The 260,672-nt window shown below is 39.7% G+C and overlaps 11 protein-coding genes and 6 pseudogenes across 12 annotated transcripts; 9 read left to right on the top strand and 8 right to left on the bottom strand.

The window, feature by feature from the left end:
• Positions 1 to 61,683: 61,683 nt before the first annotated feature.
• LOC138814256 (vomeronasal type-2 receptor 116-like) lies at positions 61,684 to 74,810 on the bottom strand. Its single transcript, XM_070003261.1, has 6 exons — positions 74,695 to 74,810; positions 71,172 to 71,457; positions 69,302 to 70,108; positions 64,581 to 64,808; positions 63,500 to 63,623; positions 61,684 to 62,612 (listed from the first exon to the last, which is right to left on the bottom strand). The coding sequence occupies exons 1-6, from the start codon at positions 74,808 to 74,810 to the stop codon at positions 61,684 to 61,686; spliced, it is 2,490 nt and encodes an 829-aa protein (XP_069859362.1).
• A 6,419-nt stretch (positions 74,811 to 81,229) lies between these two features.
• LOC138813457 (olfactory receptor 7G2-like) lies at positions 81,230 to 82,171 on the bottom strand. Its single transcript, XM_070001889.1, has one exon. It carries the CDS (start codon positions 82,166 to 82,168, stop codon positions 81,230 to 81,232), a length of 939 nt encoding a protein of 312 aa, XP_069857990.1. The 5' UTR covers positions 82,169 to 82,171.
• Positions 82,172 to 93,334: 11,163 nt separating this feature from the next.
• Positions 93,335 to 94,270, bottom strand: LOC138813456 (olfactory receptor 7G2-like). The gene has a single exon (XM_070001888.1). It carries the CDS (start codon positions 94,265 to 94,267, stop codon positions 93,335 to 93,337), a length of 933 nt encoding a protein of 310 aa, XP_069857989.1. The 5' UTR covers positions 94,268 to 94,270.
• Positions 94,271 to 99,818: 5,548 nt separating this feature from the next.
• Positions 99,819 to 100,324, bottom strand: LOC138813455 (ferritin light chain pseudogene; annotated as a pseudogene).
• An 11,292-nt stretch (positions 100,325 to 111,616) lies between these two features.
• LOC138813887 (zinc finger protein 317-like) lies at positions 111,617 to 123,814 on the top strand. Its single transcript, XM_070002436.1, is given in 10 exon segments — positions 111,617 to 111,683; positions 114,194 to 114,237; positions 114,505 to 114,621; positions 115,798 to 115,917; positions 116,549 to 116,688; positions 117,178 to 117,304; positions 117,706 to 117,801; positions 119,420 to 119,502; positions 120,848 to 122,122; positions 122,124 to 123,814. Coding segments are annotated over 7 exon segments (1,875 nt in total). The 5' UTR covers positions 111,617 to 111,683; positions 114,194 to 114,237; positions 114,505 to 114,621; positions 115,798 to 115,850; the 3' UTR covers positions 122,211 to 123,814.
• A 690-nt stretch (positions 123,815 to 124,504) lies between these two features.
• Positions 124,505 to 182,253, top strand: LOC138814253 (olfactory receptor 7E24-like; annotated as a pseudogene).
• LOC138814255 (olfactory receptor 7A17-like) lies at positions 127,368 to 128,490 on the bottom strand (annotated as a pseudogene).
• Positions 141,518 to 142,447, top strand: LOC138813454 (olfactory receptor 7E24-like). Its single transcript, XM_070001887.1, has one exon. The coding sequence runs from the start codon at positions 141,518 to 141,520 to the stop codon at positions 142,445 to 142,447; it is 930 nt and encodes a 309-aa protein (XP_069857988.1).
• LOC138814254 (olfactory receptor 7E24-like) lies at positions 154,778 to 159,000 on the top strand (annotated as a pseudogene).
• Positions 169,889 to 171,108, top strand: LOC138813453 (olfactory receptor 7G1-like). Its single transcript, XM_070001886.1, has one exon. It carries the CDS (start codon positions 169,889 to 169,891, stop codon positions 170,852 to 170,854), a length of 966 nt encoding a protein of 321 aa, XP_069857987.1. The 3' UTR covers positions 170,855 to 171,108.
• A 4,649-nt stretch (positions 182,254 to 186,902) lies between the features above and the next one.
• Positions 186,903 to 187,841, bottom strand: LOC138813888 (olfactory receptor 7G2-like). The gene has a single exon (XM_070002437.1). The coding sequence runs from the start codon at positions 187,839 to 187,841 to the stop codon at positions 186,903 to 186,905; it is 939 nt and encodes a 312-aa protein (XP_069858538.1).
• Positions 187,842 to 195,876: 8,035 nt separating this feature from the next.
• On the top strand, positions 195,877 to 201,010 carry LOC138813452 (olfactory receptor 7E24-like). 2 transcript variants are annotated; one of them, XM_070001885.1, is made up of 2 exons: positions 195,877 to 195,896; positions 200,068 to 201,010. In XM_070001885.1, the coding sequence occupies exon 2, from the start codon at positions 200,081 to 200,083 to the stop codon at positions 201,008 to 201,010; it is 930 nt and encodes a 309-aa protein (XP_069857986.1). In that variant the 5' UTR covers positions 195,877 to 195,896; positions 200,068 to 200,080. The 2 variants fall into 2 exon arrangements, with proteins under 2 accessions (XP_069857986.1, XP_069857985.1); XM_070001884.1 differs by lacking the exon at positions 195,877 to 195,896 and adding an exon at positions 197,632 to 197,659 and having other exon boundaries at positions 200,061 to 201,010.
• Positions 201,011 to 208,813: 7,803 nt separating this feature from the next.
• Positions 208,814 to 209,828, top strand: LOC138814252 (olfactory receptor 7G1-like; annotated as a pseudogene).
• A 4,870-nt stretch (positions 209,829 to 214,698) lies between these two features.
• LOC138814251 (olfactory receptor 7E24-like) lies at positions 214,699 to 215,889 on the top strand (annotated as a pseudogene).
• An 18,693-nt stretch (positions 215,890 to 234,582) lies between these two features.
• On the top strand, positions 234,583 to 235,524 carry LOC138814250 (olfactory receptor 7E24-like). The gene has a single exon (XM_070003259.1). The coding sequence runs from the start codon at positions 234,583 to 234,585 to the stop codon at positions 235,522 to 235,524; it is 942 nt and encodes a 313-aa protein (XP_069859360.1).
• A 7,730-nt stretch (positions 235,525 to 243,254) lies between these two features.
• On the bottom strand, positions 243,255 to 244,217 carry LOC138814249 (olfactory receptor 7G2-like). The gene has a single exon (XM_070003258.1). The coding sequence runs from the start codon at positions 244,194 to 244,196 to the stop codon at positions 243,255 to 243,257; it is 942 nt and encodes a 313-aa protein (XP_069859359.1). The 5' UTR covers positions 244,197 to 244,217.
• A 6,778-nt stretch (positions 244,218 to 250,995) lies between these two features.
• LOC138814248 (zinc finger protein 791-like) lies at positions 250,996 to 257,343 on the bottom strand. The gene is made up of 5 exons (XM_070003257.1): positions 257,302 to 257,343; positions 256,941 to 257,067; positions 256,447 to 256,542; positions 253,761 to 253,843; positions 250,996 to 252,573 (listed from the first exon to the last, which is right to left on the bottom strand). Exons 1-5 carry the CDS (start codon positions 257,341 to 257,343, stop codon positions 250,996 to 250,998), a joined length of 1,926 nt encoding a protein of 641 aa, XP_069859358.1.
• Between the last annotated feature and the right edge of the window lie 3,329 nt (positions 257,344 to 260,672).

The raw sequence follows: 260,672 nt of genomic DNA, 5'->3' as shown, positions 1-260,672 counted from the left end.
ATCCTGATTCATTAAAGTAAGAATTCCACAGTACATACTACTATAACAGTGGAAAATTAATATAGAGTTAGATAGAATCTAAATACTAAGCGCCCATATGAGAAAGTAATTAAGAAATCTAATTTCTCCTATTATGTCTTTTATCTCTGATGCCATGCAGAGAATTTCTATTGGACATTAACAAGATGATGTAACACATTGGAGCAAATATACAACTAAGGAGCCCTGCACCAGAGGCCAAGATGGAGAAGACCTCCACAGCCACCATAACTTTCTCCTTGGCACTGTGGTAGACAGGCAAGAAGTTGAGTCACACACTGCAGAACAGCAGCATGCTGTCAGGAACTTGGCTTCATTGAAGGTGTCAAGCAGGTTCCTGGCCAAAAAAACCACTGTGAAGCTGACCAGGGCCAGGGAGCCCAGGTATCCCAGGATACAGTAGAAGGCAGTGAAGGAGCCCTTGTTGCACAGAATGATGATGTGGCCATGTTCTGGGTGTGCATCTGTGTCAATGAAGGGAGGAGAGGTTCCCAACCAGAGTCCACAAGACAGTCAGCTAGATGAAAGTGCAGATGGGGATGATGAATTTAGTAGCCCCTGATTCCAGCTGCCACCTCATTCTTTTCCCTAGAGAAGTGACCTTGAAGGCCAGAACCACAGTCATCATTTTGGCCAGCACTGTGGAAAGAGCCACAGTGAATACAACCCCAAACATGATCTGCTGTAAGATGCAGGTGACTGTGTTGGGACGGCCAATAAAGAGCAAAGAACAGAGGAAACAGAAGATGAGGGAGATGAGCAAGATGTAGTTGAGAGTCTGATTATTGGCCTTGACAATGGCAGTGTCTCTGTTTTTCTCATATATCCCAAGTTCAGCAGCAGTTAGCATAGAGAAACAGAGAGCCATCCAGGACAGAGTCATGCCCAAGGAATCTCCAAAGGCCAGGAAACTTGCATCTCTCAGGAGGCACTGATGTTTCTCTGTGTTGGCATACTGAAGTTCTGGACATTTCACACACTGCCCCAAATCTGGTGAGAAGTGTATACTCCCCTGAGTTCTTGTTATGAACTTCTGTTTCTTCAAAGACTTTAGGAAACGGAGGAAATTGCTATCATAAAGTATTTTTGTTCTTTTTTTTTTTGTTTTGGGTCCGGTCTTGGGGCTTGAACTCTGGGCCTGGGTGCTGTCCCTCAGCTCTTCAGCTCAAGGCTAGAGCTCTACCACTTGAGCCACAGCGCCACTTTTGGCTTTTTTCTTTTTCCTTATGTGGTGCTGAGGAATGTACCCAGGGCCTCATGCATGCAAGGCAAGCGCTCTACCACTAAGCCACCTTCCCAGCCCTATTTTTGTTCTTTTCCCAACCATAATGTCTTCTGATTTCCATCCTCTTCTTTATTCAGGTCTTTTTTTAAAGTGAAATCTTTTTCCTTCAATGGCTATCATATGTATTTATATTGTGACAGTTGGGCTACAGTAATATACTAACAAAAATTTTCTATACTTTTTCTCATTCTTATGAACAGAACTGTTAAAAATTAAATTATACACCTTATGCTTTCCTACCTGTCTCCATAAAACATTAATTTTATTACTGTGGGATATTATCCTGGCATTCATGTCATTATGTTTGTCTCGACTGATCACCTGTGAAACTGCAGGAACAGTATCCACTCTTGGACACACTATGGTCATTCTCATTCTTAAACTGAATCCACCTTTATGACCACTTGCACTGTGCCAAGACCCATTCTGGGCACTGAGAAATAGAGATATCCCAGATCCTTGATTTCTTTGTGGGTAAAATGTAGCCTTTAAAATGAACACTTTCCTTCATAAGACTTATTTTAATTTCATGCTAGAGTTTACACTTCTCCTAATAGTTAGTGATAAGCAGGAGACCTGGAGATAACTTTTCCTTCAATAGACTAGAAAACATAACTGAATATCTAATTCAAATTCATGATCTATCATATTGCAAGTAGAAAACCCTCGACTACTCAAAATTAAATTATGAAAAAGAGAAAAGGAAAACAAGCTCTGTAATACAAATACACAACTTTTGCATTAACTTCTTTGGATGGAGGAAAACTAGGGAGAAATAAAGAATTTCTTCATAATTCATGGATTTACATGTCCTATTAGCAATATCATTCTCTGCACAAGGGTAACAATGAAAGCAGAAGGCAGCCTTTCCTTCCCTCAGGAGATTTCCTGAATCCCGGACCACAACTCTCACTGCACACAGAGTGAGGAGTCTGAGGAAATTCGAGGATGTCAGTAACTGTTGGATTATGAAAAAGTCCATTGGTGAAAGAATCAGATTATTAAATATACAATTTCTATGTAGGTAAGTGCAGTTTATTAATTGAATTATTTTACAAGTTCCATATTACATGATTCCAAAAGGCTTATATGCTACAACCTTGATTTCAAGCCTGTTGAATTATTGCAAAGTATGGGAACTTTAAAACGCAGAAACTAGTGATGAGAAAGTAATTCCTAGTGTAGAGCTCTACAGGATTTCCTTGAATTCAGGTTATTGTATTTTGTCTTCTACTCATTGGTTTCATGGGGAATAGCAAGGAGGAAGACCTCCCTTTATAGGGTTATGTACCAGGGCTATTGTAACTTTGTTTTTGCTTTCCAGTGTTCAGGACATAAGAATGTTCTCACAGGTGCCTCGAATGATTCATTTCACCAGAAATAGCCAGACAATGAAGCATTGAATGAATCTTCATGTAAGGAGAAAAAGAAACAATGCAACCACATAAAGCAACTTGTCATGTACTTTATCACAATGTTAGAAACCCACCGATAAAAATATAATTTATAGGGCTGGGAAGGTGGCTCAGTGGTAGAGCTCTTGCCTTGCATGCATGAGGCCCTGGGTTCGATTCCTCAGCACCACATAAGCAAAAAGAAAAAAGCCGCAAGTGGTGCAATGGCTCAAGTGGTAGAGCGCTAGCCTTAAGCTGAAGAGCTGAGGGACAGCCCTCAGGCCCAGAGTTCAGGCCCCACGACTGGACCCCCCCCAAAAAAAAATAATGATCTGGACACTGGACTTGGGTTTTCTGCTCAAGATTAGCACTCTACTACTTGAGTCAGAGCTCTACTTCTAGATTTATGGTGGTTAATTGGGGAGAAGTGTCTCACAGACATTACTGGGTGAGCTGATTTTAAACTATGATATTCAGATCTCAGCTATCTGAGTAGCTAGGATTATGGGGAAAAGTTGCTGAAACTCAGCCAGGTATTCATTGAAAAGGTGACTTTTGCTGATTTGTGTGTCCTCAAAATTATTAGGATTAGATACAGCACACCTCTGTAGTGCCTGTGGCCCACTCTACCAAATCTTCAGATAAAGACAGTAGATTGCCATGTGGAGCATATGGAGAAAACTTCCCTAATTTCACCACAAGTTCAAGACCTTTGTGAAAATTCCAAATGTTAGGATTACAGGCGTGAGCCTCCAGCGCCTGGCAAATGAATGGAATTTTTCATGAATGAGATTCAGAAAAGTATTCAAGTGGAGAGAAAGCTTGCTTTTTCCCAATTACCACATGCAATACAGCCGAAAGCTGTTGTGTATTGGATTAGGTTTCCATGAGCCAGCCAATATGAGTGATGTAAAGAAGTCTTTTTATACCCTAAAACAAAACTTCAAGTAAGATGCAGAAAGCCTTAGAAATGTCCAAACAGAAAACAGAGAATTAAACAATCATGAAGAAAACCTCTGTTCCCCATAAAATAAGCAGTAGATAGAGTCTTAGATCTGGAAGACACAAGAGATCAAATTGAATGCCAGCAAGTCATTATAGAGAACAAATCCAAGAAAGAAGAAAGAATCCTATAGGAATTATCAGACTCCATCTCTAGATCCAGGTTAAGGCTGATATATAACCAGGAAGGGGAAGAGCAGACAGTCAAGGATATAGGGAACATAGTTCACAGGATCCTAACAGAGACATATCCCAATCCCCATAACAAAGGCCTTTTCAGGTACAAAAAGCATTTAGAACACCCAAAATCCCAGATTGGAATAGATCATCATATTGGTACACTATAATTCACACATGACAGTAGAGATCCAGGAAAGGAGCCTAAAATGTGTCAAAGAGAAAAGGTTGATTACCTTTCTGAAAAAGAACAGACATTTCAGCTGAGAATATGAAAATAAGGAGAACCTGGCATGTTCTGTTCCACCCTTACAATCAAGAAATTATCAACCAAGAATATGAATTTAGAAAAGCTCTTCTTCATAACTGAAGGAAAAATTGATATATTCCATAACAAAGAAAAATGGAGGGCTGGGAAGGTGGCTCAGTGGTAGAGTGCTTGCCCTGCATGCCTGAGTCCCTGGGTTCGATTCCTCAGCACCACATAAGCAAAAAGAAAAAAGCTGGAAGTGGCACTGTGGCTCAAGTGAGCTGAAGAGCTGAGGGACAGCTCCCAGGCCCAGAGTTCAGGCCCCACGACCAGACCAAAAAAAGAAAAAAAGAAAAATGGAAATGATTTATATCCACTAAACTAGCACTCCAAAAACATTTAAATCTGTCCTTTGTACATAAAATCAACAAGAATACAATGTAAGCAAAGAAATTTCCCCTTACCAAAGTACAGAGTAGTCAAAGCTCTTAAGAGGGATATTGAAAGCAATCATTACCAGACATCACTCAGATCTATATATCTATATATCTGTATAATTTTCTTCATCCACTTATCTATTGAGAGTCATTTGGGTTGATTCCACACTTTGGCTATGGTGAATAGCTCTGCAATAACATGGTTGTGATTTTACTGTAATCTTGTAGATAAATGCCCATTAGTGTATTTGCTGGATCATAGAGTAGGTCTATATTTAGTTTTAAAGGAACCTCCCTGTTGCTTTCCAGAGTGGTTATCAGTTTACATTTCCATCAATCCTAATACAGGGTTCCCTTTTGGCTGCATCCTTAAAAGCATCTGTTATTTTTTTTTAATTTATCTGATTCTAACACAATTGTCTGTAGCACATAGATTAAAGGTAGTAATATTGCCAATATATGGACCACTGCAATTAGGTGTGTCAGTGAGTGAGAGAGCTCTGGCCCAACACTACAATCCCTTTATTGAAACATATTTCAGTTTTTACTGGGATATATTATTTGTGTCCAGGGAGATGATGAATTATGATTCTTCCAGGTAATGTACTTTAGCCAGTTTCCCACTGCATTTATTACCCTATTCCCTTCCACAGCCTTCTTTTCACCCCTGTGTGTGTGTGTGTGTGTGTGTGTATGCATATATATACATATATATATATGCAATGTATATATATATGTATATACTATATATATGTATGCATCTACATATATATACATATATATGCCTATTCATACATACACACATGTAAAGAAGATAGAAAAATATGGAACACAGAGAAACAGAATTATCTTATTCTAATCTCTTCATCCCTCAGTCTGCTTTCCTTTTCAGAATCTCCATGAAATGGATTTGTCATGAGTCTACTGTGAGAGGGGGCATACAAAACACTGAATTTCAACATGGTTGCTTTGATACTGGGATTTCACTATGAAGCTTGAATACAATCTCTCCTCTATCCCAACGTTGGAAACTCCTTTCTACAGATGGGTTATGTACCATTGGGTGGAACAAATTAAATGGGGAAACTATTTCTGGGGAGAATTTTAAGGCATCTTTTTGGTTTAGTCACATAAATCAGAACTATGATCTCTCATAGTTCTCTTTAGGCCCTAATTCTGTCAGGAGTTGCATGAAGAGAACTTCAGGATGGTGTGTTTCTGAGGAAAGATTGACACACCTTGCTCTGCTTCTGAAAATTCCTCTTTGAAGAAATTCCTCTGTGATAAATCACATATATGGTCTGCCATCTAATAGCATGACATAAACTGGGTAACTTTAAACAGAGAATTTATTTTTCACACATGTGGATCAAGGGAATATATATCTGCTGTCTCATGCAAATAACAGTCTTTTGGTGTGTGTTACAGTTAGCTCAATTTGGGATTTCATAAATATCTGAATGGTATCCAGAAAAAATATCCATTCACACCTCAGCTAATCCTAAATGCCTGAATAAATCCTGACAGTCTCAAAATAGTTTTAGACAATTCTTCCTTACTTTTCTATACCAGCTGCTCAGATTTGTCTTTGGCAACTACAAACAGACCTGGTCTGGCATTTGTTATTGGGGAGATCAGCAAGATCAGCTTTCTCAGAAGTTCAATTTCCCAGGCCACATTTGTTTGACAGAAAGGAAGTCTGTAGCAGTACTTCTGGGACTGTTAAGAAGATCAACTGTACAAGTGAGGATGGGAAAGATGAAGAGATATGAAAACATACCTTTAGTGTTACTTTCACATATGAGAAGAGAGTGATAGAAACAGCTTGGATTAATGGATCAATACAATTATATAATCACAAAGATCAAGTTCCACAAGTTAGGTAGTGGTAATGATATCTACATTATATTGTTTGGAAAAGATCGCATCAGACCAATGAATTACCTCAAACTCTGAACCTCATCAAAATGGATGCAAATTGTTTGTTGATCTTTTCAGAATTGAGAAAAAATATCCAAGAATGAAGCCTTGGGGGAGTTGGAGGAAGTTGGTGGAGGAGAAGCTGGAGGATAAAGAAGTTCTCACAAAGAAAGCAGGTTTAGTATTCCAGTCAACAGTCCTAGGCTAGAGAATCACACCAAGTGGGCCATCACAGTACAGTTTGGCCAGAGAGGGAAAATCCAGGCAAGGAGCAGATCTGAGCACTTGCTGGTAGCTGAAGGTGTGGTGTCTGAGGCAGCAGTGGCAGCTGGAATAGCCACCATACCTACAACAGCGAGATTCCGGGACAAAAGCGCTAGATGCAGCAGGTGAGCAGATTCTAGCCAATATCAGCAAGAAGTGACAAGGAGCAGATATCTTCATCCTGCAGATCGCAGACCAGAGATGGCCAAGGAACCAAGACTCAGGTGTGAGTAGAACCCTGACATCCTCACTCCTTCTCAGGGAGCAGAGGAGGGAAGGCTTCCCCTCCCCCACCAGCAGAGATCTCCATCTTTGATACTGACAAAGGCCCTATTGAGCAGCTAGCTCCAACTAAGGCCTTGGAAGAAAACAAAAGAATCATTGAGCAGGTCACAGGAACCTGCCCTGACCTGACAGGCTCACCTCCACCCAGGGGAAAGTCGCCTAGCCCAGGCAGAGAGAGATCAGTCCCCCCAGGAGGAGTGACTTTTTCACTAGGTAAACAGAGCCAGAGGCTGCCCCTCCCTACAGCAGCCTAGACAATCAATTGAACTTCAGTTAAAAAAAAAAAAAAAAAACCCTGAGAATGGCTGCAGGCTGGATTCTGTAAGTGTCTCAGGAGCTAGGCCCTCGGGAAAAGCTAGTGTTTGCTGAAAGGCCTCAACCATACCCAGAAATGAGCCTCATCACAGCCTCTCCAAACTAGAGGAAACAGCCATCTCCCTCTTTTGTGATACTCAAAGCAGATCTCCCTCCCACTGAGAGGGACTGAGAGGTTTTGGGGAGTTCTTGACATGTTATCCACCTTCTTGGGACAACTGGGCTCCTCCTATGGTTCTTGGATTCTCAGTTTGGGTGTGGTTGCCTGGCCTTTATTGTGGTCTTGTTGGCTTTCTATGGGTAGGACATCTTTAAGTATCTTTTGTAGGGCTGGTTTGGTGGAGATATATTGTTTCAGTGTTTTTTGGTATGGAAGGTTTTTATTTGACCTTTGGTTATGAAGGCGAGTTTAGCTGGGTACAGTATTCTTGGTTGATAATTGTTTGTCTTTAGGGCATGGCATACGTCATTCCTGGCTCTTCTTGCTTTAATTGTCTCTGCTGAGAAGTCTGAGGTGATTCTAAGTGTTTTCTCTTTATAGGTGATTAATCTTTTCTCCTTGACAGCTTTAAGGATCTTTTCCTTGGTCTGAATTGATCCTGTGCAGATTGTAATGTGACATTGGGATGCCCTGTTCTGGTCTGGTCTATTTGGGGTTCTAAAAGCTTCTTGTATTTAATAGGCCAACATTTTGCGTGTTTGGAAAGTTCTATGCTAGGATCCTGTTAAACAAATTTACTAGACCATTAAGTTCTGTCTCTAGGCGCTCCTCTATACCCATTATCCTCAGATTAGGCCTTCTGATGGTGTCTCCAAATGTTGAATAGATCTGTCATATTTCTTGGATTAGTCTTGGATAGTTGTATGTTCTTTCTCTATAATATCTAGGCTGTCTTCAATCCCCGAGATTTGATCCTCTTCATGGTCTAACCTACTGTCATGACTTTCTACTTTGTTTTTTATTTCTTTTCCTTCTAATTGGTCAGCTTTGATGGCTTGAAATACTTTGTTGGAGCTTTGTTTTAGATTTTGTATGAACTTCTTTACTTCCTTAATTTGGTGTTCAGTGTTTATTTGCAAATGACTTGTTTTCTTGGGCTCCCATTCCATCTGTCGGGCTCCCTTCAGCATTCCCTTTGTGGTCTCCCTGAATTCTTTATTTATGGATTCCATGAATGCCTCTATTGATCTTTGTCTATTTTTATCCCGCTGTCACAATTCCTGTATTACTCTCTGATTAGCTTTCTCACATTCACCCAATTCCTGTCTTTCTCTGTGACTGTTCTCAGCCTGCTCCTGAAATTCCTTTCTTTCTCTTTTTCAGCCTGGTCACGCAATTCCTTTATTTCTCTTTGATTGTTCTCAGCCTGCTCACGTAATTCCTTTATTTCTCTTTGACTGTTCTCAACTTGCTAACACAATTCTTGTATTAATCTTTGAGTAGCTTCCTCACACTCCTGAGATTCATGTATTAATCTTTGCTTTTCCTCCTTTTGCTCCCTATCTTACAGTGAGCCCTTTGCAGGTTTTCAATCTTTTCATTCACCATGTTTACCAGTGGTGTTTGTAGAGCCTTTTGGGAACTCTCCTCTTGATTACTCATTAACTGTTCTGTCACCTGATTATCATGAGTGGGGTTGAGATACCCAGACTTGCCATTTTTCTTGTGTTTTTCCAGCTTGTTCTGCCTATTTGCTATGAAAGTAACACCAGTTTTGTGCTACAACTCTATTTTAAGGGAAGCATCAACCAGAGTCCTATAGTTGCATAGTCAAAATGGCTGCAGATACAATCTCGTTCAACAGATATAATCTATTTAACATCAAACAACTATGGATTAATGGGCTAAGTACAGCAAAGAAGAATTTGGCAAACCAGAAATTATTACATTTAGGGAGAGGTGTGGGGAAAAATAGGATTAGAGGGATTAAAGGGATTAGAGGTAAAAGGAGAGGTAATTTAACTCAGTCCTAAACTCAGAGAAGGAAATGGATTGGACAGAATAATAGAAGAGAGATTAAAGAAAAAACAAGAAAAAAATGGAAAAACAAAAATTTAAATTTAAAAAGTAAAACTTAAAAATTATGTAAGTTTAAAGAAGTTATATTGAGAGAAGAAAAGGATAGGATGAGAGGAGCGGAGGGATAAAAAGGAGACATGAAAAACTAAAAACTAAAAATTCTTAAAATTTGTTACTTGAAAATTATATAGGTATAAAGACATAATACTGCTATTAAAGAAGTTAAGCCTAAGAGATTGTGAATTGAGTAATAAATTTCTGGATTAAGCATGTACACAATGGGGGATAAGGTCTAATTATTTATCTGGGGATGAGCAGAACAGCAATGAACTCATGCAAAAAAGAAAGAGAAAAAGAAATGAAAAGGATAAAAAAACGGACCAAAAGATCAAAAGAGATTTAAAGAAAAAGCACACAACCACACATTCACCTAAAATAAAAATTGAGAGGAAAAAAAAAGATTAATAGAAAACAATTTAAAAAATTGAAATTTAAAAAAAGGTACAAAAAAGAGTTCTTTGATTTTTTTGAGGGGCAGAAGGATAGAGAAGATCCTTTATCTCCCCTGTGTCTGTAACCAGTCTCTTGGTGGATTCTCTGTTCTGCTTGTGGCATTTGGTTTTCCTATGGCTTAAATTTCATTTCTTAATCAGTTTGTTTGAGTAGGCAATAAAAAATGTTCTGCTTTACCCAGGATTTTGTGATCCTCCTCCCAGGCTAGTTCAGTGGGAGGGAGATCTGCTTTGAGTATCACAATAGAGGGAGATGGCTGTTTCCTCTAGTTTGGAGATGCTGTGATGAAGCTAGTTTCTGGGTATGGTTGAGGCCTTTCAGCAAACAATAGCTATTCCCTGAGGTGCTAGCTACTGAGACACTCACAGAGCCCAGCCTGGAGCCATTCTCAGGGGTTTCAATTGTTTTTCTAGGCTGCTATAGGGAGGGGCAGCCTCTGGTTCTGTTTACCCAGTGAAGAAAGTCACTCCTCTGGGTGGAGATCTCCCTCTGCTTGGGCTGGGTGACTTTCCCCTGGGTGGAGCTGAGTCTGGCAGGGCAGGGCAGGTTCCTGTGTCTTGCTAAATGACTCTTTTGTTTTCTTCCAAGGCCTGAGTTGGAACTAGCTGCTTTGCCAGGCCTTTGTTAGTATCAGAGATGGAGATCTCCGCTGGTGGGGGAGGGGAAGCCTTCCCTCCTCTGCTCCCTGAGAAGGAGTGAGGATGTAAGGGTTCTACTCACGCCCAAGTCTTGGTTCCTTGGCCATCTCTGGTCTGCAATCTGCAGGATGAAGATATCTGCTCCTTGTCAGTTCTTGCTGGTGTTGAGTAGAATCTGCTCACCTGCTGCATCTGGTGCCTTTGTCCTGGAATCTCTCTGCTGTAGGTATGGCGACTATGGCTGCCACCACTGCCACTGCAGCCACAACTACAGGCAATTTTTCAGATGTGTCTCCTTGCCTGGATTTTCCCTCTCTGGCCAAACTCTCTGTACTGTGATGTCACACTTGGTGTGATTCTCTAGCCTAGAACTGTTCACTGGAACACTAAAACTGCTTTCTATGTGAGAGCTTGTTTAGCCTCCAGCTTCTCTTCTGCCATCTTCCCTGTCTTACATATTTTTGAGGCTATTACAAATGGAGATTTTTTTTCCTAATTTCAGCACCATCCCTCTCATTATTCATATATGGAAAGGCTACTGATTTTTGTTTGTTGATTTTTAAACCCAGGGTGATGGTGGGATGCCCTGTTTTTGTCTGGTCTATCTGAGGTTCTAAACCATTCTTGTATTTGAATAGGGCTATCTTCTTTCATTTTGGGGAAGTTCTCTGCTAGGATCCTGTAAAATCAATTTCTAAGACCTTCTGTCTCTAGGTGCTCCTTTATATGCATTACCCTCATATTAGGCCTTTTGATGTTGTCTTCTAGATGTCAAATAGATCTATCATATTTCTTGGATTTGTCTTCAATAGTTGTGTGTTCTTTCTCTATAATATCTAGGCTGTCTTCAATCCCAGAGATTCAGTTTTCTGCACGGTCTAACCTTCTGTCAAGACTTTCTACTTTGGGGTTGGGAAGGTGTCTCCACTGTAGAGTGCTTGCCTCGCATGCATGAGCCCCTGGGTTTGATTCCTCAGCACCATATAAGCAGAAAAAGTTGAAAGTTGTGCTGTGGCTCAAGCAGTAGAGCACTAGCCTTAAACTGAAGAGCTCAGGGATAGTGCCCAAACCCAGAGTTCAAGCCCCACAACTGACAAAAACAAAACAAAACAAAACAAAACAAAAAAACAGCCTAAAAGGACCAAGGTGGAAAAGAGTATAAAGAAAATATTTTAGCTGGGCGCTGGTGGCTCACTCCTGTAATCCTAGCTACTCAGGAGGCTGAGATCTGAGGATCTCAGTTCAAAGCCAGCCCGGGCAAGAGAGACCGTGAGACTCCTATCTCCAATAAACCACCAGAAAACCGGAAGTGGCACTGTAGCTCAAGTGGTAGAATGCTCGCCTTGAGCTGAAGAGCTGAGGGACAGCGCCCAGGCCCAGAGTTCAAGCCCCATGACCAACCAAAAAACAATTTTTGTTCAAAAAGAAAAAGAAGAAGCAGGGCGCCAGTGGCTCATGCCTGTAATCCTAGCTACTCAGGAGGCTGAGATCTGAGGATCTCGGTTCAAAGCCAGCCCGGGCAGGAGAGACCGTGAAACTCTTATCTCCAAGAAACCACTAGAAAACCGGAAGTGGCACTGTAGCTCAAGTGGTAGAATGCTCGCCTTGAGCTGAAGAGCTGAGGGACAGGCCGAGTTCAAGCCCCATGACTGACAAAAAAAAAAAAAAGAAGAAGAAGCAACAGCAACAACAACAAAAACCCAAAACCAAAAACAAACCTAAAATAAAAATGGAAAAAAAAATAGACAATAGTTTAAAAATATTAGGTAGAAAAATCTTCTTAGAAATTTTTTGGGGGGGGAGGACTGGAGGGGTGTGGATCTTGTGTCTCCCCTGTGTCAGTAACCAGTCTCTTGGTGGTGGAGTGTCTGGTTTTCTTGCGGTGTTTGGCTGTCCTGTGACTTAGTTGGTTTCTTTAATCAGTTTGAGCATGATGAATGAAGCTCTTCCTTTCCCAGGAGTTTATGTCCTTCCTCCTAGGCTAGTTCACTGGGAGGGTGATCTACTTTGAGTATCACAAAAGAGTGAGGTGGCTGTTTCCTCTAGCTTGCTGTGAGTTGCTGTGAGGGGTGCTAGGTTGTAGCTAGGGCTGTGGCCTGTCAGCAATCAGTAGGTTTACCCTGATGGGCTAGCTCATGAGAGCCTCAATCAGCCCAGTCTGGGTCCAATCTCCGGATTTATGTGTAAAAAGTTTCCAATTGCTCAAGGGCTGGAGTTGCTTCCTGTGCAGCAGCTGGGTAAGGTAACATCTGGCTCTGTTTACCTACGGAGAGTCTGCCCACCCACACAGAGCTGCCTCTGCTTGGGAGGAGCAACTCTCCCCAGGGGTGGAGCTGAGCTCTGCCACAGGTCAAATGCTTTTGACTTGTTGAATGGCACCCATTGTCTTCTTCCTAGGCCTAAGTTACACTACCTGCTCTAGCTGGGTCTGTGTCAGTATAATAGATGGAGTTTGTCTCTGGTAGTGGGGGAGGGACTACCTTCCCACCACTGCTCCTTGAGAAAGACTGAGGATGTCTTTGGCGAACTCACAGCTTTTATTTGGTTTCTGGGCCAATGTTATCCATGGTCTATGACTGTCTCTAGTAGGTTGATTAAAGATTTCTGCTCCTTGTTGGATCTTGCTGATGGTGAGTAGAATCCATTCATGCATCACCTCTGGTGCCTTTGTCCTGGGCCTTCATATTTCAATCTTAATCTCCTTGAGACTCCATTGATCATTCAACAATGTGTTGTTCTGTCTACAGGAGTTAGTCTACTGTGATGGCATTTGGTGTTCAGCTCAAATTTTTTATTGTTAAAATACTATACAGAGGAGGTACATTACATGGGCAAGATAATGAGTACATTTCTTATCAAGCATTGTAGCCTCCTCCTTTGTTTCCCCTTCTCATCCCTTCCCATCCTCCCTCCCCCGCCCCCCCAATCCCCCCCACCAAAGTTGTAAAGTTCGTTTTTGACATAATGACTTGTACATCTCATTGTTGCAATGGGTCTCTAATTTTATTCCATTGTAGTCTGATAGAATTCAAGAAATTCTTTCAAATTCTTAAAAATTTGCAGAGGTTTGCTTTGTAACAGTACATATGACCTACTTTGAAGAATGTGCCATGGGCTACTGAGAAGAATGTATATTCTGATGCACTAAGGTAAGATCTGTAGTTGACGGTTAAAACTAGTTGATGTAGTTTTTAGGTCTGAGGTTTCTTTGGTGAATTTTTGCCTAGGTGATCTATCCAGAGCTGGCAATGATGTGTTTAAGTTACCAACTAAATCTGTAATTTTATATCTGTGTATTTTTGTCAGTAGTATGTGTTTGGTGAAGTTAAGTGCTTCAGCCTTTGTGGGAAGTTATTTTTATTTGTCATATCTTCTGGAGTATATTTCCCTTTATTATTATGTAATGATCTTGTTTGTCTTTCTTTAGTGATTTTAATTTGAAGTCTACTTTGAGGTATTAATATTGCTACTCCAGCTTGTTTGTTGGGATCATTTGCTTCAACAATTTTATTCCAGCCTCTGACTTTGATAATGTGTCTACTTTTGTGAGCCAGATGTGTCTCTTGTAGACAACAGGATAGTTCTTGTGTTTGGATCCAAGTAGTCACTCTACATCTATTAATTGGAAAGTTAAGTACACTGATGTTGAGGGTTAGATCTGAAAGGTGTCTGATAATGCTTAATTGCTATTTCCCTCTTAGGGGCTTTGCCTACTCTGTACTCTGATAAGGGAAAATTTCTTTGCCTACATCTTATTTTGCTGATTTTATGTACAAAGGACAGCTTTAAATATTTTTGGAGCCCAATTTAGTGGATATAAATCATTTCCATTTTTCTTTGGTATGGTATGTATCAATTTTTCCTTCAGTCATGAAGGAGAGCTTTGCTAACTGCAGTATTCTTGGTTGATAATTTCTTGATTGTAGGGTTTGGAGCACAACATGTCAGGCTCTCCTTGTTTTCATGTATTCAGCAGAGAAGTCTGTTCTTTTTCAGCAAGATAATCAACTTTATTCTTTGACACATTTTAGACTTCTTTCCTGGATCTCTACTGATCATGTGTGAATTATAATGTACCAATGCAATGATCTGTTCTAAATGCTTTGGGTGTTCTAAATGCTTTGTGCATGTGAAAATGCCTTTCTTTATGGGGATTAGGGAGTCTCTCAGCTAGGATCATGTGAAATATGTTCCCTATCCCCTTGTCTGTCTGCTCTTCCCCTTCCAGGTTACAGTATCAACCTTAACGTGGGTCTAGAGTCTGGAAATTCCTGAAGGCTTCTTTCTTCTCTCTTGGATTTGTTCCCTATAATGACCTGCTGACGTTCAATTTGATCTCTTTTGTCTTCCAAATCTAATACTCTGTCTACTGCTTCATCTATAGGGCACAGAGGCTTTCTACTTGATTGTTTAATTCTATGTTTTCTGTTTTGTCATTTCTGAGGATTTCTGCATCTTGAAATCTTGTTTTAGGATGTCCAAAGACCTTTTTATGACACTCATATTTGCTGTCTCATGAAAACCTCATCAAATACACAAGAGCTTTTGGCTGTGGTACATGTGGTAATAGAGGAAAAGCAAGCTCTCTCTCTACTTGAATTCTTTTCTGAATCTCATTCATGACAAATTCCATTCCTAATTCTATATACAACCATAAGACACTACATTCATATTCCATTCAAATTGGGGTCATATTTTAATATAGTCATTGGCAAATAAGCAAGTATTCAATTCATCAATGCCATGAATTTTGAAATACATCAATTTCCATGCTCATTTTGCAGGTTTATCTTCAAGAACTAACAGCTTGTTTTGACCATGCCTTTTGCTATTAGGAAATCAACAAAAATCCTGACTTTTTTTTTGGGAGGGGGTCCAGTCTGGGGCCTGAACTCTGGGCCTGGGCACTGTCCCTCAGCTCTTCAGATCAAGGCTAGCGCTCTACCACTTGAGCCACAGTACCACTTCTGGCTTTTTTCTTTTTGCTTATGTGGTGCTGAGGAATCGAACCCAGGGCCTCAGGCATGCAAGGCAAGCCCTCTACCATTGAGCCACCTTCCCAGCCCCAATCCTGATTTTTTATACAACTTGATTCTGGGAAATTGATATCTATGATCATCAATCAAGAAGTTGGACAATGTTTAAGAATTCCTTCATTTGGCTCTTTGGGAAGTACAAGATTCCAAACTATTCCTGTATGAGAGACAGCAGGTCTATAGCAGTACTTAGAGGACCATCAGCAATAACATCTGACCAGATTGAGGCATTGCTAGGACTCTACAGATTTTCACAGATGAGGGTGGGAGGTGTGGAAGGAGATGAAAATGTCTGATTTAGAGGGAGAAAAATGAGTTAAGGGGTAACAAGTTAGACAAGAAATGTAATCACGACATTACATATGTAACTATAACCCCAATGTATATCACCTTGACAATAGAATTTTAAAAACATGTCTGATTTGGTGCCACTTCAGGTGTTGACATCAAATAATAGGATTTATGTACTTATCTGGATTTATATACATACTAGTTTTGTGGTGTTCAAAAATAAGTACTCAAAGATTTGAGATATTTATATTTCTACTGTTTGGAAAAGGAGAAGGAAGAGTTAGAACAGACAAATGAATAAATTATTGTTTGAAGCCTTACTAACTTTCTTTAATGAGTCAGGAAGTGGAATGTGACTTTGCAATAGAAAGATATATTGAGCAGAGTACTGATGGCCCACACCTGTAATCCTAATTAGCAAACTTATACTTTCAATGAACATGCAAAGTGCACAAAGTGAATGTGTAACACAAGTGGTGTAGCACTAGACTTGAGGGGAAAAGCCAAGGGAAGTTCAAGAGGCCAAATTTTTGCCCCTGTACTGTCATGCATGTACACACAGAGAGACACACACAAACACACACACAGACACAACAGAGGCAAGATATCATGTTGAAGAAGTAAATCAAGCTCAGAGCAAGAAGTGATAAATGTGTCCTCTCATGTGTGAAAGTTATATCTAAAATATGAGCATTCTATACAAAATAAATATTGATCCACATGTAGTCCCCTATATATATAAATGATCAGTCTCACTAAACTATGGTATTATAGGGTTAGAATTCCATGGTGTAACTTCTTTGAACTACTGATAGGATAGAAAATGAACACTAGAAAGCTGAACTATATCTTGTCTGAGTAAGTTAGGTGATAAGCAAAAACATCAGAGTAATAGAGAATGGATGGATGGGGATAAACAACATAATATTCAATGTACATATGAGAAAATGGAATTAGGAAAGTCAGGGAGTGGATGAGGTTGACATTGATGGGAAGACATCAGGGAAATGATGATAAAGAGCTATAGATATTTCAAATACATTGATATGCTGTACAACTATTCAAAAACAATTCTTTTTTCAACAACTAAAGCAAATCCTACCTTCTATCTATTTCAACTGGTTCTTTTTTTAAAATTAAGCTTTTTATTGTGAAAGTACTGTACATGAACAAGGTAATGAGTACATTTCTTTTCCAGCATTGCTGCCTCCTCCTACTTTGTTTTTCCCCTAACATCCCTTCCCTCCCACATGCTCAGCTACACCCCACACCCACCCACTCCCCTACCTAAATTGTAAAGTTCATATTTCAACATAGCATCTTGTACATCTCATTGTTGCAATTTGTATCCCTATTTAAACAATTAGTTTTTTCCCTTCCCCTCCCCAAATTATACCAACATCAAATACAGTGAAAACAGGGGATGGAAAAACAAAACAACAAAAAAATTACATGGTTCCTTATAAATAAGTTAAAAACAATAGCAAGGAAGAAAAAAACACTTGTGTTCCTATGTTGGGGTTCATTTCGCTTAAAATCATCTTATCTGATCTTTTCTTCTTGTCCCAGATATATATTAGTTATCGCAAATAAGGGAAACTGTTGGGAGCCAACAGTAAAGCTCCAAGGTCATCTTGACCCTTGTGCTCACTCGAAGGCGCGTACAAGGAACTGGCTGTCATGAAAAACACCAGGTGTCTGGGTTTGCCTTGCTATGTCTGTAAAATTTGTTTTACTTTCTATCAGTTGACCTTGTCTTGTTTCTTTCTGCACCCTTGTTTTTATTAAAATTTTCCTTGCTTTTCTACACTATGGTGACCTTAGGTTACCTCTTGACTTCTAATAGTATAAATAAGGAGAGTTAAAAATAAACGGGACTGCAGTCTTGAGCTGCAGACCTCCCCACCCCATCCTTTGTCTTATGACTTTATTTTTCCATCCTTGACCCCTAAAGCAGGAGTCCCTTTCATTCCCGGCTGGTTCTGGCAAGTGGCGCCCGAACAGGGACCCGAACCTGGGATCAAGGCAGAGGACCCCACTAAGGTAAGAGGATGGGTCCAGAAAAAGAGCGGGTGATAGTATAGTCGGGAGTAAGAAATTATGGGGCAAGGAAACAGCCGCACGTTATATGTGCAGGCTCTCAAGGGTATGCTTCATGCTCACAGAGTGAAAGTTAGACAGTCAGTTAGAATGTTTCTTTCACTTTGTTGAGGAAGTATACCCCTGGTTCCCGGAGGAAGGAACCATTAGTTTTAAAACTTAGGAAAAAAAAAAAAGATTCAGGGACACTATGATGCAAATGGCCTGTAAGTTAAAACATTGCTGCTTTGTAATTGTCTGGTATCTGTGTAGCCTGCAGGTTCTGTATTGGGGTTGGCAAGAGTCTTGGCAGATGCGCTATAAGACAGCCAACTGGGCCTGTGGGAGACATCCCCCGGATCCCCATCAGGGTAAACTATCCACTAGTGCAGACATTTGGGCCTGTCTGTAGTCCTGCACCTTCTGTCTGACAGCCTACAACGCGCATACTGTAAATGTGTTTTTTCTCAATATTTGTGTGTATGTATTTTGGAATTCTTGGAATGTTTCTTCTCTCAGATTCATCCTGATGCAAGAGCCCGGAGGAGACTGGCTAACACCCTCTCAATATCTGCTTCTCTCTAGCTGCTCCTTTTTTACTTACACTTTAAACTGACCCCCCTTTTACCCTTCACTGCCACTTCCTCCACCCTCTCCAGATCCAGAAGTAGGGGAGTGGTAGGGGGTGAAAAAACCTGGAGGATCTAACAATAACTTAAAAGGGCCAGCAGGGAGAACTCGCAGCCTGATGAAACTGCCACTGACCACCTGCAAGTGACACCAGCAAGATCTTAGCCTTGGGCCTTGGCCCAGGGGCTCTGAGTATGGGGGAGAACCTGTTAGTCTGAGGGGACGGCAGCTAGGGACTTCTTTCCCTTGCCCCAAGATGACTGGGAATTCTCCTCCACCTTGGAAGGCCCTTGGGTCAATGTTTGCAGGAATCTAAAAGAAAAATCCTCCGGAGGTGAGTAGAGGGGGTTTGAGTCCCCTGGTAAGTGGGTTTGAGTCCCACTTGTGAATGGTGGTGAGATGTCACCCCATTCACTGAGATCTGATTTTGTCTTTGTGGCCACTTGTCTGTCTTGTTTACTTCAGTGTGTTTTCTGTTATGTTTTCTGAGGTAGGGATAAACTGGGGGCCATTAGCCCCCAACTCAGCCTTTGGTTTTGTCTTGTCTAGTTCTGTTTTAGAATTGGTACCAGTTTTAAATGTATGTACAACTGATTTTGATTTTTGCGCGCTTTAAGATCTGTGTGTATTTTGTATGTGTTTGTGAACATGTTCAAGATAAAAATTATCAGCATGCTGTAACAATTGGGTGAGTTTAAGTTTAAAATTCAAAAGGTTATGAGGTTTGGACATTACCAAAAATTTTAAAGAATTTTCACATTGTTTTAAATGACTTTTTAAGGATTCTTTAACTTAAAAATAAAAAAAATGGTATTTTAAAATACATAAGGCTGTTTACAGTGTAATCAAGTTATCTGGCTTAACAAAAATGCATTGGCTGTTTAAAATTTAGTTCCCTTGGCTAAAATTTGGAGATAAATATTAAAAGTTTAAATATAAAAGTTTGTTTAACACTGTCAAAGACATTACCTGTGCTGTCTGTCTAAAACTATGTATTTTCATTCAAAAACCAAGAGATAAGAAAAGGAAAAAAATTAAAAGCCAACAAAAGACCTGTCTTTAGGGGTAAGGGGTAAGCAGGTAAAAGTGCAGTTCAGCCTGGTCATACACGGTGGGATGGGCCATGGGAGGAGTCCACGCATGGTAAAAGAGGACAAGCTGGCACAAACGCAGTTCATCTTACCCTAAAGAGTGAGATTAGGTGCGTGCCCATTTCACAGGAGGGGCCAAGTGGCCCAGCTTTGTTCTGTCCTTTTTTCTCTACAGATAAATACTAGAAACATGATGAAAAAAATTAGTGATGTGATGATCTGATTAGTATTGCTAAAACTGCCCCTTGGACTTAAAAAGAGTGTTAAAAAATGTTTTTGCATAATGTGACTTGCTTTCAATGATGTTCTATAATTGGGATATGTTTTTAAAAGTCATAAATGTGTTAAGTTTAACTTCTTGGTACAGTGATGGTGATTGTAATTCTTGCATTAAGAAAAAATTTGAGTTTAAAAGTTTTAATCTGTATCTGTTTTAAAACAAGCAGCCAAGAGACAATGAATGACACTTGTCCTCAAAATTTTAAGGGATTTTTTAATGTAACTAAAAACTAAAATATAAAATAATAAAAGAGATTAATAGGAGGCTTAAAAATAGGAATGGATTTTTGGATATAAAGTTTAAAAATAAAATTGTTCTTAACATTTGCCTCAAAGTAAAAAAATTAGGATTACCAAAATAATTGCTTAATTTCTATTCCAGTTTGCTCTTATAGGTTTTTTAAGTTTCCAGCAAGCCAAGAGCAAAGCATAGAGGATTCTTATAAGTTTGTCAGATGTAACTTTGGCTCTTAACAAGTTTCAGGTAAGAACATGCTTAAAAGCTACTTCTATGTTGACCACTTTGTTGCTTTTATTTAGAGTAAAGTGGCCTTTTATAAGACTCATTGATCTGCAAACTGGTTCAAAGCCAGCACAGGCAGAAAAAGGTCCCTGTGAGACTGTCACCTCTACTCAGCCAGCAGAGTGCTAAAAGAGCAAGCAGAGTAGCTTTGGGACTCATAGTAGCAGAGTGCTAGCCTTGAGTTGTAGAGCTGAGGGACAGCACTCAGGCCCCGAGTTCAAGTCCAGTGACCAGCTAAGGAAAATACAAATGAGGCATTTATCTCAGTGTAGATAAAACATTCCTGGGACAAGAGCAATGGAGGAGCATCCAGAGGCAGTAAGCCACTGCTTGGATGGCAAAAAGTCAGATCCTAGAGTCATTTGTGCATGGCCCTTCAAAAATTGGTCAGAGCCAGGAGGTCATGGGAAGATAGTTTGTAAGCATGCCTAATATCCATGACTATCTACTTTGTAGGGACAGAAACTTGTTAGTAATCTATGATAGTACTAAAAAGCTAAAGTTATAAAATGTGGGGGATGGTTTAAATCCCAACCCCTGTATGTGCCAAAAGCCCTAATTGAGAGTAACTTTTGAGCTAACAAGAGCTACATAAAATTTATCTGCTCAAGAAAAAGGTTTATAAACCTGAGAGTGTGTTTTGTTTAACATCTGTCTAAAGGCCTGCACAGGTGACTTAGGCATTGTTAGAGTCACTAGAAGTCACATTCCTAAAGATGCTTTTACAAACCAGAGTGTAAAACAAGCTACACTGCTGTAGCCAGAGAAAAAAGTCTGTACATTTGTCAAAAGTTAAAATATTGTTCTTAATGACATCTAACCCTGGTAACCTCTTTGTAAAATAGACTAAGGTTATAGGTTCCTGGCTAGGTAGGACAACACCCCTGAGTCAGCTTAAGAAAGTTACAGAAGATGAATCTTTGCCCATCATCCCCTTTTTAGAACAAGGGACCAGAGTCATAAAAAATGATGACAAAATACACACACACACACACACACACACACACACACACACACACACACACACACACACACACACACACAAAGAAAAAGAAAAAGACATGGAAAACAGTAGTACAGGCCTGAGCCCTCTATACCTGCCTAAAAAATCAGCCTTATTAAAAGAACTATTTAGTTAAACAAGTTGTCATCTTGGTAAATTGTCCTGGGCTATTGTCTAAATAGTCTTAAAAACTAGTGGGACCACAGCCTGCCAAGCCTATGTATTACTTGTATTCTTAACCAGTCTGTATAAAAATTTACAGCCCAGTACGACGTGTGACAGTCCCTTGGAGCCACGGAGAGACCCTGCTACTGCTGCTACAGCCTAACAGTCACCTGAAAAAAATCTACATCGTTACCCTGACCACCTCCACCATGGAAAAAGTAGACTAAACTCCTGCCTGATTCCATCTTTTGGATGGCTTCGCTTTGTCCATGTTACCATAAACCTACTCTAATTTTATTATGGCTACTCCTCTTGCCGGGGAGACTAACAAACATTGTATTGCCCATTCCCTACACTGCTTTGCCACTATGGGACTTCCTAAGTATAGTAAAACTGATGATGGTCCAGAATATGTCGGACAAGCTTTTCAAACTTTTTGTAAATCTTACCAGATTTTTCACTCTACAGGTATTCCCTATATTCCTCAAGGACAAAAAATTGTTAAACAAGCCAACAGGCTGTTAAAACACCAAAATTTAAATTAAAAGGGGGGAATTATACCCCTTCTCTCCTGTTAATATTCTTCTCATGCTTTATTTGTACTAAATTTTTAAAGTTTAGATTATAATGGCCTTTCCACAGCACAGCGGTTTTGGGGAAAAAAAAAGAGAGAGAGCAAAGAGCTTTTGCTCAAGTAAAGTGGAAGGATCCTTTATCAGGTGCTTGGCATGGGCCTGATCCAGTTTTAACATGAGGTTGAGGACATGTTTGTGTTTTCTTGCAGGAAGAAAATGATGCCCGCTGGTTGCCTGAATGCTGCATTAGGATTGTGGAGATTCATTCAGATGACACAAACGCTAAGTCATTGGGCTTACATGCCGGATCCCCCGATTGTGCACCCAGCGACCTGAGAGGGAGTTGAAGTACTCATTCATGTCAATAGATCAGCATACAGTACAGCCCCTGATCCCTTCATCCAGCACACCAAGATGGGAGATATCTCAGCTTCAAACATTGGAACTCCTTTATGCTTTACCACCAATTTTAAAAGCTCCATTCCAGGCTGTAGTTTTATGTAATCCATGACTCATAAAATTTGATTTCCAGACAAAAATCAAATGTACAATATACAGATGACATCTTTGCCAACTGGGCACTTAGTTTATACAAATTCTACTCCATCCTTTAGGATACCCCATTGCATTAATTCTTCACAAGTAGTAGAATCTACAAGAGAGCCTCATCCAATAAGGTGTAGGCATGTGCAGCCATTTGTTACCAATATTTCTGGAACTAATTCTCAATTAATGGACTGGTCTGGAGCTAATCTTACTAATAAGTACAATCTTGGATTGTGGTGGATGAATGGGCATCCTCAACATCGTGTTTGGATGTTGGTGGCTGCACTTAATAACTTGGCCCAATTCATCCCTTTTAAAAAATATTATGAGTTATACTGTGGGGGAGGCACATACAAAGCAACAAAGAGATAATCTTATAAATGTGTTAGAAACACATGCATGAAAGAAAAAAACATTAAAATACACATCTAAGGGTTCATTTGGGAGGGGGGAAGGAATAGGATTGGGATGGGGGGAGGTGGGAGGCTGGGAAGGGATGTGAAGGGTAAACAAAGGAGGAGGCTGCAATGCTTGGTAAGAAATGTACACATTATCCTGCCCATGTAATTGTAACTCCTCTGTACAATATGTTCACAAATTAAATTAAATTAAATTAAAAATAAAAAAATATTATGAGTTGTGTATCCCCACCCCATGTTATGATGTATGCACCATTTACTATTTCAGTAGGAGTTAATTATTTTAAAGTTACCTGTTCTAATTGTTCTTTTACTAATTGCTTGTATAGCAGCATAACTGAATCCATACTTATTGTTACACAACCATCTTTTGTTATGCTTCCTGTAAATATTTCTGAAATTTGGTATAAAGATTCTGGTGTTCAGGTGTTAAAACAATTGGAAGAAGTAATGAGCCCTCGTCGATTTGTTGGGCTACTTGTAGCTGATTTTTTGGCCTTTATTTTGTTAGCTGCTTCTGCAGCGGCAGCTGCTGTGGCACTAACACAAAACGTTGAAACTGCCCATTATCTTAATCAGCTTGCTCATAATACTACACAAGCCCTACCTCTGTACTCTAAAGTGGCAAAAACTGTTAAAAAACTGTTTAAACAATTTCAGTGCTATATCCCTTCCCTAACTTATGTTAAAGGATTGCTAATGACATTGCTTAGCCTGGGAATGCTTTTGTTGATGGTTTTCTATGCCTTCCTTGTATTATATGTGCACTGCAAAACTCTCTTATGAGCCAGCCAGCTACATAAGATCAAGCTCCAAATAAATGAATTCCCCCCCCCCACCGAGAGGAACTGCAGCCAGAGATGGGTAAGAGGGGGTGCCAGTCTGACCAACCTAAGACAGGGCCTTCAGCTTTGCTCTGAAGAAGTTCCCAAAGACAGGTAAAGCAGACAAGGTGATCCACCCAACCTAAGACAGGCGGGTTCGCTTCTTCAAAAAAAGCCGGGAGAGATGTTGGGAGGCGACAGTAAAGCTCCCAGGTCATCTTGACCCTTGTGATCACTTGAAGGCACATACAAGGAACTGGCTGTCATGAAAAACACCAGGTGTCTGGGTTTGCCTTGCTATGTCTGTAAAATTTGTTTTACTTTCTATTAGTTGACCTTGTCTTGTTTCTTTCTGCACCCTTGTTTTTATTAAAATTTTTCTTGCTTTTCTACACTATGGTGACCTTAGGTTACCTCTTGACTTCTAATAGTATAAATAAGGAGAGTTAAAAAATAAACGGGGCTGCAGTCTTGAGCTGCAGACCTCCCCACCCCATCCTTTGTCTTATGTCTTTATTTTTCCGTCCTCGCCCCCTAAATCAGGAGTCCCTTTCGTTGCCAGCTGGTTCCGGCAGGAAACCATGAGAACTAATTCTTTGGGCTTTGTCAATGAAATTGAAAGAGAAAGTTCACTATGGAACTCTTTCTATGAAGACATCATATCCTTCATCCCAAAACCAAGCAGGGACTCATCAAAGAAAGAGAACTATAGACCCATTTCTTTGATGAACATTGATACAAAATTTCTCATCAAACTTTTGGCCAATTGACTTCAACAATTCATTCAAAAAATTATACACCATGATCAAACAGGATTCTTTTCACAGATGCAAAGCTAGTTCAACATACACAAATCAATTAATATAATTCATCACATCAACAAGAGCAAGGATAAAAACCACATGGTTTTCTTAATAGATGCAGAAAAAGCATTTGACAAGATCCAACATTCCTTTATGATGAAGGCTCTGCAAAAAAATGAGGAATCCATGTAAAAATCCACAATAAAATAAAGGCAGTATATGACAAATCTACAGCCAGCATTATACTTAATGGTAAAAAAATTAAAACCATTTTCTCTTAACTCAGGAATGAGACAAGGATGTTCACTCTCTCCACTTCTCTTCAATTTATTATTAGAACGCCTAGTTACAGCAATAAGACAAAATGCAAACATAAAAAGTATCCGAATAGGGAAAGATGAAGTAAAACTCTCTCTTTGCAGATGACATGATCTTGTAATTAAAGAATCCCAAGGACTCCACTCCCAAATTACTCAAGCTGATTCAAAAGTTTGGCAAAGTAGCAGGGTAGAAAATTGACCCTCAAAAATCAATGGCTTTTTGTAATAGCCCAACAAAAAATAAAATACTTAGGAATTAACCAAAAACTGAAGGAACTCTATGATGAAAACTTTCAAAACCTGAAAATGGAAATCAAAACAGAACTTAGAAAGTGGAAAACCCTCCCATGCTCCTGGGCTGGAAGGATCAACATCGTGAAAATAGCAATACTTCCCAAGGCTATCTACAAATTCAATGCGATACCTATCAATATTCCAATCTCATTCTTCAAGGAAATAGAAAAATCATCCAAAAATTCATATGAAACAATAAAAGACCCCGAATAGCAAAAGCAATCCTCAACAGAAAGTACAGTGCTGGAGGAAGATCAATACCAAATTTCAAACTCTACTACAAAACTATAGTAATCAAAATAGCTTGCTACTGGCACAAGAACAGACCTCAGGACCAATGGAATAGAATTGAAAGCCCAGAAATGAACCTAAAGACCTTTAGCTATCTAATCTTTGATAAGGGAGCTAAAAAAATAGAATGGAAAAAAGACAGCCTCTTCAGTAAATGGTGCTGGCAAAATTGGTTAATCACTTGTAGAAAACCAAAGCTAGATCTTTATATATCACCCTGCACCAGCATCAACTTCAAAAGGATCAAAGACCTCGGAGTCAAAGTAGACACCCTGAAAAGATTAAAGGATGGAATAGGAAAACCCCTAGGTCTCCTTGGAACAAGTCGAAATTTTCTTAAAAGAGACCCAGAAACACAACAAATCAAAGAAAGGTTGGACAAATGGGTTGCATGAAATTGCAGAGCTTTTGCATGGCAAAGGACTAGCAAGATGAATAGAAAAACCATGGATTGGGAGATCTTCACTAGCCATACAATGTACAAGGGTCCATATCTAAAATATATCTGGAACTCAAAAAATTAAATCCCCCAACAACAAATTCTCAAAGAAACTACTGCCCAATAAATAAGTGGGCTAAAGACTTAATGAGAAACTTCTCCGAAGAGGAAAGAAGGATGGCCAATAGACACATGAAGAAATGCTCAACCTCTCTAGCCATAAAAGAAATGCAAAACAAAGCAACATTGACATACCACTTCACCCAAGTTAGAATGGCTATAATCAAGAACTGTAATAACAACAGAGGCTGGAGGGGATGTGGAGAGAAGGGAACCTTATTGCATTGTTGGTGGGAGTGTAAACTTGTTCAATTACTTTGGAAAATAGTATGGAGGTTACTCAAAGGACTCCACATAGAGCTCCCCTATGACCCAACGATCCCACTTTTAGACAGTTACACAAATGTTCACAAACAAGACCATACTAAAGCTACCAGCACAACTATGTTCATTGCAGTATTATGTACCATAGCTAAGATATGGAACCAATCCAGATGCTCTTCAGTAGATGAATGGAACAAGTCTATGCCTCCATCAGGAAGGATGACATTGCCCCATTTGTTAGGAAATGGAAAGACTTGGAAAAAATTATATTAAGTGAAGTAAGCCAGGCCCAAATAAACATAGGTTTCATGGTTTCCCTTATTTGCAATTACTAGTATATGTCTTAGATAAGCAGAAACGGTCAGATAAGTTGATGTTAGGTGAAATGAACCCCAAGATATGGACTGAAATGTTTTTTTTGCTTCTTGCAGTTGTTTCTAACATGTTTATAAGATGATTTCTTTGTTGCTTTGTATGTCCTTCCCCTACAGTATAACCCCTGTTTTCACTGTATTTGAACTTGGTATTTGTGGAGGAGAAGGGAAAAACACAAATTGTTTAAATAGGTATACAGGTGGACCCATTGCAACAATGAGATGTACAAAACGTTAGGTTGAAAAACTAACTTCACAATTTTGGCTGGGGTAGGGAGGAGGGAACAGGGGAAGGGAGGAAAGGATGAGTAGGGGAAATAAAGGAGGAGGAAACAATGCTTGATAAGAAACCTACTCATTGCCTTGCCCATGTCATTGTAACCCCTCTGTAGGGTATTTTTACAATAAAAAGTAAGTGATATATATATTGAAATGAATATACCACTTTAAACGATCAGTAACAATCTTGTTAGAAAAGGTTTTTCTTTCCCTCCTACATTTTTTTTTGTTGGTCATGGGGCCTGAAGTCTGGGCGCAGGCACTGACCTGAGCTCTTCAGCTCAAGGTTAGTGCTCTACCACTTGAGCCACAACACCACTTCCGGCTTTTTCTGCTTATGTGGTGCTGAGGAATAGAACCCAGGGCCTCATATATGCAGGGTAAGCACTCTAACACTGAGTCCCCTTCACATCCCTCCTCCTACATTTTTTAAAGAAGAAATGTGATGTATATTTTCCCATACCCACTGCATGATTGTGAACAACTGTACTAAAATACACATCCAACACGACAGCACGGTGTAGAGTGTGTTCATTTCCCTGAAATATCACTATTCTCCAGAGACACTGAAGTCTCTGCATGGAATTTGGTTCTAACATATGTTGACAAGTAGAAAACAGAGGGTTGCTTTTGATATTGATTTGTTTGTGATACAGAAAAATTCCTCTATTTCCAAATGTTCTCAAGCCAGTGCATCATGTTTGAATGTAAAATTTTATAATGCAAAGGTAAAACGCAATTTCAGCCTTGACCATAAATTATTGACATGTAATTGCTTGTTTTAGCAAAATCATTGCTTTCTCAAGCAAAAGTAAATGGCTGTATTTCTGGAGGCCTTTACACATGGAATTCTTCTTAAAGCATGCCAATATCAACCACTAAAGTTCTGGGGCTGTAATAGACACTGTGTGTGTGAATTGAACCTCTGGGTGTAATGCCCTCAGAACTTTAGTTCACATCTCACAGGACATGGCATCATCTGAGGCCATCAGTTGCATCGTCCCAAATGCCTTTCATGGAAATAGTTTCATGACACAGACGTTGAACCAACAATTTTCCAAGATAACTCCATCTCTGGGGCCTCACTCTCTGTAGTCTTTGATGAAATCATAGCACCTGGGATGAAGAGGGAAAATCCATGAACAAGTTTTCCAACTCATGTTTTTCTCCTGGACGAAAGCCACAGATGTAGCCACAGGGAAGAGTTTTACACATTACTTCAGGGGACTCACAAGAGGCTTTGATTAAAATGGAGCAATAGTTTAAATATCAATAAAAAGGCACACATGCATATAGAAATATGTATATATGAATATGCATGCCTAACATATGGACTTCATTTCCTGCCAGTTGGGAGGTACTGCAGGGATGTTCTATTTGATTTTCATACTCCTTCTCCAACTTTACATCCTTGTCAGGTCCGTGTCTGGCATTGCCTGCTTTTCTACTATGAAGCACCGAGCACACATTGATGGATATGTGACAATCACTGGGTTTTTCCCTCTCAACACTTTGGGAAAAGATCATAGTAAGAGTGAAGATTCCAGGCAAGAAGAGCACACACCATAAGTAATGCATCATTTTTTCCCCATTTGCTCTTTTGTTCTGAGGATGGGCAATGCCTAAGGAAACTCTGGGTGCACACATCAATGTTCCCTGTCCCCCTCCACTGACCTCCATCCCTATTGCACCTGGAGCAGCTCAGTTTCATCATTTTTCTTTATACCTACTGTTCAGTGAGTTTCTGCTTGGTAGTGGAAACAACTACATTTCCTTCCAGGTAGCTTCTCCTTTACAAGTCAGTAAATTCTTCGCTTTACTTCAGCATCCATTTATCTCTTCCCTTTCAGTTGTCATTGCAGAAAATGAAGTGATGCTATTACAATCAACCTGAGTCACTGTCATGAGCTCTGTACTAAAAAGCTGAAACTCCATTTTCTTCCTTGCTAGGCCAGTACTGTGAGAAATTGTCTTTAGTAACACCTGCATTTTGAATAGGTTGAGGCAATTTCTTATGGTAGGCTGGTAGCTCATGCCAGTAATTCAAACTATTCATATCTGAATATCAAAGTTTGAAGTCAGCCCATGCTGGAAAACCAGTGAAACTTTTATCTTCAATTAACCAGCCAAAAACTGAAAGTGAAGCTGTGGCTAAAATGACAGAGTGTTAGCATGGAACAAAAAAGTTCAAAGACACTATCCAGGCACTAATTTCATGCCTCCTTGGGATTTTCTCTCTCTCCCTCCCTCTCTCTCTCCCTATCTCTCTGTCTCTCTGTCTCTCTCTGTCTCTCTCTGTCTCTGTCTCTCTCTGTCTCTGTCTCTCCCCTCTCTCTCTCCCTCTCTCCATCACACACACACACACACACACACACACACACACACACACACACACACACACACACAAACACACACACATTGTTACTGTAGACAGTTACTGTTTCAAGAAGGACCAGCACTTTACTGGTTTCATCAGTTCTGTGGTTTTTGACTAAAATTTCTTGATTAATGATTTATTTTTATTATCTATTACTGTCTTTTGTTTTTTGTTGGTCATGGGGCTTGTACTTTGGGCTTGAGCGCTGTCCCTGCTCTCTTTAGCTCAAGGCAAACGCTCTACTGCTTAAGCCACAGTGCCATTTTTGGTTTTCTAGTGGTTTATTGGAGATAAGAGTCTCATAGACTTTCTTGCCCAGGTTGGCTTTGAACCATGATCCTCGGACCTCAGCCTCCTGAGTAGCTAGGATTACAGGCATGAACCATCGGCGCCCAACTTTATCTATTTCTGTTTTATTGTTTATTTACTGTTTATTTTGTTTTATTCTGTCTACTTTATTGTCTATTCCTGACAAGCTGGGGTTTGAAGTTTTCTCTGGAATAGAATAAAGGTAGTAGTCACAGCAAAATTTTAGCTCTGAATACCTACATCAAGAAGTTGGAGATAATGGCAATTTTCTTAACTCTTTGAAGACCTACTGCTTACTCAGTAATGAATTGTTCACTTTCCATGTTTAAGTATTGTCTGTGATGGGTTTTCCTGTTGAATTCTACTTTTATTGTATTGACAGGATACATGGTATATATTCTTAGATCTTTTCATTGCTCATTAATGGTTCTGTCTTTTTAATTGAAATTTTTACTTTTATGGTTTTTGTAGGAAATGTTTGCTAGACTTTCATTCTTTAACTGTGTTTTTCTGTGAACATCTTTATCCTTCTTTCATTACTAAAAGGGATATATATTTTTCATGAACTATTCCTGGTGGATGAATTCAGTGTTTTTTATCACCAATACTGAGAATACTGTCAATACTGTAAAACACGTAATACTAAAGGGTTCTCCTGGCTCTTATAGGTTCTACTGAGGAGTCAACAGTTTGAGAAGCAGGGACAGAGCTATGTGTTATGGATCCAAATTCTGTTCTAATCTTAAGAACCTACCCTGATTAATATTTCACTTGTGACAGCTTCATCATAAGACAGCTTGGTGGAGATTTTAGATGAGATCAGAAATTTGATTATCCGTTCATATTTAGGTAACTTACATCCTATCCTTCTCTATGCTAGGAATTTTAAATTCTGTCACTACTTATTAGAACAGACATTTAAAATTTTGGGCATTCCCAACAATTTGCTGAATGCCCAAAACATTATTATTTGCTTATTGGAAAGTGCTTTGTCAACTTTTACAAACCATTTTCACACATCTTCATTCTTACATTTTCTTCCTTCATATGTGTATTTCAATCAACTTTACTTCAAGATCACTATATTCTTCTGTTTAGAAGATCTTACTCACATGATAGGCTTCCATTATGATTGTTTCACATATACTTACATACTTACACTACGTGTTGAACAAGTTAATCCTTTCATTTGTGTTTCCATCATACCTCCATTGTTTCCTTTTAAAACAATACCAGTTGATTTCATTATATCAGTTTCTTTAGAATATGCACACGAGCAACAGGACAAAGAGAAAGATTACTTTGATGCTCTTTCTTTCATTCTAGTTTCTTTTCAGTATCTCAATCTAAATATATTGGCAAAAGAGTAGTCATCACTGCATTTTTCCAAGATGGTCTTGGAACTGAGATTTCAATGTAAACCTTCCTTGCAATTCTCTCCTCATCCCCTGTGTCTGAAGTTCCCTTCGCCATAATGATTTCATTGCAGTTGGATGCATCCCTTTTTTTTGGGTACATAAATAAAAATAAACTCCCCTCACTTTATATTTGAGCTTTTGTTATGGTTTATATTGCAGGAAGAGCTGTTCAATATGTTGGGTCTGTGAGCAGAGATTGCTATAGAATCTTTCATAAATAACACTTTGTTTCTGAAAGTTGCTCTTAAATTGAACATTTCTTAATTAGACTGGCCTGCTACATAAACACATAACATAAACTAGACAACTAAACTTATTATTCACACAGATGGACCTAATTGCTCTAAGATAAAGGCAAAAGAATATTTTCTCTCTCATGAAAATATAATAAAATGGCCAACTTCTTTTTCAAGTGCTCCATGTGTTAATATGGGGGGAAAGCACTCTTTCTCTCACTCTATCTTTCTCATGTTAAATAAGTTTCTGAATCTCTTTCATGAGAAATTCATGTCCTTACCTAGTTCAATATACAAGCATAAGACACTACATGTTCACATTCCTTCCAACTTGAGTTTAATGATATAATATGCTCATTAGCAAAGAAACAAGCATTCAATCCAGCAAAGTCATAAGTTTTGAAATATTCCTCCTCAATTTCTATGCTCATTATGTAGGATCTTCAAGAACTATCAGTTTGTTTTGGCTTTGGTTTTTGCTATTGAGAAAATCAACAAGAATCCTTATCTTTTATATAACTTGACCCTGGGAGTTGATATCTATGATGTTGAATTCAGAGCTTGGACAATTTTTAAGAATCCCTTCATTTGGCTCTTCATGAAATACAAGATTCCAAACTACTCTTGTATGAGAGACAGGAGGTCTATAGCAGTACTTACAGGACCATCAGCAATAACATCTGACCAGATTGGGACATTGCTGGGACTATACAGATTTCCGCAGGTGAGGGTGGGAGGTATGGAAGGATATAAAAAGTCTAATTTGGTGCCATTTCAGGTGTTAAAAGAGAATGAAAGAGACTTGATTTATAAAACTATCAAATTTTTGATAATAAAGAGTAAGTACTCAAGTGGGATACATATATATAACACAGATATATGCATGTATATAGTCCAATGATTGAAAAAGAAGATGGAAGAGTTTTAGCAGATAAATGCTTATTTATTGTTCCAAGTTCTATTAATAATTTTCTTTATTAAATTAGGAAATTGAAAATGACTTTGGAGCGTGCAGATATGTTGAGCAGGGTATTGATAGCTCACACCTGTAATCCAGGCTACTCAGAATACTTATATATCCAATTAACCAACAAAGAACACAAAGTAGATGTGTGACTCAAATGGTAGGGCACCAGTCTAGAGGGAAAAAAGCCAAGGAAGTTTAAGAGGCCATGAATTTGTATCCCTGTATTGGCATGCACATAAACACACACACACACACACACACACACACACACACACACACACACAGAGGAATATATATGTTGAATGATGAAAGTCACCATCAGAAAAAGAAAGGATAAATGTGTTCTCTCATATGTGAAAATTAAATATAAAATATGAATATGTAATGTGAAATAAATATGAAAAATGCACATAGCCATTTACATACATACATGATCAATCTGACTAAAATATGGTGTATGTAGGAATGAAACACAATGGTTTAACTTTTCTGATCTACTAACCTTATAAATAAAAAACACCAGAGAGCTGAATTACACTTGTCTGACTGGAATAGATGTTAAGGGATAAAAGGAAGATGAATAAAGAATGGATAGGTGGGATAAATAACTTAATATTCAATGTACATATGTGGAAATGGAATTAGGAAAGTCAAGGAGTAGTTGGGGTTGGGATAGATGCAAAGTGTTGATAGAGATATTGGAGAAGATCAACAGACATATTATGAATAATTAAATTTTACTTTCAAAAATAACAAAAATCTATCTTCTACCTACTTTAACTGGTTCTTAACATACTTCAAGACTGAGATTGTGTTGCATGGAAATCTCCTCATTCATGAAGAATCCATTTTTCTTTCCCTTTAGTTTACCTTTGGGCCTTTTGATCATGCCCTGAGTGACCATAACAAGTTTCCTGCTCTATATCAGATGGCCCCACAGGACACATCAATAACCAGGGCCATGGTCTCCTTACTGCTTCACTTCAGCTGGAACTGGGTGGGACTGTTGACCTCACAGGATGAGAATGGTTCATGGTTTCTGGCTGAATTGAAAGAAGAGATGGCCAAAAACAGACTTTGTTTAGCCTATGAGGTTGTGATCTCAAGCCAATCCATGTCACATATATTCAAAGTCATGGCAGTTTACAATGAGATAAATAAGGCTTCAGCAAGTGTCCTCAACATATATGGTGATAAGGATTCACTAATAGTTATAATAATGAAACTTGAGCGAATTTTAATACAAGGAAAAGTTTGTGTCATGAATTCAGAGTGGGATTTCACCATGAAAAAAATATATATATCATGCTTGGCTCATTGCATGTACCTCTTATTTTTATACACCATCATGAGGATGTTTCTGGATTCATAGATTTTGTCAAGGCAGTTAATCCTTCCAAATACCCAGAAGACTTTTTTCTTGCTTGGTTGTGGTTTCTGACTTTTAATTGCTCAGACACTGAGTCTGACTGTGTAACATGGGAAAACTGTGCTCATGCTGCCTCTTTGGAATGGTTGCCTGGGCACATTTTTGACTTGACTATGTCTGGACACAGTTACAATATATACAATGCTGTGTATGCTGTGGCCCAGGTTCTCCATGAGATGCTTCTTCATCAAACAGAAGTTCAAATGATGGGAAATAGCAAAGGAGCGCTGCCTTCCCCTGCACAGGTAATTTCTCCTATTTTGGAGGGCATACACCATGAGCAAAGGCTTTTCCTAGAGGTGTTTCTTATTGCAAAAATTTCAAAATTTCTAAATCTATGCATGCATTTTTGTACATATATATACACACATTTATATAAGTGTTTGTCTTCATAGGTCATACATATCTTGGTTTCTGAAATAAATGAACACATATTTCAGGTTTTGAAGCAATTGTCTCAATGGTGAAGGTTTTTCTTTGTATTAACAAAAACTATAGTAAGTACAAAATTGGATAAACATAAATTAATATTTAAAAACTAAATATTCTGTGTTCTTCAAAACCTTATGTAATACTTTATGTTTCTATGTCTGTGAGGTACTCTAGACATGTGTGCCCATTCTCTAAAGAAAACAACAGGCCAGTAAGAAGGATACAATATATTCCATGTTTATATAATATTTTTGCCAGCACAGTGCCCGGACTATGACCCTGAATCCTTTGGGCTCACAGATTATGCTCAATCTCTTGAGTACAGCACTACTGGTTTTTTCTGAATAGTTTATTTGAGAAAAGACTCTCAGGGATTTTTCTTCCCAGGCTTGCTTTGAAGCATGATCCTCTAATCTGGGTCTCCTGAGTAGATAGAGATACATTCATGAGTCACCATCACTTTGCTTATGAAGTCCTTTAATAGCCAATAACTTCAATATGTTCATAGCTAGTGTTTTAAAATTTGTAAATTCATTTTTTCTGTACAAGTTTCTTCAGTCATTGCGAGAATGATCTGCTGAAAAGAATTGTCCACATTTTTCATAAGTGACTTAGTTTCATTGAACTTTTGGTTTTAAAATTTAGTAAGTCAAAATATAGACATTCATAAAAATAGTGGTTGTAACAAACTGTAGCAAAATGTTTTTTTCTTGGATAAAAATGCTCTTCTGCTCCTATTTTGAGTGAGAAAAATTCCAGAAAGATTATGTTTATTTCTTCATAGATTTTAAAATGTGGGTGCTAAAGCCAAAATGCAAGGAGATATGACAATGTAAATAGGACTCAAGAAACAAAAGACAACCATCCATTTTGTCTATCATTGCTAAATGACTCCATGTTCTTGACCATATATATATATGCACATAATGGAGGGAAGCTAGGAAGAGGATGCAGAATAAGTGGGAAACAGAAGAACATTCAACAAAGGGGCCTATCAGCTGCACTGAACATAGAAGAAAAAGAAATAAGCAACCCAAAAACAGAGATGGGAAGGGAGGAATGTGAGGGAAAGAGGGAACAGCTTATACTAAGCAAAAAGGAAAAACATGTAAACATCATCTGATGTGGAAAAAGTAATTGTATTTTCAAAGGTCATAGAATTCACAAATTTTATAGACAAAGATAATGATAATTTGCCTTGTGAAGGTTTAAATTTCTTTGTGATTTTAACCAAGTATCACTATTCCACAATACTGTGAAATATGTGAAATTTATGTAATCACCTAATCTCAATTATAAAAAAAGAAAAGAAAAAAAAGTGAGAGAAGTCTTGGGTTGGGAGCAATGGTTGACAATGTTGTCAGGCACTTTGTGTTCAGATACTGTTTTGTAGAATCAGAAATTCTTTGTACAGCTACTTAAAGATAATAATGAAAATGTTGAAAAAGGACATCAAGAGAAGTTTTTAGTTTTATGGTCCAGTTTGTGGGGATTATGCAAGATACAACATACAAATCTGGAAATCAACAGCATTTAAACAAAAACTATTGTATTTATAGAATTGATGCAAGATTTCAAGTGAGAATGTAAAAGAGTGCAGTTATATTTTTGCTATAATAATGCAAGTTGTAAATAAGAAAATCATTGAATTCACAGAAAAAAAAAACAACCAACATACCACCAAGTGGGATAAAGACTTAAACAGAGACTCCTCTGGAAAAGAAATTAAAATAGTCAATGGACACATGAAGAAGTGATGAACATCTCTGGACATAAAAGAAATGCAAATGAAAACAAAACTGAGATTCCACCTCACTCCAGAAAAACACAAAAAATTACAAAGTCAAAATATAGACATTCAAAAAAATAGTGGTTGTGGAAAGATGTAGAAAATGATTTCTCTTGAAAAAAACACCCATCTACTCCTATTTTGAGTGAAAAGAATACATTATTTCTCTGCAGAGAAATTTCTCGTTAAGTCTTTAGCCCACTTATTTATTGTGCAGTTGTTTCTTTGAGAATTTCTTGTTGAGGATTTAATTTTTTGAGTTCCAGGTATATATTAGATTGAAACCCTTGTCTGTTGCAGGTATGTCCTTTGCCATGCAGAACCTCTGCAATTTCATTCAATCCCATTTGTCCAACCTTTCTTTGATTTGTTGTGTTTCTGGGTCCCTTTTAAGAAAATTTTGGGGGCTGGGAAGGTGGCTCAGTGGTAGAGCGCTTGCCTTGCATGCCTGAAGCCCTGGGTTCGATTCCTCAGCACCACATAAGCAAAAAGAAAAAAGCCGGAAGTGGCGCTGTGGCTCAAGTGGTAGAGCGTTAGCCTTGAGCTGAAGAGCCGAGGGACAGCGCCCAGGCCCAGAGTTCAGGCCCCAGGACCGGACCCCCCCAAAAAAAAAAAAGAAAATTTTGGCCTGTGCCAAGGAGACCTAGGGCTTCTCCTTTTCCATCCTGTAGTGTTTTCAGAGTGTCTGCTTTGACTCCGAGGTCTTTAATCCATTTGGAGTTGATTCTGGTGCAGGGTGATATATAAGGATCTAGCTTTAGTTTTCTACAAGTAGTTAACCAATTCTGCCAGCACCATTTACTGAAGAGGCTGTCTTTCTTCCATTCTAATGTTTTAGTTCCCTTATCAAAGATTAAATGGTTATAGGTCTGTAGGTTCATTTCTGGATTTTCAATTCAATTCCATTGGTCCTGAGGTCTGTTGATGTGCCAGAACCAGGCTGTTTTGATTACTATGGCTTTGTAGTAGACTTTGAAATTTGGTATTGATATTCCTCCAGCACTGAAATATCACTATTCTCCAGATACATTGAAGTCTCTGCATGGAATTTGGTTCTAACATATGTTGACAAGCAGAAAACGGAGGGTTGCTTTTGATATTGATTTGTTTGTGATACAGAAAAATTTCCTTTATTTCCAAATGTTCTCAACCCAGTACGTCATGTTTGAATGTAAAATTTTATACTGCAAAAGTAAAACGCAATTTCAGCCTTCACCATAAATTATTGACATGTAATTGCTTGTTTTAGGAAAATTATTGCTTTCTCAGGCAATAGTAAATGGCTGTATTTCTGGAGGCCTTTACACATGGAATTCTTCTTAAAACATGCCAATATCAACCACCAAAGTTCTGGAGCTGTAATGGACACTGTGTGTGTGAATCGAACCTCTGAATATGATGCTTTCAGAACTTTAGTTGACATCTCATATGACATGGCATCCTCTGAGGCGATCAGTTGCATCTTCCCAAATGCCTTTCATGGCAATAGTTTCATGACACAGACATTGAACCAACAATTTTCCAAGATAACTCCATCTCTGGGGCCTCACTCTGTAGTCTTTGATGAAATCATCGCACCTGAGATGAAGAAGGCAAATCCATGAGCATGTTTTCCAACTCATGTTTTTCTCCTGATGAAGGCCACAGATGTAGCCACAGGGAAGAGTTTTACACATTACATCAGGGGACTCACAAGAGGCTTTGATTAAAATGGAACTATAGTTTGAATATCAATAAAAACGCACACATGCATATATAAAATATATATGAATATGCATGCCTAACATATGGGCTTCATTTCCTGCCAGTTGGTAGATGCTGCAGGGATGTTCTATTTGATTTTCACACTCCTTCTCCAACTTTCCATCCTTGTCAGGTCCGTGTCTGGCATTGCCTGCTTTTCTACTATGAAGCACCGAGCACACATTGATGGAGATGTGACGATCACTGGGTTTTTCCCTCTCAACACTTTGGGAAAAGATCATAGTAAGAGTGAAGATTCCAGGCAAGAAGAGCACACACCGTAAGTAACGCATCATTTTATTCCCATTTTCTCTTTTGATCTGAGGATAGGCAATGCCTAAGGAAACTCTGGGCACACACATCAATGTTCCTTGTCCCCCTCCACTGACCTCCATCCCTATTGCACCTGGAGCAGCTCAGTTTCATTATTTTTCTTGGTAGTGGAAACAACTACATTTCCTTCCAGGTAGCTTCTCCTTTACAAGTCAGTAAAGTCTTCTCTTTACTCCAGCATGCCTTTATCTCCTCCCTTTCAGTTGTCATTGCAGAAAATGAAGTGATGCTATTACAATCAACCTGAGTCACTGTCATGAGCTCTGTACTAAAAGGCTAAAACCCCATTTTCTTCCTTCCTAGGCCAGTACTGTGAGAAATTGTCTTTAGTAACACCTGCATTTGGAGTACGTTGATGCAATTTCTTATGGTAGGCTGGTAGCTCATGCCAGTAATTTAAATTATTCATATGTGAATATCAAAATTTGAAGTCAGCCCATGCTGGAAAACCAGTGAAACTTTTATCTGCAATTAACCAGCCAAAAACTGAAAGTGAAGCTGTGGCTCAAATGACAGAGTGTTAGTCTGGAACAAAAAAGTTCAAATACACTATCCAGGCACTCATTTCATGCCTCCTTGGGATTCTCTCTCTCTCTCTCTCCCTCCCTGTCTCTCTTCCTATCTCTCTCTCTCTCTGTCTCTATCTCTCTCTCTGTCTCCCCCTCTCTCTCCCTCTCTCTGTCACACATACTCTCTCTCTCTCTCTCTCACACACACACACACACACATTCTTACAGTAGACAAATAATTACTGTTTCAAAAAGGACTAGCACTTTGCTATGTTCATCCACTCTGTGGTTTTTTACTCTAATTTATTGATTAATGATTTTTTTATCTATTTCTGTCTTTTTCTAATTATAGGGATATAGTTTATTATCAGATTGTTCCTTCTTTTTTAATTTTTATTTATTTTTTACTGTGAAAATACTGTACAGAGGGGTTACATTTTCATGGGCAAGATAATGAGTACATTTCTTATCAAGCATTGTAGCCTCCTTTGTTTCCCCTTCCCATCCCTTCCCTTCCTCCCCCTACCCCCCCACCCAATCCTCACCGGTCCCACCCACCAAAGTTGTAAAGTTGGTTTTTGACAAAACAAGTTGTACTTCTCATTGTTGTGACGGGTGCACCTGTATCCTTATTTAAAGGACTTGTTTTTCCCCCTCCCCTCCATCTCTCTTTTTTTTTTTTTGTCGGTCGTGGGGCTTGTACTTTGGGCTTGAGTGCTATCCCTGGGCTCTTCAGCTCAAGGCAAGCGCTCTACTGCTTAAGCCACAGTGCCATTTTTGGTTTTCTAGTGGTTTATTGGAGATAAGAGTCTCATGGACTTTCCTGCCCAGGTTGGCTTTGAACCGTGATCTTCAGACCTCAGCCTCCTGAGTAGCTAGGATTACAGGCGTGAGCCATCGGCGCCCGGTTTTACCTGTTTCTGTTTTATTGTTTATTTTCTGTTTATTTTGTTTATTCTGTCTACTTAATTATCTATTTCTGACAAGCTGGGGTTTGGAGTTTTCTCTGGAAAAAAAAGAAAGGTAGTAGTCAGAGGAAAATTATAGCTCTGAATACCTACATCAAGAAGTTGGAGAAAACGGCAGTTTTCTTAACTCTTTGAAGACCTACTGCTTACTCAGTAATGAATTGTTCACTTTCCATGTTTAAGTATTGTCTGTGATGGGTTTTCCTGTTGAATTCTACTTTTATTGTATTGACAGGATACATGGTATATATCCTTAGATCTTTTCCTTGCTCATTAATGGTTCTGTCTTTTTAATTGAAATTTTCACTTTTATGGTTTTTGTAGGAAATGTTTGCTAGAGTTACATTCTCTAACTGTGCTTTTCTGGGAACCTCTTTATCCTTCTTTCATTACTAAAAGGGATATATTCTTCATAAACTATTCCTGGTGGATGAATTCAGTATTTTTTATCACCAATACTGAGAAGACTGTCAATACTTTAAAACATGTAATACTAAAGGGTTCTTCTAGCTCTTATAGGTTCTACTGAGGAGTCAGCAGTTTGAGAAGCAGAGACAGAGCTATGTGTTATGGCTCCAAATTCTGTTCTAGTCTTAAGAACCTACCTTAATTAATATTTCACTTGTGACAGCTTGATCATAAGATGGCTTGGTGTAGATTTTAGATCAGATCAGAAATTTGATTATCCTTTCATGTTTAGGTAACTTACTGCCTATCTTCTGTTTAGAAGACATTACTCACATGATAGGCTTCCATTATGATTATTTCACATATACTTACATTACCTGTTGAACAAGTTAATCCTTTCATTTGTGTTTCCATCATACCTCCATTGTTTCCTTTTAAAACAATACCAGTTGATTTCATTATATCAATTTCTTTAGAATATGCACACGAGCAACAGGACAAAGAGAAAGATTCCTTTGATGCTCTTTCTTTCATTCTAGTTTCTTTTCAGTATCTCAATCTAAATATTGGCAAGAGAGTAGTTGTCACTGCATTTTTCCAAGATGGTCTTGGAACTAAGATTTCAATGTAAACCTTCCTTGCAATTCTCTCCTCATCCACTGTATCTGAGGTTCCCCTCACCATAATGATTTTATTGGAGTTGGATGCATCCCTTTTGTTTGGTACATAAATAAAAATAACCTCCCCTCACTTTATATTTGCGCTTTTGTTCTGGTTGATATTGCAGGAAGAGATGTTCAATATGTTGGGTCTGTGAGCAGAGATTGCTATAGAATCTTTCATAAATAACACTTTGTTTCTGAAAGTTGCTCTTAAATTGAACATTTCTTAATTAGACTGGCCTGCTACATAAAAACATAACATAAACTAGACAACTTAGCTAAACATATTTTTCACACAGATGGACCTAGTTGCTCTAAGATAAAGGCAAAAGAATATTTGCTGTCTCATGAAAACATAATAAAATGGACAACTGCTTTTTCCAGTGGTCCATGTGTTAGTAAGGGGGGGAAAGTGCTCTTTCTCTCACTCTCTCTCTCTCATGTTAAATAAGTTTCTGAATGTCTTTCATGAGAAATTCCCTTCATGTCCTTACCTAGTTTAATATACAAGCATAAGACACTACATGTTCACATTCCTTCCTACTTGAGGTTCATTAGCAAAGAAACAAGCATTCAATCCAGCAAAATCATAAGTTTTGAAATATTCCTCCTCAATTTCTATGCTCATTACGTAGGATCTTCAAGAACTATCAGTTTGTTTTGGCTTTGGTTTTTGCTATTGAGGAAATCAACAAGAATCCTTATCTTTTATATAACTTGACCCTGGGAGTTGATATCTATGATGTTGAATTCAGAGCTTGGACAATTTTTAAGAATCCCTTCATTTGGCTCTTTGGGAAATACAAGATTCCAAACTACTCTTGTATGAGAGACAGGAGGTCTATAGCAGTACTTACAGGACCATCAAGAATAACATCTGACCAGATTGGGACATTGCTGGGACTCTACAGATTTCCACAGGTGAGGGTGGGAGGTATGCAAGGATGTAAAATGTATAATTTGGTGCCATTTCAGGTGTTAAAAGTGAATGAAAGAAAGAGACTTGATTTATAAAACTATCAAATTTTTGATATTAATGAGTAAGTGCTCAAGTGGGTTATATATATATACACACATATATATGCATATCGATGCATATATATAGTCCAATGATTGAAAAAGAAGATGGAAGAGTTTAAACAGATAAATGCTAATTTATTATTCCAAGCTATATTAATAATTTTCTTTATTAAATTAAAAAATGGAAAATGACTTTGCCGTGGGCAGATATGTTGATCAGGGTATTGATGGCTCACACCTGTAATCCAGGATTCTCAGAATACTTATATCTCCAATTAACCAACAAAGAACACAAAGTAGATGGGTGACTCAAATGGTAGGGCACCAGTCTAGAGGGAAAAAAGCCAAGGAAGTTTAAGAGGCCATGAATTTGTATCCCAGTAATGGCATGCATATAAACACACACACACACACACACACACACACACACACACACACACACACACACACGGGAATATATATATGTTGAATGAAGAAAGCAGAAAAAGAAAGGATAAATGTGTTCTCTCATATGTGAAAGTTAAATCTAAAATATGAACATGTAATGTGAAATAAATATGAAACATGCACATAGCCATTTACATACACACATGATCAATCTGACTAAAATATGGTGTATGTAGGAATGGAACACAATGGTTTAACTTTTCTGATCTACTAACCGTATAAGTAAAAAACACCAGAGAACTGAATTACACTTGTCTGACTGGAATAGATGTTAAGGGAAAAAAGGCAGATGAATAAAGAATGGATAGGTGGGATAAATAACTTAATATTCAATGTACATATGTGGAAATGGAATTAGGAAAGTCAAGGAGTAGTTGGGGTTGGGATAGATGGAAAATGTTGATAGAGATATTGGAGAAGATCGACAGACATATTATGAATAATTAAATAATACTTTTAAAAACTACAAAAATCTATCTTCTACCTACTTCAACTTGTTCTAAACATACTTCAAGACTGAGATTGTGTTGCATGGAAATCTCTTCATTCATGAGGAATCCAATTTTCTTTCCCTTTAGTTTACCTTTGGGCCTTTTGATCATGCCCTGAGTGACCATAACAAGTTTCCTGCTCTCTATCAGATGGTCCCACAGGACACATCAATGACCAGGGCCATGGTCTCCTTACTGCTTCACTTCAGCTGGAACTGGGTGGGACTGTTGACCTCACAGGATGAGAATGGTTCATGGTTTCTGGCTGAATTGAAAGAAGAGATGGCCAAAAACAGACTTTGTTTAGCCTATGAGGTTGTGATCTCAAGCCAATCCATGTCACATATATTGGAAGTCATGGCAGTTTACAATGAGATAAATAAAGCTTCAGCAAGTGTCCTCATCATATATGGTGATAAAGATTCACTAATATTTGTAATAATGAGTCTTGAACGAATTTTAATACAAGGAAAAGTTTGTGTCATGAATTCAGAGTGGGATTTCACCATGAAAACGAGATATTTCATGCTAGGCTCATTGCATGTGCCTCTTATTTTTATACACCATCATGAGGATGTTTCTGGTTTCATAGACTTTGTCACAGCAGTTAATCCTTCCAAATACCCAGAAGACTTTTTTCTTGCTTGGTTGTGGTTTCTGACTTTTAACTGCTCAGACACTGAGTCTGACTGTGTAACATGGGACAACTGTGCTCATGATGCCTCTTTGGAATGGTTGCCTGGGCATATTTTTGACATGACTATGTCTGGAAACAGTTACAATATATACAATGCTGTGTATGCTGTGGCCCAGGTTCTCCATGAGATGCTTCTTCATCAAACAGAAGTTCAAATGATGGGAAATAGCAAAGGAGCGCTGCCTTCCCCTGCACAGGTAATTTCCCCTTTTTATGGAGGGCATACACCCTGAGCAAAGGCTTTTCCTAGAGTTGTTTCTTATTGCAAAAATTTCAAAATTTCTAAATCTATGCATGCATTTTTGTACATATATATATACACACACATTTATATAAGTGTTTTTATTCATAGGTCATAAATATCTTGGTTTCTGAAATTAATGAACACATATTTCAGGTTTTGAAGTAATTGTCTCAAAGGTGAAGGTTTTTCTTTGTATTAACAAAAACTATAGTAAGTACAAAATTGGATATACATAGATTAATATTTAAAAGCTAAATATTCTGTGTTCTTCAAAACCCTATGTAATAGTTTATGTTTCAATGTCTGTGAGATACTCTAGATATGTGTGCCCATTCTCTAAAGAAAACATCGGGCCAGGAAGAAGGATACAATATACTCCATGTTTCTATAATATTTTTGCCAGCCCTGTGCCTGGGCTATGACCCTGAGTCCTTTGGGCTCAAGGCTTTTGCTCAACCTCTTGAGCACAGCACTACTGGCTTTTTCTGAATAGTGTATTTGAGAAAGGACTCTCAGGGATTTTTCTTCCCAGGCTTGCTTTGAAGCATGATCCTCTCATCTGGGTCTCCTGAGTAGATAGAGATACATTCATGAGTCACCATCACTTTGCTTATGAAGTCCTTTAATTACCAATAATTTCAATAGGTTCATAGCTAGTATGTTAAAATTTGTAAATTCATTTTTTCTGTACAAGTTTCTTTAGTCATTGTAAGGATGATCTGCTGAACAGAATTGTCCATATTTTTCGTAAGTGACTTAGTTTCAATGAACTTTTGGTTTTAAAATTTAGTAAGTCAAAATAAAGACATTCATAAAAATAGTGGTTGTGACAAACTGTAGCAAAATGTTTTTTGCTTGGAAGAAATGCTCTTCTGTGAGAAGAACTCCAGAAAGATTATTTTTATTTCTTCATAGATTTTAAAATGTGGATGCTAAAGACAAAATGCAAGGAGATAAGATGAAGTAAATAGGACTCAAGAAACAAAAGAAAACCATCCATTTTGTCTATCATTGCTAAATGACTCCATGTTCTTGACCATATACATATGCACACAATGGAGGAAATCTAGGAAGAGGATGCAGAATAAGTGGGAAACAGAAGAACATTCAACAAAGGGGCCCATCAGCTGCACTGAACATAGCAAAAAAAGAAATAAGCAACCCAAAGACAGAGATGGGAAGGGAGGAATGTGAGGGAAAGAATGAACAGCTTACATTAAGCAAAAGGAAATAAATGTAAACATCATCTGATATGGAAAAAGTAATTGTATTTTCAAAGCTCATAGAATTCACAAACTTTATAGACAAAGATAATGACAATTTGCCTTGTGAAGGTTCAAATATGCTTGTGATTTTAACCAAGTATCACTATTCCACAATACTGTGAAATATGTGAAATTTATGTAATCACCTAATCTCAATTTAAAAAAAAAGAAAAGAAAATAAAGTGAGAGAAGGCTTGGGTTAGGAGCGATGGGTGACAATGTTGTCAGTCACTTTGTGTTAAGATACAATTTTGTAGAATCAGAAATTCTTTGTACAACTACTTAAAGATAATAATGAAAATGTTGTAAAAGGACATCAAGAGAAGTTTTTAGTTTTATGGTCTAGTTTGTGGGGATTATGCAAGATACAACATACAAATCTGGAAATCAACAGCATTTAAACAAAAACTATTGTATTTATAGAATTGAGGCAAGATTTCAAGTCAGCCCCAATTTTAGAATGTAAAAGAGTGCAGTTATATTTTGCTATAATAATGCAAGTTGTAAATAAGAAAATCATTGAATTCACAGAAAAAAAAGAACCAACCTATCAATAAGTGAGATAAAGACTTAAAAAGAGACTCCTCTGGAGAAGAAATTAAAATAGCCAATGGACACATGAAGAAGTGATGAACATCTCTGGACATAAAAGAAATGCAAATGAAAACAAAACTGAGATTCCACCTCACTCCAGAAAAACACAAAAAATTACAAAGTCAAAATGTAGACATTCATAAAAATAGTGGTTGTGGAAAGCTGTAGAAAAATGGTTTGTCTTGAAAAAACTTCCATCTACTCCTATTTTGAGTGAAAAGAATACAATATTTCTCTGCAGAGAAGTTTCTCTTTAAGTCTTTAGCCCAATTATTTATTGTGCAGTTGTTTCTTTGAGAATTTCTTGTTGAGGATTTAATTTTTTGAGTTCCAGTTATATTTTAGATTAAGACCCTTGTCTGTTGTAGCTATGTCCTTTGCCATGCAGAACCTCTGCAATTTCATTCAATCCCATTTGTCCAACCTTTTTTTGATTTGTTGTGTTTCTGGGTCTCTTTTAAGAAAATTTTGCCCTTACCAAGGAGACCTAGGGCTTCTCCTTTTCCATCCTGTAGTGTTTTCAGAGTGTCTGCTTTGACAGCCAGGTCTTTAATCCATTTGGAGCTGATTCTGGTGCAGGGTGATATATAAGGATCTAGCTTTAGTTTTCTACACGTAGTTAACCAATTCTACCAGCACCATTTACTGAAGAGGCTGTCTTTCTTCTATTCTATTTTTTTAGCTCCTTTATCAAAGATTAGATGGCTATAGGTCTGTAGGTTCATTTCTGGATTTTCAATTCAATTCCATTGGTCCTGAGGTCTGTTCATGTGCCAGAACCAACCTGTTTTGATTACTATGGCTTTGTAGTAGATTTTGAAATTTGGTATTGATATTCCTCCAGCACTGTTCTTTCTGTTGAGGATCATTTTTGCTATTTGGGGTCTTTTATTGTTCCATATGTGTTTTTGGATGGCTCTTCTATTTTCTTGAAGAATGAGGTTGGAATATTGATAGGTATCACATTGAATTTGTAGACAGCCTGGAGAAGTATTGCCATTTTCACGACATTGATCCTACCAATCCAGGAGCATGGGAGGGTTTTCCACTTTCTAAGTTCTGTTTTGATTTCCATTTTCAGGATTTTAAAGTTTTCATCATAGAGGTCATTCACTTTTTGGTTAAATCCTAAGTATTTTATTTTTTGTGGGGCTATTACGAATGAAGGTGCTTTCCTCATAGACATAGCATTTCCTGAAGAAATACTCAACCTCCCTAGCTATAAAATAAAAGCAAATCAAAACAACATTGAGATACCAGTTCACTCCAGTTAGAATAACTATAATCTAGAACTCAAATAAAAACAGGTTCTGGAGGAGATGTGGACAGAAGGGAACTCTATTGCATTGTTGATGGGAGTGTAAACTGTTCAACCACGTTGGAAAATAGTATTCAGGTTTCTCAAAAGACTCCACATAGAGCTCCCCTATGACTCAGCAATCCCACTTTTGGGCATTTACACATATGACCACAAACAAGACCATACTAAAGTTACCAGCACAACTATGTTTATTGCAGCATTATTTACCATAGCTAAGATATGGAACCAACCCAGATGCCCCTCAGTAGGTGAATGGATCCAGAATATGTGGTATATATACACAATGGAATTCTATGCCTCCCTCAGAAAGAATGACATTGCCCCATTTGTGAGGAAATGGAAAGACTTGTAAAAAATTATACTAAGTGAAGTAAGCCAGGTGCAAGGAAACATAGGTCCCATGGTTTCTCTTATTTGCAATAATTAATATGTCTGAGTCAAGCAGAAAAGGTCAGATAAGTTGATGTTAGGTGAAATGAACCCCAAGAGAGCATTCAAATGTTTTTTTTTATTTCTTATAATTGTTTCTAACATTTATAAGTTGATTTCTTTGTTGCTTCATATGTCCCTTCCCCATGGTATAACCCCTGTATTCACTGTATTGATGTTGGTATACTTTGTGGAGGGGAAGGAAAGAAATTGTATAAATAAGGATACCTGTGGACCAACTGTAACAATGAGATGTGAAAGAGGTTATGTGAAGAATGAACTTTACAGCTTTGGCAAGGAGGAGGGGGATGGGTGGTGGGGCGAGGGGCAGGGGAGATGGGAAGGGGAAACAATGGAGGAGGCAACAATGCTTGATAACAAATGTACACATTACCATGCCCATGTAATTGTAACCCCTCTGTACAGTATTTTCACAATAAAAGAAAGAATACATTATTTTCCAGAAAGGTTATTTTTAATCTTCCAAAGATTTTCTTCTGGGATGCTTCAGTAGTGTCTCTGCTATTATTGTTTTCAAAACCTGAGAACAAAAACTATCAGGATCTTTCTTACTTCTTGGTTTCTCTCTTAACTCTGGGATAAACTTCACCATAAGATGTCTCTCTTTTAGCTGCATCTTTTCCTGAACAACAACCAGTTTTACAATCCTGCTGAAGATCACATTATTTGGGATGAGAAAAGGAAATTGGAGCCAGAGTATGACATTCTGAATATTTGGAACTTTCCAGAAGGTCTTGAACTTGCAGTGAAAATAGGAAAGTTTTCTCCATATGCTCTACATGGCAACCAACTGTCTTTATCTGAAGATATGGTACAGTGGGGCATCGGAACTACAGAGGTGGGTTGGATCTAACCCTAATAATTTTTAAGGACACACAAATCAGCAAAAGTCTCCCTTTAAATGTATACATGGCTGAGTGTCACCGACTTTCTCCAATAATCGTAGCTACTCAGATAGTGGAGATCTGAATACCATGGTTTAAAGTCAGCCCAAACAGGAAAATCAGTGAGACTGTTAATTCATGTAACCATTAACAGTCTGAAAGTTAGCTATGTTTCCAGTACTAGAGTGCTAAACTTGAGCAAAGAAGCTCAAATCTGGTTCCCAGATCTTGAGTTATAACCCAAAGATCAACATTAAAACAATTAAATATGCTTATAAATGTTGAATTAGAATATTGTCATAAGATATAAATTATATTTTTCTCAGTGGGTTTCTAACACTCTGATAAAATACCTGCTGAGTTGCTTTACAGGATTGAAAGGTTTCTTTTGCTCCCTTCTATGGAGATTGATACAATGGTTAATTGGCATGCTACTTTAACATCTTTGGTGAAGAGTCCTTGAAGAAGCCTGTGAGAATATTACCACCTCATGACCACTGGAAAATGAAGACGAAGATAACATAGGCCTGAGGTTCACACAACACTATATAAAGGCGGTCTTCCTTCTTTTCTTCTCCATGTCTCAGATGAATAGGAGGCAAGATATGAAATGATTTCAAGGGAATCCCATAGGGCTGTACACTAGGAATTACTTTTTTTTTTCCACTGCTTCCACCTTTTAAAGATCCCATACTTTGCAATAATTCAACAGACTAGAACTCAAGGTTGTAGCACAGAAGCCTTTATGAATTATGGAATATGAACTCTACAACAGAATTCAATTAGTGGATTGCCCATACCTGCATAGAAACATTTTCTTTAGTAATCCATTTATTAAAACAATGGATTTTGTGAAGTGTTAGGTAGACATCTGAACAGTTACTGACACATCCATGATTTTCCTCAGACTCCTTGCTCTATCTGCAGTGAGAGTTGTGGTCCTGGATTCAGGAAATCTCCTCAGGAGGGAAAGGCTACCTGTTGCTTTGATTGTACCCCTTGCCCAGAGAATGAGATTGCTAATGGCACAGGTAATTCTTTGACTTGTTAAGAAATTCTTTTTCCTACCCTAGTTGTCCTCAACCCAAACAAATCCATGCAAAAGTTGAATGTTTGGATTACAGAGCCCCTCTTCCTTTTTTCTATTAATAAATTAATTTTGACAAATGTTTGTATTGCTAATTGTAATATGGTAGATCATGGCTTTGAATTCACCATGTGGTAATATTTTCTTATCTATTGTAGTATAATTATCTCCAAGAATCCTTCTTATCACTAATCATTAGGACAAGTATACATTCTAACATGAAATTAAACATCAGAGTTATTAATGATGGTTTACATCTTAACCCACATAAAAAGATGTATCTTGCAAATAATTTCTCAGGGCCCAGAACTGTTGTTAGCACAGGACAAGGGCTCATAAAGCTGGATTTGGTTAAGGAAGTGAGCATGACGATAGAGTGTCAAAGAGTGGACACTCTGTTCCTGCAGTTTCACAGGTGAGTAAGCGAGACAAACATAATGAAATGAATTAAAGGATAAAATGCCGTAGGGTAAAATTAATGTTTTGTAGAAACATGTAGGAAATCCTAACCTGTATAATTACAATTTTAATACAATTGCACAATTTAATGAGAGGGAGAAAATTGTTGAAAATTTTACTTCAAATATTACAATAATCCAACTCTTACATTACCAATACCTGTAAAAATCAATGAAGAAAAAAAGGTGAATAAAAAAGCCTGAATAAAGAAAAAGATGGAAACAGCCAGTGGTTATAGTTGGAAAAATAATAATTTTTTATAATAGTAAATTCTGACATCTTAGAAATACCACCCAAGTGAACAATTTCCTAAATTCTTTGAAGAAAAAGAAGTTCACAACAAGAACTAATGGTAGCTTACACTTCTCACCAGATATGGAGCATTGTGTGAAGTGTCCAGATCATCAGTATGCTAACACACAGAGAAACCAGTGCCTACTGAAAGCTGCAAGTTTCCTGGCTTTTGGAGATACCTTGGGCATGGCTCTGGCATGCATGGCTCTTTGCTTCTCTATGCTAACTGTTGTTGTTCTTGGAGTGTTTGTGAAACACAAAGACAGTGCCATTGTCAAGGCCAATAACCGGACTCTCAGCTACATCTTGCTCATCTCCCTCATTTTCTGTTTCCTCTGTTCCTTGCTCTTTCTTGGCCATCCCAACACAGTCACCTGTATCCTACAGCAGATGACATTTGGAATTTTGTTTACTGTCGCTGTTTCCACAGTGTTGGCCAAAACTGTGACTGTGGTTTTGGCCTTTAAAGCCACTTCCCCAGGGAGAATGATGAGGTGGCTGCTGGTATCTGGGGCTCCTAACTTCATCATCCCCATCTGCACCCTCATCCAGGTGATGTTGTGTGCACTCTGGATGGGAACGTCTCCTCCCTTTATTGACACAGATGCACACTCTGAACATGGCCACATTATCATTCTGTGCAACAAGGGCTCCCTCACTGCCTTCTACTGTGTCCTGGGATACCTGAGCTCCCTGGCCCTGGCCAGTTTCACTGTGGCTTTTCTGGCCAGAAACCTGCCTGACACCTTCAATGAAGCCAAGTTCCTGACCTTCAGCATGCTGGTGTTCTGCAGTGTGTGGCTCACCTTCCTGCCTGTCTACCACAGTGCCAAGGGGAAGGTCATGGTGGCTGTGGAGGTCTTCTCCATCTTGGCTTCTGGGGCAGGGCTCCTTGGCTGCATTTTTGCCCCAAAGTGCTACATCATCTTCTTAATGCCAAATAAAAATTCTCTACATGGTTTCAGAGATAAAAGGCATTGTACGAGAAATATGCATGCTTATGATTAAACTCAGAGGTTTGATTAGGATATAGAAGGTCTGCTCTAAATCTACAGCAATTATCTCTTCTTATAGTAGTTTATATTATGGAATTTTTATTGTGCATTTTCCTTGTAGTGGTTGTCACAAGTGATGATGATCACCATTTAAACTCTAATTAAGTTTCTATATTTTTAGTTCCTCTGGTTTAATCTGTGCTTAATCCTATCACCCCCTATTCTTAATGTCTTTTCACTATTGTCTTTTTCAATAACTTTTCTCATTTTTATGCATATTAACTTCAATCTGCACAACACCATGTTGTAGAGTCCTCAAATCCATTTCGTTAATATTTTCCTCTTCACAAATTTACATCTTTTAATATCATCGTTGGAGATTGTTTTGCTCAATACTTGTTTATTTCTACTCACACCTTCTCCTTTTGAAATTATCCTGAGTCTTTTTTTGTGGGACCTTTCTCTCTATCCCAGTCTCTCTTTCTCTTTGTCTCTCACCATCTCCTGCTCTGTCTTCCTCTTCCTTTCACACTGCTTTCCTCATTTAACGTAGGAATGTCTTGTATATGTTACAGAAAATACACTTTGATTTAAGAATACAATGTATAGGATTTTTTTGAATTTTCTCCTGATTAAAGTCTGTAATGCATAATGGTATCCCCCTTGAAACATGAATATACTTTTTATTTTATCATTGACTAATCACTCTTGATTAAGTTGAAACAGAATTTTAAATATTAAATATATAGATAAGATTATTTCTTATATTGTGATCACTTCTGAAAATCTCTTAACTTGAACATTTTCATTTGTCACATTTCAGAACTGTTAACTTGATAAGAAAAGCATTACTTATTATTTCAAATACATTGTCTTAATAGGTTCTACACTGCTTTTACAGAACCACATATTTAAAACTTATGAACACACTTGTCATCATTTCTTGCTTCTTCTAGTATTCATTACATGTTTCTTCTGATATTAACTAAATTCTTTTATGTGCTTGAACTCAGTGCCTATACTGCCCCTTACCTTTTTCACTCAAGCCTTCTTTACCGCTTGAACAACAGTTCCTTTGGTCTCCTTTTGGTCACTCATTGGAAATAAGAGTCTTCATATACTTTCCTGCACAGGCTGACGTGGAACCTCATCTCATGTTTACATTTCTAACAAATAAATGGCTTTGTAACTTACAATAACTTCTATAAATTAAATTTTAGTTGAAAATATAACAATGTATAGGTGAAAAATTCTTTTGCACATGTTCTTTTGTTGAAGGCATGCTATTTAACAAAGTGTAAATAATTTCCAACTTCTTCAGTATGGTAATCAGGATATAATCAAAAGACTCATCAGTTTCTATTGAGTTTGTCTCTCTTATTTGTTGAAGCAATTTCAAAATAGAGTTGACTTTATATTATTGAGTAAAATACTGATTGCTCATTGTATGATGTAAAATATTTAGTATAATATGTAATTTCAGTGATTTTGCACAACATTTTATACCCCTTGCTAATTTTTCTTATGATTTCAGAAAACTTGTAAAGGCTATTTCTCTTTAAATGAAAGAATGTAAACATGGTTGGATTGATGTGTTGAAGCAAGATTGGATGGTTGGGAGACAAGGAAAAAATAAATGCATATAAAGAAAAAGTTCATTGATAAATAGATAGAACAAAGGTAAGAATATGGGAATAAGAAAAATGTAGCCATATAAATTTTTACATCACAATAAAACTTTATTCATAAACAGCGGACTGGAAATTGCCCTTGAGTCATGGTTTACTGATCTTCCTTTGTAGGGGGGGGGGGAAAGGAAGGAGATGTATGTGTGTGTATGGTATTGAGAATTGAATGCCATATATTTTTAACTTATTTTAGTAGCTTTTAAAATATTTTAGAAATATTAGGGATTTCATATTCATGAATAAAAATAAAAATCATTGCGGTCCTTAATATCATTTACATGTATAAAGGAAATAAAATATAATGGATACTCTATGTGGCCATATAAAACTAACAAAATGAAACCAATTTTAAACATATACACTAGTAAAAATTTAAAGTAATACAAAAATTTAAATTTGAAAATCATAGAGTTAGAAAAATAACATCTCTCTTGTCTATTTGGAACAAATTACTTTTTAATCCACTAAAGTAAAAGAAATGCAAGATGAACCCAAAGTTAATTTCATATATACCTTCAATGTTGGCTTTATAACAATAAATACCTAAGACTCAAAACATAACAAAAGATCAGTAATGACATCTGCAGCGAAAAGCAAAGTTACAAAATAGGAAATTTGGTAAGAACCAGAAAATGGAAGACATCCTGTGTTTAGAGTTTGACAGAATTAAAATTGTAAAAGTGGCTATATTTCCAAAAAGCACACTATAGATTTGATGTTATTCCACTGAAAAATACTGTGCACTTGTTTGCAGGAATACAAAAATTAATACTAAGACAAAACCAATGGTGGACTCTAATCACCCTTGTTGAGAATCAGAACCGTCTTGTCTTAATCAGACTGAAAATAAAAAGTTGATGAGATATCTTACATGAGCAGAGTGACAGATGTTTGTCATCTCAGCTCTATAAGATGTGGAGACTTGAGGAAATTAAAGTTCCAATGCAATCCACAGCAGTGATAGGAATGTATAAAGGATTGACACAAAAAACCTCACAGCTAGGAAGTGAAAACTTATATCAAAATTACAGAGTGAGCTGAGTGTTGAGATCTGAGCATTGCAGTTCAAATCTAGCCTAGACAGGAAAGGCCTTGAGCTTCTTATCTCTTAATTAACTACCAAAAAAGCTGGAAATGGAGCTATGGCTCAAAGTGGTAGGTTACTAGCATTGAGCACAAAAGCTCAAGAACAGTGTGCAGGTCCTGAGTGCCCAGGAACAGCACAAAAAAAAAAATGAAGAAGAACAAACTGGCCCCAAATACACAGCAGATGAAACATAGCGGGATTGTCAGGGAGAAATATTACCTTTTAGTCTTCATTGTGGGAACACTCTAGTAAAATAGCCGATATCACACATGACTTCTAGCAGAAGAGCTAAGAAATGAGGGTGGGAAACCAAGTAGCTTGGAATCAATCAATAGCTCTGGAGTGCATTTCAAATAAGGTAAATAGGATGATCATGGCAGTTGATGCATCCCCTGAACTCGCAGGGATGAACAAGCTTCAGTACAAACCCATGGAAATATTTTACATTAACAGAGAAACAATGAACACATATACATAAAATCTGTCAGTGAAACAGAGGTGAGAGGCCTCAGGTGGGCAGGACATTGGGGCCAGCTACATTTCTAAACTTTCCCTTAGCTGTGGGTGGAGAAAAATGTTGGCCAAGAGCAAAATAAACTGAGTTGATGGTTGACTTGGGTGAAGGAAAAGCCACAAGCTTAGGCTGAACTGTATGAGTCTAGGGGGCCAAGGGCTCAGACCTCTGAAACTTTCATTGAAGACTGCATTGAGATCCTATGTTGGAAAATGGGGTCGAAGAGACTGAATTCTAGAGTGACATCTATCAAATGCCACCTACTAGATTAAAATGTCACTCCCCAAAAATGGACGGAGAACTGATATTTTTTAAAATCACAAATATAAGTTAAATCCATTCAGCAAAGTAGTCCAAACACCAGCAATCACCAAACTGAGGAAGAAGCCAGGGAAACCATCAAATTCTGAATAGTACCTAGCAGAAAGTATCTTAAATACCTAGGAATAAATATAACCAAGGAACTGAAAGAGATCTACCAAAAAACCATTAGTGATTGAAGAAAGTAACAGACATAAGAAGAAAAATACCTCTGTTGTTCATAGATTGAGAAAAAGACTATTGTGAATATACCTGTGTCATTCAAAATGATAAACAGATTCAAAGCAACCTTTAGTCATTCATCATTGAAACAGATAATTCAAGCCCAAAGCTCATAAAGGAGCACAAAAGATCCCCCAAAGCAAAAGCGATATTTTTTTTTGGTCGGTTGTGGGGCTTGAACTCTTGGCTTGTGCGCTGTACCTGCATTCTTCAGCTCAAGGTGAGTGCTCTAAAACTTGAGCCACAGCCACACTTCCAGTTTTTTAGTGGTTTATTGGAGATAAGAGATCTTGCCCGGCTGGCTTATGAACTGCAATCATCTGATCTCAGCTTCCTGAGCAGCTAGGATTACAGGTGTGAGCCACCTGTGCCCGGCTAGCCAAAGTGATTTTAAGCAAAAAGAATAATGCAGGAGTTATTCCAACACTAGACTTCAAATTATACTACAGAGCCCTAGTCAGCAAGCCAGCATTGTGCTTTCCAAACTTAGACATGAAGAGCAACACAATAAATCAGATGACCTCACAATGAATTTAACAAAAGACCCCCCCCCATACACACACACTAGGGATGTATCACTGTATAAAAGTCTACAAACTGGATCTATAAAGGCAGAAGATGGAAAATAGGTCACTCTCTCTTTCCACCAGAATTAATGAAACTTGAAATGGAAACTTGAAATGGAAGATTGCTGGTTGGGCCCACAAAGTTTCAGTAACAATTCAATGTGCACAAGCCATTTTCTATCATCTAGGTGATCATGGATAGTGTTGAACTCAGCAATTATGTGTCACTAACCGAAGGTCTGGAAGAAATTGAGTTCCCCGTTTGCATTGTAATATTGGCTTTCTTTAATTCTTGTAATTTTACTACACATGATGAGTATATAAGTCCAAAATATGATCATAATGCATTGGATATTGGAAGTGTCTATTTGTATGATTCAGATGACCAGAAATCCTTCCCCCTCTCCACAACATAAGACAGTAGCATAAAAACAACTCCTTATTTCCTTCCACTCACAAATATATTGGGCACAGAATCCATGAGAACAACAGAGAGCAGAGACATTTCAGGGCAGTGAAATTATTTTGCACAAGACTGTAGTGTCAGATGTAGTCTATTACATGTCTATCCACAATCATGCAATGCGAAGCAAAAACTGTGAATTAAAAGGTAAGTAATAGACCAAACAGCATAATGGCATGTTGTTTTGCCTCATACACTGTGTGACGTGGCATACTAATGCAATATATTAGAGAATTAGCAGAGGTGAGGAGTGTGGGAATCTCAGGAACTTATATATTTTCTGTTCAATTTTATGTAAATTGAATATGACCATGAAAACACTTGTGCTTCCAAGAAAATATTTTGTAAATGATTTTACCACTTGTCTCTAATTATTTGTAGTATTTAGTATATAAGATTTTATCCATTACTTTCAAGCATTTTAGTAGCATATATTAGTTGTACTAGAAGGTATCATTTGGATATTTACATATGTGTGTGAATTTGCTCCAATGAGACTCACACCCTCTGTAACACTCATCCATTTTCCCCCTTGTGAAAAAAATTTCAACAGGTTTCTTGACTCGATTTACCCTTGACCTTGGTCAGTCACATTCAGCATCAACATTCATCCTCCTCCCTCCATCTAGTACCTCCAAGTGACAGCTACACATTTACATCAGTCAATTGAATTGTAAAATAACTGTGCAAAGATGTCTACCTGTGATAATGTTTTTCATGGATATGTTATACTTTTACTAGTCTCACATGTTAGTGTCTTTCCTCATCTCCCCTACACTCCTGCTTTCATAGAGTTATCCCATATCCACGCACATATATGATGTAGTTTGATATGATTCACCCTTTACAATTCTATTTTTCTCTATTTTCCCCATATGTCCTTCAAAATGTCCAATGATTACAAGCAAGTTCTGTGTATGCACAGTATGTACTTATGTTTATGTTTAGGTCTAGCTATCCAATATTACCAAAACTTGAGTCCTTTGTGTTTCTGAGCTTGCTCCTGTCTGGAAATGAGGCTTTGTGGATCTATTCATTGTCCTTCAAATGACACAATTTCATTCTTCCTAGCAGTTAACTGTAAGGTTATACATAAATAGACACATTAAAAGCTCCTTGTGCAGTTATGTAATGTAATAAAAAAATAAGTGTAATAAACGCTTTGTTCGACTTCGTTTCATTAATTCTGGTGGAAAGAGAGAGTGACCTATTTTCCATCTTCTGCCTGTATAGATCCAGTTTGTAGACTTTTATACAGTGAAACATCCCTAGTGTGTGTGTGTGTGGGGGGTCTTTTGTTAAATTCATTGTGAGGTCATCTGATTTATTGTGTTGCTCTTCATGTCTAAGTTTGGAAAGCACAATGCTGGCTTGCTGACTAGGGCTCTGTAGTATAATTTGAAGTCTAGTGTTGGAATAACTCCTGCATTATTCTTTTTGCTTAAAATCACTTTGGCTAGCCGGGCACAGGTGGCTCACACCTGTAATCCTAGCTGCTCAGGAAGCTGAGATCAGATGATTGCAGTTCATAAGCCAGCCGGGCAGGATCTCTTATCTCCAATAAACCACTACAAAACTGGAAGTGTGGCTGTGGCTCAAGTTTTAGAGCACTCACCTTGAGCTGAAGAACGCAGGTACAGCACACAAGCCAAGAGTTCAAGCAACCTACCCACCAAAAAAAAAAAAAAGATTGCTTTTGCTTTGGGGGATCTTTTGTGCTCCTTTATGAGCTTTGGGCTTGAATTCTCTGTTTGGATGATGAATGAGTAAGGGTTGCTTTGAATCTGTTTATCATTTTGAATGATACAGGTATATTCACAATAGTCTTTTTCTCAATCTATGAACAACAGAGGTATTTTTCTTCTTATGTCTGCTACTTTCTTCAATCACTAATGGTTTTTTGGTAGATCTCTTTCAGTTCCTTGGTTATATTTATTCCGAGGTATTTAAGATACTTTCTGTTAGGTACATTCAGAATTTGATGGTTTCCCTGGCTTCTTCCTCAGTTTGGTGATTGCTGGTGTTTAGACTACTTTGCTGAATGGATTTAACTTATATTTGTGATTTTAAAAAATATCAGTTCTCCGTCCATTTTTGGGGAGTGACATTTTAATCTAGTAGGTGGCATTTGATAGATGTCACTCTAGAATTCAGTCTCTTCGACCCCATTTTCCAACATAGGATCTCAATGCAGTCTTCAATGAAAGTTTCAGAGGTCTGAGCCCTTGGCCCCCTAGACTCATACAGTTCAGCCTAAACTTGTGGCTTTTCCTTCACCCAAGTCAACCATCAACTCAGTTTATTTTGCTCTTGGCCAACATTTTTCTCCACCCACAGCTAAGGGAAAGTTTAGAAATGTAGCTGGCCCCAATGTCCTGCCCACCTGAGGCCTCTCACCTTTGTTTCACTGACAGATTTTATGTATATGTGTTCATGGTTTCTCTGTTAATGTAAAATATTTCCATGGGTTTGTACTGAAGCTTGTTCATCCCTGGGAGTTCAAGGGATGCATCATCTGCCATGGTCATCCTATTTACCTTATTTGAAATGCACTCCAGAGCTATTGATTGATTCCAAGCTACTTGGTTTCCCACCCTCATTTCTTAGCTCTTCTGCTAGAAGTCATGTGTGATATAGGCTATTTTACTAGAGTGTTCCCACAATGAAGACTAAAAGGTAATATTTCTCCCTGACAATCCTGCTATGTTTTTTTTGTGTGCTGTTCCTGGGCACTCAGGACCTGCACACTGTTCTTGAGCTTTTGTGCTCAATGCTAGTAACCTACCACTTTGAGCCATAGCTCCATTTCCAGCTTTTTTGGTAGTTAATTAAGAGATAAGAAGCTCAAGGCCTTTCCTGTCTAGGCTAGATTTGAACTGCAATGCTCAGATCTCAAAACTCAGCTCACTCTGTAATTTTGATATAAGCTTTCACTTCCTAGCTGTGAGGTTTTTTGTGTCAATCCTTTATACATTCCTATCACAGCTGTGGTTATAGGTATGCACCACTGTTGTGACTAAAATCCACCTGTGTGGATTGTATTGGAACTTTAATTTCCTCAAGTCTCCACGTCTTATAGAGCTGAGATGACAAACATCTGTCACTCTGCTCATGTAAGATATCTCATCAACTTTTATTTTCAGTCTGATTAAGACAAGACGGTTCTGATTCTCAACAAGGGTGATTAGAGTTCACCATTGGTTTTGTCTTAGTATTAATTTTTGTATTCCTGCAAACAAGTGCACAGTATTTTTCAGTGGAATAACATCAAATCTATAGTGTGCTTTTTGGAAATATAGCCACTTTTACAATTTTAATTCTGTCAAACTCTAAACACAGGATGTCTTCCATTTTCTGGTTCTTACCAAATTTCCTATTTTGTAGCTTTGTTTTTCACTGTAGATGTCATTACTGATCTTTTGTTATGTTTTGAGTCTTAGGTATTTATTGTTATAAAGCCAACATTGAAGGTATATATGAAATTAACTTTGGGTTCATCTTGCATTTCTTTTACTTTAGTGGATTAAAAAGTAATTTGTTCCAAATAGACAAGAGAGATGCTATTTTTCCAATTCTATGATTTTCAAATTTAAATTTTTGTATTACTTTAAATTTTTACTAGTATATATTTTTAGAATGGGTTTCATTTTCTTAGTTTTATATGGCCACATAGAGTATCCATTATATTTTATTTCCTCTATACATGTAAATGATTTTAATGACCTCAAGGATTTCTATTTTCATTCATGGATATGAAATCCCTAATATTTCTAAAATATTTTAAAAGCTACTAAAATCAGTTAAAAATATATGGCAATCAATTCTAAATACCATACCCACACATACATCTCCTTCCTTCCCCACCACCCCCACTGCAAAGGAAGATCAGTAAACCATGACTAAAAGGCAATATCCAGTCCGTTGTTTATGAATAAAGTTCTATTGTGATGTAAAAATTTATATGGCTACATTTTTCTTATTAGCATATTCTTACCTTTGTTCTATCTATTTATCAATGAACTTTTTCTTTTTTTTAAATTTAGTTTTATTTGTGAACATACTGTACAGAGGAGTTACAATTACATGGGCAGGATAATGCGTACATTTCTTACCAAGCATTGCAGCCTCCTCCTTTGTTTACCCTTCACATCCCTTCCCAGTGAACTTTTTCTTTATATGCATTTATTTTTTTCCTTGTCTCCCAACCATCCAATCTCGCTTCAACACATCAATCCAACCATGTTTACATTCTTTCATTTAAAGAGAAATAGCCTTTACAAGTTTTCTGAAATCATAAGAAAAATTAGCAAAGGGTATAAAATGTTGTGCAAAATCACTGAAATTACATATTATACCAAATATTTTCCATCATAAAATGAGCAATCAGTATTTTACTCAATAATATAAAGTCAACTCTATTTTGAAATTCCTTCAATAAATAAAAGAGATAGACAAACTCAATAGAAACTGATGAGTCTTTTGATTATATCTTGATTACCATACTGAAGAAGTTGGAAATTATTTACACTTTGTTAAATAGCATGCCTTCAACAAAAGAACATGTGCAAAAGAATTTTTCACCTATACATTGTTATATTTTCAACTAAAATTTAATTTATAGAAGTTATTGTAAGTTACAAAGCCATTTATTTATTAGAAATGTAAACATGAGATGAGGTTCCACGTCAGCCTGTGCAGGAAAGTATATGAAGACTCTTATTTCCAATAAGTGACCAAAAGGAGACCAATGGAACTGTGGTTCAAGCAGTAAAGAAGGCTTGAATGAAAAAGGTAAGGGACAGCATAGACACTGAGTTCAAGCACATAAAAGAATTTAGTTAATATCAGAAGAAACATGTAATGAACACTAGAAGAAACAAGAAATGATGACAAGTGTGTTCATAAGTTTTAAATATGTGGTTCTGTAAAAGCAGTGTAGAACCTATTAAGACAATGTATTTGAAATAATAAATAATACTTTCCTTATCAAGTTAACAGTTTTGAAATGTGACAAATGAAAATGTTCAAGTTAAGAGATTTTCAGAAGTGATCACAATATAAGAAATAATCTTATCTATATATTTAATATTTAAAATTCTGTTTCAACTTAATCAAGAGTGATTAGTCAATGATAAAATAAAAAGTATATTCATGTTTCAAGGGGGATACCATTATGCATTACAGACTTTAATCAGGAGAAAATTCAAAAAAATCCTATACATTGTATTCTTAAATCAAAGTGTATTTTCTGTAACATATACAAGTCATTCCTATGTTAAATGAGGAAAGCAGTGTGAAAGGAAGAGGAAGACAGAGCAGGAGATGGTGAGAGACAAAGAGAAAGAGAGACTGGGATAGAGAGAAAGATCCCACAAAAAAAGACTCAGGATAATTTCAAAAGGAGAAGGTGTGAGTAGAAATAAACAAGTATTGAGCAAAACAATCTCCAACGATGATATTAAAAGATGTAAATTTGTGAAGAGGAAAATATTAATGAAATGGATTTGAGGATTCTGCAACATGGTGTTGTGCAGATTGAAGTTAATATGCATAAAAATGAGAAAAGTTATTGAAAAAGACAATAGTGAAAAGACATTTAGAATAGGGGATGATAGGATTAAGCACAGATTAAATCAGAGGAACTAAAAATATAGAAACTTAATTAGAGTTTAAATGGTGATCATCATCACTTGTGACAACCACTACAAGGAAAATGCACAATAAAAATTCCATAATATAAACTACTATAAGAAGAGATAATTGCTGTAGATTTAGAGCAGACCTTCTATATCCTAATCAAACCTCTGAGTTTAATCATAAGCATGCATATTTCTCGTACAATGCCTTTTATCTCTGAAACCATGTAGAGAATTTTTATTTGGCATTAAGAAGATGATGTAGCACTTTGGGGCAAAAATGCAGCCAAGGAGCCCTGCCCCAGAAGCCAAGATGGAGAAGACCTCCACAGCCACCATGACCTTCCCCTTGGCACTGTGGTAGACAGGCAGGAAAGTGAGCCACACACTGCAGAACACCAGCATGCTGAAGGTCAGGAACTTGGCTTCATTGAAGGTGTCAGGCAGGTTTCTGGCCAGAAAAGCCACAGTGAAACTGGCCAGGGCCAGGGAGCTCAGGTATCCCAGGACACAGTAGAAGGCAGTGAGGGAGCCCTTGTTGCACAGAATGATGATGTGGCCATGTTCAGAGTGTGCATCTGTGTCAATAAAGGGAGGAGACGTTCCCATCCAGAGTGCACACAGCATCACCTGGATGAGGGTGCAGATGGGGATGATGAAGTTAGGAGCCCCAGATACCAGCAGCCACCTCATCATTCTCCCTGGGGAAGTGGCTTTAAAGGCCAAAACCACAGTCACAGTTTTGGCCAACACTGTGGAAACAGCGACAGTAAACAAAATTCCAAATGTCATCTGCTGTAGGATACAGGTGACTGTGTTGGGATGGCCAAGAAAGAGCAAGGAACAGAGGAAACAGAAAATGAGGGAGATGAGCAAGATGTAGCTGAGAGTCCGGTTATTGGCCTTGACAATGGCACTGTCTTTGTGTTTCACAAACACTCCAAGAACAACAACAGTTAGCATAGAGAAGCAAAGAGCCATGCATGCCAGAACTATGCCCAAGGTATCTCCAAAAGCCAGGAAACTTGCAGCTTTCAGGAGGCACTGGTTTCTCTGTATGTTGGCATACTGATGATCTGGACACTTCACACAATGTTCCATATCTGGTGAGAAGTATAAACTACCATTAGTTCTTGTTGTGAACTTCTTTTTCTTCAAAGAATTTAGGAAATTGTTCACTTGGGTGGTATTCTTAAGATGTCAGCATTTACTATTATAAAAAATTATTATTTTTCCAACTATAACCACTTGCTATTTCCATCTTTTTCTTTATTCAGGCTTTTTTATTCACCTTTTTTTCTTCATTGATTTTTACAGGTATTGGTAATGTAAGAGTTGGATTATTGTAATATTTGAAGCAAAATTTTCAACATTTTCTTCTCCCTCTCATTAAATTGTGCAATCATATTAAAATTGTAATTATACAGGTTAGGATTTCCTACATTTTTCTATAAAACATTAATTTTACCCTATGGCATATTATCCTTGAATTCATTTCATTATGTTTGTCTCGATACTCACCTGTGAAACTGTATGAACAGTGTCCACTCTTTGACACTCTATAGTCATGCTCACTTCCTTAACCAAATCCAGCTTTATGAGCCCTTGTCCTGTGCAAAGAACAGTTCTGGGCACTGAGAAACTATATGCAAGATGCATCTTTTTGTGTGGGTTAAGATGAAAACCATCATTAATAACTCTTATGTTTAATTTCATGTTAGAATGTATACTTGTCCTAATGATTAGTGATAAGAAGGATTCTTGGAGATAATTATACTACAATAGATAAGAAAATATTACCACATGGTGAATTCAAAGCCATGATCTACCATATTACAATTAGCAATACAAACATTTGTCAAAATTAATTTATTAATAGAGAAAAGGAAGAGGGGCTCTGTAATCCAAACATTCAACTTTTGCATGGATTTGTTTGGGTTGAGGACAACTAGGGTAGGAAAAAGAATTTCTTAACAAGTCAAAGAATTACCTGTACCATTAGCAATCTCATTCTCTGGGCAAGGGGTACAATCAAAACAACAGGTAGCCTTTTCCTCCTGAGGAGATTTCCTGAATCCAGGACCACAACTCTCACTGCAGATAGAGTAAGGATTCTGAGGAAAATTATGGATGTGTCAGTAACTGTTCAGACGTCTACCTAACACTTCACAAAATCAATTGTTTTAATAAATAGATTACTAAAGAAAATATTTCTATGCAGTATGGGCAATCCACTAATTGAATTCTGTTGTAGAGTTCATATTCCATAATTCATAAAGGCTTATGTATTACAACCTTGACTTCTAGTCGGTTGAATTATTGCAAAGTATGGGATCTTTAAAAGGTGGAAGCAGTGGTAAAAAATAAAATGTAATTGCTAGTGTACAGTCCTATGGAATTCCTTTGAAATCATGTCATATCTTGCCTCCTATTCATCTGAGACATGGAGAAGAAAAGAAGGAAGACTGCCTTTATATAGTGTTGAGTGAGCCTCTGGCCCATGGTATCTTCATCTTCATTTTCCAGTGGTCATGAGGTGGTAATATTCTCACAGGTGTCTTTAAGGACTTCTTTCACCAAAGTTGGTTAATTAGCATGCCAATTAACCATTGAATCAATCTCCATAGAAGGGAGCAAAAGAAACCTTTCAATCCTGTAAAGCAACTCAGCAGGTACTTTATCACAGTGTTAGAAACCCACTGAGAAAAATATAATTTATATCTCATGACAATATTCTAATTCAACATTTATAAGCATATTTAATTGTTTTAATGTTGATCTTTGGGTTATAACTCAAGATCTGGGAACCAGATTTGAGCTTCTTTGCTCAAGTTTAGCACTCTAGTACTGGAAACATAGCTAACTTTCAGACTGTTAATGGTTACATGTATTAACAGTCTCACTGATTTTCCTGTTTGGGCTGACTTTAAACCATGGTATTCAGATCTCCACTATCTGAGTAGCTACGATTATTGGAGAAAGTCGGTGACACTCAGCCATGTATACATTTAAAGAGAGATTTTTGCTGATTTGTGTGTCCTTAAAAATTATTAGGGTTAGATCCAACCCACCTCTGTAGTTCCGATGCCCCACTGTACCATATCTTCAGATAAAGACAGTTGATTACCATGTAGAGCATATGGAGAAAACTTTCCTATTTTCACTGCAAGTTCAAGACCTTCTGGAAAGTTCCAAATATTCAGAATGTCATACTCTGGCTCCAATTTCCTTTTCTCATCCCAAATAATGTGATCTTCAGCAGGATTGTAAAACTGGTTGTTGTTCAGGAAAAGATGCAGCTAAAAGAGAGACATCTTATGGTGAAGTTTATCCCAGAGTTAAGAGAGAAACCAAGAAGTAAGAAAGATCCTGATAGTTTTTGTTCTCAGGTTTTGAAAACAACAATAGCAGAGACACTACTGAAGCATCCCAGAAGAAAATCTTTGGAAGATTAAAAATAACCTTTCTGGAAAATAATGTATTCTTTTATATTGTGAAAATACTGCACAGAAGGGTTACAATTACATGGGCAAGGTAATGAGTACATTTGTTATCAAGCATTGTTGCCTCCTCCATTGTTTACCCTTCCCATTTCCCCTGCCCCTCGCCCCACCCACCCATCCCCCTCCTCCTTGCCAAAGTTGTAAAGTTCGTTCTTCACATAACGTCTTTCACATCTCATTGTTACAGTGGGTCCACATGTATTCCTATTTATAAAACTTTTTTTCCTTTCCCTCCACAAAGTATACCAACATCAATACAGTGAAAACAAGGGTTATACTGTGGGGAAGGGACATATGAAGCAACAAAGAAATCAACTTATAAATGTTAGAAACAATTATAAGAAATAAGAAAAAACATTTGAATGCTCTCTTAGGGTTCATTTCACCTAACATCAACTTATCTGATCTTTTCTGCTTGACTCGGGCATATTAGTTATTGCAAATAAGAGAAACCATGGGACCTATGTTTCCTTGCACCTGGCTTACTTCACTTAATATAATTTTTTACAAGTCTTTCCATTTCCTAACAAATGGGGCAATGTCATTCTTTCTGAGGGAGGCATAGAATTCCATTGTGTACATATACCACATTTTCTGTATCCATTCACCTACTAAGGGGCATCTGGGTTGGTTCCATATCTTCACTATGGTAAATAATGCTGCAATAAACATAGTTGTGCTGGTAGCTTTAGTATGGTCTTGTTTGTGGTCATATGTGTAAATGCCCAAAAGTGGGATTGCTGAGTCATAGGGGAGCTCTATGTGGAGTCTTTTGAGAAACCTGAATACTATTTTCCAACGTGGTTGAACAAGTTTACACTCCCATCAACAATGCAATAGAGTTCCCTTCTGTCCACATCTCCTCCAGAACCTGTTTTTATTTGAGTTCTAGATTATAGTTATTCTAACTGGAGTGAACTGGTATCTCAATGTTGTTTTGATTTGCTTTTATTTTATAGCTAGGGAGGTTGAGTATTTCTTCAGGAAATGCTATGTCTATGAGGAAAGCAACTTCATTCGTAATAGCCCCACAAAAAATGATGAAAACTTTAAAATCCTGAAAATGGAAATCAAAACAGAACTTGGAAAGTGGAAAACCCTCCCATGCTCCTGGATTGGTAGGATCAATGTCGTGAAAATGGCAATACTTCCTCAGGCTGTCTACAAATTCAATGTGATACCTATAAATATTCCAACCTCATTCTTCAAGAAAATAGAAGAGCCAATCCACAAATACATATGGAACAAAAAAAGACTCCCAAAGAGCAAAAATGATCCTCAACAGAAAGAACAGTGCTGGAGGAATATCAATACCAAATTTCAAATCTACTACAAAGCCGTAGTAATCAAAACAGCTTGGTTCTGGCACATGAACAGACCTCAGGACCAATGGAATTGAATTGAAAATCCAGAAATGAACCTACAGACCTATAGCCATCTAATCTTTGATAAAGGGGCTAAAAAAAATAGAATGGAAGAAAGACAGCCTCTTCAGTAAATGGTGCTGGTAGAATTGGTTAACTACGTGTAGAAAACTAAAGCTAGAACCTTATATATCACCCTGCACTCCAAATGGATAAAAGACCTGGGCGTCAAATCAGACACTCTGAAAACAGTACAGGATACAAAAGGAGAAGCCCTAGGTCTCCTTGGTAAGGCCAAAATTTTCTCAAAAGAGACCCAGAAACACAACAAATCAAAGAAAGGATGGACAAATGGGATTGAATGAAATTGCAGAGGTTCTGCATGGCAAAGGACAGAGCTGCAACAGACAAGGGTCTTAATCTAAAATATACTTGGAACTCAAAAAATTAAATCCTCAACAAGAAATTCTCAAAGAAACAACTACACAATAAATAAGTGGGCTAAAGACTTAAAGAGAAACTTCTCTGCAGAGAAATAATGTATTCTTTTCACTCAAAATAGGAGTAGATGGAAGTTTTTTCAAGAGAAACCATTTTTCTACAGCTTTCCACAACCACTATTTTTATGAATGTCTACATTTTGACTTTGTAATTTTTTTGTGTTTATCTGGAGTGAGGTGGAATCTCAGTTTTCTTTTCATTTGCATTTCTTTTATGTCCAGAGATGTTCATCACTTCTTCATGTGCCCATTGGCTATTTTAATTTCTTCTCTAGAGGATTCTATGTTTAAGTCTTTATCCCACTTGGTGGTAGGTAGGTTGTTTTTTTGTGTGTGTGAATTCAATCTTTTTCTTATTTACAACTTGCATTATTATAGCAAAAATATAACTGCACTCTTTTACATTCTAAAATTGGGGCTGACTTGAAATCTTTGTTTTTAAACAAAAACCATATTTTTGGTTTAAATTCTGTTGATTTCCATATTTGTACATTGTATCTTGCATAATCCCCACAAACTAGACCATAAAACTAAAAACTTCTCTTGATGTCCTTTTCCAACATTTCCATTATTATATTTAAGTAGCTGTAAAAAGAAGTTCTGATTCTACAAAACTGTATCTGTACACAAAGTGCCTGACAACATTGCCACCCATCGCTCCTAACCCAAGCTTTCTCTCACTTTTTTTCTTTTGTTTTTTTTTAAATTGAAATTAGGTGATTACTTAAATTTCACATATTTCACAGTATTGTGGAATAGTGATACTTGGTTAAAATCACAAACACATTTGAACCTTCAAAAGGCAAATTGTCATTATCTTTGTGTATAAAGTTTGTGAATTCTATGAACTTTGAAAATACAATTACTTTTTCCATATCAGATGATGTTTACATTTATTTCTTTTTGCTTAATGTAAGCTGTTCATTCTTTCCCTCACATTCCTCACTTCTCATCTCTGTCTTTGAGTTGCTTATTTCTTTTTCTTCTATTTTCATTGCACCTGATGGGCCCCTTTGTTGAATGTTCTTCTGTTTCCCACTTATTCTGCATCCTCTTCCTAGATTCCCTCCATTGTGTGCATATGTATATGGTCAAGAACATGGAGTCATTTAGCAATGATAGACAAAATGGATGGTTGTGTTTTGTTTCTTGAGTCCTATTTACTTCATCTCATCTCCTTGCATTTTGGCTTTAGAATCCACATTTTAAAATCTATGAAGAAATAAAAATAATCTTTCTGGAATTCTTCTCACAGAAGAGCATTTTTTTTCCAAGAAAAAAACATTTTGCTACAGTTTGTCACAACCACTATTTTTATGAATGTCTATATATTTACTTACTAAATTTTTTTTTTTGTCGGTCGTGGGGCTTGAACTCTGGGCCTGGGCACTGTCCTTCAGCTCTTCAGCTCAAGGCGAGTTCTCTACCACTTGAGCTACAGCTCCACTTCCGGTTTTCTGGTGGTTTATTTGAGATAGGATTCTCAAGGTCTCTCCTGCCAAGGCTGGCTTTGAACCGCGATCCTCAGATCTCAGCCTCCTGAGTAGCTAGGATTACAGGCATCAGCCACAAGTGCCCGGCTTGACTTACTAAATTTTAAAAACAAAAGATCAATGAAACTAAGTCACTTATGAAAAATATGGACAATTCTGTTCAGCAGATCATCCTTACAATGACTGAAGAAACTTTTCCAGAAAAATGAATTTACAAATTTTAACATACTAGCTATGAACCTATTGAAATTATTGGTAATTAAAGGACTTCATAAGCAAAGTGATGGTGACTCATGAATGTATCTCTATCTACTCAGGAGACCCAGATGAGAGGATCATGCTTCAAAGCCAGCCTGGGAAGAAAAATCCCTGAGAGTCCTTTCTCCAATAAACTATTCAGAAAAAGCCAGTAGTGCTGTGCTCAAGAGGTTGAACAAAAGCCTTGAGCCCAAAGGACTCAGGGTCATAGTCCAGGCAACGGGCTGGCAAAAATATTATATAAACACGGAATATATTGTATCCTTCTTACTGGCCCGTTGTTTTCTTTAGAGAATGGGCACACCTATCTAGAGTATCTCACAGACATTGAAACATAAAGTATTACATAGGGTTATGAAGAACACAGAATATTTAGTTTTAAATATTAATCTATGTTTATCCAATTTTGTACTTAGTATAGTTTTGTTAATACAAAAAAAACCTTCACCTTTGAGGCAATTACTTCAAAACCTGAAATATGTGTTCATTACTTTCAGAAACCAAGATATGTATGACCTATGAATACAAACACTTATATAAATGTGTGTGTGTGTATATATATATGTACATAAATGCATGCATAGATTTAGAAATTTTGAAATTTTTGCAATAAGAAAAACCTCTGGGAAGAGCCGTTGCTCATGGTGTGTGCCCTCCAAAAAAGGAGAAATTACCTGTGCAGGGGAAGGCAGTGCTCCTTTGCTATTTCCCATCATTTGAACTTCTGTTTGATGAAGAAGCATCTCATGGAGAGCCTGGGCCACAGTATACACAGCATTGTATATATTGTAACTGTGTCCAGACATAGTCATGTCAAAAATATGCCCAGGCAACCATTCCAAAGAGGCATCATGAGCACAGTTGTCCCATGTTACACAGTCAGACTCAGCGTCTGAGCAATTAAAAGTCAGAAACCACAACCAAGCAAGAAAAAAGTCTTCTGGATATTTGGAAGGATTAACTGCCTTGACAAAGTCTATGAAACCAGAAACATCCTCATGATGGTGTATAAAAATAAGAGGCACATGCAATGAGCCTAGCATGAAATATCTCGTTTTCATGGTGAAATCCCACTCTGAATTCATGACACAAACTTTTCCTTGTATTAAAATTCGTTCAAGACTCATTATTATAAATATTAGTGAATCTTTATCACCATATATGATGAGGACACTTGCTGAAGCCTTATTTATCTCATTGTAAACTGCCATGACTTTGAATATATGTGACATGGATTGGCTTGAGATCACAACCTCATAGGCTAAACAAAGTCTGTTTTTGGCCATCTCTTCTTTCAATTCAGCCAGAAACCATGAACCATTCTCATCCTGTGAGGTCAACAGTCCCACCCAGTTCCAGCTGAAGTGAAGCAGTAAGGAGACCATGACCCTGGTTATTGATGTGTCCTGTGGGACCATCTGATAGAGAGCAGGAAACTTGTTATGGTCACTCAGGGCATGATCAAAAGGCCCAAAGGTAAACTAAAGGGAAAGAAAATTGGATTCTTCATGAATGAAGAGATTTCCATGCAACACAATCTCAGTCTTGAAGTATGTTAAGAACTAGTTGAAGTAGGTAGAAGATAGATTTTTTGTAGTTTTTGAAAGTATAATTTAATTATTCATAATATATCTGTTGATCTTGTCCAATATCTCTATCAACACTTTCCATCTATCCCAACCCCAACCACTCCTTGACTTTCCTAATTCCATTTCCACATATGTACATTGAATATTAAGTTATTTATCCCACCTATCCATTCTTTATTCATCTGCCTTTTTTCCATTAACATCTATTCCAGTTAGACAAGTGTAATTCAGTTCTCTGGTGTTTTTTATTTATACGGTTAATAGATCAGAAAAGTTAAACCATTGTGTTCCATTCCTACATACACCATATTTTAGTCAGATTGATCATGTGTGTATGTAAATGGCTATGTGCATGTTTCATATATATTTCACATTACATGTTCATATTTTAGATTTAACTTTCACATATGAGAGAACACATTTATCCTTTCTTTTTCTGCTTTCTTCATTCAACATATATATTCCCGTGTGTGTGCGTGTGTGTGTGTGTGTGTGTGTGTGTGTTTACGTGCATGCCAGTACAGGGATACAAATTCATTGCCTCTTAAACTTCCTTGGCTTTTTTCCCTCTAAACTGGTGCCCTACCATTTGAGCCACCCATCTACTTTGTGTTCTTTGTTGGTTAATTGGAGATATAAGTATTCTGAGTATCCTGCCCACTGCAAAGTCATTTTCCATTTCTTAATTTAATAAAGAAAATTATTAATATAGCTTGGAATAATAAATTAGCATTTATCTGTTTAAACTCTTCCATCGTCTTTTTCAATCATTGGACTATATATATGCATCGATATGCATATATATGTGTGTATATATATATAACCCACTTGAGCACTTACTCTTTAATATCAAAAATTTGATAGTTTTATAAATCAAGTCTCTTTCATTCTCTTTTAACACCTGAAATGGCACCAAATTATACATTTTATATCCTTCCACACCTCCCACCCTCACCTGTGGAAATCTGTAGAGTCCCAGCAATGTCCCAATCTGGTCAGATGTTATTCCTGATGGTCCTGTAAGTACTGCTATGGACCTCCTTTCTCTCATACAAGAGTAGTTTGGAATCTTGTATTCCCCAAAGAGCCAAATGAAGGGATTCTTAAAAATTGTCCAAGCTCTGAATTCAACATCATAGATATCAACTCCCAGGGTCAAGTTATATAAAAGATAAGGATTCTTGTTGATTTCCTCAATAGCAAAAACCAAAGCCAAAACAAACTGATAGTTCTTGAAGATCCTACATAATGAGCATAGAAATTGAGGAGGAATATTTTAAAACTTATGACTTTGCTGGATTGAATGCTTGTTTCTTTGCTAGTGAACCTCAAGTAGGAAGGAATGTGAACAAGTAGTGTCTTATGCTTGTATATTGAACTAGGTAAGGACATGAAGGGAATTTCTCATGAAAGACATTCAGAAACTTATTTAACATGAGAGAGAGAGAGTGACAGAAAGAGCACTTTCCCCCCCTTACTAACACATGGACCACTGGAAAAAGCAGTTGTCCATTTTATTATGTTTTCATGAGACAGCAAATATTCTTTTGCCTTTATCTTAGAGCAACTAGGTCCATCTGTGTGAAAAATAAGTTTAGCTAAGTTGTCTAGTTTATGTTATGTGTTTATGTAGCAGGCCAGTCTAATTAAGAAATGTTCAATTTAAGAGCAACTTTCAGAAACAAAGTGTTATTTATGAAAGATTCTATAGCAATCTCTGCTCACAGACCCAACATATTGAACAGCTCTTCCTGCAATATCAACCAGAACAAAAGCGCAAATATAAAGTGAGGGGAGGTTATTTTTATTTATGTACCAAACAAAAGGGATGCATCCAACTCCAATAAAATCATTATGGTGAGGGGAACCTCAGATACAGTAGATGAGGAGAGAATTGCAAGGAAGGTTTACATTGAAATCTCAGTTCCAAGACCACCTTGGAAAAATGCAGTGATGACTACTCTCTTGCCAATATTTAGATTGAGATACTGAAAAGAAACTAGAATGAAAGAAAGAGCATCAAAGGAATCTTTCTCTTTGTCCTGTTGCTCGTGTGCATATTCTAAAGAAATTGATATAATGAAATCAACTGGTATTGTTTTAAAAGGAAACAATGGAGGTATGATGGAAACACAAATGAAAGGATTAACTTGTTCAACAGGTAGTGTAAGTACATGTGAAATAATCATAATGGAAGCCTATCATGTGAGTAATGTCTTCTAAACAGAAGATAGGCAGTAAGTTACCTAAACATGAAAGGATAATCAAATTTCTGATCTCATCTAAAATCTACACCAAGCCATCTTATGATCAAGCTGTCACAAGTGAAATATTAATCAAGGTAGGTTCTTAAGACTAGAACAGAATTTGGAGCCATAACACATAGCTCTGTCCCTGCTTCTCAAACTGCTGACTCATCAGTAGAACCTATAAGAGCTAGAAGAACCCTTTAGTATTACATGTTTTAAAGTATTGACAGTCTTCTCAGTATTGGTGATAAAAAATACTGAATTCATCCACCAGGAATAGTTTATGAAGAATATATCCCTTTTAGTAATGAAGGAAGGATAAAGAGGTTCCCAGAAAAGCACAGTTAGAGAATGTAACTCTAGCAAACATTTCCTACAAAAACCATAAAAGTAAAAATTTCAATAAAAAAAGACAGAACCATTAATGAGCAAGGAAAAGATCTGAGGATATATACCATGTATCCTGTCAATACAATAAAAGTAGAATTCAACAGGAAAACCCATCACAGACAATACTTAAACATGGAAAGTGAACAATTCATTACTGAGTAAGCAGTAGGTCTTCAAAGAGTTAAGAAAACTGCCGTTTTCTCCAACTTCTTGATGTAGGTATTCAGAGCTATAATTTTCCTCTGACTACTACCTTTCTTTTGTTCCAGAGAAAACTCCAAACCCCAGCTTGTCAGAAATAGACAATAAAGTAGACAGAATAAAACAAAATAAACAGAAAATAAACAATAAAACAGAAACAGGTAAAACCGGGCGCCAATGGCTCATGCCTGTAATCCTAGCTACTCAGGAGGCTGAGGTCTGAAGATCACGGTTCAAAGCCAACCTGGGCAGGAAAGTCCATGAGATTCTTATCTCCAATAAATCACTAGAAAACCAAAAATGGCACTGTGGCTTAAGCAGTAGAGCGCTTGCCTTGAGCTGAAGAGCCCAGGGATAGCACTCAAGCCCAAAGTACAAGCCCCACGACCAACAAAAAAAAAAAAGAGAGATGGAGGGGATGGGGAAAAACAAGTACTTTAAATAAGGATACAGGTGCACCCGTCGCAACAATGAGAAGTACAACTTGTTTTGTCAAAAACCAACTTTACAACTTTGGTGGGTGGGACCGGTGAGGATTGGGTGGGGGGGTAGGGGGAGGAAGGGAAGGGATGGGAAGGGGAAACAAAGGAGGCTACAATGCTTGATAAGAAATGTACTCATTATCTTGCCCATGAAAATGTAACCCCTCTGTACAGTATTTTCACAGTAAAAAATAAATAAAAATTAAAAAAGAAGGAACAATCTGATAATAAACTATATCCCTATAATTAGAAAAAGACAGAAATAGATAAAAAAATCATTAATTAATAAATTAGAGTAAAAATCCACAGAGTGGGTGAACATAGCAAAGTGCTAGTCCTTTTTGAAACAGTAATTATTTGTCTACAGTAAGAATGTGTAAGTGTGTGTGTGTGTGAGAGAGAGAGAGAGAGAGTGCGTGTGACAGAGAGAGGGAGAGAGAGGGGGAGACAGAGAGAGAGATAGAGACAGAGAGAGAGAGAGATAGGAAGAGCGACAGTGAGGGAGAGAGACAGAGAGAGAATCCCAAGGAGGCATGAAATGAGTGCCTGGATAGTGTATTTGAACTTTTTTGTTCCAGACTAACACTCTGTCATTTGAGCCACAGCTTCACTTTCAGTTTTTGGCTGGTTAATTGCAGATAAAAGTTTCACTGGTTTTCCAGCATGGGCTGACTTCAAATTTTGATATTCACATATGAATAGTTTAAATTACTGGCATGAGCTACCAGCCTACCATAAGAAATTGCATCAATGTACTCAAAATGCAGGTGTTACTAAAGACAATTTCTCACAGTACTGGCCTAGGAAGGAGGAAAATGGGGTTTTAGCCTTTTAGTACAGAGCTTATGACAGTGACTCCGATTGATTGTAATAGCATCACTTCATTTTCTGCAATGACAACTGAAAGGGAGGAGATAAAGGCATGCTGGAGTAAAGAGAAGACTTTACTGACTTGTAAAGGAGAAGCTACCTGGAAGGAAATGTAGTTGTTTCCACTACCAAGAAAAATAATGAAACTGAGCTGCTCCAGGTGCAATAGGGATGGAGGTCAGTAGAGGGGGACAAGGAACATTGATGTGTGTGCCCAGAGTTTCCTTAGGCATTGCCCATCCTCAGAACAAAAGAGAAAATGGGAATAAAATGATGCGTTACTTACGGTGTGTGCTCTTCTTGCCTGGAATCTTTACTCTTACTATGATCTTTTCCCAAAGTGTTGAGAGGGAAAAACCCAGTGATCGTCACATCTCCATCAATGTGTGCTCGGTGCTTCATAGTAGAAAAGCAGGCAATGCCAGCCAAGGACCTGACAAGGAGGGGAAGTTGGAGAAGAAGGAGTGTGAAAATCAAATAGAACATCCCTGCAGCATCTACCAACTGGCAGGAAATGAAGCCCATATGTTAGGCATGCATATTCATATATATTTTATATGCATGTGTGTCTTTTTATTGATATTTAAACTATAGTTCCATTTTAATCAAAGCCTCTTGTGAGTCCCCTGATGTAATGTGTAAAACTCTTCCCTGTGGCTACATCTGTGGCCTTCATCAGGAGAAAAACATGAGTTGGAAAACATGCTCATGGATTTGCCTTCTTCACCTCAGGTGCGATGATTTCATCAAAGACTACAGAGTGAGGCCCCAGAGATGGAGTTATCTTGGAAAATTGTTGGTTCAATGTCTGTGTCATGAAACTATTGCCATGAAAGGCATTTGGGACGATGCAACTGATGGCCTCAGAGGATGCCATGTCCTATGAGATGTCAACTAAAGTTCTGAAAGCATCATACCCAGAGGTTCGATTCACACACACAGTGTCCATTACAGCCCCAGAACTTTGGTGGTTGATATTGGCATGTTTTAAGAAGAATTCCATGTGTAAAGGCCTCCAGAAATACAGCCATTTACTATTGCCTGAGAAAGCAATAATTTTCCTAAAACAAGCAATTACATGTCAATAATTTATGGTGAAGGCTGAAATTGCGTTTTACTTTTGCAGTATAAAATTTTACATTCAAACATGACGTACTGGGTTGAGAACATTTGGAAATAGAGGAAATTTTTCTGTATCACAAACAAATCAATATCAAAAGCAACCCTCTGTTTTCTACTTGTCAACATATGTTAGAACCAAATTCCATGCAGAGACTTCAATGTATCTGGAGAATAGTGATATTTCAGGGAAATGAACACACTACACCGTGCTGTAGTGTTGGATGTGTATTTTAGTACAGTTGTTCACAATCATGCAGTGGGTATGAGAAAATATACATCACATTTCTTCTTTAAAAAATGTAGGAGGAGGGATGGGAAGGTGGCTCAGTGTTAGAGTGCTTACCCTGCACATATGAGGCCCTGGGTTCTATTCCTCAGCACCACATAATCAGAAAAAGCTGGAAGTGGTGTTGTGGCTCAAGTGGTAGAGCACTAACCTTGAGCTGAAGAGGTCAGGGCGGTGCCTGCACCCAGACGTCAGGCCTCATGACCAACAAAAAAAAAAATGTAGGATGGAAAGAAAAATCTTTTATAACAAGATTGTTACTGATTATTTAAAGAGGTATGTTCATTTCAATATATATCACTTACTTTTTATTGTAAATATACCCTTCAGAAGGGTTCCAATTACATGGGCAAGGTAATGAGTAGGTTTGTTATCAAGCATTGTTGCCTTCTCCTTTATTTCCCCTATTCATCCTTTGCCCTCCTCCCCTATTCACTTCCCCCCATCCCGGCCAAAATTGTGAAGTTAGCTTTTCAACCTAACGTCTTGTACATCTCATTGTTGCAATGGGCCCACCTGTATACCTATTTAAACAATTTGTTTTTTTCCCTTCCCCTCCACAAATATCAATTTCAAATACAGTGAAAACAGGGGTTATACTGTGGGGGAAGGACATACAAAGCAAAAAAGAAATCATCTTATAAACATTAGAAACAACTGTAAGAAAGAAAAAAAACATTTGAGTCCATATTTTGGGTTCATTTCACCTAACATCAACTTATCTGACCGTTTCTGCTTATCTAAGACATATACAAGTAACTGCAAATAAAGGAAACCATGGAACCTATGTTTCCATGGCTTACTTCACTTAATATAGTTTTTTCCAGTCTTTCCATTTCCTAACAAATGGGGCAATGTCATTCTTACTGATGGAGGCATAGAATTCCATTGTGTATATGTATACCACATGTTCTTGATCCATTCATCTCTTTAGGGGCATCTGGATTGGTTCCATATCTTAGCTATGGTAAATAATACTTCAATAAACATAGTTGTGCTGGTAGCTTTAGTATGGTCTTGTTTCTGAACATTTGGTTAAATGCCTAAAAGTGGGATTGTTGGGTCATAGGGGAGCTCTATATGGAGTCTTTTGAGGAACCTCCATACTATTCTCCAAAGTGGTTGAACAAGTTTACTCTCCCACCAACAATGCAGTAAGGTTCCCTTCTGTCCACATCCCCTCCAGCATCTGTTGTTATTAGAGTTCTTGATTATAGCCATTCTAACTGGGGTGAGGTGGTATCTCAATGTTGTTTTGATTTGCATTTCTTTTATGGCTAGGGAGGTTGAGCATTTCTTCATGTGTCTATTGGCCATCCTTCTTTCTTCTTCAGAGAAGTTTCTCTTTAAGCCTTTAGCCCAGTTATTTATTGGGCAGTAGTTTCTTTGAGAATTTGTTGTTGGGGGATTTACGTTTTTGAGTTCCAGATATATTTTAGATATGAAACCCTTGTCCGTTGTATAGCTAGTGAAGATCTTCTCCCAATCCATGGGCTTTCTATTGATCTTGCTAGTCCTTTGCCATGCAAAAGCTCTGCAATTTCATGCAATCCCATTTGTCCAGCCTTTCTTTGATTTGTTGTGTTTCTGGGCCTCTATTAAAAAAATTTCTGCCTGTGCCAAGGAGACCTAGGGTTTCTCCTATTCTTTCCTGTAATGTTTTCAGAGTGTCTGACATTGTCCCATTTGTTAGGAAATGGAAAGACTTGGAAAAAATTATATTAAGTGAAGTAATCCAGGCCCAAAGAAACATAGATCCCATGGTTTCTCTTATTTGCAATAACTAGTACACATCCTACAAGCAGAAAAGCTCAAAAGCTATTACAGATGACCATATAAGATGATGTTAAATGAAATGAGCCCCAAGATAGGGACACAAATATTTTTTGCTTTCTTGCTATTGTTTCTTAAGTATTTATAATGTACCATGTAATTTTTTTGTTTCTTTATACGTTCCTCCCCCACGGTGTAACATGTTTTCACTGTATTTGATATCAGTGCCCTGCATCTTGTATATACACTTTTCTAATTTAGGAAGGGGAAGGGAAAAAACAAAATGCTTAAGTAGGGATACAGGTTGACCCATTGTAACAATGAAATGTAGTACAAGGCACTATGTTGAGGGCAAACTTTACAACTTCAGCGGGTTTGGGGGGGTAGCTGTGGAGGAGGGAAGGAAGGAATGGTAGGGAGAAAACAAAGGAGGAGGCAACGATGCTCCATAGGAAATGTACTCATTATCTTGCTCATATAACTGTAACCCCTCTGTACAGTATTTTTACAATAAAAATGCACCAAAAAAAGGAAAATGATGAAACTGTAGATTCGTGATGCTAAGTGGAGCAGTCCTGGTGCAAAAAGCAAACACTGCATGTTTTCTCTCATATGAAGAATCAAGTTGAATCTGAACGTTATCAGAGATTGTTGAGGAAACCAACAGAAGGGTACAGGGGAGAAAGGAAAAATGAGGAGGGGCAAATATAACTTTAAAAATTTTATTCTACATAACCTGTATGAAAATAGATAACTGAACCTACTGTTTCCTTTTTCTGAGGCTTTTATTAACATATATTATTTGTACAATGGGCGGTCATTGTGACATTTCCATAAGATGTACAAGGTACCCCAAACTCAGCCCCTCTGTCTCCATCTCTCATTACCTCTCGCCCTTCTTTAACCAATTTCAATAGATTTCATCGCTGTACTTCCATACATGCATATAATATATTTTGATCACATTCATCCTTTTACATCTTCTCCATTCACTTTCCCCATTACCTGGCACCCACTCCCCTAACAACACCTATTTTACTTTTGTTAATTTTTTAGCATATACTAATTATACAGAGTGGAATCTTGCTGTAATTTTCATATGCATATATTATAATTTAGTCAGATTCACCTGTCTATTATGCCCTCTTAATGTTTTCTTAAGTTTAATATAGCCAGGTGCCAGTGGTCATACCTTTAATTCTAGCTACTCATCAGGCTGAGATCTGAGAATCATGACTCAAACCGAGCCAAGGATGGTAAATCCACAAGACTCTTATCTTTAGTGAACCACTAAAGGCCAAAAGTGGCACTATGGCTCAGAATGCTACAGCACGAGCCTTGAGAAAAAGAGCTCAAGGACAATATCCAGGACCTGAATTCAAGCCCCAGGAATAGCTAAAAAAAAAAGTTTAATGCAAAGAAGAAATATTCATGGTCACTATAATCAGAGAATTTTGCATCAAAATCATATCAAGATATATGATCTCACATAAAGAATGGTGATCTTCCAATACCACACACAAAAATAACAATGCTTGTGAAGCATGAGGAGAAAGCAGGACTCTTGGCAAAAAGGAATGTAAATTCCTCCTTGCATTTTGTAAGGAACTTTGAAATGGAACTTTGAGACATGGAAAGGGTTAAGAGATCAGAATGCCATCTCTGACAGCATTCAGAAGGCCAAGAGCTATGCCCAGGAAAGGTCAAACAGTCAAGGCAGGGCAGAGGTCTAAGTTGTTCCCCTAAGTGTGTTTAAATTAGAGCTGTTTGAACACTAAAAGCTTGAGACCTTGGAGATAAGATGGATGTCTGTTGCAGTTGAAACGTTTAATGCTCCCTTCTGCTCCCTGACAATAAGGTAGTCAATTATCACTACATATACCAACTATACCTCATGCTAATGGTTGTAATCACAAGATATATTGATGCCCTATCTTGTGCACATACTTATAGCCATCTCACAAGTGGGATCTTCAGCCTCAGAAGCTGTCAATGAGCTTTTGCATCCCCTGGCCCCTAACTTTCCTATCCCTCTCATTTCTCCATTCTTTGCTTGGTATCCCATCACCGTGTTGTTCTATGGTTGCAGTTAGTGATAGCATTATTGAAAGCAGTATGGTGCTTCCTCACAAAGTCATCAATGGAGTTACCATGTAATATCAGAGTATGAAACCAGAGGGGATGAAATCATTATACACAAAATATGTCTAAAGTACCATTGCATATTCCACTCTTACTCATAATAGACAAGACAGAAATCAACCTGAGGAACTGGAAAAATAGGCAAAGAAAATATGGTGGTGATAGTGGTGGTAGTGGTGGTGGTGGTGGTGGTGGTGGTGTGTGTGTGTGTGTGTGTGTGTGTGTGTGTGTGTGTGTGTGTGTGTGTGTGTGTGTGTGATCACTGTGTGTGTAGTCCATGGAATACTTCTCTGTCATGAAAAGACTGAAATTCTACCACTTTAGAGCAATGTGGATGACATGGGACAGGGAGTATTAGGTTCAGCAAAAAAAGAAAAGAACAAAATTGCAAAATAAACACACATTTGTCATTTTGATGTGAGAGCAAGCAACCATCTTAGTGATGAAGAGAACATAGCATCAAATATGAGCCTGGACAAAACCACAGGTGTTTAATTGGTACAGGGTAAGGGCAGTGGATGAATAACTTCTAATGGTCCACATTATATTGTGGACTAACTATGGTTGACTATTACACAGCTGGTGTTCTACAAGTTCAGCCTTGCCTCCAGCCTGGCACTTTGTTATTGGAGACGGAAGCTTGTAGACATGTCTGCCTAAGCTAATTGCAAACCACTATCCCCAGATCACAACTCCATTCAGGAGCTACAATTATATACATGAGCCCCTGGCACCAAGTTAAATGAGATTTTTAAGTCTCTCTATGAAAAGAAATAATAAATTTCTGAGGAGATGCATTTGCAACTTACACTTATCAGATCACTATGCACACCATACATGTATTGAAATGTCTCATTCTACCCCATAAAGAGTATAACTCAACCATAGCCTATCTTTAAAACTTTTTATTTCAACCCTGTGCTGGGTGTCTCACACCAGTAATTCTAGCTACTCCGGAGGCTGAGATCTGAGGATCATGGTTCAAAGCCATCCCAGGCAGAAAAAAAACTCAAGACTCATCTCTAATTAACCAGCAAAAAGATACAAGAAGAGGTGTGGCTCAAGTGGTAGATTGCCAGCCTTGAGTGAAAAAAAAATCTAAGAGACAGTGCCCAGGCCCTGAGTTCAAGCTCCAATACTGGTACAAAAAGAATGCATAATTGTTATTGTCAACAAATATATCTATATCTCTAGTTATACATGTGTGTATATGTATGCATATACATATATATATATATATATATATATATATATATGCATCATTCAAACTAGAGCCTACAGAGTAGCCTCTCATTTTATGACCTGCACCAAGATATCATAGTCAGAGTGGTGGAAACATCAATATTCTAGCTAGAAAAGAAAGAAATATATGATGCAATATATTTAACTTTGACATCATCTGTTCTTCATATAAGAAAGGGGTCAGTAATTCTGGCTCACGAGGAATCTTTCTGCTGTGGATTATTGCAGAAACCCTAAGTACAAAGTCAGCGATGCCTTAGAGTAGGGAAGCTGTCCTCCTGATGAGCTTCCTCAAGGCCTCTTTCATGTCCCTGTTCCTCAGGCTGTAAATGAAGGGGTTCAGCATGGGTGTGACCACTGAGTACATCACAGAGGCCATGGCAGTCTTCCTGGGAGGGTTGGTCACTGCAGAACTGATGTACACCCCCAAACCTGTCCCATAGAACAAGGAGACCATGACCAAGTGAGACCCACATGTGGAAAAGGCTTTGTACCTGCCTTGCATGGATGGCTTGATCAACACAGAAGAGATGATCTGAATGTAAGAAAATAGGATTCCAGAGAAAGGAATGCCACCAAACACTAAAGCTGCCAGGTATATCAGTACATTGTGTATAAAGGTGTCTGAACAGGCCAGCTTGATGACCAGAGCGAGTTCACAGAAGAAGTGGGGGATCCCCAGGTCTTTGCAGAAGGACAGACGCAACGCCATCAAACTAAGGAGTAGGGCATTTACAATACTACTGAGCAGAGACAAGAGAGTCAGCAGGCCACAAAGACGAGGGTTCATGATGACCATGTAACTCAAGGGATGGCAAATGGCCACGTAACAGTCATAGGCCATGGCTGCCAAGAGACAGTTTTCCAGGCCAGCAAAAAGCAAGACGAAGCAGGCCTGCGCCAAGCAACCTGTATATGTGATGCTTTGGTCCTGTGTATGGATGTTCGCCAGCATCTTGGGGACCGTGCTTGAGCTGATGCTGATGTCAGCCAGGGACAGTTTGGACAGGAAGGAGTACATAGGGGTGTGGAGGTGAGGGTCTGCATTGATGGCCAAGATGATGAGCAGATTCCCCATCACGGTGACAAGATAGATGGACAGGAACACTCCATAGAGGATGGGCTGAAGTTCTCCATCTTCCGTGAGACCCAGGAGGAGGAATTCTGCTACACCTGTTCGGTTTATTGTTTCCATATTGTTTAGGAGACTGATTGGGGGTGGGGGAAACACAGGTGATGGGATGGAAAATGGATGAACAAAGGTCTCTCATGGTAGAAAAACATATACCTACTGTGCTTTTATTTCTACCATGGTATTGTCTTGTTATATATTTGTACAAAGAGCTTCCAATTCAACATGTCTACACTTTTAAGTTAATTTTGCCCAATGTTTTAATCTTTTAAAATATAGATTACAAGCTTACTATCTTTAAGTAGTTGTACAAAGGAGTTGCCATTTAACAATGCAAATTATAAATACAACGCATCTTGCTCAGTGTGAACCCTTTCAAAAACACTTTCACTCATCACTCTCAACTCAACCACCCCATCTCTCATTCTTCCTAACTTTGTAGGATATACATTGAATTATTTTGTTTTCTGCATCTTCATTTTCTTTTTTTCTTTTTACCAATTTTATTGTTGTTGTTTGCCTGATATTTCTAGGCCCTTCTCTCTCTCCTCCCAGTTTTTCTGTATCTTTATTACTTTATATCTATCCCTTTCTATAGCTCAGTGATCAATGCCATGGTTTTCTCCCATATGCTTATAATATAACAAAAATAAATAATACAATAATATAAATATAACCTAAATAATACAATAAATATAAATAATATAAACAAATAATATAATAATATACAGAATATGTAATATAATAAATAAAATAATATAAATAATAGTAGCAGTAAAATAAATCTGACCTAGATTTAGCAACATAAACATAAAAAAACCTATGAAAGTAAAGTAAAAAAATGTGCTTACAATAAATTAACAGTAGTCTAGAACCAGTGGCTTACACCTGTAATCCTAGCTACTTAGGAGGCTGAGACCTGTAAGATTTCAAAACTATCCTAGACAGAAATGGAAACACAGTGGGTTTTTGTTGTTGTCATTGTTGCTGGCAGTGGTGAGAGTGGTGGTGTTTGTTTTTGGTTTGGGTTTTTTTCTGGGAGGTTGGGCAAAGAGGAGGTGTATTTATTTCCTAAATTGTCTTATGAACTATAACCCCTTATTAATCAATAAACTCAAAGAGAGTAGAAAAAAGAAATAAAATAAAATAATTAAATAAATAAAACAATGGAGTAAATCTGCATTATACAAAAATTTTAATTAGCTTAAAAGTAACAGAAATAATAAAATATTAATTTATAAAAATAAGCTGGAAATTACTGTCAAAACAATGAATATCTTATATCCATGACTAGTCATTTAATGAAGAATGTTTTGATTGGTTTAAGTTAAAGGAAGAGGAACAGGAGAAGGGGAAGGGAAAAGGTGAGTCCGATCAAGGTACATTGGATGCAGATAGGAGGTATCAAAATGAAGCCCCCTTTACACCTAATCTATGCTAATAGAAATAGTGGAGATAATAAATATGAATATTAAAGGTTTAGCTTTAAGAAAAAATTAGATACGGTGCCACATTTGTGTTAGATAATGCTAAGAAAATGAAAAAAAATAGAAACTTCTCCATATCATCAGACACATAAGGATTTTATATTTCCCTCTCTCTAAAGAAAGCGAAACCCTCACTAGAGGTTTTATTCAGAATTTCAATGAAATTTTATGTCCTCAAGTAAGTTTACTAAATTATTTTATTCTCTTGGTTGTATTTTTTTTTTTTTTTGTCGGTCATGGGGCTTGAACTCTGGGCCTGGGCGCTGTCCCTCAGCTCTTCAGCTCAAGGCAAGTGCTCTACTACTTGAGCTACAGCGCCACTTCTGGTTTTCTGGTGGTTTTATTGGAGATAGGAGTCTCACGGTCTCTCCTGCCCGGGCTGGCTTTGAACCGCGATCCTCAGATCTCAGCCTCCTGAGTAGCTAGGATTACAGGCGTGAGCCACCAGCGCCCGGCTCTCTTGGTTGTATTTTTAAACTATTTACACTAGACCATATTTTATTTTTTCCCTTTTAATAAATTTTTATTGTGAAATACTGTACATGAGCAATGTAATGAGTACATTTCTTATCAAGCATTGTTGCCTCCTCCTTTGTTTTTCCCCTACTATCCCTTCCCTCCCACCTCCACAACTACACTCCCCCTCCCTGCCTAAATTGTAAAATTCATTTTTCATCATAGTGTCTTGTACATCTCATTGTTGCAATAAGTCAACCTGTATCCCTATTTAAACATTTTGTTTTTCCCTTCCCCTCCCCAAATTATACCAACATCAAATACAGTGAAAACAGGGGTTATACTGTGGGGGAGCAACATACAAAGCAACAAAAAAATCACATGGTATGTTATAAATACATAAGAAACAATAGCAAGAAAGAAAAAAACACTTGTGTCCCTATCTTGGGGTTCATTTCACTTAACTTCATCTATCTGGTTATATGCATATAGCTTTTGAACTATTCTACTTGTCCCAAACATACACTAGTTATTGCAAATAAGGGAAACCATGGGACCTATGTTTCTTTGGGTCTGGCTTACTTCACTTAATATAATTTTCTCAAGTCTTTCCATTTCCTAACAAATGGGGCAATGTCATTCTTCCCGATGGAGGCATAGAATTCATATATATATATATATATATATATATATATATATATATATATATATATATATATATATATATATACATACATACATACATATATATATCACATTTTCTTGATCCATTCATCTACTGAGGGGCATCTGGGTTGGTTCCATATCTTAGCTATAGTAAATAATGCTGCAGTAAACATAGTTGTGCTGGTAGCTTTTGCATGGTCTTGCTTATGATCATTTGGGTAAATGCCCAAAAGTGGGATTGCTAGGTCATGGGGAAGCTTTATGTGGAGTTTTTTGAGGAAACTCCATACTACTTCTACATGCTAGTCTTAATTTTTGACTGATTATTTTGGCCTGGCTACTTGACTTTATTCCAAAATGTCTGACATAACCATTTCTCTCACTGAGGGATATTGTATTACAGAGTGAATACATAACACATTCACAAATATATCCACAGACATTGATAAAATGTATAATGTGTCAGCTGATTTTTAAAAATCGTATGGAAAGCAGTTAAATGATACTGCTTGACTCTACCAAATGAAGAAGAGAATAACTGATTATATAAATTCAGGCCTTTTTCTCTCTCTATCTGTGTGTGTGTGTGTGTGTGTGCGTGCACACATGTGCATGCATGTATGCCAGTTGTGGAGCTTGAACTCATAGCTTGTGCCCTGTCTTTGAGCTTTATTACTCAAAGCTGGTGGCTTACCAATTGAGCCACAGCTCCACTTCTGGCTTTTTTTAAGGGGGGCAGTGGGTGATAGAGTAGTTCATTAGAGATCAGAATCTCACAGTCTTTTCTGCCTGGGCTGGTTTTGAACCATAATCCTCTGATTTCCTGAGTAGCTAGGATTATAGGCATGAGCTTGTTGTTTTTCTAATTTTTAACATTCCTTCATTATACTTTATACTATCCCAGGCATTTTTACAAATAATCTACATACCTATATATATATATATATATATATATATATATATATATATATATATATATAACAAAACTCCATTTTTCCTGACTCCCTTTGTTATTGTAAGGAAAAAATAATCTCCCCACTAGAATACTATGTTAATATTTACTAATTTGGGGAGCATGGATATGGGCTTCTAAGTTGATGCTGTTTCCTCAAGTAAAACAGAAATAAAGGAGAGGAGAATATAGCCTGAGAATCTGCATCAATTTCTTGATTTCTCTAAAAGTCTCATGATCAGGCAATAATCTTAACCAAAAATCTGTTCTGTGAAAAGATATCCTAAGGTCTTTAGCCAGAAGTAAAAAGGCAGCCTGATAGCTTTTCATTGGACCAATAAATTACAGAGAATTTCAACCTATCCTCAAAAACTCAACATTGAGCAAGAGTAGGTTGCTGTTGAAAATCTAGTTATTGCAAATAAGGGAAACCATGTTTCTTTGGGTCTGCCTTACTTCACTTAATATTTTTCCAATTCTTTCCATTTCCTAACAAATGGGGCAATGTCATTCTTTCTGATGCAGGCATAGAATTACATTGTGTATATATAGCACATTTTCTTGATCCATTTATCTACTGAGGAGCATCTGGGTTGGTTCCATATCTTAGCTATGGTAAATAATGCTGCAATGGACACAGTTGTGCTGGTAGCTTTAGTATGGTCTTGTTTGTGATCATTTGGATGTTAGGAGAAATGAACCCCAAGATAAGGACTCAAATGGTTTTTCTTTCTTGCTATTGTTTCTAACATATTTATAAGATGATTTCTTTGTTGCTTTTTATGTCCCTCCCCCAATGTATAACCCCTGTTTTCACTGTTGGTATAATGATGTTGGTATAATTTGTGGAGGGGAAGGAAAAAAACAAATTGTTTAAATAGGGATACAGGTGGACCCATTGCAACAATGAGATGTACAAGACATTATGTCGAAAAACAAACTTTACAACTCTGGTGCAGGGAGCGGGCAGGAGATGGGAAGGGATGGGAAGGTGAAACAAAGGAGGAGGCAACAAAGCTTGATAAGAAATGTACTCATTGCCTTGCTCATGTAATTGTAACCCCTCTGTATAGTATTTTCACAATTAGAAAAAAAGTAAAAAGAAAATCTGGAAAACTTTCCATCATGTATCATAAGGTTAGAGTCAGATATTAACAGAATAAAGGCTTTTTCAGGCACTGATACACAAGGATAAGACATATGTAAACGATGGATAATTAGGAAGATGGGCCAGGCATTGGTGGCTCACGTTTGCAATCCTAGCTATTCAGGAGCCTTAGGTCGGAGGATGGCAGTTTGAAGCCAGCCTGGGCAGGAAAGTCCATGATATTATTATCTCCAATGAAGTACTCAGAAAAACCCAGAAGTAGTACTGTGGCTCAAGTGGTAGAGTGCTAGCCTTGAACATGAGCACAAAGAGGCTCAAGGACAGCGCCCAGGTCATGAGTTCAAGCCTCATGGGTAATCTTATTCTGCTGGACTTATGTCACAAAACACATGAATGGATGAAGACCTCTCATTGCTTGGCAAAATATAAATAAAAATATTTCAGATTACCTGGGTGTCCACACTAAGGAATCGTGTGCAATTCTTCCATGAACATGAAAAAGGAAAAGTGGAAGTTCTGCTTCAGATATCCCCAAAAGACAGCAGAACTCTCCTGTGCAGAAATCTCTCAGACAAGGGCCAGGTATACTGCTTCTGGACCACAATATGGCTTCTATGTGGTGATCCAAGCAGATTGTTGTCAGTCTCTTAGATCCTTTGGGACTCAATATCCCAAACTGCTAATTAATGAAACTCTTTGATTCTAAATTTTTAAATTCCTGTGTGATTACAGGGCAGCACAAATCCTAAAGGATTGAGCCTGAGAGATGAAAAAATTTGATCTGGCACTAATCCATCCAGAGACCACAGGAAGCCTGCTTCTCTCATTCATATGTTTTGGTTTTTAGCTACATATCGACCTAAAAATACCTTGCACTCTCTCATCAATTTTGGTTTTGTTATCAAGTGCAAGTATTTCTTTACCTTATCCTAATAAAAATGTGAGAGGGGCTGGGAAGGTAGCTCAGTGGTAGAGCGCTTGCCTTGCATGCCTGAGGCCCTGGGTTTGATTCCTCAGCACCACATAAGCAAAAAGAAAAAAGCCAGAAGTGGAGCTAAGTGGTAGAGCACTAGCCTTGAGCTGAAGAGCTGAGGGACAACGCCCAGGTCCAGAGTTCAGGCTCCACGACTGGACCCCCCCCCAAAAAAAAATGTGAGAAAGTTTAACATATAATTTAGGCTTGTAGATTCAGTTTGTATTGTGCAGAGATGCATCAATTGTTTGTATAAATTCCTGGGATAGTATAAGGAGTGTCTGTTTAAATTAGAAAAATAGCTGGGTACCAGTGGCTAATGCCTATAATCCTAGCTACTCAGGTTGAGATTGCAGTTCAAAGCCAGCCCAGGCAGAAACTCTGAGAGAGTCTTATTTTCACTAAACCACCCCCCCAAAAAGCTGGAAGTAGAGCTGTGGGCTCAAGTGGTAAAGTGCTAGCCTTGAGCAAAAGAAGCTCAGGAACAGTGTCCAGGCCCTAAGTTCAAGCATCAGGACAGGCAAAAGAAAGAAACAACTGCCCAATAAGTGGGCTAAAGACTTAAAGAGAAACTCCTCTGAAGAGGAAAGAAGGATGGCCAATAGACACATGAAGAAATGCTCAACCTCCCTAGCCATAAAAGAAATGCAAATCAAAACAACATTGAGATACCACCTCACCCCAGTTAGAATGGCTATAATCAAGAACTCTAATAACAACAGATGCTAGAGGGGATGTGGACAGAAGGGAACCCTACTGCATTGTTGGTAGGAATGTAAACTTGTTCAACCACTTTGGAAAATAGTATGGAGGTTCCTCAAAAGACTCCACATAGAGCTCCCCTATGACCCAGCAATCCCACTTTTGGGCATTTACCCAAATGATCACAAACAAGGCCATTCTAAAGCTATCAGCACAACTATGTTTATTACAGCATTATTTACCACAGCTAAGATGTGGAAACAACCCAGATGCCCCTCAGTAGATGAATGGATCAAGAAAATGTGGTATATATACACAATGGAATTCTATGCCTCCATCAGAAAGAATGACATTGCCTCATTTGTTAGGAAATGGAAAGACTTGGAAAAAATTATATTAAGTGAAGTAAGCCAGGCCCAAAGAAACACAGGCCCCATGATTTCCCTTATTTGCAATAACTAGTATATGTCTGAGTCAAGCAGAAATGGTCAGATAAGTTGATGCTAGGGAAATGAACTGCAAGATAAATATTCAATTTTTTTTCTTTCATGTGATTGTTTCTAACATATTTATAAGATGATATCTTTGTTGCTTTGTATGTCCCTCCCCCACTGTATAACCCCTGCTTTCATTGTCTTTGATGTTGGTATAATTTGTGGAGGAGAAGGGAAAAAAATCAAATTGTTTAAATAGGGATACAGGTGGACCCATTGCAACAATGAGATGTACAAGTTGTTATGTTGAAAACGAACTTTACAACTTTGGTGGGGGATTGGGGAAGCTTGGAAGAGATAGGAAGGGGAAACAAAGGAGGAGGCAACAATGCTTGATAAGAAATGTACATTATCTTGCCCATGTAATTGTAACCCCTCTATATGGTATTTTCACAATAATAAATAAATAAATTTTTAAAAGAAAAAAATAAAGAAAAAAGTATCCAATGAAAATATTTGCAAAACTTGTATTGAAACACTCAATGATTTTGAAGGAATGGATAAAATGAATAAGTGTCTGTGCATATGGGCTACCTAGGATGAACCTAAATAGATATATCACACACAATAAGTTTAAGCAACAATAAAGAAACTTCAACATTTACATGCCCTGAGACTAGATAGATTCATGGCTGAAATTCTACCAGACTATTTATTAGTAGTTCAGAAGTATAAAGGGAGGAAATGCTACTAAAATATTTCCCTGATTGCAAAATCAGTTGAAGATATGTTTTTTAAAAGAAAGAAAAAGCACTGGAAATGTGTCCTTGTGGTAGATTGCTTGCTTAGCATGCATGAAGCCTGGGATTCTATTCCTCAGTACCATATACACAGAAAATGCTGGATGTAGTGCTGTAGCTCAACTGGTAGAGCATTGGCTTTGAGCTGAAGAGCTCAGGTACAGTGCCCAGGCCCTGCGTCCAAACCCTACAACTGACAAAATATATATATATAAAAAAGAAAAAGCAAACTACAGATCAGCTTCTTTGATGAACATATATAGAAGCATTCTCCAGAAAATACTGGGGAAGATTGTACACCATGACAAATTTCATTTCATTGGAAGAATGCCAGGATGGTTCACCATATATTGATAAATACACTGGTGCATGTAAAGATAAGACAGGAAAAACATGACAGGATCATTTCCATAGATGCCAAAAAACCTTTTGACACCATGAATATCTCTTCATGATAAACACCCAAAAAGATGAGGAATAAAAATTACTTCAGTACCATAAAGAGTGTATAAATTTAATGCAGTTGTACTAATGGGGAATATTGGTTGTCACACACAAGGGAGTTGTGGGGTAGAGAGAAGGATTTGTTTATAACCATTAAAATGTATATATATATATATATATATATATATATATCTGAGCAAGCAGACTAAAGGATGGTATAAGCTTTTGCAGGTGTGAGATTCCATGAGTAATTCTTTTTAATTTGGTGCCAGTCCTGGGACTTGAACTCAGGGGATGGACTCTGTCCCTGAGCCTTTGTGCTCAAGGCTAATGCTCTAACACTTGAGTCATGGTTCCACTTCTGGCATTTTGCATAGTTAGAGGTAAGACTTTCCTACTTGTGCTTGCTTTGAACCATGATGTTCAGATATCAGACCCCTGAGTAGCTAGGCTTATAGGAATGAGCCACCAGCACCTGGCTCCATTTAATCTAGCATAAATGTTCCGTTCACTTAAATCCAAATGGGCACACAGAGGTTCATCAAGGACACACCAAAAGGGTGGACCTGAAAACAATGACTTCTTTAAGTTTATTAGAAGCTTTCAAGGTACATTGTGCATATATGTTTGCATATTTTAAAATGAAATCTCCTTATCTGACTAATCTATGTTAATAACATTGCAAAAAAAGTAAGCATTTCAAAAAAATCTTAAAATTTCTTGAGAGTATTCCTGTGGAGTGTTTATAGGTTGTAGTTGGTTAGATAGTTAAATCATGGAAAGAGAAACCACAAATAAAAGGTTCTACCACATTTATTTCCACAAGAATATTTTTGAATACTGTGAATTGGATTAAAAAATGTGATTGAATGTAAATAACCATTTCCTATAGTGTATCATCAATACATACAATAAGTAAATTCAGAGGCAACTTCTTCAACAAACCTCATTAATTATGTAATATCATTATGGATATTTCAAAATACAGAGCATTGAAAATGCACTCCAAACATACCATGACATTTGTGAAGTCTCTGGTGCATCATTTGAGAAAAATGAGGCACATGATTCATGTTACCTCAACTTTTCATTAATTAAAATATGTGTAAATGTGCCTATCATGTCATAGGTTTAAAAAAATTGCACGGAGCCAGGCATTGGTGGCTCACATCAGTAATCCTAGCTACTCAGAAGGTTGAGATCTGAGGATCACAGATCAAAGCCAGCCTGGGCAGGAAAGTCCGTGAGACTCTTATTTCCAGTTAACCACCACAAAATAGGAGGTGGCTTTGTGGCTCAAAGTAGTAAAGCACTAACCTTGAGCACAAAAGCTCAGGGATAGCTTCCAGATCTAGAGTTTGAGCCTCATGATTAATAAGAAAATTCCAATGAAATACTAACATTTCTAGACTGTTTGTCCTAGGAAAGAATATGATTACTATGCTAATTCAAAACAGAAGATATTTCTAGAACAGTGGTGGGTAGATAAGGAAGTGTCTTGACTTGGGGAATAGACTAAAGTATCAGAAGTTCTGCCTAGTAAGTGCAAAGCCATGAGTTCAAAACCAGTAAGGAGGAGGTGAAGGGAAAAGAGGTATTGATAGCTACACAAGGCTTTCTGAGTTGATGGTAAGGTTATAGTTTTCAAATACGGAAAGAATTATTTAGACCCATTTCATACAAGACTAGTTGGATATTATCACTGAGCCGTGCCCTAGCTCTCAGGGCTAATTCACCAAAATTCATAGCTGCCTATTCTAGGGTGAATTGCTTCAGATGGATGCACATAAACCTGAAATGCTATTACATTGCTGTAGCTCTGGAGAGAAAGTCCAGCATATCATGAGGAAGAATTTCTTTGAGAAGCTTCATAAATGGCACCAACCATCAGCCATAGCTATTCCTTTAGTAGTGGTAAGAGCATTACTTACCTCTTTCATTTTTCCTAGCCTAATGGCATCACTAAACATCCCTTAGGGGAGTTTCTGTCACCAAGCATTACCCCTCCCCTGCACACACACAAAATTTATGGTCAGATTCTGCTTCTAAGAAAGCTGACCAAGAAAATTCACTCAGAAACCTCACCTGTGGTATTCATACTGAAGTGTAAACCTCCAGAGCCATTATGATATCTGTTCATTGAGAACTAAGAGATAGGGGTTTGGCATCCATAAGGAAATGCAAAGACTTGTGAAAAAAATTATACTGAGCTAAGTAAGCCAGACCCAAAGACACATAAGCTGCATAGCTCCCCTAATTTGGTTGTTTTTTTTTAATTATTTCCCCACCCACCCGTCCCATTCTATCCCCTAATTTGTAATAATTAGAATGTGCCTATAAATCTACACGTAAACCCAATGGATAGTAAAAGGCAAAAATTAACACCTGGACATGATTAATTAAATAGCCCTGTTAAGTATTTACACAGTGAGAACAAAGGAGGATATTCTTAGGAGAGGATCACAAGTGCTGAATAGCTATGTGCATATGAACATATAAAATGATGCTTATTGAAATGAACTACAAGAAAGGGAAACAAGAGGTTTGTTTTTGTTTTTGTTTGTCAGTCTGGGGCTTGAATTCTGGGCCTGGGTGCTGCTCCTGAGCTCTTCAGCTCAAGACTCTACCATTTGAGCCACAGTGCCACTTCTGGTGGCTAATTGGAGATAAGAGTCTCATGGACTTTCCTGCTTGGTCTTGCTTTGATCCATGATCCTCAGATCTCAGCCTTCTGAGTAGCTAGGATTACAGGTGTGAGCCACCAGCACCTGGCAAACAAGAGGTTTTTTTTTTTTTTAAATTTCACTGTTTCCAGTTCTTTTTTTACTTCTTTCCTTTTTTCTTTGGTTTATTCCCTTCTGTCACTGTTTTTGATTTCTGTACCCAGTGTCTTATATAAAAGTTGATCTGACTTGGGGAGGGGAAGAGGAAGCACAGAAATGATGGAGTGAAATCCACTAGACACTACATTGGAAATGAACTATACAACTTGCTGGGGAGGGAGGTTAGGAAGGGAAAAACTGGAAGAGAATGAGGGAGGAAAGAAATGTACTCATTACCTGACTATGTATGTGTATATCACCTTTATAATAACATTTTAAAATCTAACAAATAAAAAAGAGGTTAGAGTGTGGGGAAAATCCACTATTTGGCTCACCCAAGACCTTTCTCATTTGAGGCATTCTAGAAATCCAGGGCCAAAGCCTGTCATGTGAATGTTCTGATAAACTTCTTCAAGGCTTCCTTAATATCTCTGTTTCTCAGGCTGTAGATAAATGGGTTCATCATGGGAGGGACCACCGTGTACATCAGTGAAGCCACTGCAATCATCCTGGATGAGTCCATAACTGCAGAACTAATGTATACCCCAAAAGCCGTCCCGTAGAACAAGGAGACTACAGAGAGGTGAGACCCACAGGTGGAGAAAGCTTTTGATGTGCCCCCAGCTGAAGATGGCATTCGCAGAAGACAGGAGACAATTTTAATATAAGAGAAAAGAATTCCAATGAGAGGCACCCCACCCAATAGAGTGGTCACTGTGTATACCAGGATGTTATTGACCAGGGTGTCAGAGCAGGAGAGCTTGAGAACCTGGTCAAGTTCACAGAAGAAGTGGGGGATGGTGAGATCTGTGCAGAAGGACAGACGTAAGATCATCAGACTATGAAGGAGGGCATCCCCAACACTAATGGACAAGGAGACTAGGATTAATGCCACACACAGGCAAGGGTTCATGATGACGGTGTAGCTCAGAGGATGGCAGATGGCCACATAACGATCATAGGCCATTGCTGCAAGCAGGAAGTTTTCCAACCCAGCAAACATTAACACGAAGCAGGCCTGAGTGAGGCATCCTGCATAACTGATGGCCTTGTTCTGTCTCTTGAGGTTCACCAGCATCTTGGGGATGGTACTGGTGCTGAAACAGATGTCAGTGAAGGAGAGATTGGAGAGGAAGAAGTACATAGGGGTGTGGAGGTGGGGGTCAGAGCTGACAGCCAGGATGATAAGCAGATTTCCGAGCACTGTGACCAGATACAGGAACAGGAACAGCCCAAAGAGGATGGGCTGCAGGTCTGGGTCATCAGACAGTCCCAGGAGGAGAAAATCTGTGATAGCAGTTTGATTATGTGAGTCCATGTTCTTTAGGAAACTTAGAGGGAGGGGGAAAAAAAGAGGTGACAAATCAGAAAAAAATAAACAGATGAACCAGGATCCTTTTTTTAATTTAAAACTTTAATATAATTACGTTTGCTTATTTGGTTATAGTAGTTTTTAACTATGTAAAATTATTTGTATTTGCATTTCTACCCCCAATAAATTTGGAAAACACTCTCAAACAATTCTGTGGCATTTAGTCCATGTATTGTGGTGTATAACCATCACCCCAAAAGAAAATGCTACGTTATACTATAAAATTCTTCTTTTATATACCACTAGTCTCTGGAAACCAACTACTGACCAGTAGAGTCATAAAGTATGCAATTTTCTTTTTCTTTAAATTGTTATTGTACAGTTGATATACAAAAGGGTTACAGTTACATGAATCAGGTAATGAGTAATGAGTACAATTCTTTTTGAATCATGTTTCCCCTTCCCTCCCTCTCTCTTGGTTTTTCCCATCCATCCCCACCCCCAAGATATCCAGTTCATTTTCCACATAGTGTCTAGTGAGTATCACTGTTGTATTTGTTCATCCTTATTCCACCTTTTATATGCCCTCCCTTCCCATCTCAAATACAAACTAATAAACAAGACAAAAGGAAAAGAAAACAAAAACAGCAATATCATTTGTCATATCTCAGTGAGCATGCATATACCATTACTTTATAAAACTCCTTACCCAATAGGCATTCTGCACTTCTAGTATGATACAATCTTTTCTGTGAAAAACTCCAGAATTTCTGGTATGGTTTATTATAGAAGAGATATGATAAGTGGGACTAAATTTAGGAAAATTAAAGGCAGAACATCTCTGGTAAGATTGGGGGGGGGAGGGAGGATGGGAAGGGATGGGAAGGGTAAACAAAGGAGGAGGCTACAATGCTTGATAAGAAATGTACTCACTATCTTGCCCATGTAATTGTAACCCCTCTGTACAGTAGATTCACAATAAAAAAAAAGATAACTGTAAATTTCAGGGAACTTTTCATCAATCAACTTCTAGGTAGACAGCTCAAGTTATCCGCTCCTAATTGTCATGTCTTCAACACACAGCAGTGTAGGGTGAACTGATAGACAAGGACATGTCACTCTTGTCAAAACAGACTAGTAGGAGATCTCAGATTACCTGGGGGTCCACAGTAATAACTGGCATTCAGTTCCCTGGACAAGATGGAGAAGATGGTTTGGGGGAACAAAAGGAGTGAGAAGCATATGACTGCCAGTGTAGAATGGGGGCTTGCTCTCCAATACTCAGGCTTCGGGGCTATGCCTGTGGCTCTGATTAAAGCTATTGAATGGAGACACGTTTGGGGAGAGTGTTTGTAGGCTCTGTGGCCCTTGGGGTTTTCATATCCACAGTTCCTCATTAAGAGAACTTTCTGGGTCTCCTATGACTGTGGGGCAGCATGGATCCTTAAAGAGCCAGGCTGGAAGAGGAAGTATTTGGATTTTTTAAAATTATTTTTATTAGACAATTATACAGAGGTGTTGGCAATTAAGAAAGCAGTTTATGAATACAATATATCTTAGCCAGGCGCCGGTGGCTCATGCCTGTCATCCTAGCTACTCAGGAAGCTGAGATCTGAGGATGGCGGTTCAAAGCCAGCCGGAGCAGGAAAGTCCATGAGACTCTTATCTCCAATAAAAACCACTAGAAAACTGGAAGTGGCACTGTGGCTCAAACGGTAGAGTGCTCACCTTGAGCTGAAGAGCACAGGGACAGCACCGAAGCCCAAAGTTCAAGCCCCACGACCTACCAAGAAAAAAAAACAACTCTATTTTGGCATGGATAATTTTTCACTTATATGCACCAACACATATATAAGTACACATACACACATGACAATTCATAGATGAAAATTAGGAATCTGGGTTATCCATGTTGCAGAAAAATCACAAATCTTTAGAAAAGTCATGAATCTGTGGCACAAGGTAGCATTGTGATTAGAGCTGTCCACTTGTAGGCATCTAATAAACACTATAAAGTCCAAAAAAAGTTTTAAATACTTAAATCACCAATATATGTGTATGTGTATGTACATGCATGTGTGTGTGTGAATGTGAGTGATCTGGATTTTACTATTTAGCCCTGGCTGGCCTTAATATATATACATATATGTGTATAAATGAATATAAGTATATGTAAATAAAGAATTCATATATTCCAAAGACCACTACTCTGTTTACAGAAAAGCCTGTTTGGGGCTGGGGCAGGGGTAAAGTGTTAAATTTCTTCTCTAACATACAGAAAGCCTTAGGACCCATTCTCTAGCATCCCAAATACACACAGCACTATTAAGGATTAGTTTTTTTATTTTTTGAATATTTTTGTAATTTTTTCTTTTTTTAATTTTTTTTTATTTTAAAGATACTGTACAGAGTTTCTGTACATTCCCTTACAGATAATGAGTACATTTCCTATGGAGCATTGTTACCCCCTCCTTTTTTTCCCCTACCATCCCTTCCCTCCCCACATCACCAACTTTTCCCTCCCTTCCCCCAAAGTTGTAAAGTTCATTTTCAACATAGTGTCTTGTACATCTCATTGTTACAGTGGGTCAACCTGTATCCTTATTTCAGTATTTTGTTATTTCCCTTCCCCTCCCCAAATTATAAAAATATATATACAAGATGTAGAGCACTGGAATCAAATACAGTGAAAACATGGGGAAAGAACATAGAAAGGAAACAATCACATAGTACATTATAAGGACATTAAAAATAGCAGCAACAAAGAGAAAATCTCTTGTGTTCCTATCTTGGGGTTCATTTCACTTAGGATCATCTTATATGGTCATATATGTGTAACTTTTGACCTTTTCTACTTGTCTGGTTAAGATTATCCTAGACATATGCTAGCTATTGCAAATAAGGGACCTAGGTTTCTTTGGACCTGGTTTACTTCACTTATTACAATTTTTCCAAATCTTTCCATTTCTTAATAAATTCTGATGGAGGCATAGAACTCTAGTGTGTGTGTGTGTGTGTGTGTGTGTGTGTGTGTGTGTGTGTGTGTGTGTGTGTGTGTATCTCACATTTTCTTGATCTGTTCATCTACTGAGGGGCATCTGGTTGGTTCCATATCCTAGCTATGGAGAATAATGCTGAGACAAACATAGTTGTGCTAGTAGCTTTAGTATGGCCTTGTGATTGCCCAAAAGTGTGAATGCTGGGTCATAGGGGAGCTCTATGTAGAGTCTTTTGAGGAACCTCCATACTGTTTTCCAAAGTGGTTGAACAAGTTTACACACTCCCACCAACAATGTAGTAGAGTTCCTTTTTGACCACATCCCTTCTAGCATCTGTTGTTATTAGATTTCTTGATTATAGCTATTTTAACTGGGTGAGAGGGAATCTCAATGTTGTTTTGATTTGCATTTCTTTTATTGCTAAAGAAATTGAGCATTTCTGAGAATGGCCAGATTTCTGCTTTTAAAACTTCCCTTTCTCATAACTGGGCACAGGTGGCTCATGCCTGTAATCCTAGCTATTCAGGAGGCTGAGATTTGAGGATCACAGTTTGAAGGCAGGCCAGGCAGAAAAGTCCCCATGAGACTCTTATCTCCAATTAACCACTCAAAAACTGGAAGAGAAGCTGTGGTTCAAGTTGTAGAGTGCTAGCCTTGAGTACAAAGAGGCTCGAGGATGGCATGTAAGCCCTGAGTTCAAGCCCTATAAGCAAAAAAAAAACCCAAAAAAAACATTCCTTTCTCATCCAGCCACTGGGATTTCAAGGATGCTAGCTGAAGGCCAGTCAAGGCAGAAAAGATGACCAGATTCCATCTCCCAAACAATCCATAAAAAGTAGGACTGGAGATGTGGCTCAAGTAATAGAGCACAAAGTCAAGCAAGCATGAGACCCTGACTTTAAATTCTAGTACCAAAACAAAAGGAGCATAGGGAAGTTCTACGTTTTTAGTCTTTTGAGGAACCTTCATACTGCTTTACAGAGTGGTTGAACAGGTTTACACTCCCACCAACAGTGTAGTAGAGTTTGCTTCTGGCCACATCCCTGCCAGTACCTACTATTGTTTATTTTCTTGATAATGGCCATTCTAACTGAGGAGTGGTGGAATCTTAGTTTGGTTTTGATCTTCATTTCTTTCATGGCCAAAGATGTTGAACATTTCCTCATGAGTCTATTGGCTATTCTCATTTCCTTTCCAGAGAAATCTCTTTTTAATTTTTTAGCCCACTTATTAATGGGGTAGTTGTTTCTTTGAGGATTTTTTTATTGGGGGGTTTAATTTTTTAGCTCTAAGTATATTTTGGATATAAGGACCTTGTCTATTATATAGCTAGTAAAGAGCTTCTCCAAATCTGTGGGCTTTCTATTGATCTTGCTAGCTATGTCTTTTGCATGCAGAAATTCTGCAGTTTATTGCAGTCCCATTTATTCATCCTTTCATTGATTTGTTGTGCTTCTGGGTCTTTATTTAGGAAGTTTTGACCTGTGCAAAAAGGAGCCCTAGTGTATCCCTTATACCTTCCTGCAATATTTTCAGGGTGTCTGCTATGACCTCGAGGTCTTTGATCCATTTGGAGTTATTCTGGTACAAGGTGATATATTAGGGACTAACTTTAGTTTTCTACAAATGTACAGCCAATTCTGCCAGCATCATTTGTTGAAGAGGCTATCTTTCTTCCATCTGATAATTTTGGCTCCTTATCAAAGATTAGATGATCATAGGTCTGAAATCTTGAGGATAGAGGTACAAGGCCAACTAGTGCAAAAAAAAAAAAGTTTGCTAGACTCCATCTCCAAAATAACCAGTAAAACGCAGGGCTGGAGGTGTGGCTCAAATGGAACAGTGACAGCCTAGTAAGCACCAGGTACTGAGTTCAAAGCACTGAGCAAATGCAAGGGTATTTTTGTTTTTGTTACTGTTTTTAACTGTCATTAAGGCTCACTGCATTTTAAATGTATACTTTATTAAAGATTGCAATGTAGGGGCAGGGAAGTTGGCTCAGTGGTAGAGTGCTTGCCTTGCATGCATGAAGCCCTCGATTCCATTCCTCAGCACCACATCAGCAGAAAAAGCCGGAAGTGGTACTGTGGTTCAAGTGGTAGAGCACTAGCCTTGAGCTGAAGAGCTGAGGAACAGCGCCCGGCCCAGAGTTCAGGCCCCATGACCGACAAAAAAAAAAAAAAAAAAGATTGCAATGTATTTGTGTGATCGATTCTGAATGTCAAAACATGAAATCCCTGGTTGGAAACAAAATATTTATACAGTTTTTGTCTTTAACTTTATTGCACTCATATAAGACTATAATAGCTATTCATGTTCACTTTTGATCTATAGATACACTGACTCACATATTTCATCTCTTTGCTTTCAGAGAGGTGAAGAGAGCTTTTTTTTTTTGCTGCAAAAAATCTTTATTTTCATTTGTTCCAAGGCTTGGGAAGGGCTCCAGGACGGTTAGTTAGGAAGTTTCCCAATGGCTAGAAGAAGCAGCTCAGGCGAAAACCCTGATGTCCAGCGAGGCAGAGATGGCCCCTCAAAGGCTGCTGGACTCGGGTTTTCTAGTCGTGTTTGAGGGTGAGACATTCGCAAAGATACTCACCCAGCTGGGCCTGAGGGGCCGCTCCCAGCTTGCAAATGTTGGTTAAGTGGTCGCCAATCTTCTTGATGAGCTTCACCTTTTCATCCAAGAAGTGGTTCTCCAAGAAGTTACAGAGATGGGGGTCTGTGCGGGCAGAACCCAAGGCATGAAGATCCACAATGACTTGGTTCAGGTTCTTCTCCAGGGCCAGGGTGGCTTCCATGGTTTCCATGGTTTTACCACCCCTCATCCTGAGAAGGTTTCTGCACATCCTGGAACAACACGCGGCTGCCACGCTGGTTTTGCATCTTCAGGCGGCGCTGGGCACCCTCACGCTTCTCCTTCGCCAACTCGCAGAAGAAGTGGCCCACACCACTTATAGTGGCCCAGAAAGAGGTAGGTGTAGGAGGCCCGCAGATGCAAGTTGACCAGTCTGTTGACCGCAGCCTCCACCTCGGTGGAGTAATGACAAATCTGGGAGGTCATGGCTGGTCGTCGATACAGAGCTAACCACAGGGGAAAGAAAACGGCGTTGGTTGGTCCTGGAAGCAGGAGAGTGGCAAGAAGATGAGGGTCCGAGGTGGTGAGCAGAGAGGCAGTTGATGATGGAAAGGAGGAGTCCCTGGGTCTGATCCATCCAAACACTGTTGAAGCAAGACACAGATTCGCCGGAGTGCTGCTGAAGAGAGCTTCTTGTAGGCAGAATATCCAATTCTTGTAGACAGAAGCCCATTTGTACCATTTCGTAGAAGAACTTAGAGCATTTGTTTTCCAGTTATTGTAGATATGTAAAGCCTTAGTCCTATTCTCTTGTTCAGTTTCTTCTACTCATATTGAGATTTGTCTATCCTATTCTTCCGCTTCGGCTCATCTGTGTAGCTAGATGGTTAATTCTGTGATAGCACTAATAGTTTCCTAGTTGTTTTTCCTTGTCTGCTTTACCATAGATTTTCTACTACCATCTATTTTCCTGATGGTCTTCCCCAGGATTAGAGATGATCATAGCTATTTCATTTCATTGCCTTTCTATACCTTTGTCTTTCTCTTCTCTTTTGCTTTGGATATTGGAAAAATACAAAATAGTTGTCCATTTGTCTTCTTAAGCTTCTTAAGGCTGTGATTTCCCCTTTCATTCTCCTTTCCTTCCTTCTCTGCTTCCTTCCTACCTTCTTTTCTTCTTTCTATTCCTTTCTTCTTTCCTTCCTTCCTTCTTTGCTCCTCCTCTCTCCTCCTTCCTACCTCCCTTTCTTCCTTCCTTTCCTTTTTCTTCCTCACTCCCCTCCTTCTCCCCTCTCTTTCTGTTTTCCTTCTCTCTTTCCTTCTCTCTCTTTATCTCTCTTTTTCTATAATCGAGATATTTCAAAAAGAAAAACCTCAACTTCAAGTCAAATACCTTTCTTCCCCTTGATCTAAAATATATCCTTGAGGCTTTCAGCTGTATTTTTTATTAGCACACATTTTTATTTATGATTATGTTTTTATGCATTCCAGCAACAGATGTATGGAAACAGAACTATAGCAACATAAAGCAACAAAGATGTGGGAATATATCTTCCGGACTATATGAAGAATTTCTATTTATTTTTCCTTAAAAAATTTTTTATATCTTTTTTATATCTTTAAGTGGTTGTAAAAGGAAGTTCCCATTCTACAAAGAGCGTATGAATACAGTGTCTGATAACATTGTCACCCATCACTTAAAACTCACCCCTTCTCTCATTTTTCTTCTTCTTTTTTAAAATTGGTATTAGGTGATTACATAAGTTTTACATATATCACAGTATTGTGGAATAGTGATACTTAGTTAAAGTCGCAAACACATTTTAACCTTCACAAGGCAAATTGTCATTATCATGGTCTATATAGTTTATGAATTCTATGAGCCTTGACAATACAATTATTTCTTCCACATCAAGTGATACATTTCTTTCCTGTTGCTTGGTGGAAACTCTTCCCTCTCATTTGTCCCTTCCCATCATCATCTTTGGGTTGCTTAGCTCATTTTCATCTATGTCCAGTGTAGCTGATGGGCCCCTCTGTTGTATGATTTTCCATTTCCCACTGATTCTGTGTCTTCCTCCTAGCTTCCCTCCATTGCATATATATATACATACATATATATATACCATATGTGTGTATATATATACACCATACATATATATATATATATACCATATGTGTGTGTGTGTATATATATGTATATATATATATATATATATATAGCATATATGTGGTCAATAACATGGTTCAGTTGTATTTCTACTGAACAGATTAATGCTTCATATCCAAGATAGCTCTTTCTTAAACATCTCTATTTCTCTGATAAAATTTTACATAGCATTCATATTCATGACAATTTTGTGCAAACATCCATATATCTTTTATGGGAGCTTATTGACCTTTGAATTTTATTTTTGGTGGTTCTGCGTACTTTTAATTTACCAACTATTGTCAATATTTTTATGGGACCTATGTGACAGAATTAATGTGTTCCTTTGTGAGCATCACAGCACAGAGTTCTGTTAGGGATAAGCTGAGTGCCCGTTAGTCCCCAACTCAGTGTAACTTGTGTCATATTCATCATTTTCTGGTATTTAGGCTTCTATCCAAAGATCAATTATCTCTAAAATATTTAGAGCCTGACTTTGTAGTAAAGAACTTTGTTCCAAAGATGTATCCTGGGGTATTAACTTGGTATAGGGGGCTGACTTTGTTATAACCTGGCACCATAGTGTAATCTCCCTAGAGCTTCCTTGCCTGGAATTAATGAACATTGGTCAAAGTGCATGGCACAGCAGCATAAAAGAGACTCACTTTGTACCTGGAAACAAAGTAGAGGTAGGTTCCAGAGGCTCAAATAGGTTGGCACAGTGAGTATGAAGTTCCCATCATGTGGCAAGGAAAATAGTGGCACATATTGAGCAATGGACATTACTACAGTCATTGAAAGCCTAAGATGTGCAGCTGTCAATAGTTTCTAGCACTGGTACCTTCAGAAGCCTGCAGCGGGGCCCGAGGCACCCTGACTACAGACCAGGCAATTTTTCAGGGGCACACATTACACAAGGAGGAGGAGGTGGGAGCAGATTCTTGATTGCCCTCTCTGTCAACCTGGTCCACAGCTTGACATCAGCTTGTTGAATTCAGTTGAATTTAGGAGGAACCAAACTGATACCTCCATATTCACACAGTAGTGTGAATGCAAACATACATGGATCTCTAGGGGTTCTTTTTCCTTTTTTTCTGGAATGACAGCTTCTTTTTTAAAAAAATATTTTTTTTTCTGAAATTAAGAAGGCTATACAAGGAGGTTACAGTTTAACATGTGCATCTAAGATCAGAGTTGACCCATCACTACTTCCATTATTCTCTCCCATTGTGTCTGTTCTCTCCCTGCCAGATTCATTTCACATTTCCCATATCCATTGTCACATAACTACCTTGAGTATTCCTGCTGAATTTGTCTTGTTTCCTTTTTCATTCATCCTCCCACTACTCTCTGCCCTTACAATCTTTTTCAGCTTCTGTTATTCATCTTGTTAAACTGTTAATTGAAAGGTTTACTTCATGGAGTCTATGTTCAGTCAACTAAATCATGTATCTCAATGTGTGTGTGTGTGTGTGTGTGTGTGAGAGAGAGAGAGAGAGAGAGAGAGAGAGAGAGAGAGAGAGAGAGAGAGAGAGAGAGAGAGAGAGAGAGAGATTGTTTGGGAGGTTGTATTTGGGGTCTAAGATAAACATAAGAGAGCAAACATATGTCCTTTGTCTTTCTGAGTCTGGCTTACTTGGCTCAGTGTAATATTTTCCAGATTTATCTGTTGTAAGTTGAATCCAATAAGTGAGATACAGAGAAGCCACATTTTAAGAGGCTGAATTGGGAGTCTTTACTAGAAAGCTGGCATCTGCAAGCAGACTATTGTCACAAAGACCTGCAGCCCCAGAGAAATAGTTCCAACAACCCAGATCAACCCTAATGGAGAGCTGAAGTGGGATGCCATGATACCAGAGCAGAGCCAGCAGACAAAGCACAGTGCATGAGGCCTGGTGTAATGGCGTCTGTGCTGGTCTGACCCTAAAATTCCAGTCAGCTCTGGGGCCAGGGGCACAGGAATCTGGAGAGTCTCTCCAGGCACAGGATTCACAGGTGCAGTAACCTATCACCCAAGTTTCTCTCCCTGCTTCTCAGAATTCAGGTATGCCCTGGGGGGGGGGGATTTCCCTGGGGCTAAACACCACAATACAATTACATATCCTCTCTGGGTCTAAACACTATTCAAAGAATGGCTTGTCTCACTCTAGGTGTTGGAAGCTGGATGGACAGCCCAACACCTGGTTAGGTGCCAGGATGGCTGTGAAAACAAGGTGACTTACTTAGACCTAGTCTTTCCCTTCATATCCATTTGCTTCATATCTATTTCCCTAAAGATAGCATAATTTAATTCCCAATGGCCGCAGAAAATTTCATATCTGTATCTGTTGTAAGGTAAATCATCCCAGAAGCCTCATTTTAAAATATGTAATATTGGAATCTTTATTATACAGTTAGCAGGCTGCAGGCCTGTTGTTACAAAGGCCTGCAGCCCCGAAATACATGTAACACAGCTAGGAATCATGCTAAAGAGGAAAGAAATAACAAAAACAATCCCAACAAGCCAATCAGCTCTAGTAAAGAGCTGAATTGGGACTCCATGATGACTGAAAAACTTAAGCAATTCCATTTTACTTAAGACCCCATCTCAGTTCTGCGACTTAACTTGTGGCCCACTTTAGCCCCAATGCTAGGAATTTATGACAGAAAGCCATGCACAATTCTTGCAGCCATAGATGGCATTTGCTTAAGGCAGGTGTTAGCCCCCAGGTGACTTTGCCCCTGAGTGACCATGAGCTAAGAGTTTCAATTAAAACCATATAATGTTCTGACCAACCGGTTCTTCAGAACCCAGGGCGAACCATGCCATGCATACTGTTGGTCCAGGTGTGACTCATAACCATTTGTGGTCAAGCTATGGACCAAGGATATTTTTCTGTAAAGGTCAACCAATCATATTTGCCCACCTTAGCTTGTTTTAAATGTTAACCAATAATGTATTTTCTTATGTAAAAGTTCCTTAAAGTTGCTTTTCAATACTATAAAAACTGCACTGATTTTACTCTTGGGGCCTCTTAGCATCACTGGTTGCCGAGTGCACGGAGGAACAAGCTCGAGCTTACAATAATCGACTCTTTGCTGTTTGCATTGATTGTGGTCTCTGGTGGTCTGTGCAGGGGCATCCGAAAATGGGGTACTTCAATGACCTGAAGTGAGCCAGGATACAGGACACAGGATACAATCATGGAGATACATGTGGCATAGTGTCCTGGCAGCTAGCCTGGTCCGTGCCTAAATAGGTCAACACAGGGGACAGAGCCACAGGAAAATCCGAGGCGCAGGCACTGGGCTGATAAATTCCATATCCTACCAGCCAAGTGCCCATGCCTGCCTCCAGAGATCCGGGCACACCAGGCACACTGGGAGGCAGGTGATGGGCAGGGGATTTTCTTCCCCCAGCATGAAGACAAGATGCCAGACCCTACCATTCACCATGTGGCCAATATGGTGCCAGCCAGACCTGACCTCCTTACTTTGTATCTGTGTCTATCTTTTCATCTCCATCTATATCTATCTCTTTATCACATTTTTTGATTTGGTCATTTGTTATCAGGCCTCGGGACTGTTTATCACTTCAATATGGTGAATAGTGCAACCATAAACGTGGCTGTGCCAATGTCTTTACAGGATATCCTGACTGGCAAGCATTTGTATACATATCCAAGAGCAATATTGAAATATGGATACTGAATCTAAGTAACTGGATGCCATCTTGGGCATCTTGATATTAATTGTAGATGGGTACATTCTAAAAACTCTAGAGGTTATGGAGGATACTCTTTAGATTGCAAAAATGTCATGAGTTGTAGGCTCTAAGAAGCTCCTGCTTCCCCCCTAGATAATTAGGGTCCTGATTGTCCCTTATTGTCCTCTTGGATAGTTCACTTTGCCTACCATGCCTATGTATATCACTTTTATTAGAGTTAAGTCTCCGTGATGAGTTTACATATCAATAGGAACACTTAGACTTAATAGTTTCACTTAGTTTATTTAAGCACTTCAAATACCATCCATACCAATAACTAACTCTTAGGCTTAATTCCACTAAGTATGCTTGCCCCACACCCAGGGGAGCTCACTTGTCGTCACTTAATCCAGAGGTCAAGGGAAGTGTGCCTAGAGTGTCCTCCAGGCTGCCCTGAGCCACTGTAAGGGAGAAGCTGCTGCCTTGCCAGGGCAGGCTCCAGTGGAGGAATGGTCCGGTTGTGTAGTCACCTAGATCAGGGAGCTCATCTCACTGGGTCTCTACTGCTCTGGGTTTTTTATGTTTTAAGATGGCCTTTAATTTCTGACCATGTCTGATTACCAGGGTTACTTTGGTGACAGCATCACTTCTGGTCAAGTCTGGTTATCTATGAGGGTGGAGCTGGCTTGCCTCTGGCTGAGTCTGGTTAGTGGTGAGGGCTGGTTACCTTGGTGATGGATCTGCAGGCTCCCTGAGTGTGTTCTAGCTTCTAACTTCTAACTCCTAATTGAACATTTCAAATTATTTCACAGCACACATACAATCAGTATGTTTCTATTTAAGAGCCTACCATATCAATATTCAATAACACATTATGTCTGTATTTAATAGCACACTATGTCAGTCCAAACTATGTCAGCATTTAATAGCACAATATGTCAGTACACACTGTGTCAGCATTTAATAGAACACTATGGCAGTACACACTATGCCAGCATCTAATATCACACTATGCCAGTACACACTATGTTAATATTCAATAACATATGTCAATACATAGTATGTTAATATTCAGTAACACACTATCAGTATTCAATCATATTCACTACATTCCACCCCTGGTCACTGGAAATGAGAGACAACCAGCAACCAATGTCAGCATATATAAAAGGTATTAAAAATATAATGGCACATTTATAAAATAAATTAGCCATAGTATTAGATGCAACTGATATTAATAAGAAGTAATTAACACTTGTGAAGGAGATTGTACCCCTGGGTGTCAAGACATGTACAAAAATATTTCTCACACTGTTGTGAGGTAAGTGAGATTGTTTCCCACCAAATTTGAGACATGGTTTTCCAACCTTTTCTTGCTGAAATTCGAGTAGTTATAAGAAAATGTTTAATTTGCTTTACAGCTAGCTTAACCATAGGTCATATGGACCTCTAAGGTCCAAATAAGCCTACTGGGATTGCTTTGCCTATGTATAATCATTTTATTAAGAATAAGTATATTCACTTTGCCTTTGTATAACTATAATATACTGGATCCAAAAGAGACTCCAAGACACCCAGTTAAAGGAGCTAGGGACTGTTAGGTAAGTTAAAATGGCAGCTGAGGAAAGAGAGAGCAGCATGTGGTATTCAGTCAAGGGAAAGGTTTATGGGCAGGCTGCCTCTGGTCAAGTTGGAAACCCAAACAGCAGGAATAAAAAAAGGGTCAAACCACAGCCAGGTCATAACTTATCAAGGCCAGGGGTGGAAGGTGTGGCCACGCTGGATGCGGATGTGACCTCAGCGTGGGGGGAGATTACTGCCTCCAAGTGTGTTGGTTACCTAGGTGACTCAGGTAGAGAGACTTAACCAAGAAGAGAGAGGAGTCTTCTCCACCATCCCTGGGTGAACCTTACAGGGACTTTATTATAGCCGCATGGGGTCCACTTCCTAATACTGGGAAGGTAGGAGAATGGCCTTGAGCTCAGGATAGGACGGGTTTTTATAGAGGTAAGGTTACATAGAGTTACATAGATGAGCTATGCAAGGCAGGTTTGGCACATTTTCATTGGTTATAGTTACATGAACTTTAAATTCATTTGTTCTTTATAGTAAATATCATATGTAATAATTTGCAATAGGCCACCTATAGTGGGATTACTCAGTGGTGGTCTTCAGTTGGTGGACTTAAGGCCCTGTTACTGAGGCAAGTCAGCAAGGTTACAGAAGCAAAACATAGCAAAAACATAGCTTTGAGTCATAAGAGCATAGGCAAAACATAATCTTGACTTGGGTCAGCATCACTGATACTATCAATGCTATTGACACTATTATAGAAATTATTTTTATTAGAAGCTCCTGACTAATACAGCAACTCAGTGCAGCTGGTGATAAACCTCAAGGTTGTCAATAGCCTTCTGCAAAGCTGCCAGCTTGGTAAACTGAAGTGAGGGAGAGATGTTCTTTTGCTTTTTAACGAGGATGGATAAGGGGTTTTTCTTTACCAAGAGTTTTTGCCCTTTATCAATAGTTTTGTTCTGTTTTCTTTTTTCTTTTCTTTTTTTTTTTTTTTGGTCCGGTCATGGGGCCTGAACTCTGGGCCTGGGCACTGTCCCTCAGCTCTTCAGTTCAAGGTTAGCAATCTTCCACTTGAGCCACAGTGCCACTTCCGGCTTTTTTCTTTTTGCTTATGTGGTGCTGAGGAAATGAACTCAGGGCCTCAGGCATGCAAGGCAAGCACTCTACCACTGAGCCATCTTCCTAGCCCTTTTGTCTTATTTCATATTTTTGTACCCATGGATATTCTTTTCCCAGGGAAAAGGGGGTTTAGGGGAGAGAGTAAATTTCCAACAGCAGGAGGGACTGAGGCCAGACAATAGCAAGAACTTTCTGCCAGTGAATAGCAGTTCAAATAATATATAACCACTTTGTTAAGAATAGTATATTCATTTTGCCTCTGTATAACCAGTTTGTTAAGTATATTCACTTAGCTTATGTAGAACCACTTTGTTAGAAATAAGTATATTCACTTTGCTTATGTATAACCACTTTATTAGGAATAAGTATCCTCATTTGGCAAGATTGTTAAGACTTGGTCTCCACCCCAAAGCATGTGTTCTTGTCTTTAAAAGTGATGTGCTAGCTCTGTTCTGGGCTGCTGGTCTTTGAGTCAGGAGTCCACCATGCAGTCACGGGCCTTTTAATAAATACTCCAAATTTGACCTTTTTGACTTGTGGTAGATCTGAAACCCATTAACTGAATTACCATATAACATTACCCCTGGATCAATCATAAACTAGTTCTGTGTTGTGTTTTTGAGGAATCGCTACACCGATGGGCAGAAATCAATGAAGTGAATCTGCAGTTTTACATGGCCCTCAAATGCCTCAGGTGACTCACAGAAATGATTAAAAGAAGCACTGACCACCCCCCTTTCCCAGGACAATATATATGTTTTTCATAAAGCAAACTCTTTCTAAAAGGATTATCAAACATCCCATTACTATTTCTTGAAATAAGCAAACACTCCCAGATAGCATTCAAAGAGGACTTTTGCAGTTTTTTAAAATCTCTGACCTGATGTAGGGGCATATTTTTATTTTTTAATTTACTTTATTGTTATTTACAATTACTGTTTTTGATTTTTGTCTCTTTCTTTCTTTCTTTCTTTCTTTCTTTCTTTCTTTCTTTCTTTCTTTCTTTCTTTCTTTCTTTCTTTCTTTTTCTTTTTGCTTATGTGGTGTTGAGGAATCGAACCCAGGGCCTCAGGTATGCAAGGCAAGTGCTCTATAACTGAGCCACCTTCCCAGCCCCTTTCTTTCTTTCTTATTTACTGTTTTTGTTTTTTTGTCTCTTCCTTTCTTTTCCTTCCTTCCTTCCTTCCTTCCTTCCTTCCTTCCTTCCTTCCTTCCTTCCTTCCTTCCTTCCTTCCTTCCTTCCTTCCTTCCTTCTTTTCTTTCATCAGTTGTGAGGCTTGAACTCTGGGCCTGGGCACTGGCCTTCAGCTCTTCAGCTCAAGGTGAGGGCTCTACCACATGAGCCACAGTGCCACGTCCGGTTTTCTGGTAGTTAATTGGAGATAAGAGTCTCACAAAGTTTCCTGCCCGGGCTGGCTTTGAACTGCGATCCTCAGATCACAGCCTTCTGAGTAGATAGGATTACAGGTGTGAGCCACCGGTGCCAGGTTACAATTAGTTTTTCTTTTTTTTTTGCATTGTTCTTATCCTTGTTTTTTTTTATTTTTTATTGTGAAAATACTGTACAGAGGGGTTACAATTACATGGGCAAGATAGTGAGTACATTTCTTATCAAGCATTGTAGCCTTCTCCTTTGTCTCTCCTTCCCATCCCCTCCCATCCTCCCCCCGTCCCCCCACCCAATCCTCCCTCCTCCCGCCCCCACCAAAGTTGTAAAGTTCGTTTTCGACATGACAACTTGTACTTACTGTTGCAACAGGTCCACCTGTATCCTTATTTAAACGACTTGTTTTTCCCCTTCCCCTCCATAAATTATACCGACATCAAATACAGTGAAAGCAGGGGTTATACTGTGGGGGAGGGACATACAAAGCAACAAAGAAATAATCTTATAAATGGGTTAGAAACAAATGCATGAAAGAAAAAAACATTTAAATACATATCTTAGGGTTCATTTTCCTAGCATCACCTTATCTGACCTTTTCTGCTTCCTATGTTTCTTTGGGCTTGGCTTAAGTGAAGTAAGACAAGCCCAAAGAAACATAGGTCCCATGGTTTCCCTTATTTACAATTACAGTTTTAACTAGGCCCTTGAATGCCAACCAATTCCAAAGCCTTGGGAGCTGTCCCAACACTGTGGTGCTGAAAACAATGGCACCTCAAAATGACTGGTAGCCTCTCATTAACGCCAAGTTAGGGAAATGAACCCTAAGATATGTATTCAAATGGTTTTTTTCTTTCATGCGATTGTTTCTAACACATTTATAAGTTTATTTCTTTGTTGCTTTGTATGTCCCTCCCCCACAGTATAACCCCTGCTTTCACTGTATTTAATGTCGGTATAATTTGTGGAGGGGAAGGAGAAAAACAAATCGTTTAAATAGGGATACAGGTGGACCCATTGTAACAATGAGATGTACAAGTCGTTATGTCGAAAAGGAACTTAACAACTTTGGTGGGGAGGGGGGGGATTGGGGGGACGGGGGGGGGAGGATGGGAAGGGATGGGAAGGGGAAACAAAGGAAGAAGCTACAATGCTTGATAAGAAATGTACTCATTATCTTGCCCATGTAATTGTAATCCCTCTGTACAGTATTTTCACAATAAAAAAGAAAAAGAAAATGTAACAGGAACACAGAGTTGCTGCTAGAGGTTTAATTGGGGCAGCAGTCGTGGGGGATGCTGACAAGCAGAGAGTTGGCAGATGTCAAAAGGCTAAGGAGAGGGCGGAAATGAGCAATTCTGCTTCCTTACCTGCACCATTCAGTAGGGATGTCTGTGCTGTTTGTTTGGTGTCTGCATTTGGGGCTTAAATTTGGGGCCTCAAACCTTTTCTTGGCTTTCTTGCTCACTTTGGGTATGCTACCAACTTGAGGCACATCTCTCATCCAGAATTTTGCTGGTTAACTGGATAGTCACATGAACATTTCTACCCAGGCTGGCTTTGAACCTGGATCCTCGCGGTTCCAGCCTCCTAAATACCTAGGATTATAGGTGTCAGTTGCCTGCTCTTTTGTGGTTTTGACTGTACAAATAATACACAGAGCAGAGAGATGGGCCCCGCTAAAAAGAGAATCTAGGATGGGTTTGTAGGACAAAGGAAAAGTCGGGGAATGTGCTGGAGGGTCAGATTACACTTGAACACTGCCGCCAAGCCTCCCAAAACACCGGAGGACTACATTTCCCAGAAGCCTTCCCGCACCATCTTCCGGTTTGGATCAGCCAATGAGATCCCGCGAGATTTAGAAGGCGGAAGTGAAGCGGAAGCCATTACTCTCCGGAGGCGGTCGCAATAAAAACACATGGGTGAAGGTAAGGTAAGTAACGGCTCGGTTTTACCTGTTGAGAACCGTCCCCCCCCCCCCCCCACACACACACACACTCCCGAGCCCCGTAGACCTCTCCTATAAATTCATCCTCAGGCGGCGGTTTCTGAGACATGTTCCCTCAGTTCTGTCAGCAGTGCTGTCCAGTCCCGCTTTGAGCCCTTTACCCCGTGGCATGCGTGAGGGTCCCCGAAACTGGGGGAGGGGGAGTGTAGACGGAGGGAAATGGGGACCCCAAGGCCAGACAGCCAGGCTGAGGGGGTGTTTTAGACTCCGCGGCCGACGGTACGAAACGCTGGAGATGTGAGAACTGGAATTGGGCATTCAGAAAGCTCTGGTAACCTGCTGTGAAAAATAAATCCTGGCGCGGGTGCTCTCGCCTGTAATCCCAGCTGCTCTGCAGGATGAGATCTGAGGACCACGGTTCGAAGGCAACGGGGACAGGAAAGTCCCGTTGAAACTCTTCTCTCCAGTTAGCCACCAAAAAGCCACAAATGGAACTGTGGCTCAAGTGGTAGAGGGCTAGCCTTTAGGAAAAAATAATTAAAAAGATTAAAAGCTCCTGGGCAGTACCCACGCTCTGAGTTCACGTCCCAGGACCCACACCATAATGAAATACCCTTGAGGTTTTCAAAGTTCAACTTCGGGAGGAGGGAGAGTCAGGGTGCAAAAGCCTGATTGAATTTAAGACATGGGGTGAAAGGGTCGCAGGAAGTAAACCACTTTGCTTTCTGCACTTATCGCTGTATTCGGTTGCATTTTGGCATCTTAGTTTGGGGCTGTTTATGTTGTTTCTTGACATAGTTTTAAATTGGAAACTAGAACATATGTGCAACAAAAAAAAAGTGCTAATTGTCACATACACAATTTCAACAGTTAGCAGGACCAGAATAATGTGTATGCACAAATTCAGCTGGAAAGGAGATTAGTAAGTTTCAATACTGGGGCTTGACCCCAGGAGGTGGGGGCAGTGTCCCTTAGCTTTTTTTGCCTATAGCTGGCACTCTGCAACTTGAGTCAGACAGCCCCACTTCTGGCTTTTTGTTGATTAATTGGAAATAAGAGTGTCATAGACTTACGTGCCCATGCAGGCTTTGAACTGCCATCCTCAGATTTCAGCCTCCTGATTAGCTAGGATTACAGGGGGCTTGAACCATTAGAGCTCAGCTTGTTGGGTTTTTTGTTTTGGTCATGGGGCTTGAACTCAGAGCCTGGGAGCTGGCCCTGAGCTCTTTTGCTTCTACCACTTAGAACTGTGGTCCTCAGATCTCAGCTTCTAGAGTAGCTAGGATTACAGGCATAAGCCACCAGGCCTGGCCTAGCTTGTCTTTGTACTGGTAGTGGGGCTAGAAATCAGGGCATGGTGCTCGTGAGCCACACTTCCACTTGAAGCTTTTTGCCTGTTAAATGTAGATGAGTTCAGATTTCTGAACCTTGATCCACAGATCTCAGCTTCTCTAGTAGCTAAGATTAAAAGCAGGCATAATCTACCAATGGTGGGCTTTGGTAAAGTTTTACAAATATTTGCAAATTAAAGCATTTAGGTTCTGTTTCCTGTCTCCTATATTTGTGTAATTTGGGGTGGACTTCATAAATAGATTTATCATCTTTATCAGGCAGGTAATTGCATTTTGCTTTGAATTGTACACATTTTGTTTCCTTTACTGGACTGGCTGGAAATGACTGGACTTTGGTTAGCAAATCTTAGGCAGTACTGTTTTCTTTCCAATTTTAAAGAGAAACTACTATCTGCTGGAAGTTTTTCTAATAGTTTCTCCTAAAGAACAGTACTCTTCAGCAAAACAGCTTTTCTAATAAATTGCTCTAGGCCTTTATCAATTGACTTAATTAAGTACATACATCTCTATTGTGGGAAGTTTCTGACACCTCAGTTCCTGTTCAGGCCAGAGAGCTACTGGATATTTTGTTATGGTGAAATTTTTTTTTTGGAATTTATCCATTCACCTACCAAAGTGTTCATAATTTACTCATATATCTGCAATGTTTTAGAAATTAGAAGTGTTTTCATTTTTAATGCTTATTTTGTTTGTTTTTGTTCTTTCTGTATAGACTCTTCATGTAGACAAAGCTGGCCTAGAACTCAGGATCCCTTTTGAGTGCTAGGATTACAGACATGAGTCAGTCACTATGCCTGGTTTAGGCAATGATTTTTTTTTTTTAAACTATCTGGGTGCTGGTGGCTCACACCTGGAATCCTAGCTATGCGGGAGGCTAAGATCTAAGGATGGTGGTGCAAAGCCAGCCTGGGTAGGAAAGTCTTATCTCTAACCACCAGAAAAGCTGGAAGTGGAGCTGTGGTTTAAGTGGTAGAGAGCATTAGACTTGAGCAAAAAAGCCCAGGATCTGAGTTCAAACACTAGGACCAGCACAAAAAAAAGTTGGGTCAGAATTTTGCTTGTTTTATGCCATGTGTTTTCCATTTCATAACTTTGTTTATTTTTATGTCTACTTGACTTTGGTGTTATATTTCTTCTTGCTAGAAGGTGATGGATCTGGCATCACGAGGGACGAGGCTGGAACTCAGGTACTGTGTAGGAGGCCTGCAGTTACAGATTTAAGGCCACTCAGCATTACCTTTCATCCTGTCCCCCTCACTTGCCTCATACTGTTCTGAAGCCAAATATAGATTCTGATAAAAGTAGAATTGAATGAAAACAGGACAGGGTGACAGTTCCACCCTGTTATAAAGAGAAATTAAACACTAGATCTGACAGGTTAATCCCCCTTTCCCAATGGCTGCCCACTGTGTTTAGCATTCTGATTTATCAGTCTGGTTTTGTGTATTTTGTAGGAACCATGTTTTGTAGCTGTTCCTAGAATGGGTGATCTGAGTCCTGTCCCTCTTCAGGCCGGCAGCTCTTGGTGACCCCCCCAGCCCTGACAAGCACTGGTGGCGGTGGGGATGGAGGTAAAGAATTGCCCAGATGCTGAGCTCTGATCTGGTTTGCACCACTGCAGAATGGGGGGAGAGGAGGAAGGTATACAGGCCTGAGGTCCTTGTGGTGCCATCTCAGATTTGAGCCACCTTGTCCAGTGTGTTGTGTTCTAGTCTCTGTATCCCTGTTAATTTCACAGGACCTTCTGAGAAGGTTCTAGACCCTCCAGATTCTTTAGGTCCTTTCTTGGTGGCCTCACCAAGACATTAGCCCCATGGAAGCCTAGGCAGGCAAATGTGGGTCCATTTCATTCATTCATCCTTTTGATTCATTTTCCTATTTGCTTTTTTTTGGGGGGGGTAATTGCTTGTGGGGCTTGAACTCAAGGCCTGGGCATTCTCCCTAAACTGTTTTGCTCAAAGCTAGCTCTCTACAACTTTGAGGACATCTAGTTTTCTGGTAGTTAATTGGAAGTAAGAGTCTCAAGGACTTCCCTGCCCAGGCTAGCTTCTGCAGTCCTCAGATCTCAGCCTCCAGAGTTACTAGGATTGTAGGCCGTACCACTGGCCCCATTTTTGTTGTTGTTGTTTTTGTTTTTGTTTTTTCTGTTAGAGTGAGACACTGTTACACTATTGTAGCTCTGTAGAAACAGGGATCAAAGCATCAGACAAGTCAAAATTTTGTGTTTTGGAGCTTATTGTCAAGTTGGGTACACGATAAATGAGAGACAACAAAAAGTGAGCCTTTGGGGAGACTTTTTATCAGCAAAAAGCAGTAAAAAAAAAACAGAAGTAGAATTTTTGCCAGCAAAAAGCCAGAAGTAGAGGTGTGGCTCAAGTGGTAGAGTGACAACTATGAGCAAAAAAGCAGGAAGAAGGCCTGGAATTCAAGTAATTCACTGGCATTCTAGTACATTCTAATGCATTCACACTGCACAGTTTTTATATATTTTATTTTTTGGTGGTGGAACTTTCAGCCTCACACTTGGTAGGCTGGTATTCTGTCACTTGAGCCATTTTTCAGCCTTGCTTTTTTCTGGTTATTTTGGACATAAGGTCTAGCAAACTTATCCATTAGCCTAAACTGTGATCCTCCGTATCTCACCTTCTTGAGTAGCTGGGATTACAGGCCTGAGCCACCAGTGCCAGGCCTGTATGTCATTCCTCATTTAAACTCAGACCTGCCTGGTGTCATTACTTTTACCACAGATGCCCCTTGCAGAGAGGCCCATCAGGAGGAGAGTGGCTTGCTTATTCTCTCCATGCCCGTGAGGAGAATTGACTGCCATCCCCACAGTATGGCCGCCCTAGGTTTGTCTCCCACATTAAGTAAGTGCCTTGTCACCTTCAGAAATCATAGGTCAAGGGATGTGTAGACAGAGCAAGTGGGTGGGCAGAATGAACATGGTAGGGGTTGCCCAGCAACTGACAGCCTCCAGTCTGTGGAGGTCTAGGGCAGCGTTGAGGGGGTGCAGTGTCCCCATACCACTAATTGCCTGACAAAAGTGGAGCCCAGTAATTACTTCATCTGCCAGAGCTGCTGTTTCTTCTCTCCTAAATTCACTCAAAATCTTTTTGGTATGCCATGACCTCATGCGGTAGGCTGCAGGCCAAATACAGGTGACCTAAAAATATTGTAAGAAATTTCTTTCAGGCTATGTGCCTGAGATACCTGTGAAGCATCACTAAGATCCTCATTATGTACATTATGTACATACCAGTATTAGAAAACCCTCCCCCCATTCTGAAACACAAAACATTTGTAGTCCTGAGTGTTTTGGGTACAGGATATTTGACATGTGTATTGCTTCTCATGGACATAACACCCTGTTTTTATTTGTTTTTGAGAGGAGCAGGGCTGCTCTGCTTTATTGATAAATTGTATAAGGGGGAGAGGGTGTGTGGACATTCATAGTTGTTGCAGAGAGCTGATTGTCATGCATCTTATTTCCTCCTGTAGCCATGTCTATCCAGGACCCTGCCTGTCTCCAGGAGGTAGAATTTCCTTTTTCGTCAAAACATCATCCCTGTCCCCAGAATTTGCACCTGATTGCTTGGCGTGGTCTGGAGCCTTGCACACCATCCATTGTTGCTTCTCAGGTACACAAAGGTTTTAGGGCCCCAGGGCAAGATGAGCATTTATTTCTTGGCCTGCTCCCACCACCTTTACTGGGGAATTCTTTAGATGCTCATCCAGGCCAGCAGATGCCTGGTCAGAGCCAAGGAGAGAGCCAGGGATGGTGGCTGGCTGGCTTCATATTGGAAATTAATGTAGCAGGTGTTTCTCTCAGGCTTGCCTAGTGTTCAGGCCCACTTATGCTCAGACCTAGAGGCAGAGGGGAAAGCAGGCAAGAAATGCCTCAAGCGAGACATCCAGCCTTGTTTTTGAAGAATTGAAACTGCCACAAGAGCCCCTCACAGTGAGAAGTTGTTAAGCTGTTTGGGGACTTGCTGCCTAGAATAGATACCAAGTCCCAGGACACATTCCCTGGAAATCCACTGTTAAGTCTTGTGCCCAGTGTTTCAGCATCTGCCATATTCCCATGAATACCCATAGCTTACTGTCTCCAACTGTGTGTGCTGTGGCAGGAGTCTGTGACTTTCCAGGATGTAGCTGTGGACTTCACTGAGAAGGAGTGGCCCCTGTTGGATTCCTCTCAGAGAAAGCTGTATAAAGATGTGATGCTGGAGAACTATAGCAACCTGACTTCCCTGGGTAAGGCTGGTTCAATCTCATCATGTAGGACCTAGGCAGAAACTTAGGGACAGCAAGCAGAGCTGAGGTTCACCCTCCACAGAGTGTTGCAGGTATTGAATCTTGACCATCCCATTCACCTTGACCTCAGGGCATTCTCATGTGTGTCTGATGGCCTGCATAGATTTCTGAGGTTGATTGTTTTGCAGGATGAACCATGTAGGTATTTGTGGTTTCAGTTCATTAAGAAAACAAAACAAAACTGTTTTTCTTAGAAAAGTGACACCACCATTTTGTTCTTCCTAAGTCAGACTTGTTCACCTCCAGACCCAAAGAGACAAAAATGCTGACCTAGGCCAAACAGAAAGGGGTGTCCTCTGCCTGGTCCTCCCTTAGCGTGTTGTGTCTCTCCTCCTGAGCAGGGTATCAGGTTGGCAAACCCAGCCTCATCTCACACTTGGAGCAAGAGGAGGATCTGAGGACAGAAGAGAGGAGCATGGAGCGAAGTCCCCTTTCGAGTGAGTGAGCATCAAGCAGACACAAGTGCTTTTGACTTGGTTCTCATCAGTGATGGCAGTGGTGGGTGTTTATCCATTTCCTATTTCTGTAATGAAATGCCTGAGGCTTAGTAGCAATAAAGAAGGTTTGTTTCACTTCCAGCTCCTAAGGCTCAGAAAAATATGAAGTTACCCTCCTGGCAAGGGCTTCCTCTAGCTGCATCACAACATAGCAATGGCATTGTAGTGTGTGAACCAATTTGAAAGGGACTAGAAGCAGAAAGCTTCAAGACACATGCAAAAGACCTAGGTAAGGCCAGTCTCACTCTTAGAAGAAATCACTCACTCAGAGACAAATGTCTCGTGTGATGTGTAGGTGCCTTCAGAGACCTGGCACCTCCCACCATCTTGGCATGTAACAAGGCCCAGGCCTCCACCATGACCTCCCAGCTCTAGGTTGGAGTCCACTGGGTAATACCTGCCACATAGGAAGTTTTTTCTCTTTGACATCTGTCTCCTCCTACTGCTTCTTTGGTCTCTGTGTTTCTTAACTTTGAATCTGATATTTCCATACGGAAATATATGCTTGACTGTCTGGATGCTGTTGCTGTGTTAGCAGTGTCAGTCTTACTTGAGTTAGATTTCTTCCCCATCATTTCCAAGTAAACTACACAACCAAATTTTTATTGGCATATATTAACTGTACCCGAGGAACTCTATGACATTCCACACACACATGTAATATACTCAGCCACATTCAACTCCTTTGTTATTCCTTCCCCTTTGCTCCCTCCCTTCTGCCTAGAAGACATACTCTCCACTTTTCATGGTCTTTCCTTCACCTCCCACTTGTCTGTGGGACTCCTTGATTCCTCTTAGAACACATGACAGTCTCTAGTTGCTCACATCCATTTTCTTGAAAACCATCTAATTTTCTTTATGGAGGAGTAACACTCTGGCTATATGCAAAAACCTTTTTTTTTTTTTCATTCAGTAATGAACAACGTAGCTTATTTAACTTCTTTGGTTATTGTGAATAGCGATTTGGTAAATGTAGGCCTACAGGTATCTCAGTAGTAAGCTGACTTTGATTAGTTTCATGTAATCCTGAAGTAGTATGGTTCGATCTTATGGAAGTTCTATTCTTAATTTTACTTTTACCTATTTATTACTTTTATTATTATTACTATTTGGTGCTAGTTCAGGGGCTTGAACTCAGGGTCTGGACATTGTTCATATGCTTTTTTTCCCACTCAAGGCTAGCGTTCTACCACCTGAGCCACAGCTCCCCTCTGGTTCCTTTGGTGGTTAATTGATAATAAAGAATCTCACAGACTTTCCTGCCCGGGCTGGCTTCAAAGCATGATACTCAGATTTCAGCCTCTTGAGTAGCTAGGATTACAGGCGTGAACCACTGGTGCCTATTTTTAATTTTTCAAAGGACTTGTACACTAGTTTCCATAGTGAGACACCAGTGTTTTTCACAGTTGTCTTGCTCATGCTGGGATTCTTCCCTTGTACAATGGATTTCACAGTGCACAGTTAGTGTTTGCAAAGAAATCCATCTGGTTCTGTTCCCATCATCCTTCCATTTGCTTTTTTTCTTATAGCAAGTTAATGATTCTCCAATTATTTTCAGATTGGGAAACTCCATCTAAAGCCACGTGGTCAATTCTCATGGAAAACATCTTTGGGAAGGAAGTGTCCAGTGGTGTGACAATGGTAAGATTTCCTTTGGATAATTTTGGATCTTCCATCTTAGAAGTGACTGGGGTGGCTGTAAATTGAGAAGTAGTCAGAAGCAGGTAATTAGAATCCAGACTTCCAGAGATGCTGAATATCACTGGGCTTTGGTACCTGCTCCCAGGCCTGTCAGCATCTGAGGATGTTCAAGTTCCTTATATTAAATGGTGAGATACATATCTACATGGAACCCAGCCATGTCCTCTTATCTGCTTTAAAAATTCTCCAGATATTCAGTAATATCTAGTACAAGTATAAGTGCTATCTGAGTAGTTCTTCTTAGTGTATTTTGTACATATTCATTACAAATTTACAGCTGAGTTTTGTTGAAATCCAGACATGGAGCCCACTGATATGGAAGTTTAACTATTGTTGTTTTGGGAAAATACCCCAGCCTTAACCCAGACTTACTCATTTAAGAGTTTGGATGAGTAAAAGTTTATATAACTTGGCCCACCTTTGACTTTGACTACTGAGGCCCTGAGTCTCTATGTGAAACTTAGCACAAAGCCTTATGCTATGCCATTTACTTTTTGTTTTTTTTGTTGTTATTGTTATTAGGGTTTTTTTTTTGTTTGTTTGTTTTGTTTTATCAGTTGTGGGGTTTAAACTCTGGGTGTGAGTACTGTTCCTGAGCTTTTTTGCCCAAGGTTAGCTAGTGGTCTATCATTTTGAGCCACAGCACTACTTCTATTGATTTTTGTTTTGTTGTTGTTTCTTTGTTTAGGGACTCATAGCTCAGAAAGCCTTGGAACCTTGAGTCCTCCTGACTCAGCTTTCTGAGTGCTGAGATTACAAGTATATTATAATCAGCTGCCTTTTCTCTTTATTTTATTTTATTTTATTTATTTATTTTTTTTGTCGGTCGTTGGGCTTGAACTCTGGGCCTGGGCGCTGTCCGTCAGCTCTTCAGCTCAAGGCGAGGACTCTACCACTTGAGCTACAGGGCCACTTCCGGTTTTCTGGTGGTTTATTGGAGATAGGAGTCTGACGGTCTCTCCTGCCCGGGCTGGCTTTGAACCGCGATCCTCAGATCTCAGCCTCCTGAGTAGCTAGGATTACAGGCATGAGCCACCAGCGCCTGGCCAGCTGCCTTTTCTCTTTAATATAGTCAAACGAGACAGGAATATCTTCAGTCATAGTGTGATGTGAGGTGTGTCTACTCATGCTATTCGATGCTCAGATGTAAGGCTGGAGCTGGGGCTCCATGGTAGAGAATGCATGAAGCCTTTGATTCAGTTCTTAGCATCAATCAAATATTTTTTTTTAATGTAATAAATGTTGGAGATGCCCAGGTCAACTCTCAACCCTGTTGAACCGACAGGAAAGGAGCCTAACTGAGAAGTCCTCGGACTATGCCAACTTATTTGAAGTCTTAAGCATGGGCCCTCATCTTCCTCAGCCAATGGGAAGTTCTGCTGTGAAGAGACCCTATCACCATTACACTTGTGGGATCTCGTTCAAGACCAGGACCCACCCAGCTCAGCATGTGAGTGTGTATGATGGGAGGAAAATGCACGAATGCCACCAGTGCCAGAAAGCCTTCACCACAAGCGCCTCCCTGACTCGGCACCGGAGGATCCACACAGGGGAGAAGCCCTATGAGTGTGGGGACTGCGGGAAAGCCTTTAATGACCCATCAGCCCTCAGGAGCCATGCGAGAACTCACCTCCAAGAGAAACCCTTTGACTGCAGTCAGTGTGGAAACGCCTTCCGCACCCTATCAGCCCTGAAGATCCACATGCGCGTTCACACCGGTGAGAGACCCTACAAGTGTGAGGAGTGTGGCAAGGCTTACGGCAGGAGCTGCCACCTCATTGCACACAAGCGGACACACACTGGAGAGAGGCCCTACGAGTGCCGGGACTGTGGGAAAGCCTTCCAACACCCGTCGCACCTGAAGGAGCATGTCCGGAACCACACGGGGGAGAAGCCCTATGCATGCACGCAGTGTGGCAAAGCCTTCCGCTGGAAGTCCAACTTCAATCTGCACAAGAAGAACCATCTGGTACAGAAAACCTATCAGTGCAAAGAATGCGGCAAATCCTTTGGGGATCTCCTGTCTCGGCGGAAACACATGAGGCTCCACATCGTAAAGAAGCCCGTGGAGTGTTGCCAATGTGGAAAAAACTTCCGGAACCAGTCCATCCTAAAGACGCACATGAATTCCCACACCGGAGAGAAGCCATATGGCTGCGACCTCTGCGGAAAAGCCTTCAGTGCCAGCTCCAACCTCACCGCACACCGGAAGATCCACACCCAGGAGAGGCGTTATGAGTGTACCGCATGTGGCAAAGTCTTCGGTGATTACCTGTCCCGCAGGAGACACATGAGCATCCATCTAGTGAAGAAACGCGTGGAGTGTCGGCAGTGTGGGAAAGCCTTCCGGAACCAGTCCACACTGAGGACGCACACGCGGAGTCACACGGGAGAGAAGCCATATGAGTGTGACCACTGCGGGAAAGCCTTTAGCATAGGCTCCAACCTGAATGTGCACCGGAGGATCCACACAGGAGAAAAGCCCTATGAGTGCCTCTCCTGTGGGAAAGCCTTCAGTGACCACTCATCCCTCAGGAGCCACCTGAAGTCCCACAGGGGAGAGAAACTCTTTGTACCCTCTGTGTGGAAAAGGCTTTAGTGAGTACTTGGGTGAGCTAGACCAGAAGCCTGCAGGAGATTTGCTCTAACTTTCCAGGAAGTAAGCAGTACAGGTTCTTTCTGTGAGTGCTTGTGCACCTGCACTATGGGGAGGACTCGAACACATATCAAGCTCTGAAACACCCAAGAAGTTTGGGGAGAGAAGCTTAGCTTAGCATTTAGTGTTGAAAACCATTTCAGTGCTTCTCATCTTCTGGGTCTATAAGGGGCCATCTCCGTCACTGTGATGGCAGGATGGTCTCTCCTGATCTCACTCATGACGAAAGCACCAAAGCACAAAGCAAGGAATGTGGCAGGGGGGCCAGCTGTCTGGAAACATTTTTGGTTTCTAGAATGGGGAATGGTGCTATGGGCACCTGGCAGCCATGTGATTATCCTGTTAGTGCCCGGGAGCCCCCCACCATGTCAGTGTTGCTGAGGCTGATCAGTCTGCATGATTCCACAGTTGTCTGCAACAACCCCTCAGGTCTTGTGGTTCTCATGAACACTTCTGCTAGGAAATAACATTTTCCTTTGAAAACTTATAAATGTAATGCAGTTCTTACAGGAAGCTCGTGAGAACTTTACGCTGCTGATAAATCTTGAGTAGAAATGATTTGTATGCATTGGAGAGGGACCCCAGCAAGTGGTTTCTCCCTTGAGTATGGCATTGCACTTAGTTTTCCCTGGTGCAAACATGCCCAAGCTCATTCATCCTTACTCTTGATGTTCATGGTTATGCTATTCATTACAAAATGTATGTATGTAATTTTTATTTTTAAAAATTTTTGTCAGTCATGGGGCTTGAACTCTGGTTCTGGGCACTGTCCTAATTTTTATTTTTATTTTATTTTATTTTTTGTTGTGGGTCTTGAACTCTGGGCCTGGGTGCTGTCCCTCAGCTCTTCAGCTCAAGGCTAATAGCACTCCACCACTTGAGCCACAGTGTCACTTCCGGCTTTTTTTTTTCTGCTTATGTGGTGCTAAGGAATCGAACCCGGTGCCTCATGCATGTGGGGCAAGCACTCTACCACTGAGCCACCTTCCTAGCCCCCATGTATTTTTTGTATGAACTTTTTCTGCAGCTTCATTCTAGATAGATAACCTGGTGATTAACTTACTTGACCAATGGCATATTTATCACTGTTCTTTACTGGGTAAGATGGGGATTTTTGTCTATTGCTGGTATCAGATCCAAATGGGTAGTGATCCAAGTATGGAGTCTTGATCACATGGGATCCTTTGGAGTGCTTATGGCCTGCTGTCCAGCCAGGGCAGCTGAGGCTTCCAAGTGTTGCCCTAGTTTTCTCTCTTCTTACATCAAAGAGGTCAGGTTCTGTCTCAGTTGAGCAATTTAGAACAGTTTCTGTTGCAGCTGGTACCATCTACTTCCACTAAAAGATGAACAGTAGGTTCTGTCTACATTCTGGTTTTCTGGTCTTCCCCCTACTTGTTACCTTGCAAGGAGATCCAGGATGTAGTACTGAAAGGTCCATCTGTTAACCATGAGGATGAAAACTGCAATCTAAGAAGACAATGCAGACGCTAATGCATTGTGATCCTGGGCTCCCTGTGGCTGTGGGTGTGTATGCCAGCCTCATATTTGTTATATTTCCTATTATATGAAGAAAAATAAAACTGGTTAATGACGTAAGCTGCTGTGGAAATTCCATTGCTTTTGTTGTTGCTTTACTGATAAGTAAGAAGAATGTTTTCTAGCTCACTGGATGGAGCCCTTGCTCATTGCTGAGGTGGTTACTGCTATCTCTACATAAGCTATAATGTGGACATAAATGAGTATGGTTTTTCAGGCTGTGTGTGTTTGTGTGCATGTACACACATGCACTATTACTGGAGCTTAACTTGGCCTTTTTGCTCACAGCCCGCACTCTACCACTAGAGCCATGTGTACAAAACATATAGCTCTTTTATTTTTTTCTTCCTCCCAAAGCAATAAAAGCTCAGGATAAAGGGAGCATTTATACTACATTATGTTTATGCTGTTTCACTATATATATATATATATATATATATGTTGGAGATACTTCTGGTTCTTTTGTGTGAAAGAACTTGAGCTTATGACTTTGACCTAGAACCAGTCCCTGGCAGGCAGTGTCTCTGTCAGTACTTAAAACATGACTCATTGAGCTTTTGGAGTTAGTGAAGGTGGATCTATAGCAAGGAGGTAGATGGTAAATGCTATGGAGAGGATTCTTGCTGGTAAGGATGTAGGTAGATGATGGGTTGGTCCACTAAACCTGTGCTGTGGATGGTGTACAACTGTTTTTGACCGCTTGACCTTTTCAGGAAAGGCTGCACAGAAATAACTGTTGAAGAGACAACTGCAGATTTCAGGTTACCAAGCCTGCTGAGGAGAGGAAGTAAGTGAGAAGTGGATTTGGAAAGTGTCTGGAGGAATCATAAAGGTATTTTCTGTTTTGACAGCAATTACATTTTTTTTTTCTGTGAGATTTTGTGTTTGTGTGGTTCTAACTGTAAGAAGTGAAAAATACTTTTAACATTGTCTGGTTAAAACTTCTGTTGTTTTCAAAAAGAGTTGGATCTATATTTTCTTGTTTTTGGTTTTTGGATTTTTGGTGCTAGGACTGGAAGCCAGTATGGAACATGATAAGCACTTTGCCACTAAGCTTCACCTCACTCCAGATTGCTTCTTTTCTTTTTTTGTCTGTTCACTTTTATCATATTTAATCTTACTCTCTTGCTCAAGAAAAATACAATCATCTTTCATTTTAAGAACATAGGTGCATACTTGGCTTCAGCCAACTACTAATTTTGTTAATTTCAAAATTTTATTTATTCATTTATTTTTGTTCCTGTACTTGGGCTGGAACTTGGGGCCTTGCACTCTTGTTTAGTTTTTTTACTCAACGCTGGTGCTCTACCACATGAGCCATACCTCCACTTCTGACTTTTTTGCAGGTTAACTGGAGATAAAAATCTCTTATCGTTGTCTAGCTGGGCTGGCTTTGAACCTCTATTCTTAGGTCTCAGGTGTTCTGAATAGCTAGGCATGAACCACTAGCACCTGACTGAAAATTTGATTTTTAAGCCAACTAGTTACTCCATCGGAGACTAAATAAGGAATCCTGTTTCCCAGAAGTTTCTCTGCTTCATCCAAGAAGATAGTAAACTTAAACTCTTCCTAAGGGTTAACTATTTCCAGTTCACCTGTGAGAGAGTCATCCTTCTTCAGCAGAGGAGGAGATAGGTGGGAACATCCTGATTCCTTTCATACCATTGTCAGCTGATTCATCTGCTGGGTCAGAGAGCACAGTGAGTAGGTATATGGTTTTCTTCCTCTGCACCTAGTTCTTCAGTTATGCAGTTACTTGCACCTTCCTAAGGGAAAAGTGCTCAATGATCTGTGGGCTTTGCTGAAAAGTTTCTCAAGACTCAGTGAAAACAATAGCAATCACTTACTAGTTCTTGCCTAGAGTTAGAATAAAGGTCTATATTCTCTGGAGACCGGGCCTTCGGAGAACAGAAAGAATGCTTCCTCCAAGTTGAGAAATGGAGTAATTATTTTGATTAGGAGGATTGGGAATTCAGCACAAGTGCTCCCTCTGTGCCCAATTCCTCCATCACACCAGGTGTCTGGGCCACAGAAAGTAATGAGTTCCCATTAGCCCTGATGTGGCCCAGGGATCTTGTACCTCAGTGCATTTCCCTGCCAGTCCTCAGAACACACAAAATACTTCTGCAGTCTCTGGAGGAGACCTGTGATTACTGTAATCCAGTTTTAACTCACTCTGTGTTTTTAATTTCCAAAGTCTCCATCTGCAGTTTGTGTAATGTTTAAGGGACTCAGTTCTTACAGTAATACTTTTCTTCTCTAGGGGATCTTTTATACTTGTGCAATGAGTGTCAGTTAAGTTCTCTGCACTTAGGTGTGGGCAAGAAAGAGACCCCGAGCCAAGTAAAAGTTTTGGAAGAGAAATATAAACAGGACAATTATAAGAATAGTTCAGGAGACCCCAAGGGGTGGGTGGTGAACCAGAGGCACAGAGAAGTGTGGAAGAGTTTCAGAAACTTCCAGGAGCAGCAGTAAACAAGTCCTGATTCAGGGATACAGAAAAAGATGATACATAACATTACTGACACCAGGGTCCCTGAAGTAGATAATTCTAGAAGGGGCAGGAGGACTGGACAGGTTGTATAGCACATATTTACTAATACCACTGGGCATGGGCCCTGAGTTTCATCACACCCAGCAAAAAATATATATTTAAAGGAAGAGTTGAACTTAAAATATCCTTAACCATTGTGCCCTAGTACCTCTCAAATATAAGTGCTAGGTAACCTGGGATGGGAGCATGAGTAGTGGTCAGGCATCTGAAGAGGGAACCAGATTTGGGGAAGTCTGACCAGGAAAGGATAATGGCAAGCAGGTAGCTCTGTGGCTTTACTTACATTTCACATATGAGGCTTCTACAGATAAGACAGGATGAGTTTCCTTTCAGGGCCTTGTGCAACTAGGCAGATGTTCTACCACTGAACTACATTCACAGAGCTTGCTCCCTCCTAAAGTACACATCAAAAAGAGGTTCCCTGAGAAAAACTTCAGCATAGATTGGAAACAGCCACTATAGATAAGTAGGTAGGTAGATAGGTAGATAGGTAGGTAGATGGATAGATAGATAGATAGATAGTAAATGGAGGGAGAGAAGGATGATGAATGGGTAGATGATAGACAGATACTGAGGGTGAGGAAGGTAGGAGAGAAGACCCTGGATTAATAATGGATGGATTGATGAGATAGGTAAATCAGACAAGACTGGTGTTCTGAGAATAGGGCTCAGGGCCTCTTCCATGCTAGCCAAGCACTCTACCCAAGTTCTATCCCTTTTCCCAGATAATAAGCACCAAAGTAAGATTCAATAAAATACACAGTGAAAGGTCAATGGCAGACTGTCCAGGTGTCATTATTTCTAGATGAAGACAGGGAAAAGAATGGATCAGGCATGGGCCTGGAACCTTGAACAACTGAGGTTTAGATGGGCCAGTATTGTATAGGTATATGTTGTTTTGCTTGTCTTCTCCCAGCCTGTATACTTGAACTTGCTTTTTTCTTCCATTGGGGTTTATATGAGTTTATATTCTTGAGGAATGTTGTTACTTATTGGTTATCTCACTTTTCCTCTGCAGGAGAGCCTTTTGTTTAATTAACTGATTGAAACTTATCAATTCTAATGGAAATGTCTCTTTAGAGCTCCCTTTAAGTCCTTGTTCCTCAGGTTGTAGATGAAGGGGTTCAGCATGGGGGTGTACATTACTGAAGCAATCAACCCCTCCCTGGAGGGGTGGGCTGTTTCAGATATGAGGTACACTCCAAGGCCTGCACTATAGAACAAGGTAACAAATGGAGAGGTGAGACCTGCAGGTGGAAAAAGTCTTGTACCTCCCTCTGGAGGAGGAAATGCTCGCTATAGAGGTGACATTTTTTTTTTTGGGGGGGGGGGGTCCGGTCGTGGGCCTGAACTCTGGGCCTGGGCACTGTCCCTCAGCTCTTTAGCTCAAGGCTAGCACTCTACCACTTGAGCCACAGTGCTACTTCCAGCTTTTTTCTTTTTCCTTATGTGGTGCTGAGGAATCGAACCCAGGGCCTCAGGCATGCAAGGCAAGTGCTCTACCACTGAGCCACCTTTCCAGCCCTAGAGGTGACATTTCTATACTATGAAAATAGAATCCCAGATGGGGATAACACCCAGCAGGCCAGTGACACAGTACAATAGAACATCATTGGCAAATGTGTCTGAGCAGGTGACCTTGAGGATCTAAGTGAGCTCACAGGAAAAGGATTTCCTGTTCTTCACAGGAGACCATTAGAACCATCAAACTTTGAAACAAGGAATAAATCAGACAGATCAACTAAGAAAATAGAAGCAGTAGAGCACAGAGGTGAGGGTTCATGATGATTGTGTAGTGCAAAGCGTAACAGATGGCCACATACTGGTCAGGCAACCACCATCAGTAACAAGACATCTAGTCCAGAGAAAACCATGAAAAAATGCATCTGGGTAAGGCATCCTTCATAGGTAATGATTTTATTCTGGGCCTTTGTGCTCATCAGCATTGTAGACATTGTAGTGGAGATGAAGCAGATGTCATTGAAAGAGAGGTTGGAGAGGAAGAAGTACATGGGATGTGGAGGTGAAGGTCAGAGGTGATGGCCAAGATGATGAGCAGATTTCCGAACACAAGGACCAGGTACATGGACAGGAACAGCCCAAACAGGAAAGGCTGTAAGTTCTCTTTGGAAAATCCTGAAAGGACAACTTTTGAAACATCAGTTTGGTTCCTTGCTTCCATGTAACTGAGGAAGAGGAACTGGGAAAGAAGGAAGAATATTCAAAAGAGAAATATATCATACATTGTGAGCACGTTCACTCATGAATCCTCACATTTTATCATGGAGGTCTCTAGCACTCTAGTGCTCTGGGTTTTGACCCCAGTATGGAGGACAGACTGGTGGCACATGCCTATAATCCCACCAGGCTGAGACAGAGTGATAGGGAGGTCAAGGCCAGTGTGATCTTTATCTTAATTATGACTAGTCAGTGTGTACAGATATTTTTTCTTGCCATAACTTCCTTAAAATACTGCATAATTACTATTCACTTAGCACTTGCATTGCACTAGGAACTAGAAGTCATCCTCTAGGATTTTGAGCACACAGGTAAGTGTGGTGCATGTAGGTTCTGTGCAGGTACTATGTCTTTTTTTTGTTTGTTTGTTTTTTTGTTGGTCATGGAGCTTGAACTGTGGGCTTGGGCACTGTCCCTTCACTCTTCAGCTCAAGGTGAACACTCTACCACTTGAGCCACAGCACCACTTCCAGTTTTCTAGTGGTTTATTGGAAATAAGAATCTCACTGACTTTCCTGCCTGGGCTGGCTTTGAACTACGATCCTCAGAGCTCAGCCTTCTTAGTATCTAGGTTTAGGCTTGAGCCACCAGCGCCCAGCAGTTCTATGCCATTTTATTCAAGGGACCTGAGGACCCACAGGTTTTGAGAGGTCCTAATGCCAATCTACTGCTGATATACAGAACTGCAATTGACTGGTTCTCAGAAAGTATTTATTATATGAATGACAGTATAGAAGAAGGTTTTGAGAGTGACATACAGGCAATTCCCTCTCATAAAACCCTTTAGGGAGCTGGGTGCCGATGGCTCACACCTGTAATCCTAGCTACTGAGGAGGCTGAGAGCTGAGATCCGAGGATTGCAGTTCAAAGCCAGCCCAGGCAGGAAAGTCTGAGAGTCTTATCTCCAATAAACCACTGTGGCTCAAGTGGTAGAGTGCTACCCTTGGGCTGAAGAGCTGAGGGACAGTGCCCAGGCCCAGAGTTCAATCCCCATGATCACCAAAAGCAAAAACAAAAAACAACCTTTAGGGTCTCGGTTCTGGCTCAGTTAGTTGTCTGTGTGCTTAGCATGTGTGAGACTCAGGGTTTCATTTCTAGTAGTGAAAAAAAAAGTCTGTAGTCAATTATAAAAATACCATGTGTCATTAAAGATTTTCAGTTGAACACAAAGAACAGTGGCTTTCTATTCTTACTTGGCTCCATTAAAAAAAAGTCTTAGAGATGGGGGAATAGCACAAATAGGTAAAAATAGCATAAGTAGTTAAAAAGTTAGAACCTTGCTAGACACCGATGGTTCATGCATGCTATCCTAGCTTCTCAGGAGGCTGAGATCTTAGGATCATAGTTCAAAGCCAGTCCAAGTAGGAAAGTCTGTGAGACTTTTTATCTCCCTCCAACCAAGAAGCCAGAAGTAGAGCTGTGGCTCAAATGGTAGAGAGCTAGCCTTGTACAAAAAATATCCAGGCCCTGAGTTCAAGTCCCAGGACTGGCATGTACCGCATGCGCTGCGTGCATGTGTGCATGTGTGCACACAAGCACACATGCACACACACACCCATACCATTGATATCCCCAGAGAGAACTAATTCCCCCCTCCTTTCACCTCTCTCCTTTCTCCTCTCTCCTCTGTCCTCTCTCTCCCTTCTTACTCCTTTTTCCTCTCTCTGTACCCCCTCACCATGGACACCACATGAAGCATCTTCTCAAATGGTGTCTCTTCTTTTCTTCTAGATCTTTCCATCTTCACAGGAAAGCAAGACATCACAGCACTCCCTCTTTATAGAAGTACCCATCTCAGAGTTATGTTAGGCTTGGGGAAAGGCTCTGTAGATAAGGAAATGTCTGTCTCGGCTCTTCTGAAGGATTTGTTCAGTGCAGAGATGGATATGAGGGCAGGCCAAAAAACAGGAAGAAGGAGATGAGGGGGATTAGGCATAGTGGGTAGGGCTTGAATTGTCCTGTCCAGAATGTGAACATATTGTTTGATTCCAATGTACATTTCCTCCCTCTAGATCCTAGCCTACTCACCACACAACTGTATAAGTAAAAGCCTTTAAATTAAAAAAAAATTTTTTTGCCAGTCCTGGAGTTTCAACTTAGGGCTCGGGTGCTGTCTCTGAGCTTTTATGCTCAAGGCTGGCATGCTACCACTTGAGCCATAGCTCCATTTCTGGCTTAAAATGCTTAATTGAAGAGTCTTACAGACTGTCCTGACCAGGTTGGCTTCAAACTGCGGTCCTCAGATCTCAGCCTCCTAAGTAGCTAAGGTTACAGGTGTGAACCTTCTGTACTAGGCCAAAATTATTTATTTATTTAATCTTTTATTTAAGTAGTTGTACACAGGGGTTTCAATTTAACATACCAGTTTATGAGTACAAAGCATCTTGATCAATGTCATCCCTTCTATCATCCTCCCCCATCTCTCTGACTTCACCATTTGCCCTTACCTCTTCTACAGCACTTTGTGAACAATGCTAGAGGCATTCATTTGGGGTTCGATCCTCTTACTTCTTATTAAATAAATCACTATTTTGATTATTTCTGGAGTTTCCCCCTGGGGATCAGGGTAATAATCTCTGTCATGCAGTGAATCCCCACTGGGACTTTACCCATAGCTACATGTCCCAGTTTCAACTGGGCTTTTTCTTCACCAAGAAATTCTCCTCCTGGTTACTGCCTCCAGAGTACTGAATTTCCCTTCAGAAGCATCTTACCCCATCTCCAGTTTTGTGACAAGTCTAAGGATGAAGACTAGTTAATTCTTGCTTAGCCTAAAGAGATCTCTGAAGAAATCCAGAGAAGAAATACACATGATTGTTTTTCTTTAAGTGTAATGATATGAGTAGATTGTATTTTTTTCTCCAAGAGAATTGTCAGCATTTACTCAAAGAATAAAAGGTAGAACTTGAGTGTTCTTTCATAATAAAGGTATCTGTGTTATTTTTCATCATCCTTTGAGGGTTCCTGAGAGAAGCAACTTACAGGAAGAAATATGTATTAAAGTTCATGGTTTTAAGAGGTTTCAGTCCATGGTAGTCTGGATTGATGGCTTTTAGCCTGTGGGGAGTTAGATTATGATGGCTTGGATCATGTGTTGGAGCGAAGATGTTCCCCTTATGACTAGGAAGCAGAGAGGAAGAGGCAGGGACAAAATACCTTTCAGAGGCATGTCTCCTACCACCTTGCTTCCTCCAATCAGGCATCACCATTTACAGTTTCTACCACCTCTAATAGTACATCCAAAGTAATCTATCAGTGGATTAATCCACTGAGGAGGGAAAGATCTCATCATCCAATCATTTCCTCAAAGCCCCACCTCTGAGCATTTCATTAGGGACTGAGACTTTCTGTAAATTATCTTTGAGAGAACATTTCAGATCCAAACCACCACAGGAGAAAGGGGAAACAGAATTTTTCTCAATGGAAACTCCTGACTGAAAGTGTGAAAAGTTGGTCATTCTTCCTGTTTCTTCCAAAGGCACTTACTTTTACATGAGCAAAAGTCAGCAGAAGCTCAAGGACTCATTTTATAAAAATGTGTAAAGATACATTAAACATGTTTTATTTATGTGAATTTTGATTGTTAAATGTGTATTATTAGTATTAGTAGATGTATACAAATATATCTTTTTCATACACTTATCTTGAGAAATGACTATAGTCTCTGATCCCATATACATATATATTGTAAAGTGATTTCACGTTCATGATGTGTATGTGTATGTGTGTGTGGTGTGCTAAGACTGGGTCTTGAACTCCGAGTGCTGCCCCTCAGCATCACTCAAGAATAGCACGGTATCACTTGAGCCACATTTCCACTACCAGCTTTTTGGTGGTCATTGGAGCTTCCACCACATTTCTCCATATCTAAGTCTCTGAGTAGCTAGGATTACAGGTGTGTAAATTCATGGGGCCAAAAGCACACTTTAGTCATGTGTCATAGAGCAAACTTTGGTCAGTAATTGTGCCACCTCTATGACAGTGGTCCCACAAGATTACACTGCTGATGACATTGTGGCCATCCAAGTGTCAACATACCAGGATAATTATATAATGATGAAACTGACAGACAACACATTTGTACAAGTGCATCTCTGCCATTAAATGATATGCAACTCTATTTACCACTTCAGGAACAATGGATACTACGTAAGCCAAAGAAAATACATCCTGGGGCTGGGAATGTAGCTTAGTGGTAGAATGCTTACCTAGCATGCATGAAGCCCTGGGTTAGATTCCCTCAGTACCACATAAAAAAGCCAGAAGTGGCACTGTGGCTCAATTGGTAGAGTGCTCGCCTTGAGCAAATTGGGTTGATTCTATATCTTAGCTATGGTGAGTAATGCTGTGATAAACATAGCTGTGCTGGTAGCTTTAGTATGGCCTTGTTTGTGGTCATTTGGGTAAATGCCCAGAAGTGGTATTGCTGGGTCATAGGAAAATTATATTTAGTCTTCTAAAGAACCTCCATACTACTTTCCAAAGTGGCTGAACAAGTTTACACTCCCACTAACAGTGCAGTAGTGTTCCCTTTTGGCCATATCACCTCCAGCATGTTACTAGATTTGATAGTAGCCATTATAACTGGGGTGAGGTAGAATCTCAATGTTGTTTTGATTTGCTTTTGGGCTTGGACACTGTCCCTCAGCTCTTCAGCTCAAGAGTAGCACTCTACCACTAGAGCCACAGTGGCACTTCTGGCTTTTTTTTTTGTTTATGTGGTGCTGAGGAATCAAACCCAAGGCCTCATGCATGTGAGGCAAGCACTCTACCACTGAGCCACTTCCCAGCCTGATTTGCATTTCTTTTATGGCCAGAGTTGCTGAACATTTCTTCATGTGTCTATTGACTATTCTTATTTCTTCTTCAGAGAAGTTTCTCTTTAAGTCTTTGACCCAGGTGTTTCTTTGAGGATTTGTTGGGGGATTTAATTTTTTGAGTTCAAAGTATATTTTAGATATGAGGCCCTTGCCTATTGTATGGATCAAGAAAATATAGTGTATATATTTATGTTGAAAATGAACTTTACAACTTGGAGGGGAAGTTGGGGAGGTGGGGAGGAAAGGAATAGTAGGGGAAAAACAAAGGAGGAGGTAACAATGCTTGATAGGAAATGTATTCATTACCTTACTCATGTAACTGTAACCCTCTGTACACTATTTTTGCAATAAAAACATTTAAAAAAGAAAATATGGTATATATATATATATACACATATATATATATATATATATATATATATATATATATATATATGGAATTGTATGCTTCCATCAGAAAGAATGACACTGCTCTATTTGTAAGGAAATGGAAAGACTTGGAAAAAATGATACTAAGCGAAGTGAGCCAGACCCAAAGAAACGTAGATCCCATGGGGGACCTACAAATAAGGGAATAAATAAATACATTTAGGATAATCTTAGCAGATGAGCAGAATAGCTCAATAGCTATGTATATCTGATCACATATGATGATGCTAAGCAAAATGAATTCTAAGACATGTACACAAGAGGTTTTTCTTCCTTGTTGTTTTTAAAGTATTATGTGATTTCTTGTTTCTTTTGTATGCTATTCCCCTTATGGAATATCCCCTGTTGGCACTGTATTTGATTTTGGTACCCTGGTATGATATATATATTTATTTAAATTAGGGAAGGGGAACAACAGAATGGTGAGACAAAAGACAAGAGGGAGGTAATGCAATAGCGATATTCACAAGACAATATGTTGGAAATGATCTGTACAACTTAGTGGGGGGAGGGGCAATGCAAGTGGGAGAAAAATGAGGGAAGGGGTAACAAGTGTGACAAAAATGTACTTATTACCTCATTTATAAAACTAACTCTTCTGTATATCACCTTGACAACAAAAAAATTTAAAAAAAGAAAAAGCACAGGGATAGTGCTCAGGCCCTGAGCTCAAACCCCAGGACTGCCCCCCACCCTGAAAAAAAAAGAAAGAGAAAATACATCCTGCCACAAGGTGAGGTTTTTGCATATGATCAAAAGAGAAGAAACCATTGGAGACGTGTTGAATTTGGACACCAAATGGTTCCAACTAGATTCAATGTCAGTGAAAAGACAGCAGTTATGGAAGAGAAGCCATGTTGGCTTTCTGCCTTCATGGCCTTGGACAGTTAGATAGAATCTGCAGAAATGCCTCCATCTTCAGCAGTTTACCTCATTCTCAATTCTTCTTTAGGCTCTTGTTACTAGAGCATGGTGGCATGATAGATGGATTGTGGGCTGTGCCATCTCTAAAAATCTAATTGGCGTAGAGTCAAATGTCCTGTTAAAGGAAAACATTGGTAACATGCAGATTTTCTTATTGTTTTCATAATCCTGCGTTTACCCTTACCTCCCATATGTAAATCACTGTCCAGCCCCATCTCGTTGAGCTGGTGACTTGTTCAAGACAATTCAGTGTGTCAAAATTGAGGTGTCAATCTTGAGATTTAGGTTCAAAATGATATTATTATTTTGTTTTTTTGCTGGTCCTGGGGCTTGAACTCAGGGTTTGGGCATTGCCCCTGAGCTTCTTTTTGCTCAAGGCTAGTGCTCTACCTCTTGAGCCACAGCACCACTTCTGGTTTTTTCTGAGTAGTTTAATGGAGATAAGAGTCTCATGAACCTTTCTGCCCAGCTGGCTTCAAACAGCAATCCACAGATCTCAGCCTCTTGAGTAGCTAGGATTATAGGCATGAATCACCAGTTCCCTGCTTTTTTTTTTTTCAATGTCTACTCTGTTTTTATGTTGCTTGTCTGCTCTTACCAGTTGAAAATGGTTGTCATGGAGATCTTCACCAAGAAGCCCATATAGTAAAGGACTTAGGAAGGCCTCTGGCCAATAGCCAATGAGAACCTGAATCCTCATGGATGCATCCATGTGAATGAATGAGCTTGCAAGTATTTCCTCTCCCAGCAAAACTTCTCAACCATTACAGTCTTAGATAACACCCTGCTTTGCTGCCTTATATCATACCATGGATTAGCAAGTTCTAAATAAGTATGTAAAAATCAGTAATTGCTTAGCTTTCATTTTGCAAAACTGACAAAGATTGCATATATGCAAGGAATCTAATGTGAAAAATCTAAATACATCATGAACTTGTCAATCAAATGAACATATTCATTATGATATAATTTAGGGAGGCAAGAAAGGGGGTGGTAAAGACACTTAAGATGTATTTTCTTAGCTATTTTTGTGCGGTTACTAAAGCGGTTACTAAAGCGCATCAGGGTGTGGACACTGATGGCTCATGACTGTAATTCTAGCTGGTCAAGAGGCTGAGATCAAAGGATCATGGTTCAAAGTCAGAGCAGGCAGATAAATCCTTATTCTTATTTCCCAATTAACCAGCAAGAAGCTGGAAGTGGAACTGTGGCTCAAGAGGTAGAGCACAGACTTGAGTGTAAAAGCCAGGTGAGCACATGAAATCTCAAGTTAAAGCCCCAGTATTGGCACCAAAACAAATAAATAAAGATATTTTTGTTCTTCTAGAATTTTTAGTTTTGTAGGCCTTACATTTAACCCATTTTGAATTACTGTTTGCATAAGGTTCAATTTCATTCTTCATGTGGATATTCAAGGTTTCTAATACCAGTTTTTCTTTTTTGAGATGGTCTTAAATATGTCACACCAGATGGCTGAAATTTATGACTCTCTTAAACTCCTGTTGAGTGACAGGTATACACAACCATTCCAGTCACTGAGGAGGCTCTTTTTTTCCTGTACATGTCCTTGTCAAAGATTAGTTGATTTTATATTCATTCATCTATTTCTGAGCCCTGTAATCTGCTCTTTTATTGCATTTCTTTTTAGTCATATCATACAAGAGTGGGAGTAGTTAGGGGGGAAGGTGACATTTCCATGCATGTATATAATGTATTCCTATCAATCCTTCCTCTTATACTTTCTCTGACTCCTCATCTTATTGCTCAGTACAATTTTGACATATCTCTTTATCTTAATTTTTATATAAGTAGTTTTCCAAAGGGATTTCAATCTAATAAATCAGTGTATGAGTATAATACATCTTTCATCGTTCTCCCAATTTCTCCCAACCCTGATTTCAGCAGATTTCATTGCTCCATTTTCATTCATGCTGACAATCATTTTTTATTATATCCATTATCCTCTTTTACTCCTGTTATCCCATCCCCTACCTACTAGTTGCCAACAGATTCTCTTTCTCTTCCCTTTCCCAATTCCCTAATGATCAGTAGCTTTCAATAATATGTGGTTGTAGTTGATCTCAAAATCATGTGTCTTTCTTTTTCTTTTCTTTTTTTCTTTTTTTTTGTTTGTGGGGCTTGAACTCTGGGCCTGGGCACTGTCCCTCAGCTCTTCAGCTCAAGGTGAGCGCTCTATCACTTAAGCTACAGCGCCACTTCCGGTTTTCTAGTGGTTTATTGGAGATAAGAGTCTCACGAACTTTCCTGCCCGGGCTGGCTTTGATCCGAGATCCTCAGATCTCAGCCTTCTGAGTAGCTAGGATTATAGGCATGAGCCACCGGCGCCTGGCTCAAAATTATGTGTCTTTCTTTTATGCAAGTACCATGCTTTTGAATATTGTAACTTTGCAACATAATTTGGCATCAGGAGATGTGATCTTTGCAGTTTTATTCATATTTTTATTAGTTATTCAGGATCTCTTATGGTTTTATATGAACTTTTACAGAGATGACATTAAATATCTTGTAGATATCTTAACACTATTTCAACTCACAAATAGGAAACGCCTCTTCACTTAGGCCTTTAATTTCTGTTATTAGTAGTTTTCTTGTATATACCATATATACCAAATTATAAAGGGAAAATATGACTTGGTCTTGAAAGTTAAATAAGCAAGACAAACAAAACACTGTAAATTTCTGAGAAAACTCCAAAGAAAGGAATGTATAAACATCCTTTTAGAGACATAAATCTTCATTGAGAGAATAAAATTAATATCCCATTAAGCTGAGGCCTCACGCATGTTACACCAGTGCTCAGAGCTACAATTTCCCTCTGCTTCCAGCCTTGTATCAGATTCTTGTGTTAGAAAATTCAGTTTTCCCTCAAGTATATGGTGGGTACATACAACAGGCTTACAATTATCAAAACCATAAAATAAAATTAGAAACAGTCTGCAAATGTTTTTTGTACCTATCCTGGAGTTTGAACTCAGAGCCTAGGTGCTGTCCCTGAGCTTTTTTGCTCCAGGCTAGCACTCTACCACTTGAGTCACAGATCCACTTCCAGATCTTTGGTGGTTAATTGGAGAAAAAAGTCTCACAGACTTTCCTGCCGAGGCTGGTTTTGAAACATGATCTTCAGATCTCAGCCTTCTGAGTAGCTAGGATAACAAGTGTGAGCCATTGTCTACCCTCACAATTTCTTTGAGGATAATTAAAATTGGAAATCAGATGCAAAAATTTCCAAGCCAGCTTTCTCAGATCAGGGTGAGCCTGGGCTCTATGCTTTCTCTCTTTCCCCCCATTTCATTAGTATTGGCAAGCCTTAAGAGAGGGAAAGAATAGACAAATTAGGCTAATTGTGAGTCCTGTGTATTGGTCTCTCAAGGCTATGCCAAGTACTGATAATTGATTCATGCCCTTGAGTTTTATAGGTTGTTCATTCTAGAACAATGAGCTCTATATGTGTAGTCTTTTCTTCCAAAGTCGTCATTTCATCAAGATGTTCACCTCTGACTCTGATTTCTGGCAAGTCCTGAGAACAAAGTTTCAATCCCTCAACATTCACGACGGGAGAGAACAGGGGATCTGAACTTCTGGATTGCCCCAGTGGAGAGCTGATCTCAGCCCTGTGAGTGCCAGGATCCATGGTAATGATGGAGGGACTGTTAGGAACCCAATTCCTCCTCATTCAGAGAAGCAGGACTATTGGGATGGACAGCTAGATGGGAGAGCCACAATATGAAAAATGTCATCTCAGAATCTCATGATGCTTATATTCTCTTTCTGCTGAGGACTTCAGGATTCTTGATTCATAGGTCTGTTCTCACCTACCATGTCAGTCTTCCACAGTAATCACTCATACTAGGGCAATAAATAGTTCCTTCCAATAGTGTGTCTATGCATTACCCACATTTTTTTTCTCTTGTGCCATTTTTATATACATTATTTCCCCAGTTTACCAGTCATTAATTGGCCAATTATTTTACAGTGGACTAATTTACATTGTTTAGGATTTTTTATGATTGAGATTCTAAAAAATAATTATTTGTTCTTTTCTAGTTTTCTTGATGCTCTATAATTATTATTCTTATTACTTTTTTGTTGGTCAGGAGGCTTGAGCTTGGAGCCTGGGCACTGTCCCTGAGCATTTTTTTTTTTTGCTCAAGGCTAGCACTCTATCACTTTGAGTCACAGCTACACTTCCAGTTTTCTGGTAGTTAATTAGAGACAAGAGTTTCATGGATTTTCCTGCCGATGCTGGCTTTGAATCATGATTCTCAGCTCTCAGCCTCCTGAATAGCTAGAATTACAGGCATGAGCCACCAGCACCCACATTCTATAATTATTTAGAGCTTAATTGATAAAGTTTATATAAGTAGCTCATTCTGTTTATTGCTAAATATATTAGTTATATGGATATACCAATTTTAGCTTATTCTCCAAACAATCCCACTTATTCAATATGATCAAAAACCAGGTTTCAGTGGCTCAAACATATAATCCTGGTTACTCAGGAGGCTGAGATCCAAGGCTCATCTTTCAAAGCCAGCCTGGGAAGAAAAGTATGTGAGACTTTTAGCTTCCCTAAACTACCAGAAGTGGAGCTGTTGCTCAAGTGGTAGAACACTATCCTTGAGTGAAAAAGCTCAGAGACAGCACCCAGGCCCTGAGTTCAAGTTCCAGGGCCAGCACACACAAAATTGAGATTTTTTTAAAAAAAATTTTATGGTATAGGGATTTGAATTCAGGGCAAACTGGGATTTGAACCTAGCACCTGCTAGGCAGAAACCCTATGATACAATCCTTGAAATTTGTTCTTAGCCAGCCTCTAGGGTCTCACACCTATAATCTTATATTCAGTAGGCTGAGACCTGAGGATTGCGAATTGAATCCCAGGCCAAAAGGAACCCATGATACACTTATCTCCAATTAACCACTCAAACATTTGAAGTGGAGATGTGGTTCAAAATGGTAGAGTGCTACCCCTGAGCAAAAAAGCTCAGGGACAGCACTAGGGCATGAGTTAAAGCCTCATCACAAACAGAAAGAAAAGAAAAAGGTGCTCATAGATAGTCCATCAGACCATTTATAGAACTGCATTTTGAATAAAAATAAATAAATGGACCACTCAGTAACATTTGTTAATTGGAATATTTTTTAAAATGAAAAGTATTCTGTCTGTTCCATTTAAGGGAGAGGGAGAATACTCTTGTGTTTATGGGTCTAGAGAATGGTGTTTTGAGGAGCTTTTGTTGATACATACTTTAAAAATATTTTTATTATCCTTAAGTAGTTTTACAAAGGAGCTGCTATTCAACAAAGCAATTTATGAATAAGTTTACATCTTGATCAATGTTACCCCTTTCAACATTCTCACCTACTCATCTCAACCCACCCCTTCCCTCACTTTGCTTAATTTTTAGGTTTTGTATTGAATTTTTGCCATTTAACAAAGCAGTTTATGTATATAATGATCTGTGTCATCACTTCAACATCTCTGCCCTCCTTCCACCCACCCCCTCCCTTATATTTCTCAATTCTCAATAACTTCTTGCCTTCCTTTTCCCCCTTCCCCTCTTTCATTTGTCTACCCCTCCCTCTTAGCCCCACCCTCCCCTCAGGAAGTTCCCATTTTCTGGTACTTAGTTTTTTGGGCTTTGACTTAGACTTTTTAAAGAATTATACTATTTGCACTATCCATAGAGTCTATATGTCAGTTAATTCATTTGTAACCCCCTTGTTTAACACCTGGTGTGTTTACTTGTAGATCTAAACACACATTCTAGCTACCACAAATGAGGCACACCATGCAACCTATGTTTCTCTGAGTCTGACTTACTTTGCTTTATACAATTTCTTTCCAAGTCTTTCCATTTCCTTATGAGTGATACAATATCATTCTTTCTGATGGATGAGCAGAATTCTATTGTATATATACACTACATTTTCTTGATGTATGCATCCATTGAGGGGCATCTGGGCTGATTACATATTTTGGCTATGGTAATTAATGATGCAGTGAATACACTTGTGCTGAAAGCTTTAGTGTGGCCCTGTTTGTGCTCTATTGGATAAATGCCTTGGAATGGAATTGCTGGTCAAATCTTTCTAAGATCTAGAGTCACAATAAATCAAAGAAAGATTAGACAAATGGAATTTCATCAAATTTAAAAGTGTTTCTTCATAGTAAAGGACATAGCTAACATACTAAACAAAAAGATCACAAAACAGGAAAAGATTTTTACCAGATGTACATCAAACAACATCCTAATATAAGTGGCCAATGGAAACATGAAGAAATGTTCAACATCTCTGGCCATAAAGGAAATGCAAATCAAAACAACACTGAAATACCACCTCACTCCAGTTAGAATGGCCATTATCAAAAAAAACTAGCAATAACCGATGCCAGCATGGATGTAGTCAAAAGGGAACTCTATTACAGTGTTGGTGGGAATTTAAGCTTGTTCAATTACTCTGGAAATGATACATATTTTTAAGATCTCTAATTACTCTTGCAGTTGTAGAAGCTTACCTTAGAGGAAGACATAAGAATTCCACATTTTCCAAACTAGAATTATGTAGGAACAGCTGAAAGTGATTTGGGGAGACTACTAATGTGAAGTCCATTGCCATAACTGAGGAACAATGCTAAACATGTGCGACCCTCAAACATGAGAACTTCATTTATGAATTGCTTCAACTCACATCATAGAGTAATGGGTTTCTATTATCCATGCTTTTTCCTTTCTTTCAGGCTCTCTTCATTTTTCTGAAAGGTAATTGTGCTAGATGGAGCCAAGGAATCTAACAGGTGTCTTGGAATTCCACCTCCAAGGTCTCTCTGAGGATACAGCACTGCAGCCTTTCTTGTCTGGCTTACTTCTGTCCATGTACATGGTTGCCTTGCTCGGAAATCTGCTCATCATCCTGGCTGTCAGCTCTGACCCTCACCTCCACACCCCCATGTACTTCTTCCTCTCCATCCTCTCCTTAGATGACATCTGCTTCATCTCCACCATTGTCCCCAAGATGCTGGTGAACATGCAGACACACAGCAAATCCATCAGCTATGCTGGCTGCCTAACCCAGGTGTTCTTTTTTGCCTTGTTTGGAGGTTTGGACAGTCAGCTGCTTGCAGTGATGGCCTATGATCGTTTGGTGGCCATCTGTCACCCTTTACACTATCCAACCATCATGAACCACCATCTGTGTGGTTTGTTGATCCTACTGTCATTGTTCATGGGTCTTTTGGACTCCCTGACACACAGTGTGATGGTGTCACAACTTACCTTCTGCAAAGATGTAGAAATTTCTCACTTCTTCTGTGACCCACCTCAACTCCTTAAGCTTGCCTGTGATTATAGTTCTACCATTAGTATATTTATCTATCTTATTGGAGCAATCTTTGGGGGTGTTCCGGTTTCAGGCATCCTTTATTCTTATGTTCGAATTGTTTCTACCACTCTGAGAGTTCCATCCACAAGTGGGAAATATAAAGCATTCTCTACTTGTGGGTCTCACCTCTCAGTGGTGTGCTTATTTTATGGTACAGGCATGGGGGAATATTTTAGCTCCATCATTTCATATGATACCACAAAGGTGATGGTGGCCACAGTGATGTATACCATGGTCACTCCTATGCTGAACCCTTTTGTCTACAGTTTAAGGAACAGGGATATCAAGAGGGCACTCAGGAAACGTCTTAGAATAACAACCTAACATCCATACCAAGGCTGAGTGTTCTGGTGTGTGGGTTAAGAAAGACTGTCAAATAACATCTAGAAAACCGACATCATGGCTTTTGTTAATTCTTACCCTTTTTATTTCCTTGTGGTTTCTCACATGGACTTTCATCTTGCACTGCTATTACTTTGGATCAATGCTACAAAGGGTCCTGTGTTCATGGTACGTCAGTGAAGAGGACAGTCCCACCCCTATTGTTGGGAGGATGGGATGGGAAGGGGAAACAAAGGAGGAGTCTACAATGCTTGATAAAAAATGTACTCATTATCTTGCTCATGTAATTGTAACCCCTCTGTACAGTATTTTCACAATTAAAATGTAGAAAAAAAAAGAATGTTCTTAAAAGCATTATAGGTTCAAGATTTGGTTTACCACCTACAAGTGCTATTGGAGGTGGTGGTAGAATGTTTAGGGTGGTGGGGAGCCTTGTGTAAGGGACTTGGGCCATTGGTAGAGTGACCTCAAAATAGAACATGGTCCCTTGTCTCTTCTAATCACCAAAGCACCTGGGCCAAGGAATTGCTGACTGAAACAGGACCTAAAATGAGCCTTTCTGCCTCCTAGATTATTCATCTCAGACATTGTGTTATCATGATAAAAAAAAAAAAGCATACAGACACTTGGAATGTAATGTAAAGGAACTACGTGGTTCAAAACCACTGTCTGTTGGAACAGAGAGTTCCTGTAATGTATGTTTATCATTAATTAACCAAGAATCACTAAGAACTTCACAGCTGCTTATATTAATTATGTTCACCCCTGTCTCAACCCTCTGCACTGTCCTTGTCTATTTTACATAAATTTTGGGCATCCACCAAATCTATGAATGTAGATATTCAGAGATTGAATGTCACTGGCATTCGTATTGCTAGCTAGCATCCTGGAAGCTTTCACATGATGTAATCCAACATCAAATACTCTGAATTTAATTAGGTTATTTTTGGCAAGAAAACAAGTGTATTTAAAGATTCTGAACTTATTATTCATTTTAAAAACTATTTTTGAGCTCATATGGATACTACAAAATAAGGTACTTTATTGAGATATTTCTAAATATAAATAAAATTAAAATTGATCATATTTGCCCAAACTTTTACACTTTCATGTTCTCTTTTTAATAAGTTTTTTTATTGTGAAAATATCATACAGTGGGGTTACAATTACATGAGCAAGGTAATAAGTACATTTCTTATCAAGCATTGTTGCTTCCTCCTTTGTTTTTCCCCTACCATCTCTGCCCTCCCATCTCCACGAATACACTCCTTTGTTTTTCCCCTACCATCTCTGCCCTCCCATCTCCACAAATACACTCCCCTTCACTCCGTGCCAAAGTTGTAAATTGTTTTCTGACATAGCATCTTGTTGCAATGGGTCCACCTGTATCCCTATTTAAACAATTTTTTTTCCCTTCCACTCCACAAATTATACCAACATCAAATACAGTCAAAACAGGGGTTATACTGTGGGGGAGGGACATACAAAGCAACAAAAAAAATCATCACCTCATAAATATGTTAGAAACAATAGCAAGAAAGAAAAAAAACATTTGAGTCCTTTTCTTGGGGTTCATCTTGGCTAACATCATCTTATCTGACTTTTTCTGCTTGTCTCAGTCATATACTAGTTATTGCAAATAAGGGAAACCATAGGACCTATGTTTCTTTGGGCCTGGCTTACTTCACTTACTACAATTTTTTCCAAGTCTTTCCATTTCCTAACAAATAGGGCAATGTCATTCTTTCTGATGGAGGCATGGAATTCCATTGTGTATATATACCACATTTTCTTGATCCATTCATCTACTGAGGGGCATCGGGGTTGGTTCCATATCTTAGCTATGGTAAATAATGCTGCAATAAACATGGTTTTGTTGGTAGCTTTAGTATGGTCTTGTTTGTGATCATTTGGGTAAATGCCCAAAAGTGGGATTGTTGGATTATAGGGGAGCTCTATGTAGACATTTTTTTTTGTCTGTCATGGGGCTTGAACTCTGGGCTTGGGCGCTGTCCCTCAGCTCTTCAACTCAAGACTAGCCTCTACCACTTCAGCACAGTGCCACTTCTGGTTTTCTAGTGGTTTATTGGAGATAAGAATCTCATGGAATTTCCTGCCTGGGCTGGCTTTTTTTGTGTGTGTGAAAATATTGTGCAGAGGGGTTACAATTACATGGGCAAGCTAATTACATTTCCTACCAAGCATTGTAGCTTCCTCCTTTGTTTCCCCTTTCCATTCCATCCTCCCCCCCCCCCCAAAGTTTTAAAGTTCGTTTTCCGTATCACAACTTGTACATCTCATTGTTGCAATGGGTTCACCTGTATTTGATCTTGGGCTGGCTTTGAACCATGATCCTCAGATCTTAGCCTCCTGAGTAGCTAGGATTACAAGTGTGATCGACTGACACCTGGCTTATGTGGAGATTTTTATCTCCACTTAATTATGCAAAAAAGCCAGAAATGGAGCTGTGGCTCAAGTGACAGAGCACTAAGCTCAGAGACAGCAACCGGTTTCTGAGTTCAAGCCCCAGGACTGGCCACACACATGCACACTCTCTCTCTCTCTCTCTCTCTCTCTCTCTCTCTCTCTCTCACACACACACACACACACACACACACACACACACACACACACACACACACACACACACACAAACACATGAAAAATTACTATGTCTGCATTCCTGTCTTCTTATAATCAGATCCTAGAGCAGTCATGGATTAGACAGGAAAAAACACCAATGAGCAGTCCAGGCCCTAGCAACTAGACAGGTGATTTTTTTTCTCTGAACACTTTTTTTGTTTTCCCTCTCAATATTTGTTCAGGCAATTCATGAACTAGGGCTATCTTTCTGTTTTATAATGTGTTTAGTTGCTGTGCTTAAGGTTATGCAGTTAACATTGAGTTACATTTAGTCTGGTATTTTGTCCCTGTTTAAAAATATTAAGTAGTTGTACAAAGAGGTTACATATATCAGAATATGAGTACAATGTGTCTTGATCAATGCTTTTCCCTAAAGTTAGGCAATTCAGTTTGAATATAACATACATTGAATATAATGAATGAATTTGCTCAACTTTCCTTCATAGAATAATTTCCTTTTTTCCAATTTTTTTATTGTGATTGAGTGGTTACATAATTTCCCAAATTTCACAGTATTGTGGGATAGTGATGCTCAGTTAAAGTCACAAACACATTCTAACTTTCCTGGAGCAAATTGTCTATCACGGTCTATAACATTTATGAGTTCTCTGAGCTTTGCCATACAGTTATTTCTTCCACATTGGGTGATATATACATTTCTTTTGTTTTGCATAGCATCACCTGTTCCCTCTTTCCCACTTGTTCCCTCCCTCCCATCACTGCCATTGAGTTGCTTAGTTCATTTTGGTCAATGTCCAGTGCAGCTGATGGGTCCTGCTGTTATATGTTTTTCCCTGATTTCCTCTAGTTCTGTATCGTCTTACTGGTTCCCCTCCAGTGTACACATATATGCCATACATGTGATCAGCAGCATGAGGATATTTAGTAGTGGTTCGACCAGATGAGTGGAAGTTCTTTGTTTCTTAAGTCCTGTTAATTTTGTCATATCACCTAACATTTTGGATTTAGCATCCACTTATCAGGAAGACCATGTACCGTTTGTCTCTTTGCTCTTGGCTTACCTCGCACAACATGATTTCTTCTAGCTCTATCCATTTTCCTGCAAATGCCATTATTTTGTCATTTCTAATGGCTGCATAATATTCCATTGTGTATAGATACCACAGTTTTTGGATCCATTCATCTGTGGTGGGACATCTGGGTTGTTTCCATATCCTGGCTATTGTGAACAGTGCTGCAATAAACATGGAGGTGCATGTGTCCTTGTATCCTGGTTCCTGTTGCTCAGGATAGATGCCTAGAAGTGGTATGACTGGGTCATAAGGGAGGTCAATATTTAGCTTTTTGAGGACCCTCCAGACTGCTTTCCAAAGTGGTTATATAAGTGTACATTCCCACCAGCAGTGTAATAGGGTTCCTCTTTCTCCACATCCCCTCCAGCATTTGTCGTTGGCTGACTTGAGTCAGAATGTCCCACATTCTGACTGGGGTAAGTTGGTATTTCAGGGTTGTTTTTATTTGCATTTCCTTCATAACCAGGGATGATGAACATTTCCTCATGTGTTTCTTTGCCATTTTTTCTCTTCATCTGAGAAGTCTCCTTTAGTTCCCTTGCCCATTTAGTAATTGGTTTGTTAGGTTTGGGTGGGATTAGTTTCTTGAGTTCCCTATATATACTGGATATTAACCCCTTGTCTGATATACTGCTGGTAAATATTTTTTCCCAATTACTTGGTTGTCTTTCTAGCTTGGTTACTATAGCTTTAGCTGTGCAGGAACTTTTCATTTTAAGGTAGTCACATTTGTCGAGTCTCCTTCCAATTTGTTGTGACCCTGGGACTCTGTTCAGGAAGCTCCTTCCTGTGCCTATAAGTTCAAGGGTCTCTCCTACTCTGTCCTGCAATAGTTTCAGAGATTCAGGTTTAATGTTAAGGTCTTTAATCCATCTTGAGTTGATGTTGATGCATGGTGATAGGCTGGGGTCCACTTTTAGTCTTCTGCATGTGGCCACCCAGTTTTCCCAGCACCAGTGGTTGAAGAGGCTGTGTTTCTTCCATTGTATGTCTTTGGATCCTTTATCAAATATCAGCTGACTGTAGGCATGTGGATTTATTTCTGGATCTTCTATTCCATTCCACTGGTCTTCGGGTCTGTTTTTGTGCCAGTACCATGCTGTCTGTGTTATTATGGCTCTATAGTAGAGTTTGAAGTTCGGCATAGATATCCCTACCATGTTGTCTTTATTCTCTAGAATTGTTTTGGCTATTCTAGATCTTATGTTGTTCCATATGAATTTTTGGACTGTTTTCTGTATTTCAGAGATGTAAATCATTGGGATTTTTATAGGAATTGCATTGAATTTGTATATTAATTTTGGTAGTATTTCCATTTTCACTATATTGTCTGCCTATCCAAGAGCATGGAAGGTCTTTCCATTTCCTAGTATCTTCTGTAATTTCTTTAATTTTTTATAGTTTTTATTAACTAGTTTTTTTTACATCTTTGGTAAGGTTAATTCCTATATATTCTATTTTTTTGGAGGTTATTGTGAATAGGGTTGCTTCCTTTATTTCCCTCTCTGCTTGTACATTGTCAGTGTACAGGAAGACAACTGATTTTTATGGGTTGATTTTGTATCCTGCTACTTTGCCAAAGTGATTTATGATTTCTAAGAGTTTGGGGATGGAGTTTTTGGGATTGTGAAGGTATAGTATCATGTTGTCTGCAAAAAGGGATAGTTTAACTTCTATCCCTATGCAGATCTCTTTAATGTCTTTTTCTTGCCTTATTTCCCTGGCTAAGGGTTCCAGGACTATATTGAAGAGGAGTGGAGACAGTGGGCATCCTTGCCTTGTTCCTGATTTTAGGAGAATTTGTTGTAGCTTTTCCCCATTAAGTATAATATTGGCTATTGGTCTCTCATAATGGCTTTTATTGTTTTAAGATATGTTCCTTCTATTCCTATTTTCTCCAGAGCTTTTAGTATGAATGAATGTTGAATTTTATCAAAGGCCTTTTCTGCAGCTGCAGAGATAATCATGTGATTCTTGACCTTGGCTCTGTTGATGTGTTGGATTACATTTATTGACTTAAGTATGTTAAACCATCCCTGCATCTCTGAGATGAAGCCTACCTGGTCATAGTGTATGATTTTTTATGTGTTTCTGGATTCTTTTAGCCAGAATCTTGTTAAGAATCTTTGCATCTGTGTTCATCAAGGAAATTGGCCTGTAATTCTCTTTTTTGTTTGGGTCTTTGCCTGATTTGAGGATGAGTGTGATATTGGCTTCGTAGAATGAGTTTGGGATAGCTCCCTCCTTCTCTGTTTCTCCGAAGAGCTTGAGGAGTATGGGTATTAGTTCTTCTTTAAAGGTCTTATAGAATTCTGCTGTGAATCCATCTGGTCCTGTTTTTTTGTTTTTGTTTTTTGTTTTTTGGAAGACTTTTGATAGCTTCCTGTGTCTCGTTGTAGGATATTGGCTTATTTAATTGATTTATTTCTTCTTTGCTCAGTTTGGGTAACTTGTATTTCTCTAAAAATGCATTCATTTCTGCCAGGTTTTCTTCCTTTAGAGAGTATAACTTTTGAAAGTAGTCCGTTAAGATTGTTTGGATATCTTGGGTACATGTTGTGATTTTTCCCGTGGCATCCCTAATCCTGTTAATATGGGTTTCCTCTCTTCTTTTTTTAAATTAATCTTGCCAATGGTCCATCAATTTTATTTATTTTTTCAAAGAACCAGCTTTTTGTTTGGTTAATTTTGGCTATAGTTTTCTGATTTTCTAATTGATTTATCTCTGCTCTTAATTTGGTTATCTGGCTCCATCTAGTAACTTTAGGTTCCATTTTTTTCATGTTTTTCTAGCTGTTTTAATTGCAACATGAGATTATTTACTTGGTCTGTCTCTATTTTCTTGATGTGGGTACTGAGGGCAATAAATTTGCCCCTCAGGGCTGCTTTTGCTGTTTCCCACACTTTTTTTGTGATGTGTCTTCATTTTCATTGAGTTGTAGGAATTTTTTAATTTCTTTTTTAATCTCTTCCATTACCCAAGTGTTGCTTAGAAATGTGCTGTTCAGTTTCCATGTATTTGAATAATTTCTGTGGTATGTTTTGTTATTGAGAACTAGCTTGATTCCACTGTGGTGAGACAGGATACAGGGGATTATATCAATCCCCTTGTATTTGCTTAAGTTCCTCGCATGAACTATGATATGTTCTATTTTGGAGAAAGTTCCATGAGCTGCTGAGGAGAATGTGTACTGTGTTGTTTTAGGGTGAAATACTCGGTAGATGTCAGTTAGTTCCACTTGAAGTATGGCCTCACTTAATTCAGTAGTTTCTTTGCCAATCATCTGGTTGGTAGACCTGTCGCGTGAGAGTGGGGTATTAAAGTCTCCTAGTATTATCGTATTGGGATCTATTTTATTGTGTAAGTTTGAGAGTATTTGCTTAACATATTTGGGTGCTCCAATGTTTGGGGAATATAAGTTGATAATGGTAATATCCTCCTCTTGGATTGTTCCCTGTATTAATATATAGTGTCCTTCCTTGTCTTTTTGTATTGATTTTAATGAAAAGTTTATTTTGTCAGATATCAGGATTGCTACACCTGCTTTCTTACTGGGGGCATTTGATCGATAGATCCTTTTCCAACCCTTCACTCTGAGTTTGTTTGTATGTTTGTCTGAGAGTTGGTTCTCCTGAAGGCAACAGATGGATGGGTCATGTTTTCTGATCCAATCTGCAGTTCTTTTTCTTTTGATTGGCAAATTAAGACCTTTAATATTAAGAGATAGTATAGAGAGATGCATTGTGGTCCCTGTCATTCCCTGTTTTCTTAAGTTTTTCTTCTTTCCTTTCTTCCTGTGCTTGCTCAGTTAGACTTCTATTAATGCCTGTCTGGGTCTGGGTCCCTGTTCCTGGGTGCTTTCTTCAGGTTGTGTTCCCCCTCTTAGTATTCTTTGTAATACTGGCTTAATGTTTATGTATTCATTTAGTTTTTCTTTGCTATTAAAAATTTTAGCTCTCCATTGAATGTGAATGCTAGCTTTGCCAGGTATATCAGTCTGGGTTGGCAGTTATTGGCTCTCAGGGCTCGTATGGTACTTTCCCAGGCCTTCCTTGTATTCAGTGTTTGTGTGGAGAGATCTGCAGTGATTCTAATTTTTTCCCGTTGTAGTATATCTACTTCTTCATTTTTGCTGCATGCAAGATTGTTTCCTTATTATTCAGCTCTTTCATTTTTACTATAATGTGTCTAGAAGTGTTTCTCCTGGGATCTTGCTTGTTAGATGTTCTATATGCTTCTGTTATGTAGGTAAGATGTTCTTTTTTTGTGATGGGGAAATTTTCACCGATTATCTTGTTGAATAGGTGTTGCATTCCCTTGCTTTGATATTCCTCACCTTCGTCCACTCCAATTATATGAAGGTTAAATTTCTTGGCACTATCTGCTTGCTCTTGGATTTCCTTTTGGCATAATTGAAGTGATTTTTCCATATCTGTCATTTTTTGGTCCAGTTGGTGTATTCTGTCTTCTGTATCTGACACTCTACATTCCATTTTGTTCACTCTGTTAACTATGGTTTCCATTGTGCTTTGCATGGAGGAAATGGACTCATTTATGGATTCGATGTTGGTTCTCAAAGTACTAATCTCACCTTTTAATGAGATGTGTACTGCCTCTATTTTTGCACTAATCATACATCTTAGTGAGGTGTGTGCTACCTCTATTTTTGTACTACTCTCACCTCTTAGTGAGGTGTGTGCTGCCTCTATTTTTCCATGTATCTCCTGTTTGATATCCTGCATCTCTTTCAATATTTCGACACTGTGTTCTTTCAATTTCTGGTCTATTTCTCGCCTTAATTCTTGATTCATTGCCTCCAGCATCTCTTGGTAGTAGCTTTTGTCCTCCATTCGTGGTTTGCTCCCACTGGGGCTCTCCCCTGGGTGGCTGCTGGCTTTTGGGGATAGCTTCTTATCCTGGGTGTTGATAACCTTGTAATTTTTCTTTGTGATTTTTGCATGGGGATTCAGGGATTATTGGAGACTAATCTCAAATTTTGTTTTGGTCAATAGGTGTCTGTCTTTGCTTGGTTACTGTTTCTGTGCTGGTAGAGAGAGTCTGTACCAGATCTCGGTTCTGTTGGGGGCCGACCTCCAGCTGGTCTGACTCACATGGGGTTCTTGGCTCTCTGTTCTAGAGAGCCAAGTTCCTGCCTTTAGAAGGGTTGAGCAGCCTAGAATGCTCCTGTTTTCTCCTACAGGTGCTCTTGGCGACACCGGATGTGCTGGATGAACTCTCCCAATTGCTGGAGTCTGCTATGGGCTTCTGATTTTTTTGTTTTTGTTTTTATTATTTATTTATTTATTTTTGCCGGTTGTGGGCTTGAACTCTGGGCTTGGGCACTGTCCCTCAGCTCTAGAGCTCAAGGCTGGCACCCTATCATTTGAGCCACAGCACCACTTCTGTCCCTTTCTGCTGAGGAATCAGATCCAGGGCCTCATGCACCCAAGACAAGCACTCTACTGCTGAGTCACCTTACCAGCCTGACCTCCTGACTATTATCAGGTGCTGGTGGCCTATGTTGTCCAATTCCCAGCCTATGATATATGTCGAGTTCTGGTGGGGTTTGGGCTTCTGGTTCTCTTGTCTGAAACCCCCTGGGTCTTTTGCTGTCACAGGCATGATTCCCAGAGGGTGCAGTTCCCTGTTTTTCCCCCCTCTGCTTGGGCATTTAAGCTCCCTTCCAGGGGCGCTCTTGCTCTAGCCTGGCCAGCTGTATGTGGTCCATGGGCTGTCAGAGCTCTTGAATAGTTCCCAGGTTTGGTGGTCCTGTGGACCAGGTGTTGGGGTATGGGTTCTGGGTCAGGGTCTGGGGATTACCACCATCTCTGGTCTCCCTTGAAGGATACACTGTCCCCTGCAGGGTACTCACCTTGGAGCTTGTTGCTGTTTCTGTGTGATGTAGGTCATTGGTTGCCATTGCAATCAGAGTTCAGTTGAGGTGGTTGTGGGCTGGGCTGGGTGGTGGTCGCTCTTTGTGTTTCTCCTCTGTCTCTGCCTAGGTTGATGCTGTTTGGGTCATGCTCCAGGATGGGCCTCGACCCTCTGGCCGAGGGGTGGGGGAGGAGCCTCCATGCAGGTTCTGGGTGCTGGGGTTTCTCCTCTATCTCTGCCTCGGTTGATGCTGTTCAGGTCCGTGCTGCAGGATGGGCCTCTGGCCTCTGCCTGAGGGGTGGGTGAGGGGCCTCCATGCAGGTTCTGAGCGCTGGGGTTTGTCTCTGTTTGCGCTCTCTGGATCAGCACCAGTACCTTGCAGGTCACCTGCTTGAGTGTTCTGTGTGCATCCCGTGTAGTTCTGGGGTTCCCACCATGGGACTGAGAGGCTTTGGCGGGATGGAACCTCTCTGCTTGGATAGAGAGTGAAGGGTGGGAGTGGGATCTTTGTGCAAGCTCCCAGCTCAGAAGTTTCTCTGTTTGTCATGATCAGCGGATGGATACTGGTACCAGCTTCTGGGCGGGTGATCTGCAGACAACCCCATGTGTCTCTGGGACTCTGGCAGCCCCGTGCTGGGCTGGCTGTGGCTTGGCGTGCTGCAGCACGGCCAGTAAAAGTTGGGGGAGGGGTCTTTGTGCGTCTCTGTTCTGAAATTCTTTTTCTCTTTTTCTTTTTTGTTTTTTTTCTGCTGTTTTTCTCCTGTTTTTCTCTGGGTGTTCATCTTTTTGTTGTTGTCGGTCTCTTGGGGAGATTAAGCTTTGGAACTTGAATTCTATTTTTGGTTGGGGAGAACTGTGGCAGTTCCCTACTGCCCCATCGCCATCTTGGTCCCCCCTCCCTCTGAACACTTCTATAAGTTGTCCTCACTCAAATAAATTCTTCATGTATACCTTATAACCTGGTAATTTCTGCTTCTTGTTGAATTACTGCTTTTCCATCGAAACAATGCAATGCATTAATTCACAGTGTCTAGTCTATGGGAGAGGATTTGTGAACCATACCTCTGATTTGACTTTTTTTAACCTTCTTCCAATAATGGGTAGTGATGTTCATCATTCACCAATAAGGCCCACTTACATATTGCATATTTCCTCCTTTGCATAGTTATATTTCTATGTCTCCATTGAGAGTAGCAAGTCCTTGGAGATTAGGATACAAGGAACAACATGACTAATGATCAGCATGGTGTATTTAGCCCCAAGGTCAGCTGATTTTAAGTACCCATTCTGCCTTCTTGCCTTCCATTTGGCTACTTGGCTATTTCCAGCCTCATGCCTACTATCATACTATGTCCTCCTGTTTGGTTCTTCATCTGCATATGGAGACTCATGTATGGTTACATCTTTCTGCTAGCCCCAGCACTGAGCTTGCAGTAGCTCTTGCTAAGCAATGTGTAGGGGCAGCAAATAAATGCTCTCTAATCATATCATAGCAAAGATCCAGTGCAGCAAGTAAGTGTTACAAGACACATAGGATGTGGAAGAGAATGGGGCAAACTTTCTTCCTCCTCATGAGTAGAAGCATGGTGGGAGTAGCCAGACAGGAAGGCATAATGTATATAAGGTTTTCAACTCAGAGGTCTGTGGAGTTTATGTTTTTATGGTGAAGCTGTGAGACTCCTATGTTCTTTTTCTTTTTTCCCTTCCAATATTATGAATGCACTCTATCTTCAGTGCTGGATGCAGGTGTCTCTCATATCTCCTAGAAAAAAATGTTGAAGGTGATCAGAAGTGGAGCTGTGGCTTAAGTGGTAGAGTGCTAGCCTTTAAGAGAAAAGCTCAGGATCAGAAAAACTGGAAAAGAGCAAGGGAAGGGGTGATATTGTCTAAAAAGAAAGGTACTCTTTACCTGACTTATGTAACTGTAACTCCAATATACAGCACCTTTATAATAACAATAAAAAATTTAAAGCTGAGGGACAGTGGCCTAGGCCTTGAGTTCATACAGGACTGGTTTAAAAATAAGGAGCGAGTTGGGGGGGGGATATGAATGACATTAATCATGGTAGAAAAGATCGTTTTCTAGGAAGTATACCAGACTGTGAACTTGGGATTTTTTTGTGGAGATTATTTCTCTCTACCTGCCTCACCACACTTTCTCCTCCCCACAAGAAAAAATAAAACTTTAAATCATGTCTCATTGTAAGATAGGAGGTCAGCATTATTATTATTTTTTGTGTGCCAGTAGTGGGGCTTGAACTCATGGGCTGGACTCTGACCCTGAGCTCTTTGGTTCAAGGCTAGCACTGTATTACTTGAGACACAGCTCCATTTCTGGCATTTTGTGGTTAATTGGAGGTAAGAGTCTCATGGACTTTCCTGTCCAGGTTGGCTTTAAACAGTGATCTCAGTCTCCTGGGTAGTTAGGATTACAGGCAAAAGCCACCAGCAGCTAGTTTTTTTTCTTTCTTTTTCTTTACCTTTTTGGAGGTCAACATTTGTATGTAGTTATTACTGTGTGCTGATAGATACTGGAAAGAAACCAAGTTTGAATTTGGACCAGAATGGAATGAAAAAAAAATCACTAAATTATTCTCAGGATTTTTGTGTTTTTCCTGCATAAACCATCAACTTCAATAGTGACTCTGTTTGGGTGAGGTGATCCATTCCTGCTAATCAGAAAGCTGAAGCAGGAAGCTCACTTGAATTAAGGATGTGTATATCTAGACTAGACCAAGTAGTGGGGCCTCATCAAGAAACATGGCAAATGCCAGGTATGGTTGAGTATACCTAGAATTTCAGCATGTTGGAGATTGGGATATTAAGATTCCACATGTAAGGGCCACCCTGAGTTATTGCAATCTGAATTACAGCACATCCTGGGCTATGTGGCAAGACTATATCTCAAAACAATACCTGGAAATACTAGGATCTGTGAAACTTGTGCTACATATCTTAAGGTCCTTCACTTGAAATTTTCTTTTCTATTCTTTCCTGTTTTAAAAAAATATTTCATTGTGAAAATACCATACAGAGGGGTTACAATTACATGGGCAAGGTAATGAGTACATTTCTTATCAAGCATTGTTGCCTCCTCCTTTGTTTCCCCTTCCCATCCCTTCCCTCCTCCCTTCCACCCCCCCCCACTCCCATTCCTCACACCCCTGGCCAAAGATCTTCACTAGCCATACAACGGACAAGGGCCTCATATCTAAAATATACCTGGAACTCAAAAAATTAAGTCCCCCAACAAAAAATCCTCAAAGAAACAACTGCCCAATAAATAACTGAGCTAAAGACTTAAAGATAAACTTCTCTGAAGAGGAAAGAAGGATAGCCAATAGATACATGAAGAAATGCTCAACCTCTCTAGCCATAAAAGAAATGCGAATCAAAACAACATTGAGATACCACCTCACCCCAGTTAGAATGGCTATAATCAAGAACTTTAATAATAACAGATGCTGGAGGGGATGTGGACAGAAGGGAACCCTACTGCATTGTTGGTAGGAATGTAAACTTGTTCAACCACTTTGGAAAGTAGTATGGAGGTTCCTCAAAACACTGCACATAGAGCTCCCCTATGACCCAGCAATCCCACTTTGGGGTATTTACCCAAATGATCACAAACAAGACCATACTACAGCCACCAGCACAACTATGTTTATTACAGCATTATTTACCATAGCTAAGATAAGAAACCAACCCAGATGCCCCTTAGTAGATGAATGGATTAAGAAAATGTAATATGTATATATATATATATATATATATATATATATATATATATATATATATATATACACACACACACACACACACATATATATGAATTCTATGCCTCTGTCAGTAAGAATGACTGCCTCATTTGTTAAGAAATGGAAAGACTTGGAAAAAATCATATTAAGTAAAGTACGCCAGGCTCAAAGAAACATAGGTCCCATGGTTTCCCTTATTTGCAATAACTAGGATATGTCTGAGACAAGCAGAAAAAGTCAGATAAGTCGATGTTAGGTGAAATGAACCCCAAGATAAGGACTCAAATGTTTTTTTCTTTCTTGTGATTGTTTCTTCCATATTTATAAGATGATTTCTTTGTTGCTTTGTATGTCCTTCCCCCATGGTATAACCCCTGCTTTCGTTGTATTTGATGTTGGTATAATTTGTGGAGGGGAAGGGCAAAAACAAACCATTTAAATAGGGATACAGGTGGACCATTGCAACAATGAGATGTACAAGTCATTATGTCAAAAAACGAACTTCTTTTCTAAGTTAGTGTTACTATACTTTAGTTGTACAAATGAGTTGCCATTTAACAAAGCAATTTATAGATACAATGTATCTTAAGCAACATCCCCCCCTTTCAACATTCTCACCCATCCCTCTTCTATCCCCCTACCCTAACTCATTTTAATTTTGATACACACACACACACACACACACACACACACACACACACACACACACACAGAACCATTAGGTAGTTGAATATTATTCATCATAGAGATAACTAATGACTGTATTATTTTTTAAAAAGAACTATATATGCTGTTTTTACAAGATAGGCAATTCCATGGAGTTTTTCTGTGGACTGATTTATACTTGACATGAAATTCTTTTTCTTATATTCATAAGAGAAGTTCTGCCTCTCTTCCCTCACTTGTAATGTGGGTGAACATAGGCATGAAGTGGAAACAGAAAGAAGTTTTCTGCTTTTGTGCAAGTGATGGCTGGAAATTTCCTGTCACAGGATTGTGGGAGACACAATCCTCAGCCTTGCATTTCTGTCTTATGTAGGCACACCATGTGTAGGCTTACTCAGACTTGCTTATAGAAGGTTCTGTTCTTAGCCACACCAACCCCCTGGAAACCCCAGGGATTTGAACTGTACATCAGTGAACTCCAGGAGCTAGTGGAAATGCAGGCAGAACAGAAACACTGCCCACATTTCATTCCTTAATAACAGTTCCACTCTATGTCCCCTTTCCTGTCTGCCCAACACTCAGAGCAGGGATTTTTTTTGCAGTCAGAGTGGAGCTGGTTGATAAACTCACATGTGGGCTTTGCCTGCAGGAGGCTGGGCCCATGTGTCAAGGTCTGCTGTATGACAGCTCTAGCAATCATGGCCAAAGAGAGATAGTTGTTTCTGGGAGTTCTGTCATTTTCCTGGATGGCCAGATACCACCTGGTGACCATCTTTAAATTACAGTCTCTCCTCTTTACTCCTCACCTCTCCTCTCCTTCCTTTTTACCTTCCTACCTTAGTTTCTTTTCTTTCTATCTCAATGTCTTTCCTTCCTTCTTTCCTTCTTTCCATCTTTCCTTTGTTTCCTCCCTCTCCTTCCTTTTCTCCCTCTATTCCTCCCTCCCTCCCTCCTTCCCTTCCTTCCTTTTTTCCTTCCCTCCCTTCCTCAAACTTTCCTTTTTCTTTCCTACCTTTCTTCCTCTTTCTTTCTTTCTTTCTTTCTTTCTTTCTTTCTTTCTTTCTTTCTTTCTTTCTTTCTTTCTTTCTTTCTCCTTCCTTCTTTCCTCCCTCCCTCCCCCTCTCTTTCCTTTTTTCCTTTTTTCTTTGTTTCTTTGTTTCCTTGCTTCCTTGCTTCCTTGCTTCCTCCCTCCCTCCCTCCCTCCCTCCTTCCTTCCTTCTTCCTTCCTTTTCTTTCTTTCCTCTCCCTTCCTTTTCTTCCTTCTTTTTTTTCTTGCTATGTCTCACCTTTCTTTTCTGTTTTACATCTTCTTTGCACTGGAAGTGAATAACTCAGAACCCTAGGTGCGATACAGAAGCACATTAAACAGAACCATCCATCAGCACTGGATTACATTTCTCAAAGGTTTCATGTTCTCTTGTCTCAAGTGTTGCTTACATCATGTGGCTTTTTGAAGACACATTTCCATCTTCTCCAAAACATTGAATGCTCACGTATGAATAGGATTTTGAGCTGATTGACTTTATAATATAGGTATATCATGGATTGGCTTTTCATTTATTTATCCCAATAATCTGTGGTTTTTTCCATAAGGTATGCAAACTTGACGGAACCACAAAACTACACAGGGTTATCACAATTCCTACTCCTGGGACTCTCTGATGATCCAGAACTTTAGCCCATCCTCATTAGGCTGTTTCTGTCGATGTACCTGATCACCATGCTTGGAAATCTGGTCATCATCTTGGGTGTCAGCTCTGATCCCCACCTCCACACTCCCATGTAGTTCTTCCTCTCAATCCTCTCCTTGGCTGACATCTGCTTTACCTCCATTGCCATCCCCAAGATACTGATAAACCTCCAGACACACAACAAATCCATTAGCTATGCTGGATGCCTAACACAGGTATCCTTTTTGTTCTTTTCTGGATGTATGGATAGTGTGCTGCTGGCAATAATGGCCTATGCCCACTTGGTGGCCATCTGTCACCCTCTATACTATACTATACTACCCCATCATTATGAACCCCCACCTCTGTGGCTTGTTAGGCCTGCTGTCACTATCCCTCAGTCTTCTGGATTCCCAGGTACACTGCTTGATGATGTCATAAACTTACTTTCTGTACAAATGTTGAAATTCCCAATTTCTTCTCTGACACTCCTCAACTCCTTAAGCTTGCCTGTGATTACACTTCCAACAAAAACGTCTTCATCTATTTCATTGGTGTGGTCTTTGGTGGGATTTGAGTCTCAGAGATCCTTTATTCTTACATCCAAATTGTTTCTACTATTCTTGGAATTCCATCAACCAATGGGAAATACAAAACCTTCTCCACCTGTAGCTCTCACCTGTCTGTAGTGTGCTTGTTTTATGGGACAGGCCTGGGTGCATACTTCAGTTCAGTTATTTCAGACACCAACAGGAAATTGATGGTTGCCTCTGTGATGAACACCATGGTCACCCCCATGCTGAACCTCTTCATTTACAGTTTGGGGAACAGGGACATCAGGAGACCTCTTTGGTTCCTGGCCTGCAAAGCAGCCTGCCATCCATATTAAGGTAATCTATTTTGATCTGTGGGTTCAAAGAAAGAGCAAAACCAGATGCCTATGTTTGCAAAACATCATTGACATTCACATGCTTGGCTTACAATATGATTCTGTTTTGGGAACTCATGCTATGTTGAAGATATTCAAAGTCAGAAGTTCATTTAGTGGCCAGGCACCTGTGGCTTATACATGTAATCCTAACCACTCTAAAGGTTGATATCTGAGGATCACTATTGGAATACAGCCCATGCAGGACATCTGTAAGACTCTTATCTCCAGTAAATCACCAACCAGTTGGAAGTGGAACTGTGGCTCAAGTGGTAGAGTGCCAGCCTTCAGCAAAATGGTTCAGAGATAGCACTAAGGCCCTGAGTTCAAGCCCCAGGACCAGCACACATCCACATTCACAAAAAGTGCATTTAATACACGGAGTGCTTATTCTTTTATGCTGATGATAAAATTTGTACAGTTAAATCCTAGAAAAGAGGTGTAATTATTTATGGAAAAGGTCACAAATTTAAGACCTTCCATTTACTCAACAGTAGCATGATGCACTGAGATCATAGACACATATTTACTATTTTAACAGTGAAGAACTAATTTACTGCCATTTATAGCCTCTGTGATTTATTCACACAAGTAAGTTGATCTTCCTTTTAATATCCTTTTTGAGTGTATTTTATTGGACATTTGAATATCCTAATTTGACAGATGTCATTTCAGGGACTCAAGAAAGCACTTTGGAAGCTGGTCAGAATGACAGCCTAATATGTAGTTGGGTCATGTTATTTGGGTTTATACATCAGGAAATTGAAAAACCAGGCACTCAGAATTGAAAGAATACTTGTGAGTTTTGGTGGGGTTTTTTTTGGTCAGTTGTGGGGCTTGAACTCTGGGCCTGGGTGCTGTCTCTCAGCTCTTCAGCTCAAGGCTAGCAAGCACTCTATTACTTGAGCCACAGCACCACTTCTGGCTTTTTCTGCTTACATAGTGCTGAGGAATTGAACCCAGGGCCTCATTCATGCAAGCCAAGCACTCTACCACTGAGCCACCTTCCAAGCCCCAGTTTTAGTAGTTTTGATGATGATGATGATGATGATGATGATGATGATGATGATGATGATGATGATGATGATGATGATGATGGTTTCATGTGCGAATATTACTTCATTTTAGAACTTCTGTTGTTTGGGTCTTGAAAGGTTCTTAATGTCGTATTCAAGACGTGCTCAAGACGTGCTCCACAGTCTGTAGTTCTATGCAGTGGTGGTGGAAACTTTAGAAGATGGGGTAACTAGGGTTACAATCTGAGCCACTAGTGCTCAACCAGAGTTGTTTCAGGCTAAGTGGTTTTTCCCTCCCCCAAACACTACTTTCTTATTCTTTATGCTGTTTATTTTTCCTTTCTTTATCCAAACACCCTTCTCTATTAATTTGTGGTTTGAGGCACAGAAGACTTCTGATTTTCCATTCGGCCTTTTTTCATTCTATTACTGGTGAGAAGTAAACATCATCATGGCCTAAAAGACAAATTATTACCTTATGCATCTTAGTTACTGGTGTGCTATCTTCCCATTCATGATTATATGTCACTCTATCTTTTCAATTACAACATTCATCTTCCAGCCATTACCCATCAAATGATCCATAGAGGAATGCCTTTATGAACATAACTAGTATACTTGAGGAGTAAATGTATTTTTTGTACTGTGTGACTGAAGTTGGCCAAATGAGCTCATAAAGCAAAGGTCATCATCCTAGTACTGCCCTCTTGGTTTCCTTTTCAAGGGTAGGATATTTTCTGTTAGGTTGTGGCTGTAATTGTGCCTGTGGATTGCCTGAGACATTATAAATAAATTTAATTCGACCTGTGGATTGCCCAAGTCATTCAAAATAAATTTAACATTGTGTTTTTTTATTTTCCAAAAAGAACAATAGATCATGTCATTTTGTATTGGAATCTTTCTTTTTTGTTTTCTTCTTTGCTTCTTTACTCTTTTCTTTCATTTCTCTTCCTTCCCTCATTCCTTCCTTCTTTCCTTCCTTCCTTCCTTCCTTCCTCCCTCCCTCCCTCCCTCCCTCCCTCCCTCGCTTCCTCGCTTCCTTCCTTCCTTCCTTCCTTCCTTCCTTCCTTCCTTCCTTCCTTCCTTCCTTCCTTCCTTCCTTCCTCCCTTCCTCCCTTCCTCTTTTCCTCCCTTCCTCCCTCCCTTCCTCCCTTCCTCCCTTCCTTCCTTCCTTCCTTCCTTCCTTCCTTCCTTCCTTCCTTCCTTCCTTCCTTCCTTCCTTCCTTCCTTCCTTCCTTCCTTTATGGCAAGATGGTACTTGGCTTTAAATTCTGGGTTTTGCCCATGTTAAGCAAATCCTCTACCTCTAGAACCCTGCCTCTAACCCTGTTTTTGCTTTTTTTTTCAGAAAAGTTCTTGCTATTTCCTAGGATGGGACATGAATATAATCTTCCTACTGCTCTCGTTAGAGATGGGATTTTTAAATGCACTCTACCACACCAAGAATTATTTTTATTATTGTGAAAATACCATACAGAGGGGTTACAATTACATGGGCAAGGTAATGAGTGCATTTCTTATCAAGCATTTTTGCCTTCTTCTTTGTTTCCCCTTACCATCCCTCCCCATCTTCCCCACCTCCGCAGACCCCCTTTCCCCCATGCCAAAGTTGTAAAGTTCATTTTTCGACATAACGTCATGTACATCTCATTGTTGCAATGGGCCCACCTGTATCCCTATTTAAACAATTTGTTTTTTCCCTTCTCCTACACAAATTATACAAACATAAAATACAGTGAAAACAGGGGTTATACTGTGGGGGAGGGACATACAAAGCAACAAAGAAATATCTTGTAAATTTGTTAGAAACAATAGCAAGAAAGAAAAAAAATTGAGTCCTTATCTTGGCATTTATTTCTCCCAACATCAACTTATCTGACCTTTTCTGATTGTCTCAGACATGTACTAGTTATTGAAAATAAGGGAAACCATGGGACCTATGTTTCTTTGGGCCTGGCTTCACTTATTGCAATTTTTTCCAAGTCTTTCCATTTCCTAACAAATGGGGCAATGCCATTCCTTCTGATGGAGGCATAGAATTCCATTGTGTATGTGTACCACATTTTCTCGATCCATTCATCTACTGAGGGGCATCTAGGTTGGTTCCATAAATCTTAGCTATGGTAAATACTACTGCAATAAATATAGTTGTGCTAGTAGCTTTAGTATGGTCTTGTTTGTGATCATTTGGGTAAATGCCCAAAAGTGGGATTGCTGGGTCATAGGGGAGCTCTACGTGGAGTCTTTTGAGGAACCTCCATACTACTTTCCAAAGTGGCTGAACAAGTTTACACCCCACCCCCAACAATGCAATAAGGTTCCCTTCTGTCCACATCCCCTCCAGCATCTGTTATTATTAAAGTTCTTGATTATAGCCATTCTAACTGGGGTGAGGTGGTATCTCAATGTTGTTTTGATATGCATTTCTTTTATGTATAGGGAGGTTGAACATTTCTTCATGTGTCTATTGGCCATCCTTCTTTCCTCTTCAGAGAAGTTTCTCTTTAAGTCTTTAGCCCACTGATTTTTTGGGCAGTTGTTTCTTTGAGGATTTGTTGTTGGGGGATTTAATTTTTTGAGTTCTAAGTATATTTTAGATATGAGACTCTTGTCTGTTGTATGGCTAGTGAAGATCTTCTCCCAATCCATGGGCTTTCTATTGATCTTGCTAGCTATGTCCTTTCCCATGCAGAAACTCTGCAATTTCATGCAATCCCATTTGTCCAACCTTTCTTTGATTTGTTGTCTTTCTGGGTCTCTATTAAGAAAATTTTGGCCTGTGCCAAGGAGACCTATAGTTTCTCCTATTCCATCCTGTAATGTTTTCAGAGTGCCTGCTTTGATTCCGAGGTCTTTGATCCATTTGGAGTTGATTCTGGTGCAGGGTGATATATAAGGATCTAGATTTCGTTTTCTACAAGTGATTAACCAATTTTGCCAGCACCATTTACTGAAGAGGTTGTCTTTCTTCCATTCTATTTTTTAGCTCCCTTATTGAAGATTAGATGGCTGTAGGTCTGTGGGTTCATTTCTGGATTTTCAATTCTATTCTATTGGTCCTGAGGTCTGTTAAATATTTTGTCATCCATGAGGCTTGAACTCAGGGTCTGGGCACTGTTACTGAGCATTTTTGCTTAAGGCTAGTGTTCTACCACTTGAGGCATAGCTTTACTTCTGGCTTTTTGTTGTTAATTATAGATAAGAGTCTCAGACTTTTCTGGCTAGCCTAGCTTTAAACTCTGATCCTCACACTTCAACCTCCTGAGTAGCAAGGTTTGTAGGTGTGAGTCACTGGTGCCCTGTTTCTCTTTTACAAAGCATTACAAAAATAAAATCCCATTACTACTGCTACTACTACTACTACTACTACTACTACTACTACTACTACTACTACTATTTTGTCTAGGATGGATTCAAACGGCAAACATCTTATCTCTGCTTCCTGAAGTTATCTGGGATTACAGGCATGAGCCAGTGCATACAGCCTGCCCTTTTATCAATCATAAAAGCCTTATTAGGATTTCACCTTTTAACCACACTTGCCTGAAATTTGTCATGAGCCATGACTTCTTGGGTTTCTCCACCTTGTGACACATACAAACTTAATCACACAGCCGTCTGTCCTTTGAGAAGTGTTGCACCTGAGTTCTCAATTTGTAGTCTGAGTTCTCTGAGAAGATATCCATAGAAGGCTACTATAATCTCCTCAACCTTAAGCCAAATCACTCAGTTCCACCAAGAAAAAACTTCAATATCGAGTCCACTTCAACCTGCAAGCCAGAGTGCAGACCTCACAATATCTGTAATGAAGCTTGAAACAATTTAAAGGCAAGGGGTTTAACATCTTTGTTTACTAAATGTGTCTTGAATTACAATAGGATTATATATTCAAAAAACACTTTGTAAGTTGCAAATATTGCAACCAAGAATGCCTTTTTTTTGGGGGGGGGTCCAGTCCTGGGGCATGAACTCTGGGCCTGGGCGCTGTCCCTCAGCTCTTCAGCTCAAGGCTAGCGCTCTACCACTTGAGCCACAGCACCACTTCCTGCTTTTTTCTTCTTGCTTATGTGGTACTGAGGAATCGAACCCAGGGCCTCATGCATACAAGGCAAGCGCTCTACCATTGAGCCACCTTCCCAGCCCCAAGAATGCCTTTAATGCACACCTAACCCACTAAACATACAGGCAGCACACAATGGCATACATATCATATGTCCTGGAACCCCATGGCTGATTGGAAGATCCTGCTCACTGTTTCTGGTCAGCAAGCATTTAAAGATAGCCTAGGGAAAAGTTTAAATTCTAAATGTCTAGCACTATTTGTGCAGATTGTGCTCTGCTTTATACCATCATAATTTACAAAATTGTCAGTTATAAATGAGTAGCTGGGGATCATCTGTGTAATTAATATCTGGTCCAAATAAAAGGCAAATCCTACACAGAGCCTATGATGGTGTTATTCCAATGTAGGTCATTAGCTATAGCTGGATGCATTTATTTCCAGGTTATTCTCTTCCATTCATTGATATCACATCACATTGGCATACTTGTATGTTTTTTATGACAATACAATTCTATTTTTGTCACCATAGCTCTGTTTTATAACCTGAAGTCAGATATTGTGATACTCAGTAATGCTCATTTTTGGTTAGGACTGCTGTAGTCATATGGAGTCTTCTGTGATTGTTTTATTTTTAGGATTGACATTGCTATTTTTGTAGAAAAGTGTTAATAGAGTAATAGGGCTTTGGGGGAGTGAGAAAAATGAATGCAGACAGGAAAGGTGGGCAAATACTCAATGTACACATATGGAAATGGAACTAGATAAATTCGGGGGATTGGTGGGATAGGGTGAGATAAAGGAGAAGGATGGGAGGTGATATTGGTCAAGGTGCATTGTACTCATAAAGTGACATGGAGAACCTTTTTCTACAACCACGTAAAAAAATAAATATATACAATTCACATTAACCTTTGGGATACAGGAATAATAGTGCTAAGAAGAAAGTTTATAGCTCTAAACACCTACATCTTCCCCTATGTGGCTCACCCCTGAAATTCTGACTACTGTGGAGGCTGAGAACTGTTTACCATAGCCAAGACAATGGAATCAGCCCAGATGTTTCTCAGTGACAAATGGGTTGACAACTATTATTTTTGCCCCTTTGGTCCTGGAAATGCCCATAAAGAAAGTCTCTGAAGTTCTTTGTATGGCAGTAGATTTTAAGACTCCTCGAAATAGTACCCAGATAAAGGGGAGCTGAGAAGAAACTGAAAAGGGAAGTCTGGCTGTGTTTCCACATGAGATGACAGCCTTCTCTTTCCCTCCTGTTCCTGAGTACTGGTCCATGAACATTCATTCATTGTAAGAAGTGTTAATGGAGTAATGGGGTTTTGGGGGAGTGAGAAAGATGAACACAGACAGGAAGGGTGGGTGAATATAGTCTCAATACTCAATGTACACATATGGAAATGGAACTAGATAAGTTGAGGTGAGGTTGAATGAAGTGTTGAACTGCTCAGTTCCCACATTGTCTTTAAATCTTCATGTCACACACATCCACAATGAACAATTTTACTACATGTTCTCTTTTATTATCTCTCCTGTGGTACAGAAGGGTTAGACTTGACATTTTAGGATGTTCAAGAATTGGATCAGCCCCTTTTCCATCCCTTTAGTGAGAAGATGAAAGTTGGTGTGTGACTCCTGGGTCTTCAAAAATGGCCATTTCACATCCAAGGAGGAACCAGGTTTAAGTGGAAAAAAATGAAACATAGTAAGTTGGCAGTAGCTTATACCTGTAACCCCAGTTACTCTGTAAGCTCAGATCTGAGACACCAGGTTTAAAACTAGGCAGGAAAGTCCATGAGATTCTTATCTCCAATGAACCACCAAAAAGTCAGAAGTGGACTTGTGGCTCAGGTGGTAGTAAAAAAGAAAAGTTCAGGGACAAGGCCCAGGCCCTCCCTGAGTTCAAGCCCCAGACAAGTACAATATAATAATAATAATAATAATAATAATAATAATAATAATAATAATAATAATAATAATAATGAAGAAGAAGAAGAAGAAGGAGGAGGAGGAGGAGGAGGAGAAGGAGGAGGAGGAGGAGGAGAAGGAGGAAGAAGAAGAAGAAGAAGAAGAAGAAGAAGAAGAAGAAGAAGAAGAAGAAGAAGAAGAAGAAGAAGAAGAAGAAGAAGAAGAAGGAAGAAGGAGGAGGAGGAGGAGGAGGGGGAGGGGGAGGAGGAAGAGGAGGAGGAGGAGGAGGAGGAGGAAGGAGGAGGAGGAGGAGGAGGAGGAGGAGGAGGAGGAGGAGGAGGAGGAGGAGGAGGAGGAGGAAGAAGAAGAAGAAGAAGAAGAAGAAGAAGAAGAAGAAGAAGAAGAAGAAGAAGAAGAAGAAGAAGAAGAAGAAGAAGAAGAAGAAGAAGAAGAAGAAGAAGGAAGGAAGGAGGAGGAGGAGGAGGAGGAGGAAGAGGAGGAGGAGGAGGAGGAAGAAGAAGAAGAAGAAGAAGAAGAAGAAGGAGAAGAAGGAGAAGGAGAAGAAGAAGAAGAAGGAGAAGGAGAAGGAGAAGGAGAAGGAGAAGAAGAAGGAGAAGAAGAAGAAGAAGAAGCCTGAGAATACCTATTGCCCTCTCATGTCTTCATTGGATCTGTAATTATGTGCAGCCAGGACATGGACCACTCACCACTGAGTCCTAGCTTGGAGGAAGTAATCCACCTCCATGGCACCAGGACAGGGGGACATGCTCGAAGGAGGGGTCTCAAGGAGGGTGTTGGATGATGTGAAACTTCTGTGACACATAAACATCTCCTGGTATTCCCCGTGGGTATCTTCCTTGAAGGTGTAATTCCAAAATTGGTTAGTAGACAATTAAAGGATAGAGTATCAAGCTGGGGCTGGGATTATAAACAGTGTCCTCCATCATATTTGAGCTCATCTTTGCATTCTCCTCATCCTCATTGTCTGCGTTTTTCATCCTTCCACTCAATTCTTTCTTTCTCTTTCTTCTCCTATTCCCTCTTCCACTTTGTTTCTTTTTTCTCCTCCTTGTTTACTGACTCTCCCTGTCTTTGTCTCTCATTCCATATCAGCCTCATTTTTCTTCTATGTTTTATTCTCCTTGCTTCCTTTCTTCCTCTTCTTACTATTCCTCCTCTTCTCCTTTCTTGCTCTTTTTCCTGTTGATTTTTCCATGTCCTTTATTGAATCATCTTTTCAGATTTTGGCATCAATCTCCAAGATGAATGGCAAAACATTCCCTTAGTGAATTTTTTTGACTAATTTCCTGAATCTTAAAACACACACACTGTAAGTGGCTGGTTGAATTTTCTATTTAGTGATATTTAGTGACTGATAAAGTTAAAACACTTAATGAACTCAAGATGATCTTCCCTCTTTTTTCTTGACAATTCACAGTTTGGATACAGTTGTGAATGCATGCAATTCTAACCCTACCTCTTGTGTACAGGTTTCATGCATTTTTATCACACTAAGGTGATTGTCCTAGAAATTCTCTTTTCTCGATGCTCAGTTTCCCATTGGATTGATTTATTTCCAATAGCATTCAATATCCCATGCATATGAGTTTCCATCTATTAAAACCATTTCTGGGCTGGGAGTATGACTTACTGGAATGCTTTCCTAGCATGCATGAAGTCTTGGGTTTGATACCTCAACACCACATAAACAGAAAAGGCCAGAAGTGGCACTGAGGTTCAAGTTGTAGAGTACTAGACTTGAGCAAATGAAGCTCAAAGACAGTGCCCACACCCTGAGTTCAATCCCCAGACTGGCAACAACAACAACAACAAAACCCTTTCTGGATTTTTCATAATTTGTGACATGTGCTCCCATCTCTTATTTCTTTATAGCAAACTCTTAAAATAAGATTTCCGAGTACAAAGAACTCTCCCAAAATTTTCACCATTGTTATTTTTCTCCAAGTTCAGTGCAAAAGGAATTTGACCTGATTTCTTCTCTGACACAAACAAAATTCCCCTTCACCCCTCATCAGCCAAATTTGTACTCTTTGATTCATATTACTGATTTTCTGACACTATGTATGCTTCTGGATGTGCCTGTGTTTGTTAATAGGACTTAAATCAGGACCTAGCAACTGCCTCTTAGCTTCAAGGCTGTCACTCTACCAACTAGAGCCAGAGTTCTACTGCTGGCTTCTTTGTGGTTAATTGAAAAGAGTCTTGGTGATTTTTCTGCCTAGGATGAGTTTGAATTACAATCCTTAGTTCTCAACCTCATGAGTAGCTAGGATTACAAGTGTGATCTGACACTGGTAAGTCACAAATTCACCCAACAAATCATCAGTGAGGTTAGTGCAGTTGTACTTTGGATGGTGTTGTAAAATTTTCATATCATCTAAGTCTACCAAGAGGCTTTTTTACAATTGCCTTATTCAAAAAAAATGAACCTTGGAATATTCTGGGTGAACTAGAAAGCAACAAACATGGCCACTTTCAAGATTTAAATCTCAGCAAATGGAAGATGGAAGTGGGCCAAGTTGGAGGTGAAGTCTACATGGAGTACATAGTTCTAGCCAACTGGGCAATCATCACAGACAGTACACTCAAGATTCAAGTATGCAGTGGGAAGATGTAACACACAGATGTGGATGTCCCATGCTTGGCCTCAGGGCTCAAGGGATCACTCACTCCTCACTGCTGCCTCCTCACTGCTGTGCCCACAGTCTACAAGGACATGCTTTCCTGGGACTAGAATGACAGTGAAGTAGTTGTATAATGAGATGCTTTGGATATTGAGCAGGAGGGCTGCAGAGGCTGGAGGAGTTGGCCTGCTTCCCTCCTTCCCTGCACAGCCCTGCCCAGTAAGGAAGCAGACCCTAAGCCTCAGCCAGGCCAGGAGCCTTCCTGAGCAGCTTTAGCCCTTTGTCACCCTGCCCTGAGGTCAGAGCTCCCATCTTCCACATCCTGGTGAGAGGTGGCTTCTCACCAGACTGAAAGCAGCCAGATAAGTGATAGGCCCTGATCAATGCCTTAGAAATGGGGGTGAGGAGCCGGGCGCTGGTGGCTCACGCCTGTAATCCTAGCTACTCAGGAGGCTGAGATCTGAGGATCACGGTTCAAAGCCAGCCCAGGCAGGAGAGACCGTGAGAATCCTATCTCCAATAAACCACCAGAAAACCGGAAGTGGCGCTGTAGCTCAAGTGGTAGAGTGCTCGCCTTGAGCTGAAGAGCTGAGGGACAGCGCCCAGGCCCAGAGTTCAAGCCCCACGGCTGACAAAAAAAAAATGCACAGAAATGGGGGTGAGGGTTATGAGAGTTAATGATTAGACTCAAGTTACCTGACCCCTCCTGATCTACTGTGTATAGACAAATTCTCTTGGTGGGACATTAGCATTTACCAATTCTCATTCTGCTGGCTTTCATTCTCCATAAGCATAGCACCTGTTTTAGCTGCTGAATGATAATCTTCCCTTTCTCTTCCTTTTTATGTGCTATTCCTGAGGTTTGAATTAATGGAATGCACACTCAGCTTTCTTGCTAAAGACTGGCAGTATATCACTTGGGCCATAGCTCCATTTCTGTATTTTTTGTTGTTAATTGGTGATGAGTCCCATAGACATTGTTGCCTGGGTTGGCTTTGAACCATCATTCTCAGAACTCAGCCATCTGAGTAGCTAGGATTACAGGTGTGAGCTATAATGCCTGAATTCTTAGTTGAGGTGGATTCTTAGTATATTTTTCTGTGTTTGTTTCCCTGGAACTGTGAGTCTCCTGATCTCTGTCCAACAAGTAGCATGTTTGACTCCCATGTTTTTTCACCTCATCTATTCCAGGAATTTCCAGGTGGAATATGCAGCCCACAAACCAAACTGCTATTGCTAGATTCTTCCTCATGGGACTGACAGATGATCCAGAATTCCAGCCTCTCATCTTCCTCCTGTTTATGTCCATATATCTCATCACCATCTTGGGCAACCTGCTCATCATCCTGGCTGTCAGCTCTGACACTCACCTTCACACCCCCATGTACTTCTTCCTCTCCAATCTCTCCCTCACAGACATCTGTACCAGCACCACCACCATCCCAAAGGTGCTGGTGAACATCCAGGCCCAGGACCATAGCATCTCCTTCGCTGGATGCCTTGCCCAGGTCTGCTTTATCTTGATTTTTGGTGGTTTAGAAAGTTGTCTCCTTACAGCCATGGCTTATGATCGCTATGTAGCCATTTGTCACCCCCTGAGGTACACAGCCATCATGCATCCCCACCTCTGTGTCCTGATAGTAATAATGTCCCTGCTTATCATTACCACGAATGCCTTGCTCCACAGTCTCATGCTATTGAGACTGTCCTTCTGCACTGACCTTAAAATGCCCCACTTCTTCTGTGAGCTTGTCCAGGTCATGAACATGGCTTGTTCTGACACTTCCATCAATAGCATCCTTGTCTATGTGGCAACTAGTGTATTTGCTGGTATCCCCCTCTCTGGGATTATTTTATCTTATGCCCAGATTGTCTCCTCTATTTTGAGGATCCCCACAATGAAGGGGAGATACAAAGCCTTTTCCACCTGTGGGTCTCATCTCTCCGTGGTCTCCTTATTCTATGGGACAGCTTTTGGGTTGTACATGAGCTCCAACGTGGCTGATTCTGCCACTAAGAATGTGGTGGCCTCCATGATGTATGTTGTGGTCCCTCAAATGCTGAACCCTTTTATCTATAGTTTGAGGAACAGAGAGATAAAAGAGGCCTTGAGGCATCTCCTCTTTGGAAAGCCTTCTGCTCTGACTGTATCAGCTTTTGGGTTTCAAGAATAATGAAAATGCATAAATACCAGAGAGCCAGAAGACTTTGAAGGGCCCATCACCAAGCTCCCTGCCCCCAAAATGTCTAAATTCTATGCTGATGTATTACAGTTCAGTTTGTGATTTAAATCTGGTTTTACTCTTTGTCTTCCTAGTTTCATAAGTGAGCTCAGTCTCCCTGAAGGAGGCAGAATCTTCAATGGGAATTTCTTTTGTTGTTATTGTTTAATAAAACACCATAGATCTATGAATAAAAAAGAAATTTTAAAGTTGGCCAGAGTATAGATATGTTTTCATCAATGCCAAAGTCCTGTCTAGAGCCTTGATTCGGCTGATAATATAGATAAGTACACATTGGGCTGCATTTCTTTGGGAAATCTCAAGGGGATTAAATTCTTATGCTCAAGTACTGACTGGTATGTTCTCTGCAAAACTCTGTCTTATGAGGTCATTTTGTATCCACTCAACTTGTTTTTATCATTTCCCAAATTATCTGGGTGCCTTGAGATAAGCCTAATTTCTTAGTAAAGGCCTTTTCCGTTCTCAAAGAGAAATATGCCGGATCTCCACTATAGTGAGAAAATAATATATTAATACCAATTAATAATTAATAATACACTAATTATAATACTCTATACTTATTCTATATTATGTATAGTTATTTAAATTATAATAAAGCCTAATAATTAATGCTAATTAATGGTAATGAATTATAATCATCATTGTTCACTAGGACTTGTAATATCAGATCATATAAGCTTCATGAACAGTACATGAGGTAACATTCTCTGGGTGTTTACTAATGAGATTCTCAGGGGCAGGTATGACTGCAGATGTTGGAAACTGATTGGTTCACTGTGATAGTCTTTGCTTCAGAATCACATGGAGAAAACTGAGACTTGATTTATATAGTGCACCCCCACAAAAACAAAAAGATACTTCCTTAGCTTAATGTTCCTTGCTTGTGAATAAAATCTACCATGATGCCACATTCAATTGAACTTAAGATCATTTGGTCTTTGCATAGAAAACTGGAAATTTAATACCACTGAACATTAAATTTAGATGATCACATATGATCTTTGCATGGAATGTTTAAACTATGGTGAACTTACAGAAAATCCAAACAGAGAGAAATGGAATGTATGCACCCTGGTTTTGTCAGTATTGTACAGAGATTATTTTTCTAAAGAAAACAGCAATTTCATTGGAATTAATATATCATTCACTTGTATATGCTTTAAAATTACGCACATTTACTTTCATTTAACTTTCATACAATTTAGTGTTCATGGATGAAGGTAATGAATAACTTCTCTCAGGGATGTAGATCCTTCTCACATTATTTTTCTTCTATTCATGTTATTTCTTTTATTAAAAATGGTCATCTGATTTCAATGTTTGGAGTGATAGTGAGCTTATTTTATTCTACAAGAGTTGTTTTATGATGACAATTCCATACATTTACATAAAGGACCTTGATGATATTCACCACTTCTATTTCTCCTCCTTGTCCACTATGTCCTCATGTCCCTCCACATCCCCAGTGGTCCATTTATTACATACTTCCCACTTGAGACCAGACTAGAAGAAACCATGTGAAACACACTCTGTGAGCCTGGCTTACTTCACTTAACATGACATTCATTAATTCAACCCATTTTCACATAAATAGCACAATGTTATTTAAGACTGCATAAAATATACCTACGTTTTAATCCCTTTATCCATGGATGATCCCTTTATCCATGGCTGGGCACCAAGGCTGGTTTCATAACTTAGCCTGTGAATAGTGATAAAAGTAAATATGGATGTGCAGGTGACTGCTTCTTGTGGGCATATACCCAATTGGTACCAAGCTGAATCATTCTTAAGTTTTAAGTTTTTTTTAGGAATCTTCATACTGATCTTTATGTATATACATATGTGTATATGTGTGTGTTTGTGTGTGTATTCCCACTTATACTGTATGACTTCTTCCCCCCCCCCACAACATTTATTTCTTCTTTCATGCTACTTACTGTCCTAAAGGTGAGACAGAATCTATGTTCTGAATTTCCTTTCCTTCCTGGATAAGGATGATTAACGTATCTTTATGCATTCATTGGACATTTGTACATCTTATGAGAACTGTTTTCCATTCTGTTCCCCATTTCTTTTAGAATGACATTGTTCTCCATTTCTTTAATAGATTATCTCTTCCTTTGGAGTTTAGATTATTGACTTTACTTGTCAGATTCTGGATGATGGACCCTGGTCAGCCAAATAGTTGGTAAGGATTCTCTCTCACTGTGTCAACTGCCTCTTCATTCTGGTGATTGTTTCTTTTTTTTTTTTTTGACGGTCATGTGGCTTGAACTCTGGGCTTGGGCACTCTCCCTGCACTCTTCAGCTCAAGGCGAGCGCTCTACTGCTTGAGCCACAGCACCACTTTCATCTTTCTAGTGGTTTATTGGAGATAAGAGTCTTATGGAGTTTCCTGCCCAGGCTGGCTCAGATCTCAGCCTCCTGAGTAGCTAGGATTACAGGCATGAGCAACTGGCACCCGGTTGGTGATTGTTTCTTTGATGTACATTAATTTTTTTTAATTGACATGGTCTAATTTATTAATTTTGTACTTATTCCCTGAGCTCTTGGGACCTTATTCAGAAAGTTGTTACATATTTCTGTATCTTGAAGTATTTTCCCTATATTTTTTCAGTAGTTTAAAAGTTGCATATGTTCCCAAAGGCATAACTCTGTTGAAAACTTAAAATAGTTATTGAAACAAATTTGAGGAAATGGAAACATGGGTTATTTTGTTGGTGATGGTGGTGGAGGCACCATTTATTTCTCCTTTTGTTGTTGTTATTGTTCCTTTTTGTCTTTGGGGGATGGGCAAAGGGAGTGTAGAAATGAAGGGTTAAGCCAATGCAGGCATGAAATACAGTAGACAGTAGGTAGAAAATGAACTATGCGACTTGTGAGCAGAGATGAGAGGGGCAAACTGGGAGAAAGCAAAGGAAGGGGTGACATTGTCTGAAAAAATTGTACTCATTACCTGACTTATGAAACAGTACCCTTCTGTACACCACCTTTATAATAAAATTATGTGTATTTTTAAGTCATGTGTCTTATCATAAGGTCTTTGTCATATTTGGGGGTGATATTTGAACATAGGAGATAGAGGACCTCATTTGTCTCTTACATAATGGTGTTGTTTTCCTGGGATTTGTCGAAGATAGGTTTTGTTCCAATGTATATTTGAGGCAATTTTGTTAAAAATTTGATATGAATCAAGTATAGTTGTATGAATTCTGTCTGGGACTTGAATTGTATTCAAATAACCCATCTACTTTTGTTCCAGGACATTGTAGGTTATATTACTGTAACTTTGTGCCACAATTTGATTAGGTATTGGGAAAAAACCCTCTAGCACTGAATTTTTAAAATTCTGCATGAACATATTCAAGTTAACAAAGAAAGAGGGGTAAATTTGACCAAAGCATATTCCTTGCATCTACATCATTATCACAAGGAAACCCAGTGACAGAATCAATTTATATTAATAAAAGAAGGAAGGTAAAAAAGGAAGCCACTGATTTTGTATGTTGCCATTGTATCCTGCTAATTTGCTGAAAGTGTTTATCAGATTTAAGTATCTTTTGCAAGAGTCCCTCAAAATGTTTTTTGCCTGTAATCTTAGCCACTCAGTTAATTACCATCTACTCCCATTGTGACTGAAATATCAACATGATGTTAGGAGTGCAGACAACCCCAAATCCCGCTTACTTACCCTTTAATTAGTTGAAATCTTCATCTATCTTTTTAATTAATTAGCTACTTCCCTCCCCTCTTTATAAAATCAGTCTCAGTCCCTAATTTGAAGCAATTTTTATTAAATGACAACTATGTCATATGAATTTTGCCCATATTTGAGAATAAAATAAAGCATTTGATTTGATTGTTGTTTTTGTTTCGAATACTCTCCTTTCAAATAAATTAAAATCTAAAGTAAATATATGAACTATGCCTTCTACAATAATGGTTACTTGATCCCGAGAGCTCTGCCTTCTGAATAGCTAGGCTGGGGCCACTGGCATCTAGCATAACTTGATTTTGATTAATTTATGTGATATTTGACAAATGACTTCAAATCTTTAAATATTAAAAAAATATGCTAGATTGGCACTGATGGCTTATGCCTATAATTCTACAACTCAGGAAGCTGAGATCTGAAAATTGTGGTACTGAGCTTGCCTGAACAGGGAAATCCATGCAACTCTGATCTCCAAAAACTACCAAAAGGCCAGAAGTGGAGCTGTGCCTCAACTGATAAAGCCATAGCCTTGAACAAAAATTCTCATCCCTAAATTCAAGCCCTAGGATGGAACGACTAAATTGCTTTCAATCTATATGTATGGGATACATATTCCATGTATATCTGTGTATTATTTGACACACTATTAGATTTACACATGCCAAATATTACCCAGGCTCAAGAGCATGCCTGAGATATGGAAATACCTTCACTATACAGGAACCTGAATGTTCTGTTTGTTCAGTAGAAATGATGATGGATGAATGGATGAATTGACTTACTTGACTGTTGTGATCATTTTTCAATGTGCAGATATCTATCTCCAAATCAATGTGTTGTTACTTAGTTATACCTTAATAAATGGGGTGAGAGCCAGAGGAAGATGCAGAAATGAACCACTCCAGACCTATAGCTATCTAATATGTAATAAGAGAGCCAAAAACACTGTATGGAAGACAACCTCTTCAACAAATGGTTCTGGAAGAATTGGTCATACACATGCAGAAAACTGAAGCTAGATAATTGTATATAATGCTGTACCAGAATCAATCTTTTTAAAAATTTTTATTTACTGTTATTTTAGAATTGATATACAGAAAAGTTATAGTTACATGGATGAAGTGATGTATAATGAGTACAATTCTTTATGACCATGTCTCCCTTTTCATCAGTCTTTCAGTTTTTCCCGTCCATATCCACCCATAAGACATCCAGAGTCAATTATAAATGGATCAAAGACCTCAATGTAAGGCTAACTATAATGGAAATATTACAGGAAAGGGTAGTGGAAACACTAGGGCTCCTAGGATAGGTCACATCTAAGAAAAGATCCAAAATCAGAACAAATCAGAGACTGGACAAATAGGATTGCATCAAGCTGAAGAGTTTGCATGGCAAAGGACATAGCAGACAAGATGAATAGAAAGCCCACAGAATGGGAGAAGATCTTTAATAGCTATGAATCCATCAAGGACCTCAAATCTAATATATACTTAGGACTCAAAACACCCCCTAAATAAACCATCAAAGAAATAACAGTCCAGTTATTAAATAGGTGAAATAGAGATTTCTCAGAAGAAGCAGTAAGAATAGACATATGAAGAAATGTTCAATATCACTGGACATAAAAGAAATGCAAATCAAAATAACATTGAGATTCCACCTCAACCCAGTTAGACTGGCCATTTTCAAGGAAACTAAGAATAGATGCCGGCAGGGATCTATTCAACTATAATTTTAGTGTGAATGTAAACTTGTTCAATCACTCTGGAAAGCAGTAAGGAGGTTTCTCAAAAGACTATGACCCAACCATCCCACTCCTTGGAATTTACCCAAAAGACCTTACAACCAAGGCCATACTAAACAGCACACCATATTGATTGAAGTGCTGTTTACCATACCCAAGATATGGAATCCACCCAGATGTCCCTCAGTGGATGACTAAAGCAAGAAAATATGCAATGTGCACAATGGAATTCTATTCTTTCACTAGAAAGAATAATTTAGCATTTATAAAGAAAAAAAGACTTGGAAAAATTATATTAACCAAATTAAGCCATACCCAAAGAAACACAAATTGCTTCCTTTGAATCTCAGAGCCTATACATGCCTAGGAAAGGACCACTGAGCTAAGTCCTCAGCCCACCTGGTTAGCATTTTGAAGACAAAAATTTGTAAGACCCCCTACATTATTTAAGCAAACTCTCAAATTTGCTAATAATGCCTTCAAAATAAATGTGTACTGTATAAACACCTATCTACTTGGAAGATAAAGAAAAATCTAGAGTGTTCAAAGTAATGAAAAGCATCCATTACTGATGAATTAATAGCATTAATTAATTACTAATGGCATTAGGATAGATGCAAGGGAGAACTATGGAAGGGGTGACAATGGTTAGGATAGTACTCAGAGTCTGACTTGTGGAATTGAAATCCCTTTGGACAACTACTTAAAAATGTTTTCCAAAAGATGCATTATCTTCATAGGTGTTATGTTGAGTTGAAGCCCCTTTGCACAACTATTGAATGATAATGAATAGTTTTTTTTCTTATTTCAAAGAAAAGCTTTTAAATTGAAATGAATGCTGGGCACCAGTAGCTCATACCTGTAATCCTAGTTACTTGGAAGGCTGAGATCTGAAGATGGCAGTTCAAGGCCAGCACAAGAAGGGAAGTCTATAAAATCCTTAACTACAATTAATCACCCAAAGCTGGAAGAGGAGCTCTGACTGAAATGGAAGAGCATGATCCCTGAGCAACAAAATCTCCAGGACAGCACCCAAGGCCTGAGTTCAAGCCCCAGGACACAATAAAAAGTTAACTGTCTGAATTTCATTAAGTCAGTGCTACTTAGAAAAAAAACAGAAGAGGACAATTTGGCATCATCCTGAGGTAAAGAAGGCCAGTTCCTTCCCAGCATTTAATTTTCTCCCTTTCCTTCTCCATTGGGATTAGTGAGTCTTTAGCAATTAGAATCCATGGACAAACTTGATTAATGAGCAAAGCTAAGCATTTACCTTTCAGGTCAGCTGATTATCAGAACCCATTCTATACCCTCACCCTACAACTAGGTCCTTGTAGCCCATGTGTATGGCATGTGCCCTTCTGCCAGGTTCATCAGCAGAATAAGAGGACTCTTGTGTGGTCTTGTCTTCCTGCCAGCCCTGAGTTCTGAGCTAAGCATCTCACATGAAGCAGGGAATGAAACAACTGTCCTTTGGTCTCCTGGCAAAGACTCAGTACAGCACAGTAAGTGCTACTGGACACGTGGATGGAGGTGGGATGGCAGTGGCCTGGCTTATTTGCCAGGCTGACAGTGTATCTGAGGTAGCTGGATGGGAGGGTTACCAGGAGGCAAAGTTTATCTCAGATTCCTAGAATTTTTATATTCTTACAGTAATAGTGTGAGGACTCTAATTACTGCTGTTTGCCCTCTGTACTTATTCCAAGTAATCAAAGAATTTCTCCCACCAGAGCAGTATACAGGAGCTCTGTTATGTTCTCATACTTCCCAAATAATGACAATGATGATAACAACTTTAGCCATGATGTAATAAATCTTTAGTAGCTCTTCCAAATCCGACTTAGCTCACTTTCTTCATAGAGCAGGTAATTAAACAAAATAATCTGTCACTACATCTTTTCTCTATTATAAAGAAAACTCACACTCTATCATCATGACATAATTTAGAAGAATCGTGTGTGTGTGTGTGTGTGTGTGTGTGTGTGTGTGTGTGTGTGTGTGTGTGTGTGTGTGTGTGTGTATGCTGGTCCTTGGGCTACAACTTAAGCCCTAGGCTTTCTTTAGTAACTTTTTATGGATATTATAAAGGTTATATACACAATGTTTGCAGTTGCATAAGTCAGGTAAAGATGACATTTTTTTGGACACTGTCACTCCTTCCCTTATACCTGAGCTTTTTCACTCAAGGCTGGCATTCTACCACTTGAGCCACAGCTGAACATCCAGCTCTTTGCCAGTTTATTGAAGACAAGAGTCTCTTGCCTTCATGCATGAGCGCTTGCCTTGCATGCATGAGGCCCTGGATTCGATTCCTCAGCACCACATAAGCACAAAAAATAAGCCAGAAGTGGCGCTGTGACTCAAGTGGTAAAGTGCTAATCTTGAGGCGAAGAGCTGAGGGACAGCGCCCAGGCCCAGAGTTCAGGCCCAGAGAGGAAAGTTTGTGAGAATATTTTTTCCATTTACCATCAAAAAGCCAAAAGTAGAACTGTGGCTGAAGTGTTAGAATGACAGCCTTGAGCAATAAAAGCTTGGCACAGAGCCTATGCCATAAGTCAAATACCAGGTCCTGCACACAAAAAATATTTTAAAATGTCCTGTGCTCTATTTAATTTCTGGAAGGTGGGCACCAATGACTTCTTTGGATTCTGAAAATTCCTCCTCTTGTTTGAATAGTTTCTCCTCTGAATTGTCTCTGAACATTTGTTTTTTTTTTCTGCATATTTTATCAATTACCTCCCCCTATGGTTCCTGGAATTTCCTTGTCCCAGGGATTGACATTTTGTTTTCCAGATTCTCTGGTCTTGGGCCGTGACAAAAGGGAAGGACAGATAGGGCAGGTAGAGGTCAGTGTCAATAGGCCTTTTGCTCCAAATCCTTTTTGTGCCAGTATTGGGGCTTGATTTCAGGGTGCTGTCCCTGAGCTTTTCTTTCTCAAAGCTGGTGCTCTTCCACTTTATTCATTCTTCCTTTCCTTCCTTCCTTCATTCCTTCCTTCCTTCCTCCTCTTCCTTCCTTTTCTTTCTTTGTTCTTTTGTTGGTTCATTGGACACAATGAGTCTCACAGTCTTCCCTATCTGGGCTGATTTCAAACCACTATCTTCAGATCTCAGTGAGAAGCAATTATTTTTTTTTGGGGGGGGGGTCCGGTCGTGGGGCCTTGACTCTGGACCTGTGTTCTGTCCTTCAGCTCTTCAGCTCAAGGCTAGCACTCTACCACTTGAGCCATAGCACCACTTCCGGCTTTTTTTCTTTTTGCTTATGTGGTGCTGAGGAATCGAACTCAGGGCCTCAGGCATGCAAGGCAAGCAATCTAACAATGAGCCACCTTCCCAGCCCTGAGTAGCAAGGATTATATGCTTGATCCTCCATCAGCTTCCAGCTTGGAAAAAGTATTTCTTAATTCACTGATGCCCTCCAAAGGTAGAGAGAGAGATTTTCTTATCTCTGCACTGCCTATTGCAAAGGATTTTTTTAAAATCAGTCATGGGGCTTGAAATCTGGGCCTGGGTGCTATGCCTGTGCTCTTCAGCTCAAGGCGTGTGCTCTACCTCTTAAGTCATGGCACTTCTGGTTTATTAGTGGTTTATTGGAGATCAGAGCCTCATGGACTTTTCTGCCTGGACTGGCTTTGAACCATGATCCTCAGATCTCAGGATAAAGAAAGCCAACAAACAAGGAGTTGTAAGAATCAGCTAGAATGGAGAAATACTGAAAGATACAAGGTTCTGGTTGCATTAATAGAATGATTTCTCACATTCAGGGAAACTTTATACTTGAGTTTATTTTCTTTGCTCTCATGTTTGTGTCTACAAATCACAGCTGTAAATGTAAATGTAGGAGTAAATGTCATATGGTGACCAGGAAGACAGGAAGGCTGAGGAACTATAGTCCTCTCCAAGGCCCTTCCTACCTCCACCCAGTTTCACTGTTTCCTTCCTCTCCCATCTCTCTTTCTCTTTTCTTCCTTTCTTCTTTTCCTTCCATCCTTCCTTCTTCCCTCTTTCCTTCCTTCTTTCCATTCCTTTCTTCCCTTATTTCCTTCCTATCTTCCTTCCTCTCTCCCTCCCTTTTCCTTCCTGTCTCCCTCTATCTTTCTTCTACTCTCCTTCCCTTCCTTCCTTTACTTCCTACTTTTCTCTCTTCCATTTATCTATTCCTCCTTTCATTCCTTTTTCCTTCCCTTCCTTTCTACTTTCTTTAGGTCTTTCTTTGTTTCAATGTACTACTAGAGGTCTACCCCAGGATAATGGGCATGCTGAACAAGCTGTGGACCATTAAACTACACTTCCATTTCTGAAAGAATCCACTAAATCAACCCAAAGATGCAGCTGCCTCTTCCACATGAACCTCATTTCAAATGCTCAAGCCTGAGTAGATTTTTAAACTTATTTTATTATTATTGTTATTGTAGAGTTGATATACAGAGGTGTTACAGTTACATGGCTCAGATAATGAGTAATGAGTACTTTTTTTTTGAACCGTGTCTCCCCTTGACTCACTCTTTCTCAATTTTTAACTCCGGTCCCCACCCAGAAGATGTAAAGTTTTTTTTCCACATGGTGTCTAGTAAATACCACTGTTGAATTTCTTTACACTTTCATCCCCTTACCCTTCCAAATACAAACAAACAAGATAAAGGAAAACAAAAACAACAACAACTAAAAAATTCTCATTTCCTTTTCTTGGAGTTCATTTTATAAAATATTCTATATGATCATATGCACAGAGCTATATGTGCTTATAAATCTGAAAGTAAATACATTTATTAAATACCAACATCCATACATATAAACGACCCTAGGACATGATAAATTATATAGGACTGTAGACCTTCACTGAGTTACATGGAATGCAAAATACAGATAATTAGCCAGTGGCATGTATACTCTATATTCCAATAATCTATCCTGTTTTTCAAAAGGTGTGCTAGCTACATGGAGCCACAGAACATGACAAAGTTCTTGAAACTTTACCTCTTGGACGTCACAGAGGATCCAGACCTGCAGCCTGCCCTCTTTGGCCTGTTGCTGTCCATGTACCTCATCAGAGTGCTTGGGAATCTGTTCATCATCCTGGCTGTTACCTCTGACACCCATCTCCACACCCCCATGTACTTCTTTCTCTCCAACCTGTCCAGAGCTGACATTGGATTCAATAGCAGCACCATCCTCAAGATGCTGCAGAACCTCCAGACTCACAGAAAACCTATTAGCTATGTTGGCTGCCTAACTCAAGTGGCCTTTTTTGTTTTGTTCAGTTGCTTGGACAGTCTACTCTTGACAGTGATGGCCTATGACTGCTTGGTGGCCATCTGTCACCCTCTCCACTACCCCATCATTATGAAGCCCCACCTCTGTGGTGTGTAGGTCATTTTGTCATTTTCCATCAGTCCTTTGGGCTCCCTGGTACATTGCTTGATAGTGTCTCAATTTAACTTCTGTACAGACATAGAAATTCCAAATTTCTTCTGTGACCCTCCTCAGCTCCTTAAGCTTGCCTGTGATAATACTGGCAATACTGACATATTCATCTTTCTCTTTGCTTCAGTCTTTGGTGGCCTTCCAGTCTCGGGGATCCTGTACTCTTATGTTCACATTGTTTCTTCTATTCTTGGGAGTCCCATCAGCCAGTGGAAAATACAAAGCCTTCTCTACCTGTTGCTCTCACATGTCCATTGTGTGCTTGTTTTATGGGACAGCCATCGGGGCATACTGCAGTTCTGTTTTCGCAGCTTTCCCCAGGAAGGTGATGGTGGTCTCTATGATGTACGCCCTGGTCACTCCCATGCTGAACCCCTTCATCTACAGTTTGAGGAACAGAGACATCAAGAGAGCCCTTCAGAGGCTGCCGAGAATAACAGCCTAATATATATATATATACACATACATATATATATGTATACATATATATACATGTATACATATGTGTATATATATATATACATACATACATATATATTTGTCATGTTTTGACTTGTAGATCAGGAAAATCTGCAAAACCAAGCACTTTGAATTGGATGCATACTTGTAAATTTTGGTAGTTTTGATGACAATGCTTCATGTGTGAACATTGCTTGATTTTATACTTTGCATCTTGAATATTTCCTAAATCTGCATATTCAAGACTTGGTCTACTATCTGTAGCAATATCCAAAGGTTTTGGAAGCTTTTGAAAATAGAGCCTTGTGAGAGGAAGTTAGGTGACTGGTGGAGTGACCTCAAAGAAAGCACAGTGAAACCTTGTATCTTCCTTTTTCTCCAGAGTGCGCTAAAAGAGGATCTAATGAGCTTGCCCTCTGGGAAAAGCCACTGATTCCAGACAGGTCACATTCCCACCTACACAAGCTCCCTTGCAGAGATTCCAACCTACAGAAACCAGCCATCTCCTTCCTCCACTACCACACAAAGCAATTCCCTTCTCCCAATGTTAGGCTGGGAGGAAGGACACAAAGTTTGCAAGGCACAAATTTTTCTGCCTGCTCTAACTGATTTGAAAATTCAACTAAGCCATAAGGAAATTAAATTCTTCTTTGCTGAGAGCATTTAATAACCTAGAGAACAAATTAAAATGCTAGGGACAGAAGGAAAAGGAAAATTGAGTGTTACAATCTCCACTATTTGTGTATTTTTTTCTTTTTTTGGGGGGTCTGGTCGTGGGGCCTGAACTCTGGGCCTGGGTGCTATCCCTCAGCTCTTAAGCTCAAGGCTAGCACTCTACCACTTGAGCCATTGGCTTTTTTCTTTTTGCTTATGTGGTGCTGAGGAATCGAACCCAGGGCCTTGAGCATGCAAGGCAAGTGCTCTACCACTGAGCCACCTTCCCAGCCCTATTTGTGTATTTTTATGGCACCAGTTGAACCAAAATTTCTATTGCAGTGATCTCTGCATAAGAGGATTAGGAGTCACCATGACTATCTTCTTTTTCTTCTTCCCTTCTTTTCTTTCCTTGTTGTTACTTCTGTTTTCTGTCTTGTTTGTTCCTCTGCATATCTTTGGGAGGTCAGAGGGGGCACAGAACTCAAAGGGAAAAGGTGAACAAATGCAGCATTGATGCTCACCAGCACCTGTTGAACGTGAACTATACAAATTGGAGTTGGAGATGGAACTGACTAGGAGAGACTGAGGGAAGGGATGAAACTGTACAAAAGGAAAGGGATTAATTTCCTGAGTTTTGTGGCTGTCATTGCTCCGTCACAATGAAGTGACCAGAACTGTTGCTTGAAGCTGGGGGTTGGGCCCGTCATCACTGCCAGTAGACTAACCGCCATTTGGCCACTGCTGCCAAGGTGCGGCCCTGAGGAAAATCCACGGTGAGCTCTGATCTGGGTTCTGTGCTCCCCTGTGAGGCACGGAGAGGCCATTGGGTGCCGCCTCTTCAGCTTTTGGGCTCCCAAACAGCAGTGACAGCTCCCCAGGGCCTTGGGTCGGTGCCTGCTTGTGACACCATCGTCACCATAGCAACGGTTGTGAGGATGCTGCTGCCCTGTGCCCTCCTCCTAACGACCTTGAGAAATGTCGGGGTGCTTCTCTCACTCCAACCCCAGTAAAGGATGCCATGCCACGCAAGCTTCTCAACTCCTGGTGCCCTGCAATAGGCCTATGAGGTCCTGGGCCGACATGGCCGCCGCCAACATGGCCGCCGCCAACATGGCCGCCGCCAACATGGCCGCCGCCGCCAACATGGCCGCCGCCGCCAACATGGCCGCCGCCGCCAACATGGCCGCCGCCGCCAACATGGCCGCCGCCGCCAACATGGCCGCCGCCGCCAACATGGCCGCCGCCGCCAACATGGCCGCCGCCGCCAACATGGCCGCCGCCGCCAACATGGCCGCCGCCGCCAACATGGCCGCCGCCAACATGGCCGCCGCCAACATGGCCGCCGCCAACATGGCCGCCGACCGGTTTGTGGGATGACAATACAGGCGCTCCCATTGCTTTGGCCCTCAAACCATTGCTTTGGACGATGCAGTCTCTATGGCTGCAGTCATCTTCATGACAAAGTACTGCATCTGCCACTAAAACCCCTGCCAGCACTGCCTGTACAGCCTCTGCTGTGGACACCACGGCTGTGTCTCCACACGATCCGCTGCTGTGGCCGGCGCCGAGGCCTCCGCCACCGCTGCCGCCATGCGCCCTGGGCTGCTGTTGTCTCGGGCCTCCAGTCATCGCCACCTCAGCAGGTCGTCCGGCCGAGGCCAGGCAGCTGCGCGGGGATGGCGGGGACGAGGGCCTTCACTGCCTTCCCGCCGGCCGGGCGGAGCCTGCGGCGCTGGGCGGAGGTAAACGGCGGCTGTGGGCTCTGTGCATCCATGCCGGCCCCATACCGGCATCTTGAGGCCTCTGGCGTTGAGGTGTCCCAGTCTGAAAATTTGGTCTACCCCACTATGGCCCCGCAGTTCCCTTCTGAGACGGAGAAGCCATTGTGTGCCACCTCTTCAGCATTTGGGTCCCAAAACTGCAGTGACAGTGCCCCAGGCGCTTGGGTCTGCTGGCTGCTTGAGACACCATCGTCACCATAGCAACGGTTGTGAGGACGCTGCTACTCCAGTGCTTACATCATAGCAGCCTTGTCAGAAAAAGGAGGGACGCTTCTCCAAGCCCTTCTCCAGCCTCAAGGGTCTCCTACCATGTGACCTTGTGGACACCCAGTGCCTGTCCCCTCTGCCTTTCTTGAGGATAGATCTTACAGCCTGGGCAGGAAAGTCCTTGAAACTGTTATTTCCAAATAACCACCAGGAAATCACAAGTGGAGATGAATCTTGAAGTGGTACAGTTCTATTCTTCAGCAGAAAAGCTCAGTCCCTAAGTTCAACCCTACAACTGACCAGAAAAGGGGTAAAAAGATTAACTCCAAATGTTGTGTATGTGTTAGTCCTGGAGCTTGAAGTCAAAGGACACAGTTCCTGAGTTTTTTCTCTGAAGTCTGGTGCTCTATCACTTGAACTTAACCTCCACTTCCAACTCTTTGCAAAGAAGATAGTGGACAGATAAGACTTTGAAGGACTTTCCTGCCCAACCTGGCTTCAAACATCAATCCTCAGATCTCAGCCTCCTCAATAGCTAAGATTACATTATGAACCATTGGTGCCTGGATCTTTTGTACCATTTTTTAAAAATTAGCATCATTTCACCCTTAAATATGTATTTTAATGTTTTCGTTTCATGCATGTGTTTCTAACGCATTTATAAGATTATTTCTTTGTTGCTTTGTATGTCCCTCCCCCACAGTGTAACCCCTGCTTTCACTATATTTGATGTCAGTATAACATGTGGAGGAGATGGGGACAAACAAGTCGTTTAAGGATTCAGGTGGACCTGTTGCAACAATGAGAAGTACAAAATGTCATGTCAAAACCAACTTTACAATGTCGGTGTGGGAGGGGGGTATAATTGGGTGGGGGGAGGGGGGAGGCTGGGAAGGGAGGTGAAGGGTAAACAAAGGAGGAGGCTGCAATGCTTGGTAAGAAATGTATGCATTATCCTGCCCATGTAATTGTAGCCCCTCTGTACAGTATGTTCTCAAATAAAATAAAATAAAATAAAATAAAAATTAGCATCATTTCATGTGGTCATACATAAATAGCTACTGGGCTATTGTGAACCTCTGCTAGGACTATCTTAGGTATATACTAAGTATTACAAATGAGAGAAACCTTGAAGCCTGTTTATTTAGGTCTGGCTTACTTCACTGAATAGTTTTTTTCAAGTTTTTGTACCTTCTTACAGCTACTTTGTGTTGCTATCCCACTTCTAGCCTTCCACTCTGGATATGACATGAAACATCACTCTCATATTTCTTTTTCAATAATTGACTGAGAGATGCAAAAAACACCCAGAATGTCCTAGAACGTTCAGGGGAACATGCTTTATCAGAAACAAGTCCCAGAAATTGCTTCAAAGGACACAAATGCTCATTAGGTTTCCTCAGAGTAAAAGAACCATGGAATGTAATTCACATGGACTGAAAATGGAACCAAGACAAATAGAGCCCAAATATTCAATGCACTCATGTGACAAAGGACATGGGGAACCTGAAATGAGTCTGGGGGAGGATTAGATGGTATGGGGAGAATGATGGATGGGTTGAACCTATTGACTCTAATGTGCATCAATGAACACATAACTAGATACATTCGATTCTAACCCCCTTATATGACATTTGAAGCTATGGAAAATTAAAATTAGGTGGAAACCATTCTTTGAAACAGAACCACAGTTACTTGTTATATCATTATTGCTACTTTTTCAATGACCTTTTGGCTAACATTACAGCTCAAAAATTTTGGCTAAAACTCTTCTTTCTCTGAAAACTGAGGAGAGAAAAGTATTGTTGGAGAATGACATGTCAAACATGACATCATTTGCCATAAAGCAAGCGTAAAATGAACTTGATTTTTTTTAATAGTGTTTTTATTTCGCATGATGTATTGACAAGGAACAATGCATCCTGGTTCCAAGATCCCTGTTTATTTTAATTTACTCTCAACTCCCAGATCCAAAGCAAATGATGACATATTACAAAGGAGAAGCCAAATAATTACTGAGTTTCCTGAAGGCTTCCTTCATGTCTCTGTTCCTTAAACTATAGATAAAGGGATTCAGCATCTGTGTCACTACAGAATACATCACAGAAGCGACTGCAGTCTTCCTCTGGGACTCAACGAATGCGGAGCTGATGTACACCCCAAAACCTGTCCCATAGAACAAGGAAACCACACACAGGTGTGACCCACAGGTGGAAAACACTTTGTACTTTCCTCTTGATGATGGCATCCTCAAGACTGAAGACACAATGTGAATATAGGAGACAATAATTCCGCAGAAAGGAACACCTGCGAATAGACTAGATGCTACATAGATCATTAGGTTATTGATGAGTGTTTCCGAACAGGCTAACTTGATGATCTGTGCAAGCTCACAGAAGAAGTGGGGGACTTCCAGGTGTGTGCAGAAGGACAGACGTAACACCATCAGAGTGTGGATAAGGGCATACACTATGCTCATGAGCAGAGAGACAAGAACCAACAGAACACAGATGTGGGGGTTCATGATGACTGGGTACTTAAGTGGGTGACAAATGGCTGCATAGCGATCATAGGCCATCATTGCAAGGAGACAATTTTCTAAACTACCAAAAATCAACTCAGAACACACTTGAGAGAGACATTTTATGTACGTGATGCTCTGGTCTTGTGTGTGGATGTTCACCAGCATCTGGGGGATGGTGGTTGTAATGAAACAGATGTCATTGAAGGACAGGGTGGAGAGGAAGAAGTACATGGGGGTGTGGAGGTGAGGGTCAGAGATGATGGCCAGGATGATGAGCAGGTTGCCAAGGATGGTGATCAGGTACATGGACAGGAAGAGACTGAAGATGAGAGGCTGGAGTTCAGCATTGTCTGAGAGACCCAGGAGAAGGAATTCTAACATGTCTGTTTGATTTACACTTTCCATTTATATATGAACCTGAGAGGAAAAATAAGGTAAAAGATAACTTATATGGTATGCTCAGCAGTATCCTCAGAAAGCGGGAGAGATGTTTACTTTAATAAGAAAATTGGGAAAATAATTTGAGGTGCCAACTCAAGACTTATTGCTTGATGTCTGCTGACTCTGAGGACCTGCAGACTTTGCTGAACTTAAAACTACAATAGTGAGTACTGAGAACCTGTTAATTATAAAAGAAATCTTCATCTATATTTGAATTAAAATTAATCTTCTACTTTCTCCTTTCCTTCTCTATCCAATCACCCACTGTCTCAGTCCTGTTTTGGAAACAAGTTTTATTAAATGACAACTGTCAATATACATTTTGCCAGTGTCCAGAATAAAACAAATTGTAAGCCATTGATATTGTTATTATTTGTTAGGATCATCTCCTATTTTTAAGTTAATTAAAAATCAAGAGTAAATTTATGAAATATGTCTTCTGCAATACTGGTTCTTTCCTGGATCCTCATATCACTGTCTTCTGAGTAGCTAAGATGATAAGCTCAGGCCACTGGCACCTGACATAACTTGATTTTGATTAGCTGCTGCAATATTTTACATATTATTTCAAATATTTTAAAATATATGCCATGTGGGCATTGGTGGCTCATGCCTGTATTTCTACAACTCAGGAGGCTAAGATCTAAAAGTTGTAGTTCCAAGCCAGCCTTCACAGAGAAGACCATGAACATGGTTTTAATCTATATCTTTATCTATATGTGTGTGTGAATGATACATATTCCATGTATAAATATATGAGTGTATTGTTTTAACAGTATTAGATTTACACAAGCCAAATATAATCTAGGCTCAAGAGTATTTCTGTAGATGGGGAAATATCTTCACCTGTACAGGAACTTGAATTTTCTGTTGGTAAAAACCATGACGGATGAAGTGATTGCTGGACTGTCGTGATCATTTTGCAATGTGCAGACATCTATCTCTAAACCAATGTATTGTTAATCAGTTATTTAATATAGAGTGTGGGAAGCCTGAGAGATGACTTATGAGGAGAAATGAATAGAATAAAAGCATTCAGAGGAAAATAATATGAATTTTTATCCTGCCAGCATATTTATATGAAATTTTACTGCTCATGTGCCTGCAATATCAGTCACAGACAAAAATGAGCAAAGAGATCCATATATGCATGATAAAATGCCAACATGAGCTGGGCACCTGTTACTTATGCCTGCAACACTACTCAGAGGCTGAGAACTGAGGATCACAGTTCAAAACCAGCCCAAGCAAGTAAGTCCATAAGAATTTTATCTCCTCTAAACTACTAAAAAGAAGTGGAACTTTGGCTCAAGTGGTACAGGGCTAGCCTTTGAGCAAAAACAAGCAAACAATAAACTCAGGGACAGTACCTGAGTCCTGCATTCAAGCTCCAGGGCTAACACGCACGCATACACACACACACCAAAGAAGCAAATGTGAATGCCTATAATTACCTCAAGGAAATTTTTTCCTGTAGAAAGAAAAGTGAAAGAAGACTTCAGTAGTAACCAAATGCATTTGGAGGGAATATAGAATAAAATAAAGGACAGCTCTAGTTAAACAGAACCTGACGTCCAAATTCCACCTGACCTCACTTGCAGTATATTAACAAAGAGATCACTTGTTACCTGGTTCATTTTGGAGAGAATGGTATCCAATGGCTGTCTCACCTGGATATTGAGGATGGAAGATACAAATGCAGGAAGTGCTCCTAGACCTGCTATGTCTTAGAGGCCTCATCAGGTATTATTTGCCTCCTAAGAAGTGACTCCAATTTGGATTCTTTATTAGGCTGCTGAGTCGTCTCACACCTACATTTTGCAGACTATGTGTCCCTGCAGACTCAATGTCCAAAGCTCCTTGTTAAAGTAGCAATGTTATCATCATTCATATCCCAGGGGGCTAATGTCCTTGCAGTCCAAACATAGAGAAGCATGGAATCCAAGATGGCCACTCCCTTGACTCAGAAAGACAGGCTTGCATCATCCAATTTTCTCCATTCTTTCCCCTCAGTGCCATCTTTTAAAGAGCTGGCATACATCACGTTTTTCCCCCCTAATAAATCCCACAGTAGTATTTTGGGCTAAACCAAAGTTTTCAATAATAATCATCCTCAGACACAATTAATACTTCCACACATTCTTCCACACATTTGGGACAGTGGATTTCAGAATTAAAGCCAAATTATCCAAGATACAGGTTGAGAATCAACTTTTGCCTTAATCCTGAGTGTCACACTGAACAAGTCCCACACATGCTGGATGGCAATCACAGATAAGTTTAGTGCAAAAGGAGGAAATTTCAGTTTTCTCTAATGGTAAAAAGCTGGCACTCTAATAAGAGAGAAAGCAGACCAGCACAGAATACAAGAGTTTGACCTCTTTTGTTAAGTTGGTCTCTACTCAAGGCATTGAGTGTTGCTTCTACTTTTTAAAATGTAATTTTGGGCAAAGTCACCTTTCCCTTCTCTTGTTCCCAGTTTCCCCCTCCTGTCTCTTCCCACAAGTTGCATTGTTCAGCTTTCACATAGTGTCTACTGAATAGCATGGTAGCATTTGTTCAAACTTCCTCCCTCCTTTTCTGCATCCCTTCTTAGTCCCAACACCCCCTAAAACAAAACAAAACAGAACCATGTTTCAATTTCCTGGAATTCATTTCAATAAAAAGTATTTTAAATGTTTTGAGGAGTTATGCCTGTGAGTTCTCTAACGGTAACCTTTTTTAGTCTGTGTGTGAATGTCTAGAGTCCTGTATAAGTTATCATGTCCAGATATATTGTAGATCCCACTTCACATATCAGAGAAAACATGCACGTTTTCCCCTCTAAGCTTGGCTCATCTCACTTAACATGGTTTTTTCTAGATCCATCCATTTTCCTGCTGCCTCTACTTTTTCATAGGCTCAGCATTCACTCAAGAATATTTCCAACATTTTCTCACTATCTGTCTTACTATCTTACTGTCTTACTGTCTCAGAGAAGCAGCTCCTCATCAGACTGTTGTGTGGTATTGTTGACAATCATCTAATCTTATTCCCTAGAACATATGATTCATAGAATTTTGAAACATCTAAAATACATGCTTTTCTAATAATAACAGAATGATGTACGTAGGCTCTATACCATTACACAGAGCTTGTCACTTGTACCAGGAAGTAGAAGAGCTGGAAGGGATGGAAACTCTATAACTGGGCATAATTTCACCTGCAATGCACAGGCAGTCATTGCCCTCTGCCCTACCAGAGAGTTTGCAAGGGAAATGAACCTTCAGAATCATCCCAGTTGTCATGGGATCCAGGTCTTTAAACTGTGTCATTTAGTTATCAATGCAGTCTTGGACATGATAAGAAATCTTGACTGAAGCATTTGCAGAATGGGAAGAAAGGACAGGGCTGTCTGGCAGTGGCCCACTGAGATACTAGCAGCATACTTGATCGGATATTTACTTTGAGAAATATATTTATATGTATACATTTTCTATATTATGTCTTCCATAATATTTAATTACTAATTAATCATTACTTGATTAATACATATTTTATATGTTATAGTATAATTTACATTGCATAAATTTCTAAATTTATAAAATTATTTATTTAATATGGTGCTAAATATATATATTATAAATCACATTTACTTATATATACTATAATATAAATATTCAATAATAAATGCAAATAATATATCAGTATCATTATCTTATTTATTTGTGTTATAAAATATATAAATATCATATATTAAATAAATACATATAACATAAATTAACTATTATATATATTTATGTGCTTATAAACATAACTATATATACATGTGTTACAGATCACGTATTTATTATGGTATTATGGATGTTGGCTCTCACTTCTGTTGAATAAAATTGCAAATTAATGTAAAAGTGTTACAAGTTAATTCTGCATTTATAACAATATGTTGAGATAAGAAAAGTAGGGTTTCTAACAAAGTCAAAAGTCACCTGGTCATTATAGTCTCCCTCTTTACGGAAGATGCATGAGAGTCAGAAATTTGACTCAGGAAATACACTACCTTTGATTTACTCCAGAAACTCTGTGCAAAGGAAAGGACACATGGGCACATCGATGGAAACAAAACTATGGATGAGAATCCTCAAGGTGACTTTCATTACCTTGATCCCCCAGAGAGTTGACCAAAGAGTTCAGCATTTGAAGGACTGGATTAAACATCATGGAAATCATTGCAATCTTTTTTTGGGGGGGGTCTGGTCGTGGGGCCTGAACTCTGGGCCTGGGCGCTGTCCCTCAGCTCTTCAGCTCAAGGCTAGCGCTCTACCACTTGAGCCACAGCTCCACTTCCGGCTTTTTTTTCTTTTTGCTTATGTGGTGCTGAGGAATCGAACCCAGGGCCTCAGTCATGCAAGGCAAGCATTCTACCACTGAGCCACCTTCCCAGCCCCCATCGCAATCTTTTAAAGTCAGTCAGTAAATGCCGAACTAATGTACATCCCAAAAAATATAGCCACTAGAACAAGGAGATGGCCGACTGGTGAGACACAGAGGTGCAAAAGTTTTCACTTTGATTCTGAAGATGGAACTCTCAAAACACAGGACACAATGCAAATAGAAGGGAGAAGTATTCCAGAAGGAAGAAAGCCTTCAGGTATCCAAGATGAAATAATTTCTCATGGTATTCTTTGTCAGATCAATTTCATTTATTCATTCATTCATTCATTCACTTATTCATTCACTCAACCATTCATTGTCAGTTTGAGACCAGAACTCAAAAATTCAGTACCTGCTGCTTTCACTCATTGGCTAGCACTCTACCAACAGGACCACACTTCTTTTTATTTTTAATTTGCTTTTTGAAATTATTTTGAAGTAGTTGAACAAAGAGGTTTCCGTTCAACATGGCAGTTGGTGGGTGGGTACAATGCATTTTGATCAGTGTTAACCCTTTCCCCATCTTAACCCATTCTCCCCCATCTCTCCCAAACCCACACATCCCCCACTAGTTACCTGATTCAAATTTTCATATTTTTAAATTCAGTAGCATAATTTGGGATCTTAATAGTACTTTTTGTACATTGCTAAGTATTAGTTTAATCAGTTCCATCAACTGTTGGTTTTTTTGTTACAAAATTTCTTTTTTTTATTTCCTTAGTTTCACATAGTAATCAACCCCTAACACATTTTAGTTATGGTCACATCCATAAGGATATGAGTATAAGCAATTATGGAAAAAACTTCATGGCAGAACATACATTGTTCCAGCAATAATAGCTTTGACCAACTATGTTATCTGAAAATTGCTATCCGATATGAGTGGTTTAAGATCATTATGCTATCTTTGACATACATGGGAAAAACATATTTTCACTTTCAATAAGAAAAAGAAAATTCTTCAGGAGGCTGAGATCTGAGGATCATGGTTTGAAACCGGCCCAAGGAGAAACATCTGGGACACTCTAAGCTCCAATTAACCTCTTAAAATTCAGAAGTGGAGCTATGTTTCAAGTAGTAGGCTGCTAGCCTTAAGTGAAAATAAAGTCAAGCTCAAGGATAGATCCCAGGCTGCAAGATTGGCAAATGATGCTGATGCTGATTAAGATGATGATGATGATATTAATAATAATAATAAATTGGAGTGAGGGTCTTTTCTTCCTTCATCTCTCATTCCTATCTCCCTCACTCTTTCCCCCTCCCTCATTTCCTTCCTTCCTTCCTTCTTTCTTTCCTTCCTTCCTTCCTTCCTTCCTTCCTTCCTTCCTTCCTTCCTTCCTTCCTTCCTTCCTTCTTTCCTTCCTTCCTTCTTTCTTGCCTTCATTTTTCCTTCATTTTTGTCAATACTATGATGGAACTCAGGACCTGAGAACTGTGTAAAATGTCCTGTATAATGTCCAGAGTCCTGTATAATTTATCATGTGCAAGTGTATTTTTTGTGTTTTACCATCCAGTGTGTTTACCTGTAGATTTAAAGGCACATTCTAATTACCACAAATGAGGGAAATCATATCAATACCAAACTTCAAACACTATTACAAAGCTGTAGTAATAAAAACAAATTCTTAGTACTGGTAGAAGAAGAGTCCTGAGGACCAATGGAATAGAATAGATGACCCAGAAATGAACCCACAGACCTTTAGCCACATAACATTTGATAAGGGAACAAAAATTGTAGGATAGAAGCATGACAACTTCTTCAAAAGCTGAGGCTAGCAGAATTGGTTATAAACATGCAGAAAACTTAAGGCATGTTCTTATATATCCCCCTGCACCAGAATCAATTCTAAATGGATCAAAGACCTCAATGTAAGGCCAGATATCACAGAACTATTACAAGAAGGGGTAGAGCTTCTAGGCACAGGTTGAAACTTCCTAAGTAAGGATACAGAATCATAATAAATCAAAGTAAGACTAGATAAATGGAATTTCATCAAGTCAAAGAGCTTCAGCATGGGAAATTACTTAGCTAATAAGATAAATAGAAAACCCACAGGTTGGGAAAAGATCGTTACTAGCTATGCATCAGACAAGGGCGCTATACGTAAAGTATACTTACAGCTCAAAATTAACCCCCCTCCAAACAAACCATCAGAAAACAACAATCCAATTAATAAATATGCTAAAGACTTAAAGGGAGACCTCTCACAAGAAGAATGGCCACTAAACGTAAAGAAATGTTCAACATCTCTGGCCATAAAGGAAATGCAAATCAAAACATTGAGATTCCTGCACCAGACAAATAGAACAAGAAAATGTGGCATATATACATAATGGAATTCTATGTTTCCATCAGAAAGAATGATATTGTACCATTCGTAATGACATGGAAAGGCATGGAGAAACTTATAGAAAGCAAAGTAAGCCAGACCCAAGAAACATAAATCACTTCCCTTGAATCTCAGACCTTATGCATGCTAGGCAAAGACTGCACCGCTGAGCTTAGCCCTCAGCCTACCTGGCTCATATTTTGAAGACAGATATCTGAGAGACACCTCTGTTGCTTAAGTAAACTATCAAATTTCCTAACAAGTGATTCAAAATAAATAACTGTGTACTGTATAAACCACACATCAACTTGGAAGATTAAAGGATATTCTAGACTGTTCAAAGTAATGGAAAGCAGACATTACTGACACAGGTAATTTCCATCTACAACACAGGACTAAGGAAGAAAAGATTTGCAGTTCTCCTTAAAGTATATATTACAAAGGTGAAAAATATGACAACATATTTTATTCACAATATAGGGCAAACTGTTTATATTCTGTGTGAAAACTATTGAAAGATAATAATATAGCTTTTTAAAATTCCAAAATAAAATCATTTTAAATTGAAAAAAAATAAACAAAAAACCCACTTAGTGCTGTGTACCGATAGTTCAGACCTGTAATCCTAGTTACTCAGGAGGTTGTGATTTGAGGATGGCAGTTCAAAGCCAGCCCAGTTAATTACCACAAAACTGAAAGTAGAGCTCTGACTCAAGTGGTAGAGAACAAGCCTTGAGCAAATACAGCTCAGAGACTGCACCCAGACCCCGAATTCAAGCCCCAGGACACCACACACACACACACACACACACACACATACACACACACACATACACAAACTAGTGTCTAAACTTCATTAAATTCCTACAACTTAGAAATCAGAAGAAGAAAATTTGGCTGCCTCATTAGGTAAAAAAGGCCAAATTCTTCCTAGAATTAATTTTCTTCCTTTCCTTCTCCATGGGATTAGTGAGTCTTTAGCAATTAGAATACATGAGCCAACTTGACTAATGATCAGCTATGAGCATTGAGATTCCAGAACAGCTGGTTATAAGAACCCATTCTGCATCCCAGCCCTACACCTGGCTCCTTGTAGCCCTATGGTCTGTGTGGTAGTGCGTGCTTCTTCCAGGCTCACCAGTGGAACAAGAGGACTTCCCTTTGGTTGTGTCTTCCTGCCAGCTCTGAGCACTTAGCCGAACATCTCACAGGAAGTATGAAATAAAATGACTGGGTATCCTTTGGTCTCCTCCCAAAAAAGACCCAGTGCAGCCCAGTAACTGCTCCTAGATACTAAATGGAGGAGGAGAGCAGACCTGGCTTGTTCACCATGCTGAGAGCATAGCTGGAGTAGCTAGATGGGAGGGTTACCAGGAGGCACAGTTTATCTCACAGCTCTAGGACATTTGTATTCTGACTTATAGTATTAGTGGGAGGGCTACTGTTGTGTTTGCCTTCCATACTTGTTCCAAGTCATCAAAGAATACACCAGAGCAGGATGCAGGAATTCTGTCATGTCTTCACCCCCCAAAGTAATTATGATGATGATGATGACCTTCACTATGATGTAATAAATCTTTTCCTAGGCCTTCCAAGTCCAGACTCTCAGCTCACTTTCTTCATGGAGCAATTAAAACAAAATCTATGTCACTACACATTTTCTCCATAAGGAAAACCTACACACTTTATCATCATGACACATTTTATCATCATGACACATTTTAGGATAGGAGAATGAACTGTGTGTGTGTGTGTGTGTGTGTGTGTGTGTGTGTGTGTGTGTGTGTGTGTGTGTGTGTGTGCTGCTCTTAGGATTACAACTTAAGCCCAGGGCACTGTCCCTACACTTTTAAAATATATTGTTATGGTTATTATAAAGGTTATTTGCAGAGGGGTTGCAGTTACATAAGTCAGGTAAAGAGTGCATTTTTTTTTGGACAGTGTCACCCTCTCCTTCATTCCTGACCTTTTACAGTCAAGGATGGCATTCTACCACTTGAGCCACAGCCCCACTTCCAAATCTTTGCCAGTTAATTGGAGATAAGAGCCCCAGGCACTTTGCTGCCTAGGCTGGCTTTGAACCATGATCTTCACATCATGTATGAGCCATCAGTGCCCAGGTGAGAATTGAATTTTTCACAATTTTTATTGTTGTTTTGATATTCAGTAGATAAAGTTAGGATTAAATCTAGACAATAAGATTCCCCTCTGCACCACCACAGGGTACCTGTCTCTTTCCTACCAAGCCAATATGATATTTCTGTTCTTGTTGCCCTGGGCAATAGTGATCTCTTTGTCTTTCCCTTTTGGTGTTTCCTATACCTCAGAGGAGATCTGTGGGTGTCCTTGCTGTAGCCACTGCAGGAAGCATGACTGATATTACAGGTGGAGCCACAGAAAGTGTTAGCACTGGAGAGTTCAGCGCACCTGCATTTCTGCCCATTGCTCTGAGATTTTTGCTTCTTTGTCTCACAGTCTTCTTCACCCTGTGATATCAACCCAGGCCCATCTCTGAGGGAACTCTGTTGGGTGTTACTCTGAGCAGACAACAGAAAAGAATTATATAAATATATATGTATATATCTATATATAGTGTACCTTAGGAAATTGGAGTACAAACTCTAGCCCTCTGCTTTTAAACTTCTGAACTTTAGTGAAGCATTGAACAAGTCACTTGGTTGGACCTCAAAGGCCCAGGATTCCATTTTGAGTGTTTCTGTGATCTATGTCACCTGTGGGTCCCTGGGCAAGTTTTTTATGTGGTAATGTAAATTGTCTTGTTCCAAGTACACTGAGCTTCAACTGAAAAATCATGACACTGCATATGACTAAACATGAGAGATTCAGATAATTTGGAAATATAAATATTAGAAATTATTGTTATTAATACACTAGGTAGAATAAGTCATATCCTTCAACTAATATTTCCTGTCATCTGCATGTTTATGTTTCCCTATATTGCTGAAAGTTTTTATTATTTTGTTGTTATTATTATTATTATTGCTTTGCCATTTTTCCTCCTGCTATTTTTATTTTTTAACTGTTTTAGAATTTCAGAGTTAGGAGATTTTATTAAGTGGCAGAGTCAGGCCATGGGTAAATAACATTTCAATCAATTTCCTGCCATCTTCTTGGTATGTATATTTGCCTTAGGTTATATAGGGATAATCGGGGATCAGGGGTGGAAAGGTACTCATAGATAAAATAGTCCCAAGTCACAGGTGTTGTCCGGATGTGGTCAGAGGTATCATCAGGTGATCTGACCGTCTGTTTTCTCAGGATCTGTTTTGTGGTGTCTAATATAATAAGAGTCATGGGCAGAACAGAGTGTTGGTGGCTCATCCCTGTAATCCTAGGTACTCAGGAGACTGAGATCTGAGGATCATGGTGTAAAGCCATCCCAGACAGGACAGTATGTGAGGTGCTCATCTCCATTTAACCATTAAAAAGCCAGAAGTGGAACTGTGGCTCAAGTGGTAGAGTGCCAGCCTTGAGCAAAAAAAGGGTCAGGGACAGTACCTAGGATCTGAGTTCAATCCCAGGTCTGACACAAAAAAAAATAAATAAATAAAAAAGGCCTGTACTTTATTGAGTTTCTGGAAGGTGGTCATCAGTGACTTGTTTGGATCCTGAAAAATTCCCCTCTTGTTTGAACCAATTTTTCTCTGAATTGTTTGTCTCTATGGTTTTTTCCGGCATATTTATCAATTAACTCCTGTGGTTCCTGGAAGTCCATTGTCCCAGAGATTGGCATGTTCTAAGACGCTCTGGTCTTGACCCATGTCAGGAGAGAAGGATATATAGGGCAGATAGCCATCAATGCCAATAGTCTTTTGTCCCAATTCGTTTTATGAACATATTGGGGCTTGATCTCAGGTCACTGTCCTGAACTTTCTTTCTCAAAGCTGGTGCTCTACCACTTGATCTGAAGCTGCCCTTCTTCCTTCCTTCCTTCCTTCCTTCCTTCGTTCCTTTGTTCCTTCCTTCCTTCCTTCCTTCCTTCCTTCCTTCCTTCCTTCCTTCCTCCCTTCCCTCCTTCCTTCCTTCTTTTCCTTTCCCGATTTCTCTCTCTCTTTCTTCTTTTGTTGGTTCATTGGAAATACAAGTCTCACAGTCTTTCCTGCCTGACGTGACTTCAAACCACTATCCTCAGATCTCAATCTTCTGAGTACCAAGGATTACCACCAACATCCAGCTTGGAAAAAATATTGCATATTCCATGGATTCTCTCTAAAGATAGAGAGTAGATATTTTCTTGTGTTTTCTACACTGGATGTTTTATAATGTTCTTTAGCCTAAGGTCTCTAAAGGGAATGATGTGAAAGCATTGACATGGAGTAGAAACTCAATGAAAAGGGAGTTGTAAGAGTCAGGTAGAATGAAGAAATAATGGAAGATACAAAGTTCTAGTCTCTTTGCATCAACACAATGAATTCCCACATTCAGAGAAATTTTATACTTTATAGTTATTCCTACCTTTTCCTACCCTTCCATCCTTTCCTCCTCCTTTTCTTCTTTCTTCCATCCTTTCCTCCTCCTTTTCTTCTTTCTTTCTTTCTTTCTTTGTTTCTCTTCCTTCCCTCCTTCCTTCCTTCCTTCCCTCCTTCCTTCCTTCCTCCCTCTCTGGTTTCCTTTTCCTTTCTTATCCCTCCCTCTCTTCTTCCCTCCCTCCTTTTGTCCTTTCCTTCTTCCTCATTCTCCTTTCCTCCCTTTCTTCCTTTCCTTCCTTCCTATTTCCTTCCCTCGCTCCTTTGTTTATTCCTTCCTCCTTTCTTTCTTTCCTCCTTCCCTTGCTCCCTCGTTCTTGACCTCCCTTCCTTCTCTTTCTCATTTTCTTCCATCTTTTCTTCCTTTCCTTCCTTCATTCCTTCATTCTTCCCTACCTCCTTCCCTTCCTCTCTCTCCTTCTTTCCCTTCATTCCTTCCCTTTCTCTTTTGCCTTTCTTTCCTTCCTCTGCCCTCTTTCTCTCCCTTTTCCTTTCTTTCTCCCTCTCTCTTCTTTCCTTCCTTCCTCTCACCTTCCATTCCTTCCTTTTTTCCTCCTTTTCCCTTTCTTCCTTCCCTCACTTTCTGCCTTCCTTCCCTTTCTTCCTTTTGTCACTTTCTTCCTCCCTCCTTCCTTTCCCCTTTGCTTCCTTCTCCCCTTCTTCTTCTCCTTCCTTCCATGCATTACTGGAAATTTTCCCCAGGGTCTCAGACATGCTGGATAAGCTGTGAGCCACTGAGAAACACTTCCATTTCTGAAAGAATACACAAATCAACCACACATGCAGTTACCAATGCCATGTGAATTTCTGGAAGAAAAAAATTAAACCTGATCTTAATTATTCACTGCTCAAATATAAGTAGACTTTTTAGCTGAATGATTGAAAAATGCAGGTAATTTGCTAATGACATGCATTGTACTATACTACTTTACTTATACCATAACCTCTTTTGTTCAAAAGGTGTTCTAGCTACATGGAGCCACAGAACTTAACAAGTGTCTTAGAATTTCTCCTTCTGGGACTGTCAGATGATCCAGACTTGCAGCCTGTCCTCTTTGTGGTGCTCCTGTTCATATACCTGATCACAGTGCTCGGGAATCTGCTCATCATCATGGCTGTCACCTCTGACTTCCACCTCCACACCCCCATGTACTTCTTCCTCTGCAACCTGTCATTAGCTGACATTGGATTCAGCAGCAGCACCATCCCCAAGATGCTGGCAAACCTCCAGACTCAGAGCAAATCTATTAGCTATGCTGGCTGCCTAATGCAGGTGGCCCTTTTTGCTTTGTTCGGTTCCTTTGACAGTCTACTCTTGACAGTGATGGCCTATGACCGCTTGGTGGCCATCTGTCATCCTCTTCACTACTCAATCATCATGAACCCCCGCCTCTGTGGCATACTGGTCCTTCTGTCATTGTCAATCAGCCTTTTGAATTCCTTGGCGCACTGCTTGATGGTGTCACAATTTAACTTCTGTGCAGTCACAGAAATTCCTAATTTCTTCTGTGACCCTCCTCGGCTCCTTAAGCTTGCCTGTGATTATACTTCAACTACTAATATATTCATCTTTTTCCATGCTTTAGTCTTTGGTGGTCTTCAAGTCTCTGGAATCCTGTATTCTTATGTTCGCATTGTTTCTTCTATTCTTAGAGTCCCATCAGCTAGTGGGAAATGCAAAGCCTTCTCCACCTGTGGCTCTCATCTGTCCATCGTGTGTTTGTTTTATGGGACTGCCATTGGAGTGTACTGTACTTCAGTTCTTTCAGTTGCCCCCAGGAAGGTGGTGGTGTTCTCCATGATGTACACTATGGTCACCCCCATGCTGAACCCTTTCATCTACAGTTTGAGGAACAGAGACATCAAGACAGCCCTTCAGAGTCTAGTGAAAATGACAGCCTAATATATGTGTGTGTGTGTGTATACACACATATACATGTGCATATACACGCATACATACATACATATATATATACATACATACATACTTAGGTTATGTTATCTGGGTTTGTAAATCATGAAATTCTGCAAAACCAAGCACTTAAAATTGGAAGCACACTTGTGAGTTTCAGCAGTTCTGATGATGATGACAATGATGTTTCATCTGTAAACATCACTTCATTTGAGAACTTCTATAGTTTGGATCTTCAATGTTACCTGGAATCTATCAAGTTCAAGACATGTTCTACTTTCTGGTATCCTGGGATGGTGAAAGCTTTGAAGATGGAGCCTTATAGGAGGAAGTTAGGTCATTGGTGGTGTGAGCATAAAGAGAGCACGGTGAGACCCTGTACCTTCCTCATTCTCACGATATTACCAGTCATCTTCTTTCACTATTCCTCTTAATTTCTCCTTCCTCCTTCCCTTCCTTCCTCCCTCCCTCTCTTCCTTCCTTCCTTCCTTCCTTCCATCCTTCCTTCCTTCCTTTTCTTTCTTTTTTCTTTTCTTTCTTCCTCACTTTTTCTTTCTTTCTTTCTTTCTTTTTTTCTTTCTTTCTTTCTTTCTTTCTTTCTTTCTTTCTTTCTTTCTTTCTTTCTTTCTTTCTTCCTTCCTTCCTTTCTTTCTTTCTTTCTTCTTTCTACCTTTCTTTCTACATTTCTTTCTTTCCCTTCCTTTCTGCCTTCCTCCCTTTTCTTCTTTTCCTTTCTTTCCTTCTTTCTTTCCTTTCCTTCTCTTTACTTCTTGGTTGGCTTTTATTTGTATTCCTTCAGATTTAAGCCTTGTGAATAGCTAGGGTTACAAACTGAGTCACCAATGCTCAGAGTTCTTTCTGATTAATATTTTTCCCCAAAATGCTTTCCTGTTCTTTATGATGTCCATTTTTCCTTTCCTGCTCCAAACACCTTTCTCTATTACTCTGTGATCTGAATCACAGGAAGGGTCAGATTTTTCCATTTAGCCGTTTGTCATTCTTTCACTAGTGGTCACTCATCATCACCCTTTATTTATTTATCCCATTATGCCCCTTAATGTTGTGGTTGCTATTTCCTATTGGTGATTCTATCTTTTCAGTTATTTTATATATATATATATATATATATATATATATATATATATACACACACACACACACACACACACACACACACACACACACACACACACACACACACACACATATGGTGATGAACAGGGGGTTACAATCATATAAGTAAGGTAATGAGTACATTTAATTTTGTTTTTATTTTTAGTACATATTTTTATTGTAAAGATACTGTACAGAGGGGTTACAGTTACATGAGTAGGGTAATGAGTATATTTCTTATCGAGCATTGTTACCTCCTCCTTTGTTTTCCCCAACCATCCCTTCCCTCCACACCTCCCCAATTCCTCCCTCCCCCCCAAGTTGTAAAGTTGATTTTCAACATAGTGTCTCATACATCTTATTATTACAATGTATCAACCTATATCCTTATTTCAGCATTTTGTTATTTCTCCTCCCCTCCCCAAATTAGGCAAATGAAATACAAGATTCAGGACACCGGAATCAAATACTGTTAAAACAGGGGTTATACCATGAGGGGAAAACATTCAACAAATCATAGTACATTTTAAATGCAATAGAAACAACAGCAAGAAAGATAAAACCTCGTGTCCCTATCTTGGAGTTCATTTTGCTTAGCATCATCTTATATGGTCATATGTACATAGTTTTTTACCTTTTCTGATTGTCCTAGATCTATACTAGTTATTGAAAATAAGGGAAACCATGGGACCTATGTTTCTTTGTGCCTGGCTTACTTAATACAATTTTTTCCAAGTCTTTTCATTTCCTAACAAATGAGGTGATGTCATTCTTTATGATGGAGGCATAGAATTTTGAAATTACTTCCTCCCTTGTTTTCTCCCACTAACTGCTCCCCATTCCCTTCTGTCCCAAGTTGTAAAGTTCATTTCCAACATAGTGTCTAGTGAGTATCATTGCTGTATTAGTTCATCCTTTGTCCTGGTCTTTATGTGATGCTCTTTCCCTTCCACAGATCAAATAAACTTATATATAAGACAAAGGGTACAGAAAACTAAAGCAAAAAATTCAGGGATACTGCAAACAGAACATAACAATTACCTCTTGTTTCCAATTCTTGAAGTTCATTTTGATTGGCTTCATTATATATGGTCCTATGCACTTAGTGATTGGTCTATTGTGATCCTCTGATAAGAATATCATAGACATATTCTAATTATTACAAATGAAGGAAAACATGAAACTACATTTTAAGCCCAAAGAAATATTGGTTATAATTTTCATCTTTCAACCATTACCAATGAAATAATCTACAGAGCAACAATTGCATGAACATTACTAATATGCTTTTCTCTTTTCTTGATCAATACATCAATAAATGGTCACTTGAGGAATGAAGGCATTTTGTCAACCTGTATGGTCAAATGTGCTCAGAGAGCAAAGGTCATCACCAAATATAGGCTACAGTAGCCTACTTTCAAGTACTGTGTGGCTATAATTGTGCTTGTGAATCACCTAAGGGATTATAAATAAATTTTATTGTGCCTGTGGATTGCCCAAGTCCTCATAAATGTAGCATTATCCTGTTTTCATTTTCCAATGAGAATAAAAGATCATGTCATTTCTTAACAAAAGCTCTTCTTCTTTTCTCTACTCTTTCCTTTCCTTTCCCTTCCCTTCTCTCTCCCTCTCACTTTCCCTTTCTTCCTTCATTTTTCTTTTTGTTCTTCCTCACTCCCTTGCTTCTTTCCTTCTTCGCTACCTCCCTCCTTCTCTCCCTTCATCCCTTCCTCCCTTCCTCCCTTCCTTCCTTCCTTCCTTCCTTCCTTCCTTCCTTCCTTCCTTCCTTCCTTCCTTCCTTCTTTCCTTCCTTCCTTCCTTCCTTCCTTCTCTTTTTTTTCTGGTCATAGGCCCTGAACTCTGGGCCTGGGCGCTGTCCCTCAGCTCTTCAGCTCAAGGCTAGTGCTCTACCACTTGAGCCACAGTGCCACTTCTGGCTTTTTTCTTTTTTGCTTATGTGGTGCTGAGAAATCAAACCCAGGACCTCATGCATGCAAGGCAAGCGCTCTACCACTGAACCACCTTCCCAGCCCCCCTTCCTTTTTTCCTTATTTCCTTCCTTCCTCCCTAGATAAGGAGATGGTATTTGGATTTAAACTCTGAGTCTTTCCACTCTTAAGAAAATCCTCCACCTCTAGAGTCCTGTCTGTAGTTCTTTTGCTTTGATTTTTAAAGATGAATTCTTGTTTTTTCCTAGGATGGGACTTGAACAATGACTGTCATACCTCTGCCTCCTGCAGAGATGGGAATATAGATACATTTGACCTCAACGAACATTTTTTTTGCCTAAGCTGTACCAAAATGCAAATATCCTATCTCCGCTTCCCAAAGTTAGCTGGGATTACAGGCATGAGCCAGTGAATCCATCCTGCTCTTTCATCAGTCATAAAAGCCCGATTAGAATCTCACCTTTCAAACACAATTGCCTAACATTCATCATGACCAATTATTTCTTGGGTTTCTTGGTCTTGTGACACATAACCACAAACTTAAGCATACATCCATCTGTCCTTTGAGAAGTGCTGCACCTTTCTCAGTTTACAGTTTCAGCTCTCTGAGAAAATATGCATAGCAGGCTACAATAATCTCCTCAGCCTTATGCCTAATCACTCAATTCCACCCAGAATGAACTCCAATACCAGCTTCCACTTGAACCAGCAAGCTTGAGCACAGACCTCACAATATCTGTAATGAAACTTGGAGCAATTTAAAGGCCAAGGATTTATTATCTTTGGTTATTTAATGCTTCTTGAATTACAAGATTATATCCTCAAAACTACACCATAAATTGTAGATATTGCAACTCAAGAATGCCTTTAATATGCACATAATCTACCAAACATAGAGGCTGAACCACACAGCACACTCCAGTGTATGCATCAGATGTTCTGGAATCCCGTGGCTGACTGGGAAATCCTGCTCACTGTTTCTGCTCAGCAAGCATGTAAAAAGAGCATGGGATAGTGCATAGGGCTAGCCTGGGGAAAAGCCAAGATTCTAAATGCCTAGCTTTGTTTGTGCAAATTGTGCTTTGCCTCCACCCCATCATAATTTACAGAATTGTCAGTTGAAAGATGAGAAGCTGGGGATCATCTGCATAATTAAAATCTAGCCCAAGCAAAAGGCAGATCCTACACAGGGCCTATGGTGGTGTAATTTTAATGTATGTTTGGGTACAATCGTTGATAATTAGCTAAAGCTGGGTAGGTTTATTTCTAGGCTATTTTCTTCCATTCGTTCCCATTTCATCCCATCACATCACGTTGTTGTGATTGTGACAATACAGCACTATTCTTTGTCACCATAGCTCGCTATTATAACCTGAAGTCAGGTATTATGATAACTTCAAAAATGCTCATTTTGTTTAGGACCACTGTGGTCATATGAGGTCTTCTGTGATTCTGTGTTAATTTTAGGATTGATGTTGCTATTTTTGTAAAAAGTGTCAATGGAGCAATAGGGCTTCAGGGAAGTAAGAAAGATGAATGCAGAGAGGGAGGCTGGGTGAACACAGTTACAATACTCAGTGTACATACATAGAAATGGAACTAGATAAGTTGAAGGGGATGGGTGGGGTAGGGTATAGTGGGGAGAGGATAGAAATGTGTGACATTGATCAAGATGCATAATACTCATAAACCAACATAGGGAATCTTTTTCTAAAGAAATTAAAAAATAATAAATACATACATTTCACATTAACCTTTGGGATACAGGCATATCAGTGCTAAGAGGGTTTATAGCTCTGAACACCTACATGTTCTCCTATGTGGCTCACCCCTGAAATTTTAGGTACTCAGGAGGCTGAGAACTGTTTACCACAATCAAGATATGGAATCAGCCAGATGCCCCTCGATGGACAAATGGATTGAGAACTAATATTTTTGCCCCTTTTGTACTAGAAATTGCCATAAAGAAAATCTTCGATGTTCTTTGTATGGCAGTAGATTTTAAGACTCTTCAAAATGGTACCCAGATAAAGGGGAGCTGAGAAGAACCTGAAAAGAGAGACCTGGCTGTATTTCCACGTGAGATGACAAGCCTTTTCTTTCCCTTATGTTCATGAATGCGTGTCCATGCTTTAATAGAATGAATTGTTGAACTTCTCAGTTCCCATAGCATCTTCATGTCACATGCTTCCACAATGAACAATTCTACTGCATGGTCTCTCTTTTTTGCTTGTCTTTTGGTACAGAAGAGTTAGACTTGATATTTTAGGATTTTCAGGAATTGGACCACCCCTTTTATGTCCCTTTAGTGAGAAAATGAAAGTCAGTGTGTGACTTCTGGATCTTCATAAATGACTGAATCATATTCAAGGAGGAACCAGGGTTAAGTAAAAAAATGAAATAAAAATAAGACTTTGTTAGGTTCCAGTGACTTACACCTGTAATCCCAGTAGGGTGGATCTGAGACACTAGACTAAAAATGAGGTAAGAAAGTCCATGAGATTCTCATCTCCAATGAACCACCAAAAAGTTAGAAATGGACATGTGGCTCATGTGGTATTAAAAAAGCTCAGGGACGAGGCCCAGGCCCTCTCTGATTCCAAGCCCCTGAACCAGCACAATAATAATGATGATGTTGATGAATACGATGATGATGATGATTATTATTATTATGATGATGATGACGATGATGATGATGATGATAATAATAATAATATAGAAGCCTGAGACCTTCTACTGCCCTCTTGTGTCTCCATTGAATCTGTAACCATGTGTGGACAAGACATGGAAAATCCACCACCTATCCCTAGCTTGCATGGCACTGGGACAGGGGGATGTACTGGAAAGGGGACACTCAAGGAGGTCATTGGATGATGGCAGCTTCTGTGGCACATAACTGTCTCCTGGTATTCCCCATGGGCGTCCTCCCTTGAAGATGTGCCTTTAAAATAGGTTAGTAGACAGAAAAAAAGATATGTTATTATCATGGGGCTCAGACTATAAACACTGAATCTTTCATGTTGAGTTCCTCTCTGCATCCCCCTCATCCTCATTGCAATCTTCACACTCACTGAATTATGTCCTTCTCTTTCTTCTCCTATTCCTCTGTCCACTTTCTTCTTTCTTTTTTCCTCCTTATTTTCTGTCTCTCCCTGTCTTTGTATGATTTCTCATTCTATATCAGCCTCATTTCTCTTCTATGTTTTATTTTCCTTGTTTCTTTTCTTCCTCTTCTTATCATTCCCCTCTTCCCCTATCTTGATCTTCTTCCTGTTGATTTTTCCATGTCCTTGCTTGGATCATCTTTTTAGATTTTGTCATTCATCTCCAAGATGAATGGCAAAACACTTCCTTAGTGTATTTTTTTTAAGTTTCCTTAGTCTTAAAATTCACAGTGTAAGTTAAAGATTGAATTTTAATAGAAAACTTAGAGCTCTGTTTAGTGATAGCATAATGGTAAATTTAAAATACTTAATGAATCCAGGATGATGTGCCCTCTTTTTTTCTTGATATTCATAGTTTAGATACATTTGCGTATGCATGCAGGTCTAACCTTTCCTCTTGTACATAGATTTCACACATTTTACCATGCTAAAGTGATTGATCTGGAAATTCTCTTCTTTTCTCCATGGTCAATTTCCCCTTGGACTAATTTATTTCCAACAGCATCCAATGTACCATGCATATGAGTTTCCATCTTAAAACCCTTTCTGTGGCTGGGAATGTGGCTTAGTGGTAGAGTACTTACCTAGCATGCATGAAGCTCTGGGTTTGATACCTCAGCACCACATGGACAGAAAACTCCAGAAGTAGCTCTGTGCCTCAAGTGATAAAGTGCTAGCTTTAAGCAAAATAAGTTCAGGAACTGTGTTCAGGCCCCAAGTTCAAGCTCCAAGACTGGCAAAGAAAAAATCCTTTCAATATTTTTCATCCTCTGTAGCATATATGCACCCACCTCTTATTTCTGTATAGCAAACTCTTAAAACAAGATTTCTTACTACAAAGCTCTCTACCCAAATTTTAACCATCCCTATTTTTCTCCAAGTTCAGTGCAAAAGGAATTTGACCTGAATTCTTCTCTGACACAAACAAAATTGCCCTTTACCCTTCACCTGCCACTCCTCTATTCATATTACTGATTTTCTGATACTGTATGCACGTCTTTATGTGTGCCTCTGTGTGTTAATGGGGATTAAATCAGGACCTAGGTACTGCCCCTTAGCTTCAAGGCTGACACTCTTCCAACTAGAGCCAGAGCTCCACTGCTAACTTTTTGCTGGTTAATTGAGAAGTCTTGGAGATTTTTCTGCCTGGGCTGACTTTGAACTGCAATCCTTAGATCTCAGCTTCCTGAGTAGCTAGGATTAGAGGTGTGAGCCACCAGTGCCCAGAATCTGACACTGACTAATATGAAGGTAAGTCACAAATTCATCTAAAAAGTCACAAGTGAGGTTGCTACCATTCTAGTTTGGATGGTGTCCTAAAGTTTTCAGGTCATTTAAGTCTACTAACAGCCCTGTTTATAATTTTCACACTCAAAAAGTGAACATTAGAATTTTCTGTATGAATTAGAAGATAGAAAACACGGCCATCTACACATCAGTGGTGCAAGATTTAAATCTCATCACATGGAAGGTGGAAGCAGGACAATATGGAGGTTAAGGCTACATGTAGTACATAATCCAAGGCCAACTGGGCAAGCATCATGTGCAGTGTGTTCAAGGTGGGAGTAATGAGGTGGGGCAGAAGCAACACATAGATGTGGACAACCCAAGCTTGGCTCAGGGCTCAGGGAATGAGTCACACTCACCTCCATGCTGCACCCACAGTCTTCAAGGACATGCTCTCCTGGGACTAGAATGACAGTGAAATAGCTGTGTAATGAGGTGCTTTGGATACTGAGCAGGAGGTCTGAAGAGGCTGATTCCCACCTCCACACCCCCATGTACTTCTTCCTCTACATCCTCTCCTTCACAGATATCTGCAACAGCCCCACCAACATCCCAAAGCTGCTGGTGAGCATCCAGGCCCAGGACCTGGATGCCTACACTGGATGCCTCACCCAGGTCTGCTTTGTCTTGGGTTTTTCGTGGTTCAGAATGTTGTATTCTTACAATGATGGCCTATGACTTTTGTATGGCCATATCTCACCCCCTGAGGTATACAAGCCATAATTTACCCCCGTTTCTGTGTCCTGATAGTTATAATATCCCTGCTGGCCATTACCATGAATACCATGTTCCACAGTCTCATGCTGCTAAGACTTTCCTTCTGCACTGATCTTGAAATCTCCCACTTGTTTTGTGAGCTTGTCCAGATCAGGAACATGGCTTGTTCTGACACTTCCATCAATAACATCATTGTCTATGTCGCAAGTGGTGTATTTGCCAGTGTTCCTCTCTCTAGAATTACTTTCCCTTGCACCCTGATTGCCTTTTCTATCTTGAGGGTTTCTATGATGAAGGGGAGATACAAAGCCTTTTCTATCTCTGGGCCTTATCTCTCTGTCATTTCCTTATTCCATAGGACAGTTTTTCAGTTGTATATGAGCTCCAAGGTTGCTGATTCTTCTGCTAAAAATGCAGTGACCTTGATGATGTACCCCTCAAATGCTGAGGAACAGAGAGGTAAAGGAGGCCTTGAGGCATCTCTCCTTGGAAAGCCTTCTCTGTGACTGTATCAGCACTTGGGTTTCAAGAATAATGAAAATGCAGAAATGCCCGAAAGCCAGAAGGGCCCATCACTAAGTTCCCCACCCCCAAAATGTCTAAATCCTATGGTAATGTATTACAGTTCAGTTTGTGATTTAAATATGTTCTCCAATTTTGCCTGCTTGGTTGAATAACATTTCATAAGTGTTCTTCAAAACAAAGTGAGTTATAAAGTTTGTTTTTCAACATAACATCTTGTATATCAATTGTTGCAATGGGTCCACCTGTATCCCTATTTAAACAATTTTTTCCCTTCCCCTCCACAAATTATACCAACATCAAATACAGTGAGCAAGGGGTGATGGGGGAAGATGGGAAGGGATGGGAAGGGGAAACAAAAGAGGAGGCAACAATGTTTGATTAAAAATGTGCTCATTACCTTGCTCATGTAATTGTAACCCCTCTGTACTGTATTTTCACAATAAAAAATAAAAATTAAAAAAAGAAAAAAATTATTAAAAAATAAAATAATAAAAAAACAGGTGAGGCAGAATCTGCAATGTGGTTCTGTTTTTAACAAAATTACATGGATCTGTGTCCAAAAAAAATATTAAAGTTGCAGGTTTGGGAAGGTGGCTCAGTGGTAGAGCACTTGCCTTGCATGCATGAGGCCCTGGGTTAGATTCCTCAGCACCACATAAGCAAAAAGAAAAAAACCGAAAGTGGCACGTGGCTCAAGTGGTAGAGGGCTAGCCTTGAGCTGGAGAGCTGAGGGGCAGCGCCCAGGCTCAGAGTTCAGGCCCACGACCAGATTCCCCCCCAAACAAAACAAAACAAAACAAAAAACAAAAATATTAAACTTGGCTAGCGTATAGATTTTTTAAAATCAATGTCAAGTTCCTATGTAGATTCTCAATTCAGCTGATAATTTAGAGAAGTACACATTGGGCTATATTTCTTAGGGAAATCTCAAGGGGACTGAATTTTAGATGCTCAAGTAATGACTGGGATGTTCCCTGGAAAACTGTGCCAAGACCTGGGGTGCCAGCGTGGAGGTATCTGGAGCAGCAGGCTGTGTCCAAGTTGGCTTCCATAGAAAAGCATCTTGAGGCCACTAGCCTCTGGGTCTTCCAGTCTAAAATTTTGGTGTGCCCCACTTTGGCTCTGTGGTCCCCAGTGAGGCACAATCAAGCCATTGTGTGTGACTCCTGAAGGACTTACCTTCCTCCTCTTGGCCCAATTTTTTAAAATGTATCCAAACACAGAACATGAAGATTAACTCCTCCCCCTCACACACACACTCTTTTTTCCCAGGGACATACAGACATGAGGCAACACCCCAGGTGGTGCACGGATATGCCCGACAGCAGCAAGGGCAATCTGACCTAAGCCTTGATGTTAACATTACATAGTGGGCCAAACCTTTAGTGATCTCTGAGGCCCAGCTGTGAGACCAGGAAAATGTTGAGAGGTTGGAATACTCAGAAGGCTGAGAATTGGACCCTAGGATGGCCAAAAAGTCAAGGGAAGCCAGGTGTAGAGCTGTTTGAACATCAAAATGTTTGAGTCCCTTCTGCTCCCTAAGTACAAGGGAGTCAATTAGCACTATTCTTATCCTATTCTCTTCCTGTACCTGCAGTCACCCCTTGCTCAGACCTCACAAAAGCCTAACTCCAGCCCCACCTCCATTCACAGGAAGGTTGTTGCCCTTAAAAATTTTTCAAAAAAAGTCTTAGACTGAGAGATTATATATATATATATATATATATATATATATATATATATATATATATATTATATATATATATATATATATATATATATATATATGTAGGGAAAGGCAATGAGGAGGTGTGGCCTCAGCAGAAAGTAGGGATTTGGGGCAGGTAATTCGTGGTAAGGCTACATGCTGTCCTTCACAAAGAGGATGGAGGGAAGGACACTGTTCTTGTAGGTGGACCTAACATAACAGAGAATCTAGAATGCTCAAACTAATGGAAAGTGTCCATTACTGGCACAAGTGATCTCCATCTCAACACATGGCCAAAGAACAAAAAAAAAATTGAAGTCCTTCTTGTAGTTATACATTGAAAAAGAAGAAATAAAAAGGAACTTGTTTTTTATTCATAATATAAAACAAAGTATATATATTCCATGTCTCAAATAGGTTGTTAAAATGTAGAGTGATAGGCAGGGGTGATGGCTCACACCTATGAACCCAGCTCCTCAGGGAGCTGAGATCTGAGGATCACAGTGCAAAACCAGCCAAGACAGGGAAGTCTATGAGGCTATCATCTCCAATTAACCAACAAAAAGTTGGGAGTGGAGCTATAGCACAAGTGATAGAACACTAGCCTTGAGCACAAACATTCAAGGACAGTGTCCAGGCCCTGAGTTCACAAGAACTTCACAAAAAATAAAATAAAGTAAAATGTTCAATGACAATACTCAGTGAGGATATATGAAAATGGAGCTAGATAAATTAGGGTGGGGATGGGTGGCATGAGAATCAATTCAGAGAAGAAGAAGGAAGGGGTGACAATAGTCAAGGCACATTGTAATCATCATCTGACTTGTGGAATTGAAACTCCTTTGTACAACTACTTAAAATGTTAAAAAAAAACATTTTTATAGATAGGTTGAATTGAAACACCTTTGTATAACTGTTGAAAGATAATAAAAGAATACTTGTTTAAAGTTCAAAATAACTCTTTAATTGAAAAAAATTAGTACTGCATATCAGTGGCTCACACCTGTAATCCTAATTATTCAGAAGGCTGAGATCTGAGGATGGAAAATCAAAGCCAGCTCAGGCAGAGAAGTCTGTAAAACCCTTATCCACATCAATCACAAAAAGCTAGAAGTGGAGATGTGACTCAAGTGGTAAAGACCTAGACTTGAGCAAGAAAGCTCATAGACAGTACCCTGCCCCTGAGTTTAAACCTCAGAGCATTATCAAATTTATATATATAGTCTGAATTTTATAAAAATCCTTGCAACTTAGAATTCAGCAGAGGACAATCTGGATTTTGCCTGAGGTAAAGAAAACCAGATCCTTCCTAGCAATTAATTTTCTCCCCTTCCTTCTCCATTGGGATTAGCTATTAGAATCAATGGACTGATGACTAATTGAGCTTCCAGGTCAGCTGATTGTAAGAACTCTTTCTGCATCCCTGTCCTAATGAACCCCAAGATAAGAATTCAAATGGTTTTTTTCTTGCGATGGTTTCTAACATATTTATAAGATGCTTTGTTGCTTTGTATGTCCCTCCCCCATGGTATAACCCCTGCTTTCATTATATTTGATGTTGGTATAATTTGTGGAGGGGAATGGCAGAAATAAACCGTTTAAGTAGGGACACAGGTGGACCCATTACAACAATGAGATGTACAAGCAGTTATGTCGAAAAAACGAACTTTACAACTTTGGCTGGTGGTGGGGAGGAGATGGGAAGGGATGGGAAGGGATGAGAAGGGGAAACAAAAGAGGAGGCAACAATGCTTGATAATAAATGTACTCATTATCTTGCCCATGCAAGTGTAACTCCTTTGTACAGTATTTTCACAATAAAAAAGTTAGAAAAAAACACACACATGACTCTGTGTAGCCTACAGTCTGTGTAGCAGTGTGTCCTTCCAGGCTCATCAGTGGAACAAGAGGACTCTCGTGAGGTCCTGTCTTCCTGCCAGCCCTGAGCACTGAGCTAAATATCTCACATGAAGCAGGGGAGAAAACCACTAAGTGCCCTTTGGTCTCCTCCCAGAAAAGACCCAGTGCAACCCAATAAGTACTTCTGGACACCTAGATGGAGGAGGGACAGAAATAACCTGCCTTGTTTGCCATGCTCAGAGTATAGCTGGGTTAGCTGGATGGAAAGGTTACCAAAAGGCAGGGTTTATCTCACAGCCCTAGGACATTTGTATTCTGACTTACAGTAATGGTGGGAGGGCTTCAGTTACTGTTGTATTTCCCTTCCATAGTTGTTCCAAGTCATGAAAGAATCTCTACCATCAGGGCAGGATGCAGGACCTCTGCCATGTCCACCACCTCCATCTCTACCCCCCGCAATAATCATCACGATGGTGGTGATGACCTTAACCATGATGTAATAAACCTTTACCAGGGCTTCCAAGTCCAGGCTTCTCAGACAACTTCCTTCATCGAGCAAGCAATTTCTCTCTCTAATCTGTGTCACTATATCTTTTCTCCATGATAAAGACAAGAAAATACACATACTTTATCATCATGACACATTTTAGCATAGGATAATAAAATGTGTGTGTGTGTGTGTGTGTCTGTGTGTGTGTGTGTGTGTCTGTGTCTGTGTCTGTGTCTATGTTTATGTGCCTCTCTTTGAGCTGGGGATTCAACTCAGGCTCTGGATCCTGTTCCTGAGTTCGTTTGTTTGTTTGTTTCTGCCCAAAACTGCTTTTTGATAACTAACTGGAGTCTCATGAACTTTCCTACATAGGCTGGCTTTGCCAGTCCTCAGATCTCGGGCTCCAAATAGCTAGGGTTACAGGCATGAGACACTGGAGCCTGGCGCTGGGTTCCAATTTTTTTTTTAATTTTCATTACAAAGGTGATACAGAGAAGGGTTCTATTTACATAAGTCAGGTAAAGAGTACATTTCTTTTTGCACAATATCACCATTTCCCTTCTTTTCTCACAGTTTTTCACTCCCATGCCCATCCACACGTTGAATAGTTCATTTTCAACATAGTATCCAGTTGGATTCTATTTCTTAAAAAGAGCTATAGCATCAAATTGCTCTCCAACTTGTGAAACTTTCAAGGACACATTCAAACTTTAACCAGTTCACTTCAGTTCATAAGTATAAACAGTTTATTTTGAGTTCCTTGTACACAAAACATGCATGCGCACACACGCATATATTCACACTTGCCTATCATCCTCAGTCATTTCTTTCAGCAATCTTGTCTTTCTTAAAAGTGACCTGGCAACATGGAACCACAGAATTTATCAGATGCCACAGAATTCTTCCTCCTGGGACTCTCTGAAGACTCATAACTTCAACCAATCCTCTTTGGTCTGTTCCTGTGCGTGTACCTGATCACAGTGCTTGGAAATCTGCTCATCATCCTGGCCGTCACCTCTGGCCCCCACCTTCACACTCCTATGTACTTTTTTCTCTCCATTCTCTCCTTGGCTGGCATTTGCTTCAGTTCTACCACCATCGCCAAGATTCTGGCCAACCTCCAGACTCACAGCAGAGCCATCAGCTATGCTGGTTGCACAACACAGATGTCCTTTCTTAATCTTTTTGTGTTTGGACAGTATGCAGCTAGCTGTGATGTACTAAGACTGTTTGGTGGCCATCTGTCAACCTCTCCACTACCCCATCATTATGAGCCCCTGCTTCTGTGGCTTGTTGGTCCTTCTGTCACTGTCCACAAGTCTTTTGGATTCCCTGGTAAACTGCTTGATGGTGTCACAGCTTACATTCTGTACAGATATAGAAATTCCTAGTTTCTTCTGTGACCCTCTTCAGCTCCTGAAGCTTGCCTGTGATTATACTTCCACTAAAAACATCTTCATCTATCTTTTTGGTGCTGTCTTTAAGGGTATTCCAGCCTCTAGGATCATTTATTCTTTTTTGTGAAAATACCATACAGAGGAGTTACAATTACATGGGCAAGATAATGAGTACATTTATTATCAAGCATTGTTGCCTCCTCCTTTGTTTCCCCTTCCCATCCCTTCCCATCTCCCCCCTCCCCCACCCCTTACCTCCTCCCACTGCAAAAGTTGTAAAGTTCATTTTTTGACATAATAATTTGTACATCTCATTGTTGCAATGGGTCCACCTGTATCCCTATTTAAACAATTTGTTTTTTCCCTTCTTAAATCCAAATTGCTCCTTCCATTCTTGGACTCCAATCAACCAGTGGGAAATACAAAGCCTCCTTCACCTGTGGCTCTCACTTATGTGTTGTGTGATTGTTTTATGGGACAGGCCTGGGTATGTATTGCAGTTCAGTTCTTTCAGACACCCCCAGGAAGGTGATGGTGGCCTCTGTGATGTATACCATGGTCACTTCCATGCTGAACCCCTTCATTTACAGTTTGAGGAACAGGGACATCAAGAAAGCTCTTTGGTTCCTGGCCTGCAAAGCAGCCTGCTATCCATATTAAGGTTACGTATTTTGATGTACGGGTTCAAAGAAACAGCAAATCCAGATGACTTCATTTGGAAAATATCTTTGACATTCACATGCTTGACTTAGAATATGATTCTGTCCTAGCAAACTCATGCTATGTTGAGGATATTCAAAATCAGAAGTGCATTTAGTGGCCAGGCACCTGTGGCTCACACATGTAATCCAAGCTACTCTAAAGAGTGAGAGCTGAGGATCATGGTGGGAAGCCAGTCCAAACAGGAAAGTTTGTGAGACTCATCTCTAGTCACTAAAATGTTACCAGAAGTAGAGCTGTGGCTCAGGTGGTAGAGTGCCAGCCTTGAGAAAAATGGCTCAGGGACATTACCAGCCAGTCCCTGAAGTTTGAGGCTCAGGCCCAGCACACACACACACACACACACACACACACACACACACACACACACACACACACACACACACACACACACACACACACACACACACACACAAATTCATTTAGCAAATGGAGTATTTGTTCTTTATCATTTGTATAGCTATATCCTACAATGGGTTTTAATTATGGAAAAAGCCCCAAAGTCAAGATCTCTCTCTTGATGTAGCATGATTCATGTAGATCATAGACACGTTTGCTCTTTCTGTAATACTGAAGAACTGATTTACCACCATTTATATTCTTATTTATTCACACAGACATGGTGATTGTCTTTTTCCATATCTTTTTGGTGGGTATTGATTGGACATTTGAAGGTTTTCATTTGACAAACATCTGTTCAGCTCTATTGCGTATTTATTGACTCTGTAATTTGCTCCTTGTTCAATTTGCTTTGAGTTAAATACTTGGTAGGTAAATGTCAGGTAAAGGTTATGTCTGACACTACTAGCTTTTTTTTTTACTGTGTTATCATCATCATTATCATCATCATCATTGTTATTATTATTTGCAGTGCAGCATCTTTTTAAGTTGATCTATTCTCACTTGTTAAATCTTGTCATTATTTTCTGTGGTTTTTATTTCAGGAATTAACTACCTGTGTCAATATTTTAAAGTTTTTTTTCTTTTTTTTCTAGTGGTTCTATAGTTTCAGGCCTTTAGTCAAGATCATTGAGCCTCTTGCATTTGATTTGTTTATGATGAGATGTAGGAATAAGCTTTTAAAGGATGCATGTTTTCTCTTACAAATAGATCCTAGACTTAGCTTATAAACTTGTAAGTAAATATATTGGTTGGTATGGAAGTGTATTCAAATGCATTATATGAAATACAAATAGATTCAAGGGAGACCTCAAACAGTGTAATTCCTCAGATAGGCAAAGTCAAAATTCAGCAAAACAAAACACCAGGAACTTCACAGTGATGAGGAGGGATAAAGAGGAAAGAGGCAGATGAATGAAGAGAAGATTAGGAGAATGTAAACAAGAATCCAACATTCCTACAAAATTGGGAAGAGGGAGAGAAAGGATGTGTAGGGGAGGGATGGCTAAGAATATTGAAAGGGGTAACATTGATCAAGATGTATTTTATTCATAAATGGCTTTAAAGGAATCCTTTACATTCATCCCATGGGACCACACAGAGGCAAGCAGGCACAGGAGAAAGATTATTATAAAGTTTATTAAAGGAGCCATATTTCCCCAAAGAGGGAGCACATGGCATCAGTCCTTATCCAGGTAGCAGCAGGGTCTGGGGGTGGGAAGGAAGTGAGGTAGATGGCAGCTCAGGTGAGTCTGGGCGGAGAGAGGGAGTGGCCAGCTGTGTGGCAGGAACTCTCTAAGGCTGGGAGGAGCTCAGGTTTGGGTGGAGCTGAGGACCAAAGATGGGCATAATGCTAACAGCTTTATTAAACAGCAACTTCCTTGTACAACAACTTTAAAAATTAAAGAAAAAAGCAAAACAATCTGCTTTTATTCTTCTACATATAAATAACTTTTTAAATAGCCTATGTTAAAGTCTTTATCTTCACTATAACATATATATCCTGTACTTTTGCCAAGAAACAAGCTATGCCTGTATTGTTTTACTTCTGGGACTTTTCTTCTATCCAAACAGAACGTTGATTTTTTTTTTTAAATCTCCAAGCTTATGTATGCTAGGCCAGCAATGTACTACTGAGCCAAGTCCTCGAATGACCTGGTACACATTCTGAAAACAGGTATCTCCAAAGCCCCTACGCTACTCAAGCAGACTATCAAACTTCCTCATATGTGTTTCCAAATAAATAACTGTGTAGTATATAAACACATATCGACTTGGAAGATAAAAGAGATTCTAGACTGTTCAAATTATTGGGAAGTAGCCATTACTGCCTCAGTTGACTTCCATCTACAACACAGAGCCAGAGAAGAAAATATTTGAAATTCTCCTTGGAGTGACACATTGCAAAGGAGGAAAAATATGGAACTTGTATTTGATTCATAAATAGAACAAACTATGTATATTCCATGTCTGAATTAATAGGCTGGGAAATATCTGGGTTAAAATGTACAGTGATAGCCAAGTGAGGTGGCTCACATTTGTCATCCTAGCTACTCAGGGGGCTGAGATCTGAGGATCATACTTCAAAGCCAGCCCAGGCAGGAAAGTCTGTGAGGCTCTAAGCTCTAATTAACCAGCCAAAAGTCAGGCTGTAGATCAAGTGGTAGAGCACTATCCTTTGAGCAAAAATTTCAGGGACAGCACCCAGGTCCTGAGTTCAAACCACAGGACCTTCATAAAAATATAATAAAATAAAGCAACATGTTCAATGACACTATGCAATGTGTATATATGAAAATGGAACTAGATAACTGGGGGTAGAGTACTGGTGTCATGAGGATAGATGCAGGGGAGAAAGATTGAAGCAGCAACAATGATCAAGATGCATTGTACTCCTAATCTGACTTGTGGAATTGAAACTCCTTTGTAACAACTTAAAACAAAAATGTTAGGGAAACACGCATTGTTTTTATAGCTGTTGTGTTGAATTAACACCTCTTTGTACAACTATTGAAAAATAATAAAAGGATATTTTTAATTTCAAAATAATCACACTTTAATTGAAAAATAAATTATTGCTGGGTGTTGTTGTTATCCTAGTTATTCAGGTGACTGAGATCTGAGGCTGGTAGTTCAGAGCCAGCCCAGCCAGGAAAGTCTGTGAGACCTTATCTCCAGTTAATCACCAAAAAGCTAGAAGTGGAGCTATGGCTAAAGTGGCAAAGCACTAGTCTTGAGCAAGAAAGTTCAGGGACAATACTCTGGCCTTGAGTTCAAACCCCAGAACACCAGCAAATTGAAAAATTGTATCTGAATTTTATAAAAATTCCTGCAAATTAGAACTCAACAGAGGACAATTTGGCTTTCACCTGAAGTAAAGGAAGCAAAATCCTTCCTAGCAAATAATTTTCTTCATTTCCTTCTCTATTGGGATTAGCAAGTCTAGTAATTAGAATCCATAGGCCAACCTGATTAAGGAGCAGCTCTGAGCATTGAGCTTCCAGGTCTGCTGGTTATAAGAACCCATTCTTCATCCCCACCCTATACATGGCTCCTCTAGCCCATAGTCTTTGTGGCAGTGTGTCCTTCCTGACTCATTCCCTCTTTTCTGCCTCTCCCTCCCACGTTCCCTTCTTTTCTTACCTTTCTCGTTTCCTTCTCTATTTTCATTCCTCTGTTCTTTTCTGTCTCCCTCCCTTATCCTTCTTTTATCCCTCCCTCTCTCCTTTCCATCTTCCTCATTTCCTCCTTTCATCCCATCCTTCCTCCCTTTTTCTTCCCTCCTTTACTCCCTCCCTTCTTCATGGCCTTCCTTCCTTCCAAGTACTACTAGAGGTTTACCCCAGGGTCTCAGGCATTCTGTCCAATCTGTGCACCACTGAGCTACACTTCCATTTCTGAAAGCATCCACCAAATCAATTGACAGATACAGCTACCCCTTACACATGAACCTCTGGAAGAAACAATTAATCCTTACCCCAATCATTTCAAAGCTCAAGTCTGAGTAGATTTTTTTTGAGTTGCATGAATGCAAAATACATACAGTTGGTGACATGCATACTACTTTAGTTGTTTCAATAGTATGTGCTTTTATCAAAAGCTGTCCTAGCTACATGGAGACACAGAACGTAACAAACTACTTGGAATTTCTCCTCCTGGGACTCATTGATGACACTGAACTACAGCCCATCCTCTTTGAAATATTCCTGTTTTGAAATATTCCTGTCCATGTACCTGATCACAGTGCTTGGAAATCTGTTCATCATCCTGGCCATCATCTCTGACCCCCACCTCCATACCCCCATGTACTTCTTCCTCTTCAACCTGTCCTTGGCTGACATTCAATTCAACAGCAACACTGTCCTCAAGATGCTGCAGAACCTCCAGACTCACAGCAAATCCATTAGCTATGCTGGTTGCCAAACTCAGGTGACCTTTTTGTTTTGTTCAGTTGTTTGGACAGTCCACCCTTGACAGTGATGGCCTATGACTGCTTGGTGGCCTTCTGTCACCCTTTCCAGTACTCACTCATCATGAGCCCCTGACTCTGCAGCATGTTGATTCTTCTGTCACTGTCCATCAGTCCTTTGAACTCCCAGCTACACTTCCTGGTCATATCACAATTTAACTTCTGTACAGATGTAGAAATTCCCAATTTCTTCTGCAACTCTCTTCAGCTCCTTAAGCTTGCCTGTGATTATACTTCCACTACTGACACATTCATCTTTCTCATTGCTTCAGTCTTTGGTGGCCTTCCAGTCTTGGGGATTCTGTACTCTTATGCTCAAATTCTTTCTTCTGTTCTTGGAGTCCTTTCAGCCATTGGGAAAAACAAAGCCTTTTCCACCTGTATCTGTCACCTGTTCATCATGTGCTATGTTTTATGAGACAGCCATCAGGTCGTACAGCAGTTCAGTTTTTTCAGTCACCCCCCGGAAGGTGATAGTGGCCTCTGTGATGTACACCATGGTCATCTCCATGCTGAACCCCTTCATCTACAGTTTGAGGAGCAGGGACATCAAAAGAGCCCTTCAGAAGCTGGTGAGAATAACAGCCTAATTTATATACTTGAATCATCTTGTTTAGTTTGTAAATCAGGAAAATCTACAAAACCAAGTACTTGGAATTGGAAGCACACTTGTGAGTTTTGGTAGTTTTGATGATCATGATGATCATGATGATGATGATGACAATGATGATGTTTCATGTGTGAACACCGCTTAAGAACTTCTCTAGTTTGGATCTTGAATGATTCCTGAAGTCTATCATGTTCAAGACTTGGTCTACTGTCCTTACTGATACCCAGAGATGGTGGAAGCTTTTGAAGATGGAGTCTTATGAGAGGAAGTTAGGTCATTAGTGGAGTAACCTCATAGAGAACATGGTAACTTCCTGTATTTCCTTTGTCTCCCTGTTTTCTTGTCACCATGATATTGCCAGCCTTCTCTTTTCTCTTTTCCACTTCTTTCCTTCTTCTTTTCTTCCCGACTTTTCCCTCACTCCCTCTCTCCTTCTTTTTCCCTCCTTCTCTTTCTCTTTCCACCATAGGTGGAAGAACATGCAAAAGAAATTTTTAAAAATCTCATAGTACATTAAAAACAACAACAAAGAAAGACCTCTTGTGTCCATATTGTGGGGTTCATTTCACTTAGCATTATCTTACATGGATTTTGAGCCTTTCTGCTCATCTGATGATTATCCGATACATATACCAATTATTGCAAATAAGGGAAACCATAGGACCTGGCTTCTTTTTCTTTTTCTTCTGTTTCCTTCTTTTCTTTTTTTCTCTTCTCTACTCTTTCCTTTCCTTCCTTACATCCTGTTGTCTTTCATCCTTCCCTTCCTTCCTTATTTTCTACATGAAGAGATGGTACTTCGATTTAAATTCTGGATTGTGTGCTTATTAAACAAATCCTCTCATCTAGAGCCCTGCCTCTAACCCTGGTTTTGCTTTGCATTTTTTAGATAAGTTCTTGCTATTTCCTAGATTGGGACTTGAACAATTATCTTCTGACTTCTGCTTTCTGCAAAGAGGGGAAGACATATACACTCTACCACACCCAACATTCTTTTTAAAATTTTATTGGCCATGGGGCTTGAACTTGGGGCCTGAATATTGTTCCTGAGCATTTTTGCTTAAGGTTAGTTGTCTATGACTTGAGCAATAGCTCCACTTCTGGCTTTTTGTGTTTAATCAAAGAGTCTCGTGGAACTTTCCTACTTAGGTTAGCTTTAAACCTTGATCCTCAGATCTCAGTCTCCTGAGTAGCTAGGATTACAGGCAGGAGTCACCAGTGCCAGGTTTCTCTCTTACCCAGCATTAAAAAAATAAAATCTCGCTATTTTTCCCACTAGTCTGGACCCCAAGTGTAAATATCCTATCTCTACTTCCTGAAGTTAGCTGGCATTACAAGGCATAAGCCAGTGCATCTAGCCTGCCCTTTTATCAATCATAAAAGCCTCATTAGGATCTCATCATTTAACCTAACTTGCCTTACAATCATCATGATCCAGGATTTCTTGATCTAGTGTCACATACCCACAACTTAAGCACACATCAATCTATCCTTTGTGAAGTACTGCACCTGAGTTCTCAATTTTCAGTCTCAGCTCTCTGAGAAGATATCCATGACAGGCTAGTATAATCCCCTCAGCCATAGCCAAATCACTCAATTCCACCAAGAATGAACTTCAATACCCAGAATCTACTTCAACATGCAAACCTAACTGCCAAACTCACTATATCTATAATGAAACTCAGAGCAAGGGCTTAACATCTTTGCTTATTTAATGCTTCTTGCATTACAAGATTATATCCTTAAAAACACACCATAAGTTGCAAAACATTGCAACTCAATGACCATAATACCACTGAACATAAAGGCTGAGCCACACAGTACACTCCAGTGTAAGCATCACATGTCCTGGGACCCCATGACTGACTGAGAGATCATGCTCACTGTTTCTGTTCAGCAAGCATCTAAATAGAAAAGTCAAGATTCTAGATGTATAGCATTGTGTAGATTGTGTTCTGCCTCCACACCATCATAATTTGCAAAATTGTCAGTTGAAAGGTGAGAAGCTAGGGACATTGAAATCAGGCTCAAGCCAAAGGCAGATCCTACCTAGAGCCTATCACGGTGCCATTCCAATGTAAGTTTGGGGCTTCATAGTCGATCATTAGATATAAGTGGGTGGGTTTATTTCTAGGCTGTTCTCTTTCATTCATTCCTATCCCATCACATGACATTGGTGCACTTGTCTGTACAATGTTATTTTTGTCACCCTAGCTCAACCTTATAACTTGAAGTCAGGTATTGTGATACCTTCAACAGTGCTCATTCTTGGTTAGGACTGCTATGGTGATATTGGAGTCTTCTGTGATTTTTTTTGAGGGTTGATTTTGCTATTTTTGTAAAAAAGTGTTAATAGAGTGGTAGGGACAGTGGAGGGGGTCACATGAACACAGAGAGGAAGGGTGAGTGAATACAGTTCCAATGCTCAATGTACATATGTGGAAATGGAACTAGATAACTTGAGGAAATAGGTGGGGTTTGGAGAGATGGAAAAGATAAAAGAGGTGACATTGATCAAGATGCATTGTACTCATTAACTGATATAGTGAGTTGAACCCCCTCTGTACAACTACTTTAAAATAATAATAACTAAATAAATAAATACAATCTACCAGAACCTTTGAGATACAGGAATGCAGGTGCTAAGAGGAATGTTTATTGCTATAAATGCTTATGTTAAAAATCAGAGAATACAGAGCACTGGTGACTCACCCATGTAATCCTAGCTACTTAGGAGACTGAGAATTGAGGATTACAGTTCAGTGCCAGCTTGAGCAGGAAAATACATGAGACTCTTCTTTCCAATTAACCATCACAAAAGCAGGAAGTGGAGCTACAGCTCAAGTGGTAGAACACTAGCTTTGAGTGAAAAAGCTAATGGACAACATCCAGGCCCTCAGTTCAAGCCCCAGGACCAGCGTACAAAAACAATTATAGAGAAATCAACTGAATATTCTAATGATGTATCACAAATGCTTAGGAAAACAACTACAAGCAAAAGTCAGAGTTAGTAGGTCAAAAGAAATATTAAACTTTAGGACAGAAATTAATAAAATGTAACCCACACAATAAAAAGAATCAACAAAAAAAAAAACGATAGGAAAAGATAAGACTTATCTAAATTTATCAAAAGAAAGAGGGAAAAGGTCCACATTAATAAAATTAGAGATCCGATTTCTTTTTTTTTTCTTTTTTTTTTTTTTTAAATTGTATTTTATTTTATTTGAGAACATACTGTACAGAGGGGCTACAATTACATGGGCAGGATAATGCATACATTTCTTACCAAGCATTGCAGCCTCCTCCTTTGTTTACCCTTCACTTCCCTTCCCTGCCTCCCCCCTCCCCCCACCCAATTTTACCCCCCTCCCCCCACCCAATTATACCCCCCTCCCCCCCCACACCGAAATTGTAAAGCTGGTTTTGACATGACATTTTGTACTTCTCATTGTTGCAACAGGTCCACCTGAATCCTTAAATGACTTGTTTGTCCCCATCTCCTCCACATGATATACTGACATCAAATATAGTGAAAGCGGGGGTTACACTGTGGGGGAGGGACATACAAAGCAACAAAGAAATAATCTTATAAATGCATTAGAAACACATGCATGAAAGAAACGAAAACATTAAAATACATATTTAAGGGTTCATTTTCCTAACATCACATTATCTGGCCTTTTCCGCTTGACTCATACCTATACTAGATATTGCAAATAAGGGAAACCATGGGACCTATGCTTCTTTGGGCCTGGCTTACTTCACTTAATATAATTTTTTCCAAACCTTTCCATTTCCTAACAAATGGGGAAATGTCATTCTTTCTGATGGAGGCATAGAATTCCATTGTGTATATATACCACATTTTCTTGATCCATTCATCTACTGAGGGGCATCTGGGTTGGTTCCATATCTTAGCTATGGTAAATAATGCTGCAATAAACATAGTTGTGCTGGTAGCTTTAGTGTGGTCTTGTTTGTAAACATTTGGGTAAATGCCCAAAAGTGGGATTGCTGGATCATAGGGGAGATCTATGTGAAGTCTTTTGAGGAACCTCCATACTGCTTTCCAAAGTGGTTGAACAAGTTTACATTCCCACCAACAATGAAGTAAGGTTCCTTTCTGTCCACATCCCCTCCAGCATCTGTTGTTATTAGAGTTCTTGATTTTTGCTGTTCTAACTGGAGTGAGGTGATATCTCAATGTTGTTTTGATTTGCATTTCTTTTATGGCTAGGGATGTTGAACATTTCTTCATGTGTCTATTGGCCATCCTTCTTTCTTCTTCAGAGAAGCTTCTCTTTAAGTCTTTCGCCCACTTATTTATTGGGCAGTTGTTTCTTTGAGGATTTGTTGTTGGGTGGTTTAATTTTTTGAGTTCCAAGTATATTTTAGATATGAGACCTTTGTCCGTTGTATGGCTAGTAAAGATCTTCTCCCAATCGGTGGGCTTTCTATTGATCTTGCCAGCTATGTCATTTGCCCTGCAGAAGCTCTGCAATCTTATGCAATCCCATTTGTCCAACCTTTCTTTGATTTGTTGTGCTTCCGGGTCTCTATTCAGAAAATTTCGACCTGAGCCAAGGAGACCTAGGGTTTCTCCTAGTCCATCCTGTAATGTTTTCAGAGTGTCTGCTTTGAGTTCAAGGTCTTTGATCCATTTGGAGTTGATTCTGGTGCAGGGTGATATATAAGGATCTAGCTTTAGTTTTCTACATGTAGTTAACCAATTTTGCCAGCACCATTTACTGAAGAGGCTGTCTTTCTTCCATTCTATAAAAACTCAACAGAGAAACCGCAGATCTAAACAGCTGCATAGATCAACTAGACTTAACAGACATTTACCGAACATTTCACCCAGCAGCATCAGAATACACGTTCTTCTCAGCAGCACATGGAACGTTTTCTAAAATAGACCACATTTTAGGCCACAAAGCAAACTTGTCTAAATTCAGAAACATTGAAGTTATACCTTGCATTCTCTCTGACCACAAGGGAATAAAATTAGAACTCAACACCAAAAGCCACCAAAGAAAGTCCGGTATCACATGGAGGCTGAACAACACACTGCTGAATCATGAGTGGGTCATGGAAGAGATTAGAAAGGAAATTCAAATGTTCATGCTATTCAACAAAAATGAACACACAAATTACCAGCTCCTCTGGGACACAGCAAAGGCAGTACTCAGAGGAAAGTTTATAGCTCTGAGCTCCTACATCAACAAATTGGAGAGATCGGAAACTAACAATTTAATGACACATCTAAACCTCCTTGAAAAAGAGCAGCAAGATAAACCCCAATCAAGTAGACGGAAAGAAATAATCAAAATTAAATCAGAATTAAATGAATTAGAATCCAAAAAAACTATAGAAAGAATCAACAAAACAAAAAGTTGGTTCTTCGAAAAACTTAACAAAATTGACAGACCCTTAGCAAACCTTATCAGAAAAAGGAGAGAGCACACCCAAATTAATAAACTCAGAGATGAGAATGGAAACATCACCACAGAAACAACCAAGATTCAGAACATTATAAGGGAATACTTCTCAAAACTTTATGCTAATAAGTTTGAGAACTTGACAGAAATGGACCTTTTCCTAGCAAATATTGACATGCCAAAACTAAACCAAGATGAGTTAAACCAGCTTAACAGGCCCATATCAAGCATTGAAATAGAAACAGCAATAAGAGACCTCCCAGCTAAGAAAAGTCCAGGACCAGATGGTTTTACAGCGGAATTTTTTCTTTTTTTTAGAGATCCGATTTCCTATGTTTTCCATTTGTATTGGTACAGTACTCAGGCACTAGTGGCTAATACCTATAATCCTAGTTTTTCAAGAGTCTGAGATCTGAGGATCATGGTTCAAAGCCAGCCCAGGAAGGAAATTCCTTTTGACTCTTATCTTCAATTAATCAGTAAAACATCCAGACATAAAGCTATGGTTTAAGTGGTAGAGTACTAGTTTTGAGCAAAAAAATCAGGGACAGGACCTGGCCCTGAATTTAAGCCCTGAAAGTATTGGCAATGACCAAAGTATGGAGATAAACGAAGTGTTCACTGGCAGGGCATTGGATAAAGAAAATGAATTTTATTTATATGTTATATGATATTGTCTATATTGTAATATATTATAATATCTATAAATATATTATATAATTTATATAATACCTGTATAATATCCATAATATAGATATAATATATTATATATTACAATATAGATAATATTATACTATTATAGATATTATAATATCTACAATAGATATTATAATATAGATAATATGTTATGTTATCTATATTATATATTACATTATATTAAAATATATAATATTAAATGTTATATATTATAATATATAACATAGATAATATATTACATAATATATATTATGTTATGTTATATATTATAATATAATTATATATTTGTATAATATATAAATTATTTTTGCATCATATATAATATATGATGTATATGTATATCAAATGTATTATATATTACAGATATTTGAAAGGCAGAGGCAGGAGGATTAAGGGTTGATGTCACCCTGGACAAAGACCTGTCTTAAAAATTAAAACAAAAGAAATACAGGCAGGGGCATAACTCAGGCAATAGAGTACTTGTCTGGCATGTATGAAGCCCTCTGTTCAACCCCATTATTGAAAAAAAATCTCATAAACAAATACTTATGCTGATTTTTTATTTTTATTTTTTATTATTAGAGAGTTTATATATAGAGAGGGTACATGAATCAGGTAATGAGTAATGAGTACAATTCCTTTTGAACCTGTATCCCCTCCTGTTACTCTCTCCCATTTTTTCCCTCCAGCCCCCACCCACAAGATGTCATCCTTATTTCATCTTTTAAGTGCCCTCCTTTGCCCTCCCAAATACAAACAAACAAACAAGACAAAGGGAAAAGAAAACAAAACAAATTGCAAGTAAAAGTGTTTCCTTTTCTTGGAGTTCATTTCATAGAATATTATTTTTTTACTTTTATATATTTTTATTGTAAGAATACTGTACAGAGGGCTTGCAATACATGACTAAGGTAATGAACATATTTCCTATCAAGCATTGGTACCCCCTCCTTTCTTTTTCCCCTTCCATCCCATCCCTCCCCACCTCCCCAACTCCTCCCTCCCACACCAAAGTTGTAAAGTTTGTTTTCAACATAGTGTCTTGTACATTGTTACAATAGGTCAACCTGTATCATTATTAGAAAAATGTATATGCAAGATGCAGGGAACCAGAATCAAATACAGTGAAAACAGAGGTTATAGCATGGGGTAGAATATTTTATATGATCATCTGCACATAGCTGTTGAGCCTTTGTCCACCACATTATGCATATCCTCCTTTGGCCTCCGTGTGTGAGTGTCTAGAGTCCTATATAATGTACCATGTCCCACTATGTATCTATTTGTAAATATATATATATATAGAGAGAGAGAGAGAGAGAGCATCTATATGATTATATATATTATATATATTAAATGTCATGGTCAGGGAGGTTACAGTTACATAAGTAAAGTAGTGAGTACATTTCTTTTTTTAACACTGTTACCCCCTCCCTTGTTTTCTCTTACTTTCCACTCCCCACTCCCTACCACCCCACCCCCAAGTTGTAAAGTTCATTTCCAACATAGTGTCTAGTGTCATTGTTGCATTAGTTCATCCTTTGTCCTGATATTTCTGTCATTCTCTTTCCCTTCCATTGATCAGCTAAGGAACCTCCATACTGTTTTCCAGAGTGTTGAACAAGTTTATATTCCTACCAACAGTGTAATAGAGTTAGTTCCCTTTTGGTCACATCCACACCAGCATTTGTTATTGTTAGTTTTCCTGATAATGGTCATTCTAATTGGAGTTAGGTGGAATTTCAAAGTTGTTTAGATATGCATTTCTTTTATGGCCAGAGATATTGACCCATTCTTTGTGTACCTATTGGCTATTCTTTTTTCTTCCTATGAGAAGTCTCTCTTTAACTCTTTAGCCCATTTATTGATTGGGTTGCTATTTCTTTGATGGTTTATTTTGGAGGGGTTTAATTTTTTGTTCTTGGATTATATTTTTGTTTGATGTATAGCTAGTGAAGATTTCCTCCCATTCTTTGGGTTTTCTATTTATTTTGCTAGCTATGTACTTTGCTATATAGAAGCTCTGCAGTTTGATACAATCCCATCTATCCAGCCTTTCTTTGATTGGTTGTGATTCTGGATCTTTATTTAGGAAGTATCATTCCATGCCTAGAAGGCCTAGGGTTTTCCCTAGCCCTTTCTGTAATATTTTCACAGTATTTGTCCATACAACATTGAGGTCTTTGATCCATTTAGAGTTGATTATGATACAAAGTTGATTATGATACTATGAGTATCTAGCTTCAGTTTTCTGTGCATAGTTAGCAATTTTTCTAGCACCATTTGTTGAAGAGGCTTTCTTCTGTCCTGTGATTTTAACTTCCTTATCAAAGATTAGGTGGCCATAGGTCTGTGGGTTCATTTCTGGGTCTTCCATTCTGTTCCAATGTGCCACTACCACACTGTTTTTATTACTATGGCTTTGTAGTAAAGCTTGAAGATTGGTATTGATATTCCTCTATCACTGTTCTTCCTGTTAAGAATTGTTTTTTTCTATGTTGGGTCTTTTATTATTACATATGAATTGTTTGATTGATTTCTCTATTTCTTTGAAGAAAGTTGTTGGGAATTTGATGAGTATTGCATTGAATTTGTATATTGCTCTTGGCAGAATTGCCATTTCTACTATGTTAATTCTCCCCAACCAAGAGCATGAGAGGTTTTCACATTTTCTTAAGTCTGCTTCAATGTTTTTCAGAGTTTTGAAGTTTTCACAATAGAGGTCCTTTACATCTTTGGTTAAGTTAATCCCTAAGTATATTTTTTGAGACTATTACAAAATGGAGTTCATTTCCTGATTTCAGCATTGCTTTTCTAATTGTTGTCATACAGAAAGTCTACTGATTTTTGTGAGTTGATTTTACACCCCTCTACTTTGCCAAAGTTTTGAATCAACTCAGGTAGCGTGGGTGAAAAATCTATAGAGTTCTTTAAACACAGGATCATGTCATCCACAAGATCATGTCTTCTTTCCTTATTTGAATCCCCTTTATGTGTTTCACTTGCCTTATTGCTCTTGCTAGGAATTCCAGCACTATGTTGAAAAGGAGTGGAGACAGTGGGCATCCTTGTCTCATTCCTGATTTTAGAGGGAACAATGTAACTACTTTCTCACTAAAATAGCTTACATATCTCATTATACACAATACATTGGATCAATTTGTGAACCTAAGTAGACCAACTAATTTGAAATATGAATAAGTTGTAAAAATGCAATTAGTATAGTTTAAAAGGCTGGGTGTCAGTGGCTCATACCTGTAATCCTAGCTACTCAGGAGGCTGAGATCTGAGAATCATGGTTCAAAGCCAGCTCTGGCAGAAAAGTCCATGAGACTCTTATCTCCAATAAACCACCAGAAAACTGGAAGTGGTGCTGTGGGTCAAGTGGTAGAGCACTCATCTTGAGCTGAAGAGAGCAGAAACAGCGCACAAGTCCAGAGTTCATGCCCCATGACCAACAAAAATTTTTTTTCATTGTTATTATAAAGGTGATATACAGAGGGGTTTTTCCCTCTCATCCCTACTCACTGTTAATGGAATTTTTTTAAAGATCTTCAATAGTGTACATGTGAAATTGTCTATAAGATCTTCCAAATGTTTCAAAAGAAAATTGACAAAAGAGATTTCTTTTTTCTGGAACTGAATCATTGTTGAAAACAGGAGACCTTTTGTGACTATTAAATCAAACCTTGGAGACAAAAAGAGTTTTCTTTTTTCCTTCAAGGAAATAAATCTACATCTCTTCCTAAACCACAGTCTGAATGAACACAAACATGACTGGCTATTCTCCACTCTACCTTTTTTTTTGTTTGCTTTTTCATCACCAGGGAGCTAAATTGTTTGATGAGTGGAGACACAATAGGACAATTTAATCATAATGAGGAGCTCTGGGAATTCCAACCTTGAGTCAGATGGAAATTTAACAATGCATCTTGTGCCTCTTATCTGTACATGTCTAGTCTCATGCTCCATACAAAGAACCTGTAGTCTCTCTTGCTAGGATTATTTCAACCAGAGGGAAAAACTTGAGGATAAATTCTGGAGACAGCTTGTTCTCTGCCAGTAAGAGCCAGAGAGTAAGTCACAAAAGAGAGGAAGTATGCACTTGGTTTAACTCCTACAGAACAATCTGAATGGAATAATGACTATTTCTTTATTTACGATTGTTGATTTATTTTTACAATACAGGAGATTGAATCCAAGTGTGTCATGCTTGCCTGGCAAACATCCTACCATTTGAACCATGTCCCATCTGTTTTTCTTTTAATTTCATGACGAATTTATTTTTGAAAAATTGTAGGATTATATCAAGTAGATGAATTACATGGAAGCTATTTTTAAAATTTTTTAAATTATCTTTAAGAATTTGTACAAAGGAGTGGCTATTTAACACAGTAGTTTATGAATACTAAATACCTTGTCGAACGTCACCCCTTTCAACATTTCCTTACCCACCTCTTACCTCACTTTTTTATTTTGTAGGATATATCTGTTTTAACTCTGTGTGTGTGTGTGTGTGTGTGTGTGTGTGTGTGTGTGTGTGTGTGTGTGTGCTGTTACAGGGACTTGAACACAGTGCCATGGTGCTGCCTGCCCCTGAGCTACTTTGCTCAAGGCTAGCACTTGAGCCACAGCTCCACTTATGGCTTTTAGCTGGTTAATTAGAGACAAAAGTCTTGCAGACTTTCATCCCTAGGATAGGTTTGAACTATGATCCTCAGATCTGAGTCTCTTGAGTAACTGGGATTACAGGTGTGAGCCAGTAGTGCCTGGAAATGTTTTGTTTTTGAGTTAGAGTCTAACTTCACTAGCCTTGAACTCACAATCTTCCTACATCTACCTTCTACATAGTTGGGAATACAGGTAGGTAGCACCATGTATGGTTTATTCTATAAAGTGGAAGTCTCTAAGCAGTTAACAGGGAACTTTAGCAGTCATTGAGTCCATTCTTTGTCATATATTTTTTTCTGTTGTCTTCTTTCATTCTTCTGCAGCCTTTCTCTCAAAATTTATATTCTAGGGTGTCTTTAACTCTTCCACTCTCCTCTATGCATTGCATTCTCCTGTAAGTTTTATCAAGTTCCATTATTTTTTAAATGAACTCTTTCTTCATTGAAGATCTACAATGCACAAAGTATTGCCTATTTTTTTCTTCCAAGTATGATTGGATTTTTCTTTTTATAGTCCCTAAAACTAGTTATACTGGAAAATTTGACTTTAAGAGAGTCTTTGGCTGGGTACTGGTGGCTTATGCTTGTAATCCTAACTACTCAGGAGGTATAGATCTAAGGGTAGTGGTTCAAAGCCAGCCTAGGGCAGAAAAATCAATGAGACTAAGCTCTAATTAAGCACCAAAAAAATCCAGAAGTGAAGCTATGGCTCAAGTTGTAGAATACCAGTCTTGAGCAAATAAAAAGCTCAGCAACAGAAACCAGACCCTGAGTTCAAGGCCCAGGACAGGTTTAAAAAACAGTCATTATTACTGCTATGCAATTATTAATTCATACTAATGTTCACACTAGCATTTACCTGATGTTGTTATTGTTATTATTATTAACCTTATAATTATTGACATTCAGACTCAGTTTAATTTCCTTTTCAGATATTTTCTAATCTGTTTAAAAATTGCAGAGAAGGAGCTGGGAAGGTGGCTCATTGGTAGAGTGCTTGCCTCACATGCATGAGGCCCTGGGTTTGATTCCTCAGCACCACATAAGCAGAAAAAGCCTGAAGTGGTGCTGTGGCTCAAGTGGTAGAGCGCTAGCTTTGAGCTGAAGAGCTGAGAGACAGCACCCAGGCTCAGAGTTCAGACCCCACGACAGACAAAAAAAAAAAAAAAATTGCGGAGAAGTGTAGAATGATTGCAGCTGGAGAAGACTGCTCTAAACATACATACTGTCATGGCTTTAGCTTTAGCGTCCTCTAGTCGATGTGGTTTAAAAATAATTGCTCTTTAAGTGGGATAGGAAATTGTCTTTTGTTTCTTTTACCAACATTCTCATTTCTGGCTACTAACCATGGCTGTTACATTTTCTCAAATATAATTGACCATGAATTCTATTCATTGGCATGATATAGTAAATTATGTTAACAATTTTTATGTCAAATTTTCTACTTCCACAATTAGAATTACCTGTTCCTTGTGTGTTACCTTCTTTTGTTATATGTATGCTGGTCTTGGGACTTGAAATCAAGGCCTGGGCTTTGTCCCTTGGCTTTTTTGTTCAAGGATAGTGTTCTACCACTTGAGTCATGCTTCACTTCCATTTTGGGGGTGATTAATTGGAGATAAGAGTCGCATGGATTTTATTGCCTGGGTGGCTTGATTTTTAGCTCTTGGCCTCTTAAGTAGCAAGGATTACAGGTATGAGCCACCAGTGACTGGTTGGTTCATCATGTGTTATTCTTTAAAAAAAAGATCAGAATAAATTTAATTCATCTCTGTGTCTGTATATGGGTATATAATAACAGTATGGAAGATTTCTCTTGTTGACACTGTAGTTTTGACAATTGTAGTTTTTACAATTCCAACATATGTATTTATTTAGGATCTAGAAAATCACTTACCATGTAATTCTCTGCTGAAACAAATATGAAAAAGGAGAGAAAGAAAGAAAGAAAGAGAGAAAAAAAGGAAGGAAGGAAAGAAGGAAGGGAGAAAGGAAGGGAAGGAAGGAGGGAGGGAGGGAGGGAAGGAGGGAGGGAGGAAGGAAGGAAGGAAGGAAGGAAGGAAAGAAGGAAGGAAGGAAGGAAGGAAGGAAGAGAGGAAAAAGAAAGGAAAAAAACCCGGCTCCTAGTCTTAGATTTGCAAATGAATGTAAATTTACCAAGTGACAGGGACATAAAGGGTGATGAGAATAAATTGTACTCTGTACTTCAAATATTTGGTGACTTCTGTCACTCATCCTGTTTCTCATGACACCAGCTTCCTCTATCAGCTCATCATATGATAGGATGAACTCATATTTTATTCTCTCAGCCAGTCATTTTCTTTCCTGCCTACCTGCCTTCCTTCCTTTCTCCCCTCATTCCTTCCTTTACTCCTTCCTTCATTCCTTCCTTCTCTCTTTGCTTCCCTTCCTCCCTCAAGCTCTTTTTTCCTTCCTTCTCCCTTCAACCTTTCCTTATTTCTTTTCTTCCTTTCTTCTTTTTTTCTCTCTATCCTCTCTCTGTAATTATGACTCTCTTCTTTTTCTTTTCCTTTCTGTTTTATTTCTTCTTTGCACGGTTATGGTGTAACTCAGGACCCTACGTGTAATGTAGAAACATTAAACTGAGCTGTCCATGAGTTCAGGATTCCAATTCTTGAGGGATCCATATCATCTTTCTCAATATGTACCTCATATCTCATGGCCTTTTGAGGATGCATTTCCATCTTACCCAAATTATTGCAATGCTCAAATATGAGTAGTTGATTTTGAGCTGATTGAATTTACAATGCATATTGTTGATTGCCTTTTTGTTCCTTTCTTGACTCCAATAACGTGTGGGGTTCTTTTACCATAAGGTGTGAATGCTTCATGGGACCACAAAACTACACAGGACTATCACAATTCCGACTCCTGGGACTCTCTGATGACCTAGAACTTCAGCCCATCTTAGCTGGGCTGTTCCTGTCCATGTACTTGATCACTGTGCTTGGAAATCTGCTCATCATCCTGGCTGTCACCTCTGACTCCCACCTCCACACCCCCATGTACTTCTTCCTCTCCATCCTGTCCTTTGCTGACATTAGCTTCAGCAGTAGCACTGTCCTCAAGATGCTGGTTAACCTCCAGACTCATAGCAAATCCATCAGCTATGCTGGCTGCCTAACACAGGTGGCCTTTTTTATCTTTTCTGGATGTTTGGACAGTCTGCAGATGGCTGTTATGGCCTATGACCGCTTGGTGGCCATCTGCTACCCTCTGCACTACCCCATCATTATGAACCCCCGCTTCTGTGGCTTGTTAGTCGTACTGTCACTGTGCCTCAGTCTGTTGGACTCCCTGGCACACTGCTTGATAGTGTCACAACTTAATTTCTGTGAAGATGTAGAAATTCCTAGTTTCTTCTGTGACCCTTCTCAGCTCCTGAAGCTTGCCTGTGATTATATTCCCACTAAAAATATCTTCATCTATCTGGTTAGTGCAGTCTTTGGAGGGATTCCAGCCTCAGGAATCCTTTATTCTTACATCCAAATTGTTTCTACCATTCTTGGAGTCCCATCAACCAATGGGAAATACAAAGCCTTCTCCACCTGTGGCTCTCACTTATCTGTCGTGTGCTTGTTTTATGGGACAGGCCTGATTGCGTATTGCAGTTCAGTACTTTCAGACACCCCCAGGAAGGTGATGGTGGTCTCTGTGATGTACACCATTATCAGTCCCATGCTGAACCCTTTTGTCTACAGTTTGAGGAACAGGGACATCAAGAAAGCTCTTTGGTTCCTGGCCTGCAAAGCAACATGCCATCCATATTAAGGTTATCTATTTTGATCTGTGGGTTCAAAGAAATAGCAAAACCAGATGTCTGCATTTGGAAAATACCTTTGACATTCACATCCTTGACTTACAATATGTTTCTGTCCAGGTGAACTCATGTTGAGAACATTCCAAGTCAAGTTCAGTTAGTGGCCAGGCTCCAGTGGCTCATATCTGTAATTCTAGCTTCATAGAAGGCTGAGATCTGAGAATAATAGTTCAAAGCCAGCCCAGGCAGGAAAGTCTATGAGAATCTTATCCCCAGTTAATCACCAAAAGCATGAAAGGTAGAGCTGTGGCTCCACCTAGAGCCTAGAGCTCAAGCCTAGAGTACTAGGCTTGAGCAAAACAGCTCAGGGACAGCACCCAGACCCTGAATTCAAGCCCCAGTACAGGCACACACAAAAAGTGCATTTAGCAAATGGGAGTGTCTGTTCTTTGTGCTGGAGGTAGAATGTGCATAGCCAAATTCTACAAAAGGTCGGTAATTGTCTATGGCAATGGTTCCAAAGTCAAGACCTCTGTCTATTCAAAACTGTAGCATATAGGTCATAGACACATATGTTTTTGATACTGAAGAATTGATTAACTGCAGCACTCATCTCCAATTAACCTACAAGAAGCCAGAAGTGGAGCTGTGGCTCAAGTGGTAGAGTGCTAGCCTTGAAAAAAAGCTCAGGGGGCTGGGAAGGTGGCTCAGTGGTAGAGCGCTTGCCTTGCATGCCTGAGGCCCTGGGTTCGATTCCTCAGCACCACATAAGCAAAAAACAAAAAAAGCCGGAAGTGGCGCTGTGGCTCAAGTGGTAGAGCGCTAGCCTTGAGCTGAAGAGCTGAGGGACAGCGCCCAGGCCCAGAGTTCAGGCCCCACGACCGGACCCAAAAAAAAAATAAATAAATAAAAGAAAAAAAGCTCAGGAACAGCCCCTAGGCCCTGAGTTCAAGCCATGGAGACCTCATAAAAATAGAATAAAATAAATAAAATGTACAATGACAATCCTCAATGTATATATGTGAAAACCTCAATGTATATATGTGAAAATGGAGCTAGGTAAGTTGGGGGGAGGGTGGCATGAGGATAGACTTAGGAGACAATGATGGAAGGAATGACAGTGGTTATGATGGATTGTACTCATAATCTGACTTGTGGAACGAAAGCCCTTTGTACAACTACTTAAAAGTTAAAAGTTACAAAAAGATGCATTGTTATCAAAAGATAATAAAATGATAATTTTTTAAAATTTCAAAATAACATTATAAATTAAAAAATAGTGCTGCATGCAAATGACTTTCACCTATAATCCTATTTTCTCAGGAGGCTGAGATCTGAGCATGGCAGTTCAAAGCCAGTCCAGCCATTAAGCCTGTGAGATCTTTATCTCCAATTAATCACCAAAAAGCTGGAAGTGGAGCTGTGGCTTAAGTGGTAAAGTGCTAGTTTTGAGCAAAAAAAGCTCAGGGACAGTGCCCAGGCTCTGAGTTCAAACCCCAGAACACCACCAAATTTTAAAAAAATGTGTCTGTAACTTATAGAATCCTTGCAACTTAGAAATCATAAGAGGACAATTTGGCTTCCTCCAGAGGTAAAGAGCCAAAGCCTTCCTAGCAATTAATTCTCTCCCTTTTCTTCTCCATTGGGATTAGTAAATCCTTAGCAATTAGAATCCATGGACCAACTTGACTAATAATCAGTTCTGAGCATCGAGCTTCCAGGTCAGCTGATTATAAGTACCCATTCTGCATCCCTGCCCTACAATTTGCTTCTTGTAGCCCCATGGTCTTTGTGGCAGTGTGTCCTTCTGCCAGGCGCATCAGCAGAACCAAAGAACTCCCATGTGGTCCTATCTTTCTGCTGGCCCTGAACACTAAGCATTTCACAGGAAGCAGGGGAGAAAATGACTTAGTGTTCTTTGGTCTCCTTCCAGAAAAGACCCAGTGCAGCCCAGTAAGTGTTACTGGACACCTGGATGGAAGAGGGATGCTAATGACCTGGCTTATTTGCTGTGCTAAGAGTATAGCTGGGGTAGCTCGATGTGAGGGTTATCAAGAGGCAGGGTTTATCTCAGAGCCCTAGGATGTTTGTATTCTGACTTACAGTAATGGACAGAGCACTCCAACTACTGTTCTGTTTGCTTCCCATTTGGTTGCATGTAATCAAAGAATCTCTCCCACCAGAGCAGGATGCAAGAGTTCTGCCATGTCCCCACCCTCCAAAATAATCATTATGATGATAATGACCTTCACCATGATGTAATAAACATTTACCTAGGCGTTCCAAGTCCAGAACTCACAGATAACTTCCTTCATGGAGCAAGCAGCTAAAAAGTAAATGCTAGTCAGGCACAGGTGGCTCATGCCTATAATCCTAGCTACTCAGGAGGCTGAGATATGAGGATCACAGTTCAAAGCCAGCCTGGTCAGCAAAGTCCATGAGACTCTTATGTCCAATAAACCACTCAGAAAACTGGAAATGGCACTGTGGCTCAAGTGGTAGAGCACTAGCCTTGAGCTGAAGAGCTGAGGGACAATGCACAGGCCCAGAGTTCAAGCCCCATGACTGACAAAATAAATACATACATACATACATACATACATAATGTTTCATTAAGTGTTCTTTCCATTATACAGAATAGAAAAGCATATTATTTACCATAATGACATATTTTAGGATAAGATAATCAGATTTATGTGTGCATGTGTGCACACATGCACACACACACACATGCATACACCAAACCTGGATTTTCAATTCAGAGTGGGGGTGCTGTCCCTGAGCTTTATTGCTTAAAGCTTGTGCTCTACCACTTGTGCCACAGCCCCACTTTTGGTTTTTTGGTGGTTAATTGGAGATAAGAGTCTAATAAATTTTCCTGGGTGGGCTGGATTTGAAGCACAATCCTCAGAACTCAGCCTCCTGAATAGCTTGGATCACAGGCCTTAGCCACTAGTGGCTGGCTGTAGATTCTCCTTTTTAAAAAGTGTTATACTGGATGCAAGGTACCAAGATCAAATACAGTGACAACAGGGATATAAATGCAGAAACAAGAACACAGGATGACCCATTGCAACAATGATACTTACAAGACACTAAGTTGGAAGTGAACTTTACAACTTTTAGGGGAGGAGTGGGGCAGATGGGGGAGGAAAAGGATAGCTGGAGAAAAACAAAGGAGAGGGTAACAATGTTTGACAAGAAATGTACTCATACCTTACTGATGTAACTGTAACCTCTCTGTACAGGATTTTTACAAGAAAACATTATTTTTAAAAAGATCTATACCATCAAACCACACCTCCCCACTTGTGAAAGTTTTCAGGACACACTTAAACCTTTCCCAGTCCATTGCACTGTGCAAATCTAAGTCATTTATTTTGTGTTCCTTGATCACAACACAGACACATTCCTGCTTGCCTCTCATACTCAATCGTTTCCTTCAACATTTGTCTTTCATAAAGGTGTTCTGGCCACATGGAACTACGTAATTTATTATCAGGTGTCATAAAATTCCTCCTCCTGGGCCTCTAAGAGGATCCAAAATGACAACCTGTCCTGTTTGGGCTGTTCCTGTCCATGTATCAGATCACCCTGCTCAGAAATCTGCTCATCATCTTGGCCATGTACCCCAATGTATTTCCTCCTCTCCAACCTCTCCTTCAATGACATTGGTTTCAGCACCAGCATGGTGCCCAGAGGCATAACCAAGCCATTCGTTAGGCTGGCTGCCGTACTCAGTTGTATTCTGTCCTGAGTTTTGTGGGAATGGAGAAATTCCTGCTCTCCATCATGGCCTATGATCATTGCATGGCCATATGCTATCCACTTACACAGCCATCTTGACTCCATGTCTCTGTGTTCCGCTGATTGTGTTCTGCCTGTCCATCACCATGCCGTTGCACTGTCTGATGGTGTCACAACTGTCCTTTTGCATAGGCATGGGGATCCCCCACTTCTTGCCTAGATTATTCAGCTTCTGAAGAGCAGGTGCTCAGGTGCCTTCCCTGATAACGTCCTGCTCAATGTGGCCACTGGCTTCTTTGGGGGAGTCCCTCTCTCTGAATTTATGTTCTTTTATGTTCACATCATGTGTTCAATCTTGAGATCACCCTCTGGGGAACAGTGCGAAGCCTTTTCTACATGTGGCTTAACTAAAGTATGATCAATGCAGGGAAAGTTTTCAGGGTGTAACTCCATGGAACAAAAATCTTATAGTTTAATAAAATGAGAACTAGGGAGCTGGAACCTGTTTTGTTAGGGGAGGATGGGGGTCCAAGGATGGGGAGGATGAGCAGAGAAGTAGAGAGAGGAAGTGTGGGACAATACAGTGATAATGTTCAATGTATATAGTGTGAAGATTTGAGGGGATAAGTGCTTAGGAGAGATGGGGGAGAATGATAGAAGGGGTGGCAATGATCAAGTTGTATTGCACTCATACGTTAACTGGTTGAATTGAAGCCCCTTGTACAACTACTTAAAGATAATTTTAAAAATGAATAAATGACTTATTTATACATTTCTCAAAGGAAAGTGTAAAAATAGAGAGGACATAGCAAGTACAGGAGGAAGTTGTTGAGGAGAAACAAACTTCTCACTTTCTGTAGAACAGGAAAGTAATGACAACTATTTCCAAGTGAGAAAAGTTTACAAGTTTCCAACAACATGAAATAAAAATTACTTGATATGGAACTTCTGCCAGTTGTCAAGATTTGATCAATACTCAGGAAGTATATGTATTCAAATTGAATCCTATACTCATAAATATGTACAATTAATATTTGTTAAGAAAATTGCCAATATACATTTTGTTAAAAAGACAACACTAAAGCCAGGCACCAGTGGCTCATGCCTGTAGTCCTAGCTTTTCAGGAGTGTGAGATATGAGGATTATGGCTCAAAGCCACTCTGGGCAGGAAAGTCCATGAGACTCTTTTTTTCCCACTAGTCCTGGGGCTTGAACTCAGGCCCTGGGCTCTGTCCCTGATCTGCTTTTGCTCAAAATTAGCACTCTAACACTTGAGCCACAGCACCATTTCTGGCTTTTTCTGTTTATGTGGTACTGAAAAATTGAACCCAGGGCTTCATGTATGCTAGGCAAGCACTCTACCACTAAGCGACATTCACAGCCCCCATGAAACTCTTATCTTCAAGAAACTACTCAGAAAAAGGTGGAAGTAGAACTGTGGCCCAATTAGTAGAAGGCTATCTCTGAACAAAATGAAGCTCAAAGATAGTGTTCAGGCCCTGAGTTCAAGCCCCAGAATGGGTACAAAAAAGAAAGAAAGGAAGAAAGGAAAGGAGGGAAGAAAGAAAAGAAGAAAGAAAGAAAGAAAGAAAGAAAGAAAGAAAGAAAGAAAGAAAGAAAGAAAGGAAGGAAGGAAGGAAGGAAGGAAGGAAGGAAGAAAGAAAGAAAGAAAGAAAGAAAGAAAGAAAGAAAGAAAGAAAGAAAGAAAGAAAGAGAGAAAGAGAGAAAGAAAGGAAGGAAGGAAGAAAGAGAGAAAGAGAGAAAGAGAGAAAGAAAGAAAGAAAGAGAGAAAGAGAGAAAGAGAAAGGAAGGAAGAAAGAAAGAAAGAAAGAAAGAAAGAAAGAAAGAAAGAAAGAAAGAAAGAAAGAAAGAAAGAAAGTTAGAACAAACTACAACTAGGACCCTTAGCCAAGACTTTGATTTTATGACTTGAGAAAAGATATCATGTTTAGAGGGTTAGAAGCATTTTCTTAATATCCCCAATCCAGACACTAGAGCAAAATCAGGCAAATTTAAAAAAGAGATGAAATTTCCTTAAGTTGGGGGTCACATAGTGCTTGTGGAAGAACTTGATTTCTCGTTGGGAATTCTTTCACTAGAATTATTAACTATTCTAATAACCCAATACAAAACACAGAACATATCACAGAAGAGAGGAAATCCTGTAAGGACTTTTCTTCAGAGCCCTCTTTCTGTCCCCATTCCTCAGGCTAAAGAATAAAGGGGTTCAGCATTTAGGGGGCCCCAGAGAACATCACTGAAGCCACTGCCATCTTCTTGGGTGAGTCATAACAGCAGAGCTGAAGTACATACCCACTCCAGCCCCCACAGAACCAACAAAGTGAGAGCCATAGGTGGGAAAGGTCTTTTTGGCCTACAGACCCTGAAAATTTTCTCAGAACAGAGGAGAAAACAATTCCAGAGAGAAGAATGATATCAAATATGAACGTTAACACATATGTCACATGGTCACTGAGGAGAGGATGGAGCAGATGAATCTGATGACCTAAGAAAGTTCACAGAAGTAGGAGCTCTCTATATACAGGACAGATGCAACACCATCAGCCTGATGAGGAATGTGTTCATTGTGCTAAATAGCAAAGAGAATAGGACCAGTGGGAGCATACAGGCAAGGGTTCATGATGACTCTGTAACTCCATAGCAGTCAAAGGCCATCACTGCCAGAAGACAATTTTCCAAGAAACCAAAACCTGAATGGAGCAACCCCCATGTAAGCAATTCTCTGGTCCTATATGTGTGGGTATTCACCAGTGCCTGGGGAATGGTTGTTGTGATGAAACAGATGTCAATGAAGGAGAGGCTGGAGAGGAAGAAGCACATGAGGGGGTATGTGTGTGGGGGTCAGAGTTGATGGCCAGGATGATGAGCAGGTTTCCCAGCACAGTGATCAAGTACACAGACAGGAAGAGGATCAAGATGATGGGCTGTAATTCTGAGTAGTTTATAAATTCCAGGAGAAGGAATTCTGAAACAGCTGTTCGTTTTCTGGTTTTCTGATGCTATGGTTTATTCAGTCCAAATGATACAGACTCCATCTTTTGCTCAGTGGAAAAAATACTTGAGGTTATTCCAGTGGTCTCTCTCTAGTATTTCTAGGGCAATCTATTAAGATGGAACATTCTAAAAAGTCTCATGACCATACCATCCACAATGGACCCTCCAATGCATTTTCTCTCCATCTTTTTGCCAATGGGTGCACCATGATTCTTTTCCAAATGAGAGGATTTGCTGAATCTCAAGAAGTTACCTGGTCAGCCTGCTTGTACTGCAATCTGTGAAGAAATTATCTACCCAATGAAAAGACAATAAAAATAAATACATACTTAAATGAATCTTGTCACATTGTATCTGTGAATTTATGCTACTCTGTGTAACACCAACCTCACTTTCTCATGGGCCTTACATGAACTAAAACTATTCTCCAGAAAGGAAACCAAAACTTCGCTTAAGCCACACCAGAGGCTCATACTTATCATCCCTGCTACTCCAGAGACCAAGATCTGAGGATTATGAAGTTCAAAGCCAGTCCAGGCAGGGAAAAATCTCTGAAACTCCTATGTCCAACTAACCACCAAGAAGCCAAAAGTGGTTCTGTGGTTCAAGAGGTACAGCACTACCTTGAGTGAAAAAGCAAAGGATAGCACCCAGACCCTGAGTTCAAGCCGGAGGAGGAGGAGGAGGAGGAGGGGGAGGGGGAGGGGGAGGGGGAGGGGGAGGGGGAGGGGGAGGGGGAGGGGGAGGGGGAGGGGGAGGGGGAGGAGGAGGAAATGAAATCCTGTGTCAAACTTCACCCAGCAAAACAAAATGAAAAGAAAGTTTGAATTCCAGTGTATAAAGGTCCCCGATCATTACATTTCCCATCTATTTAGAAATATGTAGTCACAGAGGTTATCAGCCGTTTAGGCTCACCAGGATTCAGGTTAAGTTATTTTTTACTTGCCTCTGAAACTTAAGGACAAACCAAACAGCACATCACCACAGAGAAGCAATCCTCCTGCTAGCAAGATTCTTCACGGCAACTTTCATGTCCTGATTTCTCAGGCTGTAGATAAAGGGGTTCAGCATTTGAGGGACCACAACATACATCACTGAAGCCACTGCCATCTTCTGAGGGGAGTTGGTAACAGCAGAGCTGATGTACACCCCAATACCTGTCCCATAGAACAAGGAGACAACGCATAGGTGAGCACAACAGGTGGAGAAGGCTTTGTGCTTCCCTCCTGACGAGGACATGCGCAGGATGGAGGATACAATGTGAATATAAGAGGAAATGATTCCAGACAGAGGAACACCGCCACAGACAGAAACTGACACCATGATCAGGATGTTATCGATGAAAGTTTCTGAACAGGGGAGTTTGATGATTTGAGCGAACTCACAGAAGAAGTGGGGGATGTGTAAATGTGTGCAAAATGGCAGTCTTAACACCATGAGACTGTGGAGCAGTGCATCAGCCGTGCTAATGAACACAGAACCCCAAACCAGCAGGACACAGAGGCGGGGGTGCATAATTACCGTGTACCGCAGGGGGTGACAAATGGCCACATAGTGGTCATAGGCCATCACTGCCAACAGAAAATTTTCCAAGAGTGTAAAAATCATGACAAAGCAGACCTGAGCCAGGCAGCCTGCATAAGTGATGCTCTGGTCCTGGGTGTGGATGTTCACCAGCATCTTGGGGATGGTGGTTGAGCTCACACAGATGTCATTGAAAGAGAGGATGGAGAGGAAGAAGTACATGGGGGTGTGGAGGTGGGAGTCAGAGATGACAGCCAGGATGATGAGCAGATTGCCGAGCACAGTGACCAGGTAGATGGACAGGAAGAGGACCAAGATGAAAGGCTGGAGTTTGGGATCATCTGTCAGTCCCAGAAGAAGGAAATCCAGAACCGCTGTTTGATTTATAATCTCCATGTTGCTTGTGAACTTGAGAGGAAAAACGATTCATTGAAAAAAATTAAAATGCTTGGTTTCTTGGTTAGTGATAACAGAAAAATCTATCATACTCAATTTGTGTGTGTGTGTGTGTGTGTGTGTGTGTGTGTGTGTGTGTGTGTGCCAGTCCAAGAGCTTGAACAAAGAGCCTGAGTGCTGTCCTTGAGCTTCTTTATGCTCAAATCTGGTGCTCTACCATTATTTGAGCTACAGCTCCGCTTCTGACTTTTTGGTGGTTAATTGAAAATAAGAGTCTCACAGATTTTCCTGACTAGCTTTGAACCACAGTCCTATGTAGGCAATTAACAAATGGTGTCTTACTTTGTTTTAATCTTAATTTTTTTCTGTTGATAATGATGACCCAGACTCACTTGAGATGATGAAACTGTTTTTCCCCAGCATAATTTACTTCTCTATTGCCTCCTGAGAGAGGATGTGGTTATTGTCTTTTAGAGAGCTGTGCAAAGAGACAGCATGACATTCAACCTGGCACACCCTGGAAAAGACAAGAAAAAATACTGTGAGTGTAGTGAATTAGTCAAATTGTGATTCTGTGTATTCATCATGAATACTTTAAGACTTGTAGCTGGGCCCCAGCAACTCAGGAGGTTGAGATCTGCTGCTAGAGATTTGAAGCCAACCTAGTCAAGAAAACCCCATGAGATTCTTATCTCCACTTAACCATCAAAAAGCCAGTAAGTGGAACTGTGGCAAACTGGTAGTGCACCAGCCTTGAGCACAAAGCCTTGAGCCTCCATTCATGACCCATGATTGACACCAAAAATTTTTTTTAAAGACTTGAAATAGACATTAGTCATCATTTCTTAATTCTGCAAAGATGGTTATTTGATCTTGTCAGTAGTTAATGTCCTTCTTACAGCTGAGGCTATGGCAAAGGTTTGGTGGCTTCAGAAAGCAAAAATTGTGGGGCTATGAAGCTTCTAAGTGAGCCTTTGAGCAACCCTATCTGGATCTTTAAAGTTCACACTGCCCTCTACAGGAATGGGACAAAATCTGGGTGATGAGAGATCAAGAAGGTAGCAAGGCAAGTAAGAGAAATGCTATTTATCACAGGCTGAACCCGGCTACTCCATGGATTTTGTTTGCTGAAATCTGAGTCCACAGGACCATCAAACACGACTGCATTGGGAAAATTAATTCACTTGGAATGTGGTCATTACAATTAATCATAATCCATTATAACCAATGACTATGTCAGCAGAGGAAATTAGCACTCAGATGCACAGCAAGAAGGCACAGAGAATCTTGATTATCTGCCAGCTACAGAGAGAAGTCCCAGAAGAAGCCAGAGCTTCTCAGAGATCTCCAAGCTATGGAAATTAATATCTGTTAAGCCATCTATTCTATCATACTCTGAGCAGATCTTGATTCTCACACAGTGACCAAAATTCCCCAACACTAACCAAAATTAAGTAAGTGTAAGAATATTTTATGGGTCATCACATTTTAGAATTGGCCTTTTGCCAGGTACCAGTGGCTCATGCTTGTAATATTAGCTACTCAGGAGGCTGAGATCTGAGGATTATGGTTCAAAGCCAGCATGGGCAGGAAAGTACGTGAGACTCTTATTTCCAATAAGCCACTAGAAAACGGGAAGTGATGCTGTGGCTCGAGTGGTAGAGCACTCGCCTTGAGCCAAAGAGCTGAGGAACAGCACCCAGGCCCAGAGTTCAAGCTCCATGACTGACAAAAAAAGAATGGGCCTTATTTTAATGATTAAAATTGTTTTCAGTCTTTTCAGTCATGGAGAGAAAGGAGAGACAGACACAGAGAGAAACTCTGAGACACAGACACAGAGACAAGAAAAAACATGGAGAAACAGAGGGGCAGAGAGACTAAGAGGAGGAGGAAGAGAAAGAAGAGAAGAGAGATAGAGACACAGAGAGAGACAAAGGGAGGGGTAGAGAAACAGGAGAGAAAGGGGGAGAGAGAAGAGAGAAAAAAAAGTGAGAGAAAAAGGGATGGAGAGACAGACAAAGAGATAAAGTCCGAGGAGAGAGGGGGAAAAGAGATAAGAGAGGAGGGAAAGAACTGGGAGAGAGGGAAGAGAGAAAGAGAAGAGGAGGAGGCAGGGGTAGGGAGAGAAGTCCAGCAAAATGAGATCTGGTGGACTGTCAAGAGAAAACATAGCAGACATGTATGAGATGAAGGTGACTGCAAAGCAGCAAGCTCACAGGAAGCCTAATTTTCATGATCAGATTTCCTTCTCTGTGTCTTAGATTTTTTTTTTGTGAGTATCCATTGTTGCAATCAGTCATCCTGTGTACTTGTTTCAGCATTTTGTTATTCCCCTTACCCTCCCCAAATCAGATAATTTATACAAAAGATGCACAGTACCAAAATCAAATACAATGACAACAGAGGACATACCATAGAGGGAAGAGCAGAGGGAAGAACATACAAAAGAAACAAAAAAATCACACTACATTGAAAAACAACAAAGAAAAACCTCTTGTGTCTATATCTTGGGGTTCACTTTGCTTAGCATCATCTTACTACTCATCTGATGATTATCCTAGATGTATACTAGTTACTGCAAATAAGGGAGACCATCAGACCTATATTTCTCTGGATAATATAATTTTTTCTAAGTCTTTCCATTTCCTAACAAATGGGTGATGTCATTCTTTCTGATGGAAGCATAGAATTCCATTTTATATGTACATATATTCGTTCATCTACTGAGGGACATCCAAGTTGGTCTTATATCTTAGCTATGAATAATGCTGCAATAAGATTTGTTTTATGAGGAAAGAACATATATGAATCACAAAACAAATTAAAAGGTTATTACATAAGAAAAAATCTAACAATTTACATGCACTTATATTTAAAACTAACACTGATGCTATGTATGTGCTATATTTGACAAGTGTGTATTAAAGAAATCTCTAATTTAAAAATGCAGAGAATACTTTAGAGAAAATAATTAAGATACCCATACTCACAGTTGTTATAAAACCAGGCTTGCAAAGGTAAAATCCATTGGATAAGACTTTTAGCAAACCCCTGACTCTGGTTCCCCACTTCAGGGGCACAGATGGACATGGCTAGCTGCATGAGGATGCTGGTAGTCTCCTCACCTGGGTAAGAACCTCACCTGGATGAAGACAGATTTCTTGGCATCCCCCCAAGCAAGGCAAGGGCCGAGATACAGAAGGAACATCTCTCGAAGATGAAGCTATTATTTGCTACCTGGGCAGTGCTGTGGCTGAGATTTTTTTCCCCTGGTCACTGCCAACAATTCTTATGTCCCTTGGGGCTCAATATCCAAAGCTGCCCATTATCAGAAAGCCTTTCATATTATTCTAATCCCAGGAGTCAATTTCCTGAGAGCTACTGCAGAGGAGAGGAATTCAGGATGGCTTCTGGCCCACACAGACAAGATTCTCTCCATGGTTTCTGCTCATCTTGTACCCAGAACCCTTCATCTTCAAATAAGTTCCAACCTTTCAGGAGAGCTCCTACCTCGATTGCATCTGATCAGGAAATCTAACTTGTAGATATGAACGTACAGCCTGATTGCCTATGGGTGTGTGTAACTTTAAATATACATGGGTATTATGAAATTACAATTCCTCATTGTTGCATTACTGTTAATATTATTAATGGCTTTTGGTCTTTTTTCTTTATTCTTTGTGTATGTGCTGCACCTTACACTTGAACTCAGAACTCTGACCCTGAGCTTTTGATGTTTTTTTCCTCAAGCCTAGCTCTCTGCCACTTGAGCCACAGCTTCACTTCTGGCTTTTTGGGTGGTTAACTGGAAATGTCTTATGGATTTTACTGGCCTGTCTGGCTTTGAAACATGATTTTCAAGATCTCAGTCTTCTGGGTAGGTAAGATTAAGCCACTGATACCCTAATTTATTATCACTAAGTCAAGCAAAAGACTTTTGATTTAACATGTACATTTACAAGTACAATGCATCTTGATCAATGTCACCTCTTCCATCATTCTCCATCTCTCCCAGCCCTATCCATCCCAGGTTATGTGGTTCTACTTCCATATATGGACATTGACTATTACAACTGCATGCATCCACTACTCTTGGTTCATCTTCCTCCCTCTTTTTTGTGTCAGTCCTAAGTCTTAAACTCAAAGCCTGGGAACTGTCCCTGAGCTTCCTTTGCTCAAGGCTAACACTCTACCACTTAAGCCACAGCACCACTTCTGGCTTTTTCTGCTAGTAATTGAACTCAGGGCTTCATACATGCTAAGCAAGCACTCTACCACTAAGCCACATTCCTAGCCCTTCTTCCCTCTTCTTGACTCCCTCCCCACACCCCTGACAGCTTCCTGGTCTTAATTTTGTAACTCCTTTGAACAATTACCTTATAGTTTTAAGACAGCAAGTATTGTTCACATGTGGAGCAATGATCCTGGTATAGCATAGTGTTCTCTATTTCAATAATTTTTCTAAAAATTATGTAATTTGTTCTTAGAGCTGGATAAAACTCCACTGGATTTGAGTATACATATACATAATGGGCCAGCTTTTTTTTTTCTGTTCATCTATTGAAGGACAATCATGGAAATGGATGTAAGGATTACTATGTTGGGTAATATATTTTATAATATACATAACATATATAATATATATATTATATACAAGCATATATGTATATCATTATGAATTCATATTTATATATTTTACAAGATATAAGTACATATATAATTTTGTTAAATATATTTATATGTATTATAAACATTTATTTTATATAGTATTACTAAATATATTATAAGTATGTACATAATGTACAAAAACTTCAAAAGAAGTATGATATGTATTATACATTATTTATAATACATCTTATATATTTGAAGATAGCCTAATGAAACCTACCAAATATTGTTTGAAAATGGGTAGAGAGTCAGCACCAGTGGTTCATGTCTATAGTCCTAGTTACTCAGTAGGCTGAGATCTGGGGTCCCAGTTCAAATCTAGCCAAGGCAGTAATGTCCATAAGATTCTGATCTCCAATGAGCTATCAAATATGCTAGAAGTGGAACTGTGGCTCAAGTGGTAGAGCACCAAACTTCAACTGTTCTTGGGAGTTCCAACAAACCAGTGCACTCCATTTAGTTGTTGCAGGTTTTTATTAGCATACATTTCTGGTACACAGGGTATGTTGTAACATTTCCACGCAAGTATACAATGTACTTCAGTCTGACTTTTCCTCTTCTGTTCATTTCCTTTACCCTCTCCCCTGACTTGCCTTTTTTGGGGGGGTCTGGCCATGGGCCTTAACTCTGGGCCTGGGTGCTGTCCCTCAGCTTTTCAGCTCAAGGCTAGCGCTCTACCACTTGAGCCACAATGCCACTTCTGGCTTTTTTATGCTTATGTGGTGCTAAGGAATCAAACCCAGGGCCTCATGTATGCAAGACAAGCGCTCTACCACTGAGCTACCTTCCCAGCCCCGACTTGCTTTCTTATCTGGCTCTCCACTACTTGAACCACATCTCCAGTATTGTGCAACTTTCTAGATCTCAAACACCTGAGTGGTTAGGATTACAAGCATGAGTTTGAAAGCTTTGTCTACAGTTCTATATATTGTCTAACTGCTACTCAAGTTGACCTGCAACACACCAAGTTTTTAAAACTAACCTAACATGGGATTTACAAACTTCCCTTCCTATACCCAAACACACTTTCAAAACTTGTGGCTTAAAATTTTAGGTGTTTACTTTTTTCCCAAATATCACCTTCATTTCTTTTTTTTCCCCCTTTGGTCAGTCATGGGGCCTGAACTCTGGGCCTGGGCACTGTCTCTCAGCTCTTCAGCTGAAGGCTAGTACTCTACCACTTGAGCCACAGCGCCACTTCCAGATTTTTCTGCTTATGTGCTGCTAAGGAATTGAACCCAGGGCTTCATGAATGCAAGGCAAGCACTCAACCATTGAGCCACCTTCCCAGCCCTTACCTTCATTTCTAAAAGACAAAGAATTCCCCTTTTAGGTGGGCATTGGTTGCTTATGCCTATAATCCCAGCTCCTTAAGAGGTTGAGATGGGAAGATCTCAATTCAAAGCCAAATGGGGCAGAAAAGTTTGTGAAACTTTCCAATTTAACCACCAAAAAGCCATTAGTAAAAGCTGTGGCTCAAGGGGCAGAGCACCAGTATTGTAAAGAAAAGAAAAAGCTCAAGGGCAGCACCCAGACCATGAATTCAAGTCCCATAAATCTCCTTTTAAGTGGAATTATTACCTACTCTGAAGTGAAGAACATATAAATTATTTTTCTTTTATTGGATAATGGGACTTGCAGTGCCGCCCTCTGCCCTGAAAGGATATTTCTCAACACCAGGCTCTCTCATATTCTTTTCACATATCCATCATTTTTCAGTTGTCACTGGCTTGTACATCCTGATGATAATTATAGGGTTCACTGAAAGTGAGGCTCTTTATCAATCCTAAAGATGGCCTGCAATACCTCAAAAGAGATGGCGGAAGACCTCCTCTATTCACACTGCATTCAGTACTATTCTGCCATGCAGGGCTTCATGCATGCTAAGCAAGCACTCTACCACTAAACCACATTCCCAACCAATACAACTTCCACTTTGTTGGTCGTTGGGCTTCAGTTCAGGGCCTGGGTGCTGTCCCTGAGCTCTTTCCCTCAAGGCTAGCACTCTATCACTTTGAGTCACAGTACCACTTGGAGTTTTCTGATGGTCCATTGGAGATGGGTTTCACAGACTTTCCTGGGCTGGCTTCAAATTGCAATCTTCAGATCTCAGCCTCTTGAGTAGTTGGGATTATAGGCGTGAGCCACCAATGCCCAGCAGATACAACTTCTTGTTGCTGGTATGCATTTTCAGGTGTCTTCTATAAGCTAGGAGACTCTTAAAAACCTCCCGGCACTCCTTGCACTCATACTGCTTCTTTCTCAGGTGGATTTTGCTATGAGAAATGAGATAGTATTTCATCACAAAGGCTTTTCCACACTGATGACACTTAAAGGGTTTCACCCCTGTGTGCTGCCTCATGTGTCTTTTGAGGCTGAAGAGAAAAGTGAAGACTTTATTGCAGGTAGGACAGGAATAAGGTTTTTCACCAGTGTGGATCCTCTGGTGGGCGGCCAGTGTACTCTGCACCCGAAATTTTTTCTCACAGTACAGACAGCCATATGGTCTCTCTTTGGTGTGAATTCTCCTGTGTGTCTTCAGCTGTACATTAGTCTTAAAATCTCTGTCACACTCATGACACTTGAAAGCCTTTTTCCCCCGGGCATGAATACTCAGGTGTTTCTTATAGACCAAGAGACTCCTAAAGAGCTTCCCACATGATGGACATTCATACGACTGCTGATTCCCATGATTCTTCTGGTGAAAATTGAGATTTGATTTATACCGGAAGGATTTCCCACACTGGGTACAAGGAAAGGGTTTCTCTCTTGTGTGGCTATTCATGTGTCTTTTCAGAGCAGAGCATTCCCGAAAGGTTTTCTCACAGAGATTGCAAGCATATGGCCTCTCTCCTGTGTGGATCCTCCTATGTACGCTGAGGTTTGCATTCACCCTGAACCTTTTCCCACAATCAGTGCACTGGAAAGGTTTCTCTCCAGAATGGATGCGCAGGTGAATCATCAGACACTTCTGACTACTTAATAACTTCCCACACTGGGGGCATGATGTGTACCTCTCCCGTGTGTGGACCATCTTGTGCTTCATCAGGTAAGAAAGCATGGCAAAGGTTTTCCCACAGGCATCGCAGGCATAAATTTTCTCCCTCTGGGTGTGGACGAGCTGGTGGCCCATGAGCCTTGAACGCCGGTAGAAGGATTTGGGACACTGGCTACACTTGTAAGGTTTGTTTCCAGAATGGATCACCTCATGCTGTTTGAGAAGTGAGTTGTCCCTGAAGGTTTTGCCACAATCCCGGCATTTGTAAGGCTTCTCCCCTGTGTGGATCCTCTCATGTCTTCGAAGGTAAGACTTTGAGCAGTAGCCCTTGCCACAATGCTGACACATAAATGGCTTCTCCCTAATGTGGACCCTCAAGTGCTGCTTTACAGCTGAGGGGTTCGGGAAGGTTTTACCACACTGATGGCAGGCCAGTGGTGTGCTGCTTTTGTAAGCTGCCTTCAGCTCCTGAGCACATGGGGTAGAATTCAAGACTTTCCTACGATCACCACGTTTGTACTGGATGCTTCCCTGAGCCTTCCTCTGGGGCTCAACTCCTGGAGTGCTCAGGCTGCAAGAAGCTTCATCTCCTTCACATTCCTCCAAAATGGAGGAATCTCCAAGGTCATTGGCAAAGTCAAGGGCTGAGTGGCTTTGCATATTCTGGGATGAGGCCAGACCTCCCATGGAACTGCTTCCCTGTGCTGACTCCTATTGATTGACATAAACAACAGGTGCATCATTTATCTCATCCATTTCATGGAAAGAGTCCTCCCCCAACCCTTGCAAAAAGTATGGCCAGGGAGGGGAGAGTAATGTGGCGGCAAGCCTAGCAGTTATGAAGGTCTGGGTTTGATTCCTTTTTTTATCATAGAAAACAAGCAAAACAAAGGAGGAGGCAACAATGCTTCATAGGAAATGTACTCATGTAACTGTAACTCCTCTGTACAGTAAATAATGTATTTTAAACAAATAAATTTTAAAAAAAGAAAGAAAGCCAAAAAAAAAAGGAAAGGGAAAGGAAGGAAAAAAAGAAAAGAAAAGAAAAAAGGGCCAGGCACAGGTGGCTCATGCATGTAATCCTAGCAACTCAGGAGGCTGAGATTTGAGGATGGAGGTTCAAAGCCAGCCTGAGCAGGAAAAGTCCTAGATACTCTTATTTCCAATTAACCAATAAAAAGTCACAAGTGGAGCTGTGGCTTAAGTGGTAGAATAGTAGCCTTGAGCACAAATGCTCAGGGACAGTACCCAGGCCCTGAGTTCAAGCCCCAGAACTGGAACCAAAAAACATATTGAGAGATTAGTATTAGTTTCTCACCTAATTGACTAAGCTTGAATGAAATGAATACCACAGAGTTTCTCTAGGGATGTCTCAATACAATTTTAACACATAGTTTCATTTTTGAATTAGATTATCTCTATTTATGAGAATATTTATTGTGGTGTTTTCTCCATAAAGACTATTAGTACCAGGGTTGTGACTATCCTTCAAATTAATATTTAGAGACCTTCTTGTTTTCTTTTCTTTTTTTTTGGGGGGGGGGGGTCGGTCATGGGCTTGAACTCTGGGCTTGGGTGCTGTCCCTGCACTCTTCAGCTCAAGGTGAACGTTCTACCGCTTGAGCCACAGCACCACTTCTGATTTTCTAGTGGCTTATTGGAGATAAGAGTCTCACGGACTTTCCTGCCCCGGCTGCCTTTGAACTGTGATTCTCAGATCTCAGCCTCCTGAGTAGCTAGGATTACAGGCGTGAGCCACTGGTGCCAGGCTATTCTTGTTTTCTTGTAACATATTTCTGAGCCTCAGTCTACCCTTTGGTGCAAGGATTTGTTCCCTATTGACTGGAATGTTGGCCTGGTCATGGGAAGAGCAGGAAATGAGAGTGTGTGATTCTCACCTTTTTCTTACTGCGGAGTCTTTCTTCTCCCAAACTATCTCGAGGAGGCTGTGGCTTCTGGGTCACCAAGAGATTCATCTCACCTGTATTTATTAGGGGTGGGGTAAAAAAAGTTAAAATTTTGCAAAAGAAATTATATTACATTGGAACATGACAAATTATACAGGTCTTTAGGCATTCACACACAATGAGACCAAAGGAGAACACTCTTAGGAACACAAAGGCGCAATGCCTATGTTGCTCTGATCATATAAAATAATATCTATTGAAAGAAACTCCAGGAAATGGAAATAAGAGGGCTTTTTCTTTGTTATTTTTGTGTACTTTTCTGTCTTGTTTGTTCATGTATCTGTCCTTGGGAGGGTAATGGAGGGACAAAGGGTGAACAAATGCATCAGTGGCACTCACGGGACACTATGTGAAAAATGAACTATATAAAACTTGTGAGTGGGGATGGGAGGGCAAAACTGGGAGAGAGTGAGTAAAGGGGTGACAATGGCCAAAAAGAAATAAACTCTTATTCTGACTTATATAACTGTACATCACTTTTATAACAATTTTTCAATTAAAAACATATGGGGATAGAATGTGGCTTAGTGGCAGAGGGTTTGCCTAGCATGCATGAAGCCATGAGTTTGATTCCTCAGTACCACATAAACAGAAAAAAGCAGAAGTGGTGTTGTGGCTCAAGTGGTAGAGTGCTGGCCTTGAGCAAAAGAAGCTAAGGGATAGTGCCCAAGCCCTGAGTTCAAACCCCAGGACTGGCAAAAAAAGATATGATACTAAGAAGTAGTCACTCTACTACCCCAGCCCCAAAGAATAAGTTCCAATAGGGCTACTGGAAGCTTAAACCTGTAGAGAACTGAACCTTTATATATGGCACCATTTATTTTTTGTTGTTTATGCCAGTCCTGGGGCTTGAAAACAAGCCAAGGGAACTCTTCCTCAGCTTTCATGCTCAAAGCTAGCACTCAAGGCTTTAGCCATAGTTCAAGCTTAACTGCAGATAAGACTCCTATGGACTTTCCTGTCTGGTTTGAACTCCAGGCCTGGGCGCTGTCCCTAAACTCTTTTGCTCAAGGCTAGCACTCTATCATTTGGGTCACAGCCCCAGAGTTTTGATGGTTAATTGGAGATAAGAGTCTCGTGGACTTTCCTGCCCCAAGCTGGCTTTGAACCATGATCCTCACATCTCAACATCCGAGTAGCTAGAATTACAAGTATGAACCATCAGTGACCAGCTATAACATTTCTTTTTATTTTTATGACACAATTTTGCCATTGCACAGGGTATATCTATAAACCACTAGCATCATTATTCTTGACTACTATTTACAACAAAGATCTTTAATACACAGAGAGCTGTGACACCCCAATTGTAGGTTGGATAATCAATATAAGTAGGGTTAGAGTACAGAGCTGATTTCTATCCAAGACCGATATGACAGAATGCAATGGCACAGATTTCATTATGTTATTCAGAATTGTCCAGGCCTGGGACAGGATTCTCACCTACCTACTTGGGAATCTGAGACAGAAGACATGCTTTTGAGTCGAGAAATTTAGAGGGCAGGCTGGGCAAATGATATGAAGTCATCTCAACAAAGTACATTAACTGCAGCACTATTGCAAAATTGTGTATGCTTAAGACATAAATTCTGTTAATTCTGGAACTTTCCATTATGATTGAAGACAGAGAGCTGCTCACATGTAACAAACCCCTTTAAATAAAACTGAGAATAATATATCATGTTGACAAAAACAATTAAGGCAGATAGATAAAGACTAAACCCAATCTTAAATAAATGGAAAATATAACTTGTATTAGAGGTTGAATAAATCTCCTAGAGGCTTCAAATTGAAGATTCAGATTCCATGATTGGTTTGGGGAAGTGAGTCACTGAGATTACAAATCTTACTCATGCATTAATCCATTGATGAATCCAAAATTGAATGGACTATGAAGAAATGGTAAGTAGACTGTGGAGCCTGATTGGAGGAAGTGGGTCATGGGAGTGTGTCTGCTTCCTGTCTACTCTGGTAAAGTTACATTCCTCTGCAACATGTCCCCACAATGACATGCTGTTTTACCACATACAGAAAATAATTCTATTCATCAAAGAAAACCATTATTGGAGAATCAATATGAGAATGAAGGACAGAAGGTAGGAAATTCAAAACAAAGGTAATTCTGAGTAGGCATGAGTAGCTCTTTCTCTGAGGTATGAGATGTGAGGCTGAGGTATGAGGATCATGGGTCAAAGTTAGCTCAGGCAGAAAAGTCCCTAAGACTCCTATCTCCAATGAACCAGCAAAAAGACAAAAGTGGAGCTGTGGCTCAAGTGCAGTACCATGCCCAGACACTCAAGTTCCAAGTCCCAGGTCGGGCAAGAGAGAGATGGGGGGAGAAGAAGAAGGAAGGAAGGAAGGAAGGAAGGAAGGAAGGAAAGAAGGAAGGGAGAAGAGAAGGAAGGGAGGGAGGGAAAAGGAAGTAAGAGACCAAGAGAAAGAGAGTGAGAGAAAAGAAAAAGAAAGAAAAGGAGGGAAAGAAAGAAAGAAGCTCACATTCTATGTTTCTCCCTAACCTTATGAAGTATTTCTCTTCATTTTCTAAGTAGCATTTTATATAAGGAAGCCCCTCCCCCACACCCATATGGAGCAGATCTTCTCTGTGCTCAGTGCTCACCTGGACAGGAGTCTTGGTGAATTGTCTCTTCTGCCTCCATTTGATTTTCCTGTTCTAGCCATTTGATCAGAGCAGGTTTTCTGACCAGAGGTCCCCCTAGGATGGACAGAGAGGCATATATGCAGTTGACAACAGAAATGATCTCAAACCAAGCACAGTAGCTCATACCTGTAATCCTGGCTACTCAAGATGAATGATATCTGAGAACTGACGTTCAAAGCCAGCTAGGGCAGGACAGTCTGTGGGACTCTTACCTTTTTAACCAGCAAAAAGGCAGAAGTGGAGCTGTGGCTCAAGTAGTAAAGTGCCAACTTTGAGCAAGAAAACTTGGGGACAGCACCCAAACCCTGAGTTCAAGACCCAGGACTGGTGCACATGCACACACACGCATGTGCACGCACGCACGCGCGCGCACGCGTGCGCGCGCACACACACACACATCTGGTCTCTATTACATAGGCATGAGGACTCTGGCCATAGTGGGTTTGTCTTACCTACAGAGGCCCAGTTCCTATAGTTGTCCAGCATGACATCTCTATAGAACTTTCTCTGAGATGAATTTAGTAATTTCCACTCCTCCTTGGTGAAGTCCACGGACACATCCTCAAAAGTCATTGTACTCTAAAACACCCACATAAGAATATTCTGCATAAATCCCTGCTCATGCTCCAAACACACCACATGCCCATCATGCAAATGATTCTTCAAGTTCAGTACAACATTGACCAGCTTCCTAGAGACTAGATTCAAAGACTGGGCTCCAGCCTCCCCATGGCCTCCTCTCTGCTTAAGCAATTTCCCAGCCTACAGGATTTAAAGCTACACAAGGAAAAGGCAGGTTATCTCTATCCCTACCCTGGGAGTTTTGAAAGTTTTTGCATTCTTCTCCAGCTCCATGGTCCCACTCAGCCCTGAGCCCAAGGAAATGATGAGAGAAACTCAAGTTTTGCCAATACATTCCTCCCACCCACCCCATACCATGACCAGATCCATTTTTGTATGTGTGATACATAAAATTCACAGCTATGAGCTAGGAATATGGATTAATAGTAGCATGCTTGCCTAGCATGCATGAAGCCGCCCCGGGTTTAATTCCTCAGTACCACATAAGCAGAAAAAGCCAGAAGTGGTGCTGTGGATCAAGTGTTAGAGTGCTAGCCTTGAGCTAAAAAAGGTCAGGGACAGTGCCCAGGCCCTGGGTCCAAACCCCAGCACTGGCAAAAAAATATTGTGGGTGCCAGTGACTCACCCCTGTCATCCTAGCTACTCAGGAAGCTGAGATCTGAGGACGGAGGTTCAAAGCCAACCTGGGCAGGAAAGTCCGTGAGACTCTTAAAGACCTCCAATGAATCACCAGAAAACTAAAGAGGAAATTTGGCTCAAAGTAGTAGCGCACTAGCCTTGAGGGCAAAAGCTCAGGGACAGTGCCCCAGGACCAGCAAAAAAATAAATAGAGAGAAAATAAAGCTTTATTCTCACCTGTAACTCAGTGGGAAGGGTTCCCACATTTGAAATCCACTCTGACATAGAAGCAGGATCTTGAACAGATGGAGCTGTAGGAAATAAGGTATCAGCCTGTATGCACACACAATATAACACACCCCACAGCCTGGAACCTGCTAGTGGTTTGGGGGCGCTATAAGAAAACATCTAAGTCCAGCTCACATTATAAAGTAAACAACGTTCTTGAGCTCAGGATCTAGATGCTTTGAAGTTCAATGAGCAGGACACAGGCTCTGGTGAGGACCCCTATACTGTGGACATATGTCAGGGCATGGATTATGTTCTTGGCAAGAAGCCACAGAGTATAAGCAGAGCTTAACGTTCTCTAGAAACCTACCCTGGCACTAGCCTTGAGCAAAAAAGTTCAGGGGCAGCATCTTGGCCTGAGTCCCATGACTGACAAAAAAATTTTTTAAAAGAAAAAAAGAAACCTACCCAGACCCCCAAACCAGCACCTTAATTCTGTTCTAGAGCATGCTCACAATTGACCCCTAGCTCATGGACCACATCCAAATCAATTCGAAGACATACAACATAAACCCCACTAGAGACAGGAAATAAAATCCACCTCCCACTCCATCAGAGTCTCAATTTCCAGCCCTGCACTGGTGGCTCACACCTATAATCCTAGCCACTTAGGAGGCTAAGATCTGAGGACAGGGTCAATATCAGCCCTGGCAGAAAAAGTCTGTGAGATTTATCTCCAATTAATCACCAAAAAGCCAGAAATGGATGTGACTCTAGAGGTAGAATACTAGCCTTGAACTCAGAGGACAGTACCCTGAGGGTAAGCCATAGAGTGGAACAACAACAACAACAGAAGCAAGGGACTGGTAGCTCACACCTATAATCCAAACTAGACAGGAAGTAAGATCTGAGAAGTCCCTGAGACTCTTATCTCCAATAAACTACTCAGGAAAAGCCAGGAGTGGAGTTTTGGCTCTAGTGGTACAGCACTAGCCTTGAGAAAAAGCAGCTCAGGAACAGCACCTCAGCTCTGAGTTCAAGCCCCAGGACCAGCAACAACAACAACAAAATCTCAGTTTTCACAAATGAGATCAATATAATGGAGGAAGGCCAATTTGTTCTCTCTCTAAGGTAATAATATAATAACAAGCCTAAGATTTCTCCCTGCTGTGTCCCATGCTTGTGTGCTTTCCCAAGGATCCAATTCTTAAACCTCAGTGAAAGACACAGGGCTTTCCTGGGGTCCACCCTGCCCCACCCAAATCTGCCTCCTCCCTCTCCATTTCAGCCCCTCCTCTCCAATTCTCAGAGGGGTAATGTGCCCCATTTTAGGCAGCCCCTCTATGGGGAAAAGGGGGTCTCTTCATGATTCAAGTATGTGGACCTACACAGGGAAGTACCAGACAGAAGGGATGAAGGTGTGACTGCCATTTTGGAAGTCTTCAGGTACGTGCACTCAGCAATTTAGAGAAACAAAGCAGCTACTTCACTCCTTTCTGTGATACATTCAAAGCTCTGAAATTTAAAAATAAAAACAATTATGGAGAAGAATGATCAACTGAGCAATCTGTCCTTCATGCATGCCGGTAGTGACTATTTCTACTAAAATTAAAAAAAAAAATCAAAGCGTCCTATCTGTTAATAGGAAATTGGTCCAGCACTGGCAGCTCCTGCCTATAATCCTACCTACCTCAGGAGGCTGAGGTCTAAGGAGCAAAGTTCAAAGCCAGCTAAGGCAGGAAAATCTATGAAATTCTTGTTGCCAATTAAAAAGCCAGAAGTAGAGCAGTGGCTCAAGTGGTAGAGCTCTAGCCTTTAGGGACAAAACAAAGAAAGGGAAAAAAGAGCTTGGGGCAGTGACTAGGCTCCGAATTCAAGCCCTAGAAGCAGCATCAAATAAAATAAAATTAAAAGTAACTTTTCTTCTGAACCACACCCACTATAATCATTTAAAACCCAAGGAATCTGGAACTTAACTCCAAACAACTGAAACTCTAAAAGACTTATTCGTGACTGGGGGTGTGGTTCAGAGGTGTTTGTGGAGCTGAGTTAAATCCCACAAAAGAAAAAAAAGTATAAGAACTGAGATAGGGAATGTAAACTCTTCAGTCTGCAATTGCCTAACTCTGGCAGGACAGGGCTCCATTCCCAATAGCCAGAATGCAATCTCATTTAAATAAATAAAAGAATGGGAGGGGGCAGGGGTATAGCTCAGAGATAAGAACATTAGTCCAGCATTCCTGAGGCTCTGAGTTCAATCCCCAGCCCCAAGGAAAAAAAGAGGGGAAAAGAAAAACCTGTGTACACTCCAATCTCACTGCCATAGCATAGCTGTCATCATCTTAATACATATTAGCATACATAATCATTTTGAACATATTAGCATACATTGTACAAGAGAATGTGATTCAGTAGCACTCACTTCCCCCAACCCTATTCTCACTACTCCTACACTCTTCCTAGTCTGAGGTGCTGGGGCTTGAATTTAAGGCTTCGTGGATCCATCCTTAATACTTAACTCCCATCCTTAATACATAACTCCCAAACTTTTCCCAGCCCCCAAGCTCCTCCTCTCCCCTCTCTTTCCCAAGGCCTTCCCTTTTATGTGTGTTTTGCCCAAGACTGACACTCTACCACTTGAACAGTTTAATTAAAGATAGGAGACTCAAGGACTTTCTTGCCTGACTGATTTTGAACCTAGATCCTCATATCTCAGCCCCACTGAGTAGCTAGGATTACAGGCATGAGCCACGGGT

The sequence above is a fragment of the Dipodomys merriami genome, unplaced genomic scaffold (genome assembly GCF_024711535.1).
Source record: "Dipodomys merriami isolate MVZ:Mamm:240054 unplaced genomic scaffold, mDipMer1.0.p SCAF_6, whole genome shotgun sequence".
In the NCBI taxonomy this organism is placed as follows: domain Eukaryota; kingdom Metazoa; phylum Chordata; class Mammalia; order Rodentia; family Heteromyidae; genus Dipodomys; species Dipodomys merriami.
This window is presented reverse-complemented; position numbering and strand designations above follow the sequence as displayed.

Coding starts and splice junctions, on each gene's coding strand:
- LOC138814250 (XM_070003259.1), top strand. CDS start 234,583: ATGGGACCACAAAACTACACAGGACTATCACAATTCCGACTCCTGGGA.
- LOC138814256 (XM_070003261.1), bottom strand. CDS start 74,810: ATGAAGCACCGAGCACACATTGATGGAGATGTGACGATCACTGGGTTT. Junction 64,809..69,301: donor CACTGCCTTCCCCTGCACAG/GTAATTTCTCCT, acceptor TCTCTCTTTTAG/CTGCATCTTTTCCTGAACAA. Junction 62,613..63,499: donor TGAGATTGCTAATGGTACAG/GTAATTCTTTGA, acceptor ACTTCTCACCAG/ATATGGAACATTGTGTGAAG.
- LOC138814249 (XM_070003258.1), bottom strand. CDS start 244,196: ATGGAGATTATAAATCAAACAGCGGTTCTGGATTTCCTTCTTCTGGGA.
- LOC138813888 (XM_070002437.1), bottom strand. CDS start 187,841: ATGGAAAGTGTAAATCAAACAGACATGTTAGAATTCCTTCTCCTGGGT.
- LOC138813452 (XM_070001885.1), top strand. CDS start 200,081: ATGGAGCCACAGAACTTAACAAGTGTCTTAGAATTTCTCCTTCTGGGA.
- LOC138813456 (XM_070001888.1), bottom strand. CDS start 94,267: ATGGACTCACATAATCAAACTGCTATCACAGATTTTCTCCTCCTGGGA.
- LOC138814248 (XM_070003257.1), bottom strand. CDS start 257,343: ATGGAGCTGGAGAAGAATGCAAAAACTTTCAAAACTCCCAGG. Junction 256,543..256,940: donor TAGGAACTGGGCCTCTGTAG/GTAAGACAAACC, acceptor TGTCCATCCTAG/GGGGACCTCTGGTCAGAAAA. Junction 252,574..253,760: donor GACTCCGCAGTAAGAAAAAG/GTGAGAATCACA, acceptor GTCAATCAATAG/GAGTCAGCACAGGGAAGCAG.
- LOC138813453 (XM_070001886.1), top strand. CDS start 169,889: ATGCAGCCCACAAACCAAACTGCTATTGCTAGATTCTTCCTCATGGGA.
- LOC138813457 (XM_070001889.1), bottom strand. CDS start 82,168: ATGGAAACAATAAACCGAACAGGTGTAGCAGAATTCCTCCTCCTGGGT.
- LOC138813454 (XM_070001887.1), top strand. CDS start 141,518: ATGGAGCCAAGGAATCTAACAGGTGTCTTGGAATTCCACCTCCAAGGT.